This window comes from Callospermophilus lateralis, chromosome 10, assembly GCF_048772815.1.
Source record: "Callospermophilus lateralis isolate mCalLat2 chromosome 10, mCalLat2.hap1, whole genome shotgun sequence".
In the NCBI taxonomy this organism is placed as follows: Eukaryota; Metazoa; Chordata; class Mammalia; order Rodentia; family Sciuridae; genus Callospermophilus; species Callospermophilus lateralis.
In genome coordinates this window covers 113,091,395-113,379,752 of record NC_135314.1, presented here as the reverse complement: position 1 = coordinate 113,379,752, position 288,358 = coordinate 113,091,395, and positions in this window count along the sequence as shown.

Below are 288,358 nucleotides of genomic sequence, written 5' to 3'. Positions count from 1 at the left end.
GATCTTTGATGAGCAGTCAAATTAAGGTGATACTAAGATGCACGGAGTACAGATTTTTGCCTCCCCAAGAAAGATCTCTGTCTGGGAAGCGTTTTCATCTTCTAAATTCTGAAACATAGAGACTCCAGAGCACAGAGAGATAAATTTAGTCCAGGCAGGAGTGGGTGGTAGGGAGGTCGGGAAGGTTTCCCAGGTGACATCTAAGTGGAAAATGACAGGATACAAAGGACTTAGTCAGGCGAGTGTGGAGGGAGGGAGGAGAGCACGTCAGTCAGTCACTAGAGTGAAATCCAGCCAGGTAGGCAGGGGAATTACACATGGGTCAGGGATGCCGTTAGGGTGATGGCTGTGTCAAGTCCCAGGCAGAGTTTACCTCCAGAAAATTCTGCCATGGCATAAATGTTGAAGCTTAGCTTCATTCAGTGTAGTTACAATGCTATATATTCGGATCCAAAACCTTGGGATAATATAGCACATAAGACTGGCTGTGTTTAGTGGAAAGGGGTGTTGATCTCTGAGTTTCTCAGAACATCTGAACTACCTGATCACTGTACAAAGAAAGCTTAAGCTGGCGTGGGCAGCAAATTACACATCCCCTGTTCCTCTGCGTGGTCCAAAGGTATTAGTTTCTGCTTGGTTTAACTTTAATCTCTTTCTTAGACTATGAGCACACAAAATTAATTTACTCCAGAGTTTTATTTGGTCTGTGCATGTCCTGCTTGCTTGTTTTTTTTTTTTTAATATTTATTTTTTAGTTGTAGGTGGACACAATACCTTTATTTTGTTTATTTTTATGTGGTGCTGAGGATTGAACCCAGGGCTTCAAACGTGCTAGCAAGGACTCTACCACTGAGCCACAACCCCAGCCCTCTTTCTTGCTTTTGATTACCCATTTACTAATTTTAATAACATAAGAAGTATGTGGGAAATCACAATCCCTCAAAAAGTCTATGATGAAAATGCTCTACTTCTAAGTTTACACCCTGAATCACCCACCTGTCACCCCAAACCAGGCAGCTGTCATCCTGAATCTTGCCCATTATTGTCTTGCTTTCCTTTTACACAGCAGTATCCCTTCCAAATATATACACATGCATATATTGACATTTATCAATTTAATTTTAGCATATGTATTTTAAGTATATTTTATGCTTTCTCTCTCTATATATATATTTACTATGCATATATTGAGTAATTATTTTCATCTTGATAGAAAAGATACCATGCACCACATCATTCTTCTTTGGGGACTACTTGTCTCCCTTAATAGTATATATTACATTGATGACATTCAGCTGTGATTGTTTTGGTTACTGTGGCTTGTTCATTTTGACCACCATAGGGCATTCTATTGGATGTGAATACGTGCATATTCCATGCTTACCACCCCCCCCTATTGATGTGCCTTTAGATTTTTTTTTTCACAGTGTTTTGCTCTCGTGGAAAGCACTTATGTGGATATTTTAAGTGTCTTGTGTTAAGCATGTACACCATTAGTGGATTTCTCTTGGTTATTTACCTAAGCACCAGAATTACAGGGTCAGGAAGCAGGTAAATTTCCATTTTAGTAATGTTAAACTGCTTTCTAAGTAGTTACATAAATGTTTTAAGTCCTGTTTCATATAATTTAATATGGTTTTATGGTTCAACACAGAAATCTTCACATCTTTTGTTAGATTTATTCCTACATAGTTGTTATTATTGCTTGTGGGTTTTATCTTTCCCAAATCTCTGTCTTTGCTTTTGATGTTCTGAGGTGAGTCCCAAAATCCTTTAATTGGACATGATCAAAGTAATACATTTTTTACTTTTAATGCTTTTTTTTAAAGATGTGCTTTTCAACTCCTGATCACACAGAAATTTTTCTATGCTACGTTTGATTTGCTTTATATTCCATATCAGTATTTACTCAACCTGTAGTATACTTTTCCGTATAGCGTTAAATAGAAATCCAGTTTTATTTTTCTTTACGGAGTATACTACTAAATAGTCCACATTTTCTGCCTTACATGTCTTTGGTGATACTTTAATCATACATCAAATTTCTGAGTGTAGAATAAAACATTCACATTGAGATATTTAATTTTTCTTTTTTCTTATATTTTCATGTCTACTTTCTGATTGATTGACTGCAAACTTAAAGTGACTGACAAGGGTCAATATACACATTTCATTAAAAGTCATTCTAATGAATTATCTATAAAAAGAGTTACATGTGTCCCTGATTATGACTGCTATCCCAGATTCATTCATTCATTAACTAATTAATTAACACCTTAATTTGCTCTTAAGAGTGCTCTAATTTTAAATAAGTGGTGTTGAAAATAAAACCTTTATGACTATAGTCACACTTTACCCACTGAACATGGCTTTGCCATGTCCATTACCACTGAGTGAGAAACTTGAGACCTCTGGAAGCAAACTCTCACACTCTAGCATGAACTGTCATCCATTCAAATCAGTTAAAACTCTCTATGAGAACCACACAAGTTAAACTACCCATACCTAGCCACATTATAGTAAAATCTCAGAATAGCAAGAGAAAAACAGAAGGATATTCTTTGGCAAAGAAAAAACAATTGGCTCACAGATTTTTTTAATTAATATTGGAAATGGGAGATAGGGGTGTAACATTTTAAAAGTTATGAGGGAGAATTAGCTTTGTAGCTAGAACCCAGAAACCATCAGTTTAAAGGTAAATATGAGATAAAGACTTACCAGACTCACACTCAGGCATTTCCCAAGACTGCGAACTCCTAGTAGAAAAGTAGTGAAGGAGGGAGGCAGTGTAGAATGCAAGCTCAACTGAAAAGGAGATAATCCACAACTGAAACCAAGAATAAGAAATAGGCTGTGACAAAAGAAAGCTGCTCAAGAAATCAGTACGTACAATTTTAAAATAATAATGCTGAGTGTTTGTTGAGCATCTACTAATATATCTCAAGAGTTGTCTAAATATTTCAAATGATTTGGTGCATTTAATCTGCATACCATGCTATGAGCCAGGTTTTATCATTGTACTCATTGTTCAGAGCTGGGAGCTGAGGTATGGGGAGCTTATTCAAAGCCACACAGTCAGATGGTGAAGAAGGATGGGATACAGGCGGTTTAGTTGTACAGACTTGGTCCTTAGCCAGCCTGCTCCACAGTGTCTCCATGAGTGTGCATCATAGAATCAGCATGGCATAGTGAGAACAGAGGGATTTCCTATAGCCAGTTCAAGTCAGGAGAAGGTGGGAAAAGGTGTGTTGTGGTTTACATGTGGTCTCCCACAACAGCTCACGTGTGTGAGACAATGCAAGGGATGTGGAGGAGAAATGACTGGATTATAGCCATAACTAAATCAGTGGATTCATCCCTAATAGGATTAACTGAGTGGTAACTAGAGACAAGTGGGATGTGGCTAGAGGAAGTGGTTCATTGGAGGTGTGGCTAAGGGGTTTCTATTTTGTACCTGGAGAGTGAAATCTCTCTTTCTGTCTCTCTCTGTCTGCTTCCTGATCTATCACGTGAGCTGTTTCCCTGTGCCACACTCTTCCACCATGATGTTCAACCTCACCTCTAACCCAAGGAATGGAACCAAACTTCTATGGGCTGAGACCTCTGAAACCATAAGCCCTCAAATAAACTTTGCTTCCTTTCCATTAGCATCTCCATTATTCACATTTATGTTTAGGTCTTTTAGTCACAGTAGTGAAAAAGCTGACTAAAACCATGTATAAGAGGAAGTAAAGAATGTTCTTATATTTGTACAGATATGGCTCAACTGTTATTTTTAAAGATATAATGTTGAGGATATAATTAATATTTTGTGAAAAAACTGAAATTATAAACTCAACTCATGGTTTTCTTCACTCTTTCTTTCTTTCCTTTTCTGTTTCCTCCTCCCTCTGTCCCTCTCTCTCTTTCTCTCTCTTTTTTATTACTACCGTTGCCTACCTGCTACCTCAACTCCCTTCCTACATATGAAGGATTCTGCGGCGTGTGTTGGTAGAAGCAGAGTTCCCTTCCGAGCATAGAAGTTCAAATGGTTGGTTTGCTTCTTTCCTGGGCCCTCTAGAGGCTGGTACATAAGAATAAGACTTGAGCCTGCCTAACATATAACCCCACTTAGGTCTCTGAATCCGTAGACGTCTTCACAAAGAAGCAAAATGTAAAGAACAAGGTCCATTTCCCAGGGCAGAGTAGCAATGGCAGAGACAGAGAAGCAACATTTAGGGGTTCAGAGTTGAGGTTTGTTGGCTATGGAGTTCTACACTACAGCCAAGATGCTCTTCTGGACCATGGTGGTATCCAATGGGATGTATCTGGGACCTGATTTAGCTGAACTCTTAGCTGCCCAGCCTTCTTTGGTCCTGCCTATTTTCCTAGCAGAATTTGTTAGCCTTCTCAACAATTTTAGGGGCTTCTCATAATTGCTTTTCTCATTAAAGCCTTTTCTGTTCAGGTGAAAGTAGATTTCTACTGTTTCCAAATAAGAACTCTAATTAGAGCAATTTACAAAATCATAGGGGGGAAAAAGTATGGATAACATAAAACTTAAAATATCTTAAAGAAAGTAAATCCAAAAGAGAAAAAAGTAAAGTCAGAGAATAAAAATCAGAAAACACAGACTAATTTGGCATATTTTCAAATACACGAGTAAACACAATAAATGTGACTGAGTTATAATAGATATTAAAAGGATCAGACTCAAAAAAAAACTAAGAATTTTTTTAAAGTTTACATTTATGTTACTTTCATTTACAAGATTCTAACCAAATAAAAAATAATATATAAAGTTTGAAGATAAGTAAATGGAAACAATATATTCCAGAATAATTATAGGTTAAGATCAGCATTCCTAGTTGGTTTCTAAAAGCTATTACTATACTGATATTTCTTTCCTTCTCACTTTTGCCCAACATTTTTTTACACCATATTGCATTAGCATCTCCATTATTCACATTCAATAATGAAGCTTCTTGCTTTGTTATCTGGGATGGGACATTTTTATCGCCAAATTTCAAAACACCTCAGTTAGGTTAAAATGTTAATCCGTACTTACAGAAAGTATGTTATGTGAAGAAGGGAACTTCCCTGGGCCAGAGGTGTTCAGTGGTAGAGCATGTGATAAACATACCCAAGGCCCTGGATTTGATTCCTAGCACCCCAAAATGGAAAGAGGAATCTTAAAAGTGTAGGATTTAGCTGTTCTCAGAATTCTCCTGTCTTAAACCCTCCAATTTGAGTGCCAGCAGAAGAAGATTGACAATACAAGGAAAGAGCACAGGAAAAATAATCTAAATTCTGAAACCAGAGAGAACTGGGTTTGAATCCAAGGTCCTGGTGAGCCTTGTGACATTTAATAAAGTCTTTGATTTGGCTGAGCCTGCTTCCTCTCTACAAAATGGAGATGAATGTCTCTGTCTCTACTTTCTGTGTTTTTATATGTAATGAGATAGTTAATCAAAGCAGTTGGTCTCAACCTAATTGGAATCACCTGAGGAGCTTTATAAAGTACTGATGGCTGGTCCTTCCCTGGAGATCTGGATGTAATTGGTCTGGAATACAACCTGGGCACAGTCTTTTTGAACATTACCTATGTGGTTGAAAGGTTACCTAAGGTTGAGAAATAGATTTGAATATGTAGGCTAGCTCACTGTGTGATAAGTAGAGGAGTACAGCAAATTAGTAACCAGCAAAATGATGATGTTGATTAGAAAGGAATTCATTTCAGCTATAAAATTTAGGCAGTGAAATAGTCCCAGTAACTTTTTCTTTCCCACAGAACTCGAGAAAGAAAAGAAGCAATTTACATAGTACGAAGATTATTAAAAAACACATTAGAGTTGTGCATGATACTGTTTTTATAGCTTTTAATTTGCAATCCTCTATACAGTCTATGAGATAAATTCGCATCAATTTTAAAAGTAAAAAATACTCAAAATTTAATTTTTTTTTCAAAAGGTGATGGATGAGGGAGTAACTAAGGGAGTAACTAAGCCACAATACAAATTTCAATCTTTTTATTCCAAGTTGAGTACTGTTTCTTATACCACAACTGCCCATAGTAGGGAAAGGTGCAGAGTTCTGCTTCTGCATGGATAGAATTTAGATGAAATTCTCTAAGCTTGGAAAGTACTCCAGAAATCACATGATAATTAGAGCAAAGGGTAAAATTGCTACAGTCACTAATGATCTCATTAGCTTGTGAGTAGTTTGAAGCTAAAGACTATATTTTATTCATCATTATATCCCTAGCGAGTTGCATAGTGATTGGCACTTAATAGGTGCTCAATAAAAGTTTGTTGAATGAATACTTGAATGCTCTAAAGCAAATAACTTTTAGCAATTTAAGGAAAGTTAAAAATGAAAGCATCAATATCCGCAAATTAACTCTAAATTTTACTCTCAATTAAAATTAATAACCATAAGGATTTAGTGCAAATATATCAATCAAAGGAAGTGCTCAATCAGAAAATAGAAGTTGTGCACACGCTCTCTCTCTCCCCCTGCCTCGCCACATACAGACATGTATGTATTATTTGAACTAAGCCACATCAAAGGGTATTATTTAATACCCAAGGGAATTACTCATATACTGATTTTTAAATTATTTTACAAATTTTGTATTTTATCAGTAGAACATGTCCCTTAAGCTTCCTTTCAGTTTCAATTAAGGTGGATCACAATTGGATATGTACATTTTTTAACTTCAAATGCTGTAAGATACCTATGATTTTGCTTACATATGGGAATGAAAATCAATATGACAGCCTACGGAGATGGGATGTGAAACTATTAGATGGCTAACATTAAAAAAAACTGTTTATGAAAATATAAGAAATAAACTTGGTAAATTCTAAAGAAATATAATTCTATACCTAACATAAAGTGTTAATAATGATGTGTTTTAGCATAACGTTAAAAACCATAATAATATTAATTATATGGTATAAGAGCTCTTTGTTTAAATATTAACATAGACCCCATGTGTCACAATAGGGACACTTTTGATTAGCATAATTGACATGCTGCATTGTATGGTGGACATTTACTGATAAACTTTAAATTAGAAGAATGTGCATGTGGTTTATTAGTGAATAGTGATAAAGGACTTAGACCATTTTGAAATCCTATTTCAGGATATTGTAATACTGCTTTCTGAGGGGCCGGGGCAGGGGTCATGTTTTTTACTGCCTCTAGAGACAGGCATGAAGCAGCATGGATTGTTCACTTGATATCACGCAACTTCAAAAGGCCCCATGACTTCACAACCTCTGGCCCTTGGGGTGGGCAAGGAGAGCTTCATGAAAGAGCAGGATTATGTTTGCCTGCCTGGAAGGCAGCAGACAATTTTAAATGGGAAGAGAAAATGGGAGGAGACAGACGTCCAAGAAATAGAAAAACGTGATCAGAAGTGACTTGGGAATAAATTATAGGGAGAAACAATAAGAAGATCAGATCCACTAGAGCTGGGGATTGTTTAAGAAAAGAAGAGAAGACATCTTGGAAAGTTGGGATAGCAGCAAATGGAGGGTTTGGAATAATGTTCATTGGAATAAAAGGCTCAAGAGGGATTCAGTTGTATCGTGGTTACACCATAAAGGATAGACAAGTTACGACATGGGTTGAGGAGACCAAAGAAAGGGTTCGTCTCTGGTTCTTGTCACATGCTCATCTCAAGGGAGTGAGGGGTTTGCTTCAGGGACCCCGGGGGAACCACCAGAGACATCCCACCACCTGCAGCATCACATGGAAAGGAAATGGGGCCAAGTCTTGCGTGCACAGGGTCTGGGCTTGAATTGTATCACTTCCCAAATTCATGCTGAAACATAATCCCTGATATGGAGAGGTGGGACCTTTAAGGGCTATTAGGCCATGAGGCCACCCCCTTGTAAAGGGACTAAAAATGGCTTGAGGGAATACGTCCATTTAACTTCTCCCTCCTTCCGCCTCTTCCCACAGGAGGACACAAGGTTTACCCCCTCTGCCACCTGAGGGTGCTGCAGGAAGGCCCTCTCCAGACTGACTTGCTGGTGCCTTCATCCTGGACTTCCCAGTCTCCAGAACTGTGGGAAATTTCTTTCTATAAAGGACAGTTTGGCATTTTGTGATAGTGGCACCCAACATTCTAAGGCTCTTAAAGTCTACCACCTAGAAGTGACATCTAATCCCACCTGCAATTCATTGGCCAAAGCAAGCTCTGTGGTCACATCAATTACACACCATTGGAGAAGAGCAATCCTACCATGTGCCCAGAGGGAAGGGAACTGGAAAAATCTTGATGAAGAACACTAGCGATCACTCAGAATGTCTTATGCCTTGGATGAGGGACGTTATGTGATGAGACATTCGTTTAGGAAGAACGAGTCGTTCTACAGTGCAAAGTAGATGGGAAAGATACAGCTGGAGATGAGGAGGATTATTTCAACTCTCTAGGTGCAGCAATAAAATCGGAATGGGGAAAAGAAAGGAGACAACCACGGGAGACATGGTAAAGAAATAAATGTGAAAACCCTGCTCATCGCATGCGTAGGAGGGAAGGATCTTGATGATGATGACTAAGAAATTTCAAGCTTAGATGATGTTCATTTATGATTTGGGACTGGAATGTTCCCCAAAGGCTCATGTATTGGAAACATGGTCCCCCGATTCAGCAAGGTTCAGAAGTAGGAATGCTGGGCAATGATTGGAGCTCTGACCTTATCAGTGAATTAATCCATTTTCTGGATTAATCCATTCACAGCTGAATGGAATACTGGGAGATGGGACCTCATTGGAGGAAGTAGGTCACTGGGGACATTCCCTGGAAGAGTTTATATTCTTTCCGCTCCCACTCCCTCCCCATCTCTCCCTCTCTTTTTTTTCTCTCACCTCCTCCCATCTCTCCATCTCCCCCTTCCCCCCCGCCCATTCTCCCTCTCCCTCTCCTTCTGGATGTGTGAGCTGAACAGTTTTCTTCTGCTGTGCCCACCCACCAGGATATTCTGCTTCATCTGAGGCCCAGAGCAATAGGAACAGCTAAGCATGGATTGAAGCCTCCGAAACCATGAAGCCAAAATAAACTTTTCCTCCTCTGAATGGTTCTTGGTATTTTGGTCGCAACAAAGAAAAACTGACCAATGTGATATTTCTCTTAAAGGAGAAATTGAAGAAGGAGGCAGGAAAAGATGAGTGTGGTTGTATGTATGAGAACCTTCAGGTGGAAGGAAAGAGATAAAGTGTGATGAGCTGCTAGAGGATTGGAGGACCAGTGCCATCTCACTAGAAGCTCCAGCCAGCCCTGCAGGAAGTTCTGAATGCCCGATGACCTTCAGAGCTGCCCTGAATCACCAGGAGAGGGCTGAGGCCTGGCCTGGCTAGGAGCAACGTGGTTTCTCGTGACCAATATGACCCCTAGGAGTTTGGCTGTCAGTGACACCCAGCAGCTAGGACGGCAGGCTGTTCTTCCTGAAAGGACTCCTCAAGAGAACATCACCTGCCCATGGCAATGACAGGTGCCCAGTCAGACTCCACGTGAATGATGGGTGATGTGAGGAAAAGGGTTTAGAATGCCAAAGGAAAATATAAATATTTTGTGGTGTAACCCTCTTTCTTCGGTGTGGCATTCCCATAGGTTAACCTTTCACTTCTCTGAACTGATACCATGTGTTATTCACAATCAGGAAAGTCCTTGGGGAAAAATCATAGTCTAGGACCCCCTTGGAAGCATGTAGGAAGTGACAAGCTAGCAGAACCCCTTGTTATTTTAGTGGCTCACCTCTGAGATTTTAGTCAAGCAATTCATGAGATGAAGACTTACTGACAAGGAGAGAGATTCCCATTGGTTGTGTTATCTCATTCCTTCCTGTGTTTAATGTTAGTTGGGAAGTCCAACAATGAGATGTTGAGCCATGAGAAATCTCTGGCATAATTTTTCAAATGTAACTCATGCCTTTCATTCCCCCAAAGGTGGGGACCAAGACACTGACTAGCAACAGAAGCACTGTACAGCATGGTGACTATAGGTGACTAAAATCAACAATGAGGTGCTGTATACTGGAAATTCACCAGGAGCAGATCTGAAGTATTATCACCACGAAAATAAAGTAGATACCTCTGTGAAATGATGGGCGTGATAATTACCACGATTGTGGCAGTGACTTCACAGTGTAGATCAAACATTGCATCCCTCACCTTAAATAGATGCAATTTTTACTTATCAACTATACCTCAATAAAGAACAGGGGAAAAAAAGTGTGTTAGATATGCCAAACTCAGGGACATAAATCTAAACAAAGAAGAAAAATGCAATTCTAAAAGATAGGAAATCAGCTTGTAATATTTGTTTCCATTCCTGTAAAAATTTGTTTAGATATGTGTACCCAAGTAGAAAAATACAGATGAATATCCCCTGACATAGGAGATTATCCATGATGTATTAAGTGAACCAAAGCTAGTGAAAGGAAACGTATAACACTATGCTACTCTTCTGAAAATAAAAATAACCAACCAACACAAGCTCTATCTTTTTTGCCTTGATATGCTCGAGTTCACTTGTATAAGGGAAATTGTTAATCTCAGGATAATGGGAGAGAAAACAATGTGTAATAACTGACATTTTTGTTACATCTTTTCTGTATATGGTTTCACCAATTATGACAAGAAAATATTCTTTAATAAGTTGAAAAACACCATATAAAATACTCATACAGATGCCAAAAAAAAAGATATGTAACAATAATACATCAATACCATTCTGAAAGTTGAATTTTAGAGCTGCTTTCTAAAAGCAGAACTGGGAGCCACTTAAAAGAAACGAAACACCTCTCAGAAGCATGATATGCAGGGAGAAACAGGCTCAGGTAGCACAGGGGTGACCCAGGGCACCTTTGTCTGGAGAAGCCAGTGTAGTCTTGGTCTGAAGTAGCCATCTGAGCCAATCAGCCATGGGGGGCCATTCAGAGCAGACCAAATTTTTACTGGTACAATGACTTCAGGAAATGAAGACTGATTTCATGAAATTCCAGGGTCACTTTGGAAAGAAGGTAGTTGTTTTAGATTTTTGCCATACCAACTTCTTTGGTTCAGGAAGTGTTGCTCTATACGATACTCTTAAATATTTTTGGAACAGTGTAAGGCTACTAGAAAAATATGAAGAAGGCGCTTTCTTGATGGGGAGCTTTAACAAGGGAGGAAAACTATGATTGGAAGTAGAGAAAGGAAAGATACCGGATTTACTGTTTTCCAATAGTAATCCTCCAGGGTCTTTTCAATTTTTCTATTAAAAACACCTTTAAAGGATTTACAAGTGGTTTCCATTTGTAAGTGGAAAGGTGTCTGCACTACGAATTATAGCAAAAAAATTTAAATGTTTTAGGATAAGTTAAAAGCAATTGTGTTGCATACATACAGACACCATTGAATTTCTGTATGTTCAGTAAAGTTCGATTTTATGAACTTTATGAATTTTATTTAATATCTCAGGCTATTAACTGTAAAAGTTTATAGTTTAATTCAATGTGAAAATTTTCTTTCATAAGTGAGTTGTGCATAATCATGTTCCATAAACCTTTCCCTATCAAAAATACCTACTAAATTCAATGCTATCTTATTTCTCTGGCTCCTACACAGCCAGACCTCCAGTTTGTCTGGGTGGATTTAGTGTACAAGTAAACCTATTTTCTTAAAAATGAGGCCAATACATAAGAAGAAAATTCTATTAGGAGAAAGCACCTATAATCTTAGCTGAATGATCTAAAAAAATTACATCCACTTTTCATGAAATGAAAACCACAGGACTTCATAAATTCTTCCTTTGTGGAGGACAAGTTGGTGTATCTGAAAGCATGCTTCATCTGTACAATATATAAAAACAACTCAGCCCAGGCTGCGCAAGCCAGCCACAGCGAGGAGATCCCACTGTGCAAACCTGAATCCTGTGCCGGCAGTTCGAAGATTATTTATTGCGCCTTGGTGTTACGGGGAATGAAGGCGACTAATTGTGCATAATCATTTTTCAAATGGCTTCCACACCAAACATGTCCATTAAATTCAGCACGACATGATTTCTCTGGCTCCCAATCTCCAGCTTATGTTGATTTATTCTGGGTGTAACCTTCAGAGTCTTGCACTGCGCCAAGCACTTTGCTAGACACACTTGCACATGTGACATCATCCAGTCTGTAGCACAGTCCTCCCAAGCACCTCTCCCATCTTTGTAGAGGCAGAAGCTAAAGCAAGAGACATTAAGCAACTTGTTCAAGGTCACACGACCCTTACTGACCAGACTGGGTTCTGAGCCTCAGTGTGTTTGACTTTAAAGAATAGATTTTTTTTTTCCCACCCTATCATGCTGTCTCTAGGAGGATTCTGCTTAAGGTCCCTCAACTATTCTACACTGAGAATAGTCAAAATAATTAGACTGAATTCTTAGCTTTCTTTCACTTTTGCTCAGGAAAAGGACACAGGAAAGAGCTGGAATGACCAATAAGTGAAATCACTAGGGATTCAATGAATTGCATTGCTGAGACATTTTGCAGAACGACCAAATTCACTACATTTCATTACATTTAGAAAAGTTTATAAGTGTGCATGGGTAGATAATTTCAGATAATTATTTAATGGAATGAATCCTCATCATCAGCCTCTGCTGGATGCCCATCCTCCCCCAGGAGCCTCTTCTGAATCTACTCTAACATTTGGAAGTACCTTGCTGGCTTTTGAGGCACAACTACATTTTTTTTCACATTCTGTTCTTTCTCGTATTCTCCCCAGAGAACAATCTTGAATGCGCTCCAATAACTTATGAAATGCCCAAGTCCACGATCATCCACACCCTCCATTCCTTATTTTCCAGTATGAGGTTCTATGGTCTTCTTATATAAACTGTATTTTATCAGGCCTACTTTTCTCCATTCCACTCCTCTCACTCACTCCCTAATCCCCAGGGCAAACCCTCCAAGCCCATGGGTATCCTCTCTGATTCACTATTTATAGAAATAATGTTAATCTGTCTTCACCACTCTACATAATGCAGTAATATATATATATATACAGGCATGTATATTTTTATTAGCTGATGTTTTCATTATAATGAAAGAGATCACCAGGAACTACAGGGAGGAGGTTTCTATTGATTTTAACAGGTGTTGTCAGATCGTGATTCCAGAAGGTTGTAACTATTCTCATGACCAGCTGTAGCATGTGAAGGCAGAACTCTCTGTGTTCCTGGCAGTGATAATTGTTTTAAGTTTCATCATGTTCCTGGGAATAAAATGATATGTCAGTTGCTTTAATTTTCATGAACTTATTAGGAGGATATTTGGACATCATTTATAATTTTGGGGCCTCATGGATTATATATATTGTATATTATAAGAAGTAACCTGTTAACCCTTTGTTTAAAAGAATAAGTAATTTTTTTAAACAAAAGTCTGTCGTTTATTTACTATCATAAGGGTATATGGAAGAAGTTTACAATTTCATTTAGTCAAATAAGTCTACCTTCCTTTTAAAATCTCTGCGTTTTCTGTTTGGGTTAAGAAGTTTCTAACCACATGGCCATTATTATTTAGCTAGTCCTCTAAGATTGTGGTAAACATGATTTTTTTTTATTTTTAAAATTTTAATATGAAATTTTTAAAGAAATAGTATAGGACTTGGAAATTTTTGTTTTCTTCTAGATTAACAGCAATGTATTGGCATCATTTACTAAATTAACCATTATTTTCAGCTGAAGTTAAATGCTGAGTTTTCGTTTTTAATAGTATATTCATGAGCACACTGGTGATGGGAAGCAGGAAAAGGCTCTCCCACATGTGGCACCTAGGAAATAGCTAAATCAGAAGGTCACTCTCACCTCCTGACACCCTCGTTCCCTGAAGCAGGCCATATGTCCTAGGAAGGCCTCTCTCTGAACTTCCTCCTTCTCCCTGTCTTGCTCGATACCCAAGGAGGAGGAATGTCATTCAGAGACCCCAAGAATACCCTTACAAACAGACCTGAGTTTCCCGTCCATCACCATTAAACCATTCTGCCTTCTGTCCACCCTTCATAAAACCTAAGCATCAAAATACAGACTTTTTCCTTGTTTCTTTAGGTCTTCATTTCTAAAGATTCCCGTGTCTTGTGAAACTAACATTAAATAATTGTGTAGTTTCTCTTGTTATTTTTTTTTTTTTATTTTAGGGGTCTCAGTCACAATCCTGGCGATGGGTAAGGAAAGAACTCTTTCTCTTCTATGCTGAAATCTCTTTCTGGAAACATCACATCTTTTCATTTAGGATTCTGTGTTATTTAAAAAGTACAAGTGGCACCAATTTTCTTGCAAACTTTGTCACTAATCAAGTATAAATCGAGTGTAAGAAGAAACAAGAATATGAAAATATAAGTGTGTCGTAATTCCCAATCTATAAGAACTTAGTTATCAGATGAATACATGGTTTTATGTCAGAAGTGAACAGAGTGTAGAGTCCATTAGAAGGCTAACTTTGACAGAGGGGAAATTTCCTTGAAATGAAAGTAGATTCCTAATACCAGAATTTAGGAGCTGTTATGGTTCAGTTGGGAGGTATCCCCCAGAAGCTCCAGACAACAGAATGCATTGCAATTCTTATTACACATATATACCACAATTTTTTCATATCTCTGTTTGCATATAAAGTATTTTGACACCCAATTTGTGTCTTCATACATGTACTTTGGATAATGATGTCAATCACATTCCACCATCCTTGCTAATCCCCTGCCCTCTCCCTACCCCTCCCACCCCTCTGTCCTATTTAGAGTTCATCTATTCCTCCCATGCTTCCCCTCTCTACCCAACTATGAGTCAGTCTCCTTATATCAGCGAAAACATTCGGCTTTTGTTTTTTGGGGGATTGGCTAACTTCACTTAGCATTATCTTTTCCAACACCATTCATTTACCTGCAAATGCCATGATTTTATTCTCTTTTTTTGCTGAGCAAAATTCCACTCTGTATATATGCCACATTTTAATCCATTCATCTACTGAAGGGCATCTAGGTTGGCTCCACAGTTTGCTATTGTGAACTGTGTTGCTATAAACATTGATGTGGCTGTGTCCCTCTAGTATGCTGTTTTTAAGTCCTTTGGGTATAGTCCCAGCAGAGGGATACCTGGGTCAAATGGTGGTTCCATTCCCAGATTTCCAAGGAATCTCCATACTGCTTTCCACATTGGCTGCACCCAGCCCTTCCTAAAATCATTCTTATCAGGTCTTAGTCACCACAACGAAAAAGCTGACTAAAACAGGAGCTCTGAATATGTTGCCACCCAAACAGATTCACCTAAGTTTTTTGAAATAGGAAAGCATTTGTTTTTCACGTTGCTATCATAGTAACTACCACTGAGAAGACATATTTAAACATTTAAGAGTAAAATTCAACAAGGATTTTTTTAATTCTTCACATCTTGATCCGAAATAGATATTTATTTGTACTTTTTAAAATTAATATACTGCCTTGAAAATGTTAACATCTTGAAACAATCCAGTAGGGTGAGTGTGGGCATCTCCCTGAATGGAGAGAGACAGCTAGTTTCTCCCCGTTTGCTCATGTAAAATTCCTGCCGTGTATGAGAGCAAGAGAAGATGGGACTCAAGCTTCACGTTTGTTGGTTTCTTTTCTCTTGTAATGTGTGGAGACTGATGCCGATTGGTAGGAGAGGTACTCCATCACTGCCCCATTGACAGATCTCACCAGAACAAGGTTTCATTACTGTGGATATTGGATAAGGCCCTCCAGAAGGCTTTCAATACCCCGAGGATAAGATGTGCTGGGTCCCCAAATTAGGTGCAGCCGTCTTTGAGCAACAACTCCAGGTTTTGCTGGGGTGTTTATGCAGGGCCGGAGGAGCCCTGATAGAGACATTTCCCTAGGGTGACAAATCCATAATTGCCCTTATCAGCTGTAGGCTGTCTTGATGAATGCAACCTTCTGTGATTTATCACCTTGGACATTTTGAAACAGGGGCTCTTCTTATTGCCGTAGATGGTGTTTTTCAGGACCCACAGTGCAGGCTAGCTTCGTTTTTTTTTTTTTTTTTTTTTGTGAGATTCACTGAGAACACATAATAAGCAAAAATGCCCAGTCTTCTTTGCCACGTGGAGATAGAGTAGTGGGTTTTGTAGAGACCTGGGATGGGAGGGTCAGTTCATGTCCGACTGGGATGTTTTCCTGCTGTTCTTCGGACATTTTAAAAATGTTTTAGTTAGCTTTCTCACTGCTATGACAAAAGACATAACAAGGAAAATTAGAAGAGGAAACAATTTGGGGGGCTCACATTTTCGGAGACCTCAGTCCATAGATAGCAGGCAACATTTCTCAGGACTTGAGGTGAGTCGGAACATCATGGTGGAAGAGTTTGGTGGAGGAAAACAGGTCAGCACATGGTTACCAAGAAGCAGAGAGAGAGAGCACTGCTCAGTAAGGACAAAATGTAAACCCTGAAGACGCCCCCCAGTGCTCCACCTTCTCCAGCCATAGCCTGCCTACAGTGACCATCCAGTTAATCCTATCAGGGGATTAGCACATGGATTAGGTTAAGGCTCACGGCCCCCTCATTTACCTCCACATCCTTTGTCATTGACTCACATATGAGCATTTGGGGAACAGCTCAACTCTAAACCTTAACAAAAAGTTTCCATTTTTATAAAAAAAAAATGTTATCATCCCCCCCCCCCCCACAACAGACACCCAATTAAGGAAATGTATTCAAAGTACACTGTGTTGGGTCCCAGATCTTTCTCTTCTTGAGGAGTTTTTCCAATCTAGGAATCTTGCCTATGACAAGTCAAATGTAGCACACCAAAGAGACTTAACATGAAAATCAGACTGTCTCTCTCTCTCTCTCTCTCTCTCTCTCTCTCTCTCTCTCTCTCACACACACACACACACACACACACACACACACACATACACACACACACACACACACACACACACACCACTGTGTGAAAAATTACGAGCTATGGAAAAATACATTACATATTATATCTAAGCTAAATATTATGCAAATGGCATACACCCATGTGTACCAATTTCACCATTTCAGACTTGAGTCTAGTCTAATTCCGTTTCACTGTCTTAAGTTTTGCAAAGCTTATTTCTAGGGCAGCAGAACATTTCAATGGATCAGGGAGCAACACCAAAGTGTCATATCCTAGGATGCAAACCCAGCTCCCCAGCTTACCACCTGTATGGCCTTGGATTAACTAATTAACCTCTCTTTGCCCACACCTTCTCATTTGTGAAGTGGAATTGATAACTAATACTTCACAGGGTTATTCTGGGGATTAAATCAAATACATTATGCAGAGACATTTGCTATTTTAATTAAAAAGAAAAAGAACACTATTTAATTTACCAATGGACACTAGATTATCTCAAGAGCACCTTAAGTTTACTTAAAATCAATTAAAGAGTAGCTTACTTTGGTTCTCATCTGTTTATTAAAACAAATGAGATTGGCAATACTTAGTAGTGCTTTAATGAGGACTAATAAAACCTTGATTTTTCAAAGAACTGGACTGGTTAACCTAGGTAGTCTGTCTTTAGGTATACCTGGTTTCTCACTATTAATGAGTTAAAAGCAGGCTGGAATTTAACTGTTTGAGAATCTTTACATCTTAGCCTGTGTTTTCTTCCAAAAAGTAAAATTGATGGGTGAGAAACACACCTGAAAGAACCCTGGGAGTTCTGGAAGCTCTTTAAGAGCCAGGCAAAGGTGAAATTATCTTCAGATTATGTGGGAAGAAAGAAAGAATTTAAAGTCTCAAGTTGTCCACAGATTCCAGGGATGGTGTGCAATCTAGAGAATGTGATTCCCAAACCTGGAGGCATATCAGAATCTTCTGGAGACTTAAATATGTAACTTCCAGAATCATGACCAGCTCACAGAATCAGTACCACCAAAGATGTAGTCCTGAAATACCTGCTTTATGAAGTTTTTTTCCAGTAGTTCCCATACAGAATGATATTGAGAATCAAGAATAAAATTATTTTGTTGGCATATTTTTTTTTAATTTAGGAATAACTTTGGATTCATAGGAAGTTGAAAAGTTAGGACTGAGACTAACTTTGACTCTGAATTGAGACTAACAATGACTCTGAATCCTAAAATGTTACAGTTTTATATAAGAGCCATGACAGGTTTATGAAAATCAAGGAATTAACATGAGTTACTGTAAACAAATCTCCAGGTTTAGTTCAGATCTCTCCAGGTTTTCCACTGAGTGTCCTTTTTTCCTGTTCTGGAGTCTAATACAGGATACTATAATACTTTAAGTCATTATGTCTCCCAAGTCTCACTGTTAGTCAGCTTTCTGTCACTATAACAAAATGCCTGAGATAATCAACCTATAAAGAGAAAAAATTGTTTTGGCGCATACTCTTGGAGGTTATAGTCTATGATCAGTTGGCCCCGCTCTTTTAGGCCTGTGGCAGGCATCATGTTATGGCGAGACCATGAAATAAACCAAAATTGCCGCAGTCCGGCTGCAGCAAAATAACCAGGGGGTGACGAGCAACTTGTGTACATTGATACAGCAGGAGTGGGAGCCGTTTATTGTAGGACAGGAGGGGTATATATACATTCCACACAGCTTATCTTAATTAACACAAACTAGATACAGCAGTCAACCAATAAGGAATCTCCACACTTAATGGCTCACTGGCGTTACTTCACAAACCACTCCCTCTGGCAAAATGCCAGGCGCCATCCTGACTTGTTTACAGACCCTAACACAAAATGGCTCACCTTATGGCCAAAAAGGGAAAAGAGAAAAGGAAGGAGTAGGGGTCCTTGAAGGCCCTAAGCTTCCCAAGGACCTAAGGTCTGCCCACTAGGCCCCATCTCCCAATACTAGCCTGGGGGCCAAACCTTTAGAAAGAAGATCCGAACTAGTCTTCTTCAGTCTGTGGCAGTTTTACCACTGGGAACTGCCAAGAATACTGATCAGATTGTTTTAGTGCACATCTCCAATGTAGGATTTCTCTGATGTTTTTCTTTGGTTTAGACTAGGGTTATGTGGTTTGGAGGGCAGTATCATGGAGGCAAAGTGCCTTCCTCATCACATCATATCAACATATCACTGGTTATTTTAATTAATTAATCTTCATCATTTGGCAAAGGAAGGAGCTGCTAGACCATTCAACTGCGAAGCTACCATTTTGCTATTCCCACACTCTGCTCCTCAGAAGCAGGTCTTCAAGTCTAGCCAAGAGTGGAGTGTGGTGGAGCAGAGGTTAGGCCCCACTCCCAGGAGGGAAGAGATCAGTGGTGGTTCATGATCAGAGTATTACTTCAAGAAATCACATTAATTTAAAACGTCAGAAGGAAAGAGAACAGTTACACATTAAAGGCTAGAAGAGATGAGGACCTGAGCAAACTGTGAGGCATTGGTGTTATGGTGTGGATGTGAGGTGTCCTCAGAAAGCTCACATGAGAGAGACTGCAAGAAGGTTTGGAGGAGAACTGATTGGGTTGTACCCTTAGCCTAATCAGTGAGTTAATCCCTCATGGAATTAATTGAATTAGCAGGGTGTGGCTAGAGAAGGTGGGGATTGGAGCATGGCTTTACTGCACATATTTTGTATCTGGAGAGTGGAGTCTCTCTCTGCTTCTAGAACACCATGATGCGAGCTGCTTCCCACATGCTCCACCCTGATGTTCAGCCTCATCTTGAGCCCCAAGAAATGGAGCCATTAGCCTTCTAAGAACTAAGACCTCCAAAACTGTGAACCCTTGAATAAACTTTTCCTCCTCTATAGTTGTTCCGGTCAGATCCTTTAGTCACAGCCTTAAAAAACCTGACTAAAACAATTGGTGAAGAAGAGATATCTCTACAAAGTACAGTGGAAGTGAAAGGAACCATGGCTCAAGGTTAGAAACAGGGAGAGGAGGAAGGAAAACTGAGATATACCATTGAGGATTTGGTCCTGAGTTACTGGGAGAAGGATGATACAATAAAGAATAGCAACGGAGGATGCCTTTGGCTGGAACTTGCCGAGTCCCAAGTTCAAGGTAGATAGGTAGAGCCAGCAGTTATCAAAGGCATTATAAAATAGCTTACCTCTTAGGAGATAAGGGCATTCTGGGTCCCTCTCCACAGCACCTGGCTGCTTTTTCAAGGTCTCCAATCAAACATCCAAGAAGAGTAGCAGACTCCTAGGGGCAAGGCTCAAGGTGCAAGCTATGGTTGGGGGAGAGGTAAGAAGGCACATCCTAATGTAAATTTGGATGATCCCTATCCTAAAAGCAAGGCTTGAAGTTTGCTCAGTGATCACCACCTCACTGTGAAAGCATGAATCTGCCTTCATTATAAAGACTCGGGGGCCTGTCATTAACACGTAGAGTTACCTCATGCAAAGAGCCTCCAGAGTTTTTCATTACCTGGGTACACCTGTCAGCTTTGCATCTCTGTGATCAAAATATACAACATGTACCACTCCCAGGAGGATACGTTGGCATTAGCTCGCTGTTTCAGAGGTTCCGTCCAGGGTGGGCTGGCCTCTTTGCTCCAGGCCTGAGGTGAGGCAGAACACCATGGCAGAAGGTGAAGTGGGAGGAAGCTGCTCAGCAACCAGAAAAGGCAGCAGGGTCAGAGATACAGGAAGAGGCTCAAGAGAAGACATCCAAAAAGGGACACCCCCAGCAACCTAATTCCTTCACCAAAATCCCACCTCCCCAGGGTACTTTCAGGTAACAGTGAATTAACCTACCTGAGGACAGAGCCCTCAGAATCCAATCACTTCCAGAAAGTCCTGCCTCTAAACATGTGAGATTTGGGGGAACATTCTACATGCAACCCATCACACTAAGTGAAGAAATAACCCCCCAAAATCTGAGATTCTGCTTCTCTCCAGTTGGAAACTGATGATTTAAACAAGGAAACCCTCATTAGTGTTTCCAGTTTGCTTTTCAAATAGGAAGGGTATGTGTTGAAACTGGACCTGCTCAAGCTTTAAAGTATTGCTTAATTATATGTTTGTTAGTACCTGGGATCCTGAAGACTCCCTAGAAAAGCAAGGAGGAGTGTTGGTGAAATATCCTTGCCTGTTGAAGGTGGATGGGAAGGATACCAGGGATTTTGAAATCCCAAGGTGGAAGGAAGTTGAAAAGTGATCTACTCTTTCCCCACCTCCTTCACCTTGGTAAAGAACTAGGGAGGCAACAGGAAAGGGGTGGCAGAAGACCCAAATGGTCCCAGGGAGATGAGGCTTTTCTGTTTTTAAAACAGGATCATTCTAGAAGCGCCTTCCAAGCAGGCTGTTCTGGCATGTCGCACCCACCTTCACAGATCAAGTTCATACTCGATTTCTTTTGGACTCTCAGTAACAATCCATTTGTAAAGACCACTTTCATTTCTAAATGATACAGTACAAGAATACGAGATGGAAGCATGTTATGATTTAGCTATGAGGTGCTTCCCCCAAACTCAAGTGTGAAACAATCCAAGAAAATTTGGAGGTGAAAGGATTGAGTTATGAGAGTTTTAACCTAACCAGTGGATTAGTCCACTTGAATGGATTAACTGGGTGGTAACTGTAGGTAGGTAGGTTGTGGCTGGAGAAGGTATGTCACTGGGGGTGTGCCTTTGGGGTAGGTTTTTTCCCCAGTGAACAGAGATCTCTCTGCTTCTGTGATGTCGTATCTTGAGGTGCTTCTAGGGTCATCTACATCCCAGAGACAAGGAGTCAGCCATCCATAGGCTGAGATCTCTACAACTATGTAAAAAAAAAAAATCTTTTCCTCCTCTAACTATTCTTGTCGGGTCTTTGTGGTCACAAAAGGTAACTAAAACAAAGTATCAGGTAGATAGAATTTAAGAGATTTTTTTTAAAACTGTCTCTTCCCATTTTTTTTTTTTTTTTGTCTTATACAAACCTTTTTTGGTTCTTCCCTTTTCCTCATCTTAGTTTTTGTTTACCATCTTCTTTTTGTTATTAGCAGGATAATAGTATTAAATTCGAGGATTTTAGAAATAGGCCTCGTTGAATGTCGAAATTAAAGATTTTCTGGTTGACTTTCCCTAGAAATATCTCATAGATTACTGTTATAGAATTTTTAATGTAAATTACCTGCTTTAAAAGAAAGGAAGCTGGGCACAGTGGTGCACGCCTGTAATCCCAGGGGCAACTCAGTGAGACCCTGTCTCTAACTAAAATACAAAAAAAAAAAAAAAAAAAAAAAAGGGGCTGGGGATGTCGCCCAGTGATTAGGCACCCCTGGTTTCAATCCCTGTCTTTTCCTAGTCCACTAACTTCTGTTTTCACTTGTTACTGCATTTGACAGCTGCCTGTCTCTCTCTGGGATGATGAGGCAAGCATAACAACTGCAGAGTATAACTTCCCACCCTCTTGTTTCAAAATCCAGCAGTATTAAAAAGGAATAAGAAAACTGAATAGCAGGTTGGCTGAGGGATATACAGGTTTTCAGTTTATACCTGGGGTAGTTAATCCTTTTGGATCACGGACCCCTTTGAGGATCTGCTGAAAACTAGCAACCTTTTTTTTTTTCTTTCAGAAAAATGCATAAGACCACAGCACACACAAATCTGGGCCTGTGGAGTTTATGAAAGAAGATGAGCTGTGGCTTCTCCAGATCAAAGAAATCAAAAAAAGTATCTCTGAGCAGCGTCATCTGGGTGTTTCTAGAACTATTTGTAGGAAGCTACTCCCTAACATCAGGCCGACAAGGCACTTTGTGAAACCCTCCAAGAACGCCCAAGAAACTCATTCATGTGTTCCAGAAAGAAATGGGGAGTCTGTCCACAGACACACATGAGATTCAGCTTCAGAATTCCCTCTTTTAACCCTAGAGTGGAAGTGGTTTTCTTGGTGAGTGAGGCCACTCCTTTATAAAATTGCAGGTATCCCTACCCTCAGTATCTCCATTACGTGGAGGATGGATGGGTGAGTTCTTTGCCTTACAAATTCAAAGAATGAAATCCATGGACACAAGGGTGAGAGCAAGTAGCAGGATTTACTAGAGTAATAGAAAGAAAGCATCTAGCAGAGCTCCTGAAGGGTGGGGGCAAGAGAGGGTTGCTCATGGCAACCATCAAGTTTGTATGAACTCGATCTGTTCCTAGCCATGATTGGGATATAAAAAGGGAGCCAATTGACTCTATTTTGCCTTCTGCAGTAAATCTGGAGAAAAATCATTTCTAAGTCTTAATTAGCACAAGAGTTGGGGTGAGGGTCTATTGGTGCAAGAGGAGATGCCTTTGGGGGGTTGGTCTTGTCTAGGGGCTGTTAAGGAACTGTCCTTGTGGATAGGAATAGCTGAAGTCAGAAGTGTGATTTCTCAGTTCTCTTCCTCCTTTTCTTCTGCAAGACCCTTTTAGAGGCTGCCCATGGTGGTCTACCTTTTTGTCTCATATTCCAATTCTTCTCCCTTGCTTTACACTGATTTCCAAATCTAGATCATGCTTTAATTCCTCCAGTTGTTTTGTTCATTATCTGTCTTTGGGCCCTGGAAGGGGCCAGCATTCTCTCCATAGTGCTGGCACACAGCAGATGCTCAGATACTTGTTGAGGGGGTGAATAGATGACTGCGTCCCTCTTTGCACTGTCTGTGAAAAGGCTCAGGATAAAATTTCAGTTTATCACTACAACGCGTGCAGAGATTTATGGTGTACATTTTCTACATTCATCTGACTTCTGGATTCATCTTAGTTTTTCTAACTTTTAGTGTTCTTTTGTCATTTTCTGTCACTCATTTTGTATTTTGTTATACTGTATATAATTTTGTAAACTCCTTTAAATTGGTTGTTTAAGGAATCCTGGGATGAAGGCCACCATTTTTTCCTTTTTCACTGTATCACTCTAATTTCTCCTATGAGTATATTTAATACATTTGCCCATGATTTTTTGCTCTTTCCTCATTTTTTTACCATATTACTTGACATACATAGAGAGAAGCATATGGCCTAACATGTGAGTAAGTAGTGTTTTGTACGTAAGTATGGGTACAGATCCCTTAATCTGTGTTATTCTGTCCATATGTGGGCTATGGGGGGAGGTAAATTTTTTAATATTTATCTCTCAAGAATGTGTTTTCCAAAAATAAAGAACCATATATAAATGTATAGTCATAGCTGTACTAGAGCTTCTACACAGAGAAAACTTTTTCTAAACTTAGCTGGAAAAAAAAATCCAGTTTACTAGTATTATAATTAAAACAATCACCCCAACGCGCCTCTTCTTTGACTCAATGGTGTGTATTTCTCTTACGTCTTTACCAAAGTGCCCTTAACTGCAGAAGGGGAGAGTGAATACATGCTGTAGAGGAGGAAAAATGTACCCTTTGCACGCTTACGTTCTCTGGCTAGGTCTGATACCAATGGGGGGGTCCAGTTGGAGCCCGTTTCTTGGTAACCTGAACAAAGAATTAATCAATACATATAGAAATAACAAGTAGAACATAAATCTATTGAAAATGAGAGTTGATTGGGCCCCAGGAGAAAGCTCAGCAGAGGCTCCCCTGTCTGGGTGAGTCTGATCTTACTGCTGAGCTCTCCTTGGTCTCCTCCCTGTGTATATGATTGAAGCTCTTGCCTTATTTCTTCTCATTGGTCACTTTATTTTCACCTAGTTAGAACAGAGAACTTGTGGTGGGAGTTGCCATGGAGATAATCTCTCAGTGGTGGAAGCTGTCATACATGGGGGCATCGCAACTCAACCCTTCTGTACTCCAGCCAGGGTTTTGTTTTTTGTACCCAGCTTCTGCCATCTTGCCAACCCTAAACTCCTACCTCAGGTCGAAGAATTATACGGACAATCAGACATCTGAAAAGGAGAAAAACGCACACATTTTATTTATTAAAATTTTAGAGGTACATGGAAGTCCTAACACGAAGACTCAAAAGAGACAGAACCAAGCACTTCTACACTAGGTTGGACAAAGAGTGGTAAATTGTGACAACACAACGTGACAAAGGACGAGCACAATGAATGGCAAAAAGTGATTAGGAGGCTCAAGATTAGTGAGGTCTGTGAGGATCTCTCTTGGACCTGTCTGTGGGGCCCAACTCCCCGTCTCTGGAATTAAGCATGTCTTCCTTCCTCCAACCTCAGGAGATGAACCTTCCACTCAGGAGCTCATCCCTGATTTCAGAAGAAGAGCAAAGGCGAGTGCCCCATGTTTTTCAAAGTTCTTGAACTCAGAATAATCGGTATGCTAGAGTGGCGTATTGTGAGACAACGTGTTCTGAACTCTTTCAATGCCAACAGAACTTTCATTTTAAGACCTGTGTTTTCTCTTAAAAAAAAAAATACACAGGAAGTCAATTTTCTAATCCATTTGATTTAAAATGGTATTTTTAAAATTAATTTTTAATGAATGACATAAAAATTGTACTTGTTTATGGAGTACTGTGTGATCTTTTGATACATGTATATAATGCGTGATGTTCAAATCAGACTAAGTATATCTAACTCCTAAAACATTTATCATTTTTTTTTTGTTGAAAACACTCAAATTTCTTTTTTCTAGTTTTTTTAAATACACAGTGCATTATTGTTATGTATTGCCACCATGCTGAGCAACAAACTTATTTCTCCTATATTACCATAACATAGTGCCTGTTGAAATACTATAAAATAATAGTGAAAATTGCTTATTTTGGAAAAAAATGGATTGTCTATCACTGTGTGCCAGGCAGGCCTTGGATTTGCAATGTTGACTGTGTTCATCCCTAGAAAGGAACCCGAGGGCAGATGGGATCCATGGAGGTCACTCTTGACCTCAGCAGTAGAGTATCACCATCTATGCCAACTTTTGCTTTTTGAAATTTCTAAAGAAGTACTATTACTGAAAATAATTTTTAAACATTTTAGTTTATCTGCTTTTGCCTGACAAAATCCTTCTGGACCCAGCACCAGTATTACTTCCTCCATGGCAATGACCCATTCTCTAATTCCGATGACAGGAAACAGTGGACAGTTCTCCTGAAATCTAAGTCAACTAAGATCTACTGAGGTCATAAAAAGTAAAGGCACTGATCAAAAAATATGAAGTAGGGAACTATTATTTATTGACCTTCTACAGTATGCCATATGTTTATTCATTATCTTAATGTCACACCAACTCCTAGAGAATTCTATTGTTATTCTCAAATGAAGATACATGAGTAGGTATGCCAAAGGACAGGCCCTTATAGACACTGTTAGAAAATAGCAAAGAGCGTTAGAAATGTGAGACTATTTAACTTCAAAATGTATAATTTTCTATTATATTTCGGCCAGTTTTCTGACCTCTATAGCCTTTGCTAATCTAAGCAAAGAACACCAAATCAACCTATTTCCTTCTAAAAACAGAAATGCCAATCAGTAATGATATTGATTTTGTATTTTGATCTGTTTTCTCAATGAAGGACTTACTCTGTAAGCCAGCTTTAACTTTCCTTCAATAACTTTGCTTTACACCATTTCCCACCTTTTAAGAAGTAGCACAGCACAGAAGAATGAAAATAGAGTGTGGAAGAAATTGCTGCTTCGCATCCTTCAGCCCCAGCCCTAGCACCCTGGGCAGCCTCAAAACTTGTCGCCAGAATCTCTATACTGTACATGCATTTTGGAATGTCTGTGAGTTGAGTAATATCCCTTGGAACACATTAATTTTTATAGTATTTTAAAAATGTGTGAAGGGAATACTCCCAGTTAAAAATCAAATTTAAAGAAATGAATTCAGATTAGCTTTTGGATTGAGACATTTAATGGATACTTAAAGTATAACTGATAACCAACATAAACAGGAATTTAATTTTATTTCAGAGAGTGTATTTAGAGCTGATAAATGTTGGGGACATCTAGAAATTTTTAAAAAAAAATTTTGTTCCATGTGGTCTTCAGAAGTAAACAAAATTTACTTTTGTACTATAGTGCATTTTATCTACCTCTGGAAACATTTGAAGTCTGTGGTGGGTTAAATCCCATGAATCTTTGGAAATATGATGAGTGGTTCAATTTTTTATTTTCATAATCAGCTGTTTCAGCTTTCAGATATTATTGCCTTATAGGGACATCTGCTGGCAGATAAATAAAGGTCTGGAACAATCAAGTGGTGTCTGAGTTTGCTGGGGCATCACTGAGACTGTTGCTTCCCAAGCATCTGCTTCAGATAGTGCATATCTGTCACCATTTAAATATTGCATCATTTCATGGGCCAATCTTTCTCAAGTCACACCACATTCCTCCATCCCATGAGTGCCTTGTTGCCACAGCAGAGTCACGTGCGTATTCTATTTATTTATTTATTTATTTTGCAAACTGACTATTGGAGACCTCAGGCTCTCTAGAAACTTACATGCTGTGGGGCAGACGGCATGAGAATCACAGTAATTGGAGTCCAATAAGCCATTCCACCCCTCTGTTATCTGCCTTGGATTTCCAGGTCACACCTGAAATATTGGGAGAAGGAAACAATAACAACAACAACAACACTCTGTTTCAGTTCCCGAATTGCAAACCCAAAGCAAAGTCAATTTGGTAATGTTACAAACTTCTCAAACTTCAGGCCTCTGAGTTTTAGGAGGGAAAATATCTTCATTTTATTATTAAGTTAAAATACTCTTCTTCTACTCCATCACAAGGGGTTTGCCAGTAATAATTACTCGAAGCCAATTAATTATCACCTTTAAAAATGATGAGTTGGTGAGACTTAAGAGCAGTAGTACTGTTTCTACTAACCTTCACCATCACCAGAAGGATGAAAGTTTGTTTCTTTCCTTTGGTATTTTATTGAACTGGGATCGTCTTCATACCCATCTCTGGGAAAGCAGTACTGTGTTAAATCATATATTATAGACTTCAAATTAAATTGTCCATAAAAGTCAATATTACCAACAGTACCGTGAAGCAGCTTATTCACGCCACTTCTTTAAACTCACCACACATTAATGTGCTAAAGCCACGGACGGAAAAGCACCCTCACTCACAAGCCTTCCTAGAGCTTTCTCTCCTGTTATTTATCTATGTATTTTTTTTAAGAAGGCTGTTTCATCTGTGAAGGCATTCCCTGCCAAAAGAAACGATCTAATCATTAACTAATTACAACTAAATAATAGCATTGCACCTTTTGACAGGTTAACACACATTCTATTCAAGAGTTGAAAGCTCAGGAAAGAATAATAAAGCTCAGATTCTCACAGATCCTCAAATGCCAAAATGGAAAATAGACTCTTCAAGAATCTTCACCACTCAGGTGTCTTTCTTTCCCCTCTTTCCCTGCTGTATAAAGAGTGTGCGGATTCGTATTAATATTCTAAACTAGTTCAATTCACTTTCCTTGATGTCCAATCATAAATCATACAATCTGCGGACATTCATGTTTCAACATGCTGGAATCATCAATCTGGGCCATTTTTCTCTTTACCAATGGAGCAGCAAGATACACGGGGAGACTCTCAGATGTGAAAAGAAGAAAGAAAACCAAGTTAAGAGAGGAAATCTAGTATTTGCAAATGTAGTCTAGTTTATTCAAAAACCTAAAAGCAAAACACAAAGGCATGCCTGAAATGGTACGTTATCAATGTTGTCACTGAAGAGCTTCGCAGCTTAACTGAAAAATGATATTAGAAGGCTGAATACAAAATTAAATAGTCTACTTCAAAATATCTTGCACAATGACTCAGATAGTTTTGATTATATCATTACGTCTTATTGTTCCCAATATCCTCATAGGCATTCCACCAAAATTCTTCTAAAAAGAAAAGAAAAAAAAAATGAGAGAATTGCTTTCTAAACCCTGTCCTCTAGTAAGCAAAGACAACTGAAAATTGTTCCACATTTTTTTGTGTGCATTATAGACTTAAAGCTCTTATAATTGACAGCAGAAAGAATCAGTGACAAACATGAATGTGACTATGGGATGCTTAGTTTTTCTTAATTTACTTATTGTTGTTTGAGAGTACTTTCCCTTTAGTTCTACTACCATGAAACTGCATTTGAAAAGGTTTATAAACCTTGCCAGCTAAAGAAGTGAGGAAAGAAAGTAGGCATAGCAAAGATGTTTAAGAGGCTTTGCACTAAATATTGGGAACCAATTGCAATACAATAAAAGCAGCAAATCATTTAAGATATTTCCTTTTTGCAACTAGGGTATGGAATGAAAATTTTAAAAAAATATGACAATTCATTTTTCTTGTCAGAGACAAATGAATCATTCCTTAGCACACACCAAAAGGGAACCAAAAAGAAAAGTTAATATTCAAAGGTGAAATGCAATCCATACATTAATAGATAAGATTAGTATTGTAAACCACAAAATATTGCAAAAAAAAACCCCTTAAATTATTTACCTTTCTAGTTCAGCACAAATGTCCTACAGCTAATTATCATGAGATATTGCCTGGAAATTAACCAGTCATGTTGTGTTTCTATCTCCAGATTTACAATTAGTAATGCTATTAATGTGGTTCCTGTACTTAGCGTTACTAATTATATTGCTATGAACTAATGGTGTTAAAAATAGCAATAGCCATCAACTACCAATTAATGCTTAATGAGAGCATATAAACCTTGGCATTGTAATGAATTTCAAAATTATTGTTGCTTGTGTTCCTTTTGTAATTGTGCAAAAATGGGTGTAACCAGTAACCACTGAAGTAGGGCATTGATTGAAAACATAGTTACCACATCATTGCAGGAAAACCAGAAAATAGAAATGTTTCGTTGAAGAAACATTACAGAGAGAGGACTTTTTATATATTTTACACATATATACTTAAACATATATATGTGTATGTGTGTATATGTGTGTGTGTCATATAGATAAAGAGGGATATAGATATATAGATGTAGACATATAGTCCATTTTAACATTAGATTTCAATATTTGTATTTTCAGGAAGTTTTATTTTCTAGTCAAACAATATAAAAATTGAAAAAAACATAGTTTTTAAATATGCTATTTCAAATTCACAAATAAAAAATAATAAGCTTAAACATTTTTTGAAGATGAATTTTTATGGAAGAATCAGCCAACAAGATCGAATAGCTCAGAAGTTCAAATTTAAGATAGGAATAACCTGTATCAGCTAGGTTAAGCTAGGCTATGCTGCAGTAACAAACATCCACCTAATGGCTTAATACACAAAAATTTATATTTTGCTCACACCAAAGTTAAGGAGAATCAATCAGAGATCACTGCTGTCTGTAATTGCTCAGGAACCCATGTTTCATCTTGTCATATTCTCCCATTATCTTCGGAGAGAACTTGGAAAATTTGTGCATGGTCTATTACTCTCATTCAAAAGTGACTTGCATCACTTATACATTTCATTGAAAAAAAGTCATATGATTGTGTGTAAGTTGAAAATGATGGGGAATGATATCCAGAAAGAGAACTGGGATACTGGGAAATGACCACGTGTTTTAAAGCTTTTATTGTGTTTCAATGACTGCAACAAGAAGACTGTCTACAATGAAGAACTTTACTGGAGTACTCCCTCGTGGTGGGAGAACATTAATAGAACATCAGTACATTCTTTTGAGTTTAAGAATATTTTCTTTGACTCTGTCATTAAAAAAAATCATTTTCTACAATGAATTGTGATATTTCCCTAGTAGCCCACAGTGTTAATGTTATATTAAATTCAAATTTACCTTTTCAATTTGTACTTTTATATTTTACTTTGGCAGCAGCCTTTTTAAACTTTGATTCTGGTCAAAACCACAGTGGATTTCAAGAATAAGAAAGACTAAAGGTCACCATAGAGGGGAATAAGAAAAAGAGGAATCCAACCATTGAAGAGACTAAGGATGACATCACATGCCCTGCCCATGTACCTACAAATAGCCCAGAAAGAGGTTTAAAGACATCCACACTAACAGTGGCAGTCAGATGAGATCAGAATCCATCATCCCTACATATGACTGAGAAGAAGTTAGGGACATGCTGCTGTCCCATGTATTCGTACCTCACTTGGTATATTTTGAGGTTATTTGGTTATTTTGAGGTGAAAGCACTTGAAAAACACAGGAAGAGGCTTTCTTTGAACTCCCCTTATCTGCCTAAAGACAGATCCTTCCAAAAGGAGCTCTGTTGTCATAAATCCTCTCCCTGGGAGTTCCACATACCTGGAAAGACTAACTCAGCACAAGAGTGGCAGCCAGAAACCAGCACCTCACTCTGACAAACTTTGTCACACACTCTCAGATCTCCCATCACTTCTTCCAAGGGCCTATTCATCTTTCTCAACAATTTCTGACTCTCCTCCAAGTGACCTATATCTCCCTCCGCTTCCCCTATTGAGAAGCTATGTAAACTTTAAAATCTCACAGCTTTTGATGATATTAACTTTGTTTTCCCTACAAATGTGCAAATGATGTTAAAAGTTAATACAGTTGTGTACCATTTCTTCTTTTAATCTGATGCCATTTTTTTTTCATAGATCCAACTACTGAACCCAGGAAGATAAATTTCTTCCCCTGTAAAAGACTGAAACAGACACGAAAGAAGACTCATTGGATTTAGCCACAATGCTTACAAATCTACATTTTATTTAAGGAAGAAGATAAAATATACTTTCAGTACTGAATTAAAGACATGTAAAACAGGCAGAGGAGGCTTCGCAGCAAGGGGTCCAGAGGGGTTCAGTTGTCGCCCCTCTTTGGAGCTCTCTCAATGCACTTTCTCTTTTGGATCAGGATCCTTCAACATGAGTGTGGAAGGCCTCAGAGAGGAGACCAAAGCAAGTCTTGGTTGGATCTTATACTTCACAGGTTACATAGGCACATGGCTGCTGTATGACTATCCCCAAAGGCAGAGTCCACCAGCACTGCACCCAAACTATGTGCAAACTGTCAGTCTTGCTGTTAACAATGACCTGTACCATGGAGATGGTGTGGCCTGTGCTCAAACTCATCTTGGAACCGTAGATGATTCCTTGTCTCATGCCCTGGCCCAAAGTCAGTGACATTAAATTGTATCTCTTACTAAAAAAAAAAAGCCCAGAGCCATCCTAATCTAGGTGGAAATTATAGCACAAGATTCAAATATCTTTTTTTTTTTTAAAGAGAGAATGTGAGAGAGAGAGAGAGAGAGAGAGAGAGAGAGAGAGAATTTTTTTTTAATATTTATTTTTTAGTTCTTGGCGGACACAACATCTTTGTTTGTATGTGGTGCTGAGGATCGAACCCGGGCCGCACGCACGCCAGGCGAGCGCGCTACCACTTGAGCCACATCCCCAGCCCCAGATTCAAATATCTTGCACAAAAATCTAAGGATATGAACTTAGAAGAACATCTATAGTATTTGTACCAATGAACCTAGCAGAAAAGATTATCGTTTGCTTGTTATTGTTTTTAAATTATTACTGGGGATTAAAACCAAGGACATTTTACCACTGAACACAACCCAGCCCTTTTTAAATTTTAGTTTGATAAAGGGTGTCTCTAGGTTGCACAAGCTGGCCTCAAACTTGCAATCCCCCTGCCTCAGCCTCCTGGGTTGCTGGGATTAGAGGTGTACACTTCCGGCCCAGCTGAACATCTACATTATTAACAGATCAGTCATAATACTGCAGTCTGGGAATAAATATACCTCTGGGCCAGAGGACATATCTGAATTTCCTGACATAATTTTCAGACTGCATCCCACCCCGATTCCAGCCACCTCTGAAGCAGTCGTGACTCTCACTGTTGCGCTGACACATCAAAATTGTTTTAGGTATAATTTCTTTTCCAGTTACGATTCTGTTGTTTAACACGTTGCTCCACAACTTAGAGACTTCAGACAACCATTTTATTAGATTTTCAGAATTTATGTTCAGGAATTTGAAAAGGGCACGCCATAGTGGATCATCTGCTTTGTCTGGGGCATTGGCTAGAAGGACTTGATGGCTGGAAGCTGACGTCATCTCAAGCACTCCTGGGTTCTCATGTCCCATGGTTGATGCTGGCTGTCAGTCAAGACCTTGGCAGTTCCCAGACAGAAAATGTACACAGAGCACCAATGTCCCACTGTGGTCACTTCTTCACAGCAGGCAGACTCAGATTTCTTAAATAGTAAGTACCCCAAAAGTGAAGGTTCAAAGGAACAGAGTAGAAGTACTTATTTCATATGTTTTGGAAATGGCTTCCACATGACTTCCACTGTGTTCTCTTGGTCAAGCAGTCTCAGGGCCCAATTCCAGGGCACGGATAGGACATAGGACTCATATCTCAATGGAAGGAATGACAAACCATTGGGGACTATGTTTTAAAACTGTGATATTTTCCTGCAATAAGATGTTTTTACTGCTTGGCTTTTAGTTCTATATTTTTACTGTATTTCTCTGGGCACCTAGGGTAAGACCAATGTACTTGCTTTCTTTGGAACTTTGCAATTAGAATCCACCTAAAGAGCCCTTTCATTTCCTGTGAGACTGAATATCTGGTGGGCTATGGCAAGTTCAACCACAGTCCCTCAAACGAGTTATTAAAAACTGCTGGGAGGAGATCAAAAATCTAATTGTGGTATTCCTAGACAACCATGAATACTGAAAACTTTACTGAGTTTATATAAGTTCTATTCTAGATAAAGAGCTGGGAAGTTCAGTGATTAAGAGCTGAATTATTTATCTAATACTACACTAGACCATATACTTGTGCAATAGTAAAGACAAATGAATAACTGACATTCACCTTGTGATCAGGATTATTAAAAAAGGCAAAATGTCAGAGATTCTTATATTGTGATTGTATATGATTCAGTAAGTGGGTTCCATCATTAAAATGCCAAACAATGAAGACAGAAATGCTTATTTTATATAGCTACCATTAGAGGTTAAAGACTTTGATTATATTTCCAAAAATTTGATGGCATGGGAATTTTCTACAATTGGGAAAGAAAGAAGACATTGTAGTTTGAAAGAAAATTATAACATATGTGTTGAATTCATCATTGTAAGTTACAACCATATTTAAATTGGTGTAAAAGTTTACTTCAGTTAAATAACATAAGGTAGTAAATTGGCTTGCCTGTATATTTAAAAACACCTTACTGTAGTTTGAATTCCGTCATTCAAGACATTAATCCACATGACTTAACAAATTCACATTCTAACCAAACACTACTAAGGACAAGCCCAGGAAATGATAATTAAATTTTTATTAGCTCTTATTTGGGGAATTTAAATGGACATTGGAGTTATTTTCACCAACTAACACTTTCATGTTAAAACCTTACTCAGTGTCCCGAATGGGGTGATAGAATGCTGAGGGCAAGATTTACTCCAGTGAAAGGATTAGCTCAGAGTCTAACTGAATTTGCACACATTCTTGTTCTTTTCTTCCACTCTTGGGTTGATGGGCCATTCCCACCCACATAAGAGCAATGTTCTGTATGGAGAGTTGATCTACAGTGTTTCTTTTTTTTTCCCTTAAATTTGAATATAAAATGACATAATTTTTACACAAATATTGACAATTCTACTATTTATATGCTAATGAGATATGTGCCGCCAACTTAAAATAAAATATCAGACCTTGAAAATCAGAGGGAAAATCTGCTATTATAAAATAAAAATATTTGGGGCTGGGGATGTGGTTCAAGCACTAGAGCGCTCGCCTGGCATGCGTGTGGCGCGGGTTCGATCCTCAGCACCACATACAGACAAAGATGTTGTGTCCGCCGAAAATTGAAAAATAAATATTAAAAAATAAATCAATACATAAAATAAAATAAAAATACTAAAAACTTCAGAGAAAAATTCACAAAAACAAAGTATAAGAACTGTAAAAAGAAACATAGGGAGAAGATTAAAATTTTTCTTAAAGAGCCATGTTTTTTAATGGAAAGATTTTATATTTTAAAAGCATAGGTATATGACAGAAATAGAAACACACATATAAAATAGATACAGTTATAGATACCTATAACTATTTATAGTTATATACATAAGTAAATATATGATAATATCAAACAATTATATTGGAGTTGATATAATTATACTAAAGTTCAGATGGAAAAATAAAAGTATAGGCAAATAAAAAATAGTTTTTGAAAAACCTACAGAGGAGGGCTGAAAGTACCTGACTAAATTCCAAAACATACCACGAGTCTATTGTAATAAAATACAGTTATGAACACCTAAATAGAAAAATTAACCACTGGAAGATGATAAAAAGAAATCCTCAAACAGAAAAGAACATTCAGGAATACAGTAAACAACAAAAGTATTTTATTTCAGATGCATTATAATTTAAAACTTAGAGCATCTGCTTGAAACCATTTTAAGACAAAAAAAAAATAGAAAAAGTTGCAAATTTTAGAGAAAAAGTTGAAAAAATATTACGAAGTATTTGCTTGATATTAGAATAAAGCAAATAACAAAATTCAATAAAATAAAACTCAGGAAATATAATAAGAGGAAATTTATATGATTATCTATTTATATGATCAGGAAAGGAGAAGGCCCCTCAGCTAGAAGGTGATTTCCGTGGATGCTGATCTAGATACCCATGGAGGCAGGTGTGTCTGCCTGTGTTTCTTCTTGCATGCTTTTTCTAGGTTGATTCTGACAAACTTTCAGAATAAGATAAGAAGGTCTCTCCCATCCTGGGGGACTCCAGAAGAGACCAGGAGTGACCTGTAGAGCTCTCAGTATATGAAAACCTCTGCTTTCCCTAAATTTCATATTGCAAATAAGAAAGTTCATTCAGCCATAAATATATGGTTCTATAGAACTGAATTTAAAAGTCTGTATACACAAAGAAAGCGTGCCTTATCTGCGTGGAGAAAGGAACTCATCAGGGCAAAGTTCTCTCCTTGTCCTGGGTGCAGGGTGAAGAATGAAGGAGAGCTGGGTAGCTTTCAATTCTGCAAAGTTTTGAAAAGCAGAGAACTGAGCAACAGGCAAATTCTGTGTTCCACTATTTATATCATCAAAATAGGTAACCCAAACAAAGCAGGAAGAATGATTATTCAGGTGCAGGGGTGCACTGGAGCCTGCAGCCTGGGCCTGCTGACGGCAGCTACTGGAGAACCCAGGGAGGTTTCACATAGTGGCATAGAAGGACTGAGGGACATGCAAGCGCAGCTTTGACCCTGTGCCTAGTGGCAGACAGGCATGTTGCTAGAGTCCCTGAGCAGCTGGCTGCAGTCCTCAGGAGGATATGACATCTCTTAATAGTGGAACAGGGAGAGCTCCTAGCACATGACAGCTTTCTCTTGCCACACAGGTGGTTTTGTGAATAGCAAATGGTCTGTGGGGACCTCTGAGGTCTGCAAAGTGGCTCCTCTCTGAGAACACATTGCACTATCCATGGCTGCACTTCATTCTGCACAGGTATCTATGTTAGAAGTCAATTAGAGGCATGCCAGGGAAAAAGAGGGGCAAATTCATGGAAGAAAATTGAGGAAGATAAATAATAAGATAATATAGAGAATCAAAAGGATTGAAAGGAATCAAAACATTATTGGAGACAGGCACTGGGATGCATGCTGGTAATCCCAGTAGCTCAGGAGGCTGAGGCAGGATAATCAAGGTTCAAAGCCAGCCTCCGCAACATAGCAAGGCCCTAAGCAACTTAGCAAGCCTCTGTCTCAAAATTTAAAAAAAATAATAAAATAAAATAAAACATAAAAAGGGCTAAAAGACTGAGGATGTGGCTCAGTGGTTAAGTGCCTTTGAGTTCAATTCCTGGTTATAAAAGATAATAGATATTGGAAAATATCACTATGAAAAAAAAGAAGGGAAGTGTACCAGAAAGACAGGCTGTGACAAACAGCAAGAAAATGGACATCAACCCATCATGATGATCTGGTCACAAGGCAAGTCAGTAAGATGTCTATTAGCATTTTCCCTCAATTTTCTCCCTAAAGTCAAAAGCAAAGGCAAGTGTGAAATGCAAGAGACTGTATGAAATAAGGACAGAGGAGCATATTTTACATTGTGACTATGGAAAGCAAGACAAGAAGCTCAGTTCACTTTTATCATTACTGTTGAAGCTGGTATCCAGTGTTCAGCCCTTTCCTTACCTGACTTTTCAACAGCATTTGACCCAGTTGGTAACTCCCTCCTCCTCGATAGACCTTCTTTGCCGGTTTCCAGGATACCAAGCCTTTTAGATCCTCTCCTGAATAGTCAGTGCTCTTCAGATTCCTTTGCTGCTTCCTTCTCTTTTGACCAGTGTCTTATATCGGAATGCCCAGAGGTGAGTCCTCAGCCCCCCCTTTCTATCCACAATCAGTGCCACCTAGTAGCAGAACTCTGAACACTTTCAGATGCAATGACACCCAGTTGCATGTCTAGCCCAGACTACATGTTCTGGACCCCCGTCCCCACTGCCTCACTCACATACCCACTAGGCTGTCAAGAAGACATCTCAGACTTAACCAGATGCAAATCTGGAATTCTGATAACCCATTTTATCCACAGTTGCTACTTTTCAGCTGATGACATCACTTCCTAAAGGAGCTGTTTAGGCCAGAAAGTGTGGTAACATCCTTGACCTCTATCTTTCTCCAGCATCCCATATCCAGGTGGTTAGCTTCAAAATAGAGCCAGAATCTGCACTCGTCCAATACCCATGCCTCCCAAGGCACCATCTCTGGCCTAGATTATAACAAAACCCTCTTGTCCACATCCTTGCCTGGCCACAAGCTACTGTCAACATAATTTAAATAAAGATGAGAAGTAATGCATTTGTTAATTAAAAAAAAAAAAGAATTTATTTGGCTTGGAAATGTGTCTGTTGATATTCCCTGTCAATCACAGTACTGCCTTATTGTCAGGATCACACATCTATGAAGCAAGCTTCTAAGAAGATGTAAATAGCATGGCTTATTTTCTAAGCTGAACAAGTAGTCATTAATTTAAAGAAAATCATTTGCTTCCTAATTGGCAATATTCTTGTTTTCATGAACATAAGCCAGTAAAATTATATTTACAACTAGGATGATATTCAAAATATTTAACAGCTAGAATGTCTTTGGCAAGGACTCATCAGAACAGATGCCATCTAGAAACAGCTGACACTGGTGAGCAGCAATCAAATACCATTCCTATTTATAACCAGTCCTAGTTACAAAATGAAAAATTAAAAGGTGCATCAAGAAGTCACTGGCACAGAAAAACCTCTCTGACGAGTTTTCAAATGTCCAAAAGACATTTTTAAGATAAATAACTTACTGTGCTACAGGTTTGTCTCCTCCCTTAGAATTTCCCAAACAAATCAAATGTATGCTGATAATACTAGCAAGCAGCTGAGCAGCGTCAATGCACTTAAAATTAAGAACTCCAGCATTACTAAACCGATTTGTTTGCACCTGTATTTATTTATAGCTCAACATGCTTTATCTAAAATTTAGAAGAGCATATAATATGATTAGTGAGAATTTCACTGACTGTTATAAAGAAGTCTTGAAAACATATTTGGTAAAATATGGCATAATTTGAAGCAACTATATTTGTACTATACTAAGAAATATTATCTATTAAGAAACATGAAGACAGGTTTTGATTTTACTTATGAGTGGCCATTTAAAGCTAATTCAAATGACGATCAGCAATCAAAGCCACTAAAATATCTTTACAAATATTTTATAATTATGTTCATTCAGTCAAGTCATACACTTAATTTTCATCTGCATTATTTCACTGTACGATGAGACAAAATATTCAGCCCGAATCCATTGGAGTTTAGTTCCCCCAAAAGATAATGTGATTGATTTTCTTTTTACTTTTATCTGCATTTTCTCCAAAGTTAACGTTGAAAGATCCAGTTTTCTCTCTATATCTATATGATCTCTTCATCACATAAACAATTAAAATAATGGAGTTTTTTATGTAGCAAATTCCAACTTATTTGGGAATCATAGAATGAGAGTATCTACCAGGTGTGAGAGAGATTTCCTCAAATAATTGGGTAGGAGCATTCAGCCAAGCATTTTTACTGCATTTCTTTAGAAAAAATGCAACTTTGGGGCATATTCTAAAATCTGTGATTCCTGTGGCAAATTATTTTATTAAATGCTTCTTCTTGTCCTTGATACATGTCTCAACCTTACCTTAATGAATTTTTGCAGTAATTCTCTCTTATGCTTTTTATTCATGTCTAAAAGTATAATGTAAAATTCATCTACTAATGTTTTATTGCCACATTATTTTGCTCCTTCCTATAATTGACCTTGGAACTTGGAATATTTGTTACCTATCAATGGATCTGTGGCCACATTGTCATTAAAATGCAGCATGGCTCTCCTTAAAATATGTGTGACTTTTCTTAATGAAAACAAAAGTTGAGCTGGGTGCTATGACTCATACTTGTAATCCCAGCAACTTGGGAGACTGAGCATGAGCATGGCAAGTTCAAGGCCTGTCTCAGCAGTTTAGCAAAACCCTCAGCAACTTAGTGAGATCCTGTCTCAAAATAAAAAATAAAATGACTGAGGATGTGGCTCAGTAGCAAAGTGCCCCTGGGTTCAATCTCCAGTCCAAAAAAACATACATATATTTATGTATAAAATTATATAATTGGCCTAATTCCTTGAACATTAAGAAACTTAACAGATACAAGCTGCCATATTGAATAGCTCTGTCATGACAGCTGGGTTGAATTTGACTTTTGGATTTCAAAGACCTATTCCCACTATCGTCCATGTGTATGAATTTTGTCAGCAAATATCTGTGATCATAGAGAATATTATGCATATTACATTCACAGTACACTTTTGCTTTTCAAATAGGTCAGGTGTAAAGGAGGAAGAATAATATAATATCAATTTAAAATCTACACACGATAATATAATATATTCATCTTTGCCAATGGTTCCAACTTCTATCCCACCAAACCATCCCCAAGATTGTTAATAAGCAGAAAAATGGACAGACTCAAAGGTCACAACCTTGCCTTGCCCAAGCTCTAGAGGAAGCGTTAATGAGCCCGGAATTAGCCAAAAGTTGGCAGTGGTGAGATGGAAGAGAAGCAGGGGGTCCTGTGGACAATTCGCCAACTAATCAGCTTCTGAGCAATTGGAATGAGGCCATTTTAAACTTTGTTGCATTCCAGTGTGGGGACAGGACACCTTTGCAATGCACTGTATAATATCGATTTCTAATCCTGCCATTCAAATACGTCCACACATTAAAACTGAAAGATGTAATGATTATAAAGAAAAGCCAATAAAAATTCAAAAGTATCCACTCCTAGAGTACTTCTTATGTGCCAGGATTATTCAGACTTCAAAAAATATTGAAACGAATAAGAAATTCTTCAAGGTACACACATTCTGGGGAAGATCTACAATAAATGGTACCTTGCAAATTACTCTATTGCTGAGAAATACATTTAGAAATGGTGGTTATGGAAGCACATTAAGTAGATTAAGATGAGAGAGGGTGATTCAGAGAGGCAGGGAATACATACAACTCCAGAAGTTCAGAGTTTAGAAGAGTAAACAGAGTTTCTCCTTCCAACCCTGAATCAAGTGAGGTGCTTTTCTATAATGTCTTATAGACAAGTTGCCTTCCTGATAAGAATGACCATTTCCCTTATAGAAATCCTTCTAGGGGCTGGGGTTGTGGCTCAGCGGTAGTGCATTCGCCTTGTACATGCAAGGCCTGGGTTCAATTCTCAGCACCACATAGAAATGAGTAAACAGAATAAAGGTATTGTGTCCAACTACATCTAAAAATAAACATTAAAAAAATGAAAAAGAAATCCTTCTAAATGACCATTTACATATGTATTTGCCCTCCTCTGATGAGCCAGCTATTGGTGTGCTTGGCTTTGAAGCCATTCTGTCTCCAGCCCCATGTTTTGGGAGTATCATCTCCAACTCCCCAGGTTGGTGACACAATAAAAAGAAGATAAGGGGGCTGGGGCCATGGCTCAGTGGCAGAGTGCTCACCTGGTACGCGTGAGGCACTGGGTTCAATCCTCAGTAACACATAAAGATAAAATAAAGGAATTGTGTCCACTGACAGATAAAAGAAAATACATATTTATTTTGAAAATAAAAAGAGATAAGATTTGGAGTCAAATCACCACACTGAAAAGCCACAGAGCAGCCTCTGATTCTTGCTTTTCTCATCTGTAAAATGGAATTAAATGGCCCAACGCCTCCTCAAGGATGTCCGGCAAATACTATGGAGCCCACAGTAAGGTTTGCTTTCTTGTAATTTCTCTTGCATTTATTGGCCTAATGTTATCTTCATCTTTATTTTATCTAACAATATCAATGATATTTATTAATTCTGGCAGCCAAAAAATTGCTGATCCTGTGAGAACATAAGCTACATTTCTCACATATTTTGTTGCCTGTTACAGTGCTAAACACACTGTAAACATTCCAAATATACATATATTAATATATACACATATACACATTGTATATGAATATATACATACATGCATATATATGTATATACGTATATGAGTATATATCCTCATGAATTAATAATATCCACACTTATAAATTAATAATATATGAGTATATATATGTATATACATATATATACTCATGAATCAATAATGTAGAAGATTTTCAACCAATAAAAAAGGAATAACTGAAGAACTAATGATTTAAATATAATAAGAATTATTCCATCATAACATAACTGTATAGCCATGAAATCCAGACATGACAAAGCATAATAAATGAAAGAGATAAAAGACTTTTACCAGTAATTTCAAAAATCTTTAAATCTTAATTCCAATATATTCAAGACAAAGGAAAATGTCCATATAAAAACATAAACGAAATAGATTCCGAACAAGAATTTGCTACTTTGACATGAAGTTGTACAGAATTCATTCTCAAATTATTTTACTTAACCTGAATGTGGCTGACAGTTGTTTGAAAATAACATAGTTTTTGTACAAAGGGTGGTCACCATCGCTACCATCACAGTTCAAAAACCAAGCCGGGCACGATGATGCATGCCTGTAATCCCAGCTACTTGAGAAGCTGAGGCAGGAGGATCACAAGTTCAAGGCCAGCCTCCGCATCTAAGGCAGATCCTGTCTCAAAATAAAAAGTGTAAAAGGGTTGGGGTGTAGTTCAGTGGGAAAGCGTCCCCAGTTTCAATTTCCAATACTGGAAAAAATAAAAGTGCAGTTTTAAAAATGTAGGATTTTCTGGCTTCCAAAAGCTACGGAATATGCATTTTATACCAAACAGAATTTAAATGTATCTATGCCCTTCCACCTGCATTCTGCTGGGATAATACAATTGTGATTCCCATTTTATATGTGGTAACTAAACACAAAACACTGTCTAATGAGGTTTGGGGAGATCTTATTCAAACAGTGATTTAGAGAAGCCTGTGGGAAGCCTTGGCCAGTGATGCCTGCAGAACTTCAAGTGCCAGGCATCTGTTTCATCTCAAGTTAGATATTACTTGACAAATATGCATTTATCTGGCTATGAAGCAAACTCTTAACTCCTTTCTTCTTCTTTTTATACTTTTTTTTTGTAGTTATAGGTGGACAGCATGCCTTTATTTTATTTGCCTATTTTTTTTCTATGTGGTGCAGAGGATCGAACTCAGTGCCTTACATATGCTAGACAAGTGCTAAGCCACCGAGCCCCAGCCCCAGCCCTTACCTCCTTTATTCTTGAATCCATTTCTCCCATTCTCAAAAAAAGAGAGTGGGAGATGTGTTCAATGTGCTAGGATTCATGAGAAATGACCTCATCTTTGCTCTCAAAACATTTTCCACCCAACTCTGCAGGCATTCATACTATTTTGTTTATAGTAATTATGTATAGAGGATTCAGTATAGTTTGGTGATTTTTCAGTTTCTGGATTACTAAGTACTAGGACCTGAGGTCAAAATTTGACTTTTCCATTTACTAGCTGTATTACTTTAAAGAAGTAATTTAACCTCTCCAGGATCTCCTTTCATAAATTGTAAAATGAGTGTAATGATAGCACTTCATAGAGATGCTGGAAGAATTAAGTGTTCGTTATATCTCACTAAGTGTTTAAATTAAAATTCCTTTACCCTAATACTGAAAACCTTAAGAATGCGGATAGTTTTTTAGGGATTGGCTAGCTTCACTTAGCATAATCTGCTCTAGTGCCATCCATTCCCCTGCAAATTCCATGATTTTGTCATTTTTTCAGTGCTGCATAATACTCCATTGTGTATAAATGCCACATTTTTTTTTTATCCATTCATCTATTGAAGGGCATCTGGGTTGGTTCCACAGTCTTGCTATTGTGAATTGTGCTGCTATGAACATCGATGTGGCAGTATCCCTGTAGTACGCTCTTTGATATAATGAGAGCTACTAAGAACAGAGCAGGGAGGAAGAGCAGGAGGAAAAGATTAACATTAAACAGAGACATGAGGTGGGAGGGAAAGGGAGAGAAAAGGGAAATTGCATGGAAATGGAAGGAGACCCTCATTGTTATACAAAATTACATATAAGAGATTGTGAGGGGAATGGGGAAAAAACTAGGAGAGAAATGAATTACAGTAGATGAGGTAGAGAGAGAAGATGGGAGGGGAGGGGAGGGGGATAATAGAGGATAGGAAAGGTAGCAGAATATAACAGTTACTAATATGGCATTATGTAAAAATGTGGATGTGTAACCGATGTGATTCTGCAATCTGTATTTGGGGTAAAAATGGGAGTTCATAACTCACTTGAATCTAATGTATGAAATATGATATGTCAAGAGCTTTGTAATGTTTTGAACAACCAATAAAAAATAATAAAAAATAAATAAATAAATTTATTTATTTATTTAATCACTGAACAAAAAAAAAAAAAAAAGAATGTGGATAGTGTTTGCCTTTATATCCATCCTAGTACCTGGAGGAGTACTCTACATATAATATAGATATTATAAAAATATTTTTGAATAAATTCACTGCAAATAAAATTTGGGGTTTAATACAAAATATTAATGCATATTCATATACTTGCAAGGTGTCAACCACAGCTTTTCAGAATTCCATAATATTCTAAGTCATGGGTTGGGGATGGAGGGAAAGAAGGACTTACTGAGGTAAAGGGTTCCCCTGTGACTTTACTTTGAAAATGTGAATAACATTGTAATCAATTTCAAGTCTACTCATGCAGATTTCAAGTCTTATTGCATATAAGCTTAAAAATTCTCCTATGCTGTTCTAAGGACTCAGAATATCTTTTCAGAATTTATCCAGGATTGAAAAGTAAAACTTTTTTTTAAGTATATGATGAAAAAAAAACATAAGGTGACATAGGAGAGATATAAAACTATCGCAGGGTTATAGATTATAAAACAATTATTATATGGTTGAGTTCCTGAGTTCTCCAGAATTATTTGAGATGAAATATAAAACCTAAAGCTGAAAATCATAATTATCTCCTGCACCAAAAATGTAGAAATAATTGATTGCGTCATGTCCAGATAACTTGATATTTTTCAAAGGCATTTTTGTAGACCAACCCTCCCCATAGAGTACGTAGTGGTCACTTGTGACTATTTAAATTTGCTAAAAATTCAGTCCCTTGATCACACTAGCAACATTTCAGTTGCTCAGTAAGCTGCATTTGACTGGTGACTACCTTATTGGACAGTATAGAACACGCTTCTAACATCGCAGAAAGTTCAAAGACACCAGAATTCTTCTCGACAGTTTGGGAGCCTAAAAGAGGGTTGAGAGTTGGTTCCTGGAATCACTGACCTGAAAATGCTAAAGATGAGATGTAAGCAAAAATCACCTTACCACAGGACAGCAAAAGACTGCAGAGCAAGACTGAGGTGGATTTTGAAGATCAAGGAGACTTCATTTGCATCCATTGCCCGGCTTTAATTTGCTCACTTTATGCAACAAAATCCTCAAAGCAGTGATTCCCAGACAAGTAAAGGTGCGTAATATTATTTGATTAATGTTCTCCTTACTTTATAAATGTTCTTATTCTTTTACTGAGAACAAGATGAATTTATTTGCATTTGAAGGCTATTGTAATCTTTGATGATTCCGAATCACTCTTATTTGCTGAATATCCCCCCCCCCAAAGCAATGCACTTACTAAATAAAACCCAAAATTGCTTTGTTGAGAGTTGATGCTTAACCTGGCTCAAGATAAGAAAGGAGTCTAATGTGTCAAACCCAAAACCAACCTGGGATCAGGAGCTATGCATTTAGCTTTATAGAACTCTTTCTTAAAATAAAACCATTTATATTAAAAGGAACAAAAACTTGTTTTGTCAGATGCATCATCTAGCAATATTGTTTTCTGGGGACATAAACACACATAAGACTCCAGAGTTTAAAGTGGCTGAGGAGCCCTGTCCCTGCTGTTCTCAGTGCGTGGCTAATGAGCGCTTGTGGAATAGGATGGAAAGGGCCTCCCTAGGTGTCCCAGGGAGGTGTAATGACTTGCAAACACAAGGTGGTGCTCTGTTCTTAGGAAACAGCCTGCTTGATTTGGTTCTCGGAAGCAGAGGTCAAACATCCTTACAGCTTGACCAAATTTGTGAAGGTTTTAAAAACTGTTAATGTGCAGTTCTCACTCGAAAAATCTCACCCTATCCGTTTAAAACCCATCCTTCAAAAGCCATCTAATCATAATTCCAGCCACTCGGCGAGGATCCAATTTGTCTCATTGTGCGCAACGACCCTCGTTTTGATGGCAGTAGGCCTTGGATCTCGCCCTGATTGCCTCTTTTCATTTTCTCTGTTTGTGATTCCTTTTGATCACATAGTTCTTACACTTTTCTTTGGGGTTGTCTCGAGCCTATTGTTTCTATGAATTGGACAGACTTTTTTTTCCAGACAAAATCTTCCAGGTTGACCTCCAAATGGTTAGAATGACTTTGACTCTCTTTCAACAAACCCATTGATGAGTTAACCCTTCTTTACCTCGTTCTGATTCTTGTATAAGCATGAACATATATGTGTGTATATATGTACATATAGAAAACATAATACATATATTTATATGTTCGCATATTTACCTAATGAAAATCTCTACTTCTACCCTTCTTCTAGGAAAATTCAGAATAATTTGAAAATGTGACTTATGCTGAATTACCCACACTTAAATAATCCTCTTTGCTGCTGGATAGGGAGCAGGCTAATACCATATTCCATTTAATAATAATTTTCTTTTTATAGGAGAATAATTATATATGTAGCTTCAAATACACATACAGTATAAAATGCAAATTATCTACATATCTGCATTTATGTCTGTCTATTGCTAGGCAGAACTAAAAGTGCAATACTAGACTTATGTAAGTCCACATACACCAAATCTGACCATAAAATAAAATCTAATACCCTTTGCCATCAGGTAGAAAAATATAGTTTCTCAAAGAAATTTTATAACTGCTTTAAATTTCTAGAATTTAATCTCAAAATTATTTAACTCCTATTCTTCTATTCTGAATCTCACAAAAACATTGATCTTGTTTGCAATTGATTCAAAAAGTTCTCAAGAAATCAGATTGGGAGAGATGCATATTACTCAAATGTTTTAAATATCACAAAACAAAACATAGAGAGAGAGAGAGAGAAGGTTCCATTTGTTTCAGCCTGTGTTCTATAATCACATGCCTAATGAAAGTTTGCTGACGCCATGACAATGTCATAGCTTCAGCTCTTCAAAGAACATGTTGTCTGGTTACTATAGCATTTCTATATTTGAATTAATTAGAAACGGAAACATGGCTAGCATTAGCTTTGAAATTAAATGAGCCTCCTAACAGGGAAGCTAATTACTGAATTCATTCTTACGGTCTGTTTTACCAGTGAAAATTTAGGTTATTGAATTGAACAATATGTACTCAAGACTAGCAGTGGAAATCAGGGCATCCACGGACAGAGCACAGAGGAAACCGGTGGCTCTTACCACCCTGGACCTGATATTAGTCTTTTGTTAGGGAGGATTATTATTGTTAATATTGTCACCTTTATGACAAAGGTTCTAATATGAAGAGTACTCGGAATTCTTAAAAAGGTTCCATTAGTCTATTCAGTACACTCCTTCTGCCTTCCACTAATGTATCTTTCCCACTGTGTGATTAGGGGGCTCCACCGGAAGACATAATCTGGATGTGTTGGGGGAGATTGAGGGAGGAAACTTCCATGAGCTTAAAAGACAAAATGGCAATTTATCTTCAGTATACAAATGTTTTTTTTCTCTTTGTGGTTTGCTTTTCTGAGTAGAAGTTTGCAGCGAACAAAGATGCTGTTTCTAATATTGTGGTTTTCAAATACCACATATCCCCACCTCTACCTCCTGCCCCACATACATACACATGCAGATATACTGTTACAGTACAAAGAGAGCAAGCAGCAGTGATGGCTAGGGGAATTAGTAGTCTCTTATACTGTTTAAACAGTGGCAAGTACAATGATACCCAGGGCCTTTGAAAAGTCAAGTAACAATAAATATTTTACCTTGCTAAAACAACAAGATTCTTCAGAAGCAGAAAGAAATTTATCAGCATCACGTTGGATATTCAGCAGTACTTAATGAAGGCTGAACTGATGATACAGAGCTTCTGATGACATTTGGGTTGAAGATTCAAGTTATGTCTCTAAACCCTGTGTTCCTTGGTGGAAACTGCTGGCTTAGAAGCATCTTAATATTTGAAAGCTAACATTTGCTGTTCCTGGCAGAGCTTTATGCTAACAATGCCAAGCTTCCTAGTTACTTCAGGAGCATCATAGTTACCTGCTCTACCCCTACCTCTCATGGCCCATTTTGGGAGGATCTCTAGAATTTTCCCTGAAAGGAGGAGATGACATACCTGCTCTGTGCATTTCCTGTCAATCTTTATTCCATGTTTCTCTTTAGGGTCTCCCTACTATTGAGAGAGCTTCTAGTCACATCCCTTCTGTGTGGCTCAAAGGTCTCTTGAATTCTTTTTAGGATGTTTGTACCATACTGAACTAATAAGGTTCTCAATACAGTGTACTCAAAGTCACATTAGCCTTTGATAATTGAAAAATTAGAAGTTGTCTATGTGCTAATGTATTCTTCATCGTAGATTTGCAGATTATTAATATATAACAATTAAACATTTTAACTCCTTTACTTTACCTGTAAGAAATAGGTCTGGAGAAGTGGAATTTTTTTAAGAGATGAGTGTTTTTCTAAGACTTCAGTGGTTTCAAACTTTGGAAACAGGAAAATAGGAATATTTTTAAGGTATGAATTCTGTTATGCACTGGACCAAGAAGAAGAAGGAGGAGGAAGAGAAGGAGGAGGAGGAGGAGGTGGAGGAGAAGAATAAAAGAAAAAGAGAGAAGGTAATGCAGTCTTGGAAATAAAGCAGGAGCTGTTTCACAGAGTCAGGACAGAGTTGGAATAGAGCGGTCTGATGCTAAGTCTCATCATTAGCCCATGATGCCCATGTTATTTTTGTTTGTAAATAACCCTCAAGATCCCATATGTAGTAATGACATTGCTCATATATATAATATATATTGTATATTGCTATTATAATATATAGTATATATATATAATATATATAATATGCATACATAGTAACATACTATGCAGCAGTTTAAAATAAGTTGGAAGTGTTGTATTATAGTAAAATATACTGAAGGGGTAATGTTTTAAAATTTAGGTTTAATGCAAGAATATGAAATAGGTGACATAACCTCAGTTATATAAAAAAAGAACACAAGAAAATATGTGAAATTTGCGTAGCTTACTCCCTTATTTCCTCCAGACATTTTGATAAACCATTGCTTACCTTCAAGAGACCAATACAAAACCACAACCACATTTTTCTCCTTAACTATTAACATTACCTAGCCAACTGCAACATGACCTGAAGTACTATTTACTTTATGATTTGCTTGTGTCCCCCAAGAAGAGAATATAATGACCTGAGAGGAGGCAAAGAATAAGCTGAAGGGGCAAGGTGGTGATTAAATAATTGACTGAAATTTAAGCTGATGAGGAAGTGAGAATATATGGGGGAGAAAGAGGTATCAGACAGCAAAATGTAGAACAATTATTGAATTATACATGGAAAAGAATTTGGGGATCAGAGAATTAGGGTGAAGGAGTATGAAAAAATAAGAAGTACTAATCAAGACTGTTTTGTTAGAAATTGGGCTCGTGGAAGGTTTGCAACTACAGAAATTAACAGCATTCACTGTGGCTGAGACTCATAGAGATGTGCCTAATCATCTTTGGACTGAATTATTCAGAGAGGAAAGAGATGAGAAGGAATAGAGGAGGGTCTATTGTATATATATATGGTGTTCAGCATGCAAAGACCCTACCTCTTAAGACTCTTTCTATATATATATATAGAGAGAGAGCAAACTTTTGTCTGTGCAAATATGTAGCTATAGAGATGTCACTTTCTTTTGAAACATTAAAACACAAATTAGATCACATGGAATAACATTTCTCAAATGGCTTTTCTTGCCCTCAGTAATGTATCACGAACACTGTTTCCCTATTGTTTATCATTGTTTCTACTGATCACAGTATATTCAATCAATAGCAAATTATTGAACATTCGAAAATTCTTCCTCATGCTTGAACCTCATAGACAAAGTAAGGACTTTGCATTTTCAATTTTCATTTTGCAGGCTTCTTGCTATGTTTCGAAGGTGTCTCTTTGAACCAGGTGTTACCAATGTGAAAGTCTTTTTTTATTTTATTTATTTATTTTGGTTGTTGTTATTGTGTTATTGGTCCTGGGGATTGAACCCAGGGACCCTTAACCAATGAGCCGTATCACCAGGCCCTTTAAAAAAAAATCTTCTATTTAGAGACAAGGTCTCACTGAGTTGTTTAGGGTCTCTCAAAATTGATGAGCCTGGCTTTGAACTTGTGATCCTCCTGCCTCAGCCTCCAGAGCTTCTGGGATTCTTGTGTGCCACCATCCCCAGTGAAAGTCTTAAGAGGTAGGGCCGCTGCATGCTGAACTCATCAGGAGGCCTCTTCTTTTGAGAGTGGAGACTAGGGCTTTTATTAAAGAGGCTTCACACACACTTGGTAGCTCGTCCCTCTGCTTCAAGCCTTGTGAGGATCCAGAGTTCCTCCCTCTTGAGAAAGCAGCTCTCATCAGACAACCAAAGCTCCCAGCACCTTGAATTCCAAGATCAAGGTGCTGGGAGGTTTGGTGGTCTGGGATATATTTCCTTTATTTATAAATTGCCCCATCTGTGGCATTCTGTTACACCAGCATAAAGCAAGCTGAGATGCTTGTCTTCATTCTTTGGGTAAAATTCTAGGAGTGGAATTCTATAGCAAAAGATGATACAGAATCCACAGGCTGACGTTAATTCGTTAACAAAAGCACTTGTTAAGATCTTACGATGTGATTGGCTCAACTATAGGCCTTATAAATGCAGCAAGAATCAAACTAGGAAGAAATGGCTACTCTTATGGATCTTATGTCCTGATACTATGACCTAATGTACTGTTTATTTATGTTTTGCCAGTGTCCCCAATAGAAATATAATTGAGATGGTTCCAACGATTTATATTCCCACCAACGCTGTATCAAAGTATCCATGTCCTTGTATTTTCACTAGTTCTGGATATTTTCAAATTTTTATAATTTTGCCCAATTTTCGTTTTTGCCTGTTTCTATTGTTTGAATACTTTGCATCATTTGATTACTAGAGAAGTTGATATATGATAGAGTTAGTAGGCATTGCACTTCTACTCTGGATTTTTTAATGTATTTTGCTCATTTTTTTTTTCTATTTGGCTATCTGACCTTTTTTCCTTATTTGATTTATAAAAGGTTTCTAAAGGAAAAGAAATATAAACTTTTTAATGAAGAATAATTCTTCAGGCTGCCCATCAGTCAAATTCCCTTTCTACTGTGGGAGAATTCCACCCTGCCTCCCACTGGAAGCCCAGTGATAATTGCCATTTTCTCTTTCCACTCTACAGAGAGCTTATCTCCATAGCAACCAGATTAGTCACATGACCCCAGGACTGCCAATCAGATGCTTTTGCTGGGATGTTGAATCTAGAGGAAGCATGTCCAAAGAGAGTCTTTGGGGATAATTTGAGGTGGTTTTGTTTCAGTAAAAGGCCCAGAAACTTCGCAATGGTTACTGGGTGAGAAGTTGCTACTCTATTACAGGATTTTGCTATATTTGTTCTGCCTCTCCTCTGATTCCAACTTCAAGCCTTCTTGTTGGTCTCTGAGAAACTTCCAAAATTATTTCTAGGCTTACATTAGCCAGTAATTTTTTGTTGCTTTGTAAATAAGAACATTATAAGTTTAAATATTTTGTTTGTGTATTTCTGTATGTGTGTGTGTGTGTGTGTGTATATATATATATCTATATATATAAATAGATAGATAGATAGATAGATAGATATATCTCAATATGTCAAATATCTTCTAATTATTTCACAAAGCATTTACCACACACAATGTTTTAATTTTTATTTAAATCAAATGTATCAATATTATGGCTGTGTATTCTATAATTGATGTTTGTTTTCAGGATTTCATAATACCAAAGTTTTTAACATGGTGATCTATTATCACTTCTCATTTATCTTACATCTTTACTATATTTGTAGTTCACAATGACATCAGGGATGACTTGGAACTCATTTGTTTTCTTTATTTTGGTTCTCAGGTATCCCATTGCCTCTCCTTGGTTGTTGATTCTAAAAGCCTAGGTTCCTCACTTATTCAATTCTTCTATTTCTTTATCAAGACTTTGTTTTTTTCTTTGATCTGTCTATTCTTGGAATATTACTATACTTCCAATCAATGTAATTGAATTCCACTTTCATGTTTAATAATATCCATTCCCTTCATTACACACCTTCTTTAGAATATTGCCACACATTTTTATCCACTTATTTTCTGTTTATATTATACAATTCTTTTTAAAACAAAAACTTTGTAATTTTGAGTACTGTTACACAAAAACAAAACACCTGACTGAATTTTGAAAAAATCATCAAATACTTCTACTAGGGATTGTATATTTCTCCATTATCTTCCTTTTATCTTCCAATGTAAAATTTTTCTCTTCATGTATATTTTGTATTTTTCTTAGCAAGATTTTTGTTTTTGAATAAATCTTCATTTAATTTTCTTTAAACTGATTGTTGTTAGCTTTCAAAGTGTTGTTTATTTTAGCAACTTATTTACTAACTCATATTAATTCTAGTAGTTTGGTTTTCTTGGTGTGAAATCATATAATATGTAAGTAAGTATAATTTAACATCAATTTTTCTATTCTTGTTTTCTTGTGTGGTTCAGTAGCTCTTTATCATTTTAAAATTACAGTAGGGAAAAAACACCTCATGTCATGTTCTACCTAACCTAATAGGGTTTATGTTTAAGGTTTTATTTGTTTATTTGCTTACTTTTGCTTTGTTTAGCATCAAAATTTTAAGCATGCTCTAGACTTTCATTTTTAATAGCATAAATTAAGGAATTTGTGGAAGATCATTTGATGTTGTGGGAATTGAGTGATTTGTTTCTGTTTGCCTTTTCTCCCTTCTTGTTGAAACTTTTAAAACAGGAGCCCACTCAGCCTAAATGAATGTGAAGGGAGGACTCACGTGATTGATGAGTACATTCCAATTTATACTACTCATCTACAGTGGGGCAAGGCCACCATCTTGGCAATACATTTGATGGAGGACAAGTTTTGTAGCATAAGGCTTTCTATAGGTGATTCTTCACTTTTCTTTCATTGGATCACAATTGGAGGAGGTGGCTTCAGTTAGGTTTTTATATTCATGTTCAATCATTTCAAATTTGATGGAATTTTGGAATGTCTCCTTCCAGAAACTTCTACCCAATATGCACATAATTCCATATATCATTCACCAATTTTACTTTACAAGGTTTATTTAAGAAAATAATGAGTAATTCTTTTCTTAAATATCATGGAAAACAAGCTCTGGAGATACAGCATTTTACAAAATATGACATAAGACAGCTAATTGCTAATTTCTAAAGAATATCATGAAGAACATATATTTTATGAAGTGGAGTCTTCGAAATACTTACTGGAATTTGTAATAAATCAGATATGTGTGAGATCCAGGGCATGATACATTCAGAGGCAAATTAATCTCCAACTATGGACCCATGGAATCCAACATGTTATGCATTTCTAAAAACAATGGGTGCACATGCATAAAATACACATTCTAGTTACAAAAAGAAGTAGAAATGAACAGGATATGCAATATTAAAACTTTTTTTTCCCTTCTGTGCTGAGGATCAAACCCAGGGTCTTGTGCATGCTAGAAAACCACTCTCCCACTGAATTAAGTTCATAGGCCCTTCAGTATTAAATCTTAATGCTTTCCCCTCCATACCCACTGGGATGGAGGTGCTGCCATCTGGGCATATGTGTGCTGAATCCAGTGTCTGAATCATGGCTTGTCAGGTTTGGCCTGCCAGGCTCTGGGTAGTCCTGCTCCCTTGGATTTGCTAGGTATAGCATATACTATAGCTCTCTTGAGATGAAAGTGCATGCCAGTATCTCTCTCCAGTGGAAATCATATACCCAAATGTGTAGCTCTACCTGATTTGGTTTGTAGAGGAGCCCCTGGTCTCTGAGTTCTGTTGGGCATTGCCCCAGTGGAGAACTTTCCCATAGCAGTTCTCATCCTGGCACTGTGGTTCAATAGGCAACCTGTGAAATTTAGGTAGCAACAACCACACCCTCACAGATTTTCTCATCACAGAGCACACTGCAATGTAGCCCACTGGAGCTTCACCCAGTACAGTCAAAGATCAAAAGGATGGAGTACAAAGAAAAGAGCCCTCTATATGAGCTGTTGTTGGGTACGGACAGCCCCTCCTTTGGAATTGTTCTGTTTTCCAGTCCCTAGGACTCTAACCCTGTAATGGGAGAAAAAGCCTTAATGGTCTATGAAATGCCTTTAGAGCCATCCTTCCATTTTCTTGGTACAACAGGTCCTGGCTACTGTTTAAATGACTATGAAATCTTCCCATTGCCATTGTGTTGATGAATGGCAGCTGGCTTCCTTTGTGACGGCTGATCCATACTAATCTTTTTATAAAACGTTCATTCGACCACATCCTTGTTCTCTTCTAAACAAGCTTTCTCAGTTTTGTTCCAATGCAGATTGACTGGGAATGTTCCAGAATACTAAGGTCTGCTTCACTTTTGATGAAGAATTCTATTTTTAAATCATCCCTCTAGCCTTGCTTTTTACTCTAGGTGATCAAGACAACTTAAGCCTCACTCACTTTCAATACTTTGATAGCTCCTCAGAAAAACATTTTTTTTTTTAATCTCACAAGTTCTACTTTCCACAAAACATTAGGACACAAACATAATTCATCCATGTTCTTTGCCATTTTCTAACTAGGTGCCTTTCCTCCACTGTCCAATAACTTGTCCTCATTTTCATCTGAGATCTCATCACTATGGTCTTTATCATTCATATTCTTCCAACACTCTGTTCATAGCCGCTTAGATATTCCCTAAAAAAGATTAAGTTTCTCTCTACAACTCTACTTCCCTCCTTCTGAGCCTTCACAGAATCATCCTTTAGGATCTGTTAATGGCATCATAGGATTTTTCTAGCATTCACCTCAAAACACTTCCACCTCTACCTGTTACTCAGTACTGAAGCTGCTCCCATGTTTTTGGAAATTTGTTACAGCACCTTGTCAGTAGCAATTTTCTGTCTTAATCTATTCAGACTGCCACAGTAAAATGCCAAAAAAAACTTTAGGACTTACAAATAATAGAAATTTATTTGTCACAGATCTGGCAAGTAGAAATTCCATGATCAAGGAACTGGGAGATTCAGTGACCATTGAGGATGCATTTTCTGATTCATAAGTGATTTCTTTTCACCTGTAACCTGACATGATGGAAGGGGTGAAGGGTCTCTCTGGCTTCCTTTGTAAGGCCACAATCCTAGTAATAAAGAATATTAACAGGCAGTGGGGCCAGCCCAATTCCTGGTCTTTGTTTACTCTCATTACATTTTCCTAAAGTGTTCAACCATTCTAGTGAAGGGAAGACAGTGGTCAACAGCCCAGTAGTGGTTGCGTGCCATCTACTACCAGGTAGTTGACTTTGGGCTCTGGATATGGTGTGAAAAGAACAGACATATATCTTTGTCTTTACTCCAATTTTCCTCTTCTCTTTTCCTCTTTTTATTTAGACCCACAATAAATTTTAGGAGCTTGGCTTATAGAAATCTATGTAAAGGGAGAATAGGGCAAAAAAGTGGTGTTTATTTATTTTTCACCTCCAAGGGTAGTAGATCCAAAAACAATGCCACTTCTAGGGAAGAGTAAAATATGATCAAATCCTCTCTCTCCTAATCCCAGCACAGGACACATGGGATGCTGTATCTACTATATAGGAAGTAGTTTCCATCTTTCATGAAAATACTTACTAGAATTTGGTGGTATTTTCTCCATTGACTTTTTATAACTACACTGATATTTGGAGGAAGAAGTTGAGTATCAGTTCCTAGAGTCATGTTTAAACTTAGTATGAATATCTGCAAAAAAAAATGCTTTGAAGTTTAATAGGAAATAGTTGCTTCTATTTCTTATTAGTATTCCCTGGTAGTATTTTATTCCACAGATCTTTTTTTTTTTTTTTTTTAAGGGAATGAGGAAAGGTATTTTCGAAGCCACAACTTTGGCTCTATCTTTCTGAAAAGTGTCATTTAATGTTCACTTCTACTTTGCTCACCATTTTTTGTTTTGTAGCAAACTCATTTTATAGTAACTAATCTGTGGTCAGGAAACAATTATCAGGTGAGCTCTCTATTCTCTTGATGAAGAGGAAAAATCTAGGTATTTCATAGTAAATAATTGGAACTAGGAGTAATGAGGTAATTAGAACTCATATTATCATAAGCTACATATATTTCAGAGATAATGGACATTGTACAAGGATGTAATCTGCCTCTTTTATTGAAAATCAATTCTGCCTCTCTACTTCTGAAGATTGTGTGGTTGGAGCTTTGGCAAATTGAGGATTGTTTTCAATGAGGAGACCTGGAGAGGAAATTGTTCTGCTGAGAATGGCAACAAATTAAAACTACAAATTAACATGAATCTACAGGAAATATTGAATATCACTTTAACTTTGTCACTTAGCCAAAGGTACTCCAAGTCATACTGCATTTGCAATAGTGGGAACAGAACTACAATCACCACAATTCTTATTGTGTTTTTAAGACTAGAAATAAATAAAATTGAGAATTTGGCTTTTATAGCATTTCTAAGTTGAGCGACTTGGATCTTAAACTTAGTTACAGAAAAAAGAAGGTTCAATGAATGCTTGTTTATTTAAGCAAAATCTCACTTTAAAGAAATTGTGCCTCATGGAATATCACATTTATACATTGTTATTTGAGATATTAACCTTTATTTTTATGTAGCTTCCCCATACTCTTCATTAACCAAACACACAAACACTGCTATCATTTTCCCTATGTGATGACTACCTATTTTTGCCATTATAGGCATTAAATTTTGTAAGATACATCTTCCATTTTTCTTAATATATGTACAATTATAAAATTATTTTGGCAGAAAACTTCCACGTGACTGAAAGGCAAACATGCAATATTATAACAGACTTTCACTTACACTAAGACATTTTGCTTGTTTTGTATCACAAAAGCAAATGAGCAGCTACATACTTAATATAAGTGCTGCATAGTTTATATGATCGTGAGACTAAAGCACACACACCAACACAAATTCATTCCTCCCTGGTAACCAGCAATGCTGCCAAACATCCAAATGTATAGGTAGATAGTGTATTACAGTCATTACATGTAGAATATATGTTCATGCATTAGCAATATAATCTAGCTAATGATTTGCTTCCATTTTTGTTTACATTTTGATGCACGTGGAAGGAAGTGAAAACTTGATCTCCACCCTCATGGTGACTGGCAAGGCCAGAGAATAAAACTGGCTAGGACAGATTAACAGGAGAAAGAAATGCAGGGTTTTTATCTGCTTATGGGAGCCCCCATAGAAACATGAAGTCCAAAAGCAGAAGCCAAACTTAAATGCATACATAATAGGTTAAAGAAAAATCAGCAACTTTAGAAAACTAAGGATGATGCATGAACAGAAAGGAAGGGAGAAGTTATTTTAACATGATCTGCATGTGCACCTTTCTCTGGTACCTGTTTCCTGTTTCTGGTGACAAGACAGTATAGGCAAGTCCCTCCTGGTACAGGGAAATTGTTTCTCATATGGGAGTTTTCTCTGGTCTTTGGTTAGAAGAATGTGGGGGTTTTTGTTTGTATGTTCTTGTTTATTTGTTTTGAGTTTTGTTTTCCTGGCACAAAAAGGGAAGAGTGTCTCTTTTTCATTTAATATTTTTCAAGTGTCTTTGGCTCCATCAAATCCTAATGACAGAGTGGTGTGGTTTGGAACTGCATATTCTGCCACTTTTCACATATCCCTTGAGATCGTAACATTCTTAATGTCCACAGCACTTGTTTTTACACTCTAGTTGTAAAGTTAATTGTTTGTTTAAATTATAAGTTCTGTTTTAATACCTTGGATGAAGGCTATCAGTAAGCATCTTACAAGCCTGACACTTTACCTGAGGAAGCCACATGAGCACTGTGAATGTAGGTGGAAGACCCTAATTAATAGGTGTCTGTGGTCAAAAAGCAAGACGAATGGTCTGTAAATCAACTTTTTTTTCTATATTGTTGATAAAGATCTGAATCTTTTCTTTATTCATAAACCAGACCTTTAGGTCAGGAGCCTTATTGTATTCTAAAAATCCATAATGTCTGGCACAATGTCTGACACAGTAAGAGTTCCTAAAATTTATTAAATAAAACTTAGAAGATCTCTAAGTAGGAAGATTTGTCTTATTTTCCTTATTAAAATATGAGCTTCCCTAGAACAGTGGCCTTGATTTCTACTTCTTTTTGCCTATTCATGCTACAATGTTCATTTCCTATAAAAAATTTTAACTCTATTTAATATATATAAAACATTATATATGTATGTATATATATACACATTTTTTTTCAGTGCTAGAAGTTGAACTCAGGGCCTCTCAGACATGCTAGGCAAGTGCTCTACCACTGAGTTATATCCCCAGCTCTATATTTAGGTCTACTTTAAGTTACAATTTTTAAAAGCAAAACAAAAGCCAGATAGAAAAAATGTGCATAATCAAAATGTCAAGGAGATAGACAGATATATTAGGTAATTAGATCAACTGATAAATCGATCGCTATCTATCACAAGAACACCTTCAGAGAAATAGAGAAGTGCCTCCCTCCTGGAGGAGAGATACTTGATAGAGAGTAGGGTTTGGAAATTGAACAGGAAGGTAGAAAACAGCCTGGGCCATCATCAAGGTGGGTGAGAGAGCACAGCCCCTCTGCAAGGTACACTCAATTCATTAGTTTGAGTTTGGAGCAGATATAGGAAGGACTCATTACCCTACAGAGGCGAGAGCTGGTTTAGGATTTTAAAGCTAGTGAATGGAAAGCAAGGTCCAGCAGAGTGAAGAGGCCAGGAAGCAAGCTGTCCTAAGAGTCTGTACAACTGATCATGTGTTTTCCAGTGAGGGTGGTGGCAGAGGGCCAGAGGAGGAGCAGCCGAGTGTAGGTCATTCTTATGAGTGGAACAGCATGATCTGTGCCTGACGTCATGTAATCCAGGATGGGGGATCTCATGGGATTCCCAGGGTTGTGGTTAAATCAACTGGCTGGGGTTATTAACTGAGACTGAGAGTGTGGAAAGACAATGGATTTGGAAAAGATGGTACTATATTCATTTTAGTTATGTTGATCTTGATGGAAGTTCCAGTTTAAAAATTCCAACTACCAGTTGGATGTACAGATTTAAAGATAGAAATCTAAGATGGAAATGGAGATCAGGAGCCATGGGTTATATGTGGTCATTGATCTCCTGGAGAATGTTGAGCTTACCTAGGGTGAAAATGAGGGAGAGAGAGAGAAAACAATAAAGGCTAAAGAATTATCCTGCTTAAAATGAGCAAGAACTAAATCAAAGTCACATTGGGAAGGATCAGATTAAAAAAATGATGGAGGCAACGGTGTAACCAAATCTGTGGTAAGGTCAAAAATAAAAAGGAATAATTTCATGGATACACAAGCCTTAAAAATTACTTTCTGGTACAAATATGGCAATAATATTTTTAACCATGTGAAAGAAAATTTACAATTTAAAGGTATGTAATATAGTACATATTATATGATGGAAAATTAGAAGAAACATGTAAAACTGCACCTTTAAGTCGGATGCTCACACACATTACATTTACATCAATTTCATGTCTCAGAGTAAAGGAGTAATAACCTAATCACTTAACTATAAAGGTACATAAGAAATAAAGTTTTAATATACAACCAGAGAATTTAGGAAAGTCCAAACAAGAAATTTGGAGAATTGAAGACAAACTTGGGGATTTCCCTTTTATTTTTTTTCTTCTAACTTTTGCTTTCCAGACAGATTAGTGAAATGTCTCCATGTTCAGGATTCTGTACACTGCTGATAATTTCATACAATTAAAGGTGGACATTTAGTTGGGGATGAAGTTCAGAAGTAGAGGCATTGGTTAGCCCTTGTGAGACCTTGGGTTCCATCCCCCAAACCACAAACATACACACAAAATGTAGATATTTTGATTGTATATTAAAATCCACCTATCTTGGATTTTTTAATGTTGTTGAGTTATAGAAGCTTTGTCTCCAAAATAAATAATAATAATAAGCAACCCTTAAATATGTTCAGCTGCATATGGAAAATATGATTTTACCAAGATTAGAACCCATCTGACCTTTTTGAACTTGCTTTAAATCTTTGGGGAATTAGATTTGTTTATCCTGTTAAAAGTATGACTTCCTGTTTAGGAAGACAGTTTCTAAAAAGCAAAAAGGCTTTGTGGACATCAGGTGGTTTGTTCCACAGGCAATGTTTTTTTAAAGAGCTGTGCATGGATTAATTAAAAACATATGGAGTTTATTTTATCTAATAGGACAAGCGGTTTTCTTTTATTTTTTTTAATAGAAAAATAATAGCAAATTGCATTTCACGTTTTGCTACACATGACATTCCAAGTGAAAGTTTTGGAAATAAAATGCACAGACATACATGTGAACCCACACGTTTTCTCTGTTTGTACATAGAATGTTGCCCTTTGCATTGAGTAACTGCAATATGCACAAGTACAACCACCCACACGGTTGCCCAGCACCCTGACAGCATTAAACTCATAGGAAATTCACTAGACTTGTGGCATTGGAGAAATGAACACAGTTTTTACTTATTTCCACTAACCTGAAAGGTCAATGACATCTGATGATTGTTTACTCTTGTGAAGGTATAAATGTAAGTCAGAAACAAAATCCTTATGTTTACACTTCAATGAAATTTTGTAATTTCTCTACCAATCTGTGGCAGTAACACAAAGTAAAATAACTTGTTCTTTAAAAAAAATGTCCATGAGAAAAGACAAAGATGGCAGAAAAGGAAAAATGGAAGGAAGGGAGGGAGGAAGGAAGGGAAGAAGGCATTACATTGTTGTACGAGAAAATGCACAGGAAATACATAATCATTGACAAAAGATGAAAATGCTGGAAGTTCTACAAAAATTTCCACAATTGCTAATTTGGAAACAGATGTTCTTAAAGGAGAACTGCTCTTGATAGCCCATGCTCACATTCATTATCTGCACTACAAATGACTAAAGAACACTGAAATTCAAAATACTTGAAATGAATTTGCAAAAGACTGCCAAGAAAATATATAATTTACATATGGAATATATTAATTGCCTCTGACTGAGCCCAACTATTAAGTTCTATGTAAAATATGTTCAAAGGAGTTAGAAGGTTGAATATTGTTACTGAGTAGAGTGTAGGTAGTAAGTGAGCTCTGGAAACATGGCCTCTGAGCCAAGCCCTGGGGTGGCCTTATACTGCTGGCTCAGGTTGGACATGTTTTATGCAGGCTATAGCTCAGGCTTCTCATCTGGGAGGCGTGGACATTGATGGCACCTACCTCAGAACCATAGGTTCAGGTGAAGCAGTACACAACACATATGGTTCCACCATGTTGGCTGCTTCAGTTAACTATCTCCAGGTCATAGCTCCCTTCTTTTGTTACCTAATTATTTGGTTCTTTTTTTTTCCTCTGTCTCTTTAGAATTTACTCAATTTAGTTAGAAATAATAACTAATAAATTGATGAACTATTCTGTTAGATTAAGAAAAAGAAGGTTGTGCTTTCAAAAGTTCTCAGTATATTAACTGACTACTTCTCTCCTACAAATCTTTTCCCTGAATATAAAAGTATTTAATTGGGAAATTCATCAAAGTTACATATGAAAGTGAACTTTGTAAACCTTATTAACAATAAGTTTTTGTTAATATAATACAATCTGCAGTCTGAGAATTGGAAACAAAATCTTCAAGTTCCACAAAGAATCTGTGGAGATGATACAATCCAAATCAAGCAATTTGAAATCTTTTTTTAAAAATGGTGTTCAACTAGCAGACAGAAAGACAAGGAAGCCGAATCAACTTAGAAACTTCCTGCTCTTTGCAGCAATGGTGTTGTGATCCTTCCAGTAAAGGGAGATCGGTTTAGTGCCATTTTGAGCTCACTGTGCACTGGAGCATAAAAGGAAGAGGTGGGTGGGAGCAAAGCTGGGCCAGAGTGACAGCAGCGAGACACAGCAGGAGGCAATGGAGCAGTGAGACAGGGGCATGGATGAAAGGACCGGGGCACATGCAAAGGTGTTCAGAGATGACGCAGCGGAGAAGGGGAGAGGGTTAGGATGTGACCCAATTACCACAAATAACCAAAGAAAATAACTCTGAGGACGGCATGCAAAGGGGAGATGAGAGGCTCTTTTGGAACATTTCCTGGAATTCCCTTTGCAGTCTTCAGACCAAGTCTCACAAATATCATCATTTCCATTGATGTGACAAACAGACATTTCCATACTTTGTTGTACACCCAGCCCCCTAAGCCTATGATGAATGCTATGCCAACCTACGAAGCCTCCATGGTTAGGACTCAGCTGCTCTATGTTTGAAGATTTTGCAATAAAAATAGAACACACATAGGTGAAGACCCAGCCTTGAAGACCTAAGTACAATAATCAAATGACTAAATCTCCCTATTTTGTGTACTTATTTTTGTACTTGTCACATGTTTGTGTGTGTTTATGTGTGTGTGTGTGTGTGTGTATGTGTGTATGTGTGTGTGTTTTCCAGGCTAGACAACCAGATGCTTTGTGGAATAAATTCATTTTATTCTTGGCTTTAGGACCTGGCCTGTAGTTGCATTCAAAAACAATGGGTGAAATGCAAAGGAAGAAGGAAAAAGGAAGGGAAGGAGGGAGGGAGGGAGGGAGGGAGGAAGGAGGAAAGGGAGAAAAGTAAATCAGGTACAGGAAGTCCAAATGAAAAGATAAATGATGTTATCCCTACCTGCTGCGACAGTCTATTTTAAGCAACAATTTTATGGGTCAGAGTTCCACTAAATTTAATGTCCCATGCAAGGTCAAAGAAGAAAATTAGTGCCTTGCATATATACAGCACTTTATTATTTACACAATTCTTTCCAGTATGTTTTTTGTTTGATCTACGTAGCCATTCCAGGAGTCCCAAATCATGTCCTGACTTTCATTTCAAAAGAAGAAACTGAGGCTCATGACTTTCCAGGTGTATGTGGATAAATAGCAGAGCTAGAAGCAAACTAAAAATTTTCTAAGTCTACCAACTTCTCAGGAACGTAGTTTAATTCAATTAACTTAATGGTATACAACATTGTGCATTCTTCCAAAAGAAGTCTAAAGTTTTTTTGTACAAAAAAAGGAAAAATAACAAGAATACTAGTGTAACTCACATATATTGACTGCTATATATTTGGAGAAATTTTTCTCAGAGTTTATGTGTGTTATCACAGCAACTCTGTTAAAGAAGTACATTATGTTTATTTTATAAATGGAAAAAAATGAAGGGCTGAAAGTTGAAGTAAATTATCTAAGTTCATACAGTAACGGTAAAGCTGAGATTTAGCCATTATTATTCTCTAATAAAATAGCTGTGTCCTTAATATAGTGTAAATATGCACTTAAAATAAGATAAATTATAGTTTACTCATAATGTCATTCTGGAAACATTAGACCGGTCTCTGAAGCCAGTGAGCTGTGTTTTTTGGCAAAGTATTGAGTCTAGTTGTAGCTGCTTCTTTCCCATGAAATGAGGTTAAATGGGGTAAATACCCAAGCTACCCATGAGATCTAAGCATCAAAAAAGAATATCTAAGAACAGTCTTGATAGCACTGGCATAATAGACCATGAAAGAAGAGATCCGATTGCAAGAAACCAGCCTAGCATTAAGGAAAATGATGATTCAAGAGGAGAATTAAGCATCAAACTTAAAATATCCATGCATTCAGTTAGAGATCTGATGGCTTTAAGGTTCAATTGTTGTTCTGTATAGCTGTCTACAGCCACTCAGGGTAAAACATTTGAGAACATATTTGTGATCCTTTGTTTCAACTCTGAATGATGCAGAACTTAGGAGATGGGCTCAGACCAGAAGAAGGAGTTACCATGTCAAGTTCACCCACATGGAGGAAGGAGGGAAGCATGCATTATGGGGCCCCAGTGACCTCGGACATGCTGAGTAGCAGTCTGCATTGAGCCCCCTTCCCACCTGCGGCACTTTAGGCTCAGCTAGGCTGGCCCTGGCAAACTGCTGTGCTGCCTCCACCGTTGGAAGACAGTACTGGGTTTCCATCTTCCCTTTCCATTCCTGTGCTTCCTGTGTGGATTTTCCTGACGTCTCAGAGTTTTAGTCTCATTTGAGAATGCTCTGTGTTCTTATTCTTGACCCTTTGTCCTCCTTTTGTTGAAATGTCCCTTGGGAAACTTGCACAATCTAAATGACTAACTAGAATTTGTGGGATTATGAGCCAGATCCCTCTGTGATTATTAGTCCATTTCAACTAGATGGTTCCACATCACTGCAAGTTAAATATATATAAAATCTGGAGCTAAAATTTTCCCAAACCAGTGTTCTATCTGGCATGTCCTCAGTGGTTCTATAGATCCATCTTTAGCTTCTCTCTCTTCTCCCCCACAGGCTAGTTTTTTAACCTTTCTGGAATAAACATCAGTGGATAAAATGACAAGCACATTATTTTCATGAGTATTCTACATTGGATCTAAACAGTTATTTCCTTCATCCTTTAAATGAAGGTCTGAATGAAGATTGGGTCTGAATTCCAAACCTTTTTTAAAAAAGTATGTTAATTGATGGAAATGTGGTATTAGCTCTGGATAGGCTACAAGCAACATGTATGACTTAAAAAAATAAAAGCAAGAAAGAAAACTAAATTTATTTATTTTTTTAATTTTGTGGGGTGCCCGGTATTGAACTCAGGGGCACTCAACCACTGAACTGCATCCCCAGCCCTATTTTGTATTTTATTTAGAGACAGGGTCTCATCTCACTGAGTTGCTTAGTACCTCACTGTTGCTGAGGCAGGCTTTGAACTCATGATCCTCCTACCTCAGCCTCCTGAGCTGCTGAGATTATAGGCATATACCACTGCACCCAGCAGAGAACTAAATTTGATAAGTTTCAGTGTCCACATCTACAAACAGGTTTGGGGCAAAACAATTTCATATACTTGCTAATTCTGGTATGTTCTGCTTTTCAAACTTGTTCTCAGACTAGGATCTGGCTCAGAACTGTGAATGAATATGAATAAAATCAGTGAAAGTTTGAAAGCATTTTTTTAAAAAGTCTAAAATATGATTTATAAATATAGAGGAAGCTGGTGCCCTCAGAAGAGAATTTAGAAAGATCAGGTAAAATACATCATTATCTGTACACTCGTGAGATTGGTCTCAGCTACTTTTAGAACTGTTCTTGAGAACTCAGTAGGGGGAAAGTACTTTTGTATATTTTAAAATTTGTCATCAACTTAAGGATATATTCAATTAAGGTGTCATGTCTCATCTCAAGTGGAAAAACAAAGGTAAAAAGCCTACTGGTACAATAGCATTTAACAGTTGATAATAGTGTTTCTGCCTGATTTGGTGTAATTACCCAGATTGAACCTGCTCAGCTTCAGAATTACAGGCAACCATTAATTATCTGCTCCCTATCCCAAAGTGTATATATTTTTCCTGAGCTTTTAGGGTTAGGAGTCAAAAAGAAGTTCAGTGGTTTGTTTTATTTAAACTTTAGTTCATGGTATGTTTTACAAGACTTTGAGAAGAAAAGTAATTTGTAATACAAGACTGCTAACTTTAACTTGTATGAGATAAAAAGGGAATATACCAGGTTAGTCCACCAACTATGTAGACTTCCATAATGTATGCAAATGAGCACCTGTCATACATCACTTCTCATCCTCATTCTACCTGTAAATAAAGCCAATTCCTATAAAATTCTGATGCCTTAAACAAATGGGATGGGAAGAATATTTCCTCTATCCCCACCAACCCATAGCTTTGAGATATTGAAAGAGAAAGATATAAAGGAAAAAAATGAAGAAGTTATACTGCATTTTCTTCAAAGACTGCAATAAAGATTTAAATTGCTGCTCAATTATTGTAAGTGCCAGAGTCATATTTCACTGAATGTACCCATAAGCCAAGGGATGATGTCATTGTGGATCTTTTGTGATAGCATATCCCAAGAGAAAGTGAATCTGCTTTTATTACTTTGAATTCAGGATCTCCAGGTAGAGCTGTGCTCCACACAGCATTTTGCTAAAATATCCTGAGTGGGAGTTGAAGTGAGGCAGAGTTTATCCCTCCATGCTGTGGCATGACACTTGTACTCTGCCCCTCCACACACCCTCCTGGGAACAGCTTTTGATAACTCCTCTATCTAAAGAATGAGCCTTTCCCAAATGGGGACTAAGGAGCTGGGTAGGAAAACAAAGGGTCTTACTTCTGGATTTTCTTTAGTGTAATTCTCTATTTTTTTGAAATTAAGTGATGTGATTTGTTGATCCCTATGTGTCTGTTTTCCCATCACCTCACTATATCTTTATGACTTTATCTTTGTGAGTTAGGGCAGTCTGGACAGAAGACACTGGAAGCCAAAGCCAAGTCTCACAGGGAATGCCATTTACGAAGGCTGCTCTGGAAATGGCCCCCTCTGGAGTTATGCACACTGCCGTACACCTTTTCATGGACCCCTTAATTATTCACTGGTGTATGTTGGCATGCTTTTAAAGAATAATTATAGCAATTAACAGGTGATAAAGAACTTTACATATAAAATGTATCACAATATCTCACTCATTCTTCATAGACAATTGAAGACTTTTATCAATACTTTTTGAGATATTTTAACTGAGCCTCAGAGAGTTAAAATAACTACTTGCCTAAGATCACACATCCAGTATTTTCAGAGCCAAAACTCAAACACAGGTCTGTCTGATGCCAAGGCATGTAAGCTCACAAATTACCTACTTTTATATAAATATTTGAAAGAATGTTGTGATTTCGCAGAACTACAGAGCTCTCCATGTAATTGAGTCCTAAGGAAACAGATTTGTCATGACAATTACTCTATGATACCAGTAGGCATTTACACATCTTGGAGTTAGTAAAATACTGTGTCATTTTAAATTGTTACACATAAAAACGCACGCCAACATATTTCAACTAAGGACTTCTGGTGAAATAACAAAGTTCTAGAATATTCCTTAAAGCTAGTGCTTGATAAAAAGCCCAAAACAAAACAAAAACAAATGACTGCCTGAGGTTGCTTTTAGCTTAGTAGACAGTCATTTAAGTAAGGATATCAAAAGGGGAGAAAAACACAAGAGACTCTGTTATCATTGCCATTAGATTAACTTCTAGACTATTTTTAAAAATACCTCTTTAACATTAGTCTATTTGATTCCATTTCATAACAGATAAAAAGACTCAGAAGACTCGTTACCTGTGAAAGATGGTAGAATGGCAAGAGGAATTTGATATCAAAGCTTGTCTGTTCATCTACTGACTTTAATAATCATATTCACCTTATTAAAAATACTTTGGGTGCTGCTAACTATGATGAAGATTGACCCAATAAAATATGTTGTCCAAGTCAAATTGTTTTTAATAACAAAGATAGCCACCAAGAACGGGGAAATATCACAAATTTAGATTTGGCTGGAAATCTCATATTGACCAAAACAAAGTAACTGCTACTAAGTTATCTTGCTGATTTTTTTCTTAATGTCCAATGAGGCAATGGAAGTAACAAAAGTAATTGCTGCTCTAGATTTAATTACAACTGAATATAAATATTGATGAAAGAGGCAGGAAGCTACTTAGAGAAACATATCTTGATATATTAGCCAAGGAAGGCAACTCTAGGTGTGGTCTCATATGCATTTTAGATTTAAGAACAATTGATTTCCAGACTCACAGGGGATAGGAAGAATTATTGCAATTATCAAATATATTCAGAGGCAAGATATTTCAATTATAGAAAATTGTAATGATTATTTATCATCCTAATAAGGACAAACCATAGGGAGAGAAGGCATCTGAAGCGTGACTGACTGGCCAGGAAAGTCTTGGGCTTTTCTGTGAAGAACATGGGAAGAACTGAAAAAAGGAACATTTTAAAAGCTGAGGTGGGGGAATCCCCCCACAAGTGCATGGAAAGATGTTAAAATCTAAAAAAAAAAAAAAAAAATGTTGTGAATGAGTTTGAGGACAAATAACTGGATAAAGGGTATTTCCAGGTATGTTTAGCTGTGGGAAAGGGAATACAAACATGGCCTCAATGTTGGTGGAAGGTAATGTAGCATTAGGTTTCTAGTAGTAGTGTGCAGTAACATATGTCCATAGAATTCAGGTAAATCTGTGATGGAATATAAGCATTATTTATTTTATTCCTGCCCTCTTCATTAAGAATGCACTTGAAACCAAAACTGGTATGTCAATTGGATTAATGAGGAACAGAATTTCAAATTAAGTAAGGAGAACAAGTCAGGGTAATAATCTGATATAAATACAAACTTTAGATTTGAATACTGATACTCCTTACAAGTTGTGAGATCTTTGATAACTCATTGGATATCTAGGGATAGCAGTTTCCTCTTCTATTAACTGAATGTCACCCCTTGTCATTATGAGGAAAAAATGAGCATCTAGTAGGCAAACAGCTGATATATAGTCCTCAGACACATGCAACTCACAAATGCTTTATTATTATTGTGACTCAAAGTCCTAGAAAGCAAAATGACCTCCTATTTAATTGTTATTGCTCCATCTCCAATTCAGGAGCCAAACACTTAGGGACTTAAATAAGAATCTGATTAACAAACAAAAATAAAACATCAAAATAATAACGAGAGCATCAAACTGTTTATAAGTGAATTCAAGATTTTGGATTCTGACTAATTATGCTCTAGGAGACAAAATCAGCAGAGATGAGTTATAGAATCAATGATTATTACTGTTCAAAGAATTGTGAGAAATATGATAAATTCTAGAAGTGAAGAATAAGGAAATATTGCAGCTTTTAACATGAGAAGACAGAATCCAGAAACTGCTGACAAGTGATCCAGAGATTGATTCACAGCATAATTCCAGAGCAAAGTTTTGAGTACGCGACTGTGAGCTCCTAGAACTGGATAGCGTATTCTCTAAAGCAATCCAAGCACCTGAAACAAGCAGAGGAGACATTGTACAATTGAATTTTAGAAAAAAAAAAAACCTATAATGTCTCAAGAGGTCTTTGTAGGTACATGGAAAACCCAGTAAGACAAGAGAAGTAATAGATCTATGGGTGCCTGAGTGATATTAAACACACAGGGCAAGAGGGGAGTTCTCCAATACTCCCATGATGTTGAGGCTACTTTAGATTTTCTGACTTAAGAAAAAAAAAAAAGGCATATCAACAGGCATACACGGATAGACACCATATACATGAGAGGTGTCCATTTCTTTTACTACCCGCTCAGCTCCATTGTGATGGAATTTTCCATGTCATATGCACAATCCCACTGTCCCTGGCCATGCTATTAGGAAACTCAAAAATCAAGAACTAAGATATGGACAAGATACTCCCAACTTCCTGACTTTTCTGTTATCAAAAGTTCATTTCTTTTCTATCAAAAGACATAACTCAGCAGTGATACAGAAAGGTTGAGAGAGGAAGAGTTTTAAGCTTTGTCAGTCTAATATTGTGGTCATCTTCTGGAAACTCCTAGGGCAGATGTACCTACATGCAGATATGTTTGGTTAGCTCATTAGTGTGATTTTTGTCTTGCTTTTAGTTGAAATGCGTTTCCACAATGGAGAGTGTGTGAACCCGTGGCGAGATCAGAGAATAATTTACTGGACTGGAGTGTTGGCTCAAACTGAGTAGAATTTTCTGATTTCCTTTAGAGGGATAAGTTCTCTTCAGTTTCTCAAACTCTTATCACTAGTCTGGTCTTCTTCATCTCTGAACTCAGTTGACAACCAAAAGAAATAGGTCATGGGGAGATAAAGTACAATTTGTTGCAAAGAAGGGCTAACACTGAGATATTCAGAATGTACAGGGACTTCCAAATCAAAGATAACACTTGGAATCACTTGTTTACTTCTATCCTTCCAAAGTGCCATTGAAATAACTGTTCATATGTAAAAATAAATGTTAATGAAAATGAATGTGAATAATGATTAATAAATATGAACAAAATATTAATGTGAGATAGTAAACCCCTTGCTAAGAAGTTTAAGAAAAATATTAGCAGACACTTATTAGGATGTCTTAGAAATGTTTCCAAAATTTGATAAAAGATTGAATTGGATAACCTACATGTATTCAAAATAAATAAATCACTTTTAAAATTAAAAAATTATCTTCCAATTGATCAATCTATAAATATGTATTGAATATATGTATTTTGTGCATGGCACTAGATATTAGTATTATTCACATACTAGTCTTTATTAAAGTTGGCTACTTCTCACCCTATCCATGTTTCAATTGGTCACTAGAATTAATTTAGCCAGTGAAATTCAATATAAAGGATGTGTGTGACTTTGGATCAAAAGCTATAAGATACAGTACATGGTTTACCATGTCTATTTTCCCCTTTCACCTCAAAGCGATAGTGCTTCAATTAGACAAAGAATGTTACTTTGGCATGAGCACTGGAGCAAAATAATTCATGAATGCCTTATAACATAAGCAATAACAAAATCCTTTGTTATTGTAAACTATTGAGATGGGAGTGTCATTACTCTCACATAACATACCTTTCCTGATTAATACAAATGGAAGAGGTTGCAGGAATTGAGGACAAGAAACTGAAAAACCAATGTGGTCAATATCTTGGGTCAGAGACCAAGGCTGTTTCCTTCTGGTTGCTGTGCCATGTGTAGTCTCTACTCCTGAGTCGCCACTGTCCATCTCCACTATCACATCCACCTTCTATCCTCTGAGGAGGAGGAATGTGAAGAGGGATCCTCCCCTCACACTAAAGATCCTTTAGGAAGTTACAGATATTGTTCTGGCTGATATTCCCTTAGCCAAGTTTGTCTTATGTTACCCAATTATATAAGGAAATCTGGGAAATGTCCTTACTGGAGGTCATTTTGACTCAGCCTAAAACTCAGCATACTATTACCATAGAAGAAGAAAATGAATAATCAAGACCAATAGCAACCTCTGGCAATAGGATGAAAACCACAGACCAACATATAAATACAGTGTGAGAGAATGATAGACTTCCCTTACTAGGGAAACTGCAAGGACTGTAAATTCCTGAGGGAAGATCCAGTGTTCAGATAAGGACAGCAGGCCAGGAAGGAAGAGCCTAACAATGACCACCAATTTCTCAAAGAGCACCTTTGAAATTTTGGGTCTGTGTTATGGTTTAGACTTGAGTTGACCCCCCCAAAGCTCCTGTGTTAATTCAGAGATAATCAGATGTGAAACAATTGGACTTTGAGAGCCATAACCTAATCGCTCCATCCTAGTTTGAATGGACTGGCTTCATGGTAACCACTGGCAAGTGGGGCATGGCTGGAGGAGGTGGGTCACTGGGGTGAGCCCTAGAAGGGTGCATCTTCCCTGAAGCCCCTTTTGCTCCCTGGCTCTCTGATTCCTGGCCACCATGAGCACAGTAACTTTCCTCTGCCATTCCATTTGGCCATGATGGAACCAGCCATCCCTAGAATGAACCCCTGAAACTGTGAGCCCAAAATAAGCTTTTTCTCCTGTAAATTGGACACAGAAATTGGTACAAAGAAGTGAGGTAGTGGCTGTGAGTAATCTGACAATGTGGTTCAGAAGTTTTGGGAACTGGATTGAAAAAAAAAAAATTGGAAAAGTTCAGAGGTGTCCACAGGAGGAGCTTTAGAATGTTGAAAGCAGAGGATAATGGGCAATTCTGGTGGGAACTCAGAAGGCAAGAATGTGGATAAATATGCAGTCATAAAGACTATGCTCTTGAGATTTCAGAGGGGAATGGGAATTTTGTTGGAAATCAGACTAGAAGTCATTTGTATTACATTCTAGCAGGAAACTTGTCTATGTTTTGCCTATGTCCTGAGACTTGGTGTGAGGTCGAACTTAAAAGTAATTCACTAATTAATCTGATGGAGGAAATTTCAGACATCAAAGCATTTAGGCAGTGACATTAATATTGCTACAAGCTTTTTTCTTTTTTCTTACAGTTTACTGTAAGAATCATAAGCAGATAGCAAAGCAGAAGAATGTTTAAAACAGTTTTCCCAAGGAAAGAAAAACTGGGGCCAAAGAAGTTGTGGTTATTGAAGAGATTATAGTCACTAAAGAGATGCTAAGTACTTATCACAGAGACACTAGAAAAGAGGCATGAGGGAATCCCAGGAATTGGCAAGACCACACCCATCATAACTTCAAGGGAGTGAAAGTAAAAATTCCTCTGAAACTATGGGAGCATCCTGCTCACAGAAAGAGGACTCAGAAGTTATTTCACCATGCTCAGCCACCAAGTCACTCAGAGACCATTGCAGCTGTCCTCTCCTCCCAATGAGCCCGACAGCAGAACTTCGCATCATCCATGTGAAGCTGGTTCTTCAGAAATTCAGGATGCTGGAGTTTGGGGACCATGGAAGCTTCCTCCAATATTTGAAAGGAAGGCCTGGGAAGCCAGGAAAAGTGTATCATGGCCAGAATCCCTATGGGTTGCCTCAGAGAGCATGGTGGGTAAAGCTGTGAGGAGGAAGCCAAAGCTGGAATAGTGATCCCAGGAATTAAGAGATGCCAGTAACATGGAACATCTACCCAGAAAGCCATTGACTTTATTTATTTTTTTATTTTTTTCCCATGGTAATTTTATTTTATTTTATTTTTATTTTTTTAGTAATTTTTATTGTTGGTTGTTCAAAACATTACATAGTTCTTGATATATCATATTTCACACTTTGATTCAAGTGGGATATGAACTCCCATTTTTACCCGGTATACAGATTGCAGAATCACATCAGTTACACATCCATTGATTTACATATTGCCATACTAGTGTCTGTTGTATTCTGCTGCCTTTCCTATCCTCTACTATCCCCCCTCCCCCCTCCCCTCCCCTCTTCTCTCTCTACCCCCTCTACTGTAATTCATTTCTCCCCCTTATATTTTTCACCCTTTCCCCTCACTTCCTCTTGTATGTAATTTTGTATACCCCTAAGGGTCTCCTTCCATTTCCATGCAATTTTCCTTCTCTCTCCCTTTCCCTCCCACCTCTCATCCCTGTTTAATGTTAATCTTCTTCTCATGCTCTTCCTCCCTACTCTGTTCTTAGTTACTCTCCTTATATCAAAGAAGACATTTGGTATTTGTTTTTAAGGGATTGGCTAGCTTCACTTAGCATAATCTGCTCTAAGGTCAGCCATTTCCCTGCAAATTCTATGATTTTGTCATTTTTTAATGCAAATTAATACTCCATTGTGTATAAATGCCACATTTTTTTTATCCATTCGTCTATTGAAGGGCATCTAGGTTGGTTCCACAGTCTTGCTATTGTGAATTGTGCTGCTATGAACATGGATGTAGCAGTGTCCCTGTAGTATGCTTTTTTTAGGTCTTTAGGGAATAGACCGAGAAGGGGAATAGCTGGGTCAAATGGTGGTTCCATTCCCAGCTTTCCAAGAAATCTCCATACTGCTTTCCAAATTGGCTGCACCAATTTGCAGTCCCACCAGCAATGTACAAGTGAACCCTTTTCCCCACATCCTCACCAGCACTTGTTGTTGTTTGACTTCATAATGGCTGCCAATCTTACTGGAGTGAGATGGTATCCTAGGGTGGTTTTGATTTGCATTTCTCTGACTGCTAGTGATGGTGAGCATTTTTTCATGTACTTGTTGACTGATTATATGTCCTCCTCTGAGAAATGTCTGTTCAGGTCCTTGGCCCATTTGTTGATTGGGTTATTTGTTATCTTATTGTCTAATTTTTTGAGTTCTTTCTATATTCTGGATATTAGGGCTCTGTCTGAAGTGTGAGGAGTAAAGATTTGTTCCCAGGATGTAGGCTCCCTATTGACCTCTCTTATTGTTTCTTTTGCTGAGAAAAAACTTTTTGTTTGAGTAAGTCCTATTTGTTGATTCTAGTTATTAACTCTTGTGCTATGGGTGTCCTATTGAGGAATTTGGAGCCCAACCCCACAGTATGTAGATCGGAGCCAACTTTTTCTTCTATCAGACACCGTGTCTCTGATTTGTTATCAAGTTCCTTGATCCACTTTGAGTTAACATTTGTGCATGGCGAGAGAAAGGGATTCAGTTTCATTTTGTTGCATATGGATTTCCAGTTTTCCCAGCACCATTTGTTGAAGATGCTATCCTTCCTCCATTGCATGCTTTTAGCCCCTTTATCAAATATAAGATAGTTGTAGTTTTGTGGATTGGTTTCTGTGTCCTCTATTCTGTACCATTGGTCCACCAGCCTGTTTTGGTACCAGTACCATGCTGTTTTTGTTACTATTGCTCTGTAGTATAGTTCAAAGTCTGGTATAGCTATACCACCTGATTCACACTTCCTGCTTAGCATTGTTTTTGCTATTCAGGGTCTTTTATTTTTCCATATGAATTTCATGATTGCTTTCTCTATTTCTACAAGAAATGCCATTGGGATTTTGATTGGCATTGCATTAAACCTATAGAGAACTTTTGGTAATATCGTCATTTTGATGATGTTAGTTCTACCTATCCATGAACAGGGTATATTTTTCCATCTTCTAAGATCTTCTTCTATTTCTCTCTTTAGGGTTCTGTAGTTTTCATTGTATAAGTCTTTCACCTCTTTTGTTAGGTTGATTCCCAAGTATTTTATTTTATTTTTTTGAGGATATTGTGAATGGAGTGGTTGTCCTCATTTCCATTTCAGAGGATTTGTCACTGATATACAGGAATGCCTTTGATTTATGCGTGTTGATTTTATATCCTGCCACTTTGCTGAATTCATTTATTAGCTCTAATAGTTTCTTTGTAGACCTTTTTGGGTCTGCTAGGTATAGAATCATGTCATCTGCAAATAGTAATAATATGAGTTCTTCTTTTCTTATTTTTATGCCTTTAATTTCCTTTATCTGTCTAATTGCTCTGGCCAGTGATTCGAGAACTATGTTGAACAGAAGTGGTGAGAGAGGGCATCCCTGTCTTGTTCCAGATTTTAGAGGGAATGCCTTCAGTTTTTCTCCATTCAGAATGATGTTAGCCTGAGGCTTAGCATACATTGCTTTTACAATATTGAGGTATGTTACTGTTATCCCTAGTTTTTCTAGAGTTTTAAACATAAAGGGATGCTGTACTTTGTCGAATGCTTTTTCCGCATCTATCGAGATGATCATATGGTTCTTATTTTTAAGCCTATTGATATGGTGAATAACATTTATTGATTTCCATATATTGAAACAGCCTGGCATCCCAGGGATAAATCCTACCTGATCATGGTGCACAAGTTTTTTGATATGTTTTTGTATCCGATTCACCAGAATTTTATTGAGGATTTTTGCATCTAGGTTCATTAGAGATATTGGTCTTTAGTTTTCTTTCTTTGAAGTGTCTTTGTCTGGTTTAGGAATCAGGGTGATGTTGGCCTCGTAGAATGAATTTGGAAGTTTTCCCTCTTTTTCTATTTCCTGAAATAGCTTGAAAAGTATTGGTATTAGTTCCTCTTTAAAGGTTTTGTAAAACTCTTCTGTGTACCCATCTGGTCCTGGGCTTTTCTTAGTTGGTAGTCTTTTGATGGTTTCTTCTATTTCCTCAATTGATATTAGTCTGTTTAGGTTGTCAGTATCCTCCTGACTCAATCTGGGCAGATCATATGACTTAAGAAATTTATCGATGCCTTCACTATCTTCTATTTTATTGGAGTATAAGGATTCAAAATAATTTCTGATAATCTTCTGTATTTCTGAAGTGTCTGTTGTGATATTGCCTTTTTCATCCCGTATGCTAGTAATTTGAGTTCTCTCTCTTCTTCTCTTCATTAGCATGGCTAAGGGTCTGTCGATTTTATTTATTTTTTCAAAGAACCAACTTTTAGTTTTGTCAATTTTTTCAATTGTTTCTTTTGTTTTGATTTCATTAATTTCAGCTCTGATTTTAACTATTTCTTGCCTTCTACTTCTTTTGCTGTTGTTTTGCTCTTCTTTTTCTAGGATTTTGAGATGAAGTATTAGATCATTTATTTGTTGGTTTTTTCTTTTTTTAAGGAATGAACTCCAAGCAATGAATTTTCCTCTTAGAACTGCTTTCAATATGTCCCATAGATTCCGATATGTTGTGTCTGTGTTTTCATTTATCTCTATGAATTTTTAATTTCCTCCTTGATGTTTTCTATAACCCATTGATCATTCAGTAACCTATTGTTCATTCTCCAAGTGATGCATGATTTTTCCTTACTTCCTTTATCATTGATTTTCAGTTTCATTCCATTATGATCAGATAAGATGCATGGTATTATCTCTACTCCTTTATATTGTCTAAGAGTTGCCCTGTGACATAATATATGATCTATTTTTGAGAAGGATCCATGTGCTGCTGAGAAAAAAGTGTAACTGCTTGATGTTGGGTGGAATATTCTATATATGTCAATTAAGTCTAGGTTATTAATTATGTTATTGAGTTCTATAGTTTCCTGTCACGTCCCCTCGCCAGCAAGGAAGACACGACACAGGATTCTTCTTTCAGCAGTTTATTCAGGACCCTTGAAGCATGGCGAAAACACTCTCTCTCTCCCAGTCTGCACTAGCTTAAATCCCTTGCCCTGCCAACGCATTTGTGCCACGTGGGAAAAACTGATTGGTACACGAAAGCGGAAACAAGTCAGAGCTCAGCTCTACAGCCTTACAAGGAGTTGTTTACTTCAACAACTCCAACTGCCAAGAAAGCGGAAGAAGGAGACCGACGCCATTTTTAGGGTGTGGTCGCTGGCTCCCTACAGTTTCCTTATTCAACTTTTGTTTGGAAGATCTGTCCAGTGGTGAGAGAGGTGTGTTGAAGTCTCCCATGATTATTGTATGGTGGTCTATTAGACTCTTGAACTTGAGAAGAGTTTGTTTGATGAAAATAGCTGCATCATTGTTTGGGGAATATATATTTATGATTGTTATGTCTTGTTGGTGTATGGTTCCCTTGAGCAGTATGTAGTGTCCCTCTTTATCCCTTTTGATTAACTTTGGCTTGAAATATATTTTATTTGATATGAGTATGGACACTCCTGTTGTTTCCAAAGTCCATATGAGTGATATGATTTTTCCCAACCTTTCACCTTCAGTCTATGTATATCTTTTCCTATCAAATGCGTCTCTGAAGGCAGCATATTGTTGTGTCTTTTTTTGTGATCCATTCTACTAGCCTGTGTCTCTTAATTGGTGAGTTTAAGCCATTAACATTTAGGGTTATTATTGAGATATGGGTTGTTCTTCCAGCCATATTTGTTTATTTATGTTACTAAACATGGTTTGTTTTCCTCTTTGATTATTCCCCCCACCTTTACTGTACTAACTCCTGCTGTTGGTTTTCATTGATATTTTCCATTTCCTCTTCCTGTAATATTTTGCCGAGGATGTTTTGAAGAGATGGTTTTCTAGCTGCAAATTCTTTTAGCTTTTGTTTATCGTGGAAGGTTTTAATTTCATCTTTCATCCTGAAGCTTAATTTCGCTGGATACACAATTCTTGGTTGGAACCCATTTTCTTTCAGTGTTTGATATATGTTATTCCAGGATCTTCTAGCTTTCAGAGTCTGTGTTGAAAGATCAGCTGTTATCCTGATTGGTTTACCCCTAAATGTAATCTGCTTCCTTTCTCTTGTAGCTTTTAAAATTCTCTCCTTATTCTGTATGTTGGGCATCTTCATTATAATGTGTCTAGGTGTGGATCTCTTATGATTTTGCACATTTGGCGTCCTGTAGGCTTCTAGGATTTGGGATTCTGTCTCATTCTTCAAGTCTGGGAAGTTTTCTCGTATTATTTCATTGAACAGATTGCTCATTCCTTTGGTTTGGACCTCTATACCTTCCTATATCCCAATGACTCTTAAGTTTGGTCTCTTTATGTTATCCCATATTTCTTGGATGTTCTGCTCATGGTTTCTTAACAGTTTTGCTGAGCTGTCTATGTTCTTCTCCAGTTGAAATACTTTGTCTTCATTGTCTGAAGTTCTATCTTCTAAGTGTTCTACTCTGCTGGTAGTATTCTCAATTGAGTTTTTAAGTTGGTTTATTGCTTCCTGCATTTCTAGGATTTCTGTTTGTTTGTTTTTTATAACCTCTATCTCCCTGTATAATTGATCTTTTGCTTCTTGGATTTGTTTATGTAATTCATTGTCGAAGTGGTCAAAGTGGCCTTTCATTGTCTGATTTTGCTGTCTAATGTCTTCCTTGAGACTCCAGATCATCTGAAGCATGTATATCCTGAATTCTTTATCTGACATTCCATCTGCTGCAGCTATTACCTCTTCTAAAGTTGAGTTGACCTGCATTGCTTGTGGTCCTTTCTTTCCTTGTCTTTTCATACTGTTCGCGTTTCTTTCTGCTTGGTGAAACTGTTGTGTTATTGATTTTTTCCCCCTATATATTTATATTGCTCTTGTATAGTTGCAAAGTCTCCCTCGCAGGCGCTGGTGGTGGTTCTGCCCCTCCTCCAATTGGGGCAATGTGCCTACCACGCCGGCAGGCCGCTGGGCCTGTTCTTTTGGTGGTCGCAGGTCCGCCTACCTTGCAGGCACAGGGGGTGGCTCTGCCGCTCCGCGGGTTTCTGGGCCTGTTCTGCTGGTGGGTCGCAGGTCTGCCTACCTTGCAGGTGCACGGCTCTGCCCCTCCCCCAACCGGGGCAATGGTGGATCGCTGGGCCTGTTCTGTTAATGGTCACGGTTCCGCCTACCTTGCAGGCGCGTGGGGCAGCTGTGCCCCTCCGCGGGTTGCTAGGCCTGACCTGCCGGTGGGTCACAGGTCCACCTACCTTGCAGGCTCAGGGAGGGGATGGCGCGGGGAGGGGGGGCGGGGGGCAGCTCAACCCCTCCGCAGGCCGCTGGGCCTGTTCTGTCTGTCAGTTGCAGGTCTCCCATTGACTTTAAATAGAGCCAGGCTATGAACTGAAACCAGCTGGGCCAGAGGGGTGGAAGGGAACTAGCTAAGCCCTTTGAAGAGAACACCATGATACCATGTGCTCCAGATGTTGGAGGTGGGGCTACAGGAAATGTTTGCCGAGCTGGGCTGATGACTTGCTTTGGTCCTGTCTTGCTTTGATCCTATGTCCCATTCTTCCTTTTGGAAATGGAATGTTTACTCTGAGCCAATGTGTAGTGGATATATGTAACTTCCTTTTGGTTTTCACAGGGGTTTTCTGGTAAGAGTTTGCTTTGAGTCTCAGGTGAGACTTCAGACTTGGGATTTTCAGCAATGCTGGTACTGTTAACACTGTGGGGATAAACGCATCTTACATTCTGAAATGGGCATGGGCTTTGGTGGGCTATGGATGGATTGTTACATTTTGGATATGAGGTGACCCCCAAAAGCTCTTGTGTTAATGCAAGAATCATTAGAGTTGAAATTATTGGACTCTAAAAGCTACAACCTAATCGTTCATCCTAGTTTGAATAAACTAAGTGGTAACTTTAAGCAGGTGGGGCATGGATGGAGGAAGTGGGTCACTGAGGCATGCCCTGGGAGGGTCCATCTTCCTTGAGGCCCCTTTTGCTCCCACTTCCTCTGCTTTCTGGCTGCCATGAGCTGAGTAGCTTTGGTCCACCTTGCCCTTTGGCACTGATGCTCCATGTCACCTTAGGTCCAGAGCCATGGAACTGGCTAACCACAGACTGAACCTCTGAAAACAGAAACCAAAATCAGCTTTTCCTTCTCCAAGTTTGTCTCATCAGGTATTTTGGTCATAGTGACAAAAAAACCTGACTAATACAGGTAAGGAGAACAATAGGGAGTTGATAAAAGTAAAGAGAAAATGGCTGATGGAGAGGATTCACATCTGTAATGAAAATAGATCTAGAGTTGGGTTAGCTGGCTGCAAGTGTGTGAAGATACAAAGAGCTGACTCTATTCTCAGCACAGCAGAACTAGGCTGCATCTTGGAAAGGCACCGAGAATGTGAGAGCATAAGCATGATTGACAGCATCTCTGCAGAGCTGAGCTGCTGGGAGTGGTGGCATGGGAACAGCAGGGGAAGCTGAGATGGCCCCAGGTTTGAAGGGAGGCATGGAGAAATGCTTCAGGACATTTTGATGAAATTGACCCTGTCCAACAGAATCTATGAAATCCAGTGCTGAAGCCTCAAATGTGTGGACAGTGAAGATATATTAACTTTGCCATCACTGTTACTAAGAACATCCTGCATCGAGATGGACAACCATGTGTGGTGTTCAAGGTGTACTAAGCACCTGTGATGGTGATGTGTACACAGATCTAGGTGGGATCACGAGGATGCCTCCAAAGTGGCTAACAACTTATTGCCTCTTTTAACAATATTTGTAGATAGTTTCAAATATTTAGTTGGAGAAGAAAAAGGGAGTCTCTTGTCAGGAAGAGAAAGAAAAGTCTACTCGTAGTACAGCTCCAACTCCTATCTTGGTCTTTGGTCTTTTGTCACTTTATTCTTCAACAAGTTTACACCATACAATGAGAACACAAAAGCCCTACTGCTGTAGAATAGATCCATGCTTCAAAGAAGGCAATCTGTTGGTCATCTGTTATCAGTTGTGCATATTCATTGAGGTTTCACTGCCTCCCTCAAGAACATAGTAATCCCTCTTAAGGGAATACAATGGTCCTCTTAAGAGGAAATAGGGATTTTCCCTCCTACTGCATTTCCCCCTGACATCTGAGTCCCCCTGAAAGCCTGCCACCATGGCATGTACTGTGTAGGGACTCTAGATTTATCTCTGTCTTTAGGGCTCAGCTTGGGTCCTAGAAATAGAGAAGAATATGTGGCCTCTGTCCTCAGAGAACTCAAAAACGTCTTCTAAAATCGACTTTAGGACTGCCCCCCACCATGGAAATAAAACAATACACAAATTTACTCCTTTTGTCTGTCTCTTGAATAAGCTAATTCGGCCTGCTCTTATCACCCTCTTGTTTTTAAGCTCCAATGACAGGATGTATCTGGATGGTCACTGAAGAACCTCTCTAGACTCCAGAGAGATTTACAACACCAGTAACAACAGCATTCTTAAGAATCTTTCAGAACATGCAGTCTCTCCCTGAAAGGTAGTGCTTGTAGAATTCAGATCCAGGAAAATCTTGATAAATACTCAAAAGCAACGCTCCTGGAATGAACTCATCCATTTCTACAAGTGTGGAACAGAAAAATAATGTCATCTCTAACCCACTTGGTGAGGGAGGAAACTGTCTCCTTTTTAGTTACAATGAGTTGGAAGTAATTCTGTTTCTTTTCTGGTTTGCCATATCCAGCCTAATTGTTAGGATATGTGCGCTCCTTCTAAAGACACTGTTTGCTTTGAATAAGATCTGAGCAGGAGTGAGTCTCAGTTCACAGCCTATGGAATCTATTTGCATCTCCAAGGAAATAGTTGTTTACTACTCTGTTGTCATTTGTTTGGAGCACAGCACAGAAGTAAATCCAATCAATATTCATAGCCCTTGTAGCCTCCAGAGGCTCTGTGTGTGATCCTGCTCCATTTAGCTCTAAATCTGTATTCCCATATAGATTTAAACAAGAAAGCTAGGGAAATTTTGAAGTCTTTTGTTCTCAGTCACAGTAATATTTAAATAGTCCACTGGGTATACAAGTATTGCTGATTCCTTTACTGCTCATTATCTACCACAAAAATACCCATCTTAGGGAAACAGAGCCCTCTTTTGTTTTGGGGGTTTTTTAATTTTAATTTTATTTTATTTTCATTTCAGATTCTGATCTTTACCTCTCTTCTTATTACCATAGCTGTAAATCATTTCTGCTTCTTAAATTCAGACAAGGTCAAGAATATATTACATTTTGCAGCGATGAGTTCATATCCTTTACTTCAAATCTCTTTCAGTGTTTTTGCACTTATTTGACAGGCTAACCTCAACTTACTTTGATTCTTTTTAGCATTTAAGACTACAAACTTATTGGGATATCTGTAATTATTAAGTGAAAAAAATATATATGGTAAGTTGTGTAACTAAAAGATTAGAGAAAAAAATCTAGTGTGTATATCAGATCAATCAGAAATATTTGCCTAAAAATTAACATTCTGTATGTACATGTTACTTTGAAACATATATTCAGCAAATTCCATGGGATGTGAATGTATATTAGATGGGTAAGGATTGTCCCTGATTCTTTAATGGAACAGAGAGTTGTTTAAATTTTCCTGTCTTTAGTTTTATTATGTCATTTTTTTTAATGTATGCATATAGACTCAATGATTTTCATTTAAATAGGTATAGTCATTGAAATTCCCAATTCCTCTATTTATCTACTTGGAAAATGATACAATATTCCAGAGCTAAAATTAAAGAAGATACACTTAAAACTTAGTTAAATAATATAAAGAAGTAATCCATGGCCCTGAAGTAATGAAACTAGACACTAGAAAAGATCTGGAATATTGTTTTATAGGGTTTTTTTTTCCAGAAAAAAAAATTGTGCTATTTATCTAGAAAGGTTTAGAACTCATAAGCTTAAGACAAATGAGACACACAAAAATAAGTAATCGTCTATGTTCATAAAGTTCATCAGGGTGCTTTTCAGGATCCAGTTCCAATTCAGATCAATGTGCACGCCCTCCACTCTGTCTGCCATCAAGCACAGTAAGAACCAAGTGTCTCCCAGCCCAGACTGAAAAGCAGCACTGCGTCCTGAATTGCCTACTTAGTAACATGGCAGAAACAGGTGAGAGGAAAGAACTCTTTTCCTGGTCTGAACATCAGGAAGAGCAGGTCTTGAAGTCAGAGAGAGGAGGGAAATCACTGTACTCATTTTCTTGGTTTTGCTGACCTCTCCATCCCTCTCCATCCCTGTCCTGTGGCAGCGGTGGCAGAGTGGTAACCGCAAGATAGAAGCTGGAAGGTCCCAAATGCTTTGAGGGAGAGGAACCCTGCTCTCTGAACAGAGGTGCCACAACTCTGAGGATGTGGAGTATGGTGTGGTTTGACCTTGGAGGCAGACACAGCTATAGAGAAACTGTGTCCTAACATTCCAGAAAGAGGGGCAGAAATCAGGGCCTTGAGAATTATAAAGTGTCAGATGAAATAGTGCAGGAAAGTAACCCCATAAAATGGTGTCTGAATTATGGGGCTCAGCCCTGAACTACACAAGCAAGAACATGAGGCAAACAGCACACCCAAGGCTCTGAGAACCTAAGGGCTTAGGTTGACCATTACCATTGTCTCAGACAGTCACTTGAATGGCAGACATGTGGGACAGGGTCCAGCAAATGGTTTGAGACTTTCAGCATTAAACTTACCCAGGTCTATGAAAAGTGTGTGAACTGGTGCATGTGCATGCACACATGCATAGACACATACACACACACACAAACACACACACACACACACACACACACACACACACAAGTATCACCGAAACAATCAAACAGGACCCAGAATCTTAAAACATAACACAACAAGTGTCCAAGGAACAGTCTGAAACTAGCTAGCATATGAACACTCAGGGAAAACTCATTAACTTGCAAAATAATACAAAATCAACAGATGCCAACCCTGAGATGATATAGATATTGGAATTTCATAACAAAAACTTCACAGCTATTACAGTCAAGTTTCAAGAAGTAAAGGTGAACATTTTCAAAGGAGTGGAAATACAGAAAGTTCTGCAAGAATAAATAAAAACTTTAAAGCCAAAATGTTTGAACACTTAGATAAAACAAAACAAAATTCCTAGAAGCCTTCAATAATCAAATAGAGGAGAAAGAGAAAAAGTCAGTGAATTGAAGACAATTTAATGGAAATTATGCACTTGGAACAAGAAAGAGGAAAAAATATTGAAAACATTAAACAAAGATTTATGCATCTGTCAGACAATATCAGCTGGTCTAATATTTGTGAAGTCATAGTCCCAAAGCAAAGGAGAAAATAATGTACAGAGGGAAAATTTGAAAAAATGCTGGCTAAAAACTTTCCAAATTTGATTAAGTACTTACAGATACAAAAAGGTAAGCTAATCCAATTAAAATATAAGGAAACTTTATAATCAAATTGTTGAAAGTTAAAGACAAAAAAAATTAAAAGAAGCCTAATAGAAATGACATGTTACCTATGGGGGATGATGGTTAGAATGGTATCATGGTGATCAAAAGGCGTGGGAACAGCATTTGTAAAGTGCTGAGAAGAAAAAGCCATCAACCCGGAGTTACATATTCAGATATTCAGAGAAAATACCATTTAGGAATGGAGTGAAACAGACCTCAAAGAATTTGTTGACAACATATCTACTTTGAAAGAAATGCTAAAGAGAATTCTTCCAACAGGGAAATGGTCACTTGCAGAATGAAGGAAGAACAACAAAATTTGTAAATATCTGTGAAAATATAATTGACTATTGACTATTTTTCTTCTTAAAAATATGTGCTGGTAAAAAAAATTATACCATAGCTAGTAATCAAATAAATGCTCTCAACATGATAAAGGCATTTATGAAAATTCTACAGGAAAACGCATGCACACTCAGTGTTGAAAGACTGCAAGATCCCCCACCCCCAAGCCCAATAGGAAGACAGTGTCTTTTGACACTGCTGTCAAGCATTATACTGAAGTCCTAGTCAGAGTAAGGGGGTAAGAAATAAAAGTCATTTCCATTGTAAAGGAAGTTGTAAAATTGTCTCTATTCACAGAAGAAATGTTCTTATATAGGGAAATCCACACACACACACACACAAAAAAAAAATCAACAAAAATTTCTAGGACTAATAAGTTCTGCAAAGTCATAGAACACAGATCAACAGGAAAGAGAAATGCTTCTATGTGCTCCAATGGGACAATCTGGAAAGCACCTTGAGAAAGGAATTCCATGCATAATAGCATCTAAAGGAGTGAAATACCAATGAACAAATTTTAAAAAGGAGTTGAAAGACTTACATGGTGAAAACTGCAAAACAATACTAAAAAAAATTTCAATAGGAGGATTTCCCATTTGCATGGATAGAAGACTTAATACAATTAAATGTCATAAAAAATCTACAGATTAAATGTAATCCTGTGATAGTAGAAGCAAATGTGACTCTATTTTGTTTTATGACTTCATCCTGTAAAACAACCATGCCAAGTAGAAGGGTCATGACTGGGGCAAGATGTTCTTTTCCTTTTGCTATAGAAGCCTTTAAGAACATGGAACTACCTAATGGGGCATTGTTTCTGTAACTAGGGTAACTGGGGTGACTGGGCTAACTGTGATTGGTTAGGCTTCCCGTTGCTTGGTTGCACTCTCTCCTGCTTCTGTAACCTGGATGGCTTGCATTGGCTAATTGGCTATACCCCCGAACATCCCTCTTTAGGTTTCAGGCTTATAAAGAACACCCTTGCAATTGTTTGGGGTTGATCAGGGGAACAGCTTTATGTTCTGATCAGCCGCCACTAGTGTGCTTCAATAAAGGCTTGACTCGATTATACGTGAATGGTCTAGAAGTCAGTTTATGAAACCCTGGGACGAAGATTTAACTATAACATTTGGGGGCCCTGGGATGAAGCTTTAACTATAACATTTGGGGGCTCGTCCGGGATCTATTTCTTCCCTACCCTCATGACAAATTTGCCTCCAAAGACAGGCCTTTGGACCTCGGCCCGGAGTAGTAGAGGGGAGCTCCTGAGAGATGTTCCTCAGCCTCATTCCGAGGACTCCAATCCATCCTAGGACACTCTGAAAAGCCTCCAGCTGGCCTGTCAGTTCTGGTGAGTCGACTCTTCTGGGGAACAAGACAGATTGGATGAAGTCACTTACACCTTTCCCGGGACAGGACCAGACATTGTCACTGTCTACCTGGAGGTCTTCCTGTGTGACCTCGTCTGTCTGTATCTGGGGCCCCCTGGGAGGCCTCATCTGTCTGGGGGCAGAAGGAGAGGAGACGTGATCTCTGCCCCATTAGAGGTCTCCCTGTGTGACCTCATGACCTCAGCGATTGTTGCTTGTCCTGTGTCTGTTCTGCTGTTTGTCATTTCTCCAGCGTCTTCTTGCTGTTTGTCATTTGTCCAGTGTCTGTTCGCCAGCCGTTTGTCTTGTGTTTATTTGTCCGTGTGTTGTGCGCCGGCCCTTTTCTTGTTCTCGTAACTGCTCTTCTTTCATCAGGACTCCTTCCCTCCACGGACATCATGGGACAAGGAAGCGCTACAGAGATCTCTACCTGGACCCCTTTAACTTGTTGTCTTAACAATTTTCAGGACTTTGTCTGTTGGTTTGTTTTTGTTTGTTCCCTTTGTGTTCTGTGTTAATTTCTATCTCAGTTTGTTTCTAATGGAAAAGAAATGGTTAAAACGGTTTTAACTGTGCTCACTACATCTTGCATTAAATTGTAAAGTGCTGCCAACAGGACTAAAAGAATTGTCAAAAGTAAAAGCTAAAGGTAAAAAAAAAAAAAAGAAAAGAAAAGAAAAAAAGGGCATTCTAGAGATTGCCTTCATTTAGGAACTGGGCCAGGTGGCCAACTGGGTAAATAATGTCAGTTCCTATAGAGGACAGATTAAAACTAAAGTGTTTTATAAAATTATTATTCCTAAATTGTATAACGAAAAGCATAATTTTATCTAGAAAATTTGGCTTTTGTCTCTCAGTATTTGCAAGCATGAATAACTCCCAACTATTAAAAATGGTCTAAATATTTTTCAATATCAGGCTAAAAGTTGGTGGCCGCTATCCAAGAAACCAGAAAAACCAGTTTAGTATGTGTCCCCAACCTGGGGGACTCTCCCAAGGAGACCAATAAAGCTGTGTCTTTGGGAAGTTCCTCCAGGGAGAAATTAGCCCCCTTTGTTTGTCTATGTTCCCTAAACTCTTTTCAGTTTTCAAGAACAGGACCACTTCAGGAAAAAAATTAGAAAACTTTTAAAATTCTATATTTGTTAAACTCATAACTTTGATCCAATATGCCTAGGTTAATATGTTTTTCTGATTACACTCTGCTTTATTCTAAGGCCAATTTACAAAGATTAACTCTCTAATAGGTGTTTAAAAAATAAGCTACAAGGCTTTTGTTTGTCTAGTTGCTTTGTGTGGGTCCACCGGTGTACTATCTGTCTACATGTATTGCCATGTCTACATATATTTGATACAAAAATTGACATATGAGCTCATAAATTATAATTTAAAAATGGATCCAAATACTTTTGGTTAATATGATTAAAAAGGTTCAATTCAATTGGGAAAATAGATAAAAGTACAAATGTCTTTAAAGTTACTAATACACAGTTTTGTTTCTAGATGGTTAAACAGCTTTAAAATGTTAATGTCTATAAAGTGTCTGACATCCATTGTCTCTAGGATTTTTTCTTCAACAGGAAAAAAGATTAGTAATACTATTCAATACATTTGTCTGACACCTTGTTTTTTTAAAAAAGATACGTAAATTATGTCTAAACGTATATAAAATTAATCATGGATGTGTTTGTTAGAGATATCTAATTGGTACAAAGTTAAAATGCTGACTGTTAAATATAATATCAAGTACTCTTAACTCCTTAAATTCCATAAGGTAAAATACTTAAACAATGTTGGTGTTTTCATAAGTTGGTAAACTAAAAAAAATTTTTAATTATTTTATATTATTATAAAAACAAGGTTACTATAAATTACAAAGTCCCAACAGGTATAATTCTATATACAAGGAGTCAAGAAATTTCAACTGTATTTCAATTAAAGTACTGTAAATAACAAATATTTCATCTTATTAAAATAAATTAATTTATCTAAATTCAGAAATTTATAAGGATTATTTCAAGGTACAAATAGAAAAAGAAATATCAATGGATTAAAAATTATTAAAAAGTTCTAAATATAAAAATGTATTTAATAAAAAAAATGTTTCCAGGTTAAAAGTCTTTATGTGGTAAAATATAATTATAATTAAATAATATAAAGGTCTATAAATTAAAAAATATATTAAAAGGCTTATATGTAACTAAGTTGGTTATATATGTAACACAAATAGTTAAAATTATTCAAGGTTGTTCCCTAAGGACAAATAATACTGTACTGATATATGTATATGTTAAAATGACAAAAACTTCTAAAAATATTAATTACATTGTGTCTATTAAGTTTTATCCCCTAGAACAAGTAATCTTAAAAAATTAAGGTTTGTACATCTGTGGCTAAAAGCAACTATTATTTTAAAGTATTGTCCTACATTACAAAATCTAGATTTTTCTTTAAAAGCTAACCTTGGTTAATATAAAAACATCAATAAAAGTGTGGTACATTACTCTTCTTTACAGGATTAAATGTGTTCATATCTTTTAGGTATACAAGTCTTTAAGGTAAAAGGTTTAAAGAAACATTTTATCAAGCTGGTATCTCCAAACTAAAATTGTCTTTAATGGTAATTTAAACTTATAAAGATGATAGATTTTATTGGGGATTTATTTATATTTTTTGATGTTTTGTAACCTAATCTTATGTAACCTTTTACACTAAAATATAAAAAAATTAAAGATATTTTTAAAAGTAATGAGATTCTAATCTATTTAAAGATAAATATTATAAAACAATTTGACATTTTTCCACATTGGAAAAAAAATGTTAAGGGGCTCTCAGCCTTTCCTTAATTAATGTTTCAGATGTATTTCATATTGTGTTACTAACATTCATACAGAGTCAGGAAACAATATATGTAAACTTTATAAAATGATTTCTAAAAACAGAGACAAAGATCAGCTTTAGAACTAAAACACTTTACCTAGGATTTGTAAAGAGCCCTGCCTTACCTGAGATAAGACTCTGCCTCCCGCCTTACAGCATGTCAAAATAACTTCAAGTAGGCCAGATTTCAGTTAATTTAAAGTTCTATTCAAAAATTAATTTTATTGGAAAGATTACTGTGATCTCAAATAGAAAATATAATGTATAACTCAGCCAAAGTTCAAAATTATATACAAGCTAAATATGTTTTTACTATTGTTAATCTCACTTTGTATTTTCATTATATCTAAAAGAAAAGTGACCATGACACTCAGAGCAACCAAGAGACCTTTATTGTGGCTTGTGGCAGTGTCTGATTAACACACACACACACACACACAAAAAAAAAAAAAAAAAAAAAAAGACAGAGAGAGAAAAAGAAAAATGGAAAATAGGGAGAGGGAAAGGAAAGTGTGTGTGTGTGTGTGTGTGTGTGTGTGTGTGTGAGAGAGAGAGAGAGAGAGAGAGAGAGAGAGAATGACAGAACAGAGGGAAAAAGAGAGAGGGAAAGAGAAAAGAGAGGGAGAATGAGAAGCAGGGAAAGTGAGAGAAAAAGGAGAGAGCAAGAGAGGAGGACCAGGCAAGAAAGAGTTTTTATAGCCAAAATATAATTGGGTATCTGGGTCTGCAAGCTGCCTTGTTGGCGTACAGTGATTGGATCACAGTAGATGCTAAGGTGTCATCTTCTGCCTTCAGGCAGATCTCCAGCATTACATAAATTAATAAATAAAATAAGGATATTGTGTTATGTAAAAATTAACTGTAAAGTTATAAAGATTAAAGTTAAATCCCAGCATTCTTACTTTAAAACTCGTAAAACTGACTTGCTAGATGTTTAAGGCCAAATTTAAATATTAAGATTAAAATAAAGGGGCCAGAGAAACCAATATTTGGCTCTTGTCCTCTAAGTCCGCCTGAACCCAGGACAGGGGGGAAAGCTTTGCAACTCTGGGCCACAGAACCTCCCGATAAGGGAGATTAACAAGACCACTGGAGAACAGAAAGCCAATGAGTGTCCATGCTGCAAAAAAGGAGGGTCATTGAAAAGGGGAGACATGCCTGATACTTCCAAGGGAGGCCAAATGGTCAGCAGGACCTTGACCCATCCTAATGCAGATGACACTAACAGAGCTAAAATGCTGCTCACAAGTTCCCCAAGAATGTCCTCCAAGAAAACTCAGCTGACTCTTACCAATAGATAGAAACAAGGTCAGTTTGACCAGCTTGGTCTTAAATACCTAGCAAAAACAGTCAAAAACCAAAGCACAGCCATTCCTGGGCATTTCAAAAGAAACAACAATTATTTTAGTGTAACTTCAAATGTACACTAGTGTCAGCAACCCCCCAAAGAAGTAAGACTGGAGGCAACAAAAGAGAAATTCTTAGGCAAAAATGCCTGATAACTATCAATAAAAAACTGCCAGAAGTTTTTATTCGGTTTAAGACCTACAGATCTTCCTAACTTCCTTCACAGGTAGATGTAATCAATGTTTATTAATATAATTATCTAAACCTAAGTAACAAAGGTATCTTTACTGAACACAGAAGTCATGCCAAAAATGTATTTTTATAAAAATCAGATGACATTAACTGACGTAAATAAATGTTGTGTCTACATTCCTGATAATTCTGACAATGTTAAAGATTTATGTTCTCTTAAAAAAGTGCCTTATTAGGCTTTGTTAGGCCTTGTTATGGGGAAAATTTCTCAGGTCTCCCCCCTCCTGATAAAGGATTATTAATTTTTTTCATTTTCATGATATTCATGGACAGGTTCCAGATGCTACAACCGCTATTTTGTATTAATCTTACTTAAGCACTCATGTCTTTTTGTTTCTCTCGTAGAAGTGCCGACCCCAGGTGAATTTACATCCTGTTCTTCCTGAACCAGATTTTTACCATGGACTCCTTGACCCACTCAGTTTCTAAAAAGGGACTCCAAACTGCTTGCCCACTGCACATCGCCCCCTTTCAGCTCGAAGTAGCAAGAACGGTCATTGCCCTTTTCCCTTACAGCAGTAGGAGGTCCCTAACATTAGAGAAAAAATTACGGGCGATATAGATGTTCGACAATATGTCTGGCTCAGGAAGATGTACCTGGGAAACTACTCCCAAGATCACACTGGGTGATCTCCCAGAAAGAGACACTTGCTTCCACAACCCAACTTATAAGCGGGATAACTCCCCATACACCAAAAATTGTGCATCCCGGATCCCACTTCGAACTCCTTGCTTAAGTCTCCAAACTGTCAATAACTTTGAACTATGTAACCCACTATTTTGATGGAGTAAAAGGAAGAGAACACTGGACTTATTACAAAGCCAGGGCCCACTGATTTAAACCATATACACAAAAATGTAGGTGAGGTTAGATTTATGGTCTTGCGAGCCCAGTGTGGTCCCTTAGACACAGAAGGATGGAAAAAAAACTAAAAACTGAGGCCTAATGATGTGCAAGATTGACATCAAACCTACTAAAACCAGTGGGGAATGTGATAGTAGAAGCAAATGTGACTCCATTTTGTTTTATGACTTCATCCTGTAAAATAACCATGCCAAGTAGAAGGGTCATGAATGGGGCAAGATGTTCTTTTCCTTTTGCTATAGAAAGCTTTAAGAACACAGAACTACCTAAATGGGTTATTGTTTCTGTAACTAGGGTAACGGGGCTCTGTTTCTGTAACTGGGGTGATTGGGCTAACTGTGATTGGTTAGCCTTCCCTCTGCTTGACTGCACTCTCCTGCTTCTGTAACCTGGCTTGCTTGCATTGGCTAGACCCCCGAATATCCCTTTTGCGGTTTTCAGGCTTATAAGGAGCACCCTTGCAATTGTTTGGGGCTGATTAGGGGAACAGCTTTATGTTCTGGTCAGCCACCAGTAGTGTGCTTCAATAAAGGCTTGATTCAATTATATGTGAGTGGTCTAGAAGTCAGTTTATGAAACCCCGGGACGAAGCTTTAACTATAACAATCCCTACAAAAATTCCAACAGTCTCTTTTGTGTAAATAAAAAAAAAACCTCAAATTTATATAGACTGCAGATGGTCTATACTACAGTGTAAGTAGTCCATGTAAACCATCATCAAAGTACTGGTGTACAGACAGACATATAGCCCCATGGATAGAATTATGGGTTCCAAAATAAACCCATATATCTGTTTCTAAATGATTTTTGTCAAGAGTGCCAAGCCCTTTTATTAAGGAGAGTTGTCTCTTGGGCATATGGAACTGAACAACTGAATTTCTACATGCAAAATAGTTGTTAAGTATATACCCCCAAAATATTAAAAATGAAGTAAAAAAAACCATCAATCATCTAAATATAAGAGTTAAACCATAAAACTTTCTAAAGAAAAGAGAAATAAGTCTTTCCAAATTTGTACTTGACAATGAATACTCAGACAAAAGACAAAAAGAAGGATAAACAACAATAAGGAAAAGACTTCAAAAAGACTTCATAAAAATGAAAACATTTTGTGCATCAAGGGAAATTATCAAGAAAGTCAAAAGACAACTTACAGAAGAAGAATTTTTTTGCAAATTGTATATCTGATGATGGTTTTATGTTCAGAATATGTAAAGAACTCCTACAAATCAACAACAAAAACCCAAACAATACAATCTAAAACTTGGCAATGGACTTGAATAGGTGTTTCTCTCAAATAGACAATAACCACAACTAAATCAAAACCACAATAAAATGATACTTCATAGTTACTAAGCTGGTTATTAAAATAACTAGAAAATAACAAGTGTGATACATAATGAAATTTTACTATCTGATAGCAAAATGAAAAATAACTCAATTGAAAAATTAATAAAGGATTTGATTATTCAAACATTTCTCCAAAGATGATGTACAAATGACCAGTGAGTACATGAAATGATGCTCAACATCATAATCATTATGGTAATGCAAATGAAGCCACACAGATACCACTTCACCCTCATAGATGGCTATAAGAAAAACTACAAGAACCAGTTTTGCCAGGATGTAGAGAAATAGGAACCATTACACACTGTTGGTGGGAATGTAAAATGGTGCACCTGCTCTGATGAAGCTTGGCTGATCCTCAAAATTTTAAACACAGAATTACCATGTGACCCAGCAATTGTACTCCCAGGTACACACTCAAGGGAAATTAAAACACACATCCACACAAAATATTATAAACAAACGCTCATAGGGGCATTTCCTAATAGCCCCAAATTGGAAACAACTGAAATATTAATCGACTGAAGGGATGTATACCTAAAATGTCGAAAGTACATACAATGAATATTATTTGGAAATAAAAAAGACAAAGTGCTGATATATGTTATTGCATGATAGACCCTTGGTAGTATTTTTGCTTAATGAAAGAATCAGATAACAAAAGGTTATATATTGCTATTCCATATTTTAAATTTCCAGTATAAGCAAATCCAAAGAAACAGAAAGTAGATTAACAGTTGCTTGCTGGGGGTGGAGGGTTTGAAGAGATAGGGATTGATTGCTTAGATCTGGTTGATGGTGTGGGGGTTTCTTTTAAGAGGGGTGAACACGTCCTAAAATTTGATGTCAGTGAAGGCTGCATAACCATGAGAAGATATTTGAGAATATTAATTTGTACATTTTGAATCGGTAAGTTTTTATATCAACCTTATATCAGTAAAACTGTTTTAAACACATCTGTTATTCTACGGTAAAATACATATAAATAAACTGAATAAATTCTGTCTCCTGAAAACTTTTAAGACCTCTAACTTTTGACCGTTTCTTAGGACTTAACAGCTTGTTTACCTGACAGAATCCTTCCAAATGCTAAATTATACAAGTCACAATGGATGTATTGACAATAAAAGTTGCCCTTGTGAATTTCAAAATGAACATAGAATGTTTAATACTAAAGTCATCGAAAAGCTGAAATGGATATTTAATGAAAAAGAAAATCTAAGTGGTGTTTTCAAATAGCCATTTTTGCATTGTAACCAGGCAACAAATATTTTGCAGTAAAACTGCCCACATGAAAATGTCTTGTGAGGCAGACTTCCAGGAAGAGGAAATACATAAAGTAACTCAAGAGTACAGAACAAAAGTCCAGCATCAAAAGTCAGTCTCGCACATCACCACGAAGCAGACACCAATATAGTCAGATGACTTTGCTTTGGGGAAAACTTCAATCTCATAAATGACATAGCTTTTTTGTTGTTTTTAATTCTATAGGCCCCATTATCATGAATCCTTCTCAAAGAATGTTAGTGAATGAAAGAAATATAGACCGTTGATTGACAATATTTACAAATAAGAAAACTGTGTTTTACCCCATTAAAGATTAAGAAATCTACAAAATCGAAAGAGCTAAATATAGAGTCGAATCAAGGGGTCCTGATTGCTTGTCTAGTTTTTTTTTTTTTTTTTTCCAACTAGTCTCATGCTGCTTAATTTGTTAAGTCCACTGGGTGAAAACGGAATGTAAATAAACCTTAGTATAACTTTAGAATTGACCCTGTCAGCTATTTTTTTCATTGTGTGCAGCTGCTTAAATGTATTGTCTTCAGCGAAAAGCAATGTAAGTAATTGCATAGCATAAAAGTAAATGTTAAATTATAATTAAATTATTCTGCAAGCCTATCACACTAAGTTTATGGCCATTTCATCATATTGCAGCAGCACCCAGAACAACAATTAGAGAGAAAGAAATGTTCTAAATTGAGATCTCAACTTTGCGAGGACTTGACTCCTCGAAGGCATCTCCAACATTGTTTATGTCGTTAGTTTTCATTTTAGTTTCTCAACTGTCAGCTCTTCTTTTATATATACATTTATTGTGATCCATTCTCCTTCGGCGAATAGCCAAGCACGGGAAGATTCCAAATTAAATGCCTCCTGGTTTGACTTTGCACAGAAAGGTCCTGATTTGTTATTCAAGATTTACCTGGTACTTTTCCTTCTCTCACATTTCCTTTCACATTTATTAGCTCTTCCTGAGGACTCTCCTGTGAAGGTCGTTCTTAGCAGGTTTAGTTGACAGATGAGAACACACACCTTAATTGAAAAAAAATTATTTTGACTGAGGTGGCAGAATAAGGTCAGCTCAGAGTCAGAGTAAAAAGCCAAGGTCATTGCTATCACACTTAGTACCCCCCCCCACACACACACATACACCCTTTTGTTTCTCCTCTATCCAATCTTTAATACAGAAGCACAACTTATCCATTTTGTAAACCCCTAGCTCTCCTAGCTGTTCCTCTCAGAACGGGTACTTGGCACAGAGGTCCAGACAAGGGGGGGAATCTTCAAGAACAAAGGGCCACATCTGTAGTAACTTTCAATGGACATGTTTTGTGGGTAAATCCTGTGGGAGCAGAGCAGCTCAGACTCGGTTTCTCCACACAGATCTCTTTTCTTCCTGCTGGGTACAAGCAGGATGCAAAGAATACAGAATACAGATAAATAATGGGCAAACACTCTGCTCACCTAAATATCATTCATGATAACTGAGAAGATTCTCAGTCATCTTCCACTGTCACCACTGACTGCAGGAAACACAGGTGACTTTGTGCTCCATAGCCCTGAAAATCATGAAGAAAATGATAAAAATAAGTGCTAAAAATGTGGTACCCATTTGCTTCACCCAATGTCAAGGATAACTGTGAGCCAGCATTACTAGTTTATTTTGTGCTATCCTTTGTACTAGACACAGACACACTGTTTTATTTATACTAACACAATGAGGTAGGCAGGCATGCTTGACTCCATTTGACAAGGAAGAAAAATAAGGGCTGGAGAAGTTTAATTTTTCAAGGTCAAATAGCTAGTAAAAGGGTCTGTCTTCCAAACTCCAGTCTTTCTCCTTTTATGTAATCTGTTCAAAAATTCAATAGAATCATGATTCCATTCAATAAATGTTTTCCGAGTTCCTATTATGTTCCAGGAGCACTGTATAAGTTCCTGCAGGAAGAACAGTGATTCTTCAGAGAGGTTCCCAACCTGGAGTGGCTAAAAATACAGAGAGATGAACAGAGAAGCATTGAAAAGCAACAACCTAGAGCCTATACGAGCACACAGAAGGAGCACCCGACCCATGGAACAGGAGACACGAGTGTACCTTGACCTGATCAAGTGAGTGAAGTAAGCAGAGAGAACAGGCTGTGTAAAGGTTCAGGGGATTGTGAGAGTAAGGCTCTGCTCACTACAGGATGGAACTGAGGGGTGCACAGAGGGTCAGGCCAGGCAAAGGTCTGAGGCCCATGATAAGATCATGCCTTTATCCCACTTAGGAAGTGGAGTTTACATCTTAAAGAAGACAACGGGGTAATCAGACGTGTTTTAAGAAAGACCCTTCTTAGTAAATAATATTTTTTTAAATGACAGGTATAACTTCTTTGCCTGAATGTAGCTTTAACAAGAGCTATTACACTGGTGTTAATAAATAACAGATGACCAGCCTTAGACTGGATAGTTAGGCCAGAGAACAAGGCTATCTATCCTTCATGCCACCTTCAAAGCCAAGCAGGTTTGGCCTGGCAAGGTGTTGTGGTGACACTTGGAAAAGTGTCACCATCCATTTGGGGAGGTCTTAGAGAAAACATAACATTTAGCACTCAGCTGGAATTCTGTAACAGGTTGCTGGCCATTGCTTTCTACTTGGAAGGAAAGCTTTACAACAGGGAAGGCAGTTCATGGAGCTGAGACGTGGCCATTTACAAAGCATCCAGAAGCTGGTTCCATTTCAAGAAAGGAGACAGGGCCATTTTCACCATTCCTGACTTTAGTGTGTGCTCTTGAACTCCTAACCTAACACTTCACCTTCAGCAGAGGACCTTGACCCCAAGTTCATGGAGAAATGAGGGCAATTCCACCAATCAACCTCCAGAACCTCCTTCCCTGCCACGTGCAATGTTGTATTCCCTTCCCTTCTCCATTTTCCTCTGTTACACTTGAAGTAGAAAATGGCCTTGCCTCATGCCAGATCTAAACCACTATCTTTATTCTCCTGAATCCCATCAACTTCAGATCAGGGATTCACTCAGCCAATTTCCCTTTTTTTTCTTTTATTTGCTGCCTCTCTTTTTGTTTGATTTCTTCCTGAAGCATATCAATATGCTCAGGTCTTTCAGACCTTATCTTGCAAAATTTTTCTTTAAATGAAGATGAAAACGTTTGCTGAGTCTAACTTTCCAGAACTCACTCTTGTACCAAAATTAGGATAAGAAGTGGAAAATAATGGAGAGGAAGGGAGATAATTGATTCCTTTGCCTCATGAATTTATACTGTTGAACATCATGAATTTATACTTTAAACATCTTGACCAGGACCTAAAATTGCTACTTCCATTGTCTCATCTTCTATGATTCCAATCCATCCCACTGAAATCTAAACTCTATCCTTGCCATAGTTTCTTCCCTTTCCAAAGATGTCTGCAGCCAGGTTCAGAGGGCACAGCTTTTGCTGTAATCTATCAATTCCCTGAACCCTGAGTTCAGGTAGTTTTAGAATTTTATACCCAGCTTGTAAGGGGAGGGGCTCAGAAATTCAGTCTGCAGAAGTTCACATAAAAGCAGTTTTTTTTTGTTTTTTGTTTTTTTTTTATTTCACTGTTCTGAGCAAGTTAACCCTTCAAGGACAACCCCTGAGAAGGGGAGAGCTTCTTCTCCTCTTTCTTTCCTCCCCCTGCCAGCTGTTACCATGGAGCCCAATTGGTAACTCCTCTTATCTTAGAAATGTAGACATCTCTGTGAAGCCCCAGCTTAAGGCCAGAGGCCCATTTACACATTTCTACAACTGGATACATGTTTGTGAAAAACAAGTAAGGGGATGTTCAGCACCCAGAGTACAGATTTTTTCCCAGCCAGTGGCCAAGTAAAACAGGGCAACTTGAAAATAGGAAGTTAATCTACATTGAACTCTTTTGTAGAGTCTCTTTTGCTGACAGTCCTAAAATCAGTCATGGTGAAGATTTCTGGAGAAGCCCAGTTAAGACTTTTCTGTGGAGCAAGGTGTTTTTGTAATGAGTCACACCCTCTTTCTTGAATCTCTTTCCTTCAGTGATAACTAAGAACAGAAAAATAAATTGGTCATCATCAAAATTAAACATTTCAAATCATTAAAAGAAATTATCAGCACAGTGAAAACTCAACCCACAGAATGGGAGAACACATTAGCAAATTATATACCTGATATCTGATAAGGGATTACTATCCTATCTATATAAAGAACTCCTATAATTCAACAACAAAAAAAAACCCAATTTTAAAAATGATGAATTGTCAGAAATGCATGTTTCTCCAATGAAAATAAGCCATGAATCAATAACCTCATGAATGTTCAAAATCAGAAATCATTAGGGAGATTCACATCAAAATCATGAGATAATTTCCCCCTTCCTTAGTATGAAAATGATTAAAAAAAATAGAAAATAACAAGTGTTGACAAAGATGTGGAGAAACTGGAACCCTTGCACATTGCCACTGGGAATGTAAAACAGTATAACTACTGTGGAAAATGTATGGTGGCTCCTCAAAATATTAAACATAATATTATCATGTGACCCAGAAATTCCATTTCTGAGCATATTTCTAAAAGAACTAGAAGCCATAACTTGAAGAGATATTGGTACACCCATAGTTATAGCAGAATTATTTTCAATAATGAAAGAGTAAAGAAACTCAGTAGAGAAATGAATCGATATATAAAGTGTGGTATAAACATACAACAGAAAATTATCCAGGCTTAAAAAGAAAACATATCTGGACACATGCCACAATATAGTTGAAGAGTGAAGCCATAATTACCTCCTGTTATGGTTTAAACATGAGGTGTTCTCCAAAAGCTCATGTATGGCAGTGTAAGAGTATTCACAGGTGAAGCAATGAGGTTAGTTTAAAGGAAATTAGCCAGTCAAAAAAGGATATGTTATATGCTTTTACTTCTAGGAGTTATCCAGAGTAGTGAAATTTAAAGGCACTTAAAGTAGAATGGTGTTTTCTAGGGATTGGTACAGAGGAAGGAACAGGAAGTCAATGTTTAATGTGTACAGAGTTTCAGCTTGGGAAGATGAAAAAGTTCTGAGGTGGTTTTATGATAATGTAAATGTACTTAGTACTGAACTAAACACTTAAAAATGTTAATAAGGAATGCTATTGTTATATACATTTTATCATAATAAATATCTACCATTGTTTTGACCTTTCATATATAGTATCATGTTTTTTATTTATTATTATTATTAGTAGTAGTAGTAGTAGTAGTTACTAACCTAAAATTAAATGCTGATTTTATAAATTGCTTATTTGCTATTTTCTGAAAATAGCTTTAGTTCTTGTAGTTTTTCACATTGGATTTTCTGTTTAGAAGCTAAAATCTATTAATAATAATACTTTTACTTCTTCTATTTCTTGTCATTTTAATAATTTTAATTTGTCTTAAAACATTCCCCTAGATCTCTAGTAATATTAAATCAACAGGAGTTGTCTTAATTGAAATATGGACAGGTTTCTCCATCAAATATTGTGTTTATAATAGAGTTTTTCCATACACTGATATTTTCAAATTAGTGAGTTACCTCTTAAACTTGCTTTTCTGATTATTATATAAAAATATTGAATATTACTTAATATTTTAATGATTTTTTGTTTTTGTACATTAATGAGATAAATTAAACTGATTTTTTTCTGATGATACCATCTTTGACTTTTCACAAGAACAATTGAATTATAGAATTGAGAACAGAGTATAAAGGGAAAATGTGAGGGATTCTTATAATGATAGGATGATTGAGAAGCTTGATCATGGCATTGATTGTGCAAAGTATACACATGTGATATATTTCCAGAATTGTGTACACACATAAATGTGTATGTGTATAATCTGTAAAATCTACAAAGGCTAGATAAATTGTACCCAGGCTCATTTTTTTAAATTTTGATATCGTAGCATTGTTGTATAAGACATTAACATTGTGGAAGGGTACATGAGACTTTTCTGTACATTTCTTTTCATCATTTTGTAAACATGTAATCCTTTTAAGATAAAAAGTAATATGAATTAGTAGCAAAGAAAAATTATAGCAAAAAAATTGGTAATCAACAATGTTGAAGAATTTTGTGAGGCACAATTTACTCTGAGTTTTGAATTTGAAGTAACATTAAGCGAACAAGATTATTGTCATGTTTTAGAAGGTGTGGAAGCTTCCAAGAAAACATCTATATCTTTTCAAAAATAAAGACAAACCAACTTATCATATTATGAGCCAGTGAGCTGGTAAAGAAGACTGCTCAAGAGAAATATGTAAAATACATCACTATGTCAAAACTTAGTCTCAGCAATACATCTTAAATTAGTGATGTAGAGATTACAATATAAAAATTTAGCAGTATCTTTGGAGAAACAGACACAGCTTTTATAACCATGATATTGAAATTAACATTAATTATTATAGAAAAACACAATTCACACTTTTTTCCATAATTACCTCCTGTTATGGTTTAAACATGAGGTGTTCTCCAAAAGCTCATGTATGGCAGTGTAAGAGTATTCACAGGTGAAGCAATGAGGTTAGGAGAGGTTTAATCTAATCAGTGGTTTAATCCAGTGATACAGGTTAATTGGACCCTAACTGTAGGCAAGTAGAGTGTGGCTGGAAGAAGTAGGCCCCTGGAGGAGTGTCTTTGGGGCTTATATTTTGTCTTTGGTGATCAGAACGCTCTCTGTTTCCTGGTTGCCATGCCCTGAGCTGTTTTCCTCCATCACACACTTCCACCATGATGTTCTGCCTCACTTCATGCCCAGAGGTATGGAGTCAGCCAACCATGGACTGAACCTCTGAAAGTGTGAGCCAACAATAATTTCTCCTCCTCTAAGTTGTTCTCGTCAGGTGTTTTCATAACAGCAACAAAATAACTGACTAAAACAGAAATTGGTACAGAGAAGTGGGGTCATTGTATTGAGGTAGGAGCTTAGGGATGTCAAAATGGCAGAGGCGGGGTACAAGAAAAGTGCTAGCTGGAGTGCAGGAAGCCATACCTGAAATACATGAGGACCTTCTCTTGGCATGGTAGCCAGGGAGAGACAGGCCTGGGATCAGCAACTTTCTGTGTCTCTCCCACAGCAATAGATCACCCAATGCATGTGACCTTTCCTTCTACTCTGCTAGAAAGTTTCCTCATAGGAGTACTGGAGATGGGCCTATCCCATTAGGAATTGAACAGCCCACCTTTTTCTAAATTTGGTGAAGAACATTCTATGGAAGGCCTTTGATGTTTCCTGATATAAATAAAGCAGGCACAGGTACCATCTTTGTCCAGAAGCTTGATCCACCTGATCAGTTTGTCCTTCTTGCCCCTTGCTTTGGAAATTTTTTTCTGTGTTCTGTGTTTTTTTTTTTTTTTTTTGCCATTTTATTTCTCTTAGCTTTTATTTCTCAGCCAGCCCATTCCGCTGAGGGGAACCCCATTCCCACCACCCAAGTGGGATGTGAGCAGGACTAAAGTACAGATGGGGTGATGAATCGTTGTGCCTGTTTCTAATAAGTCCCATTACCTTGGCAACTCCCACCACTAGGACTTATCTCCATGACAACCCCTGCCACCATTCCTATATTCTGATCAGGCAAAAATTAAGTATCCAATGGGAACAAATAGGAAAGTTCTTCAATCAGGTCTGTGGGTATTTTAGTCAGCTTTTTTGCTCCTGTAACTAAAGGACCCAGCAAGCACAATTATAGAGGAGGAAGAGTTTATTTGAGGGCTCACAGTTTTAGAGGTCTTAGTCCATAGAAGGCTGGCTCCATTCCTCAGGGTTTGAGGTGAGGCTGAACATCATGGTGGGAGAGGGTGGGAGAGGGAAGCAGCTCACATCATGGTGATCAGGAAGCAGAGAGGGAGACTACACTCGCCAGATACAAATATATACCCCATAGCCATGCCCCATTACCCACCTCCTCCAGCCACACCCTACCACTTCACCCTATTTGGAGATTAAATCTCCTATTGGGTTAAAAACTCTTACAACCCAATCATTTCTCCTCTGACCCTTCTTGCATTGTTTCACTTTGGGGGACACCACATCCAAACCATAACAGTGGGGAAGAAAATGAGGCACAGCTCAGCAAATGAGACAAAAATCACACAGGGCCTTGAGCCACTCTCACTTAGCCCATCCTGTTCTACTATATGGAGTGCACTTTCACTTTCAATAAATCTATGCTCCACCTGTTACTTCTGCATGTCTTGCTCAATCCTTTCTTCAAGATGCCAAGAACCTAGAACCCAAGTGAACACCACACCAGTATTATTCACCTGATCATGTCATTCAAAGGCATAGAGAACTGATTTGTGAGAAGAGTTAAGAAAAGTTAGGAAATGCAAGCTGAAAAAGTTTTAGTATTTTGTAAGGGAGCTTAGTGGGGAATTCTGGTGGACATTCAGAAGATGAGAATGGGAATGGGATTGTGAACAGTGAAGACTGAACTAAATATTTTTCAGAGGAGAAGCACTCTATTGGAAATTAAACAAGAGGCCACTTACATTACATTCTGGCAAAGAAGTTGCTTATATTTTCCCCATGCCCTGAGACTTTTTGTGAGGCTGAATGTAAGTGAAGTAGCAATTAATCTGGTAGAGAAAATTTCAAGCAGCCCAGCATTCAGGCAGTGTCACAAATATTTCTGCCAGCTTTTCATCAAAGTTACTGAAATAATCAGGGGCAGACTGCATATCAGAAATATTTGAAAACCTTTCAGCTTGGGCAGAAAAAGTGAGTAAAACTGGGGCCAAGAAAGCTCTAGTTGTTAAAGAGATTACAGCCACTAAAGAGATGCTAAGTATTTTACAAAGAGACAATAGAAAAGATGACTTGAGGCTTTTCAGGAATTGGCAAGATCACACCCATCTCAAGATCAAGGGGGTAAACATACACATTTTTTTTAGAAAAGACCTTGGTGGACCCTGCTTATAATAGAAGGTTAGGAATTTGCTTCACTATACTCAGTCACCCAGACTCTCAGTAGCTTTAGGAGCCATGGTATAAGGAGGCTTGGATACTGCTTAATATGGCTACAAACTTTGGCATCAACCACATGGAGCTGTTTCTACAGGATCGCAGGATGCTGGAATGAGCGGGTCATAAAGGCTTCCACCAAGATTTCAAAGAAAGGCCTGGAAAACCAGGCAAACTGTGGCAGAATTGGAATCCCTTCAAGCAGCCCCTGAGATGGTGATAAATGAAGATGTGAGAAGAAAACCAGAGCTGTAGTGGAGACCCCAGCATTGAGAGATGTCAGCAGTGTGCAATGTCTGCTGAGGAAAGCAGCAGGAGTCCATCATAGACAAGGCAAGAAAGAGCCCACACGGGCTGCAATCAGTAAGGCCATAGAGGTAGAGCCACACAAAACCCTGTGGAGAGAACACCATGTTACCATGTGTCCCAGATATGGACATGGAACTACAGGACTTATTTGCCCAACTAGATTTGGGTCTTACTTTGGTTTCATCCCTTCTCTCTGTGCCCCTATTTGTCCCTGGGGATATGGAAATGTTTACTCTGAGCCATTATATATTATATAATGATATCCATGAGTTTGTGTTGAATCTCAGAATGAGATTTTGGACTTGAACTTTTGGATAATGCTAAAACAGTTGAGATTATGGGGATTTTTGAATCCCCAAAATGCAATGCATTTTGCATTGTAAGATAACCATGAGTTTGGGGAAACAAGGGGTGGAATGTTGTGGTTTAAACATGGAGTGTCCCCCAAAAGCTTGTGTGTGAGACACTGCAAGAATGGTCAAAGGTAAAATGATTGGGTTATGAGAGACTTAAACCAATCAGTAGAATAACCCACTGTTATGAATTTATTGGTTCATAATTGTAGACAGGTAGGTTGAGACTGGAAGAAGTAGGTCACTGGGGTATGACTTTGGGAGTCTGTGTTTTGTCTCTGGTGATCAGAGCCTCTCTGCTTCCTGGTAATCATGTTCTGAGTTTCTTTCCTCCACCTCAATGTTCTGCTTTACCTCAGTCCCAGAACTGTGGAGTCAGCTGACCATGGACTGAACCTCTGAAACTGTGAGCCAAAATAAACTTTTCCTTCTCTAAGTTGTTCTTGTGAGGTCTTTTCATCACAGTGACAATAAAGCTAATTAAAACAACTGGTGATTTTCAAATCAGAGTCTAGCTAAAATGTTGAGAGTGCCTAGCATTATATGTGGTTGAACACTAGTTCTAAGAACATGCATTTTAGGGAAGATGTTATTACTATCTCTAAAGGTCATGAACAGTATTGTAACTATTTTACATATCTATCACTGAGTTCCTGCCAGTATATGAAAGACATGTCCCTTGGGAATAGCTAGAGTAGAAATAAGTTTTGTTTAGCAGTCTGCAGCAGAACATATTCAATAATATTTTAATTTTTCCATATATCTCCTTGAATACTGCTGTTTTACACAAATAAAGAAATATTCCTAGCACCAATACAAATGACAGTTTAATAATAATAACAATTATTTATTATTATTATTATTATTATTATTATTATTATGTATTATTTATTTTAAAAAATACATAGCACAAAATGTTTACTGTCTTATTGTCTAGGAATGCATCCATGAGAACTCAAGATTTGAAGAAATGCCTGGAAGGGTGCCCATCAAAGTCAGTGTTCGAAGGGGAATGCATTTGATTCAGTGTGGGAAAGCAAAACACTCCCACAAAAATAAAATGATTTATCATTTTGTGACCCAGATAGCAGATATGTGATATTTGCTCTGTTATTTTCTATAAATTATCACAAATAGTTGATAATAAAAATGGAATGAAATGCATGCCCCAGTTCCCTTCCTTTACAGCGGTGACCTCCTTCTCGTTCCCTGTGCCACTGCAGCTAAGTTGGAAGTGGATCAAGTATGTTTGTTCCCTTTGTGAGGATCTGCTCCGTCTTCAGGCTCTGTACCACCTTGATGCTCTAGGTGTTCTTCACCAGTGTGTCTACATGACAGTGCTTCCTTGTTCACCCTACCTCGCACCCTAGGAATCTCCTCAATGTGATTTCCTTTTTCTTGCTTTAGTCCTGTGCAGTTATGCATGAAGATTTCCTCAACCATTTCCTCTCCACCCACTATTTCCTGTTTTACACATATAGATAATTATTTCCCATTTTTTTTTCCTCCTAATTCTTTTTATGAAGCATTTCTTGACTTGATTTTGGTACTCCATTTTTAGTTATAAACATTTTTGGTTTTCCATTTTATTATCATTTTTTATACCCCCTTTCCACTGTATTTCTTCACAAGGGATTGCCTTTTCTTCACTTGACCATTTTTTTTATTTTTTATTTTTAGTTGTAGATGGACACAATACCTTTATTTATTTATCTTTATGTGGTGCTGAGGCTTGAACCCAGGGCCTCAAACATGCTAGGCAAATGCTCTACCACTGAGCCCCAGCCCCAACCTCACTTGACCATTTTTATCAGTTATGAAATGATAGCTATTTTTGCTGTTAATTCTTGGCATGTTCATTTCATTAAGTAGGGTTCATCTAGTCTGATCTGCTCATTTTTTATTGACTGCCTTATTTCATGAATGTGCCCCACAAATACCTGGGTCCTCTTGCCAGCCCCTCTACTCATTAGCGTGTCTTGGGTCACCTGAAGATGCTACAGAGCAGTGTGTGCTGATCCTGGCTTTAGTGAGAGTGGGTGGTCCATACTCTTGGGTGCGGCCCACTGTCTGGGCTTGAGCCTCTCTCTCCTTTGCCCTATTTCCTCTCCCCTAATAGATGACACTGCTTTTCAGGGAACCCTCTGCTCTGACACAACTCTCCCACTCTGCCTCCATTGTCCTGGTTATCCAACACCCAGGACGAAGTGGTCACAGGAACTGGGTGAGAGAAGCAGAGGACAGAGCTGGCTCAGGAGCCAGCACCTCAGCCTGCATGGTCTTGGGGCAGTGAACATCTGCCTGTCAGGCAGGCCAGCGTGACCCTGTGAGAATGGAATACAACTCAACTTCACCCAAGTGGGGGAGGGAGCACAGGTCTGCAGGGTCTCTCTGATCTCTTAGGAAGGAACTGGAAGCATGGTCAACTAATGATGGAGGAGAGTGCCAACCCAGCCAGAGGAGCCCCAGATGACCAGCACACACTGCCTTTTACAAGGGTCTATGTCTAAGAAATCCCCTGCTACACCTGTGCTGTCCTCCTGAACCAGAGTCTACCCCAATAATCTGCAGCCTGTGATCTATTTCTATAATAATAATTATGTACTAAAAACAATTGTTTCATTTCATTTTATTTTTCCCCTTGGTTTCCTCTACCAGCCATTCAAGGTCTGAAGCTCTGTTTAGATAGATATAGATATAGATATAGATAGATAGATATTTGTGTGTGTGTGTGTGTGTGTGTGTGTGTGTGTGTGATGCTAGGGATTGAATCCAGGGCCTTGCACGCTACCAACTGACCTATATCCCTAGCTCTGTTTATAATTTCTGCATCTCTAACAGTTTGCACACTGTTAGCACTCAATAAACCCTTGTTTTTGTTATTATCATTTTGTGATTTATGAGTAAACGGAGGGAAGTGTAATGAATTTAGATGATAAGTGTTAACTAGTTGAAATCACAATTCACAAATGAGACATCTATTTGTGTAGCAATCACAGAGGCCTGTCAGACTTGACACGAGACTCTTCCTCTACAGCTAGAAAGGGAAAGTGACCCACATAGCCAAAGCTCCCAAACCACCTAGGACCATGGGAAACATCAAAAGGAGAAAGTTTAGGCCAGTCAGTCATCATAGAGTTCTATACAAAAATATTTCGAAAGGCACAGCCAAGTTCATTCAGGTCAGTTCATAGAACTGATGGACCTTGGTAGGTTGACTGACTATAGGAAAAAAAAAAAACAAAAAAACCCAGCATACCATAGCATCAGAACACAACATGACCTCTCCCAGAAACATCTAAGGTGACCCCTGCCTTCTATTTTATCAGGGGTAGATCTGGGTAACCAATGAGTGGGCAGATTGCTTGCCTACACAAGGTGAAAGCAGGACCGAGAGTCTCAAAAGGCCTGGTTGGGAAGGAGGCCCCTGCTGTACCACCCTCTCCCAATTATTTCTACTACAAGCCTCCAGAGGTGTGAGGTGCGCACAGTGATGTCCAAGAGTGTCTGCAGGAGAGATCAAGACAATCTCTCCCTTAATTACAAGGTAGATAAGAAAATATTTTCCATGTGGTATTAAGTAAGTTTTTCAATCTCTAAAATTCTGTTTCTACATTCAAATTTAATGAGGCTATTAACTAAAGTTGCTTCGTGTTTGAGAGCTGCTTTTAAGGAACACATAAAAAATAAATTAAATGATGGGCATCTACAATCAAGTAAAGGGTCATTACCCTCATTTGAACAACCAGTCCACAGCAATTAATGGGGATTTCTCAGTTGAGAAATATTTTTACAGAGCAAGGCTAAACTGCGAAGGGAAAAATGAAAAGTTAATTAGTTACTTTTGACTTTGGCTGGGCTTGTTGTTATACAATCTTTGAGGTCATCTTTAGAAACAGGATACTCATGTGTCCAAGGTGCTAAGCCCATCCGCTTGTTCTTGGGGTTCTAATTAACTTCCATGCTGGTTTGATTAACACTAGCATTTGTTTTTTCCTACTGGAAAACAGCCCACGTATGAAAGAACTTCAGTGAGTCACCTTTTGTTAGCAGGCTTGACCATCACTCTGTTCTTTCCTATATGTTCTCAAAACTTTTTTTCTTTTTTTTTTTTTTTTTTGGCATGAGCTTTGAAATACATGATTTTTGTTAGTTGTAATGAATTATATAAAATGCAATTTGAAAAAAAAAACTTCTCAAAAGATCAAAGACACTTTCTCTATGTCTCTATGAAGGAAAGCTTAAGACACAGCATACAATGATATTTCATTTGTACTCAGTTCATTATAAATTATAAAATAATCACTATATTTTACACTGCTGTCCACCAAGACAGACAAGGCCGGACAACTCCTTAATGTGTCTTCAGTGTCCTTCCCTCTTTCTCAAAGCCCTCTGTGCTCATAATAGTCATGACCTGGACATTATCATCTAATTGTGCTTTATCACCAAGACCACCAGATCCAGTACTCCATGACCACAGAGATTTTCTCCCCTTCCACCTAGATAGGCACAATCAGTGCTCCTAGTGATATTGTGGATAATCTGGAGAGGACGGAGGGCCATTTAAAAGGTCACTTCAGTGACAGAAAAGAGAACAAATGGAATTCTGGATCAAAGCAGTGGTGAAAGATAAGAATCAGACCTACCAGGTATGCAGAAGACAAGAACTTGGTTGGTCAACAAATGTGGCAGTGGAAGGAAAGAACTGTCTTACTTTTCTACAGCTGCATAACAAATACCATAAACTAAGTGGCTTCAAACAACACTCATTGGTAATCTCACAGTTTATATAGGTCAGAAGCAAAGCTGTGCCCTCCGTTCAAGGCTTTGCAAAGCTTGAATCGCTACAGTTTGGGCTCCATCCTCAGAGGGAGGCTTGACTCCAGTTTTAATCCTCCTTGGGCTGTTGGAAGTATTCATTTCCTTACTGCTGTAGGATTCATGGCTTCCTCAAAGTTCTGTGGGAAAGAGCATCTGCTGGTTCCGGTCCTGTTTCAGAGAAGGCTTAGACCTTTTGTCAAAAGGTTTATGTAACTAAATCAGGCCAACACAAGATACTCTCCCTTTTGATTTCCTCAAAATCAGCCACTGAGGGCCTTAGTGTGTCTGAGCTGTTGCTTTGACTTTGCTGCATTTTAGGGTTAACTGTGCATCAGTTTTCACCTGTGCTCAAAAGGAGGGGTGTATGGTCAGGATATGAGATGTCTCTCCCCAGTGCTTCTGTGTAAATTTTCAGGGGAAAGGATTCCATTAGAAAGACAGTTAAAATATGTCGTTCGTACTCAAAATGAACCTATAACAATTTAAAATAGGTAGTGCTTTTTTAAAAAAAAAATATCATATAGCTACAAATCAAAGGTCTATATTAGTCATATAAGCATTTTAATGTATTATGTGTTATTTTTAAATTCTTTTCTTACTTTATTTTTATTAGAGTAATTGAAATGTGAATTTGTGAATAGATGTTTCAGATCCAGTATAGTTCTTAAAAATGTTTCATTCTCAAGTAAGTCATGTTTATTGTATTTTAACGAAGTATCAGTTAAAAAGTAAGGTGAGAAATCAAGACTGGCATTTGGCCTCACAGATAGTTAGAAAAGCTCTGGAGTGGCAACAGGGACTCACAGAAGAGACTGTAAGACTGAGAGGACAGAGAAAGTGAGAGACAGAGAGTCAGATGAGAGTGAAGAACAGGAACAGGAAAGGTGAACAAGAAACCAACAGATGGAAGAGAAGAAGGGCCAGGTCTCCAGGTGAAGGCCTAGAGCCCATCAGCTTGCATCTGGCTATTTCCAAGGGGTACAAAGAGTCTAGGTTCTTACACTCCAAGAAAGAAATGGGAGAAGGGTCACAGAGAACTTGGGTATTGAAAGTGAACCTGGTTTGTCAGGTGGCCCCTATGGTTAATAGATCTCTAAGAAATAATGGCTGCAAGTCATGAAAATCAAGGTGATGGAAATGAAGGTGAGGTCTTTGGAATACAGGATCATGTCAAGAGTGAGGAAAGTGACCACCAGATATCATCCTCTTCAAGGGACCATCAAGGGTCCACGGTGGAGTCATGTTTAGACAGGCTTGGAGGGACAGGGACCTGCTTCTCCTCCCCTGCACTTTGCCTAGGAGATAATAGAAAATAATTTGCTGCACCCGAGGGTCCTCTGATGGAAATGCATCTCCAGGAGAAAGTAGGGCTGTTGTTTCAACATTGGGGAACTGAATCAGCATTAAGAGAATAATGTGCACATTGAAGGAGTTTAGGCTAGAAGTATGTTTCTATCTCACATGGGGCCGGAGTCAGGTGAGGAACAGATTGGGCAAGTGGACTCAACTGAAATTGCAAAATACTCAAGGAAGGTTACTTCAACCAGATAGATAAACAATCTGGACAAAAACACTGGAGTTCAGGAAAGACAAAAATTCCTAGGAAACGTTGCAAAGGAAGAAGTGAGTACCAAGAATTTTTTTTTTTTTTTAATTAGTGGAATTTTGTGTATCCACTACAGAGGTATGTGGTATTAGTAGTCAGAAGGATAACCACCCCAGCCTACAAATGTGTCCACATACAGATGATGAGAACATGTCCCTTTACTTAGCAAAAATGACTTTGTTGATGTTAAGTTAAGGATGTTGATATTTGGAGATGATCCAGATGGGATCCATATAATCACAAGGGTCCTTGAAAGAGGGACATAGAAGGAGACAAGAGTCAGAGATGTGATGATGTAAAGGGAGCTCAGAGAGACCAATGGCTGGCTCTGAAGGGGGAAGGGTGTGGATTATGGGAGGGCCTCAGGGAGCACAACAGACCTCCAGCAGCCTCCAGCTTCTCCCTGGAAGACTGTGGAAGAAGTGCTAGCCCACCAGCACTTTCACTAGAGCCCAGTGAGGCACCTTGTAGGTCTCCCTCCTCCCAGACCATAAAATGATACATATTACTTTAAGCCACCAGGTTAGTTTTGTTACAGAAACAATAGCAAACGAACATATGACTACTGTGTTTTAATTTAAAGTTTTAATTATAATGATAAAACCATATCCCCCACCCTGGTCCACACACACACACACACACACACACACACACACACACAAATAGACACACACACATAGACACACATGCACAAATACCTACAAAACAACAACATACACACACAAAAAGAAGACCGCAAATCTTCATTATGTGAGCCAGTGCAAAAATAGTTTTTTCAACTTTCTGGTTTTCTCTCAATTTTCAAGTTTTGTGTAAAGCTAGCAGTTTGAAAAACCGGTCTGTACAGAATTAACCTAAATATATTGAAAAATGATAAACAAAAAATGAATGTAAAACAAATATAATCAATAAAAAAAAGCTATTATATTTGTTTTTATTTGATTATATTGATTATATTTGATTATAAAAAATTATAAAAAGTATGATGCTCAAAATTATCATCTAATAGAAAACCTTCCAAGAGAGTTAATTTCAGTATAATAATTCAAAAAAAAATCATAAAAGCATGGCTCTTAAAAATGGCTAGATCATTGCTGAAGACTTAAATCTCAGAAATTTATTGATTTCGAAAGATCAGCAGGAATGCTATTGCTGAGAGAGAGACCCAGCACTGCTTACCGACATCTGTTTTCACCAGCTTTTTCTGTACAGCAGTACAGTTCTTCCTGGCCCCAGGCAAGGCCTTAGGAAATGCCCACCAACAGTCTCAGCAAGCCTTGGGCTTGTGCTGGGTTCTGGTCTCTGCCCTCAGGAGTTAGACAACAACCCAGTGCTTTTTTTTATTTACATGCTTATTGAAGTCACACAGGTAAAATGTTTCAGAGAGTGTTTTCAAAACACGTTTTATTTTAGTGCTTTCAAATGTTCCCAGGATAATTGTCAGAAGGATAAAAAAAAAATATAGGAGCTCAGTCTGAGAATAAAAATCTGTTTTGGCATTTTAATGTCTAAAGACTCTGAGAACTGCCAAATGTTTTGCTAATCAAGAAGCTGTAGAAATTCACAATCAGTCCCCAAAATATAAAACAATTCTATTCACTGTAAAAATATGTTTACTACATTTACTTACAGGCTGTTTAGCACAAATGTGTTTTGTCCCAAAGTGGAAAAGCTGGCAATCCTTTAATTTCCAAAGTGCTCATTGAGTGCAGCTGTAGAAATACAAGGAAATTGTTAATGGCCTATCCAGGTATCTTCCCAGACACAGTTTTTATTCAATGTCAAGAGAAGCCCTTTCCCTCTTCCCTCCGGCACCATTTGCAGTTATTGTGTTCTCAGAAAATGCACAAGGCCTCAGGATGGATTATTTTTGTTTTGAGCCCATTTAGATGCAATGGTGACTTTTTTTTGGGGGGGGGGTGGCTTTTTATTTTTTGCTTTCTGATGTCTTCAAAAATAGCCCATAGAACTGCATTTGGGATTCATTGGCATTCAAATATCTGCTACCTAGAGTAAAATTCCAACGAATAACTACAGCTTTTTAGCAGCTCAAACAGCACACTTTGTACTTGAAGGAATTTCATTATGCCCATATCTTTAGTAAGCCATTGCTTCATCGCCATTATTGGGTCCTCAATTTTCTTTCTAAGGGTGACTCCTAAGGGATCAGGAGACCAGACCTTGTGCTATGATCTCAGTTTCTCAAGGAGTACATATTGATCAGAGAAAGAGATAATCTTCCTTCATGTATAGGAACATGAGTCTCAGATTCAATAAACTGATTGCTTGCCATTAAATGGGGATCCAGATTACAGAAGTCTTGACTGCTCTCTTGGAACAAGAAGTTTTAGTGTGTCAAAGAGACAGAAAAATAAAAGTTTTAGAAAGTAAGTAGATTTGGCTGTCCCAATATTCACTAATTAGGTTTAAAAGAGCTCTACCAGGAAAACCAAACAGAGTGACATTGCGGGTCCCAACACCAGGCTGCAGTCCCTAACAAAGAATATCCAAGAAGCACAGACCCCTATGGATTTAAATGTCTGCTTCACACAGCATTTTCCAGCTGCTGTGTTGGTACAAGACTGAAGACATCATCAGAACAATCTGGAACATCCATCAGCAGCCACATTCTGTGGGTAGGATTCCCCATCGCTTTTTAATTTTCCTTACAGGCCCAGAAGCATTATCATTCTTTTAGGTCTTGGTTACGGGTGTCATGAATCACATCAGGTCAGTACTGACAGGTCAGGGAGGAAGTTTCAAAACTAAAAGGAGTAAATGTCTACATGGTCTGAGGAAGATCTATCACGCAGAAAACATAAAACTTTAGCAACCCCTTCACCTTCTGCCCTCATTTTTTTTTTCCTCCCAGTTTTCCTTAAAGATAATCAACAAAACAAATTTTTGAAAAACCAATGTCATATCAAAGAACTAAACTTGAACAGAACCCAAACTCAGCCTCGGCGGTGGTGTTTGTGTAGATGAAGGGAGAAGAGGCGAGACAGAAGCAAACAGAGAGGCGTGCCCAAGCTCTTTTTGTGGTGAGATCCAGACACCTGATGGGCTCCCCACTTAGTCATCCCACTGATGGATCAGATGAGAAACTGTTTTGCTCTGTTTCAGAACTGATTGACATTTTAATTATTCTACAGCTGGAAGTGTTAATCACACCAGAGAATGAGGGGATAATTCCCAGCTGGTAAAATTTCACACAATAGCTTGGCAGACACCAACATGCAGATAGTTTAAATCATTTGTTAAAGAAAAAAAAATCAATATTTAAAATCCCTTCCCCAATTAAACCAGCAAAGGTAGAGATAGACTTGAAAATCGCTTTACCTATGATTTGCATTTCTTATTTGTGACCCTTCCCAAGAGTCAAAATGCTCTACGAATCTGAAAAAAATCACCAATGTAAATATAGCCAATTTGAATAGTGTGAGATGATGAAAAAAATTAAGATAATTGTACTTAGTTTTGTTTATAAAACATAAATTCTTGCTGTTAAGACCCTGTTGCATAATAAGCCCCCTCTTAGAAAGTCTGTGTTGTCTTACATTAATTACAAACAGTAAAAGACATGCTCATTTTGAGTAATGTTTGTATATATTCATTCTTTATGTTCTTGTCTGATTGAAAGAATCACCTAAAGTTTTATTTCAAAATCTTTTGGGGCTTGTGATTTGATAGGTTTGATCTGAGCCTTAGAAACTTGAATTATCAGAATTTTGGGTGATGCTTAAAATCAGGTGCGTTTGGAAAACAATGGAATCCATATTCATATGTTTAAGCTAAATTTCATTTATGTCTACTGTATAAAGAGAAAACGTGTTTCCCAAGTATTAAAACAGAGACAACTGCCACAACAAATTAAAATGTAAATTCCTGCCTATTAACTCAGGTGATGAAATTAAACTTGGAACCTTTCCCATAAAACATTAAATTCTAATAAATATTCTAGTTTTGACATTTAACAAAACTTTTGACAGTCAAGTACTTTTTAGTTTTTAACTTAATTGTAAACCCTGAGAAAGTGAATGTTCTTTCCTTTTAACAAAAGACAGCTCACAATTCTCAACAGAAAACACTCTAAAAGGAATCCTGCTAACTTTGATATTAACATTTTGTCTTCAAAGATGCTTTTTCTCTACATTTTCATCAATCTGTGTGAAAAAGCCAAGTTTCAAATACTATTATAAGCATGTTTTGAATCATTGTGAAATAACTAGAAGTAGACATATGTTTGTATTTCTAATTAATTAGGCAGAGTTTTCAAGTGTTACTACATAAAGTAAAACTATAAAGAATTACTTTGTGCCAAGTTTTTTCCTAAAAATAAAAAACACCCTCAAGATTAACATTACTTCCAGTAGCTCAGGAGGCTGAGGCAGGAGCATTGTGAGTTCAAAGCCAGCCTCAGCAAAAGTAAGGCACTAAGCAACTCAGTGAGACCCTGTCTCTAAATAAAATACAAAATAGGGCTGGGGATGTGGATCAGTGGTTGAGCACCCCTGAGTTCCATCCCCAATACAAAAATAAAGAAAGAAAGAAAGAAAGAAAGAAAGAAAGATAGCCATTTTTACCGTAATTATTATTTTCCCCATTTTGTAGATGAGGAGACTGAAGCTTATGAAAATAAGCTTTTTACTTAGGTAAAGCTGTGGGTTGATTAAGTCATAGAATAGCAGATCTGAGACTTGAACCCTTGACATCTGGCTCCAGAACAAACACACAAAGAACAAAAGTCGCTATGAAATCTTTGTTTCATTTCATTACAGAAGTCAGTCCAGACTCACTTGTAGGACAACTATCAAGAAAAAAGTCCTGGATAAATATGGTACATTTTGAATTTTTTTTTAATTGAGTCTATTTGTTTTTGATGTGATATTTTGTTAGCTTATTAGTTGAAATTAATTTTAACAGTGATATAAAGTGATTATTTTGAATAGTAATCAGTGTATTCTATCTGCTGTTTTATATGCTCTTCCACAATAGAAATACTTCATTTGGCTGCAGAGGTCAGGGCAGCGAGAGAAGCATTTCCATTTATTCAACATGTCTTAGTTATCAGGATATCTACAAAAAACAGTTTATCAAACACCACTTTGTAAATGTGACATTGAAAGTATACAATTTGTAACTAATGAAAAGAAAATACACTTAAAGCCCCAGACTTGAATGTCCATTGTATCCAGTAGCTTTGACCACAAACAACTCCAGGATCTCAAGATAAGTTCATAATCTGTACTTTCCATCAGCATCATCAGTAAACAGTGATACATTTCAGAGGTCTTAGTCCATAGAAGTTCAGCTCCATTCCTCCAGGGCTTGAGGTGAAGCTGAGCATCATGGTGGAAGAGTGTGGCAGAGGGAAGCAACTCACATGATGATCAGAAGGAGAGAGAGCACATTCTGAATTTTTAAAAAGAAAACATGGAAACTGATTGCTGTAGGTCGTGAAGTTCTTAGACCCTTGGGTTGCTGATTTATAAGCGTGGTGTCAAGATGCTTTTATGTTCCTGTTTATAATGCAGTTATACAGGTCTCTTAAGCCACAAGGACATTGACATTGACGTTGCAATTTGTATGTATGGTTTACACCTCATTAAATTCTCATCCTTCCAGCCCATGGTCATAAATTTCTGGCCTAGTATACAATTTAATCTTATAATGAAAAAAATGTAAAGTCACCATAAAAAAGGAGATAGTTGAAATCTTTACTCCTTATCAACTGACTTATTGGTGTGTATAGATTTATAGGCAAGTTTACCCATGGCTGTATGCAGGTAATTTCCAAATGCAAAACTCTGAACCGCCTGTCAGTGAATATCTTTGTCTCAAAATGAAGCTGTATAAATAGACACACAATAGTAGGAAGGGCTGTTTCTCTACAAAATGATAAAGTTTTAGATTATCTGGCAAAGAGATAAATTTGTGATTGATTCTTTTTTTGCACTTCTGCAGGTTATAATTCAGCAATGCAATTCTGTCCTCTCAATCTGATATAATCATGGGGAAAAGTCTCCTGTGACTCTAGACACTAATGATTAGTTTGGAATTTTCCCTGACCTAATGATTGATCCCCACCCCTGACTCAGTGCCTCAGACACAGAAGGAGGCCAAGAAGGATCTGCTGACTGAAAATAGCCAATTCATTTAACTGAATTAACTGTTACCCAAAATAAAATATCACTGGCCAGAGTCCACAGCAGGAAAGAACAATTAAGAAATTAAGAGATTCATTAATTATCCTTATATACTTCAATTACAAAGCTATTCATTTTTTTTTGTTCAGATAGATAGACAGAAATAGCACATGCACATATGTACTTATTTAAAGAAAGAGAATTTTGTGAAAGATTTGTAAAGCCTAGATTCTTTATATGACGTGAAGAAGTTGAGTTTACGTAATTAAAAACTTAATAATTCTGTGTGTACATGTACAGATATTATAATAATAGATCTAAAAAGAATACTTTATTTCATCAGCTATTTTAAGAAAATGCTTTTCCAATCTGGCTATAAGTTTCACCTGCCAAATACAGCACTCACTTTTGGTAAATTTATATGAGCTATAGTTTAGGTATAAATGTTGATCTACATCAATCCCAAAATCTAACCAATCTAACCGGCCTGCAGAGACGGGTTTACCTCACCTTCGTATGCTTCAAGACATTGACTTGATCTTAAAAATTATTGGAGAAGAGTCCATTTCCCTGTACTCACTCCAACCAAAACTGCTATTCCAATGACACATCTGCTATGCAAGGACTCGGGAAGCCAAATGGGAGACGGCAGGGCCTTGTTTTAGGATAATCAAAAGAAAAGACACATTGAGGAAGGTGAGAAGGAAAGCGTTGCCTTGGATGCCCCTCTCCAAACTCCAAGCAGCAAGGAGAGAGATTGCTCTCACTGGAGGATGAGAGAGAGAGTTAACAGTAAACCTTGGACTTGAGATACAGCTCCAAGCTTGCAATGGTGAAACCCGGTGCTGGACAGAGTGCCCCATGATCTCTACCTCTATAGAGGTATCTCTGCCTCTATCTGTACCTCCAGACAATACCTGTAGCCTGAGCTGCTTGAACAACATCAAGCAGGTGGCAGAGATACCGCCTCTACCATCCCTCCCCCAAACTCACGCAGCTGTGGTCAGGGGCAGTACCTTCTGTTGGGGAGCAAAGGTTAGTATAGGACTTTGTCTTGGAGCTCAGGACTGCGCCTGCTTCAGTCAGACTTAAACCAAAAGTCTTATTCACAGCACAAAGCTAACAGCCTTCAGCCACAATGCATCACTATATAGAGAGACCTGCACCCCAAGGGACAGACTCAAGTTGTGCCTTCATTACTGACAGCTTTGGAGTAGAACTGTGGGACCCCTCCCCAGACTGCACAGGCTATTGTAGCTATGGGATTCAAATGTGACTTAGCTAAGTATGATCCTTGGCAACCAAGGAGCTATCTCCATCACCTGTCTTTCAAACTTACACAGTAAACTTATCCCCAGGCCTGTGCTCACACAGGCAGACACCTATACTCTGGTGGAACACATTTGTGTTTTGAGCTGTATTATTACCATCAGCTTCAGCATGGGTCAGGTGCACCCCTGAGATATGCAGGTCTTGTGGCTGTGAGACTCAGGCATGGCCCAACCTAGCATCAGCCTCATTGTCCCAGGGACTGCCTTCACTAGCACTATCTCAACCGCAGGTGACAGTGTGGATGAGACTCCACCCACTGAGGATAGGACTTTGCCTGGAACTCAGTACTGGGCTGATAAAACCTGCAGCTGGGAAGGTGCAATATCCCATCTCCAGGCCAGGTCACATGTGGAGTGTGTGCAGGAGCCATGGTGCCCTTTGGAGACATGGGCCAAAGTCTATTAGACTTTTGTGCTACCCATCATCACTTGTGGCTGGTTGCAGTGATCTTAGATCAGAAGTCCACCTCAGCTAGGCAGTGTGGACCACTGTAGTGGTTTGTGGGTCTTGCCAGGCTGAAGGCTCATAGTATGTCACATTCGCCGTACCCTAGTGATGTGCAAACCATGGTAAGCTTATACTGTGACACTGAATTGCAGGGTTGGTAGCCACATGTATGACCTTCCATGCTGGTCCTTTTACACCCATAATAACTGACAACAGGCTAGTGTCTATGGATGATGTATCTAGACCTACCTCAGTCCCAGAGAGAGGCTTGGGAGTAGAATTAGCCCTTTTAGGCACTTCCCTAATTCATGTAGAACAACATTACAGCTGCATATTTGAGACAATTTTGGACTTGGAGTGGCCTCTAGTGTTAAAACAGTGACAACACCAATAGCAGACTCCTAGTCAACCTGGACCTGGGTACTGCCCAATACTGAAATGGCAGAAATAACTACAGGTTCAAAGGAAATACACTTAATTAGAATTTCTGGGGGAGGGGGAGGAGAAGCAGACACAAACAAACCCAAATTAGAGAGACTGGGATAAATGCTTAATTTTTCACTTCTCCAACAATGTCACACACCATGATATCAAGAACTATCAAGAACCTGAAATTTCAAAATGAGGCATCAGAAGCCAATGAGATAGCAGCTAGTATAGGCAAACTGATGTTTGGATGCTTAAAATAGATATTTTAAGAAAATTCAACAAACTTCATGAAATCACAGAGAGATTATCCCATACCATAACTGAGAAACTTAACAGAGATGGAAACACGTTTTAAAAACCAAACGGAAATCCTTGAACTGAAAAATACACTAAGCAAAATTAAAAACGTGACAAGAAGTGCTGATAACAGGTGTTACAGTTTGGATGTGGTGTCCCCCAAAAGCTCACATGTGAGACAATACAAGAAGGTTCAGAGGAAAAATGATCCGGTTGTGAGAGTCTTAACCCAATCAGTGAGTTAATCCTGTGACAGGGATTAACTGAGTGGTGACTAAAATGGTAGGGTATGGCTGGCGGCAAAGGAGGGGATTAGGGCGTGGCTTTGGTGTCTATATTTGTATCTGGCAAGTGGAGTCTCTCTCTCTGCTTCCAGATCACCCTGAGATGAGCGGTTTCCCTCTGCCACACGCTCCTGCCAGGATGTTCATCCTCACCTCAAGCCCTGGGAAATGGAGCCAACCTTCTATGGACTAAGACCTCTGAAACCTTGAGTCCTTAAACTATCCCTCCATTACAGTTGTTCTGGCCAAGATTCTTTAGTCCCAGCTGACTAAAACAACAGGATACATCAAACAGAAGGGGAAAATGTGTCTGTTCTAAGATAGGTTATTTGAAAATACATAGAGGAGGCATGAAACAGATTTAAGAGGAAAGAAGAGAACTCACAGAAACATCAAAAGAGGGTGTTAAGAGAGCAAGTATTTCATATTACTGGGATTCAAGAGAAACATGAGAGTGCCAAGTGGGTAGAAAGCCTATGCAAAGAAATGATAACAGAAAACTTTCCAAACTGGAGAAGGAGACAAATATCCAGGTATAGGATGATCAAAGCTCACCAGTCAGACATAATCAGGCCTTCAAAGGTGAAAGATAAAGAGTCTTAAATCAGCAAGAGAAAAGAAACATAATACACACAAGGGTATTTAAATTTTCTTTACAGCAGCAGATTTCTCAGAAGAAATCCTATAGTAAACCCTATAGACCTGAAGAGAGATTTTTCACAACACAGAAGAGGAAAAAAAAATACTGGCAATCAAAATTGCTACCCTTTTCTTATTAATTATTTTTAGTGGTGCTGGGGACTGAACATAGGGCTTGTGCATGCTAGGCAACTGCTCTACCACTGAGATACATCCCCACCCAAGCTGCTGTTTAAAAATGAAGGTGAGATTAAGACATTTCCAGACCAAAAAGAAAAAAAGAGAGAGAGAGAAAGAGAGACAGAGACAGAGAGATGTCTCCATTAGACCTGTCCTAAAAGAAATCCTAATGGTAGTTCTTCACACTGAAAGTGATGAGTTGGAAGAAACCATAGAAAGATATGTAACTCATTGGTAAGAGAAACTATGTAAGTAACTATGCAAAGAAATTCAGAATACTATAATATTGTAAACAGAATATATAAATCTTTCCTATCTTTAGTATAAAGACTAAGAAAAAATGAGTAAAAATAACAATGAACATTAATATCTTAAGAGGTAACCAAATTAAAAAGATGCAAAACAGGAGACAAAATATTCAAAATGTGTGAAAAAAAATGAAGTTCAAGTATACTGTTTTTTTATTAGTACATTTTATCTAATAAAAATGTTCTCATGCTGGGTGCAGTGGTACATGCATGTAATGTCAGTGGCTTGGGAGGCTGAGGAGGATCTCAAATTCAAAGCCAATCTCAGCAATGGTGAGGCACAAAGCAAGTCAGTAAGAAATAAAATACAAAATAGGGCTGTGGCTGTGACTTAGTGGTTGAGTGTTCCTGAGTTCAATCCCTGGTATACCTTCCTCCCCCAAAAAATGTTCTCATGGTTTCTTTTCTTATCTTTATGTTCATGTTAAGTTGCTACTATTTCAAAACAGCTTGTTATAATTGAAAGATGTGTTTTTTAATCTTCAAGGTAATCACAAAGTAAAAATATATAACAGAAAAACCAAAAATGATAATTAAGGAAGCAAAATACACTAGTAGAGTAAATCACTAACTATCATGGAAGAAAGAAAGAAAGAAAGAAAGAAAGAAAGAAAGAAAGAAAGAAAGAAAGAAAGAACTTACAATAAACTATTAAAAATGTTACAATTCTAAGCGCTTACTTATCAATAAATATAAATGGATTAAATTCTCCAATTAAAAGAAATAGAATGACTCAAAGGATAGAAAAATAAGACCTAATGTTTTAGTCAGCTTTTTTGCTGCTGTGACTAAAAGATCTGAGCAGAATCATTTTAGGGGAAGAAAAATTTATTCAAAGGGTGACAGTTCAGAGGTTTCAATCCACAGAAGGCCTGCTTCATTCCTCTAGGCTTGAGATGAAACAGATCATGGCAGAAGCATGTAGCAGAAGGAAGCAGCTCACATGATGATCAGAAAGCAGAGAGGGATTGTACTAGCTCAGATACAAAATATAGCCACACCTACCCTCCTTCAGTTACCACTCAGCTAATCCCCACCAGGGGATTAATTCACAGATTGGGTTAAGATTCTATAACTTGATCATTTCTCCTCTAAACCTTCTTGCATTGTCTCACATGAGCTTTTAGGGGACACCCTCCATCTAAACCCTAACACCTAACAATATGTTCTTTACAAGAAACTCACTTCACCTATTAGATATGTACATACTGAAACTGAAGGAATGAAATGAGGTACAAATGAATTCCCAAAGAAACAGAAATAATGATACTTACATTATAAACAGACTTTAGGGTTAGGGATATAGCTCAGTTGGTAGAGTACTTGCCATTTATAAGGCCCTGGGTTCAAACCCTAGCAACACCACCAAAAAAAAAAAAAACCAACAGACTTTAAATCAAAATCAGTAATTAGAGACAATAATGGTCTTTATATGATGACAAAGTGATTGATTTAATAAAAGGAAATAAAAATTTTAAATATGTATGCACCCAATATTGGATCACCAAAACATATAAAGCAAATGTTAATAGACCTAAAAGAAGAGACTCCAATACATTAATAATGGAGGACATTAACATTCCCCTTTCAGCAATGAATAGCTCAGCTAGACAGAAAGTCAATAAGTAAACAATTGAGTTAATTTGCACTCTAGAACCAATGAACCAAATAGACATCTACATAACATTCCATTCAAAAGCTGCAGACTAGGTATTCTTCTTATTAGTTCATAAAGCATTCTTTAGGACAGATCATATGGTAGGCCACAAAATAAATCTCAACAAATTAAAAGAATAAAAATCTATCAAATGTCTTTTCTAACCATAATAAAAGAAAACTAGAAATTAATAACAAGAAAAACTTTTTGGAAACTATACAAATACATGGAAATTTTAAAAATTATTCTTGAGCAATCAATGGACCAAGGAAATAGAGAAAAAAGAAATAAAACATTTATGTAAAACAAACGAAAATGGATACAATATACTAAAACCTAAGAGATACAGCAAAAACTGTACTTGAAGAAAAACTTTAAATAAACAACCAATCATGCCTCTCAAGAAATTGGAAGAAAAAGAACAAATCAAACCCAAAATTAGTAGAAGGAAAGACATAATCTTCAAGTAAGAGCACAAATAAATAAAATATACATTTAAATATACAAAAGATCAACAAAATATACAAAAGAGTTAAAAAAAAAAAAGAAAACAGGAGTATGTTCTTCAAAAAAGTTAACAAAATTGCCAAACCCTTAACCAGCCTAAGAAAACAGAGGGGTGACTTAAATAACATCAGAGAATAGGGAGGCATCAAAACTGACACTACAGAAATGCAAATGATCATTAGAGAATATTATGAATAATTACATGCCAACTCATTTGACAATCTAGAAGAAGTAGACAATTTCATGGAAACAAACACTTTAACAAAACTGAATCATGAAGATACAAAAAAAACATGATTATACAAAAAAGCATTAAGATTGAATCACTAATAAAAATTTTCCCATAGATCAATAGTTTAGGATGAGAAAACTTTCACTGCTGAGATCTGTGAAACACTTAAAGGTTTAATATCAATTCTTTTCAAATTATTCCAAAATGTTAAGGAGGAAGAAATTATTACAAAATCATTTTACAAGACCAGCATTACCCTGAGAACAAAACCAGGTATAGACATAACAAAATAAAGAAAACCAATGTAGTTGATAAACCTGTGTGCAAAAGTTGTCAACAAGAAGCTAGCCAATTGTGGAGGCAATGTGGCACTTCCTGCCTGCTGCAATCAAAGACTGACACAGGAGGAATGCAATTTTGAGACCAGCTTGGGAAAATTAGTGAGACCTAAAAAATACATTAAAAATAAAAGTGCAGGGGAATGTAGCTCAGTAGAAGTGTGTCCATGGGCTCTATCTCCAATAGGAGAGAGAGAGAGAGAGAGAGAGGAAACAGAGAGAGAGGGAGGGAGGGAGGGAAGGAGGTGGGGAGAGAGGGAGAGAGAGACAAGGAGAAGAAGGAAGAGGAGGAAGGGGAGGAGGGGAAAGGAAAAGAAAATGGTGCATTAAAAATATTATTCACCATTATCAAGTGAGACTTATACTCCAGATATAATGCTGATTCAGCATATGTAAATTGGTGAATGTGTTGAACCAAACCAGCAGAATGAAGAACAAAAACCATGTGATCATGTCAATGATGCAGAAAAGACACCTGATAAAATTCAACATCCTTTCATAATAATGACACTGAACAAATTGGGTACAGAAGAAATTAACCTTAACATAATAAAGGCCATATATAATAAGCCAGCAGTTAATATCATACTGAATAGGAAACAATGGAAGCTTTCTTTCCAAGATCTAGAATAAGAAAAGGATATTCACTTTCATCACTTTCATTAAATGTGTGCTAGGATGAACAATCAGGTAAGAAAAATAAATATAGAACATCCAAATTGGAAAAAAGGAAGTCAAATTGTCACAGTTGGATGATGATATAATCTTATGTATAGAAGACTCCAAAGATTCCCCTCACTCATTCATATATACATGAATATAGATATATGAATATAGATACATGAAAAATATATATACACACACACACACACATGCACTAATTAGTAAATTCATCAAAGTTGAAGCATACAAAATTGGCTTATGCCAATAGTGCATTATCTAAAATGGAAATCAAGAATGTTCCCATTTACAAGAGTTACAAGAAAATTAAAACAGGCATGGTGACATATATCTGCAATCCCAGTGACTCAGGAGGCCAAGGCTGGAATATCACAAATTGAACCAGCCTAATCAACTTAGTGAGAATTTGTCTCAAAAAACAAAACAAAACAAAACAAAAACAAAAGCAGATCGGGGTTGGGATATGGATTACTGGTAGAACAACTCAGGGGTTCAACCCCTAGTACTAAAACATAAAAACAAAAACAAAACAACAAAATGAAGAGAAAGAACAAAATACTGGGAAATGAACATAACTGAAAAGGCAAAAAATTAAAATTAAAACATTTTTAAAATTGATGAAAGAAATTGAAGGGTACTCACAAAAATTGAAAATTCATGTTTGCAGATAGGAAGAATCAATATTGCTAAAATGTCCATAGTGAAATCTCTGTCAAAAATAAAAATGATACCCATCCCAGCACTAGAAAAAGCAATCTTGAAATTTGTTTAGAACCACAAAATACCCCAAGTAGCCAAAGTCTTCCTGAGCATAAAAGAACAACATGGGAGAAATTATACTGCCTACTTCAAAATATACTACAAAGCTACAAAGCTGCACTCACCACCCCAGGAGGAGTGGCATAAATACAGACATACAGGCACAGGGTACAGAGCCTCCTGGGAGACCCACACCTCTATATTCCCCTGCTCTCTGACAAAGGGGCTAAGAACACATATTGGAAAGGGATGGCTTTCAATAAATGGTACTGGGAAAATGGGGTCCTCATGTGCCAAAGAATTAAACTAGATCCATATTTCTCACCAATTCTAAAATCAACTCAAAACAGATGAGACTTAAGGGTAAAACTTGAATCCATGGAACTATTAGAAGAAAAGATGGGGGAAATCTAAATTCAGGACATTGGAAGAGGTAACAATTTTTTGTTCAACATCCCCAAAGCACAGGAAGGAAAAACGAAAATAGAAAAGCAAAAGCATAAGCAAAAATAGGGATTTCATCAAACTGCATTACAAAGGAAACAATCATTGGAGGAAAAGAGGCAACCCTCCAAACAGGGGAAATGTTTACAAACTACACATTCGGCTACGGTCAATATTCAGAATATAGAATGAAGTCAAAATCTCCAGAGCAGAAAATCACAGAACCCAATTAAAAGTGGGTGATAAACTTACATAGACATTTCTCAACAGAAGACATACAAATGAATAAGAGCCATGTGAAACAACAACAAAAAGACTCAATAACACTAATTATCTGGGAATTAAAATTAAAACCACAATGGGGTCTTTACAAAGAGGTATTACCTCTCTCCACTAAGTATGGCCTTTTCAGATAAATACCATGTAAGTGTTGTTTAGTGACCCTGTTGTGCAACAGCACATCAGACTTCATAGCCCTAACTGTCACTTGGTTCCCATTAATCCAACCTCTCCCTATCCTACTTTCACATATCTCCCAAGCCATTGATAATCACCTTCTACTCTCAACTTCTATGAGATCAATTGTTTTATATTCCCCCATATGAGTGACAATATGGCTCATAAGAAGTTCCATACTTTTATTTCTTTTTTTAATTTTTTTGAGAGAGAATTTTTTAACATTTATTTTTTGATTTTTGGTGGACACAACATCTTTATTTTATTTTTTATGTGGTGCTGAAGATTGAACTCAGTGCCCCACGCATGCCAGGCGAGCGCGCTACTGCTTGAGCCACATCCCCAGCCCATACTTTTATTTCTATAGCTGGCTGGAAGAAAGGATTTTGAAATTTTTCACCATAGAGAAATAATATATGTTTGAGAAGACCGATGTATTTAACCCAATATAAATGTTACATGACGTATGGAAATATCCCATGGCATCCATTCATATGTAAATTTTTTGTGTTTTCAGTTAAAATATATTTAATTTAGATTAAGAAAAATTAATAATTTGTTGAGGATAGAATCTTATAAGGATTCAGTGCTAAGTTATCTTCCTTTGGCACACATGGATTACAGTATGTCAACAAATTTGGCAAAAAGTAAGCCAAAACTGTTTGCGACAAAAGAGGAAGGAAAAATGCTAAGGAAATTTTTGCAAAATGGTTTTTCATTAAAAATGATATTCTCTCTTACTTCAAATTTTTTCAACTAGCTTCAGATAGCAATCAAGATTATAGATTGATATCAGTTGTCCATAAATGAAACCACTGTGATTCTTCAGAGCCAATCATTTTGCTGCTGAACGTCTAGTAAAATAGTCATAGGCATAGCAGCCCGTCAATGATTTGCAAAATTTGAAAAGTGATCTGCATCCTGATGAAGAAGAATTGCTGTTGCCAGAAAAAAAAATCATCATTATAGCAAGGTTATCAGAGAGAGGCTTCTGGCACTGAAGTATCATTGACTCATAAACCCTGTGGAATTTTTTTTAAACACAATTTCAACAGCGATGCTTTGTTAGAGGAAAGTTTGACTTACACTTCTGATTCAATTTTGTTTCATTAGTTGAGGGTATTTTATGAAGCCCCAAGAGGGTTTTTAAAAAATATGTTTACAAACCATTCAAAATCTTGCTTTACTTATAAACTGGAATATTTTCCTTATATTAAACAATTTTATTATCTACATTGCATATTTTTTTCCAAGACAGGGTTGAATTCTAAGCTTAACACTTTTTTTTATCTGTTAACTAGTATACAAAGAACAGATATAACACAGAATAGAGAGAGATACCCACAGGCCTGCACCTGACAACATGTAATACACGGATCTCCATGCTGTCATGGTGGAAAGTTAACACCATCCTGCTCTGTGACTCTTGACAAGCCAGGCTACTGCTGTTTGTGTTGGGTCTATCCATCCATATTCCATCTCATGATGCATGAGTCAATGGATTCTTGAGACACTGTGCTACCTGGGAATCATTACAGAGGCAGGAATCTTTGCAAATCAAATCAATTTCTAATGTTCAGGGGAAAGGTAGAGGTCAGACAACTACAATGTCAATATTTATGATTCTACTACTTATAAGTCTTTTATCTTGTGACAGGTGCATATGTAGTATGAGTTTATGAGCAAGACAGATGTGAACACCTTGTGTTCTGGACAGAGGGTAACTCAACTCCTGAACATGGTGGTAGTCAGCAATGATCTGAAGGACTCCACAATCTGCATCTGGAGAGAGGGAGAAAGAGCTACCAGGGGTATGTTGTGTATTCCAGGTAGAGTGTTAATAAGGGGTTGGGGAGCCTGTGTTCACAGATCACAAGAGCAGAACATATTTGTAACTGCCAAAGTGTGAGTAGGAATGTATCAGCTAAAGCAGCAAAGGAAAGAACCCTGGTTTGGAGGGAGCTTCCAAGAGGCTGCCCTGGATCTGGTTTCCAGAATGCTCTTTAGGTGAGGAGATGGGTCTCCTAATCAGGCAAGAAGTGCATTTTCTAGGAATGAAGCAAAAGGTCAGAGTAATGCCAGAGAAAACCAGATTCAAGGCGAGTGTCTGTGACAATTCAGTAACAAATATTTAAACCCCCTATGTTGAGGTTTGGACTGGTCCCAGAATTGAGCAGAACTGAGCCCATTGGTGGGTTGGAGATGAGGAACAGGGGGCTGGCTCTGCAGGGGGAGGTGGGAAGAAGGGGAGACCGAAGAGTGCTATGAACTTCACCTTCGGCTCACTTCTTCCTTTTTGAAATTTGAATCCGTTTCTAAAATTAGCACTTCATTTAGATCATGTCTTAATTCTAAAGCTAATGGCACTTAAAATGCTACGGGGAAACTTGGTATGATGAGGGCACCGAAACCTTGTGAAAGGAAAAATAATCCCTTCAGATCTCCAAGATTTCACCCTCCCCTTACCCAGGGGGTAAATGAGGGGACAGCAGATTAAGGAGACACTAAGGTTAGAAGGCTTCCACTTCTGAATGTACCATTAAGAAAAAGAAAAAAAGTTGTTTCTGTTTTCTTGATATGGGGAGAATTTAAAAATATGTTTCCTTCATTCCATAAACATTTCTGAGGACCTTGCCTTGTGCTAGGCACTGAAATAGCATGGTGAGCTGGCAAGTACTGGTTTGTGACCTTGGGAAGCTCACAATCCAGGGTGGGTAAACAAAGGGGCCATGGCAGCTGTTGGGACTGGGAAAGGCAAAATCCTATGGAAGCCCACATCTGGGTATCTTGTCCTCAAGAGTCCCAGGTAAAGGCTGCACAGGGCGGGGAGAGGGTTAGTGATGAGTTTTCCAGGCAGAGGGGACATTATATATGGAGGGCCAGAAGCAAGAAAGAAAATTGTATACTTGAAGGAAATAATTCAGCTGAACTAGAACTCAGCACCCCAAAATCGGGGGGAATCCAGAGAGAGGGGGATCAAGTCCTCTGTTAATTTAGAATCCTGAAAGTAAGGACTTGGCACCTGCGTTTATAAAGTAGGTTTTAGCAATTACAGAATTACTAGCAAACCTCTTCTGTGTTGTGGAATTCTTCCTCTAAAGTTTTAAACCCATTGCTCTCTGGTATTTTATGTCTTTATGTCACCATAGTCTTGGTGAGCAGGACCAAATCGCTGGTGGGAATGGGACTCCAGCAGGTGTGACAGCCACTGTGATCCCTCAAGTCCCATATGCCCCAGTCCCAACCTCATCATTTGAACAAGGCTCCCCAGCTGGTGGGGGAGGCTGTCAACAGAGGACCACTTTGTGAGACACTCACATACACATTTAAAATATGTCACAGGTATTCTATGCTTTTGACAGGATTTTTCCCTGCAAGTTCACGGATGGAACCCTGGGTCTCACACATGCTAGGCAAGTGCTCACCACTGAGCCACACCCCATCCCAGAATGTTTCGTTTTTAGAAACCTTTTTTTTCCATATGTTTTATCTGAAATTTTAAAATGCTGATTGGCAAATATAGGATTTTGAGGTCTCGTGATTTTTCTTTCTCTATCTTCAAAGCATTTTCTCCAAAAGAAAATTGATTCTTTTTTTAGTCTTTCAATTTAAGGGATTGCTTTAGGAATATCGTTAAAATATTTAACAAACATTTTCAGTAATAAATTTTTGAAATATTTATTTTTTCTCTCTTCCAAATGTTCTTTTTCATGATAGTGAAAATACTTAATCTACTCAGGGGATGAATTTCATGCAAAGTTTTATGTCTAAAAATGAAATTCTGTCTTTTGCTGGCAATGAGCATAACATCTGCAGGCCATTAAAGGAAATTCCTTTGGAAAGCACTGTATTGTGTCTCTACTGAATGATTTCTCACTTGGAAGAGAGTCAATCATGTATTTCATGATATTTCAAAAGCAGTTATGACCTAAATTAATACAAACGAATTTTATTTTACTCATTACATTATAAATCAGCTTTCATAAATTGCTTTTTAATGTTGGTGTGTTCTTTAAAATACTTGTGGTTGTTAACTTTTATATTACAATAATTCTCTTATCATTGATACAAAATGATTTGCTAAAGACACTCTAGAATCACAAAGGAATTTTTTGAGGAGTCATTGCTTATGTCAATGGCTGTAAAATAATTCTATATTATGTCATCCAAGTAGGGCAAAGGCAAGGGGAAAAGTTCTCCCACATCCTCTTCAGAATTTGATCCCAAGGAAATACAGCCAAACATGATGCTCCACCCACAGAAAGGTACAATGATTTATTCATAAATAATTACAGTATTTTTAACCTAATATTGGAGTATTGGTAGCTGTGGATGTAGGAAGAAGGACAATTGCTTCTCAGCCCATCATTAATAAGAAGAGAGGGAAAAAAATCACACACATATTTTATATGTGTAAAATTATATATATTGTACATGTAATTAACCAAAAGTAACCAACATATAATGTGTACAACTGTATATCATAATATATGATTGAATTTATAACTTACATGTACTTATTATGATTTATAATTATATAAATACACACACACAAATGCACCATCCATTATAAAAGAGAAGTAACCCTTATAATCCATCCCCCATGAACTGTCAGTGAGGCTTCTTAAAAAAGAATTCTAATTCAAACCTATAGTTTCTACAAAGAAGATTTATTGTGTTCCCTCTCTCCTGTTAGTTGCTCACGGGAAAGAGAAAACTAAACATATTTTTGAGAGAAGTGTTTTTTATTTAACTAGGGATGCCAGTTTTCCATAATAACACTACCATCTGCTGGAACTTTAGGATATTATTGCTAGAAAGAAGTTTTAGAGGCCTTGGGTTGCATTTTGACAACTATGGACCACCCAAACTGATTTGTTTTTTTATTTTATTTATTTATGGTATTGGGGATTGAACTCAGGGGCATTTACCCACTGAGCCATATTCTCAGCCCTTTTTTGTATCTTATTTAGATACAGGGTCTGACTGAGTTGCTTAGGGCCTCACTAAGTTGCTGAGGCTAGCTTTGAACTCACGATCCTCTTGCCTCAGCCTCCCAAGCCACTGGGATTAGAGCTGTGCATCCCCACGCCCAGCTCAAAGTGGTTTTTATTGTATATTTTTAAATAGCATTAAATAACTACTTCCAAAGGGGAATTTACTTGTAAACACAATCTCACCCTCTTTCCAAGTAGCAGAAACTGAGAAAGACAAAAGAAGGAAAGAAAGAAAGAGCTTTAATTTCTCTCAGTTAATCTTCTGTTCCATCAACTTCATTTATAAATATATGAATGACCCCATTGACTGTTGACTGCATGCTGACATATCTGCTGCATATTTAGAATATACAGTTAAATAATATACTGGTCTTCAGGTCCCAGTCTACCAGGAGACTCAGACCCAGATAAGCAGGTGCTGTACAGCATAGTAAGTGACATCATCCCGCTGTGGCCAGGGCCAGAGCAGGAGCCTCATCCCTCTGCTGGGCTGGCTGCATCTGGACGTAAATATTGGAAGGAGGAGTTTTTCTGGAAAAGATGCATCTTGAATTTTGAGCTGCAGTTATTCAGACAGACAAGAGAAGGCAAATGAATTTTGGAGAACTTAGTAAGAAATGGTTAATAAACTGTCTACTATATAGTCACTTGTCAGGGGACACTCCATGAAAGAAAGTCAGCCAAAAGATTTTGAAAAATAAGTCTGCCTTCACTAGCTAGATAAGATGGAATGGTAGGGTCAAAATTATAAGCTTGAGCTCTCAGTCAAATAAGGACTGAATCCAGTTTCCATGTTAGTTGTGTATTTATGGGAAAGTTCATGACTTTTTCAGTGCCTCCTTTTCTATGTTGACAAAGAGAAATATTAACAGTTTCTGCCTTTTAGAGTAATTGTGAGGTTAAGTGGTAAGTACTTGCTATGACACCCGCTCCATTGGTTCTTGGAAAACACTGTCTCTTTCTCTTTCTTTCCTTCTCATTTTCTCCTAAATAACTTTTCAGAGAATAAAGACATTGATCAGAGAATGCACAAGCAAGAGTAGACGAACACGAACTTACTGGCACGTAAGCTGTCACTCTGTCAATCAGCCAGTCAACAAATATTGCCCACCTATTTTGCTTCAAGCAAACCTCAAGTGTGCTAGTGTGTTCAAGGGGCTGTGGTTGACAAAGGTGCAGGACACAGAATCAAATCAATGAGTGGGCTGTTTTGCCTTGTTAGGAGTTTGCCAAGGATTTCTTTAAAGAAAATCTGACATGTGAGCCCTGTATTGCAGGAGTTGAGGGCTCAGCCATTGTCCATTCTGAGGAACAGAAGGGCATCAGGCACCACTGTTCAAAGGTGCAAAATATAGCCCACATGCATGCATCTTAAAGAAATTTTGGACTAATATAGAGATGCCATACCTTGGTTTGACACAGGCAAAGCAATATAAGAAATCAACGTCAGATGAATGAATTCTGTAAGTCCTCTAAGAGGGTCGTGAAATGATACATACTGCCTATATAGGTAGCCTCCTCTGTGGCTAGAGGTGAAGACTGGCATTAGAGGAATTTTGGCACACTGAGGATCAAATCAGATATTTAGAAATAAAGCAGCTGCACATAAAAATTTTAATAAAAAGTGTAAGGTATGATACGGCTTGTGTCCTGAGTTGTCTTCAATAACCCCTGGGTCCTGTCGCAGGTGGACTACACGGTATGCAGACCTGTTGAATCAAATCCTGGATTTTATTTCTGAATATGTTCTCTAAGGAATCCTCTTAATAAATATATTTAATTTCATCTAAGAAAATTATGCAGGGAGGTCTACATGTGTGTCACTTGTATTTCTGTGCATGCTATCTCTTTATGAGACACTTGTGTTCTTGCACTTTGTCTCTTTCCTGGAAAATAGTAGGGGAGGTTCAATGTGGATTCGGATTTGTATCATGTGTCTAAAAGAGCAAATGCTTCATAATGAACTGATATAGTCCAGGGATGAAGAAGCTAAGAAACATTACCCCTTAAGAAAGATTACTCAAGCCTCGCTTTAGAAGATAGGTATAGAACAATCGAGACAAAAACCGAAAGGGCATTTGCAACCAGAAAACAGCGTGTTTCATCCCACAGTTTTCCATTAAGCCTGTGTCTGTGGGTTGGGCTTCACAGGAGCTTCTGTAACTCCTTCCATCTCTCCAGCCCTCCTTGGCCCCTTTTTCTTGTCTGACCCTCTGTGAGTTGGAATTTCTGTGGGTTTGAACTAAAGCACAGCTGCCATTCTCAGGGTGAGGAGCAATGAATTACAGTAGATGGGGTAGGGGGAGAAGATGGGAGGGGAGGGGAGGGGGGATAGTAGAGGATAGGAAAGGTAGCAGAATACAACAGTTACTAATAGGGCATTATGTAAAAATGTGGATGTGTAACCGATGTGATTCTGCAATCTGTATTTGGGGTAAAAATGGGAGTTCATAACCCACTTGCATCTAATGTATGAAATATGATATGTCAAGAGCTTTGTAATGTTTTGAACAACCAATAAAAAAAAAAAGAAGGTGGTGCCTCATTGTGGTGGCTGCAGACTTGGAGCACTGGGGAAGAGGAAGACTTGAATCATCCCCCAGCTTTGAAGTTGCTTCACTCAACTTTTATCATTTCAAGAACCGCAGTGAAAGCAAGTTTGTCATTATCCACCCCCTCCTCCCTTTTTTCCCCCCCACTGGAGTGCAGCAAATACCAGAGGCATCAGAGACAAAATTCAGCATAGCAATAAATTAACGGGGCTCTCACTACAGAGGAAAATAAGACAATAAGTAGGAAGTAAATGGCTGAAAGGGTTTTCTCAAGCAGCATAAATCAAAAAGGGCAGAATGCACAAAAGAAGAATATACACAAGAAAGATACAAAGAAAACATGTGGGCCCCATGGAGGGGCCTCTGAAACCGTCTTAGGAATATACAAAGACCAAAGAATTGGTGATCTGAAGGAGTCTTGGTGGGGGGAGTAATAAAAATTCAAAGAAGAAAGGGGACATTAAAAGATACTGGGCTCCCACATGAGGCCACAACACCAAAAAGCCCTGTCTTTTTGCCAAGACTTTGAAAACATAAAAAGCTCAAAATGTGTTGTCATTAGGAATCGAATTAAAGTTCCAGAAGCCTTTAAGATACACATGCTTTTAAATATCATGATAAATTATGCATCTATGACAGAGATTGGGATGCTTTGGCCTTCAAGTAATCAATAATTTAAAAACCATGAACATGAATCTAATCCAAATGGGAGTTTCAAAGTTGGATTCTGAAAGGATTCTTACCATTGACAAGATAGATGTGCCCAGAGAACTATGTCCCTTCTATCACAAAGCAAAAGGGGTAGTTTTCACATGCATTCATACACAGAGCACTGAGATATTTCAGCTGAACATAAATAGATGAATTATTCATAGGTTGGCAAAACTTGTCCTTTTTTAATTCCATCAAGACTCTAGAACAGCCTCAGCTCCATGATGATATCTCATAGATGATTTCCATTTCTTGGAACAATGCCAGTGTGAAAGTGAGGCCAGCTTGCTGAAGAGAGGAACAAGGAACCCTAGCAACATCCAGGATATGACCAGATTATTTTTTCCTAACACTTTGATGTGTCAATATACAGAAAATATATATAGCAACATCTAGTAGTTATTTCGCCACTTCTATGGCTACCTAAAGTATTTTCCTCCGCATTTAACCCTAGTTGAACTATCGCAAAGTGGTGTGCAAGTCCATGGCTACATTCACCTGAGATGTTGTAGAAAATTTAAATCTGATGTTTGAAATTGCTTTTCATTGAGAATCTGCAAGTTGCATTTCAAATTATGAGGTTTTTTCAATGTACAAACTCCTTTCTTGGAAAACTAGCAAAGGGAAGATACTTTTACCCAATAAATTAACTTCTGCATTCAAACTTAATTTTAGGATTAGTATTTTTTTAACAAGACAGAGTGGGAGTTCTGTCTTTAAGGAGTTTCTTCATCTGCTATCTACAATCAAGACATAGTGGATATCCTTATTTCAACACATACACATAGACTAGTAGGGAGACTCTAAATCGGCTTTAACATATATTTGTTAGATATGTGTATTAAGCCAGTCTCTCTTCCTTTATTTTCCTAAACATAAATCTCTCAGCTTAACCGCTTGAATGCAGGTATGGTGATTTTCTCTGTTTCAATTTCCAGCAGTTAAGATTCCATTTAAATAGGGCATTTAGGCTGCTCTATATTATGCTGTTGCAATTGCATTACAGAAATTATGTACTGAGGATGCAGTGATTAAAATTGATATTTGACTTAATTACAGGGTACAGTACATGGATATTTGAATGTAACTTAATGGAAAACAAGATGCTTTATTTGTAGTGATTTTCAAAGCTTTCATCCTTGCAGAAAGCTTACTCGTCAGTAGCTATCCAACCAAGTCTCCAGTTGCTGACTCTCTTCAGGAGGAACACAGGAGAAGATGCAAGGAAAAGAAGATAATAATGTCATTATCCAGCTAAATACTTTGAATCTTTAATGTATTCCCTTCTAACTAGCGTTTTCCTCAATGAATCGTCTTAATTCCATCACACCTCACTGAAGTATCATGCATATTTAAATAGCACACAAATGTTCAGGACATCATATATGAAATAACAACCGCACCATGTGAAATATGACAGCATTTTGACTTATAAAAGAGTGGAAGTTCAGGACTACAAGAAAGAAAAAAATACCTTCTCATAACTTTGGTGGAAATGTGATTAATTACTATGCCTAGAGTAATTCTGTCTTCAAGGAGAAAGAACTGATTATAGAAATGCCATTATTTATTTACTCATCTACTTGGTTATTTTCACAAAGCCACATTTCAAAGTACTATTTAATTTTAAAAGATATCACATTTTAAAACTTAGCTAAAAAAAGGATCCAACATGGCAGTGGGTGCAGAGATCAAGTCTCTGACCTCTTCAGCTGCACGGGCATAGGGAGTCTTAACCCTGGAAATGCTGTTTGCTTAGGAGCACTAGGCAATGCTGAGCTGACCTGGATCTGGGGCGAACAATCTGCACCTCTCAGAACACACACCGAGCCTGGAGCGGCTGAATTCAGGCTCCCGTTGGCCTGCGTCTTGCAGACAAACCACTGTGACTCAGCACTAAACGATCCCGATCCCGCTGAAACAACTTGTTGGCTTTTCCTGATCCTGCGGAGGTTAATACCAACCGAGCCTCCATAGGCAGTGGCCACAGGATTGAGCCGGGACTTGGGAGAGCCGGTCAGGACCCACCTGTTGCATCCGTCACCCGGCAAAGGGAAGGAACTGTCGCCATTCGCATGGGATATCACCATGGCAGAGAACTGACGTCACCAGAATGTGGCAGAGGAGATAACTTCATAGAAACCGGCGGCGGCAGGTGTGTAACCCCCTAACCCTCCCTGTCCACACAGCGGGGAAACCTCAAGGGCCCCTTCCAGCTCTCCCATGAGCACAATAGTCAGACCGAGGGAACAGCGGCGCGGGACCCCAGCGCGGGACCCCTGACTACGGCTCCCACCAGTGCTGACAACTGAGGTCTCTTGCACCAGCTACCGGGGGTGTGGCTACTGGAGGGCAAGCAAAATACTGCTGAGGGTTCTCAGCCCCAAGCTCTACAAACTTAGGGTCTGAGGGACTGGCAAACAGGGAGAGTGTGCACAGTCGTTCAAGAAAATAGGGCTCCCGGGAGCAGCAGACCTGGCGTGTAGCCAGTATTGTGGTGAGCGTCACTGATGAGCGGGGCCTGCCTGGAAGAAAAGTGGGGAAGTGACTAGACACAAGAAAGGTCCCTAGGCACTCAGGATTGGAGACCCCGCCCAGTCTGGGAGGAGGAGCTGCTTCACAGTGATTGGTTCCGGCGTATTGAGAGAAGCTTGGCCCCGTGGGCACAGCTCCACCTACTGGAAGAGAAGTTAATTGAACTCTAAGACTGCACTTTTTAATTTTTTTTTATTTGACTTTTTTAAAAATTTATTTTTATTTTTTTTTATTTTTTATTTTTTTTATTATTTTTTTAAATATTTTTTATTGTCTATTTTTTTTCTTTTGTCTTTTCATTTCTTTTCAATTTCCTTATTCCCCTTTCCTTGAATTCTACCTGTTTACTCTCATTCTCTTTAGTGACTTTTTCCCTTCCTTTCTAACACCTTTCCTCCCAAGCATCATGATGCTGTTTATGTATAATTTACTAAATATGTATAGGTAAATGTTCCGAGGAATTATATAGTGCTACCAAGTCCCTAGCTACCCCCAAATACTCCAGACCATTCTCCTGTTAATATCCCAAATCAGTAGAGCAACCTTCTAAGGTTGCCAAGAGATACCAACCTCAATACCATCACATCATTCGACCTAAATATAAGTCCCAAAACCAAATCGCAGACCGCTATATGCCATCAGAATCCATACACAGTTTAGGAAACGAATGAATCTGCATTAAAGTGCAACAAAACTCATCATCTCTAGTTATAGTCTCCCATCACAAAAGAGAGACTCCAGAGACACACAAAACCAAATAAATTTATAGGAGTAAACAGTAACTCAGCAGTCAAACAGAACAAGAAGTAACATGAGCAGCATGAAAAAGCAAGGAAGAATAGGAGTACAAACAATGCAGGACAGCCTAAATATACAGGAGGACCTAGAGGCATCAGAAAAATGGTCAAATAAAGAACTCAAGGAATACCTTAGACAGATGGAATGGAATCTTAAAGAGGATATGAGAGAGCAAATATAAACAATGAAAGAACACATTGAAAATGAATTACATAAACAGATAAAAGAAGCAAATAAGTATCTTTATTAGGAGATAGAGATTATTAAAAAAAATCAATCAATAATTCTAGAAATGAAGGAAACTATAAACCAAATTAAAAACTCAAATGACAGTATCACTAACAGAGTAGAGCAAATAGAAGCCAGAACATCAGATAATGAAGACAAAATATATCATCTTGAAAAGAGTCTAGCCAACTCAGAATGGCTGGTAAAAAAAATCACGAGAAAAACATCCAAGAGATATGGGATAACATAAAAAAACCAAACTTAAGAGTCATCGGGATAGAGGAAGGTATAGAGGTTCAAGCCAAGGGAATGAGCAACCTGATGAATGAAATAATTATAGAAAACTTTCCAGATATAAAAAAGGAAATGGATGTACAAATTATAGATGCATACAGGACACCAAGCATACAAAATCACAGTAGACCAACACCAAGACACATTATTATGAAGATATCCAATATACAGAACAAGGAGAAAATATTAAAAGCTACAAGAGAAAGGAGGCAGATTACATTCAGGGGTAAACTAATAAGGTTAACAACGGATTTTTCATCACAGACATTGAAAGCGAGAAGATCCTGGAACAACGTATTTCAAACACTGAAAGACAATGGAAGCCAACCAAGAATTTTGTATCCAGCAAAATTAAGCTTCAGGTACGACAACGAAATAAAAATCTTTCATGATGAACAAAAGTTGAAAGAATTTGCAGTCAGAAAACCAGCATTGCAAAGAATCTTGAGCAAAACAGTACACGAGAAAGAAATGAAAAACAATAACCAAAAGCAACAGTGGGAAGTACCTCAGTAAAGCGAGAGGGCAGGGGGAAAACTAATCATGGAGAAACAAACCAAATTAAAATTAAAAAAAAGATAAATAATCAAACATGGCTGGAAGTACAAACCATATATCAATATTAACTCTAAACATTAATGGCTTAAACTCACCAATAAAGTGACAAAGGCTGGTAACATGGATTAAAAAAACAAATCCAACAATATGCTGCCTCCAGGAGACACATCTGATTGGAAAAGACATACACAGGCTGAAGGTGAAAGGTTTGGAAAAAAACATACCACACACATGGTTCTCGGATGCAAGCAGGGGTGGCCATCCTCATATCGAATAAAATCGACTTCAAGACTAAGTTAATCAAAAGGGATAAGGAAGGACATTATATACTGTTAAAAGGAACCATTCACCAACAAGACATAACAATTATCAATATTTATGCAACAAATAATGGTGCTGCGATTCATAAAGCTAACTCTCCTCACGTTCAAGAATCAAATAGACCACAACACAAAAATTATGGATGACTTCAACACACCTCTCTCACCATTGGACAGATCCTCCAAACAAAAGTTGAATAAAGAAACTATAGAACTCAATATCACAATTAATAACCTAGACTTAACTGACATATATAGAATATATCAACCATCATCAAGTGGATATACTTTTTTCTCACTAGCACATGGATCCTTCTCAAAAATAGACCATATATTATCTCATAGGGCAACCCTCAGTAAATATAAAGGGGTGGAGATAATACCATGCATTTTATCTAATCATAATGGAATGAAACTGGAAATCAATGATAAAAGAAGGAAGGAAAAATCCTACATCACATGGAAAATAAACAATATGTTACAGAATGATCAATGGGTTACAGAAGACATAAAGGAGGAAATAAAAAAATTCTTAGAGATAAATGAAAATACAGACACAACATATCAGAATCTATGGGACACGATGAAAGCAGTTTTAAGAGGGAAATTCATTGCCTGGCAGTCATTCCTCAAAAAAAGAAAAATCCAACAAATAAATGAGCTCACACTTCATCTCAAAGCCCTAGAAGAGGAATAGCAAAACAACAGCAAATGTAGCAGAAGGCATGAAATAATTAAAATCAGAGCAGAAATCAACGAAATGGAAACAAAAGAAACTATTGAAAAAATTGACAAAACTAAAAGTTGGCTCTTCAAAAAAATAAATAAAATCGACAGACCCTTAGCCATGCTAACGAAGAGAAGAAGAGAGAGAACTCAAATTACTAACATACAGGAAGAAAAAGGCAATATCACAACAGATGCTACAGAAATACAGAAGACAATTAGAAATTATTTTGAAACCCTATATTCCAATAAAATAGAAGATAGTGAAGACATCGATAAATTTCTTAAGTCATATGATTTGCCCAACTGAGTCAGGAGGATACACACAATTTGAACAGACCAATATCAATGGATGAAATAGAAGAAGCAATTAAAAGACTACCAACCAAGAAAAGCCCAGGACCGGATGGGTATACAGTGGAGTTTTACAAAACCTTTAAAGAAGAATTAATACCAATACTTTTCAAGTTATTTCACGAAATAGAAAAAGAGTGAGCTCTTCCAAATTCATTCTATGAGGCCAACATCACCCTGATTCCAAAACCAGAAAAAGACACTTCAAAGAAAGAAAACTACAGACCAATATCTCTGATGAACCTAGATGCAAAAATCCTCAATAAAATTCTGCCGAATCAGACACAAAAACACATCAAAAAAATTGTGCACCATGATCAGGTAGGATTTATCCCTGAGATGCAAGGATGGCTCAATATACAGAAATCAATAAATGTTATTCACCACATCAATAGACTTAAAGATAAGAACCATATGATCATCTCGATAGACGCAGAAAAAGCATTCAACAAAGTATAGCATCCTTTTATGTTCAAAACACTAGAAAAACTAGGGATAACAGGAACATACCTCAATATTGTAAAAGCAATCTATGCTAAGCCTCAGGCTAGCATCATTCTGAATGGAGAAAAATTGAAGGCATTCCCTCTAAAATCTGGAACAAGACAGGGATGCCTTCTATCACCACTTCTATTCAATATAGTTCTCAAAATACCGGCCAGAGCAATTAGACAGATGAAAGAAATTAAAGGCATAAAAATAGGAAAAGAAGAACTTAAATTATCACTATTTGCAGATGACATGATTCTATACCTAGAAGACCCAAAAGGGTCTACAAAGAAACTACTAGAACTAATAAATGAATTTAGCAAAGTAGCAGGATATAAAATCAACATGCATAAATCAAAGACATTCCTGTATATCAGGGACAAAACTTCTGAAATGGAAATGAGGAAAAACACTCCATTCACAATATCCTCAAAAAAATAAAATACTTGGGAATCAACCTAACAAAAGAGGTGAAAGATTTATACAATGAAAACTACAGAACCCTAAAGAGAGAAATAGAAGAAGATCTTAGAAGATGGAAAAATATACCCTGTTCATGGATAGGCAGAACTAACATCATCAAAATGGCGATATTACCAAAAGTACTCTATAGGTTTAATGCAATGCCAATCAAAATCCCAATGGCATTTCTTGTAGAAATAGATAAAGCAATCATGAAATTCACTTGTAAAAATAAAAGACCCAGAATAGCAAAAGAAACTCTAAGCAGAAATTGTAAATCAGGCGGTATAACGATACCAGATTTCAAACTATACTACAGAGCAATAGTAACAAAAACAGCATGGTACTGGTACCAAAACAGGCGGGTGGACCAATGGTACAGAATAGAGGACACAGAGACTAATCCACAAAGTTACAACTTTCTTATATTTGATAAAGGGGCTAAAAGCATGCAATGAAGGAAGGATAGCATCTTCAACAAATGGTGTTGGGAAAACTGGAAATCCATATGCAACAAAGTGAAACTGAATCCCCTCCTCTCGCCATGCACAAAAGTTAACTCAAAATGGATCAAGGAGCTTGATATCAAATCAGAGACTCTGCATCTGATAGAAGAAAAAGTTGGCTCCGATCTACATATTGTGGGGTCAGGCTCCAAATTCCTTAATAGGACACCCATAGCATAAGAGTTAATAACAAGAATCAACAAATGGGACTTAAACTAAAAAGTTTTTTCTCAGCAAGAGAAACAATAAGAAAGGTAAATAGGGAGCCTACATCCTGGGAACAAATTTTTACTCCTCACACTTCATAGAGCCCTAATATCCAGAGTATACAAAGAACTCAAAAAATTAAACAATAAAATAACAAATAACCCAGTCAACAAATGGGCCAAGGACCTGAGCAGACACTTCTCAGAGGAGGACATAAAATCAATCAACAAGTACATGAAAAAAATGCTCACCATCTCTAGCAGTCAGAGAAATGCAAATCAAAACCACCCTAAGATACCATCTCACTCCAGTAAGATTGGCAGCCATTATGAAGTCAAACAACAACAAGTGCTGGCAAGGATGTGGGGAAAAGGGTACACTTGTACATTGCTGGTGGGACTGCAAATTGGTGCAGCCAATTTGGAAAGCAGTATGGAGATTCCTTGGAAAGCTGGGAATGGAACCACCATTTTACCCAGCTATTCCCCTTCTTGGACTATTCCCTAAAGACCTTAAAAGAGCATATTATAGGGATACTGCTACAACGATGTTCATAGCAGCACAATTCACAATAGCTAGACTGTGGAACCAACCCTGATGCCCTTCAATAGATGAATGGATAAAAAAAAATGTGGCATTTATACACAATGGAATATTACTCTGCACGAAAAAATGACAAAATCATGGAATTTGCAGGGAAATGGATGGCACTAGAGCAGATTATGCTAAGTGAAGCTAGCCAATCCCTAAAAAACAAATGCCAAATGTCATCTTTGATATAAGGAGAGCAACTAAGAACAGAATAGGGAGGAAGAACATGAGAAGAAGATCACCATTAAACAGGGATGAGAGGGGGTAGGGAAAGAGAGAGAGAAGGGAAATTGAATGGTAAAGGAAGGAGACCCTCATTGTTATACAAAATTACATATAAGAGGAAGTGAGGGGAAAGGGGAAAAAAACAAGAGAGAGAAATGAGTTACAGTAGATGGGGTAGAGAGAAAAGATGGGAGTGGAAGGGAAGGGAGGGGGTGGATAGTAGAGGATAGGAAAGGCAGCAGAATACAACATACACTAGTATGGCAGTATGTAAAAAAGTGGAAGTGTAACCGATGTGAATCTGCAATATGTATACGGGGTAAAAATGGGAGTTCATAATCCGTTTGAATCAAATGTATGAAATATGATATGTCAAGAGCTTTGTAATGTTTTGAACAACTAATAAAAAAAACTTAGCTAAAAGTCTATGTTTAAAATAATTGTTTCAAATATATGCCTGAAAAGATTCATTATTTTAAACAAGTGGTTTATATTAACAGTAAATTGGTTTTCAGTTTCAAATTATGCTTTTTCACTGAGTACATGTATTATATATGATATATATTAAATATATATGTTATATATAAAACATAAATAATATATAAATATATATAAAATAGTAAATATATATAATATAATATACATGAATGTGTACATACACACACACATTCTAGTTTTGCTTTGGAGCAAAGAGCAATAATAAAAAAATTTTTAGATCATATTGAATACAGGCTTATCTGTATGTAGCCAAAGAGTCTGATACTATAAGTTTTACAAAATTAAAAGAATGAAACTATCTTTAACATGGAATAAAAAATATGAAACAGGAAGAGGTAAATTCATCCAACAAGGGTTTTGATTGGTATAAACATATGGATTCTCACATTTTAGCAAGTCATTTATCCAGCAACCTCAACTGTAAGAGTATGCCTGAGAAACCGTTCGAAGAATCGAATCAGGTGTTGCAAAGTCAAATGACACACACTGGTCTCTTACTTACTCTTCTTGAATACTAAATTCTAATAATCTTTATCACCTAGTCCCTTAAGGCTCAGTGTACCAGAAAAGGTAGATTTAAAAGAGTAAAAATCGAGAAAATGAAAGCAATGATCATGGGTTCACCTTCAAAGAATGGGAGCAACTAGCCTGACACTGAAGAAGGAAACCAACTGATAAGAATATTTTTAAAATGCTGGCGACTCCCAAACACTGGGAATTTGGCCAATCTACTTAATTTCTTTGGACTTCTGTATCTTAGGTTGCCTCATAGCTACTTCATATTGCCTCTTGAAATTGCTTGATATCAAGTGAACTAATACGTGGAAGGCACTTGGAATTGTTCCAGGCATGTGGAGTACTCCACAGGTGTTATTCACAAAACATCTCTCAGGCTCAGACTGATGAATTAGAAGCAAGGGACCTTGTGTATCTTCACAATTCAAAGGACATCGACTATCCTCAGGAATGAAATGCTGTCCTTTCCATTGCTCTAGGAGACCACACCCTGCCACTGGACTTTCGGAAACTCTTGCAAAGGAGAAGGTGAGAAGAAACTGTCTGATCTGACTACCGAAGGTGTGGGCACTCACTGATAAAGCAGATGTCAAACCCCAAGTAGACTGTGACATGAAGACACAAATAGAGTTTATTCATTAGGGAGGTGAGTGAAGGAAATGACAGTGTAGGGTTACAGGGGTCTGAGATAAATTGTGAAGGTGGCCAGTGAACAGTGAAGGAAGCATTGTCAAGCCAGTTTACCACCATAGGTAATGACCTTGACCACATTGGAGATTGACTGCAGAGCCATTCCTCAAATTCAATCAACTTAGAGGGAGAAGGGGATAAAATATCCATGCACCTGCTTCCATCTCCCCTGGTTGAGGGATCCCTCAGGGGTCTTCAATTCTCCAGCACTTCAGGTCGCCATGCAGAGCAAGTTCTGATATATATCAAGCCCACATGCAGCCAGAAGTCACAACGCTATTTTACACTGCAGTGTCAGGGATATGGGAGGGGCAAAACATTGCCTGGTAAAGTTGGTTCTGTTCAGATCTACCTTTGGTGCCCTGTGGCAGGTTACTCCATTCTGCTGAGCAGATTTAAAAAATTAAAAAAAAAAAAAAAAAAACTTAGAATGCAGGACATTAATGGGACAAGCCACAGACCCAGCTGCTCCAATTAGTCTTGAGACCACAATCAATATTTATCTTCTCTCTCCTCTGTTACCCATTCTAGTTTCCCTATGTTCTTAATCAACATATCTGCCAGTCTAAATTGCTGGTCCAGTGGGATAATTCAGATGGACGGGGGTTTTACGGTGGTACCTGTATCAGATCATGGTGGCTGTAATTGCCCATCCACAGTTAAGAAGTCGAAACACTGTGAGGTGACCTGGGATCTAGCACATCCTATGACTCTGGACATGCCCCTTCCAGCCCACATTAGGTAGGACATAGCAGCTATATCCCTTTATGGTGTTGACAGTATTTATAATCATATGATAATTTCGTTATCATATGATTGCCAAATTTGCTGTATTTCTGACTATATAATAATGCCATTATTACATAATTATAATAAACTTTTCTTTGCTGTTTTGAGTCTACTGGCATGAAAATCCTAAAATGTCTAAGTAGTGGTTCTATTTTTAGTTTTACAGAAAGCTTAGAAGCATCTTCTCCTTGGAAAATAGGACCTCTAGTCCAGCACGAATTAACCAAGAAATCATGGGAAAAGATGACAGGGAAGACACTTCAGTTTTCGACTTCTTGGTTCCTGATCTCACAGGTTTTTATGTGTTTTTATGCGTCAAGGGAAGAACATCATATAAATACCACTGGTTCTAAATGATGTTCCATTAGAGTGGCAGCGTTTAGTAATGTACTCAATGGTAGAACCAAAGGACATCTTGAGCTTGTCCCATTGTTGCATCTCATTGGCTATAAAATGGATCATGTGAGCTGAGATAGTATGTATGTTGCTGTGATAATAAATCAGAAACACCACATGACTTCAGTGCTGGTCAAATCACTGTAGAATGCAAGGCAAGCAGAATGTCAATCCCAGTGAGAAAAACTGTTGACCATTGAAGGCAGAAAGCGTCTAATACTATCAACTTGAACAGAAAGAGTCTAATACTGTCACCTGAAGCCAAGTGGTTTGTTGGTCTCCTTAGAGAAGACTAAATTGGGACCATATTACAAATTCTTTGTGCCACGGGATTAGATGCACCACATCATGAGAGTAGCTAAATAAAACCTCACCAGAGGCAACCCATGGTTTTCAGCCTGTGCATATTATCCCTCTCTGCCACTCCATCTATGGAGTCCATTGTGCTAGCATTTGAAGAACTGAGGACTAAAGCCAGCTGATATATACTGGCTGCAGTTATTTTTTCCCTGTTGTTATTTTGTGGTTGATACCCTTGTAGGCAGTGATTGGAGACACACTCCTGAAGGTTCATATGTGGTGAGTAGTTAACAAATCATTGCTTTGAACTATGTGAAACCTGGACAGTGAGACCTGCTTTCGGGAACCCTGCGATATGAGGGTGCCAAGGGAACACCCATTTTCAGCATGACTTCTGTTGATTGAAAAGTTCCATGCTCTTCATGGAATTCACTAGTTCAAAAGCCTTGATCTCAGGGCTGGGGATGTGGCTCAAGCGGTAGCGCGCTCGCCTGGCATGCGTGCGGCCCGGGTTCGATTCTCAGCACCACATACAAACAAAGATGTTGTGTCCGCTGAAAACTAAAAAATAAATATTAAAATTCTCTCTCTCTCTCTCTCTCTCTCTCTCTCTCCCTCTCCATCTCTCACTCTCTCTTTAAAAAAAAAAGCCTTGATCTCAAATCCCAGATGCCTGGAGGTAGAAGAGATGGGTGTAATCTGCTAACCATTTGTATTTCTTCTTCTGTGAAGTGTCTGTTCAGTTCCTTTGTTCATTTATTGGTTGGGTTTTTGGGGGTTTTTTTAGTGTTTTTTAGTTCTTTATGTATCCTGAAGATTAATGCTCTGAGATACAGGTGTTAAAGATTTCCTCCCATTCTGAAGGCTCTCTCTTCACTACTTTATTGTTTCTCTTGCTATGAGAAGATTTTGAGCTTGATACCACCCCATTTGTTGATACTTCATTTTACTTCTTGGGTTATATGAGTCTTATTGAGGGAAGTAGGTTCCCAAGTCTACATGACGGAGACCATATTTTCTTCTAGTAGGTGCAGGGTCTCTGGTCTAATGCCCTGATTCTTGATCCATTTTGATTGGAGTTTTGTGCAGGGTGAGAGATAGGGGTCTAATTTCATTTTGTTACATATGGATTTCAGTTTTCTCAGCACCATTTGTCAAAGAGGCTATCTTTTCTACAATGTATATTTATAGTGCCTTTGTCTAGTATGAGATAACTATATTTAGGTGGATTTCTCTCTGTGTTTTCTGTTCTGCACCATTGGTCTTCATGTCTATTTTGGTGCCAACACCATGCCATTTTTGTTACTATAGCTCTGTAGTATAGTTTAAGATCTGGTTTTGTGATCCACCCTTCTTCATTTTTCTTGATGAGGAATGCTTTGGCTATTCTGGGCCTCTTATTTTTCCAAATGAATTCATGACTGCTTTTTCTATTTCTATGAATAACATCATTGGAATTCTAATAAATTGCATTAAATCTGTTTAGTGCTTTTGGTAGTATGAAAATTTTAACGTTAACTCTGTCTATCCAATAACAATTTATATATTTCCATTTTCTAAAGCCTTCTTCAATTTCTTTCTTTAGTGTTCTGTAGTTTTCATTGTAGAGGTCTTTCACCTCTTTCATTAGATTGATTTTTAAGTATTTTATTTTTTTGAGGCTATTGTGAATGGGATAGTTTTCCAGATTTCTCTTTCAGTTGGTTCATCATTGATGTATAGGAAAGCAATTGTTTTAAGGGCGATAATTTTATACCCTGCTACTTTGCTGAATTGATTTATGAGTTCTAGAAGTTTTCTGGTGGAGTTTTTTTTTTTTTGGTGGGGGGAATCTTCTAAATATCGAATCATGTTGCTAGCAAATAGGGATAGATTTTTTTTTTCCTATTGGTAGCTCTTTAATTTTTTTCTTCTGCCTAATTTCTCTGGATAGAGTTTCCAAGTCTGTGTTAAATAGAAATGGTAAATGAGGGTTTCCCTGTCTTGTTCCAGTTTTTAGAGGGAATGCTTTTGTGTTTTCTCCATTTAGAAAGATGTTGGCCTTTGGTTTAGCACACACATATACTTCTACAATGTTGAAGTATGTTTCTACTATCCCTACTTTTTCTAGTGTTTTGAACATGCATGGATGCTGTATTTTGTCAAATGCCTTTTCTACATCTATTGAGATAAGTATGTGATTCTTCTCTTTAAGTCTCTTGATGTGACAAATTATATCAATTGATTTACGTATGTGGAACCAACCTTCCAAACCTGAGGTGAGCCCCACTTGATCATAGTGCACTATTTTTAATATGTTTTGGTATGCATATTGCAAATATTTTATTAAGAATTTTTGCATCTGTGTTCATCAGAAATATTGGCCTGAAGTTTTCATTCCTTAATGTGTCTTTGGTTCTGGTATGAGGGTGATACTAGCTACATAGAATGAGTTTGGAAGGGTTCTTTCCTTTTCTATTTTATGGAATAATTTGAGGAGAATTAGTGTTAGTTCTTCTCTGAAAGTCTGATAGAACTGAACTCAGAATTTGCCTGGTCCTGGGGTTTTCTTTGTTGATAGGCTTTTGATAATGTCTTCAATATTATTACTTGAAATTGATCTGTTTATATTTTCTATGTTCTCCTAATTCAATTTGAGTAGTTCATATGTTTCTAGACATTTGTTGATGTATTCAAGATTTTGTATTTTATTAGAGTATAAATTTTTAAAACAATCAACCATATTAGAGGAAAGACTAACTGATATTATTTAAATAGAAAATTATGTTGCAAAATTATTGTTATTACAGAGAGGGAATAGAAAGTCAGTAGGAATGTATGTTTTTAACAACATGATTAAATAATTAGGGAATAGTCATTTTTTTCAAATAATCATTTAACTGAAAAATAATTTTCTAGACCATAAAACAAGTCTCAACAAATTTCTTTTTTTTAAGATGGGGGAGAGAGAGAGAGAGAGAGAGAGAATTTTTTAATATTTATTTTTTAGTTCTCGGCAGACACAACATCTTTGTTTGTATGTGGTGCTGAGGATCAAACTCGGGCCGCACGCATGCCAGCGAGCGTGCTACCACTTGAGCCACATCCCCAGCCCCTCAACAAATTTCTTAAGACTGAAATCATACAAAGTATTTTTTTTTTGGCTACAGAGAATTAAGTTAAATATCAACAAGGAAAAGATAATTTAAATATTTTTAAAATGTTTGTCAACTAAGCAACACACATGTAATCTTGAATTAAAGAAGGTATTGAGTGGGAATTAGAAAATTCTTTGAAATTAAAAATAAAAATACAGCAATCAAAATGTGTGGAATGAAACCAAAGCCATTCTTACAGGGAAATATATAGCCTTAAATGTATATATGCACTTTGAGAAAGATCATCAAGCTATAAAGTTTAAACTCTGCATTTATACATAAACTTCAATTTTTAAAATTGAGGGAACAGGAAATCATTTGATTTAATAATTCATACAAGTGGTTGATAACATGTTTAAAGATGATTGACAACATGGAACACAAATGGTTGATAACAATCCATACATTTATACATACACACACACACACACACACACACATTCATCATCGAGAAACAGCTATTATTACATAATTTTCTTTTAATTTTTCTTCCTGTTAATATTTTTAAGGGAATGGTTAATGGGATGATGATTGCATTATTTAAATTTTTGTTCTTTTTTATCACTTAGACTTTAGTAAATTAATTTGCAGTTTTTATAAACTTCATGTGGCCTTATATTGCTTCACAAATGGGCTATGTAATAATTTACTTAAGCATTTCACAATTTTAAAATTCTCCATTTGTTTCTGCTGCCCTCTTTAGGCCTTCAATTTTTAAAATATATATTCCTGTTGTTTTCTTGGTATAAAATTTCAAAGTGCAATAAATAAATAAACCTAAGGGTATAAATATACCAAAGCCTCTTATTTTCTATTACTCAATTGATTTTGATACAGTTTTTACCAGTTTATATAATTGCCAGCAAGAAATGAAAATATTTACTTCTGATCACCCCACCCCAATTATTCTTAATATTTGCTAATTGGATGGTTAGATGTCAGTGCTATTTCTCACTTGGCTTGAGAATCTACTTCATATTAAAGTAAAGAAAAAGCCTAATCACTTGATAACAGACTTCTGCAGAATGCCAGTTCAGTGGCCTTTCTAGAATTTATTGAGAAGTTCATTGACCCCTCAAATGTTCCAAATAGTCTGGACCCTTAAACTTCCTTTGCATTTCAGCTGTGCAAATAGTCTCGTTAAAAATTTAAAGTGTTTTCAAAAACCACTCATGGTCTGTTTCCATCTGCAAATACCAATAGTCATTACACAGGGAGCAAATATTCTACTCTAGCAGTGTCAAAATTGAAAAATCATTATTTAGATGCTTATTTATAACATTTTTTATTTATTTGGATTATAGCTACCTAATATTTAAATACACACACACACACACACACACACACACACACACACACACACATTTTTCAATGCTTAATTCAGAACAATGTAAAGTCTCAATTGTCCCTAACTGGTATCCTGTAGGGAAGATAACTATCTTATTCTGTGGCAAAACAGCATATTATGCAGTTAGCACAATAACTTATGTCTCAAAAGTACCCTACAATATCCCACATGGAATTCGTTTGTCTCCATTCAGTGCACATACACCTGCCTTCATTTGTTAGCTTGCCAAAATAAAACACTCCTCGAATGATAGCATACTTTCAAATGAAACAGAAATGGTTAAACTCTTCCTTTTATAATTGAAACTTGCCATCTCTAAGTGCCTAAATGTAATTATGGAAGAAAAGAAATTTTCTGTGCTTATATACAGAATAATATTTTATTGTAATCATTTGTCATCCTGAATTGAAACGAGTTTACATGTGAGGAGTAGATGGCCAGCCTGCATTTTAATCCTATTTCCTGCATAAACAGCCATTCAGAGTCTGGGACAAAGAGATGGATATTTCTGTGGTGTCACCCAAGCACAGAGCATGTTGTTCCCATCATGTCTGTCTTCTGTCACTTGCCCTTCTTGCAGAGATGGCAGCTCTTCCTTGCCTCATTAAAACTCAGGGGACATGCCCAGGCCCAGTCCCTCACTGCAGTTTACCATCTTTTATTTGGAGGTTTAGAAATTTTAAGACTGACTTTCTCATTTCTGTGCTTATTTTTCTTAATTTTTTGTGCATTTTCCTACCTGATCGATTTTTAAAAATCAGTTTGACTTTACACTTAGAATAAATTTTAATTTTCATTACTGTACCTTTGCTTAGAAGAAAAGAAGAAGGTGAGTAAAATGGGAGAAAAGATGTGAACACATACGTTGCTTACTTCTTGAACTTTTTTTATTGGCTTTCTGAAAGTGTGACTATCTCAAGAACATAGTCCACTACTTTTTTTTTTTTTTTGCTTAATTTTTTGTTATTGTATTATGATTTAATATATACTACTAACTTCTTGCATTTGTGGTTGTTGACAAATACTGCAGACATAAAAGCAAATACTTGTAAAATATGTGTAGGACTTAAAGCACAAATCTATCACGAATACCACATCCCACCCAGCTTAACACTTGCATGCTCTTATTAGTTGGAAGACTGTGCTTGATTGGTGCAGTTTTCTGCTTCCTCTTAAAGAACCACTTCCCTGAATTTTGTTCATCATTCCCTTTTCTTCCCATATGATTTCACTAAGTGTGCTACAAATATGTCCTTCAATAAGATATTCTTTATTTTTAACAATGTGTAATTCTAGCTTTGTCTTTAATTTTTCTTCCTTTTTTTGGACTATTATATTTCTGTGATTTATGCCTATTGTGTCTAGTGATGGTTCATTCATTTCCATTATAAAGCTGTATCTTCTGTGGCTATACATTTTTTCTTACCACTTATTATTAATAAACACATGGGTTTGTTTGCTACTATTATAAACAAAGGTGTTACAAACATTTTTCCCCTGCCTCCTAGCACACATGAAAATTTTCTCTCATGCAGTGGTTCACACATTTTAACCCTATTAGAATCACCTGGGGAATGGGGGAATCTTGTTAAATCAAAATTGTTGGGCTTCAACTTTAAGGTTTCTAATGCAGTGAGTCTGAGACAAAGCCTAAGATTTTCATATCTAGCAAGTTGTCAAAAGATGTCGATGCTGCAGTTCTTCCAGAAACCATCTTTGAAAACAACTGCTCTACAGTGTATGTAACTAGGGGTAGAATTTCTGGGTCATTTTGGAACAGCAATTCTGTTTATCACATTGTGCTATTAATGCTATATTGTTTTCCAACATGTTTGTACCAATATAGATTTCTACTAGAAATGTGTGTAAATGTTTTGAGTTTTCCATGTCCTTCCCAATATCTACTAACATTAAAAACTTTTGGGTTCTTCCACACAGAAAAATATGATGTAATATCTCCTTATAGTTTTGATTTTCATTTCCCTGATTAAGAAATGTACTTGGATTTCCTTATTTGTGGTTATTAGCTGCACAGTCTTTCTTTTCATTAATTTTCTTCATTTTTCCATTGGGTTATTTTTTTTTTTACCTATTTATTTCTTTTCTGGTCTCCATGAACATGCTTTGATTTCCTTTTTCTTTTTTGCTATGCTGGGGATGGAACCCAGGACCTCATGCATGCTAGTTGACCAGTACTCTACCACTCAGCCACATCCCCAGCCCCTTTACGAACACTCTTATATCACTATTTTTAATACCTCATAATTTTTTAATTGCAGAGTTTAGTAAAACAATGTTTCAACTTTCAATCTATTTGGCTTTATGGCTTAACATAGGACCCTTTTTTGTTGCATAGCACAGATCTGATAATAATAATAATAGAACTATTCATTAAAAATGTGTCCACATACCACTCTGCTGAGGACTCACTCCATCTCTACTCCCAAGTCAAGGTCTCTTGCTCTCCTACATTTGCCTCTTCCTTGTTCCCACCCTACTTTCTCCATTGCTCTTCTTCCATTCTTCTCTCCCTATGGCTATTCCCTGTCACCAGCCAGAATACTTGCAAATCACAAATCCAGACTGCTCCTTTCTATGTAAATCTTTCCCAAGGTTTTCCATTATTAGACTCAGTATAAATCCTCAACACTACCAAAGGGTCTAGGACGTCCTGCTGCATTCTCACCTCTCTCTCTCCTTAGAGTGCCACAGTGTGGACATTCCTACCTGATGTCATATTCTCTGTCAACTGCACATCATAGCCTAGAAACGAGACATTGTAATCAGAATAAGCAGATGAATTAGGACAGTGCCTGTCCATAATATAGCTTGCAAAAGCTGTGACCACCAAAAAAGAACCCTAGAGATAAACTGAACTCCTTGGTTCCTTATATCTGAAGAAGGGTCTTTACCTAATCTTCTTCTATACTTGGAAATGCCTTCAGGGCAGAATAGTTCCTCATTTTTCCAAAGTAGCCCTGTGGGGTTTTTTTTGTAATAGTGAAAGAATTATGCATTATAATGTTTAAAATATATTGAGGTACTCTTTATTTTGAATGGTGATACGAATGAAATCTACACATTTCCAAGAAGAAAGGAAAAGTAGCCTTTAAAATAAAATAATCTTTATGTCATCACAATCTTCTTTCTTATGTAAAAGACAAAGTGCCAGGAAGCAATACAGGAGTGTCTTAAGATTACGTGTGGTGTGTTCTACCTAAGAGATAAGTGAGAATAAATAAGAAAAATAAGAACCATAATAAAAAACATTCCAGGATGACCAAGAAATTGCATGGAAAATTATTATGAATAATAAAAATTAATGAAACTTGAAACTAGGTATAAAATTGCTCTTGGATCAATTATAAAAATTTCCCAAAAATGTTATAAAAGAAAAATGATTCTTTAATAACAAATCTATATCTGAATACGCTCTGACAAAAAAAAAAAAAACCTTAGCAGTGATGGGGACAAGAGATAAAGAAAATTGTCAAGTTTGTCCATGTACCTAAAAGAAAGTTATGTTACTCTTGGAACAAAAAAGAATTTTCTTTCAGTCCATTATTTGCGTCACCCTGGTCTACTCTGTATTGCAGGGAGGGATTCATCTGGACGGCACTGGGCTGGGGGTAGCATATTAAAGACATGAAAAAGATAAACAAGGGTAGGTTCAAAGGAAAACCTGCAAGGTGTCTCACACACCTGTCTTCAGTGGCTTCTCCCTGCCACTTCAGGGCTCCCAGGGTCCACCAGACAGGTCATGGTGCTCACTTTAGCCAGGTAACTAGGCACAGGAAGAGAAATACCACAGGATCCCACACTCCTGTGGAATTTCACAAAGTTGATCTCAAATAATGGTTCCCAGAGGTGGGGGAGAAGGGAAGGAAAGGTGGAACAAGAAAGGCTGATCCACTGGGAGCAAGTTGTCATTAGCAGAGATAAGTCCTGGTGCTCTGTTGCACCCTAAGGTGACTACAGAGAATGGGAATTCACTGTGATAGACACGTGAGGATAGAGATGTGTTTACCCTGATTTGAACATTACACAATGTTCAATTACATGGATTGAAATACGATTGAAACATCACATGGTTCCCCGTAAGTATGCACAATATTTATGAGTCAATTAAAAATAAATGAAATGTAAAAAAAGATGATAAATTTTGTCTTCTTCCAAAACATAATTATCCAGGTGAAAATGTTTTAATTGCAATTAGACATCATATCTGAATGTTATTCCTGTAATACACAAAATTAATATCGTTAGATTTATTGTTCACATTCATAAAAGCTCTTAATTCATTCTAAAGAGTCTTTTTCTAGGTGTTTATTCCTAACAAAAAGTTTTATCATGTTTCAAATTATGTTAAACAAATATTAATAGAGATATGCTTAATTCAGTTTATTCATTCTGGTTCCAGTTTTTGCTACTATAAAAATAATACATAATAATACAATAACCATCCATATGCACCCATGTGTATGTGTATATGTGTGTGTGTGTGTGTGTGTGTGTGTGTGTGTGTGTACAGATAAGCACTCAGGTGATTTTATCTCGTGAAATGTATTTCCAAGGGTGGAATCATTGTGTCTAAAGATATGTATGTTTTGAAGTTTGAATATAAAGGTATTGTCAGATTATCTTTCCAAAAGAGCGGAGAAAAGGAAATTCAAGAGAATCCGATTGGAACCCATATCAGGTCCAATTACAGGAGAGGCTAGGACAAAAACTATCCAAGTTTATCATTTAAATATTGTCATTCCTTATCTCATCTAAAATGGGTTGTGTTTTATGCTGTGCCTCTGTATTTTGTCTGTTTAAGACATTTCCCTCTACACTTGAATTTTATAGTTTTTGAAGATTTTCACTCAGACATTTGTGAATCATATATTATAAAACTTTCATATTGTCCTTGCATGCAAACATTTTAGAAGATATCAAAATCGAGACCAAAAACATAAGCTACTTCTGACCAATTATAGTCAATTGTGCTGACTGATACAAAACTGACATGAAAAAAAAAAAAACTTTGAAATGCCTTGGATGAAGCAGTTTTTAATGCTATTTTTCAAGGAAAAGAATATGGTTATCATCTAGAATTCTTTGCCCCAAGAATTAAGAAGTTTTGGTTCCAAGTCAGTCCCTGACTTGGCAAATTTCAGAATGTTGGCAGCTTTGAGGAGGTTTGTGGGTTTAAATAACATCAGAGGTCTTTTTCTTCTCTAAAATTCTACTATTTTGTTCAGTTACCTGTGAATCATTCAGAACAAAACAAAAATAAGACTTTTTTTGATGATTCTTTGGATAAATCCAATGAAGACATTTCCCATTGTTAGGAACTCGATGTTCTTTTTTTTCCTCTTTCTTTATAACAACAACAACAAATCTTGTTGAAAAACCTTGCTACTAAAGTTCATTGTTGAAATGACTACTAAAGTTCATTGTTGAAATGTCCAAGATGATGATTTCACCCGTGGGAATTCACAATTTACAAAAATTATTACCTCAGGGATATGTCTGTAAGAAAGAATTCAGAAGAAAGTAATTGTGGAAAAACAGGCAGTTTGTAGAAGCATTTTGTCAATTCTTTCCACATCATGAAACTTAATTTTATGAGTCAAGACCAGTGATCAAAATAAAATGAGATATCAAAGGCCCATGCATGTACTGCAAGTTGTCTAGGTTATTAAGGGTTAGTGAACTTGAGCAGATGAATTAGAAAGGAAAGTAAGGAAATAAAAAGGAAGAGAAGAAAAGAAAAAGAGACCATAAATAAATAAGGGCAGAGGTGGGGAAGGGAGGAAGGAAGGAAGAAAAATAGAAAAAAACAAACCTATTATGAATTGTGCTGCAATAAACTGATGTGGCTGTGTCCCTGTAGTATGCTGTTTTAAGTCCTTTGGGTATAGACTGAGGAGTTGGATAGCCGGGGTCAAATGGTGATTCCATTCCTATTTTTCCAAGGAATCTCCATACTGCTTTCCATATGGCTGCACCATTTTGCAGCCCCACCAGCAATGTATGAGTGTGCTTTTTTCTTCACATTCTCGCCAATACTTACTGTTGTTTGTATTCTAAATAGCTGTCATTCTGACTAGAAAGAGATGACATCTTAGAGTAATTTTGACTTGCATTTCTCTAATTGCTAGAGATGTTGAACATTCTTTCATATATTTGTTGATTGATTGTATATCAACTTCTGAGAAGTGTCTGTTCAATTTCTTGGATGCCCTTCAGTAGATGAACAAATAAAGAAAATATGTTTTATATATATATATATATATATATATATATATATATATATACACACACACACACACACACACACACACACACAATGGAATATTACTCAGCAATAAAAGAGAATAAAATCATGGCATTTGCAAGCAAGTGGATGGAGTTGGAGAATATAATGCTAAGTGAAGTTAGTCAATCCCAGAAAACCAAATGACAAATGTTTTCTCTGATATAAGGAGGCTGATTCATAGTGGAATTGGGAGGGGAAGCATGGGAAGATTAGATGAACTCTAGATAGAGCAATGGGGAGGGAGAGGTAGGGATGAGGGCAGCATAACAAAAATCCACTATACTCCCTTTGGCATTCAAACAAAATATTCCTGCTACAATCACAAATGAGAGTCGCTTCTTTTCCCCTTCAAAATATGTTTGTCTTTCTCTTGAGGATCTTTGTCAGATCTCTCTCCAGATGAAATCCATTTAAATAAGGTGGCATGATGATCCTCAAGAAAAATTTAAAGTTTTTCCTCTTCAACCTCTGACTCTAGTCCTGCTACTTCTCCTCCAGGGCCCTTTTTGTATCTCCCAAGCCCCTCTGAATTCTCAAACTCAATATCCATACTTCTCATTTAGAAATTCATCATAGATTCTCTTATTTTCACATTTTACTTTCAAATTTAAGATTTTTATTTAGCTTTCTAAGCATTTATATTTTTCTTTCTCTAGAGTGTATCTGAGACCAGAAATGTCGTGGGAAGAAGGAGACCCAATTCCAGCAAGTGCAAACATCAGCACAACACAAAGTGCAGGAGGGACCTTGCCCAACAGGCTCTAGAAGCAGGAATGTGGCAAATCTGGAGCTTCCCCCTTCATCTGCTGCTGGCTTTAATTCTTTCCTGTTTCTGAGATGGAAGGGCACCAAAACCATGGAAATGAAGTACAGGTATTGTTATCTGCAGGCTTTCATTTATTTATTTATTTTTTGCCCTTCACCCAGGGAAAAGAGATCTTACCCTCCAGGTCCAGCCCAAAATATCTTTGGCAGAAGATGAATGGTCCATCTTGGATCCATTCTCATCTGTGGATGGAGCCCTGTGGACCAGGTCTTTTGATGGCTCTGCTACAGTGTTCAGCCTATGCAGAAGGGAAAACACTGGCCTGTATCAGTCTGTCAAGGAATACTTTCTAGGAGAATGTCAATGCTCTGTACAAACAAAAGAATGCATTCAGCAGTATTTTTATAATAGATTCTACGCTTTTCACAAATGAAATGATTGAAAATTCCTTCTTGTGGTTCCACTGAAACAACTGGTAGATTTTTAACAGGTTCATTGGGATATGAGCCCAATAAAGGACATACCATAAAATTTGCTTATTTAAGTAGAGTTTCCTTATATTCACAGAATTGTGAAGCCATCACCATAATCAAATTTCATAATAGTATCTAACATCTTGGTTTGAGCCCACTGTTTTTTTCTAGCCTACAAACATTTACAGGGAGTTGTTTTAAACTGCTAAATTTGTACTGGTTTGTAATAATAGAAAAACAACATAGATTTAATTTCTCTGGGATTCTGTCTCCTCATCTTTAAATTGAGCCTAAGAAGGTCTATCTCACAGGATTTTGTGATATGTGTGGAAACTTCTAAACTAAAACCTCAGTACTATGAAGTCATGATTTAGGTTTTTAATTTTTAAGGTATCATAGTCAAAATTCTTTACAGTTCACGTATTTGAGGGCATCCTATGAAAAAACTATAGAAAAATATAACATTTATAAGAATTGTACACAAATGAATTTTCTACCACCCTCAAGTAATTAATCATGCAATCTTTTAGATAACTTGTTTTTATTTTTTTTAATAACTTGGAATTAAGCAACAAATTTTTTTTAAAAAAAAAGAAAAATATATAAATATTTTATAAGGAATCATTTCAAATTGCATCACTTTTCAGTTTTCTTACAGTAACCCAAATCGAAATTCTTGAGTGTCTTTTGGTTATCTTATGCATTATTACACTCAGGAACAATCCTGTGACCCCTTATGCAATCTTCATCCCTCCACTAAAGATTTCTGTGCTTTTTAAAAATTGCACTTCTTATTTTCAGGAGATCTTCTGACCACCACCTTGCTGTGAGAATATATTTGGTTCAATGTTGATGGTGGTTTGTGTCTCTAAGGATAGTAGCTGAGGGTTATTGAGTGTCCTGCCAAGCACTAGCTAAGCACTGCACAAACAGCACTTCACAATGTTCACAACCAACCCATGATATGAGCACCGTGGTGTCACCATTTTACATATAAATAAACTAGGTGCTTTTAAACTCTGGGGCTCACTACTCCTGCAGCAGCCCCTGACTTCCCTTCAAATTGGCTTTTTATGGTCTTTGGTGGGTTTGACAATCAAATAAGGAAATGAGAGAGAATTATGTGTCAAATATGCACAGATGTGCCCTTTGTGAAGGATGAAGTCTGAGGGGGTGCCGAATGACATGGGCAAAAAGCCTTTCCTAGGCTCTAGGCTCTAGTCGTGTAAGACCTGCCAGAGATTTAAGTTCAGAATGGCTGCAGTACTAGACAAAGATGAGATCACCTATCTTCTGGAAACTGATGCAGTCAGAGGACATTGGAAAACCATCTATTAATATCAGAAATAGTGCTCTCTGGAGACTTTATTCAATCAGAAAGGACAAGTCTATTATATCTGCAAGAAGGATTTTAGGTGTGTGAAATAGTTTTTCTAAATGAGACAAAAAAGAAAAATCTGAAATCAGAACAAACAGTCTTCATGGTTTTGCCAAAATGCTGTCATACAGCATCACATATTAACATTATTTCAAATTTACGTAGTGATGAGAATAATAATTGATTGTTAGATAAATTGCCCACTGTGTTTTCAGTACTGACTGAATTTTGTTCACCCATTTTTTATGGTAACAAAGCCAAATTTCCTTAAACTGTTTGAAAATATAGTGAATAACCACTCTAATTTCAGAAGAGACAGATTTGTGGACCCTGTAATTGACCATTGCTTCCAGTTACAGAATGGCTATAAAAAAACCTTCAAACACCTGAGACAGGAGGGGACTTTGGTTTTTGCTTTGAAAAATCTGAGGTGACTTTTAACATATGTAATTTTACCTAAATTGGATCACATCAATTATTGAGGTATTTTAAACTTTTTAAATTAAAAAAAATTAAATATATTGTTAAAAATTAAATATCAATATAGCCTCACACATATATTGATATACATAAATATTTGTCCTTGTTTTTGTGCAAAATATTCTGCTTCCTGTTTTGATCTGGAGTTGGTTTCATTTCTCACATGTTCCTATATGAACGATGCTGAAGTACCCATTTCTGAAGTGCCCATTCTTAGGTTTTGCCACTTCTATTTCTATAGGATAGATTCCCTGAATGAAGACTTCTTGGCCAAAGGGTGGTGTAGCCAGTTTTATTGTAATATATAGCCAAACTGCTTCCCTCCTAAATAGGAAATTTTCACATTTTGATATTTTTTTTCAACATTATTGTGAGCAATGGGTGTTAGTCTTAAAATTTTTTCCAGTCGGATGAGCATTCAAGAATAGCTCTTTATTAATTTAATTAATATTTCCCTGCCAAGTAGTGAAGATAACCAGGTTCATGTTTCTTAGCCACTTATATCACTCCTCTATGAACTGCCCCTTCATATTCTTTGACAATTTTTTTATTGGTGCTTATGTTTTGAGAATTCTTAAAATCATGTTGTATAAATATAATACTTTGCCACCCATTTTGAACATTTTTTTCCCCAATCTATTTTTTTCTTGATTTTCATCTTTCATCTTTCAAAGTGATTTTTTAAAATGTTGTCAATCATTTCCTTATCTTTTGAATAACTTCTGAATTTCTACTCTTAAGAAAATCTTCCTAAATTTCAGATGTATTTTTAGCCTCCTTGTTTTTTTCCTAAGATGATCTTGGAAGATATTTTGGGCAATGATATGAAACAGGGGCACAGTTTTCCATATTTTCTTCATCCAGCAGTACTGCAGCTATATCACGGGAGCTTTGCCACCCCACCCAGCACTATGTCTACCTCTGTCGTGTTACAATTCTCATTAATGCTTCTACCTCCCTCTGGATTTATCATTTCATTCACTATATACTTGTTTGTCCCCTTGGACTACCATAGACTTGATTATAAAGGCTCAATCTTATGGATCTGCAAAAAATGGCTCCACTTTTCTTCATCTTTTTCAGAAGCTTCTGGCTATTGATGACTTTATTATTCAATATAAAATTTAAGGTCATTTTATTCATTCTTTTTTTTAAAAAGAGCTCTATTGATATTCCTATGGAATTTATATAAAAGGAGCATTTTATTACATAAATTCTTCAGAAAGGTAATTTTGACCTTAGGTTTATTTTTCTTTTTTTTAATGCTCACTGGAAAAATTCATACAAACTGGCCTACAGGGAGATGTCTTTATTTGAAGTATGAAGTATAATATAAATCTTTGGAATAATTCTGGCAATGTGACATTTATTCCTCTGTGTACACAGAAAACAGAAGGTTAAGTTTCCATAGAAAACAAAACGGAAACCATTTCATTTTATTGCTCCCTTTGTATCTCAAGAGAATAATTCTTCACAATATTCTGGGGTCAATAGTGGTGATATGAAGGAAGAAAATGTCATATTTTCCTTATTTTCATAATCGACAAGTATATTATCTAACATCCGCTCTTGCTTTTGGTCTACATAGTTTGTTGTAAGTCATAATTAATACAGAATTAGGATATAATTTAGCTTGACACCTGGCCAAATACCAGACAGGAGACATTATCATTTCATACATCTGTTCTGAGATAAATTAGAATATCTTTATTTTCTAATTTTCATTAGAACTACATTTAAAAAAAAATCTTAAAAGCCTTTACATTTTGTCATACTTTGGGTTTTTGAAAAAATTAAATTTAATTACAAAATGAAGAATGCCATTTGGTGACTTAATGGGAAAACCACAGGTTAGGCACTTCATAGACTGATTCAAATCCTGAGCCAACTGTGGGATGCTGGGTATGGTGTATAACCGTTCTGGGCCTCATGCTGTTCACATGTAAGATGATGCTGACTCTAGAAACCTTTTGGATAAAAGGTTTTGCAAAAATCAGATGGGAATAAAAATCTAGTCCTGTGTCACCACAAGAGTCTAAATACTATTTCTTTGTTATTAGCAGGAAATCATCGATAAGGCCTTATTCATAAAAATTCTACCCTGTATTATCTATTTTTATCATAAATAAAGCCTCATCTATTTTTTTCATAATAGAGATATATAACTTGATTTTTAAAATCCATTACCTGTTTGAGTCTAGATAAATTCATAATTTTTAGCAATAAGTATGAGCCAGCCACCACTCTCTGCACTGAGGATTTACAGTTAAATTCAACAGGTGAGCTTCTCTGGTAGAGCTTACATTTAAAGAAGGAAACACACATAAAACAAAGATACAATCAAAATACTTTAAGATTTTTGAAAGTGCTATAAAGGAAATAGCCTGATGTGTCAGAGTAACTCCATGTTGTTTGGACCTGCATGTTGGAAAGTTCCACCTGACAACTTTCACAGAGCTCCTTATGCATGGGCTCTTTGAAATGTGAAATAAATATTTTTAGAATTGTGAAATGAGGATATCCTTTAAAGGAATTGAATAAATCATTCATAATTAGTACTTTCATTAATTCATGAGCATTTCATTAAAAAAAAATTTTGAGCCCCTACTTTGTTCCAATTACATTGTAAAGGTACCTTATAGTAGGTTCAGGAGGCATAAATGTTTATAGAACTCAGTCCTTGTTATCATTATAATAAGAATGTGATTAAGACTATATTAACTATATTGGCTGGGCACCGTGGCACACAGCTGTAATCCCAGCAACTTGGGAGGCAGAGGCATAAGGATTGCAAGTTAAAAGCCAACCACAGAAATTTGGTGAGGCCCTAAGCTAACTAGTGAGGCCCTGTCTCAAAATAAAATATATATAAAAGGGGCTGGGGATGTGATTCAGTGTTTAAGCACCTCAGGATTCAAACCCTGGTCAAAATACAAAATAAAACAAAAAAAGACTACATTAGAGATTTTCATAAAATAATAGAGGGCCCCAGGGAAGAGTACTTGGAAATGCACTTCGCATAAGCATCTGCAACAGTCTTGCCCTTGAGGACTCTTAGTGAAAACTCTCTCTGTCGTCAAACAACAGTAGCACCTGTCGCTCCTTTAAGGATCAACCATGGATCCTTGGAATAGGTCTCACTGAAGTGTAATGACATGTCTTCTTTTTTTTTTATATATCTTTGTGTGCCTTTTCAAATGTCGTTTTTTTCCTTCTCTTGAGCAAATGAAGTGAAAATATTGGCTTGAAAAGAAGCTTTTAGAAATGGCTGGGACTTCAGAGTATTTTGTCTTTCACTCAGGGACATAAAAATAGAAAATCTCCCTCAACATATTAAAATTTTTTTAAAAAATTCTTATTCAAATTTGCCCCTGCTCCACATACATATTCTCTCTTTTAATCAGGAAATTGCCACTCCCTGGTGTCCCTTAACTAAGTATCATAGTTGTTTTTTCCTTCTGTAATACCACTGCCCACATCCTGCTCTTCACCGGGGTCCCCAGGTCCCACTGCCCCCACATTTTCACAGCACCTATTGTAGATTCCACCTCATCACACTTATGTAGGATAATGCCAATAGCTTCTGATTACACCCCTACATTATCAACTCCTATTTTACAGTGTACTGGAACTAATTTTTAATGGCAAATGCAATGCTATACCCCACCCATTACCTTTATGAAAATGAGCGACCCAGACTCCTGAGCTCCTTCCCCTCCACAATCCAGGTGTGAACTGCAGACCTTGAGATGGAATTCAGACATCACCTCCTCTGGGAGATCCCTCATGCTCCCAAGCAGAGCAGTGATCACTTCCTGTGTTCACATGGCAGCACAGTGACGTATCAGTACTTTTTCTGGTTGGACTTCCAGACCATGAACTCCCCTTGAATGAGTATGTTAGCTTCTGGGAAGGTTGCATAGTGCTTCCTAAAGAAGTTGTCCTTACTCCTCAGCCAACTGGAAAATCCATTTCAATGCAGAAATAAACACACAGGAAACTCATGCTTTGACTGTCGGAGCCAGTTACTAAGAAAAAAAAAAAATGCTCTTGGTAGGGTCTTGTTCCTGACCATGAAGAATAACTTTCATCACCATGGGAAACGTTGGAATTAATGCAGCAGACTTCTCTGGATTTGAGAATATGCCTGGAAATATCAAGAAGCAACCTTACTAGATAGTAAGGCACAGTAAGATGGTAATAGACTTTTCTAACAAACTACAAATTCCCCAAATGGTCTTTCAATTAAAAGTCACATGTAAAGGGACACACCTCTCTAACAATATAGCAAAACACTCGTGGATATCCAGTAACAATAACCTCATACTGACTTAATATAAGGGTACAGTCCACATCTTATTCCCATCAAAGGGCCAAAGGTCCAAAGATGAAAGGTCTCAGATTAAAAATTCTTCTTATTCTTAAAGAACTGTGAGTTATTAGCAGGGAATTGCCTCACTAGTTCATGTTCACAGAGAGTGAATCTATTCTTCATGCTCTTTATATCATATTAGCTTCAGGGGGAAATGGAAAAACACAGAAGTTTATAAAAAGTCTACCTCTCAGATCCAACAGAAATGCTAAAATTCTAAAAGGATTTGCTCAGGGAAAAAAATTATCAAACATTCCATAAGGCAAATACTACTAGTAAACAGCCTCTCACAGAACTGTTATTTCCCAGAACTTGAATGTTCTTATTCTGAACCAGCCCAGTAACGAGAGCAATATACTTTCAAATGTTTAGTGCTGAGCCATTTCTCTGTTCTTTCATCTTTAATGAATCTTTTTCTTTTCTCATATATTTCATCTTCAATACTAATTTCTCTCTGCACCTGAGTTTCCATGTACCACCTTTTCCTGTATTAATACCTTTCTCTCCCTTTCTCACGTCTATCCAGTACCTGACAGTACTTTATTTAGAATATCTTCTTGAGCTTTTCTACTTTTTTTTCTAAAACATTTCCTTTTCCACAAAAAGGGGAGGAAAAAAAAAACCTGACTCATGCAGCAACTCTTGATATTTCCACTTATGGTCCACTGACCACTTCAGTTCAGAAAACCTATACATCAGTGGGAAGGGAATGAGTACAATTACTAAATCAAACTAACCACTCCGGCCATGAACTCCTATTTTTAAAACACCAAGACACAGCTACCCCAACAATGCCCACTTACCAAATTCCCAATCCAGTTGTCACAGATCCTGTTATCTCACCTATACTCAGTTTGTATACTTGCTTTCCTTCCCCCACCATGCTCCAGCCTAGATGGTGACAGTAGACACATCTGTCCGAAGTTAACGGTCTCGGGGCATTTCCTTCCAGACATTTATTGCTTTGAAAAAAATCTTTCCAACTCAGTGTTCATTATCAACAGCTTGTCTACAAGGATAAAGATGACTAGGGTGTGGGCCCATGGCTAGGTCAACCAGGACATCTTAATGAGGGCTCACATAGAACCAAAGTACTACAGAAGACAGTTTTGTGGTTAGCAGAGTCCTGGGTTTGTTTCATCATAGCAATCAACACAATTATTCACATTAATTACTACAGAAGAATTTTTAAAGAGGGACAAAAATCAGGGACAAATATTTCACATTGAGATACTTATTTAAAATGCATTTATTTTTGCTGCAGTCCAGCTGCAGCAAAATAACCGGGGGGTGACGAACAACTTGTGTAGATTGATACAGCAGGAGTGGGAGTCCTTTACTGTAGGACAGGAGCTGTATATATACATTCCACACAGCTTATCTTAATTAACATAAACTCGATACAGCAGTCAACCAATAAGGAATCTCCACACTTAATGGCTCGCTGGCGTTACTTCACAAACCACTCCCTCTGGCAAAATGCCAGGCGCCATCCCGACTTGTTTATGGACCCTAACATTTCTCTGGCAAAATGCCAGGCGCTATCCTGACTTGTTTACAGACTCTAACATATTTTAATCACATTTGACATTGTTTTAGTGAGCTTTTTTGATGCTGTGACTGAAGGACCCAAAAATAATATTTTTAGAGGAGAAAAATTTATTTGAGGCCTCACAGTTTCAGAGGTCTTAGTCCATAGACAGTAGGCTCCATTCCTCAGGAGCTCCAGATGAGGTTGAATATCATGGCAGAAGAATATGGCAGAGGGAAGCAGCTCACATGATGATCAGAAAGCAGAGAGAGGGGCTGGGGATGTGGCTCAAGCGGTAGCGCGCTTGCCTGGCATGCGTGCGGCCCGGGTTCGAACCTCAGCACCACATACAAACAGAGATGTGTCCACCGAAAACTAAAAAATAAATATTAAAAAATTCTCTCTCTCTCTCTCTCTCTCTCTCTCTCTCTCTCTCTCTCTTTAAAAAAAAAAAAAGAAAGCAGAGAGAGACTCCATGCCCTAGATACAAAATATATACCCCATAGCCACGCCCCCCCCCCATGAACCATTTCCATCCATACCCCACCTGCCTCCAGTTACCACTCAGTTAATTCCTATCAGGGGATTACATCACTGATTGGGTTAAGACTTTTATAACCCATTCATTTCTCCTCTGAACCTTCTTGCATTGTCTCACATGTGAGCTTTTGGGGGACACCTCACATCCAAACCATAACAGATATATTCTGTTACTGCATATGCATTTTGCCCCATTTTAGGTATTAATAACTTCATAAAACTTTCTTTTTCAAATACTTTTGCAAATAGTAATTGTTGAAATGAAAATCATTGCAGAAAGAAATCACATTTGATTTTCTGAAATATTGGCTTTTTCTTAATATCAAGCATCATGAGTAGGGATTACCTTTAAATGTTCTCAAAATGCTGATTTTGAGAATTTTCAGTTTTAACTTCAACACTGTTTCCCTCAAATGTAATTTCATAATATTGGTCCCTCTTTAGTTATAATTGGAATAATTATTTTCTAAGGCTTATCTCAATGAATAATCAAATTCAACAAACATCAATGGTTTTCTTTCCTGTCCAAGACAATTTCTGATTTTTTTTTAATGATTTGAAATGTAATATTCTGTTAAAGGACAGGAGTTAATAAGTGAACCACTCCAGCTCGGAATGAGTTATGTCTACTTCACTCTTTGAGTCAGAGCTATTAGTGAAAATTACTCTGCAGGTCTGAAGTTTAAAAATGAGTTAATAAAGTAAATATAATACTGTGGTTTGAGATACTTGACCCGAATCACATTGGATGCAATGTTCTATGTATTATTATGTTAGAGCTATAGCCTGAATGATTTACAACTTCAATACTGAGATAGAAAGGAAACAAAAATCTTCACCTCGTATAACTTTCTTGCCATTAGTTGAGTGTTTGTGTTTGTGTATTTATTTATTCATGTACTTCTTCAGCAAAATTAGCAGCAATGATTTACCAGAAACCGTGGAGGGGGGAGGGGACGAGGAAAAAGCAATTGGAAAAACAGACAAAAATTTTTTGAAATGCGTAGTCATTGCAAACTTCACAATCATAGGACTTTTGTGGATAAAGTGAGCTGTGGCCTTTCCAACCAAGACAAGTTCAGAATAGTGAAGTTACCTGCCTCCATTAATTCCTTTGACTAAAGGGCAAACCAAAAGCTCAAGTTTATAGGTATTTGCCAACTCCTTTCACATATGAAAACCACTTATTTGAAGAACAAGTTGTGGCATTCCAAAAGGTGGAAAAATGAAAATGGAAGGAAGGAAGACAGGAAGGTTTTAGCTTCTGATTAGGACAACCCTCTAGACCAAATAATCTGAAAGTCCTCGAGAAATGAGACATCTAGAAATTCTGGAAAAGGGTAAAATGATTATTTTTAAAGGAATGCTTGGTGTATAAGAACATAAGGGAAATCTCCAGGGACTGATATCAAGGAAGAACAGGAACTCAAGAGTGAAAAGATCAAACCGATTCTGGGAATATCCTGGCAAGCAGAGCTGATTTGAGCAATGAGAGGGCTTGTAAGGGGGACCAACGCCCTGATCCCTGCAATGCAGGCAACTGGAGCAAAACCCCCACAGGAAGGTACGACTGCAGAGCTGCAGCTGTGGGAGGCAATAACCAGGGAAGGAACGGGTGGGAAGCTCCTGTGCACAGAGGGATGAGGCAGGAGACGGCTTCCCTCAGTCCAGGCCCCGGGTCTAAAAAGACCCTGAGAACCCCTAAGCACAGGCGAGTCAGTTCAGATTTAGATAAAAGAATCAAGGAAAATTGTGATAGATCTGGGGAGAAAGCAGGCACACGACAACATCAAGCTCTAATTGGGAGATTCAAAACAAAGGAGAGAGAAAACCTTGGAAAATAGAAACAGGTGTGACAAAAGAGACACCGGCTTTTCTTCCAAAGGAAAGTAATGATGCTGACTTGAAATTTTAAGATTTTTAGTTAAGTTTTAAGTGAAACTATTAAAATGCATTGAGAAATAAAGGGAAAAAATCAACAAAAGACAGGAAAATAACAGAGAAAAGTAAGCACTTAATTTCTGTTCTATGAAGATGAGAAAGGAATATGGAAACTATAAAGAAAGCTAAGGTCTGAGTGGGGAGAACTGGTTGGTATGGGAGGAAGAAGAGAGGAGAGTTTCCGATTTCATCTCATAGATGATGAAGAACATATCTGAAGCTTGAGAATAATGTGTCTGTATTTTAGAGTGACTTCTTTGGTGACAAGGTAGAGTCAAGCCTTCAGCTGCTTCTCCCTGTACCCCCTGCAGCCTCCTCAATGGCTGGGTACATGAAGTCACTCGGAAATGCTTGTCTGTATTTGCAGTTTATAAGGAGGAAACAGGCAATGGGGAGGAATGGACAGTTTTTAGAAATGGTAAAAGAGTTAACAGGATCTAGTCAATTACATGTGTTCTGGCTGGAGTGAATGCAGGACCATAACTGAGAGAGGAAATAAAATAGGGTAATGCATTATGGACCAGCTGAGCTTGAAAGATATCAGGGATACAAATCCCAGAAGGTTGGAGGCTTGCCTTTGGCGTGAAGGAAAGAAATCTAGGCTAACAAAATATATTTGTAGCAGAATACAACAGTCACTAATATGGCATTATGTAAAAACGTGGATGTGTAACCGATGTGATTCTGCAATCTGTATTTGGGGTAAAAATGGGAGTTCATAACCCACTTGAATCAAATGCATGAAATATGGTATGTCAAGAGCTTTGTAATGTTTTGAACAACCAATTAAAAAAAATATATTTGTAAATGTTCAGTAATTGCTTCAGAGTCCAAAATCAGTGATTCTAGATGTTAGAAAAGATGAAATTCTCTGATGTAAAGTAAAATTGTCTGCCTTTCTCATCCAGGGAAAATGTTCCTCATTGCTCATAGGCAAATGTCACTGCACTGGGCTCTTATTTCTTAGGATATTTTGTTTTGCTTTTGCTATTGTTTCTCTCTCTCTCTCTCTCTCTCTCTCTCTCTCTCTCTCTCTCTCACACACACACACACACACACACACACACACACACACACATATATATATATTTGACTGGAAACCAGAAACCAGGCACCCTCGACCTGTCCTGTCTGTGCTGTGAAAATGAAGACAACCTCTATTGACCAACTCATCTCACCTGCTGTCAGGAACCTTCATCACCCTCCCCCAGAGAGCAGAGACCTTATAAAATCATTTGTAACTGAAGCACCTGTGTCAAATCTTTCACAGGCTAACCATTGTTTTGAATTAGAAAATTAAGACCGTGTGCCCCCTTCAAGCGCAGAAAGGGTAAGCTGTAGCTGATATGCAGTTGTTTCTCAAGGAACCAGGCTATATGAGCAAGGGAGCAGCAGCACTTTTTGTAGATAAAAAGAGCTGAGTGAACTTGACCGCAGTGAATGAGAGGTCCCCTGTTAGCCTGCTCCTTCTTCTATTTTTATCCTTCATCCCTCTTTGCAAGCTTCATGGATTTGACTGGGTTTGCATGATTCTCTGTGGAATCATGGTAGTCTGAAACCAGCCCACGTCTGCACAGCTACTGGAGACTCTGCTGTTGGGGTCCATAAAGGATGAAGTCAATAGAACTTTCTAGGCCTCCCTCCTGATTTCTGCTTAGACATTTAGCCTACCAAAGTAGGCTTTAGTAAACCTACTTCCCCACAATTAATCGCCTGTGAATGGTCAATCTTAGTCCATAAAATCTTAGTCCATAACATCTTCCTGATGTTCATATTTAAAAAGATTTTATTTTTGTTAGTTTTTCCAGAAGCTTTATAAACAGTAACTGTTCAGCTCTTTTCCTTCTCCTGATCTCTTTTCAGCAGTTGATGTTTTAAAAAGTAGCAATGCAGTATTGTAGCATAACTGTACACACACATGGGTGGGAAAATAAACATTTCTCATGCTTGAACCAGAATTTGCAGTCCGGATAAACAGTGACGTGCAAAGGTCATCGAGAGTTGTTTGTCACTGGGCATTGGAAAGGTCAGCACTGCACCACAGTAACCACCCTCTGATATTTGTTGATGCTGAACAACGTGCCGTGAGGACATAAAAATCTACTTGTGAATATTTATATTAGGACTTGTCAAGAAATTATCCAGCATGTAAGCTAGTTTCAAGACGTTCACAAAGTAAAATATGAAAACGAAGAATGAAAATGTGCTGATGAGGAAAGCTTATGAAAATATCCTGCAAGGAAAAGTGAGATAGTAACCCATTGTTACATTCAGGAACAGAAAGAGGGCGAAAAAAGAGGGTTGAAGTACCAGGGAGAACAAAGAAGAAAAAAAAGGGAAATCAGAGGGGTGGAGGAAGGAGCTCATGGGGAAGGAAGGAAAGAGGGGAAATGGAGGCCCTTCAGGGAATAAATTGATCAAATCATGCTCTCTGTGTATATGAAAATGGCACAATGGATTCCACTATTATGGATAACTACTATGCACGGGCAAAATAGATACCTTAACACATGAATTAATGAACTTTGTGATAATTGCTCTAACAGAAGCTCCTCTAATGTGCTATGGCGTAATCATAACCACTCCTGCCTAGGCACTTCACTTTCTAAAGGTGACAGGCATTTTTAGAATGGAGAGGAGGGATACACATTGACTCTGTAAAGAAGAGGAAGAGAATGGAAAGGCATTCCCAGCCCAGAGCGCAGCCTGAGCCAAGCATGAAATAAAGCACAGCTAGTGGGTGAAGTGGACTGCTCCGTGTGCAGAAATGGTTGAGCAGGCATGAGAGAAGCTCACCAAGAGGCTTGGTGGGTCCCGCTATGGAGGACACTTAGCTTTCTGCGGCAGCACTGGAGTATCCACACAAAGCATCAGATATCATTCTTCAAGGGTCAAGGTTGAGGGAGAAGAAAGACCCAAAGGAAAATCTAAAAGTCCTTGTAATTTTTGAAATTCCCTGGGTAAAATCCTGTTGCAAACATGGGTCAGGAAGCCTGAGGCCACCATGGGAAGTTCCTTTGCTTTTGCACAAAGTTAGCTTTAAGGCAACTTGGAAAACAGCCCCCAGAGTGTGATGTGTCCCCTCCTGGGGATCCTCAAGGGTAGAAACGGAAGTCCAGAGAGAGAGTTATAAGCCAATTACAATGATATAGGTCAAAGCAAACTATTTGACCCAGTGGGCTTGGAAGCCTTGAAAACAACTCTGTCATTTTGTTTTTATAAATGCTCCCCAAAAAGTGACTGACCTTTTCCTCCAGCATCAGATTTTCTTTTTTTCCCCTCCAATATTCACTGTTAACCAGTTTGGAAACTAAAATCTTTACTAGTTCATTAAGAAAAGAACTCCTTAGTTACATGGCTAGAAATCATGTTGGGCAACCAGATATTTTATTGTGACTTAAAGCCCCCCCTTTTAAGCCAAAAACTCAAAATTATTGAATTATTTTTTAGCATCATTCACAAGGACATACAGGTATCCTCCCAGAACTCTCCAGAAGGAGAATTAGCAAGTGGCCAATCTCTCTCTATTGGTTTTATATCATCACCAGCAGGGAATTTCTCTTTTTTCTTCATTGCCTCTAAAAAAAAAAAAAAAAAAAAAAAAAAAAAAAAAAAAATTAAAGGATCCTTATGATATCCTGAAGTTGTATGTCAAATCTTGTCATAAAATTCTTTTATTTGCTTCAAATCATTTAATCCTCACAGATATTACCTGAGGTAACTATTATCATCAGTATTTTTGCCAGATGGGAAAACTTTAATTGAGAGGTCTTCTTACTTGAAAATCATATTCTAATAGCCAAAGTTATTTATTTTACTTTAAAGTAAAAACAAAACAAAAAAAAACACTACATTTTTTCATCATACTATGTGATTGAGACTTCTTATTAACTCAGATTGATTTACAGAGGTTTAAATGACTTTCTTGGTAACAAAACCAGTAAAGAGTAGCATCAGGGCACAAATTCCTTGGTTGAGTCTAAGCTTATTGTTTTTCTCCTCTCTCATGTCCCAGGGACAGCCCCCAAACTCAACCAAACTCACTTGTAGTGCAAATCAACCCTATTGTCAATATATGATGATACTTAACATTAATACTATTCATATTACATAGTGTATATGTGTGTATGACTATTCTAAACATTTCTAAAAATCGCATTAATTCAGGAAGCTTCAGTTACATCATTTAATATTTAAAGCCAAACTTTACCCTTTTTAACATCTCAAAAGAGAGTTCTTCTCAATCTATTATGATATAGAAAGAAAATTAAAATAAAATTCATGTCTAGTTGTCCAAATAGAGTTCCACCTGCTCATAAGTTCAAGTTATGTTGCTTTCCTACTTGTAGTCAGGACACTTCTTTCAGAGTCCCTACGGCACAGAGTAGAATTATTATAAACTATTCTGTATTCTTAAATAATTGATTCTTCACTTTTCAATCAGAATTTAGCTCCTGGAGATAAGCACAATGTGATTGTTTTCACTGGAATTCTCCACACCCCCTAGACCAGTAAGTGGGCTCAAGGTTGTCATTTACTACATGTTTGTTGAATTCTCAGCAAATGTGAGCTCTCAGCAGATGCAGGAGGGTCAGCTGATCAATGATGCAAGTTATAAATTATCCATTTAGTAAAAAAAAAATAGTTGTACTTGGAAATAGCTTTCTAACTGCAGAAGTTATTTTATTTCATTGTAAAGTAATAAAACCACATTTCCTTATCATAATGTGTGATTCAGCCTTATTACTAATTCAGCTTGGCCTTGAATCTAATTAGTAGATTTTATCGTGTTTTTATTTTTTCCTAACATGCATACAGCTGAATGCAAAGAGGGACTTTTTTAACATTCATTTAAACTATTCTCTGCACATCACTGAACTCAGCATCTCGTAATTCTTATAACTATTATGGAGCATGCAATTGGCTTCTTTATGAAGAACTGAAAATAAAGAGTTATCCTGTTGAAATAAAGACTTGAAACTCTGGAGAGAGGTCTGTCATAGCTTCCCATTTTACTTGATATCTTTACATTTTGGTGATTAGGTTGTTTGAAAACTTCTAAATCAGCATAAAGAAACCAGAATGTTCTGTGTTCTGTCACAGACACTTATGATGTTTCTCTGATTTAAATTGTACACCCTGAGGGTAGAAATAGAGGTTTTCCTATCCTGGATCAAATACAAGTCAGGCACCAAATAATATATAATGAAAGTAATGACAGCACTTCCTCATCTCCTGAAAGTGTTTGAAACATCAAGGAGACAGCATCTTGGGACTTAAAAAAAAAAAAAAAATGCTCATTTGTCCTGAAACATACTGTGTTCTTTCCTTTAGAACACTTTGTGTATATTTTTGTTCTATTTGAGAAAATACTGTTATAGTATTTCTAAAGTTAGAAACTGCTTGGGAAATATGACCTTTAGGTAAAATTGGTTTATTCATCTTCTTTTTTGTTCCCACTTTACAAAAAGTACTACATAAACCTCAAGAGGAAAAAAAATGAGCATCTATATGTATCCCTGCCCTGACAGTATTTCCCCAGCCTCACACAACCGAAGACATGCCTTACGAGAATGTCTGTTATTCTTTGCTGAAAACCAGTCTCAAAGTTAATGATATAAACTAATAACCGTTTTCGACACTCTTGGGTCCCCCGGGAATGAAGGAGGCACAGTGGGGACGGCCTATCTTCACTCTGTGTCAGGCTATGAGGAATACAACGTTGGGACTCCGGATGACTGAGAACTAAAATCATCTCTAAAGTCACTCCCTCAATGTGGCTGTGCCTGAGTCACAGTGACATCAGTCTGTCAGAGGAACTGCAGGAGACCTCTCCAGGAGGCCAGACTTCTCTCCACATGGCCACCTTAGTTAGAGTTGCTGGCTTTTATCTGGTGGCTCACAGCTCCAAGAGACAGGGCTGCAGTGAACCAAGTACTTGCTGCTCAACAGTCTACAACTCAGCCTCGGAAGCCCCCCACCCTCTTCTACTGTATTCTACTGGTCAAAGACATGCAAGGCCCACCCTGATTCCAGGAGAGAGGGAAAGACTCTGCATCTTAATACAGGAACAGCAAGCCCATTTTGTGGAACAGCATTTGCAACAGAAGGCATGGTTGTGACCATCTTTGGGAAATAAAATCTGCCCTGAGGAAAATCAGCCTTCTATGTCTGTCTCCACGCTGCTGCACAGGACTTGCTTGATGAAGGGGTCTTGCTTGTCTGGACTGTCCTTTTATCTCCCCTACCAATTAGCACTTGCTACATCTAGTGTTCAACAAATGTTTATTGAACCTGAATTTAAATTAATCCCATTAATCTTTTCAGTGATGTACCAGGAAATCTATTCAGTATCACAAGACCAGATAACTTTTTGTGACATTATAAAAATAATACTGAATATTAATGTTCCAGTCATCTCAGTTCTGGCTTTAATCAAACTGAATTCATGAACCAGAAAGGCAGAATTGCCTCGAGTGGAGCAATGTGAAATATACTTACTATTCAGTGCCTGGTACACTATCTACAAAGGCATGTTCCTGAGTTATTCACATTCACTGAGTTTAAGTTTGGAAAACACTGCAGAGTCAAAGGAACATGAACAAACTCCTCAGCAGAGCCAGTATGGCCAAACCAAGCTGCCACAGTCCGGCTGCAGCAAAATAACCAGGGGGTGACAAGCAATTTGTGTAGATTGATACAGCAGGAGTGGGAGCCGTTTATTGTAGGACAGGAGGGGTATATATACATTCCACACAGCTTATCTTAATTAACATAAACTAGATACAGCAGTCAACCAATAAGGAATCTTCACACTTAATGGCTCTCTGGCATTACTTTACAAACCACTCCCCCTGGCAAAATACCAGGCGCCAACTTGACTTGTTTACAGACCCTAACACCAAGCCAAAGATCAGAGAAGAGGGTGTGATAAACACCAATCAGAGATAAGAATGCCATCTTTTTATAATTAGTCCCCTTAGAAGAAATGTTTTTTTCTAATTTGCACAAAAGCATCACATGAGCTTGCATAAGTTCTCATTGAGATGTTAAAAAATATACAAGCACTATTGTAAATGTGGCAATTAAGTACACCAGTACCTACCAATTTTGCCTTGATTTTGCCAATCCAGACAGCCATGTAGGCCTGCACACAGTAAAATTCAAATATACACAGCATCGAATTTGGACTGTAATTACATTGAGGCTCCTGAGCTATATTATCAAGAGCCATACTTCTATTATATTAAAGAAGACTTCTATTGGACTTAAGTACATTGATTTTTAGAAATGCATCCAAGTGTTTTTTGGGGTGTGAAAATGTGACTTCCATGTTTGCAAAAAAACAAAACAAAACTTGAGGTGTAGGTAAAGTCTGATGACTGTCAACAAATGGTTTTGAGTATCTGATTCTTCAAAGTACATTTTCCTTTTTAAGTCAGGGCAACATTTTGCATAGATGTTTGATTCTGTAGATGAGAACTTGAGACATACCCTGTAGTTGATAGAACACATGGCCCCCCATGGCATCCCAGTGGATGTTCAAAGGCAGCTGGCTTTGAGGATTCTACCGACACCGATATTACAAACCAAACTCAATCGGAACTCAAAATGGGTCCTTTTGGTGCCCATTAGGGACCACCAATGCAGTTTGAAATCATCACCTAATGGGACAAAAAGCATTCTGAATCCTAGGCTTATAACTGAACTGTCTCTGGTGTATCTTAAAAGAACTGAGAGTTTGCTATAAAGAAATTGCAAGTGGCCATTTTCCAAAGAACGGTTTGCACATAGACACATACAAGCAAACTAGAATCTGCTTTTTGCTCCAAATGAGGAACTTGGTGCAATTTTGATACACAGTATTTCTTCTCTGTGCAATAATGAGCATCTCTATTTATCTTGCTAAAATTTCTAATGTGCAAATTAACATTAAATTATAAAGTGGTTAAGTCAGTAGAAATACAATCTCTATTTGTCCTATGCTTGAAATAATAATATTTCTCAAAACAAACTGCCTTCTTGCCATATGAGTTGCAATTCGGAAGAGAAACTTCCAGCTACCTAGGCTTTAGCTGTCTACCAAACTTTTATAGCTGGAGGTGTGTTTTTACATTTTAGTATCTGACCTTTGCCCCTGGCCTTCTGGAAGCTTCATCTATTGATAAAGACAGGATGTTTTTGTTTATAGCTAAATGCATTTATTCTCCCTTTTCTCTCTCCTCTCTCCCAAAATTAGAAAATTTCTCTTAATGAGTGTATTGTGACCATCTGTTTAATAATTAGCAGTTGCTGATCCAGCTCACGGTCGTCTCCCATAGGACATCAGAAAAATAGAGGCAGGGAGAATTTTCTATTGCCCCAATCCAGATCCAGGCTTATAGTTGGGTCTCTGTTCCTTTCTTTGTTGATCTAGAAAGCAGGAATGTCCTTCTTCTTTCCTGCATGTCTTTGTGAAAGAGTGATTCAGATTCACGGCCAAGTACTCTTTTTCTGTCCCAAATTCCATCTAGTCTTCCTTATCAAGATCACATCACACTGAATGGCAGAGGAGATTGAAACTACTCTTAACTACAAAATTAACTTAGCATCATAAACCTGCAGAGCTGAGGGAGGGGACGGCCAGGCCTCTACTTCAGCCAGTAAACTCTTTGGGGTCCCAGAAGGTAGAGGCCTCACATGTCCTTCCTCATTTTGTAGCTTCTGCATTTCCTCCTCTGATGGTTCACCTCTGAAGTCCTTCCCATTCCTTCCTTCCTTGGGATGCACCACCTTTTCCCACAGGAGAGTTAACAATCCATCCCTCAGTGCTGACATGGGTATCACAAATGTGTTTTCTATCTCAGATATTTGCCAGATGTTCCTGACTCTCTCCTCCTCTCCTAAGATGATCTCTGGATTGGGTGAGAGAAAGGAAGAGAAATATGGTGTGTTCTCTCTTCAGACCATGGCTGATATTTTTGTAATATATCTGTAATCAAATACAGCTTGACACCATGGAGGTTAATTTTTTTCCAAAGAGCATCTTTAGTCTTAAATTTCTGTTTTTCTATTGCTAATGACTTTGGATTTATTCCTTTTTGAAATAAAACCTTGACTTCACTATATTCCTCTCCTGAGTTTTATTACAAAATTCTTCCATATTTAATGAAAATGTTTCTTAATGAATGTATTAGTCAGGGTTCTCTAGAGGAACAGAATCAATGGGAAGTATGATTATGAAAAGCAGACTTATGAGGTTGGCTTATGCGACCACAAACTGGATAGTCCACAATGGCTGTCTGCAGGTTGGAGAACTGGAGGAAGCAGTAGTTGCACAGTCCAAGAGGCTCAAACTCCAGAACTAGAGGGATCGAAGGTGCTACCTTAGTCTGAGACTGAAGGCTTCTGGAGAATCACTGGCAGAGGCTGCTTGGAAGAGTGAGGAAGTGAGAGTCCAATATCCTCAGATAATTGCAGCAGCAAGCAAGAACCTGTTCAAGAAGAATCGAGCTTGCATCTGCTGCTGCTTCCTTGTTCTTCCGTCTTTTATTCCATCCAAGCCACCATCTTGTTGGACAGTGCTGCCCATGTGCAGGGGTGGTCTCCACTTCAGTAGGCTCTCTCACATGCCAATCATTCCTAGACACATGCTCATCACACCCAGAAGCCTCTTAATCATCAGCATCTCTTAATCCAATCAAGTTGAAATTCAAATTAACTGTTACAATGAGCCATCCAGATAAATGGCCCATACCCAGAACACTTTCTGGTTGGCCAGATTTCTTGTTTCTACTAGAAAAGTGGGAGAAGAAAACTGTGGGAAAAGATATCCAGCACCTGACAAAGTACCTCCAAATCTTCCTATCTATGTCAGTACATTAGAATATGTCAAGTTTTAAGGCCCGATGAAGCTCTTCAATTTTCAATGTTTTTTATATTTCTCATATTGGGCTCTTCCTTCTACTAAGGTGGTGAATATCCCATTAACTAGAAAACCCAGCACCATCCCCTAAACTTATGTAATAACTATGGAAGTATTTGTAATGGGAAAGGCCCAATGAATTGAAGAAAACTGAGTTTATTTTTCTAAAGAATCTTCCAATGAAATCTTGGATAAGGAGTTTCTAGGAGATAAAGATAGAGCTATAGCTATAGATATTAGATATTTATTTAGTCAAATATCTAATAACAAAACCTTATGGTCAGCCTTAATTCTAAATGTAAGCCCCCTTCTGCTTGGACACGTTTAAAGGTACAAGAAGTGCAATGAAATAAAACTGCTTCATATACATATTTAAATTCTAAAAATTCACTTTTGTTCTGTATGCAAAAGAGGGGGAAGGAATGAGAAAGACAGAATGATGGATGGGTATGGTGAAAAGATTGAACCTACAGTCCCACTCAAAGTATGGGCGTTTGATGTGAATTTGAGAAGCGCTGGGAAGACAGGAGCTGTTCTTTATCAAGTCCTGCAGATTTTGGTGACACCCTTCTTCTTTCAGGAATTTTAAGTTGTTCTTAAGACTAACTTTGGCTATGTGCCATCTTTCCCTAAACTGGAAGACCTAAACTGTAGGACATAATAGGTTTCTTAATGTGACTTCATGTACCTGGCTTATCCCATCCAGGATGCTGGGTGGCTCTCTTGCCTAAAATGGCTTTGATGTGCCTCTGTCAGTCACTCACCCAAGGAATGAAGCCCAACACCTTAGATCATCCCTATGTTTCATGTACCTGCTTACTCCAAAAATCTGCGCCTTTGTGGGTTTTCCACAGTCCACAGTCTTTTCAATGTGAGATAAGTTTATGAATATTTGAAAATTAACTAGATTTTCTGCATAAAAATAGAAATAATGAAAATATGTTAATGATTCTTTTTGCATGTAAGATTTTGACTGATCTTTTTTTTTTCTCTTTTTTTAACTTTTGTAAGTTTCTTAAGCATACATAAGTATTCCCTTGAAATATAAAAATAGAGTTAAGCTTTAGAATTATTTCCCAGATAAACTAAAATATTTGTAGTTTTTTAAAATATTTATTTTTTAGTTTTAGGTGGATAGAATGTCTTTATTCTACATTTATGTAGTGCTGAGGATTGAACCCAGTGCCTAATGCATGGTGGGTGAGTACTCTACCACTGAACCACAACCCCAGCCCCTGTAGTTATTTTATATATGTCATGTCTCTGACTTAGGTAAAAGTGATCAATAAGGGTTTCTCGGGGAAGTAATAAGTTTTTATTATTAAATTTTCTGAAAACATTTAAGGCAAATCTTTCATGTTTGCACTAAGTAAAAACAAATAGTAAAATTCTTTCTTAGTCTCAAAATTTTATGCGAAATTCTCTCTGAACTAATAGGAAAATCAGAATAATTGATTCTTCACTATAAGATTATATTTACTTTAAGTAACTGACGCCAGATTAAAACAGCCTGATGCACTATCTTAGCAAAGTCATTCTTATTTTCAGATCACCACTTTTGAAAACAAGGAAATAAGTATGGAAAAGCAACATTTGCTAAATACCTGTGATGAGCCACGTTATATGTGAAGTGTTTCCACAAACTATTTTCTTTGATTTCACCAACAACCCCATTAAGAGAGTATTGTTCATCCTTTACCGCTAGATAAAGTGGAGCTTAGAAATATTAACTTTATCGGGTCACACAACTAGTAAATAGAAGTGACAAGATTGAAAACAGATTGTTCTGATTTCCAAGTTTTTCCAGGAAACCAAAATGAAAGCAAATACCATATAAATAGTCATGTATTTTGAGATTAGAATGAAGATGAGATGGAGGTCACTTAATACACTTTTTGCTCTGGTAATGTTTTAGATTAAGTGCTTTTAGAAGAATGCTGCTTTACTATGGGCATATCCTTGGTTTTTCAGATTTAACTGGACAGTAATGAGAAGAACCGCTGGCATCTTTGTTTTGCCACTTTCCTGACACTGTTTTAGGCACTTTAAATAAATTAACTCATTTTATACTCACAGGGACTCCAAGAGATAAGTACTATTATTATTTATATTTAAGGAGAAATTGTGAGTTTACTGAAGACACAAGATGGCTTTCAGATTAATGGGTCAGAAAACTGGAGCAGCTGGAAAACTGTATTTACAAAACAATTTGAACTTTATGGGAAAGATACTGCAAGGATTAGCATCAGCTCCAAGGTTAACTGGCCCCCTTCATCCCAGTTTCAAGGATGAAAAAATACAGGCAACCCACTCAAAAGAAAATAATAATCTATGTTCCATGAGGCACTTAATCACTAAAATATCATCATACGCATTTAATGAAAAGAGCTTCAACAACATCTTCATTGTTGTTTCCTATTGACCATTAAATTTCTTTCTAAGTGTCAGCAGCATTTAATGTTTTGTGTCTATAAACTCTTCAAAAGCAAATTAGACTTCAAAGATGACCAGGCCGATTGCTCTGTTAAAACTTGTGAATGTCTGGAGGTAGAATACTATCGCTTTGTTCTTGCTCGTGGGGGATTATTCAATAAAGGCTTTTATTGCTTTAATGGTGTTATTCGGGCCTATGAAGTAGATTAATCTTTATAATAAACTTGTTTTCAAGATTTTAATTTGGAAGGAAATAAAGTTGCATTTCATATACATCTTAAACATTATATTTAGAGTTTCAGAATTGTTATATTTTGGGATTTAGGAAGATGAGATTATTCATTTCATATATTTTTTCTTCTCTTTTTTTTGGTGTTCTGGTGACCTCTAAATTATTTTTGAGTGACTTATTAAATATAGATTCAATAGCTTTTTTCTTCTGATCACACAAAAGTAGCTTGATAATGGATTGTTTGATGACTGTACGAGGAATTTAAAATCTCTGATACATGGATTAATAATATTTATAGGTATATCTTTTTCAAAGTTAGCTGATATTGAATCCATAAATCTAATATTAGGGCAAGGAAAACTAGAAGCAAATGAGTGAAGGTAGAAATAATCTTTGTGCAACACAAGAATGGTCTCTATCTCCATTAGTAGACTTCTGAAAATTTCAATAAATTTCATAAAAATATAGATGCACATATGTTTCTCTTGTTCCTGAATTTAGTATTAGAGCTAGAAAAGAATTAAATATTTATATCTAATGTATTACCAAGATAAATCACTTAAAAATGTGTTGAGGGAAACAGAACATAAATTTTAAAATGTAAATGGATCATTTTCACAGCAATATGGAAAGGTAATTGTTATTTTTCTACATAAAAGAGAAAAATATGAGGAAAGTGATTATCAGACACTATTTTGTTGTCTATTTTCAGAAACAGTTAAAACATTAAATTAATTTTTATGTTTGGTAGCTACTAGTTGTTCAAATCTGGTATTCTTTGTGAGAAATTATATGTTCATGGTCTGACATGCTTACCATCTTGTGTTCTTTGTCCAACACAAAAGCGTTGGCCTCCTAGAGAGACCAAGACAATTCCCAGCCAACATCACAAAGTGGCAAGTGATGAATTAAGAACAGGGCTTCAGTGCTTGTTGTAGCCTAGTCAGCCAAGAGCTCAGAGGCTGAGATTATTTGGACAATGCAGATACCTTGTCATAATGCACAATTTTCAACTCTTCCGATGGTAAATGGGATTCCTTTTTCTGGTTCCTTATTTGGAGAAGGAAGAATTCATGGGTTGTCAATGATTAACAAACAAGACACTTACAGTGGTGTTTGACATTCATGCTTTCTCAATTCAACATGAGGTCATTTCACCAGACAATTAATATTGAAGTGAAGTACAATAAAAACACAATTTACCTCATACTAGTAATTTATGTGACTGCCATGGCCCACACTCAGGTGATAGAATCCTTTAGGAATCTTCTCAAAGTCATGTTAGGATTTGTAGGCAAGGACTTTCCAACTGGAAAACCTCAACAAGATCTATGTCAAATATGGCGTCTGGGGCAGCCAAATGGAGCAGGAGTTAGGTCATCTCAGACTTGCTTTTAACCACTGCAGCATACATCAGCAAGAGTAGGGAAGCCCTGCCTTGGAGCCAAGTCTGACATTCAATATGTCCAACATTGAACTGTGTTACTTGGTTGATAAGGCCTATCCCCTTCTCAAGGTGCCCAAGGAGGAAAAAGGGGTCTCACACATTTTTAATTAAAAATGTTATTTTGAGGTAATTGTATATTCAAATGTAGTTGTAAGAAATAATATGAAGATCCCAAGGACCCTACACCCAGTTACCCCAGTGGGAACACCTAACAAAACTTTAGTACAAGAAAATACCCAGAGTATTAACTGACATAGATACAGAATAATCCTCTCAGTACCAGCCATCCTCACGATGCCCTTCAAAGTAACACAAACTAATCTGTCCTTTTTCTAAAATTTTGTCACTTCAAAAATGCTGTGTAAACAGAATTAAATAGTATGTGCTCTTTAGGAACTGGAGTTTTTCTCTCAGCATGGTTCTCCAGAGATTGATCCAGATGGTGGTGCACCTTTAGTCCATTCTTTTCCACTGTTGAGTGGCAGTCCAGAGTTTGGACAGGTCACAGTTTGTTTTTTGTTTTCATCCATTGTTTTAAGTTTGGGGATATAACAAACAAAATGTTATGAACATTTTCATACAGGTTCTTATGTGCACATAAATTTCTCATTTCCTGAAATAAAAGTCCAGGAGTGAAAATAATCCTGTAAATACAGTAGTTGGATGTTCATTTGTATAAAGATTTTCCAAATCATTTTCCTAAATGGCAGTGCTATTTTCCACTCCCACCAGCAAGGTCTGATTTTCCTTTTTTAAGATGCAAGGAATTGAATCCAGGGCCCCACACGTGCTAGGCAAGTTTTCTAGCACTGGCTTTATCCCCAGTACCCACCAGCAATACAGGAATGATCCAGTTTGTCCATATCCTCCCACAGCATTTGCTGTTGTCACACCGTATTCTAATCATACTGATGGCTAAGTAGCATTCTCTCACCGTGATTTAAATTTGCATTTCTATATTGGCTAAGGATGTTGAACTTCTTTTCAGGTGCAAATTTGCTATTTGTGTGTCATCTTGGCTGAAAATATCATGTCTTTTGTCCGTTTTATCATTGAAATTGATTTGATGGCAAAAGGTCAAAAATGAGAAAAAATGTATATATTTATGACATACAACATGACATTTTAATATATGCATACACTATGGAATGTCTAAATCAAGCATATTAATATATTCATTACCTCACATACATATTTTAGGGGTTGAAGATATTTAAAATCTGATCTATTAGTAATTCCATGGTGTACAACACACTGTTATTAACTATAGTCACCATGCTGTATTCTAGGCCTACAGAACTTCTTTCTCTTGTCCACCTGAAACTTGGTACCTTTGAATAACATCCCTCCTCCCCCTCCCCTTCCCTTGTGACCCTTATTCCACTCTGTTTCGATGAGTAAGACTAGCTGTGCCCAAGCTGTTGGTCTACTCCTACCCATCCCTTACCCCTATACTTTCTATTGCTAGCCAAGAGTGTTGGGGACTCCAGTTGCTCGAGTCAATTATAATTAACAATAAGCTTGCCTTTGCTGTCTGATTGGTCTCTGGAGAAAAATGCTTTCTCCTCCTATTGGTTTTCTGATCATGTCACCCAGCATGACAGCCCTCACAGTGGTGAGGAGTCTTTTGGAAAAAAATCTCAGCAAGAAAATGGACCAGTCACCTTCCCATAGACTTTGCATCTTAGTCTCTTCACTCTACATAATTCATTGTCCGCATGTCCATTGAGGCTTTTCTAACAGAGCAGGTCACCTTCCTCTCATCATTGGCATTTTCTAATTATTATTATTGCTGTTGTTACTGCTACTGCTGCTGATGTCATTTTAATTGTACATTTTTATGGGTACAGTGAGGTGAATTTGATTCACGGATACAATAGAAAATAATCAAATCAAGGTAACCAGCATTTCCATCTCCAATATTTATCATTTCTCTGTGCTGGGAAGCTTCAAGATCCTGTCTTCTACTTCCATATAATATACATAGTAAATTGTTTTAAATTACAGTTGCCCTATCCTGCTGCAGATCACTAGTACATGTTCCTCCTATCTAACTGTATTCTGGTGCCCATCTTCCAACCACCCTTTATCGCATTTCCTTCCAACTCTTCTTGGCTTCTAGTGCCCATATTATTTTCACTTTGATGAAATTAATTTTTTTAGCTTTCACATGTATGTGAGGATATGCGATGTTTTTCCTTCTATGCCTTATATGTTGCCTGTAACATAAAGTCCTCCAGTTCTACCTTTGATATCACAGGTAATAGGGTTTCATTCTTTTTTGATGACTAAATAACATATCATGGTGTGTATGCACCGTATTTTCTTTTTCCATTCATTCATCCATGGACATATCGGTTGCTTCCATTTCCTGGCTATTGTAAATAGTGCTGCAATAAACATGCTAGTGTAACTGTCCCACCCCCATGAGTCCCCTAAACAGCCTTGATGGAGAAACCAAAGCCAAACCATGATTGCACTTTAATAAACAAACCTGGAAAAAGGGAACCAGTTTAAATAAGGACATTGGAGAGTTGGGTTCCCACATTTTCAATCAATTCTTTTGACTGTTGCAAGTGACACTAAAGTCCCATGATATGCATTGTTTTGTTGTGTTTTGCAGAGACATGTGTTCAAATACTCACACAAGGAGGCCAGTGTGTAGTGAAACTGAGTCCAAGATTTCTCAGGGGTGTTAGGGGTGACCAGGCAGACAAAAGGCAACCCTAATTTTGCCAAATAATCACCTTCAAAAAAGAAGATAATTTCCATCAACCACCTCCATATTTCTCAAACTGAAGGACATAAACCATCCAAATTTGGAAGAACATTGTTGTAAAAAAGGACACTTCATTTTTTTCCCCATTTATGATTGGCAGAAATCTGTATTTTGGCCTTGAGCTAATTCCCAGAGCTATGGTGACCCCGAAGGCCTGCCTGGGTATAACTGAGCACCCAGAACCAGGTCCCCAACCTCTGACACAGTTGCACTGTCCCTCACAGTGGCCATGGCACGAAAGACATAAAAGTACCCAGAGCAAAAATGAGAAGAACATCATTAGTGTTTTGATTTGTCTAGATTTGACAATGTACATACCTCTATTCTGCATGCATGGTATAGGAAAGGTGACTGTATTCTCTTTATATAGATTCCTATGTAACTAGAAGCACTGGACATGCAATGTTGTGTTTGTTTTCTAAATAATCATTCATTTATCAACTGTGGTCTCCTGAAACCTAGAAATGAATTTATGATCTTCATACCAGTACCCAAGAATGGAAACTCATTAATGTCAAGCATATCATATTTAAAAGACTCTTTTTTTTAATTTTGTAGTTACAAGTTCCAGAAAGGGGCCAAAGTTCAAACATTGAGTAAGAAATTAAATTTCTATTTATACAAAATATTGTCAAAATATGTGATCCAAGAAAAGATAATTTCCCTCCACACATTAATCTTATTTATTAACTAAGCCCAAAAGAACATCCTCAATGCTGAAATGGGTTTTAAAGAGTGAGTTATGTTAGTCATACAATTTCATAATTTTTTGAATGGGAAAAAGATACTTAGAAATCTACTTTACATGAATAGAATAAATGACATTTCAATAACAAGGTCTTCCATCTTAGATAGTTATTTGTCACTCTGTTACCCCCAAATGCATCTAGAACACAGTACTTCAAGAGTTACAATAAAAAGAGATTATAAATCTACATGTTTAGAAAGAATATCAGTATGAAGGACAAAGTTTTAGCATTTATTATGAAATTATAGAATGTTTTTAAACATAGTTATAGCTAGATAAAGTATAGAAAGCCAAATGAATCTCCTGTTTTTATGGCAGGAATCAGCCCCCAGTTGTTTTGCTGAAGTGGCTTCCATCTCCAGTTGGGGGCCTGGGTGCTTCTCACTTCCTTTACTGTCCACACAGGTACTAAAAGGACAACGGGTTCCATTGGACAGGTGAGAAAAATGTGCATCAAGTGTTTAAGTTATGTTTTATGTCCACAGATTTTTCTGGTGTCTCCTTTGCTCTCTCTACTTATTTATTTGATTGCTTTCTCTTACTTATTTATTTGAGTTTTAATCAAGAAATCTGTAGTTAGAAGTAAATCAATATGGTCCATCTGGAGTCAGATTCTTATTCAAATCCAGGTCCTTGTCCTGCACCATTGTATCTCCAAGGCTTGTGCCACATTTATGAGTGAACCAGGAAGAACACCTAAGATTAACCACCAACATCTCAAGCCAACAAATGTTAACTCCACCCAATGTATATTAAAATGAAAAAATGGGTTGATAGTAGAAAATGCCAGAGTACTTGAAGTGAAATAAATTGGCATTTCAACTCCTTGCTCAATATATTTTATGTAGAAACTTATTTCCCCAAATTTGCCTTTCTCTTTTTTAAAGGGGAGTTGATTGTAATTATAATATCTAATGTTTCTACCTCGAAGTATTGTTTGGTAGAACAAAGAGTCAATGAATTTTCTGTGATTTTATAAAAAATTATATGTATCAGATTTTATTATTTGCATAATTTATTCAGAAGATACCCCCCTTCTCTCTCACTTAGAGAAAGCATTCAAAATTTTAGTAGCATTAGTACCAAAAACCTCAGTTCAGATAAACTATAATAATCTTAAATGCTTAGCATAGGATTCATCTCATATTAAAGTGATTAATTTAAATCTACTTGGTATATGTTTGCCATAGAGTAAAATTAAAGAGCAGTTTCATACAACATAAATGCAGACTTTTTGAAGAGTCAACTACCATTTTCTATCTATTAAGTGCCACACAGCAGTTTGATAATGGTGCTAGATTACACAGGCACCATTCTGATTTTGTAAAAGTAAACAAAATTTTGCTTCTAACATTGAGAAGATAGCAGTATAGGGGGTAAGATGGACAGAGAAATGGTTAACTCAATACAACATGTATAGTACTGGAACCAATAGACGACAGGGAAAGTTCAATAATCGTCCCAATTCTGAATCTTATAATCCTGTCCTTATAATTCTGTCTTACCCTTCAGAAGCCACTATCTCTGTAGGTACTACTCATTGATTTCTAAATAAATCCAATATATACACAGCAGAATTCATTGAAAAGAACTCCAAAGATTCCTATTATTTGTTATGATTGACAATTGACAAGTAAAACAAATTTCCTTGCACCAAGTGCCTTCGAATGGCTTGGAGTCGTCAGACTTCTGCTGTATTTCCTTTTGCCCTTTCAACACTGTAAATCCTGTAGGCCACACCCATAAGGCCTCAAAGTCAACAACACTCTAAGCATTTATGCATCTGTGAAATGGCCTGAAAACTAGTTGGGGTATTTTCAATGCTGGTCTTTACTGCAGCTAAATATATGTGTGTATGTGTACACGCTCAAACGTGTGTTTGTATGTGTGTATACATACACACATGCATGCACACACACACCCACACACATGTACATACATTCATATAGTATCCATCACCTTAAGGGCACTGAACAAAATCCAGGGCGTTCTAGGATGTAAACACCTATTCAAACCTGGGAGATTTTCCAGATCAGATTTTCAATGGCCTTCCATTGTATACAAAGGTCAGAAAAATACAGACTTAAAATCAGAATGTTTTTATTCAATTAAGGTACCATTTGACCACAAATGCTCTGTCTGCATGAGAAAATTAAAGAAATAAATCAGGATTCTTTCTCTTAATGGCTGTTTGCATTGGCAAGCATTTGGCGACAGGAGTCCAGGTCCAGAGTGAATTTCTCTGTGGGGCAACTGCATTTATTATGATTCCAAAGGCAGGTACTGCTGCCATCTGGTTTGACACACAAAAAGTTGCTGGTCCAGTGTGACCTTGTTTTATTTTAGTGGATGAGGAAGAAAACTGAGAATGGTATACTCTTCCAGAGAAGGTGCCTCTATCAAGTTTTAGAATGGAGTAGTAGAATATTTGGCCTGATATTGCTAGCAGTGAAAATGAGTTGTTCCAAAAACATACTAATTTATTCTCTATTTCTGAGGTATTGTGCCGACCACTGCCCATGAAATCCATGTGTGTGGTGAAAATGAAAAACAGAATCAGTTAAAACACTGGAGTGGAAAATGCACTGCTTTTATTCTGCACTGAAAGTTGGCATTTTGAAGGTCCTTGTTCATCAGAATATACTGAAGCCTACAGGCATTATGTCAGGGGCTAGAAATATTAAAATGAATAAAAAAAACAGCCCTCATGGTTAAAACCATGAGGCCAACAGTTTGTGTGTGATGTGAACGGTGACAGAGGTGGCAGCAGCAGTGGAATGGGAAAAGTATTGAACAGAACCTTTTTCTCTGGGGCCTTGCTCTCCATGTGTCTCGCTCTGTCTCTGGGGTCTCGGGTTGGTGCTATCTCATGAGCAATGAGAGATTGATGAGGATTGAGTTCCTGCATTTGGGATCCAGAATCTCCACTTAGTGTGTGATTCGGGGCAAAGCAGCGATTTGGTGGACTCAGTTTACATCTTAGAACTAGATGGGAATGGTGTGTGTTCTAACTGTGAGGGTAAAATACATGAGACCACGTACATGAAAACCTGCAGGGTAGGAGACACGGCTGGACCGTAAGCTGATGTACAAAGGCTGTTTGCTGCTGCCTGTTGTTATTAATGAATCCTTTGGGCAATAAACTCTTTTCAAAAAAGGAAAGAAAAGGAAGAAAGAAAAAGTAAGCTATCTTAAAGGAAGAAAAGCCATAAATCTTGGAAAACAGAACTTCCTGCCTGTCTTCCCATGAGAAAACTCCATGAGAGCTGTTTCAATTTTTCCCTGACTATGAGAAGCCAAGGAGGCCTGACCCAGCCTCTGAACCCTGCCTTCTCTTCATGACTTGGGCTAAGACTTTTAATCTCCTTGAATCTCAGTCTCTATATCTGGGAAATGGGAATAAAAATGGAGCAGCAGAGTTGCAAGGAGACCAGATGACAAGGGGTGTGTCCCAGCAAGAGGCCCGCCAGGTTCATAGTAGGTCCTCCCACGTGTTAATCAGTTCCATCACGAAACAATGAGTCCCAAAATTAGCATTAACTCTAATTTAATTAACCAATTACCCTTTACTATTGATGAGTTTTGCACAAGTCAACTCAATCAGCATTTGCATTTTGACACTTTTATTTCTAATTATGTGTAATTTGCTCCCTGTTAAAAGAATTTCAGGCATCAGCAAGCAAATCAGGAAATCATTTGTGTACCCAGAAGCCCTACTTGAGAGCTCTTCTGAAGTCCGATTTCTTTACTCCTTTTAATGTGGTTTCCAGGGTGAGAGGGAGGGAAAAGTAGGTGGGCCCTTGCTTTTGTTGGAGGTACGATTTTCAAGTGTAATGGTAGCCCAGGAGTGGTCACCTGTTTGCTCCAGGAATTGGAATCCTGTGCCATTGGCTAACCAGATTTCCCCTCCCAAAGCAAATTCATCCCTTAGTTTTAACCCAACTCTTACTTTACTTTCTGGCCTCAAGACCCTTAGGTGTCCAGCTTTGTATTTTAGTATCTTTTCCAATATTTTCTTGGTTTTCTGCTTTGTAAACCTGTGTTAGTTAGGGTTCAACTGAAGATCAAAGAAGCCACTCTAACAGGGTTAAGCAGAAGGGATATCTACCTGGTGGTGCTGGTGGGACTGTGGCAGTGGCCTTCTGGGTTAGCCCAGCTCTCAAAATCATACTGCATCTTCCAGTGACTTCTACTTACAGGAATTGGAATCCCGTGTGTCTTCTGGCCTTGCATAACAGAGAGAACTCTAGACAGGACCAGGAGTACCCATTAGTCTAATCCAAATGTCAGCCACAAACAGAGTACTTAACCATGGCTTATATAATTTTCTACTGTATTTATTGAAGGAGAGAAAAGAACAGTTTGCCGCTAGAACATTTTCTTTGTTAACAAAGTATCAGTATTAACAGCCTTGAACTCAAAGTCAAAGTCCTGGAGTCCAGGGCTTGCTCTGCCACTAATTAGTTTTTGGACTTGGGTAAATCCTTTCTCTTTTCAGAAGTTTCCTGAATGTACAAGATGAAGTAATTAGACTCAGCAGTTGCTGAGAAAGCACCCTTTTTGTAATGTACTACCATCCATATTATTGTTGCTGGCATAAATAACCTTTTATATTTGATAAAAAATGGTACACAGGCTCTTGATATTTTTCTGAAAACAATGCCATTCTAATTAATTCTAATTGAGTCATCGACAAGCTGTATTTTTGCCCATGCTCAAGAGGTTTATAGACTCAGTCATTTAACTAAAGGACCCCTTGAAAAATCTATTATATATTTTTTTTCCTTGCCAATCTTTCTAAGGCCCTTTAGAAAATAATCAGCCAGTCTTCCCTCTTTAATTCCCTCCCAAACTCCCTCAGCAGAGACTGAGATGCTGAAGGAACTCATTTCACCAGGTGTCATGAGGTTTGAGAAGCCCAGGCATCAAACAGGCCCTGCAAGCTGAGCTTGCAGAGCAGGGTGGCCACAGGCTTCCACCAGAAGAATGCCGACAGGCTGCTGCAAGACAGGTTTCCATGGTTACTCCAACTTGTCACTCTTCCATATAGCCACCTTTATGAATTTTTAAAGCATTATAATAATATACATTTTGCTCTTTCTATTAATGCTGTACAAAATCTTCTATCAATTCAAAAGAGGTTGCATCATTGTAAACAGATTTATTCCTTAAGAGGTTCAAAACCCAGCACACAAAAATTCGTGCTGTTGACCCCACTTAAGGCACAAAACTCTGTCATTGGATAGATCAAAATACCATTTCTCAGTCTTTCATTTAGATCATCTATTCCTTTGCATTCTCTCCTACCACAATAGCGAATAAAAAAACTCCCAAATAAGTCTTTGAAGACAATAAAAACACAGTTGAAAGTAAATAACTTACCTTGGCAACAGGTCTGTAGGGTTTATGCTATATGCAGCTCAAAGAGCCTGCTGTTGTAACTTTAGCATAGCAAGAATATACTGGCTAAATTGTCTTCTATCAAACCATATTTAGAAGATAATACTAACTTTCCCAGTAAACTCTATTCCTCTCATTATGAAAGTGTTTACTTGAACTCTGAAAATAGCATTAGTCATGATGACTTCAGATGTTTAGAAGTCAAAACTGATTTTTTAATTAACTGTCTGCCATTCTAGATACCTACTCTCCAAACCCAAAGAAATGATCTTCAGTTGGCAAAGAGAATATCACACACATATACACACACAAATACATATGTAGTATATACCATATAGATTTAACATGTATATGAACTTGATATTGAGATAATTTACTTTTAACCTTGAGGGATTCTTGTCACATCGAATGCAGTGGAAATAATATAGTGCTTCCATGTATCCTTTGTCCAGTTTCTCCCAGTAGTAACATTTTTAACCCTATGAGGCAATGTCACAAAAATATTGACATTTATGCAGTCAAGGTACAAAACATTTCCTTTTTCCCAAGGATTCTTCCTGTTTCCCATTTATAGACAGCAGCAACACCTCCCCTCTTGCACTCTGCCCTCTGTCCTTAAAGCAATCAACAATCAGTTTCTATTTCTACAATTTTTACAATTAAAAGATGTCACATCAATGGTGTCGTAGAGTATGTAACCTTTTGGTATTGGCATGCTCTCTCTCCCCTTTCTCTCAACACAATACTGAGGTGGAAATCCATCCAAGTTATGTATGTATCTATAGTTTACTCCCTTTCCTCCCTAACATTCCATGATCTAGATTCCGGTGTGTTCAGCCACTCACCATCAGATCTGATTCTAGTTTTGTGCTACTATGTGTAAAATTACTGATAACTGTGTGCATAGGTCTTTGTGTGAACATGCCTCATTTCTTTGGGGAAAATCTCCAGGAGTACAATGGCTCTTAGTTCTGTGTTTACTTTTTATAAAAACTATCCAGCTGTCTCCTAGGGCAGCCGTACCATGGTATACTCAGCAATGTGTAAGTGACCCAGTTTCTTTAGCTCTCACCAGCGCTTGTGTTCAGGGTTTTTTTTTTTTTTTTTTTTTTTTTTTTTTTTTAATTTTAGCCATGCTAACATTTGAACAATAATAGTCCATGTGGCTTACGTTTGTGATTTCCTAATACTTAAATGATATCAGACAACTTTTAATGTGTTTATTTGCCATTTGATGGTATCTTATTCTCTTTAATGAAATATCTCTTCATGATTTTTGCCCATTTTCTAATTGAAATTTTTAAATTTTTAATTGACAAACTTTGAGAGTTCTTTGTATATTCTAGATGAAGTCCTTTATCAGACATATGATTTACTAACATTTTCTCCTAGCCTACAGCTTGCCTTTTTGTCTGTATGACAGAATCTTCCACAGATGAAAATCTTTTAGTTCTGATTAGGTCAAGTTTATTAACTCTTTGACGGAAAGTGTATTGCATATATGGATTGTGTTTTTTTAAATCAAGTGGAAGAAATATTGGCGTCATCTAAGTCTCTAAGATTGTCTTTTAATTTTTACTTTAAAATATTATGATTTTACAGTGTACATATAAGTTCTTGATCCATTTAAGTTGTTCCCCTTTCTTCCTACATCCATGATCTGAAGGCCCTACCGTATGTTCAGCCACTCACCCACTGGGGGGCATTTGGACTGCTTCTGGAATTTGGCTACTGTGAATGAAATTGCTGTCAACATTATGGGCAGGTGTTTCTGTGAACACATCAAAGTGTGAGTTTTAAGGCTGGGGCTTAATTTTTTTTCACTGATGACCATCTTCTCCACAACATTTCCTGAAAAGGCCAACCTTGCTTCCTTGAACCACTTTTGCACCTCCGTCAAAAATCACTTGGTTGGATTTGTGTGCATCTATTTCTAGATTCTCTGCTCCCTTCCTTCAGTATCACAAAAATCTTGATTACTGAGCCTGGGCAGGAAGAATCTAGCTACCTTCCACTAAGTCAAACATAAAGGAGACTTGAAAAATCGCAAACCATTTCCATTCAGTCACTAATATACTTTGTTTGGGAAACCATGGTGATTGTTCATGAAAAGATGCTATTTGCTGAGTGGAGGGTACTGGGGATTTAATCCAGAGGTGCTCAACCATTAAGCACATCCACACCCCTTTTTATTTATTTTTTTTTTTATTTTGAGACAGGGTCTCATTAATTTGCTTAGGGCCTTGCTAAATTATTCAGGCTGACTTTGAACTGGTGATCCTCCTACCTCAGCCTCCCATGCTGCCAGGACTATAGGCATGCCCTATGGGTATTTTTAATGGAATAATGAAAAATGCTTTAAATCCTATGAGAAATCCAATTTCTGATATGGTAAATGTTATATAGATAAAACCCACATAAAGCATAAAAACTTTTGGGATCCTGAATACATTTTAAGAGGGTCCTAAGATCAAAACATTTGGGAATCACAGTTATAACTCATCAGAAACTCTTAAATTTTACTAAAATTGACAACTGATTTCTGATATTTGTCCCATGTAAGGGTATGTTCATGGAGACCCATTTCTGTCTTCTGTAAACTGACAGTTTCTGCCAATATGTGTTTTGGCCATTGTCATAGGAGCTTGCTGCAGGCTTCCTGTTAATTTTTCCTTGAAAGTTTATGATGTTGGTCATGCAACCTCTCTTTCAGCTAATCAAGAGGCAACACAACCAAATATGAAAATTTGCTTTTGAAAACTGCACATAGCTAGACACACATTCCACCAAGATTGATTGCCTGATATGTGCTTTGATTTTACAGGGGTAAAGAAATCAGACAGGAATCCTTATGCTTTTATTGTCCCTGTCTTCTAGCTGAAGGAAAAGAAAATTAAACTATAGTCAGCCTCTCACGTGGCGAGACAACAGGCTTAGACATCCATAGCCCATCAAGGCCTCTCTTGATCTGTGGATAGGCAGTTGCCACTTTTGGAAGCATGGCTAGGGATTGAGCCCAGCTTGCAGTCAGGGAACAAATATTAGTATGAAAAAGTCACTGGTCCCTGGTGAAAATACTTTGCTCCTCTGTTTTCCATCAACCCTCTTTCTTTACCTAGCCTCATGTGGAGCTCTTTCCTAAGCTTAGATGTCATGGTCAAGGTTTTCCTTGCAAGACCTAAAATCTGTATTTACTGCATTAAAGTCTGTGGCTGATCTCTACTCTAAGGGGAGTTAAAAAAAAAAAAAAAAGACATTCATTTACTTCAGGAAGTTATCCATCAACTTTTCCTTATCCTCTGACTATTTTAATGATGATACAACAAACAGCCCCACATTTTTTTATATATAAATAAAATTAGCAATCTTATGAAGAATGCGTTTCCTGCTTACTGTGAGAACCAGAGTCCTAGGTGGCATGCGGGCCTCAGCTTGTTTGCATTTGGCCTTGAGATAAAGAAAGATGCTGGAGATCACTCCTGCCACAGTCAACCCGGGCCAATGTTGAATGCCACGTGGACCCTCACAGGAGTAGACAGTGCAGCCATCCAGAGTGTGCAGAGGACCTCCTGGCTCAGCAAGCAACTGCCCTCAAATATCCCACCAGGCTTCGTTGCTGCTCGTTTTAGTGCTTGTGCTTCTGTTAATACTCGATATTTCTTTTCCGTTTCTGGTATAACCCCAGGGAAAACACATACTGTTTCTTTCAAAGGCAACCTAATCCAGTGGGTGATTCTCATGTTTCCAACACCTCCAAACATAATCATTAAATGCTCAGATGCTCTTAATTGTGGGAGTGAGAAGATTTGAAGTGATAGTAATTTGTCATAATTCATATAATAACACGGATGTTGTTAAAAGTGCTCTGAGCTGATCATTTTCCTTACCTTATACACTTTAAAGAAGTTTTCATCATACCTAGCAGATAGTTTTTTTTTTTCCCCCCAGAAACACAGCATTGAAAGTGACCTCTTGCCTAACTAAGCTCTTCATATATTCATTTTGTAATTATGTGAAGCTCAGGTATTTGTCTGAATACATGAAGATGTGAAATACATTAAGTGGTCCTGGACCCATGGAAATAGAACTCACAGTTGTTTCCCATTGAGGAAGTTTGATTTCAGTGACTACTATTTCAACACTGAAGTTATGTTTTGCTCCTGGTAGAAGGTCATTTATGTACCATATTTGTCCAGCTGTGCTCTGTGCCAGTTATGAAGCAAGACCCTGGATGGATGTGCCTAGTGCTGATAACCCATAGCAATTGCGCCTCGTTATCATTTGAGTATTTTGGAATTAGTTCTCTACAATCATCATTTTCAAATTATTCTCCAAGGATCTCTGTGATTTGACCTACGGTGGCCCCTGTGGCATCAAGTCAGAAATTTAAAGAGTTTAAATCCAAGTCCTTTCTTTGCTGCTGTTCTTACTTTTAAATATTAGGCTTTCACATAAGATGCCACTTAAAGAACTTGTAAAGCTAACAAAAAACTTCCTCTTCTGCAATCAACAAGCCATCAAGATTAAGAGATACTTTCCTAAAAATCGACCTCTTTTTATATGAGGCAACGTGCCAGATGATAAATTGTTGGAAACTTTGGGAATTCATGTCAGTAGAATGAACTTAAATTAGAGCTTATCAAACTTATTCATCTTAGGACCCTTTTACATTCCTAAGAATTGTTAAGGACCCCAAAAAGCTTTTTTGTGTGTTGGTTATTATTGATGGATATTTAACATGCTAAATACTGTTTTAAGTTCTGAGGACGCTTTAAAATATTTAATTATTTATTTTAAAAAGAGTAAATCCTGTATTAACATAAATAATCATTTCCTTATAAAATAATCATATTCTCCAAAATAAAAAGTTATTAAGTGGAATTATTTTTTTTATTTTTGTGAATCTCTTCAGTATGTAAAATAATAGAAGATAATTCTAATTCCTAAGTTCAGAAATGCCTAAATCTGTCGCTATATCATGTGTTACATAGCTTCTGTAAAACTTCACTATATTCTTATTAGAAAATAAGAATAAAAGAGTAAAAAGGACCAAGAGTAATATAGTTTTAATATAGTAATAGAGTCCACTTGGGCATATAAAACCAAGTCCTTTCTTTGCTGCTAAGTTGCTGAGGCTGGTCTCAAACTTATTATTCTCCTATCTCAACCTCCTAAATTGCTGGGATTACAGGCTTACACCACTGCACCACACTAATAATATAGTTTTGAACCAAATTTTGATCCTACAGATCCACTGAAATCATCTCAAGGACTCTATCATACTTTGAGAACCCCTGACCTTGTAATTCACAGTACAAAGTTATAGAAAACAACATATATGTAAATATAACTTCAAAAAGAACAAATATTCCCAGTGTCTCGAGAGGCTAAGGCAGGAGGATCACGGGTTTAAAGTCAGCCTCAGCAAAAGCAAAGTGCTAAGCAACTCAGTGAGACCCTACCTCTAAATAGATGCCAAAAGTAAGGCTGGGGTTGTGGCTCAGTGGCTGAGTGCCCCTGAGTTCTATCCCTAGTAACACTCCCCAACACACACACACACAAACAAGACAAAAAAATTTTCCATAAATGTAAACAGCACTTACTATCTGAGCTCCAAAACTAAGTCTATTGCATTCACAGATCACATGATTTTCTATGTAGAAAACACAAAGATTCTGCCAAAAAAGAAATCCTAGAACTATAAAATTTATTCAACAAGGTTGCAGGAGATAAGACTGACACAAAATATTAATCTTATTTCTCTATACAAACAATAAATATTTATAGTCATTTCAAAGAAAATGAAATACATAGGTATTAGACAAACAAAAATGTAGGGAATCTGTAGGATAAATGCAAAACTCTGACTAAAACGGATGCAGGAAGAGAGACAGACATACTGTGCTCATGGACTGGGAGACACCACAAAGGAAGTTCTTCATTCTCTTCAAATTGATGCTAAGGTTTAATGCAATTTCTGTTGAATCATGGCGGAGATCTTTGTAGAAGTAGAAAATCTTTTTCATATATATATATATATATATATATATATATATATATATATATATATATAAATAAAGGCAAAGGATCTATAGAGCTAAAACACTTTCTGAAAAGAAGCATAAATAGAAATGATCTCTCTACCCAACGTTAAACTGACAATAGAGTTATAGTACTTAAGACTATGATATTTACAGTGAAATAGTTCAATGGAATAGAATTAAAAAAAAAACAGGAATCATATCACACATACTGTCCAAGTGATTTTTTACAAAACTACTGCAAGCCAAATCAAGGGAGAAGATAGTCTTATAGCAATGGTACTAGAGAAATTAGATATTCATAGACAAAAAAATAAATAAACTTGATCTACACCTCATTTCTTATAAAAAAATTAAACACAAAATGGATCATGAATATAAATGTAAAATATAGAACTATAAAACTTTTAGAAGACAATAAAGTATAATATCTTAAGAAATTAAGTGTAGGTAAGCTACTGAGACTTGGCATTAAATGTGTGCTCATAAAAAGAAAACATTGATGAACCAGAGTTCATCCAATGAAAAACAGTCTCTGCAAAAACCCTTTTGAGAGCACAAATAGAGAAGCCACAAACTGATTGCAAATCCGTTTGTATCTAGAATATATGAAGAACTTTTAAAACCCAACATTTAAAAATATCAACAATTCAATTAGAGAACAGGAAAAAGGCAAGAAGAATCATTTCACCTAAGAGTATATAGACATGTCAGACAAGCACATGAAAAGATGTCCAACATCATTAATTAGCCATCACAGAAGTGGTCATGAGATACCACCACACAGCTGTTAGTAGGCTAAACTAAAAAATAGTGGTAACACCAAAGGCAGGTAGAGAAGCTACAACACTCAGCCTTTGCTAATGGACAGGAAGAGTAGCACAGCCACTCTGAAAAAGAGTGTGGATGTTTCCAAAAACTAATTGTGCACTTCCCATATACCACCAATTATGTTTTTGAGCTTTTATACCAAATAAATTTATGTCCACACAAAAACCTGTACACAAACGTTCATAGCGGCTTTATTTGTATTTAATCAAAAACTGGAAACAAACCAGATATACTTTAATGGTTAAACAAACTGCTGTCATTCATACCATGGGCTGCTACTTCACAATAGAAAATGCACACCAACACTTCCATTATTCTCAAGGGAATTATGGGTAAAAAGGCCAACATCCAAGTTCAAGACTGTATGATTCCATTTGTATCATTCTCAAAATAACATTAAAATGAAAACATGGAGTGGGATAGCCGTTGTCTGGCATTAGGGGAAGGGAGGAAGGGGATGGGTAGTCCTATACAGTAGCATGAGACAACCTTCTCGGGGTGGAACAGCTCTGAACCCTGACTGTCATGCTGGCCACAGAATGAATGCCTGTCAAACTGATGAAATCTGAATAACCCATGTGAGTTGAACCGATGCTATTGGACTAGTTTTGATATTGCAGCATAGTTGTACAAGATGTTATCATTGGAGAAAATTGGGTGAAAGGTACATAGGACTTCCCTGTACATTTTTTGGCACTTCTGGAGAATCTCTTGATTATTTATAAGTAGAAAGTTAAAACGAAAACTAAAGTAAATACATACCCTCAAAATTGAGACCATAAAAACACATCTCAAGGAATAAAACACTGGACTTTGTGAGTAGATGAATGATCACTGCACAGTGACCCCACAGCAGGGCCCAGTGGACTCAGGCAAGGATAAAACACCCTTGCAGATGGAACCACAGCATGGAGAGACTGGCAAACTCACAGGCAGAACGTGACATGTTACTGTGATTGAGTTCCTTCGCCAGCTCCACCCCAGCCAACTGGAGGCTATCTGGGCCAATTTTACACTGACCTGATCACACAATGTTATATTCATAATTTCTGAGACAAATTCTGAGGTCACTACTCAACATAATCAGAATAACAAATGCTTTTTAAATCCAAAGGTTAGCTATCATTTAAAGTTCTTCATTCAAATGGGTCATTATTATGATAGCTGAAGTCATTAAAAACCTATTACATAAGAATGTTAAAATGTTGAAGATCAACTTAATTCCAATAAAGCAAATATTATTTTAGAAACTGTTGGTTGGCCAACAGCTCAAATTAATACCAGCGTGCCTTCTTGGAGGAGTACTGATAGCAGAATTTGAGAGATTAGAGTAGGCTCTTGCTTCTCTGAAATAAATGGCTGGAATATGAATGTAGAAAAAAAATGTATAAAGATCTGTTTTGTCTAAGAGCTGACATCTAGGGATTAAGCGATTACTTCTTTCCCTTGCTACCAGAAAAGTGTAGAAATGCTAAAATGTCAGAAATGGATAAAAAATAAAATGATGTGTTAACTTCAAAAGGACAAGATTAAATTCATGAATCATGTCTTCTAATTTGTTTGACTGATAGTGTGAAAATTACCAGTCCCCTCTGCAATTGTAACAAAGCTTTCTTTTGGGAAAGAACTGCTAACTATAACCCACAGAGCTTCAAAATAGTCTTTGAAGTGTTTTAATTCAATGCCATTGAAAGTTTCTGAGTTGGTGGTTATCCGTCAGTTTCATTTCTACATTAATAAGCTAGTTTTAAGGCTGAGAGACAACATACCTTTGCTAGTATGAATTGATAATTCAGGAAAAAAAATCACCTTTATGAAACACCAGTCTCAGACCACCAACAGTCTCAGAAGCCACTGCATGGGACAGTGCATTGGAATTCGAGCAAGTTTTCTATCAGCCTTAGCAAAAGTGTGCCCTTCCTCACCTTTTTGTCTCCAACCTTGAGCACAACACATTGACTAATTTATCCCAACATCCCAATCTCTCTCAAAATCAAGTTTGTTCAACCAAAAGCTGGTGTGAACATATCCACCAATGCTGATAATATTTATCTATTTATTTACTTACTTATTTTTGGTCATTTCTGAGGCAAAACAGCTTTCATCACATATGAAATGTAACTAGACAAAGTCTCCTTACAGTACCTGGAGGTCAGGATAAAAGCACAAGGAGCAAAATAAAGGTAGCAGAACATGGGTTTCAAATTCCTCATGGTTGCTGGGCAGTAAAATACATGGATGCTGCAATAGTGACACTGCATGAGCCTCAAGAGCAATAAGATTCCTAGACACTGGAAAAAGAGACGGATGAAAGTGCCAAGGAACCCAGGCCCATCCTAGCAGCCTCAGTGAGGCCTCCCCTCCCCTCGTCTCACCCACCAGGCAGGAAGCAAGCCCAGCTCACCATCCCACAGCAGGCGCCAGGGCCCAGAGCATGACCCTGCTTCACCAGCAACAGCACAGCAATGCCTTAAAAAAAAAATTAGAGCAGAATTCAGTGTGAAAGTTTTGGGGTACTATGATATACAGTAGTCTGCAGATATTTGCTTGTAATATTATCATATTTTTTTTATCCATAAAGTATTATGGGAAACAAATTCATCGGGAACTCATATAGTATTCTATTGAAATGTATTATTTTCCTTCTTTCTAACTAAGGTTTGTTCATATGAAGAAAAAAGAAGGAAGGGAAGAAAGAAACATGACTGTGTATAGGTGATGAACACTTGCATGACTGTATTCTAAACTTTTCTCAGAAAAAGCCTCCTTGGACCCAACTCCCAGTTTTGACATTGAATTTGGAAGTCATCAGACCAATGTGTGACTTCATGTGACCCTTTAATTAAACAGACTATTTAATCCCACCTTGATATTTTCAGGGTTTCCAAGTACCTACAGAGAAAGGAAATTAACCAATAAATCCATCCAAATAAAAGCCATTTTTATTGATTGTCCCTGATCACTTAAAAAAAAACATTTCTTTCTAAATTTTCTAGAAAATATGTAAATTGCAAAGGGAAAGAAAAAAAAGCCTCACAAAAAATAGGATATTTGTTTTCATAAAAATGCAATGTGACTATGTTTACAGTAGTTTATAAGTGATTGATTTCCTATATAAAGATAAAAAGGTCAATAGTATGCCTGTTTTCCTTGAAGAGATAGCCAATCGTGCATCTTCTGTGAAAAGATCATCTTCCCATTTATTCCAAGCTTCTTATTTACAGGAAACTCTAGCCTCATAATCAAGGTAGATCAAGAAAAATATTGCCTTAGAAATAACTGAGGATGCTTTACTCATAGGTTTTTGGCAAATTAACGAATTCACTGATAAAGCTTACATTTATTTTTCATTAAATTATGGTATAATTAATGAATCAACAAGCAGATATTATGCTGCATTAAGAATTCAAAAACATGATGGAGTTTTTCTTAAGATGTACACATCTTTCAAAAGAGATTAGATTGAACCTGAAACAAGAAAAACATCATAGGACATTTCAACCAGTAATAAATATAAGAAATAAAAAGGCATTGTAAATGTAAAAAAATAATATTTGGCCAAGAGTTTAGACCAACATTACAACTGTAGTCCACAGTGTTCATGCCCTTCCCAGAGCTCCTGACCCGCCAGTGTCCCCTCCCCCAGTGCTGTGAGTTTCAGCTCCCTGATCCAGATCATCTTCCTGGGCCAAGGGATGACATACCTCCCGCAGACTAGTTTGTGTTTGAGATCATGGATGCTTCCCCCAACTTGGATGGTGGGAGGGTGGGGAATGACAGTGGTCCTCAGCTCATAATTGACTGGTACAGAGTTGTGGAACCACTTTGTCTCTGGGAGAACTCTGAAGTGCTCTCCACCCTCTAGGGCTCCACAGAGGATCGCGCTGAGTCTGGACATGTGCTAAAATCACATACTTTCATAGTTTTTTCACCTGCTATATTTGGCTTTTTTCACACCTTTCTACTTGTCTTCTGAGAACACTTCTTAAAATAATAATAATAATTTGCTCAGGAACCTCCAGTTTGGGTTCTTATTTGGGAAAACTGACCTAAAAGCTATAAACTAACTTGATATTCTAGCATAAGTATCACTAATTATTAAATGTTTAGGATAAATCTTGAATTTTTTTGTAATTTTACTTTTGCTCCAGTGAGATCCTCTCTTCTTATGTACCTTTGAGAATCACTGATATCAGAGTAGTCAGATATTCATTGATGTTGTTCTTTGTTTTCCATAAAAAAGAAAAATCTTTGTATTTGGAATAAAAAATTGGTCCTCTCCCAATTTCCTTAGAGCCACTAGTTACTACATTGTTTTGAATTTAACATTTTGATCTTAACATTTCAATTTTAACTAGCTGCTTATCCTTCTTTTAGTTTATAATGTACATAGGAGAGGATATACATGGGTTGTAGGTTAAACAATTCAACATTTGAACAGTTACCAAATGTGTTTCAATATCAACTTAGTGTGCTGAACAACCTCCCTTTGATATGGAATTTTGAAAACACTGGGACAATTCCTTTTGTAACTAGTTAGAATTTTTTCAACTATTTCTACATTTCAATAACTAAATAGCTTCTTAAGGAAATGACACATATTAGTGTCAATGGCTCAAAATTAATTCTCTTTAATATTCACAGTGGAGGGAGTGTGTGGATAGATATATGAGCCCTGAAAATGCTGGAGGGCTGGTTGGTTGGTTGTGATCTTGCTTCTTTTTCCATAATGAACACATAATCCAATGAGATTGTGGACACAATAGAATCAAAATCAATTAAGAACCAACTACTGATTTGTTTTGCCATATTTAACTACATTAAAAGCTTATCACTGTTACAATTTAATGCTTACCAACTCACTTTATTGCATATTAAATGCAAAAATCTATGTTAATGCAATGTTAAGATTGCATACTGGAATTAAAGAGGGAAAAAGAAAATGAAAGGTTAGATTCTCTCATCAAAGGTCGATTTTCCTATATTGGTTGAAGGATTCATATGAAATAATTTAAATGATAAATTAAGTGGCAAATATTTTCAAAGCCAAAATATGTGTTCAGTTTAACATTTTATTCATCCATGAATATGCGTGTATGCAGAGAATGATAGAAAGACTGATGATAGAATATATTTTTGTATGATATTTTTCCTAGTTTCAACTGTAAAGGATCTACTTGAATAATTTGAAAGCAATTTGTAAATTTCTGTTGAATTAAAAGACTAAAATATAAAATGATACTATTTCATTTTTAATCAAAAATAGTTTATTCCGAATAGTACAATAATGAGGCAGTAGGGATTAGCAGTTCCAAAGAGAAACTTTCAGAAATTGGTACAATTTAATACTATTAGTAAAAATCAAGAAATCTAAAAGTTTGATGGATTTGTTGAAAATTCACCAGAGCATGGATAAAGGATGATTAAGTTATAATGTGATGTAAAATATCAAGAAGCAGATTTCTTGACCCCTATTTCCCTCTATTCTAGTTAGAAAGTCAATATATGTATGTGTGAAATAATGGATTTTTAAAAATCTGCTCATTTAGTGAGAATATTATTCACATATCACCATAATAATGCTGGACAACAGGCAACAAAAGAGCCCTCGGTAACATACAGCAAGCATTTATTCTGTACACATCTGAAGTGGTGACTAAGTAGCTTCACTGATCTTTAAAAGCTCACTCTGCCATCCTGGCTGGTCCTGATCGGCTCACTCACACATCTGCAGTTGGGCTGGCTTGGGTATTTACCAATGGGTGGGATCTGTTCTACGCATTTCTGACCCTCCATAAGGTCAACCCAGCATTTTCTTAAGGCAGTGTTGAAAGAATGGAAATGAGGAAATCGCATTCAAATATTGACTATCTATTTTTTTAGAGGAATGCTCCATTTAATAGAGAATTGTGGAACCTTCTCTCAGAAATAAACAGATCTACTAGGAAAAACTCAGTAAGACATAGTTGGACACACCTACACTCTCAATTGATTGTACACAATTGACAACAGTAGACTGGATCCAACAATAGCTGAAATGTGCTCGTCTCAGGAACACACGCACAATAAAATGCACCTTAACAAATTAAAAGAATAGAAATCATAAAATATCTGTTTTCAGATCAAAATAGAAATAATCTAGAAATCAAAAACAGAAGGGTATTTTTAATCCACAAATACATAGATTAAACAACATGGCTCAAAGAAGAAATCTCGAGAAAAAAATTTGAAATATTTTGAACTGAAACTGAAAACATTTTGGAAATCATTTTGACAGTTTCTTACAAATTAGGCATGTTTATATCATACAATCCAGCATCAGTAAAAATTGAGTACATCTCAATATTTACGGCAATGAGTTGAAAACATATGCCTACATCCAAGGTGTCCATCCAAAGCTGGATAGATAAACTGAAGTATACCAGAAAATGGAATATTATTTAGAATTAAAAACAATAAACTATCAACTCATGAATAAGATGTGGAGAAAAATTAAATGCATATTTCTAAATGAAAGAAGCCAATCTGAAAAGGCTACCTATTGCATGATTCCAGTTACATGGCATCCTCAGTTGGTGGAGTGCTTGCCTTGCATGTGCAAGACCCTGGATTTAACCCCTAGCATGGGGGGGGGAGCTGAAACCATGGAGAAAGTAAAAAGAGCACTGGTTGCCAGAGTATACGTGGGAAGGAAGGGATCGACAGGCAGAGCACAGAGGACATTTTTAGGACAGTTAAACTGCTCTGTATGATACCTAGTAGTGAATACCTGTCGTTATATGTTTGTCTGAGTCCAGAGATCATACAACACCTAGTGTAAGTTCTAATGAAAAATAAGGACTTTGGTGATAATGGTATGTCAGAGCAGTTTCATCGGTTGTAACAAATGTACCACTGCAGTGTTACTGGTTCAGTTGTAGTACCATATTGGCCAAAGAAATTCACATTGCTGAGCCCAGAGTGCAAGAAAGAGGACATTAAAAAAAAAGAAAAAAAATTATAAAGAAAGAAAAAGTAAAACTCTAAGACAAAGGGCATGCATACACTCAGGACTAAACTGAGGCTAGTAATTCAGCATACATCACTGGTATTTACTGAATGATTATGTTATTGTCAAAATTTGTTGGGGTTAATATATGTTAATAATTATAACTAAAATGCTGATCAAAAGCAATGGGTAGATTGTGTTACCATGGCATGGCAGAATAGCTATACAGTTATAGATTCATGTTATTAGTTTTCATACATTTAATTTTCATTTTTTCCTGTGACATTTGTAAAGTCAGATTAGTTACCATTGAAAATATGAGGGCTATTTACAAGTCTATTTTTATTCTGAAAATATATTTTTCTAAGTGAAAGAGATGTAAAAAACACATTTTGGAGTAATCAAGATATTTTTAAGAAAACAAAATAGCCAATTTCATAGAACCTACTTAAAAATTAGTAATGAAAATATTCTTACCACCATCTTTGTTTATTTGTTTGTTTGTTTGTTTGGTACTGAGGATTGAACTCAGTACAGGTGGATGCTTAACCACTGAGCCACATCTCCAGCATTTAAATAGACCACAAATTATGCCAGGCATGGTGGCACACACCTGTAATTCCAGTTGCTTGAGAGCCTGAGGCAGGAGGAGCAAAAGTTCAAAGCCAGCCTTAGCAATTTATCAAGGCCCTAAGCAACTTAGCAAGACCTTGTCTCTAAATAAAACATAAAAGAGGTCTGAGGATGTAGTTAAGTGGCCCCTGGGTTCAATTCCAGGTATATAAAAAAAAGCCACAAATTATAATGCTATCTTTGTTACTATAGAGATTACTCTATGCAATTAAAAATAATAAAAATACATTTTTGAGTTTTAGCCAGAACTCATTTATCTCACTTATTAACATTTTAAATAGTTCTTTAGAACAGAACTACTGACTTTTTAAATATATGAAATAAGAAAAATATTTTTAATCAAAATTGGTTGTCAATGTGAAATTGCATTTCAAACCAAGGTGAAGCTTACACATTGTAATAATTCAATTGCTCTAGTTCTAAGGTATTTGAAGGATCAAGAATCACTGGAGCCAACCAGGAGGGATGCGCATACATCTGAAAAGCACAGCCCGTCTTTCTCACCCTGTGCAACTGATCATAGCCCCTGAAGGCAGGGAAACCACATGGGATGAAAGGTCTTGATGAATGCCTCAAACTTTCAAAGTTTTGGTTTTAAAATCTGGGCTAGAAGAAATAGATAATGAAGGTCAGCCAAGAAAGTGACAGAATAGCAGTACCCTTCACATAGCTCTGTGAGTCAGAAGGGTCAGGGCAGCTAAGGGTATGCTATACCCACAGAAAGAAAGAGAGGAAGAACCCTTGAAACCAACTATGAAGTCACAGGAAGCCCCAACAGCACAGAGAAACAAAAAAGTCGAATTAGATAAAAGTATAAAGCAATTTGCAACTTCAACAGTGGCTCCTTATCCTAATGTTGCAGCATAAGTGAAGGGGATCAAGTCTGACACCCAGAGTGCATTGGGTGGAGCCTTTGCTCCTGAGCTACAACCCCAGCCCAGTTGGGAGAAATTGCACCATACTCCAGCTATCACCTGTTCCTACTCAAACCTGGACAGATAACTTCAACTCAAAGAAGAGAGGAGACAAAAACCTAGCCAATGACCCAACTCCAAGTAGGCATGACTTGGGAGCCTGTAGCCTACTTCTGGATATATAATATAGGGAGAAATGACATAACTGATGTGGACACGGCACCGATGAGGCACTTCCGTGAAGTTCACTGTCAAACACTTTCAAACCACTTTTTACTGACAAGACTAGAGGGAAAACGAAGCAAATGTACTCCCACATAACCTGCTGTCTACAGAGGGGTCTTAATCAACAGAGATCCCACTCTTTAGAGACCTATAAAAAAAGTGGGTCTATATCCAACACAGTACACACAATGTCAAAACCCACTAATCACACCCTAAAAGCATCAGGAAAACTACACGGTGAAGTTCATTTGAAGTTCATCTCAACACTACACAACAAATTGATATCACAGGTCACAATGTCAAGAAAAGCTTACTCACTAAGAAGATCCTCATCCAAAAGTGGAAAAGGTATCCATCCCAAGAGATGGGAAAATCTCAACATAGAAACAGAGGAAATATAAAATAATGAGGCAACTCCTCCAAAAGTTCATAAGTCTCTATTGAATTATTTGAAAGACATAAAAGTAGATGAAGTGTGACAGATAGAATTCAGAAGAATGATTTAAGAAATGTGCCGCAGTCTGGCTGGGCATAAAATCACAAGCCACTCAAGCAGGAACAAACTTTATTTTTGAAACTGCCACCAATGCCCCGTACGCTCCCGGGAAAAAAATATCGACCGACACACATGGTGTTCTCCCGGACCCCAACACGAAGTCCCTCCTCAGGAATTCCCTCCTACCACACTTCCCCAACCAATGGGAACTCTCCAGGAGTCCCAGAGCAGGCCGAGGTGGACAGCAGGGGTCTAATATCCATATGAATGCAGATCTTAACATAAACATATCATCTCAATGGCTTGCTGGCATCACCTTTCAACCAAAAATGCCATGCATCATACTACTTGGCTATGGCTCTTAGCATCTCCCCCCTTCTGTTTAATTAAACAACAAGCAATGTGGATTAGGGACTGTGCCTGTTAGGTTGTCCAATTCAACATATGGTTCTTACCCATCATCAGATGAACTGACTCTAGGCATCAGCCTCCTGTCTTAGGTTGATACCACTGCAATTGGATCATACCCATCACTGACTACCGGTCCAGCATATAGCCATACTTGTGGATAGGCCTATGCAACAGTGTGGGGGTGAGGTTCTTTGCCTCACCTCTGTTGGCCCCCAAATTTAGACCATCACTAGTAGAAGGGAGGAGGATACAGAATTGGCATGGCACCAAGCCAATTGATGGCTCCTTAGGAAAAATTGCATCACTGGTGACACATCAGCAAAGATACGCCAGCACTACCATAATTCGCTGCATCAACAGATAGATCACAATGCATACAAGTGATACATAGTCCAGGCAAGTTCTGCAAGCAGTTCAAAGTGGAGGAATCTATCAATATGTCCATTTCCTCCCAAAATAAATTGACTCCTTGATTGAGCATTACTTGTTGAGTTATTATTCATTGATGCATCAGTTTATACAGTTTGTTGTAATAACTATCGAAAAAGCTGTAGTTTGGTTTCATCTTTGTCTTCACTGGCACTGGGATGAAAATAGGAATTCTGACAATGATGCTAAAAAAAATTATGTAACATTCCAACAGATACTAAGAAAACAATTTTCTGAACAATTTACATTATCCTGAACAGAATTATTAAATATAATGAAAAGGAAAGGTGAAAGTAAACAAACAGATCTGTTAGCCTGCTTATTTGTATACATATTAAAACAATCCTCAACAGCTGTTTACCCAATTTAAATTAAACCATTAAAATCACATGAATAAAAAAAATTTGGATCCATTTATTTATGAGCGCTCCTCATATATGATATATGGATATACGCACATACAGACACACAACACAAAACGGAAGTGTGCACACATAACATACAACACATAAGACAAGAGTAAAGGCCTTGTAGCTTTACATAGGTGAAATCTCCATTGCAAAGTTTAAAAACTCCACAGTCAAAAAATAAAACTGATCAGAAAAACATTAACCTAGGTCTGTATGAGCTCAAAAATAAAATAGAACTTTATGATGTGGGAAAAGGCAATAATAAAATAGATATTGAAAAAAGCATCCTGGTTAATCGCTGTCGCAGATGTAAGAATAGACAAGCTGGAGCTCTGGATATCAGCTGTTATGGATTTGAGTCAAATCATCTTCTTTTTGGTCTGTAGAAATTGCTTTGGTTAGTCTCTCTGGAATCCAAATCGGCTGCTGTTCTCCCTGTGGAAACACACAAACAGAACCCCCGACTCCAGACAATCACTGGGTCAGGACCTTTCCATTGTCCTGTTAGAATATCCTTCCAAAGTACCTTAGGCTTATGTACATTTTTTGGATACATATGTCTTTCCACAGTACTAAGTCCTGATGAATCCAAATTTAAAAAGTTTAGAGTAAAAAGGGTTCTTTTAAGTTTATCTTTGGGGGATATATACCCCTTTTCAATTCCCTCTTTTTGTTTTAATAAGTACATTTTAATAGTTTGATGAGCTCTTTCAACTATGCTTTGTCCCTGTGGATTGTAAGGAATTCCTGTTATGTGAGTAATGCCAAATGATGAGCAAAATTGTTTAAAAGAGTTAGAAGTATAGCCAGGACCATTATCTGTTTTTAACTGTTTTGGAATGCCCACAGTGGCAAAATTTTGTAAGCAATGAGCTATAATATCTTTAGTTTTTTTCTCCAGCATGAAGGGAGCCCATCAAAAATCCGGAAGAAGTATCAACTGTAACATGCAAATATTTTAATTTTCCAAATTCTGGCAAGTGTGTGATGTCCATCTGCCAAATATGGTTAGGTATCAATCCTCTAGGATTGACTCCAAGATTAACTTGTGGTAAAAATGTCACACAATTTTGACATTGTTTTATTATATCTGGCTTGTTTCTTAGTTATTTTAAAATGCTTTTGTAAAGTATTAGCATTGACATGGAACCTTTTATGAAAATTTATAGCTTCTTCTATTGTGGAGAAAATATGTATGTCATGTGTAGATTTATCTGCTAATTCATTGCCCAAACTAAGGGCTCCAGGCAATCCTGTATGTGCCCTGATATGTTCTATAAAGAATGGATCTTTTTTGTCCCAGATTAGACTTTGTATAGTGGAAAACAAAGAGAAAACAGTAGAGGAAGGGGAAATCCTACCAGCATCTTCAAGGGATACTATAGCATTAAATACATACTGACTATCAGAAAATAAATTAAATACAGAATCTTTAAACATCACAAAAGCTTGTAATACTGCATTAAGCTCTACCTTTTGAGCTGATTGTTTGGGTACTAAAAATGTAAAAGTTTGATCAGGGGTAACTACTGCTGCTGTACCATTATGTGAATCTAAATTTAAAGACAGCATAGCCCAATCCACACCTGTGGAGTCTAATCCCCTGGAACCTCTTTCTACAGTATGACTGGAAAATTTATCATGCAGGCTGGGTATTATTAATAACTGTGCTATTCTATCTCCTGGTGAAATTACTGATATACCTCTTGGAGAACTAGCTATAATTTTTATTTCACCTTCATAATCAGGATCAATTACCCCGGACTTATCATAAGTCCTTTTAGAGTAGAAGAACTGCGTCCCAATAATAAGCCTACTGTTCCTTGGGGAAGAGGTCCTTTTACTCCTGTGGCAATGATTTGAACTCACATCTCTGGAGTTAGTACTGCTCTAGACGAGGCGCAGATGTCCAGCCCTGCGCTCCCTCTAGTTTGTCTGATCAAGGATTTAATGGATAATGTGTCCTGGGCACTACCCTGATGGTGTTGCTGGGTTCCTCCATTGCCCCGTATATTTGTGGTTGTGGGCCCCGGAGCATTGGGTTTCCCAGTCCGTTTTTTGGCAATGGAGCCTGATGCCTTTCTCCACGACATCGTGGGTAAACACTTGGTCCTTGTCCGTTTTTTGATAACGGAATACTTCTATGGTGGTTTGAGAACAGCATTCATTAGCCCAATGTCTCCCTCTACGGCATCGTGGGCAAATATCCAATATTCTATTCCTTTGATACCTAGCTTTGTTAAACCCTCCTCCTATGGGGCAACTCCTTTTAAAATGTCCTGTTTGTTCACAATTGTAGCATGTTTTTGGCCTGGCACCTAAAGCCTATTGTACTGCAGCTGCCAAGACTTGCCCTTGTTCATTAATGTCTCTACATAATTTAATATATGTGTTTAAATCTTCATGTCTCCATGGTCTAATGACCTCTCTGCAATAACAATTTGCTTGGTCATAAGCCAGTTGTTTTATTAATGGCATTGCTTGTTCTGTATCTCCAAAAATTCTGGCAGATGTTTGAATAAGCCTAACTACAAATTCAGCATAAGGTTCATTAGTTCCTTGTATTACCTTAGATAATTGTCCTTGTAAATCTCCATGCCCCTGTAAAGTTTTCCATGCCCTAACCGCATCTAAAGCAAGTTGTGCGTATACGCCAGGATCATATTCAATTTGTTGCCGTTGACCCTCATAAGGTCCTTTTCCTAACAACATATCTAGATTTCTTTGAGGGTAACCGGCTGATGCATTTCGCCTAGCTGTCTCCATGCAAAATTCCTCATTGGCAACCTTCCGTAACAAATATGGTCCTCCATTTAGCACAGATTGACACATGTTAGCCCAATCTGCTGGCATCATGTCCAAGTTGGTAATGGATTCAACCATGCTTATGATGAAGGGTGCTTGTGGACCTTTAATTGCTTTACTGTTTTGAAATCTAAAGCACGGTGAATTTGTTGCCCTCCTGCCTGCTCAAGTACAGGACTTGGTAATCTTTGAGATCCTGCCTCAGGATTCCATCTATCAACTACGGGGGTTGAGGGCCACACAGCTGTAGATGGAGCTGTTGGTTGAATTACGCCCTCTAGTGATAGAACAGAGTTAGTAGCAGCCTCCTGTTGTAGCTTCCCCCCGATGGTTGTTTTTCCTCTAAGCTTTCTTCCTTTAAATTTTACTCTGTCTGACTAGCTCAAGAGACCTTCTCTTTTGCTTGACTTAACATGTTTTCTACCATAGTTTGGACCTCTAACAATTTACTTAACAGTCTTTCAGTTTGTTTTTTACTAATTTCTAATCTACTATAAAGGTAACACAACCCAATAAGATAACATAAAATAAAACCTAAACAGAATGAAACAAAAACGGAACAAAAATCGTTGTATCAATTTTCTCTTTCTCAGGGCCGAACAACTTCAATCCTTGAGCCAACCATTTTTCCCAGTTTGCCTGAGAAAGTTCTAGGGATAGGAATCTTGAAACAAAAACAAAATAAATCAAAACAAGAACACATTGTTTTTTGAAATGGTCACCCATTCTCTCACCTTCCCTCAGGGGCAAGCAATTTTACTCACCTCCAAGCTTCAGGCATTCCCCGTACGGGCCACCAATTGCCGCAGTCTGGCTGGGCACAAAATCACGAGCCACTCAAGCAGGAACAAACTTTATTTTTGAAACTGCCGCCAATGCCCTGTACGCTCCCGGGAAAATGCCGACCAACACACGTGGTGTTCTCCCGGACCCCAACACGAAGTCCCTCCTCAGGAATTCCCTTCTACCGCACTTCCCCAACCAATGGGAACTCTCCAGGAGTCCCGTAGCAGGCTGAGGTGGACAGCAGGAGACTAATATCCATATGAATGCAGATCTTAACATAAACATATCTCAATGGCTTGCTGGCGTCACCTTTCAACCAAAAATGCCATGCATCTTACTACTTGGCTTTGGCTCTTAGCAGAAATGATCAATGAATTCAAATAGGATACAAGTAAGTAGCTGATTGGATCAGGAAGCCACTGCAAGATATGAAGGAGCAAGTAAAATGAAACAGGAGTTCTAATAAAGAAACAAACTGAAATCTTAGAAATGAAAAGGTCAGTAAGTCAAATAAAAGGTTCAGCTTAAAATTTCATCAGCAGAGGAACTCAAGCAGAAGAAAGAATATTATGGATTGAACAAAAGGGTAAAGAATCATCACATTCAGACACTAATAAAAAATAAGAAAAAAAAAAGCAGCGGAAATAAAAGATCTACAGCACACCATTAAAAGACCAAGTGTGAGTATAAACAGAACTGTTTAGTGAAATCATAGAAGAATATTTTCCAAATCTTGGAGAAGAAATGGACATCTAGGTAAAGGGGCCATTTAGAGCCTCAAATAAATTGACATGACCAGAGAAGAACCTCTCCACCAGAAAAACCACCAGAAGCACACACCAAAGAAAGAATATTAAAAGTTTCAAGGAAGAAGCACCAAATCACATATAAAGGCAAATCCAACAAAATCTTCTTATCAGAAACTCCAAGAGAACATGGAATGATAGGTACTTCAAAACCTGAAACCTGATGCACTGTAGAGCAAATAAAATTATTAGAGACAAAAAAAACCCCCTGAAACCTGAAAGAAAACAATTGCCAACCTAGATTACAACATACAGCAAAATTATCCTTCAGAATTCAAAAAGACGTAAAGACCTTCTGAGATATGCACAAACTAAAGGAACTCATGACCACAAAACCAGCATTGGACAAGATACTGAAAGAAATGCTACATGTAGAAGAGAAAGCAAGATAAACACAATAATGAGAGCACTGGAAAGAATAAATTTCACTAGAAGATAATATAAACAAATGAAGATTAGAAAAAAATAAAACATTATTAATTCAGTAGATGAATCAGGAAGACATATGATAATAGACTATTCAAAACAATCAGAAGAAAAACAAGGAAATGAAAGGAATAAGTAAATACCTCAACAAAAATCCTGCATGTAAATAGTCTTAATTCTACAATTTATAAATTTAGGCTGACTTATTGAATTAAACACCAAGACCTACCTATAAGAAACTCAACTCCCTGGCAAAGACATACACAGACTCAAAGTGAAAAAAAAAATTATATTTAAAGCAAATGGAATCTGAAAGCAAGTAACGGTAGCTATACTCATATCTGAAAACACAGACTTAAAGCCAAAATTGTCCAAAAAGGCAAAAGAGATAAATATATATTGATATAGGGAATGATCCATCAAGAATAAATAATGATTATAAATATAAAAGCACTGAATGTTGAAGCACACAGTTTTATAAACAAACAAACAACAACAAAAAATACATAAGGACATAAAGAAAGAGGTAGGCCACAAATAATACTAGCGCAGATTTTAATACCCCCTCCTATTAACAGATAGATCACCAGGACCCCCTCCTCAAATCAACAAATATTAGTTAAATTACAAATCAAATGGATTTAACATACATCTACAGAATATTTCATTTAATAACTTTTAGTTAATACATAAAACTTCTTCGAAAATAGATCATATTTTGGCTATAAAGCAAGTCTTAATAAATGTAAAATTTTTTGAAATAATTTGTTGCATATTATCAGACCATGATAGAATAAAACTAGAAATCAACAAGAGAAAGTGTGCAAACATGTGTATATTGAACAATACACATATGAATTAACATTTGGCCACACAAGACATTATGGGAGAATATTTTTAAATTCTTAGAAGCAAATGAAAATGGAAGCGAAATTCTAGAACTTGAAAGCAGCACTAATAGGAAAGTTCATAGCTATGAGTTCCTACATAAAAAAAAAAAATCATAGAAATTTCAAGTGAATGACCTAATGATGCATCTCAAAGTCTTACAAAAAAAATGAAAAATTAGTAGAATTGGGAAAAATAAAGATCAGAGCAGAAATAAATGAAATAGAGACTAAAGAGCAATACAAAAGATTAATGAAACAATTAGTTGTTATTTTGAAACGGTAAGCAAATTGACAAACACTTAGCTAAACTAATCTTCAGGGGAAGATCCAAACATACCAAATTTGAGGCAAAACAAGAGATATTACAAAGATACTACTGAAATTCAGGAGATTATTGGGGAATACTTTGAAAAATTATGCCATTAAATTAGAAAGTATATAAGACCTGGACACACTTCTAGATAGAGATGATGTGCCAAAATTGAACCAACGGGTTATTAAAAGAAAAAAAGAAAAGAAAAGAAAAGAAATATAAACAGTTCAACAGCAAGCAATGACATTGAAGCAAAATAAAAAGTTTCCCTATAAAGAAAGTCCAAGACTAGAAGAATTCATTTCTGAATTTTAACAGAATTTTAAAACTTAACTAATAACAATTCTTCTCAAAATATTCCATGAACTACAAAGGGAAGAAACCCTTCCAAACTCATTCTACAAACCATTCATACCCCGCTACCCAAGCTTGACCAGAGCACAAAAAAGAAAAGAAAGAAAACTATAGATTAATATCCTTGACAAACATAGATACAAAAATCCTCAAAAAATACTTGCAAATTAAATTCAACAATACATTGAAAAATTATAAACAATGATTAAATTGTTTTTTTCATTCCACAGATGCAAGGATATTTCAACATATGCAAATAAATAAATTTGATACAGCAGATAAATAGAATCAAGAAATAAAATCACACAATCCTTTCAAAAGAAGCAAAAAATAATCTGAAAAAATTCAACATCCCTTCATGATAAAAGCTCTGAAGGAACTAGATAGAGAACAAACTTCAACATGCTAAATTCAAATAAAGATTATACATGACCCAAGACAAGCAACATATTGAATAGGGAAAAAAAAAACTGAAAGCATTTTCTCTAAAATCAGAAGAAAGATAAAGTGCTTATTCCCACCACTTTTATTCAACATACTACTTGAAATTCTAATCAAAGCAATTAGGTAAGAAAAGGAAATAAAAATGATATAAATAAGGGGGAAATGAAATAATCCCCATTTGCAGATTATATGATTCTATATTTAGAAAACCCTGAATATGCTACCAAAGAACAGATAAACAGATTCAGAAAAAAAATAGCAGGAAAGAAAATCAACATGCAGGATTCAGGACAGCAGATTAGAGGAAGGCTGTGTTTCCAGTTGCTTTGTGGTTTAGAATTTAAGCAGCAGGAGTACTGCTTCTCAGTAAGGTGATTGAAAGAGGGAATTCATTGAAATTCAGAAATTTGGGTGCATTGAACAAAGAACAAGAAAGAGTGCATTGGAACCAAGCTGGTTGTAGCAGAAGCACTACTTCTGGTTATCTGCAGAGGGGAGATTAACAGACAGTGGACAAACCCAGTGGACAAATCTGGCATGGAAAAATCTGTAGATTGGAAAAGCAGCCTGAACATAGCTAATCTAGAAGCTGCAAAGTGAAATGGTGTTTAAAAAGTGCTGTTTCTTAACTGGCAGGCAGAGAGCTGAGGCTTCACCATCTTAAGGAGGGTACATGGCAGTTTGCTGCAGCAAGAGCCTGGGAGATCATGGCAAACACTGCCATACTGTAGTGGAAACTGCCTACCATGTGGCCTAGAATATACCTAGCAGAACATGAGTCCAGTGAACATGGAAAGGATCACACCCAGGATGATCCAAGACAGAAACAAGGAGGGGAATCCCTTTGCGTTTTGTAGCTCACATGACCACCAAAGAGAGTCAGGAAACTGAACAGTGAGCTTGAATGCACTCAGCAGCTAAGCCTGGGAAAGCAATGTTACTGGGCAGTCGAGTATAAAACTTGTGGAGGGTTTGTTACCCTGACCTACAAGTAAGATTCATGGGAGGTCCTAAGAGCTAGACTTCCAACAGAGATCAGCATCTGCCTGGCCCTAGGGATGTGATGATCTAATCCCTCCAGAGCAGAAAAGACCAAACAAATTCCAAAGGCCTGATTGGACCTAAGACCCAGCTATTACAACTTCCCTCATAGAAGTATATAGCAGTCCCATCCTGGAAGTGTGTTGATATGGTCTGTCCAGACAAAACTACAATCACAGCATTTCCTATTGTGTCCTACCTTGTGCTGATGAGAAGAGAAGCTGAGAGTTTTTTCAACCAGCTTCAGTTTTAGGTCACTCCAGCTGAAAGCTCAATGGAAAACACAAAAAGAGGAAGCTCTCACTTCTCATCTTCTCTCACCCTCTCCCAACCCCCACAGCCCACAAAGAAACAGAAAGGACTGTCGTGGAGAGACAGTGACCAAGCATCCTTGTTGATGGTTTTGACCATTTCAATGGAAGACGTGTTCATTTTTCAATAAGAATCCTTTATTTTTTATTTATTTATATTTATGTAGTTATTCTGGTGTTTTGGCTGTGAATATTGGTTGACAGGTTACATGGATATAGGTACATATATATCTTTTCTTTTTAAATTTATTTTGTTTTTGTTTTATTTTGTTTTTGTTTGCTTGTTTGTGATTCCCTTCTTCTCCCACTAAGAGCCAAATTCTCTTCTTTCTCTGCTCTATTGCTTTGTTTTCTCCATTTTTTCTTCCATCTTCCAACCATTACCTGCTACATCTCTTCTTCTTTCTCTCTGTTCACATTTTTAACATTCTATGCTTTCTTTTACTTTCTTATCACATTTTATTTTATCTTAACAAAGTGTATTTTAACCATATTTTAGAACTATTTTGCTTGTGTAACTCCTTCCCCCACCATTAATGTTATAGCAGTTATCAGTTCTGTGGACAGCATATTTGACCCCTACTGCTTACTTTAATGCCAGATTTAGTTCACGGGTATTTATTGTTCTTGCCGTTGGCAATTACTGGCCCCACCAGTCCTGTTTTAGTGTTGCAGATGTCATAATGGGCACTGGGTATTCATTTAATAATACATATTGTTTGCTTTATTTTTTTGCTATTATTTACTTCCTCCTTTTCTATGAGGTGCTGGGAATCTACAGGAACACTGCAAAAATACACAGGGGAGAAACTCTCCTTCAGAGCTAAAACCAGTTGAGAGACAGCTAGCCTAGATCTACAAACAAATTAACTACACTCAAAGTTCAAGATACTTTAATACAAAGAATAGAAGAGATGAAAACACCAGATGCCAATTAGAAATGGTGAGGGGGGCCCTCAGGCCTCACTCATGATCATTCACTTCTACAGCAAAAACAGAAAGAATTAACACAAAGGCCATGGATGTCAACCTCTTTAGGATCTCAGTCTGGATCATTCTAGGATACTTTGGCAAGAGATGGCTGTGCCCCAAAAAGGAGCCAGACATAAGAGTGGAAAAAAGTCCATCTAAACAGATGCATAAAGCCTAATAGGAACATAAGAAATATATAAAAAAAAAAAAGGTAGCATGGTGCATCCTAAAGTTCATAATTCACCAGCAACTGACTAAAAAGGTACTAAAGTGGATGAAATATCAGGAAAAAAAAATAATTCAGAAGAATGACTATAATATATCAATGAATTTCAAAACTATACAGAAAGACAACTGAATGAAATAAGAAAATGTGTACAGAATATTAGTGAGAAATTCAAGAAGGAGTTAAAGATGTTGAAAAAGAACTAAACAGAAATCTTGGGAATGAAAGACACAATCAATCAAATAGAATATTTAGGTGAAAGTCTAATAGAGAAGATGATGCTGAAGACAGAATCTCAGAGTTGGAAGACAGAGTGGTCAGCCTAAACATTCAGACAATTAAAGACAAGGAAAGAAGTAACAGACCAGAATATATAAGAACACTGGGACAACATTAAGAGATCAAATTTAAGAATTATTGAAATTGAAGAGCATAGGGAGATGCAGACTAATGGAATGGATACCTCCTCAGGAAAACAATAAGAGAAAATTTTACAAACCTTGAGAATGAGATGAGCATCCAGATACAGGATGCATTTTAGAACCCAAGATAGAGAAGATAAAAAGTGGAGGCAGGCTCTTCACAACAATATAATTATAATGATGAACATACAAAACAAGGATAGAATTTCAAAGCCTCTAGAGACAACCATCAGGTCTCATTTAGAGGCAAACCAATTGGAATTACTCTCAAATTCTCAGCACAAACACTAAAGGCCAGGAGGACCTGTGTTGCAAATACTGAAAGATAACAACTGTCAATAAAGATTGCTATATCCAGAAAATCTATCCCTCAGAATTGAAGAAGAAACAAAAACTTTCCAAGAGAAGAAAAAAATAAAAGAATTTATAACTACTATAACTAGCACTAAAGAAAAATAAAAATAAATAATTCAGCAGAAGAAATAAAAAACAAATCCCACTGATTACAAATGAACAAGTGTTGTTTGAAAAGTAGCTAAGCAAATTAGAAATGTTACAAATACATAAAAATACCAAGAATAAAAAACATCTCTTTATAATAACATTGAATTTAAATGGGCTCTACTCTCCAACTAAATGACACAGACTGACAGAATGAATTAGAAAACAGGACCCAACTGCATATTGTTTGCAAGAGACTCACCTCACAAGCTGAACATGAAAAGGTGGAAATTGTTGTATCATGCAGATGGAGCCACAAAGCAAGCAGGAATAGTTAACCTCATATCCAAAAAAGGAGACTTTGAGCCAAATTTAGTCAGAAGAGACAAGGAAGGTTATTTCATACTGGGAAATGAAACAATCCAAAAAGATATATATAATGCTTCAAGCATTAATGTTAAAATTATATAAAACTGCTCAAATAAAAACCAAGCACAATAATTCTGGGTGATTTCAACACACCTCTCTAACCAATATAAGGGTGATCCAGTCATAAACTCAGTAAAGACACTTGGGACTGAGAAAATATTATAACTCAAATGGACTTAACATATATCTCTAAAATATTTCATCCAACAACATCCAAATACACTTTCTTCTCAGCTACTTATGGAACCTTCCCTCAAATAGACCATGTTTTATCTCATCAAGCAATTATTATCAGATACAAAAAAAAAACCTCATAAAATTCTTGCATCTTCTTTGATCCTAATGGAATAAAATTAGAAAATAAATACAAAAGAAAACCCTACAGAAACTACTTAAACATGTGGAGAATGAGCAATGTACTTTTGAATGATGAAGGGTGATAGAAAAAATCAAGGGAGAAATTTGAAATTTCTTAGTTAGTGATACAACATACAAGAACCTCTGGGACACTATGAAGGTGGTTCTAGGAGGGAAACTAATATCTGAATGCCTACATAAGAAAAGCAGAAATATCTCAAATAAACAACCTAGTAATGCATCTCAAGACCCTTGCAAAACAAAAACAAACTAATTAAAAAACCAGTAGAAAGGAGAAAATAATTAAGATCAGAATTTAAAAAATCAATGAAATCGAAAATTTTAAAAATATGAAGGATCAATGAAATAATGAGTTAGCTCTTTGAAAAGTTAAAAAAATATGATAAGAACTTAGCCAAACAAACCAAAACAAAAAGAGAGAATACCCAAATTAACAAAATTTGAGATGAAGAAGGAGAAAACACCATGGATATCACAGAAATCCAGTGCATCTTTGGGAAGTATTTTGAAAACTTATGCTCCAATAAATAGGAAAACATAGAAGAAATGGATACATTTTGAGACACATGTGACCTGCCAAAATTGAGTCCAGAGGACATTAAAACCTAAACATATCAATAAGGATTGAGATAGAAGAAATAATAAAAAAGTTTTCCAACCCCCCACCAAAAAAAAAAAAAAAAATTCCAGGGACAGATGGATTATCAGCTGAATGCTATCAAACACTTATAGAAGAACTAAGGCCAATGTTCCTCAAATTATTCCATGAAACAGACAGGGAAGGAATACTTCTATATTCATTCTTTGAAACTAGTATTATCCTTATATGAAAACTACATAAGGACACATCAAGGAAAGAAAACTACAGACCAATACCCGTTATGAATATAGATACAAAATGTCTGAATAAGATATTAAGAAGTTAATATTAATTATTAACTTAATTAGCAAATATTCAGATTATACATCATGAACAAGTTGGTTTTATGTCAGGGACACAAGGATGTTTTAACATATGCAAATCAATGAATATAACTCACCACGTAATTAAAATTAAGAGTAAAACTCAAATAGTAATTTCAATAGATGAAGAGAAGGCCTTTGACAAAATTCAGCAACTATTCATGATAAAAACACAGGAAACTAGTGATAAAAAGTACCTACCTCAACATCATAAAGGCTATATATGAAACCCAAAGCCAACATCACTGTAAATCTTAAAATACTGGAAAATATGGAACAAGATAAGGATGTCACTCTCAACACTCTTATCCAATATAGTACTAGAAATTCTAGCCAGAGCAATTAGGCAAGATAATTAAATAAAAAATGTGAAAATAGGAAAAAAGGAAATCAAATTATTACTTTTGCATATGACATGATCCTACATCTAAAAGATCCAACAAGCTTCATTAGAAGACTGCTAGAGTTTATAAACAAATTCAGCAAAGTAGCAGATTATAAAATCAATATACAATAACCAATAGCTTTCCTATATACAAATAATGAATCTGCTGAGAAAGAAATCATGAAAACTGTGCCATTCACAAGAGCCTCAAAAATAAGTAAATAAAATAAAGTACCTTGGAATTAATCTAAACAAGGAGGTGAAAAACCTCTGCAGTGAAAACTAAGGTCATTTTTAGAAAAAAATTGAATAATATATAAGATTATGGAAGGACCTCTCGTGTTTATGGATAGGCAGAATTAGCCTTATTTAAATGGCCATACTCTCACATAAAGATTTGATGCAATCCCCTTCAAAATACCAATGACTTTCCTTTCAGAGCTAGAAAAAAGTCCTAAAATTCATTTGAAAGAATAAAATACCCAAAACAGTGAAAGCAATTCTAAGCCAAAAGAAAAAAAATGTAATACCGGGGACCTTACAATACCTGACTTCAAATTATACTAAAAAGCTGTAGTAAGAAAAACGCAATGATACTGGCATTAAAAAGTCATGTAGACCAAAGGTACAGAATAAAAGACATAGAAACAAACCTGCTCAGATATAGTTATCTGATCCTTGACAAAGTAGGCAAAAACACATTGAAGAAAAGAGAGTCTCTTTTACAAAAGTTCTGGGAAGACTGTCGAAGAATGAGACTGATTCTCAAAAGTCAAATCAAAATGGATTAAAGCCCTAGGAACCACAAACTATGCAGCTCCTAGAAGACGTAGGGTCAACACTCCAGCCCATAGACACGGATAATAACTTTCTCATTAAGACCTCCAAAATTTAGGAAATGATACCAAGACTTAAAAAATGGTCTGGCATCAAGTTGAAAACCTCTGCATAGTAAAGAAAAGAATTAAGAATATGTAGAGAGAACCCACAAAAAGGGATAAAATACTTGCTAAACACTCTTCTGATAGAGGATTAACATCCAGAATACATAAAGAACTCAGCAACAACAACAACAAAAACCTCTCGATTTATAAATGGTCAAATGAACTAAATAGTCATTACTCAAAAGAAGAAATTCAAATGGCCAACAAATATATGGGGGAGAAATTCAAGATTATTAGCAATTTGGGAAATGCAAATCAAAACTGCACTGAGAATTTTCCTTTATTCTAAAATTACATATTTTATACGTTTCAGCACTAAAATTATATTTATTTTATAAAATAAAAAATATCAACATGCAAAATCTATAACCTTTCTATATTACATAATGAATTGCTGACTAAGGAATCAGGAAAACAATCCCATTCACAAGAAACTAAGGGGAAAAAAACTTAGGAATAAAGCCAACCAAGGAGGTAAAAGGCCCCTACAGTGAGAATTCTAAAACAATGAAGAAAGAAATTGGAGAAAATGCCAGAAGGTGGGAAGATCTCCCACATTGATGGATCGGGAGAATTAATATTATTAATCTGACCATACTGCCAAAAGTGATCTACAAATTCAATCCAATCGCCATCAAAATATCAATGACCTTCTTCTCAGAACTAGAAAAACCAATACTGGGAGTCATATGGAAGCAAAAAAGCCCCTGAATAGCCAAAGCAATCCTGAGCAACAAGAACAGTGCTATTAGCATCATATTACCCAATTTAAAAATATACTACAGAGTCATTGTAACACAACAGCATATTATTGGCATGAATATAGATACATACAACAATAGAATAGAATAGAGGAACAAGGAATAAACCCATGAATTTTTATTTATTTATTTATTTATTTAATTTTTTTTTAAAGAGAGAGTGAGAGGAGAGAGAGAGAGAGAAAACTTTAATATTTGTTTTTTTTAGTTTTCAGCAGACATAACATCTTTGTTTGTATGTGGTGCTGAGGATCGAACCAGGGCCGCACGCATGCCAGGCGAGCGCGCTACCGCTTGAGCCACATCCCCAGCCCCAACCCATGAATTTTTAGCCATCTGATTTTTTTACCAAAACGCTAAAAAAAATTCGCATTAGAAAAAGCCTCTTCAACAAATGGTGCTGAGACAACCAGATATCCACATGTAGAAAGTTGAAACTAGATTCTTATGCCTTATATAAGAAACTAGATTCTTATTCTTATTTTGACCCTGTATAAAAATCAAGTCAAAATGAGTCAAGCTGCTCAATTTATTACCCAAATCTTTGAAACTATTTGAGGCAAACATAAGGGAAACACATTAGTATGTTGACATAAGCAAAAAATTTGACATTAATGTATTGATATAAGCAACAACATGTTCCCTCTAGTAGCTCAGAAAACAGAAGCAAGAATAGGCAAATGGGATTACATTAAATTCAAAACTTCGGCACAACAAAGGAAATTATCAACAGAGTGAAGATCCAACCTACAGAATGGGAGAAAATCTTTGTCAGCTTTAAGAACTCAAAAATATCAACAACAAAGGAACAAATAATCCAATCAATGAATGGGTAAATTAAATAAATAAATGATTCCTAGAAAAAAAAATACGAATATATGAAAACAATTTCAAATTCTCTAGCCATCAGGAAAGGCAGATCAAAACTACATTGGATACTATTATGGTTTGGATCTGGACTATTTCCCCACAGTCTTGTGTGATGAAGGCTTAATGACTACAATGAAACAAGGTCAGAGGTGAAGCTTTGGGTAGATCATGGAGGTCTGACCGCATTAATTGATTAAGTCATTGATAGCTGAATAGATTATTGGGAGGTGGTAAAAACTATAGAGCTGGGGTGTGATTGGGAAAGTAGGTCCATGGTGGTATACCTTTGGGGACTATATCTTATCCTGGGCCTGCCTATCTCTGTCTCTCCCTGCTCCCAGAAGCTGCCATGATATAAACTCTCTCTTTGCTTCCCAGCTGCCAAAAGATAAGCAGATTTTCTCTCCCAGGCCCTTCTTCCATGATATTATACCTCACCTCAGGCTGGCCATGGGCTGAAAACCTCTAAAATCATGAGCCACAATAAATCTATCCTACTTTAAATTGTTCATGTGAGGTATATTGGTCACATTGAAGAAAAGCTGGTGAGCCCAGGTATCATCTCATCCTAGTTAGTATGGCTATTATTAAAAAGATACAAAATGTAACAAATGATGACAAGGATATGGGGGAAAGGAACCTTAGGTACTGTTGGAACAGAAATTGGTGCTGCCCACTGATCAGAGCATGGCAATCCTGTGGGAGAAGAGAAATGTGGAGTCATCACAATACTAGACCTCAAATTATACAACAGAGCTACAGTAGCAAAACTGCATGTTACGGGCAACAAAACAGGCACGAAGATCAATGAACTAGAATAGAAGATACAGACAAACCAACTCAGTCATCTGATACTCAAAAATGTGCCAAAAACACAGGCTAGAGGAAACATAGCCCTTTTAACAAAGAGTGCTGGGAAAATAAATATCCATATGTAGAGGAATGAAATTAGATACCCATCTCTCACTCTAAATAAGTCAACTTAAGATGAATTAAAGACCTAAGAATTAGACCATAAACTATGCAGCTCCTAGAAGAAAATAGAGGATCAACACTCCAACACTCGAGGCACAGGCAATTACTTTCTTATTAAGATCCCTAAAGCTCAGGAAAGAACACCAAGAATTACTAAATGGGACATCAAATTAAAAAGCTTCTGCACAGTTAAGAAAACAATTCAGAATGTGAAGAGAGAACCTACAGAATGGTATAAAAGTTGGTGGCTACTCCTCTGAAGAGGATAAATATCCAGAATATCTAAAAAATTCGAAACCAAATAATCTCTTTAACAAATTGGCAGAAGAACTAAAGAGAAACTTCTCAAAAGAAGAAATCCACATTGACCAACAGATATGAAAAAATGTTCAATGTCTGTGACATTCAGGGAAATGCAAATTAAACCTACATTAATGTTTTATCTTACTCCAGTCAAAATGGCAATTATCAAGAATATAAATAATAATAAATGTTGGCAAGGATGTGGGGAAATAGGTACACTCATGCATTGTTGGTAGGACTGAAAATTAGTACAACCACTCTGGAAATAAGTGTGGCAATTCCTCCATAAAGCAGGAATAGAACCACCATATGACCCAGCTATCCCATTCCTTGGTATTTATCCAGAAGAACTAAAATCAGCATACTATAGGAACACAGCCTCTTCAATGTTAACTGAAACACAGTTCTCAATTATCAAATTAGAGAGTCAACAAAAAGCCTGTCAATAGATGAATGAATCAAGAAAATGTGGTATATATCCAGAATGGAGTTTTACTGAACCATTCAGAGTAATGAAATAATGTCATTTGCTGGTAAATTGATGGGAATTGAGAAAATCATGCTAATTGAAATAAGCCAGACTCAGAAAATCAAAGTTTGAATGTCTTCTCTCATATGTGGAAGCTAAAGCAAAATAAGGAAAAGAAGGTGATTGGGAAGGGACCAGATATCATAAAGGTATAGGGAACATTAGTGGAACAGATAGAACAAGAGGCAGGGGCAATGGGAAATGGCAGGACAGGTAGAATGAATTGAACAAAATCATATTGTCTTCATATGATGTACCAATGTCTTGATGTCTTCAAGTGTACCAAATGGAATTTCACCTTTATATGTAGAAAGAACCAATCAAAGAGGATTAGTAGAGTAATGAGGAAGAGGGTGAGCAAGGAGAAGAGGGAACATGGGGGGCCATTGAAATCAAATTCCTTGAATGTATGATTTTATCAAAATGGACACAAATACTATATATAATTATAATGTTCTAATAAGAATAATAATAAAAAGAGGTGAAAAAGTAGACCGGCAGAATCTGGAGATATATATGTATATATCTGTTCTGCCTCTAAATATCATAAATATGCCAGTTCTTTATTTCTTACCCTAAAGACCCCTAAAAAGAAAATGCTATCTGTAAATTGGCCAACAGTTATAATTCAGAATAAGAACTTCATTTCTACATTTATTTGGGACAATAACAATAATAAAAAATATAAAAAATAATAAAATAAAAAGTAAGTTAAAGAAACAGAATTGAGATGGAAAGAATAAACTTAAATTTCAAATGAGTTTATGTGTATATGTGTGAATTTAATGGTAACATTGTATATCAAAGAGGAAAAGATGGATTTAGCAAAATCGGTGTTGGAACAGCAGTAGTCACCAAGAATAATTTTTTATTTGATTCATAATGGCTTTTTATGTAAAAATAAAGTTTGCATAGTTTATGATTTTAAATGTGACAAGAGTAACCATGAAAAGTATAAAGCCTGAGGTCATTCATAAACCTGGACTTTCTAAGTATGAAATAAACACAGAAGCCATAAAAGAGATTGATAACTTTAAATTAGTTAAAAGTTAGAAATATCTACGTTGCAAAAACACATGAGCAATAGTGAAAACATATGAAAAACAGGGAAAATATTTGCATTTCCCAAATCACATATCATAGAAATGAAATAATTTACTCAATTAGAAGCTCCTACAAATAAATCAACATCCCAACCTCAAAAGGAACAATGAACAAACTATTTACAGATTAGAAAACCACATAGTTCTTAAACATAGGAAAACATGCTAAACTTCATTGTAAAAACAAAAGTATACAAATTAAAAAGAGATTACTCAGTTTTTACTTAGCTGATTGCCAAAGTCCAAGAAGCAGTTCACAGTGCTCCAGACACATGAAGAAATAGCACTCATGCATGTAGGGAATGGGAAACAGATGCCAAGTTAATGCATGAGAACTTGGTGTGTCCATCATAATGTGAAATTCACATGCCATTTAAAAATAATTACAGTTTAAGAAATTTTTCTTCTCCAAACACAGTTCAGAACTGACCTTTAGTACCTGAGTACTTATTGCAAAAGAGTCAGCATAAACTAAATTTACCAGTTATGGACCAGTTAAATCAATTATGATACATCTACAAAGAGAATACTATGCAGATTTAATGTGTATGTGCACGTTTATTAAAACAATTATCTCAATATATTTTAAGACAAACTTCAGTGTGCAAAAAGGGCACATGTATATGTTCATTCTTAAATAAATACTTTAATATAGATTTTTATATGTGTATATTTTTAATCTCTGGAAAATTTCATACAAAACAAGCAAAGGTGAATAAATCCAGGAAGGATACTTTTGTGCCTCTGAGAGGCATAGCCTTTTTTACATTTTTAAGTAAATATGTATAGACACATATGTTTCTATATTGCATATATATAAATGCATATCCTATTCAAAAATTAATGAATTAATGTGCTAATTCATCACAAAATAGATAAAAGAAGAGCTTAGGATATTTACTGTTGATAGTCTGCAACACATCATTCAAGTCCTATGGAATATTTGGAAATGTGTCTCTCACATTAACTTGTTATAAGACTAAATGGACTGTCGGAGGAGAAGCACTGAACTGGATGAGCTTCTGAACTAACTGCTGTGGCTCTCACAGAATTCTCACTTTGGCTTAACAGAGGTGGATAGGAGGGCAGGACCTCAGGCTTATGCTATCTCCTTGTAAAACGACTAAATAAAGGTTTATGGATGTGTGAGTGTGTGTGTGTGTGTGTGTGTGTGTGTGTGTGTGAGAGAGAGAGAGAGAGAGAGAGAGAGTGTTTATCTGCCCATGAGCACACAAGAGAGAGGCCCAATGGCAAAGGCAATGATAGAGAAAGGAGAGGACCAACCTAAGCAGGGTCACAAGAGGCCCATTTTCTACACATTTTCTGACTTGACTTTGAGTCCGCAAAGCATTATTGAGCTTTTCGCTCTTTCCCAGAAACGCCTGCCTTTTAGCATATAATGGAGTGAGTGTTCCTGCAGGATTTATTTAAGTGCTGAGCAAAGGGTACATTAGGAACCTTCCGTATTGAAAAGCATGGTGTTATTTTAAGACGTGTTTATCACTGCTTGACATCACCAATGCAAAACAGACTTGAGGATGAGGAAGGCCCTGGCAGCAGGAGAGTGTTTTCAGGATCTGACACCTCCCTCTGCCGCTGTGTTCCAGAATGGACTCAGTAGTGCAAGGAAACTGAAGGAAGGGCCTGTTGGACTAGTGGTTTGAGAAGCAACTCGGAATGTCCTTCCTATCCTCTCAGTCTACAAAACCCTCTACAGTTGCCCCAACCTAAATTCTAGTCAGACCATGAACTGTTTCCTCACAAGATCATGATTCATTAGCCAAATTAGAGCCACACGTATACTCACACATATCATGTTTTGTTATGTGTTTGAATGTTTTTAATCAAATGTATCTTCCTTAATTTTGCATAGTCCCCTTGTGTTGGCCCTTCCTGGACCATTCCAGAGTCCTGAACGTCTTAGTTTCTGATTTGAGCCATACTGCCTGTATGATAATTTCAGTGTTGCCTTGTATTTTTTGAGAAATGGAAATTTTTGTTAAGGTTGTTTTGAATTTTATTTTGTCTAGTTCTTTTTTTTTTTTTTGGTTCTGTTTTTAATTTAAAATCAAATCAAACCAAATGCAATACAGAACTATAGTAAGGAATAGCAATATTGCAAGGGTCTAATCAGACCTCTCTCTGTCTCTCACCAAGTGGCAGGGTCCAGATTTGCCTTTCCATCATAAAATCTAGATAAAATATGTGACAAGTGGCAACAGACTGTGTTTCTTCTGAGAAAAAAAAAACTAATGAGGTGAGCCCTCCAAATAGCTCTGGTTTTCCAGAGTCACTTTTATGACTGTGCATAAGAGAATGTCCCCAAGCAAAAGCACAGCAGTTTTGAAAGATGAGAAGGTAGAAATGAAGAAGACAGAGGAAGAAGCTATGGAGAGAAAGAGATCCACACATACATCGAGGGTCTTGTATGTGTGCAGGCAGAAGGTGAATCTCCACAAGGTCAGACTCAGGAGTCCTGAGAGTCAAAAGTGAAAATCTTCCAGAGATTGCAGGGAGCCCAAAGACATTTCAGTTTTGACAGAATGGGGAGATAGAGACCCCAAAGGGTCCTGCCACAGTAATGGAACTAAACTATTCCTAGAAAAAAAGTGTACTCTACACATACACTAAGGAAACGTAGAAGTTTTCTTAAAACTTAAAAGAAAAAAGCTGATTCACAAGCACTCTTTAAAGGAAGACCAAAAAAATCCAATCGATAATGTAGAATATCCACACATACAAATTATTTCTTTTGTGTTTCTCCTGATCAAAATATGTTTTTATATATTTTATTTGTGAATATACATAAAATACCCAGAAGAGAATTTTATAAAGGAAGCAAGCAGTAAAATTTAGTGAATGAATAAATATTATCTAATCCTAATTCTATATTAAATATTTAGACTACACAAATTCACATCATACAATATTGAATGAATATTAAACATTCTTAGTTGTGCAAACCTGGGCCTCATTGCTTTGTAGCTGAAAAAAGGAAAATGTCAATGAAAAGAAAAACCTTAATTTTCAAAATGTGACAAGATAAGTAAAAAAAAAAAAAAAAGTGAACAATCTCAACTGTTGGTTTAGTTAGGAACAAATAATTATAATAAAGCAGGGAAAGGGAGCCTTTCCAAAGGGAGACATTGGTAGCCCTTTAATAGCCTAATTAAGAAATAGCTGCATTTTGCAAAAGTATCTATGCTGCTACCTTTCCCACAATAATCTCCATAAAACAGAAAGCTCAGTTTGGAAGTCGTCTTGGAAGGCCCTCAGTATGGGTATTTAGTTAACAAACAAGCCATGGTGAGAAAGGTACATGGGACATCAGAACACCAAGGAAAACACTCCGCAGGGGTGTTGTTATCATACAGGAAGTCCAACAGATAAAATATTTTACTTAAAAATTCTGATATGTTTTCTTTTCAATAAAATAAAATGATTTATCTAATTCATTATTTTAGGAATTTTTGTTACATGCATATGAAGAGCATTTTTCATATATTTCAGCAATTCATTTACCTGAAAAATGATATATTGCTTCCCACATTCTCCCCAGCAGGATCCTGTGCACATTCTGATGGTGCACTATCATGATAAAAGATTTCTGTGGGCTAACAATTTTTATAAACAAAACCACCTTCAAGGTGGATGCCTTCTGGGGTATTCTACTTCACCCCTCTTGCCTCTCACAGAGATGAGGCTGAACAGAGGTTAGCAAGATCCCCAAACTCTATTGTTGCCCCAGCTGACCTAACTTCAGAATCCCACACCAGAATTCTTAGCTGCCTTAGTTGCCAGGACCTCTCCAAGTTCATAATTCCAAGGAAACATGCAAACTCTCTGCACACCCCATTCTGCCTATCAGCTAATTCTCTTTGTGCTACCAAACTTTTGTGAATTGCAGCAAAATCTTTCTGTTCACCCATGCCACAGCCCTGAGAATTGTTTGACCACCCACACTCATTTTTATTCCTTATTACCTCTATAATCCAAACCCTTCTTCCAAGTCCTGTTTCTATCCATCACTAGTTAAGAGAATCTCAGTCCATTCCCAAGCACCCTCTCTGTCTCTCTCTTCTCCTCCTCCCTCTGTTCCTTAGGGCTACCAGTGAGATATCTCTAAGCAGATCTAACCACGCCAGGACCTTAGTAAAATCCTTCAGTGGTGTTTACTCTTCTTAGATGGCCCACAGATCATCTGTTTATATTGCTGGTTCAAGATTAAGATGACTGCTTTTTAAAATCAGAGACTTTATACAAACATCCAGATTTCCAGCTTCTCTTGAACATTCATGCAGTGTAGCAGCACTGAGTTCTGCATTCCCCACATTGCAGCAACCAGCTGGGCAAAGCAGAAGGAGCTGCAGGGAAAATACCCTCTGCATTCCCAGAGCTTCCGGTGATGCTCATGCGAATACTTACCAAGCCACCTCCCTGCACCTGTTTGGTGCTTGACAGCACAGGATGTCACTTGACTTTACAACCCCCTGACCTGCCCAGATTCTGCCTGCAGCCGGGCCTAATAAAAATCTTTTAACATTGTTACTCTGGGTAAATTATCTTCACATTTCCTTGTGTGTAGGAGGAGGAGAAAAGACCAGATGGTCTCCAACTTTGCTAACTACAGTGAACTGGGAAAATAAATACCCAGATCTCACATTTCTTCCTCCCTCCACCTTCTCACTAGGGATGTTCCTGGGCTGAACTGAATCTCAAGCCTGAGCATAGATGGCTCAGACATTACCCAAAATGGCCAGGGAACAATTATGGCCTCTAATTTATCAAAACCATAATTGTGTCCCCTGGTAGAAGCAACGGTATCTAGAAACTTATAATCCATGAGCCCAAGGTCATGGAGAAAGGAAGCAAATTTCTCCTCCTGGGTTATTAGGTATCCTAGTGAGAGAAGCTTGTCTCATCTCCCTCCCACGGGTGCGCCCCAGACACTGTCTTCTGACTCGGAGGGGAGAACCAAGTATTAACTGCTGGAAGGAGGGGCAATAGCAGCTTATGGCGGAACAGCAGCATGCCTCACAAAAATTGTGTTCTTGGCTGGTACTGAAACTGATCTAGCACAGGCCATTACACTGCTCTCTCAAGGTAACTGATCTTAACACAAATTAATACCAAAGTGAAATTCAAGGATATGAGTTTGGTGTCTCACTCCCTACATTGTAAAATGAGTCCCCTGGTCCGAGGTGCTGTTTTGTGGAGTTCTGTGGACACAGCAGCCTGTGATCCATGGATCAACATACTGGAACAAACTCCGAAGGCAGGGGAGGTCCATCTATTCCTGAACATGCCTGTCCCTGCGGGGGCAAGCGTGACTCCTCCATGGTGAGCAAGTTGCCAGCTGTGCTCAGAGTAAACCATGGGGGACACTCAGCTGAGTGTCTAGAAGCCAGATCAGCTTTGTGGAGGGCAAGCAAAGCCCATGCATTCTCTACAATTGTGATTTCGTGGCCTCTTTGAAGTGGACCCACGGAATAGGCACCAGGGGCTCTGGAATAAGAAGTTGACTGTTATCCATGGTGGATAAAATTTTCTACCTACTTAATTTTTAACAGAATTATTCACAAATTAAGCCTTTAGGAGGGTCACAGAGATCTTGTTCTCTGTGCCTGTTATCACAGATCTATCTATATTCCTGTTCCCAAGGCCTGTGATATGGACGACATTTCTTTATGGCATGAATGTGTCCATCTCAAATCCATGACCAATCAGCCAATCCACTAGCCACGGTTCATGAATCAAGTACATCCACACATTAGGCCTTCTTTCCTTCCAGAAAGAACATTCACCCACACACTCCACCTGAAGGTCTACCTATGGGAGGATTTCCTTTCACTACAATTTTTCAGAACCAGATCTGGTAGGTCTGTGTTTCCATGGTGGCCACCCTTCTAGCTGATGCCAGTTCTAACAGTGTGAGACAGAGGAGGCAGAGTTCTGTTCTCTTGGCTCTCAGACCCATAACCTATCCAGATTACATGATAACTTCTAAAATGTCCCTGGGATTTATGAGAAGTGAAGGTTACACACACCACCACCTGCACCCATCAGCCCACCCCTGCCTTGGTCCCCATCTAGAACCCCTTGTTTCAAAAAATATATCCTATCAAGGCAGCCAGGCTCATAGCACTTAGAGTCCACTGGAAGTTCACCTTGCCACAGCATCAAGAAGGGGCACCAAAAACATTCTTTTTAGAAGTATAGGTTTAAAAACAAATGTTTTAGAGCTATGTTGGCCTCCCTCCCCCATAGCTCTTCTCAGTGAACTTACCTTTGCTGGAAGGGATAAAACTGATGGCAGAGAAAGCAAACAGCACCCACTCATGTAAACAATCTCATCTGTAATTCATTAACCCTGCCAAGCTCACGTCCAAGAAAAAACAATGTCCCATTTATTAGCTTCCAATCCCAAGTTCATGTTTGTCTTTCAGTTCTAGAGCATTATTGGGCAGTAAAAGGGAGAGGAGTCCCATTACCGATGACATCTCTTCAGTGGAGCTGCCAGTTTACACCAGTGGTGCTAGTTGTTTACGTGTCTACTGGATTGGCCGCCCCAGTCTCCCCATTATTCCTACTTCCTATCTACTAAGGAAAGTAGAAAAGTACACATCACTAAGGCACCCCATACTTTCTTATTCCCCCATCTTTACTAAGAAACAGCAATCCCTGATGGGCTATAATCCCAGCAGAGGCTGAGGCAGGAGAACTGCAAGTTTAAAGCCAGCCTCAGCAACTTAGTGAAGACCTAAGCAACTCAGCAAGATCCTATCTCAAAATAAAATATAAAAAGAGATGTGGCTTAGTGGTTGAGTGCCCCTAGTTCAATCCCCCAAAACAAAACAACAACAACAACAACAAAGAAAACAGCAATGTCTCCCAAAGCCTGGTTTGGGAGTTATCTCAAATACTATTGGTATTTGAGATAATGGTCCACAAGATGACATCAAGTGATATTCTGACCAGGCAAATAATGATACTGTAAAACTACCATAATGAGAAAATCGTTTCTTTTTATATTTTCCTTCAATCCTCTAATTCCATCTGGAATAAAATATCTTACTGGGGGCCAGACTTCAACACCTCAAGTTTTACAATGAAGAGAGCAGGCCGTGTGCTCAGAACATTTGGTGGGCCACATCCAGCTAGAACCAAATGACACTAGTGTGCATCATGGTGTGTTTATGGAAGATGATTCTGATTTATAGTAGTGATAATGATGCTTTTGAGAAACTCAAAATTTAAAAGGAAGGTGTTTTCAGAAAAAAAAATGTTGAGCAAGTAATAGCGCAGGTATTTCATGAAGACAATCAAAGTCTGCAAATGGCAAACTAAAGAAGAAAGATCTGAAACACTGCAGGAGGAAGTGAAGATACCTTACATGTTTAAAGCAGGACTCAGTCTTAAAGCTAGAATTTGCTGGATATCAGTGGGGCTTTGTGCACAGGCTCTGTGTGTGTGTGTGTGTGTGTGTGTGTGTGTGTGTGTGTTTAAGAAGAGAGTTGGGAGTTCGGAGTTTACTTGTGCAGCCCATGAAAAGATTATATTATTGTCAAATTTCCATTATGTGTAAAAACATACATATAAGTACATATTTTATACATATATACACATATGAACCCATATACTGTTTATGTTTACACATATGTTTCAGAAAACCTTGGTACCTGGACTCTCTATAGTGCTATGATACTATTTTTTTAAACTAGATTGGTGTACACACGTACACACTATTTTTTTTTACTTTTGACAATCACATTTAATCCTGAAATTTCTTCTGTAACAGAAGTTCCTTTCCTTCAACTAAATACATGGTGCTCTGCTTCATGAACGGTATGTCCTCGACTATTTCTGTTATTTCAGTCTCTGGACTGTCTTCTACTTAGAACTTAGGCTTAATCAACTCATTTTATTGAAGTAAATGTGTCTGAAGGTTTTGTTCTTCAAAATAAATAGAAGTAATTGAGCTTTTGTGTGTAGGAATAGAAATGCCTTCGTTAAACTTCATTAGTTTTATTCAGCTGAGATTAATGGTAAAAAATTATATTTTGCTGTACTTGTTTTTATTTCTTATGAAGTCATATTCGAATTGTCATCGTTAATTTCATGTAAAGCAATCAACTATGTACATAGATCAAGATAGGGCTTAAACCTATTTAGAATAATTTACTTTTCTTTCACCATTGGCAGACATTGCTTTTACAAAATTAAATACTATAGTGGAGGGTATAGGTTTAAGGATTACACTTTACCAATTTTTCATTTTCTGACATTCTTCTGCATCTCCCTATAATTACTTGTGCCTTCTGCACTGGAAATGTTTCCAGTGGGTCACCAGAACTTTAAAGTATCCTGGATATTTCCTAAGCTACAGTGTATTCTTTTTCTTCCTTTGATTCATTCCCTTTGTGGAACTGGAGCTAAAACTGTTGTGGTTTTTGAACACAAGTTAAGTGTTCACTCATTCTCATTAAAAAAAGACAATTTTTCCATGTGCATAAATGCAGAAGAGAAAACTCTGAGAAAGAGATTAGTAATTACTGTATAATAAACAGATGTACACTTTGGCAAGTATTGAATCTTTCAGAGAAACAAAAATGTTGGTCAAGTTTATTCCCATGTTCAAACTTTTCATTCTTTGGTACAAAACACATTTTCAAAAGCACATTCTTAAACATAATAAATGTATTTTGATATCTAGTCTGTGTTTTGGTCTTGCAGCTGTAACAGAAAACACTGGAAGCTTGTCATATGGATATTTTTAACCAAACACTCAGCAAGGACAATAAAAATTATGTTGATCATGTAGGGAGTTTTTTCCATATTCTCCACACTTATATTTGTTCACCTAAAGTACAATCGACATATGGCAAAAGCACATAGATCAGAAACTTTTTCATTTGTAAAACATAACTTTTTTTCAATTTACTATTTAAAATGATGCTAAAATATAGCTCTTGGTGACATTCTCTATTCAAGAACAAAGTTTTTAAGTGGCTCTTATTTAAAGCATACAGTGTGAATTTTGCATTTATTCTTAAATTAAGGGTTTACATCTCCATCTATCACACCCTACTTTTAGTTTTCAGATAGTTTTTAAACTTCAGTTTCAAAATATTCTAAGAGATGAAGAAGTGACATTTGTGGTAGCTGATGAAACTATGGAGTAAGAAAGCAGTCTTTACATAAAAGAGAAACTTCATAATAAGGTCAGAATCACACAGACATTAAAAATAGCTGAGTACTGGGGAGGGAAGGTGCATGGGGGCAGGAAAGATGGTGGAATGAGATGTCCATCATTACCCCAGGTACACGTGTAACTGTGCATAAGGTGGGATGCTACATTGTGTACAACCACTGAAATAAAAAGTTATGCTGCAATTGTGTACAGTGATTCAATATGTATTCTGCTGTCATAGATACCTAATTAAAATAAATTAATTAATTTAAAAAATAGCTGAGTCCTATCACACTCTATCACTTTCTGCCCATCAAAATAAAGATGGAGGGAAATTAAATGAAATGGAGACAGCTGGACCTCAAGACTGTATTAGCCAGGAGTTTAAGGCATTTACAACTGGAAAAATAGGCTTTATAGAAAGAGATAACAAAAATCAATATAGTGTTCATGTTTCTTCCAAGAAATTTTTGCTCTTAACTGTTGCAATTAAATTAAAATCAAATTGCAAGTTGAATTATTGGTTAAAATGAAAGAAAACCCCAAAGGATTGGAAATGGCTCATCCTATCTTATTGTTGGGTTTTGTAATGCCTTTTTTTTTTCACAGATTTGAGAAAATCATGTCTCAGAGCAGTGGTGGAGTGCTTGCCTAGCATGTGTGAGGCTGTAGATTTGATCCCCTGCACCCAAAAATGAGTAAATAAATAAAGGTCAGAGCTTGTGGAAGTTAGAATAGTTATTACAAAAGATTTCAAAATCAAGAACAATTATAAAGAAGAGTTAGTACTGATATTAACTATTATTTCTGGCATTTTAAATTGTATTTAGAGAAGGAAATCTTTGCTTATTTTATCCTATAAGAGTTTTTTGTTTGTTTGTTTTTTATGAAGGATTTAACCCTGGGGTTCTTTACCTCTAAGCTACATCCCTATCCCTATATCAGAGCCTCACTAATTTGCTGAGGCTGGCCTTGTAATTGTAAGCCTCCTGCATCAGCCTTCTGACAGGGAGGGGATTACAGGTGTGTGCCACCAAACCCTGTTGAGAACATTTTGATATGGAAATAAAACTAGGCAAAAAAAAAAAAAAGTATAAGCAAGTCTTGGAAATCATGCTAATGTGAAATGTCTTTGGAGGTCAAGTTCAAGGCTGGTTGTGTTCTGGTTGGCTGAGCTTTGACACCGCTGCCTATCTTCCTGTACTTGTCCAAAGCAGGTGTATCCATTCTCCTTTCCCTAACCCTCTGCATTTGCTGCTTCATCATATGCTAACTGACGCTTCAAAGCTCCATAGTCAGGCTGCTTGTGGGCATTTGAAAATCATTGACTGACTTCCATCCCAAAATTTGATTAAAATGAAAAATAACATCAGCAACTAGAATGACAATAGCTAGTTTCTATTGCACATGTATGGCTGGATACTCCTCTACCTGGATGACATTTAGTCCTCATTGACTCCCAGATGCAAGGAAACAGGCATAAAATGGGAAGAAATATATGTCAAGTCACAAAACCAGTGAAGGTTTGAACCCAAAGCCCCTGGAGTGAGCCCTCTGCTACACTGCTGATATACACAGGAGGGAATCATTAAAAGTGATGGAGGTGAGAAATGGTCCATTCAGTTGGTCAAGACTTCTAAAGCGTTTCTGGGAAATAGACACCAGATGGTTGGAGGTCACATAATGACCAGAGCAGGATTGGCTATGGAATGATCATCTTCAGAATATTTAATTTCAGAAATGCCTGCAGTGCACCTAGACTAAATGGCCATGTTCCCTACGCTAAGACACAGTGTGACTTGCTCCTCATCTTAAGTGAACTACATGTCAATCATGATTCCAAGGAATGGAAGTAGAGGGAACCGAATGCAGGGAATCCAACCCATAGAGGATGCTGTGCCCGAGAAGCCACAGGGAATAGAGAGCAAAAGCAAGATGCAGGGCAGAGGCAGTGTCCCTAAGGACAAAGGGCATGGCTCAGCAGAAGCTTTGGCTAAGGAAAGTTGAAGATGTTTCTGGCAAGACTACCGGACACATGAAAAGGGAGGAGGAAATGTCCTTTCATAACCCTCCCCATGTCCCAGTCTGCTGTCTCTTATGTCCCATTGGCCAAATCCAGTGAGAATCTTCCTCAGTGAGACGTGGGACAGAGGCTCCCGGAGCCAGTCTTCCTAAGACACAGAGCAGAACAAGGCCAAGGAATGACTGCGAGTGCACAGGGGCTCAGGGCCAGCACAGGGATTTCTATATAAAGCTAAAGGCCTTCTTGGCAAGCAATCTCAGCATAGGTGTCAGGGCCAGAGATAAACAGAACCAGGCCTGACATAACCCCGGATTCTTAACTCCATCAGTCACGGGGCCTGGGCTCACCTGTCCTTATTTATCTCCTCCACACTCAAAAGAGAAGCCCTTATTTCACCTCCTCCAACCCAGGGAGGACCTTGGGTGTAAACCAGCCTATACGACTGCAGAGGAACCACAATAGTCATTGTCCAGAATCATCAAACATATTTTTCCTCCATGAACATGGAAGGACAACTGAAATTCAGAAAGAATCTGAGGAAACACAGTATGAAAGAGAAAAACTTCAGGGAAACCTGACCTTGGAGAAAAACCTATATTGCAGAAGAGAAATGGGAAGCAATTCTAACTTAATTTCGGAGGACAAAGGTTTACCATCTGCCTCCATAAAACTAGAATAGACCCTGTAAAAACAAAGTAGCCAAAAGAAAAAGAAAATGTTCTTAAAAGCATCTCATAAGGTTATTACGAGATAAAAATTTCGAACAGGATGATTCATGGAATCAACATTGCCTAAGATGAAATTGTTGATATAAAAGATAAGGTGGGCTGAATCTCCTAGAATAAAAACAAAACAAACAAACAAACAAAAAAAAACAGAAATAGAAAATGTAAGATGAATTGAAAGTTCTACGTAATCAAAATAGAGTCCAAACAGGTAAAAAAGTAAGGATGAAAGTAATAATGGTACAAGAATCTTTCCAAGTTCAAGAAACCTATGAGTTTTTATACTGATAGAGCTCACAAAGACATAGGGGAAAATTTGGCAGAGTTATCCCTGAAGACAGACTGAAGGACACAGGGCAGTTATAAGAGGAGAGCCAGGTGAAGGGACAATCATCACCAGGATATTTAATTGGAGTGTTTACTTGTTGCCACACCTAGCACAGTAGCTAAATTCGTTCTTCACTTCATGCTCTAAGTCTTGCTGAATGGCATGCAGAAGGGGCTCACTAGGGCCATGAAGGCACAGTGGCTGCTATGTACCTGGCCTTCGCCATGCTACATGAAGGTTCAGAACCAGTCAGTGTTTCCCTCTGAAGGAACTCTTGCCCTTCAAGCATTCTCCCCCCACCCACCGCATTGCTTGATTAATATTTTGATTAAGCAGTTGGCTGCATTAGCTGAAAGTAAGCAGAGAGGTGGCTTGTGTCTAACGAGGCTCGGCCTGAACGTTGCTGAACAGCATTCTGCATAGCGCCACGGTGATCTTAGGCCAGTCAGGATCTCTCCTTGGGAGTATAAATATCAGGGGAAAAGAGGGAAGCCTGCTTCCTCAAGCTCAGGCTGCTGTCTTTAAGCTTCCTGTTATGATCTAGATGTGAGGTGTCCCCAAAAGTTCACATGTGAGACAATGCAAGAAGTTTCAGAAGAGAAAGGATTGGGTTGTGAGAGTCTTGACCCAATCAGTGAATTAATCCCCTGATAGGGATTAACTGAGTGGTAATTGAAATGGTGGGCTGTGGCTGGAGAAGGTGGGAATTGGGGTGTGACTTAGGGGTAAATATATCAAGCCAAGGGAGTCTCTCTCTGCTTCCTTATTATGATGGGAGCTGCTTCCCTCCCTCACACTCTTCTGCCATGATGTTCAGCTTCACCTTGGGCCCCAAGGAATGGAGCTGACCTTCTATGAACTAAGACCTTGAAACCTTGAGCCCTTACATAAACCTTTCCTCCTTTATAGTTGTTCTGGTCTGGTCCTTTATTTGCAGCAGCAGCAGAAAAAAAAATCTGATTAAAGCACTGCCTGACCTCTTGAAGCCTAGTGGACATCTTAGTTGTGGAGGGACTGGGCCAGGGAGAGGCTGGGGAGCTCCTGTCTCCTTCCTGACCTCAAGTATAGTTGCAGTTACTTTCTCTCAACCCAAGTTACTCCTCTTGTAGTCAAAGAACCTAACTGATGCACATTAAAAACATTTTATAATCTATGAAGAACATATCTAGTATATAAAATAGAGAAAGCAAATATAAAAGATCACCCCAAATTCAATTACCTGGAAGAAATCACTTATTAGGTACCTTTCATAGGGTTTTTGTATTTCTTTTCTCTTAATGATGTCATTGATATCTTTCAATGTCAATAAACATGCCTTTATATCATGAGGATAATCCCCTATTATATGGATATATAAAAATGGATGTAATGAAAACCAAATTATGGAAAGGGAATAATATTTACAAATCATATGCAATGAAAGGTACCATATCCAAATTGTTTAAGGATAGCAAAAGGATCTGATAGACATGTTTTAAAAGATATACAAATGGCCAACAGGTATGTGAAAGAACATTCAATATTACTGCCTGCTGGGGTGGGGACAAATAAATCCATGGGATATCACCTCATACATCTTACAATGGCAATTATCAAAAAGTCAATAGATTACGATTGTTGTCAGGGATGCAGAGAAAATTTTTATACATTGTTGGTGGGAATGTAATTTGTACAACTGCTAATAGAAAATAGTAAGGTGGATCCTCAAAAAGTTAAAATAGAACACCCATATGATCCAGCAGGCTCACTTCTGGGCATGTACCCAAAGGAAATTAAGCTATTGTTTTAAAGAGAGATATATATTCCCATGGTTCACTGCAACATTGTTTAGGGTAGCCAAAATAAGGAAATAACCTGTGTTCATTAATGGATGAATGGACAAAGCAATTGTACAAATATATGCACATATATATAAACATATGTTGCATTAGTCAATTTTTATTACTGTAACAATTACATTAATAAGAGGAAGGGTTTTTTTCAATGTGTCCATACTTAATATCACCTGGACCCTGTACCAACAGTGCTAGAAATATGTTAGTAACCCCATTTCTCAGTGTGCAACCTAACTGAACAAGTTATCATAGTTCACTTTGAGTAAAGAATGAGAAAATTGCTAACATACATTCATGCCTGGTGCTGAAGGATCATGCGGCTCGGGTAAACTGTCAACTGTATTCAGTGGTTCTGGGTCTCAACTCGGATCAATTTTGGAAACTATACAAGGGCTTGGAATATTTTTATTCAGATGACCTCCCTCAGAGTTGCTGTGACCAAACCTTGATTTCTCCTTAAGGTTTATTTGGTATCATAATTTTAGAGATTTCAGTTCATGGTCAATTTGTTTCACCTTTTTTAGGCCTATGATGAGGCAGTACATCATGGCAGGAAGTATGTGATAGCACAAAATTGTTCATCTTATAGCCAGGACGAGAAAGAGAGCAAGAGGAAGAGACTGGGATCCCACAATTCCCCTTGAGGGTGCAGCGCTAATAATCTAAGGAACACCCACTGGGTCTCATCTCTTAAAGTTCCACTTTCCGATAGTCACAGTCTTAGGATAAAGCCATTAGCACATAGACTTTTGAGTAACTTTCCAGATCCAAAGTATAACATATGTATATAATAGAATATTAGTGAGCCTTTAAAAAGAGCAAAACATTCCCATTTGTGGCAATGTGGATGCTAGAGGATGTCATGCTAAATAAAATAAGACAGACCCAGAAAGAAAGAAAATGCATTAATTTTATTTGAATGTGGAATTTGAAAAGCCAAACTCATAGAAACAGAGTATAAGGTGGTTATGAAGGATCAGGATGGTGAGAGAAGTAGAGAGATATTGATCAAAATCATAAACTTTTATTTATAAGAAGAGTAAGTTCTGCAGACAAAATGCATAGTTAATAGTAATGTATTACATTCTTGAAACCTGATAGGAGAGTATATCTTAAGTATAACACACATACACACCTGCACAAAAATGATAGCTATGTAAGATGATTGATATGTTAATCAGCTAACTGTGGCAAACATTTCACAATGTATATGTACATCAACTTACATTATATGTAAGTTTTTGTCAGTTATACCTCAATAATGCTGAGGAAATTTTTAAGAGACAATTTCTTACAGATTGGATATTTTGGATATTTCCAAAAGAAGGAAAGTATTTTGTGAAAGCAATATGTTGATAATTGACTGTGAAAGCTGGGCATAGTGGCATATGCCTGTAATCCCAACAGCTCAGGAAACTAAGGCAGGAGGATTTCAAGTTCAAAGCCAGCCTCAGCAAAAGTGAAGCACTAAGCAACTCAGTGAGACCCTGTCTCTAAATAAAACCCAAAACAGGGCTGGGGATGTGACTCAGTGGTTGAGTACCCCTGAGTTCAATACCCAGTACCAATAATAATAATAATAATAATTAATAATAATAATAAATTATTACAATTTTAAATATATTTTTGATTATTTAATAAAACCATTTCCAAAAAAAATCTCCATTCTAAAGTAACAGTGACATATTTTTAAATTATATGATTTTTGTCATATCCTGATGGTCAAAATAAAATCTGCTCAAAGTAGAAAATTTGGAAAATGTACAAAAATATATTGAAGAAAATGAAAAGAGCATTTTAGTCTTAACATAAAAACTGAACCCTGTTATGTGTTCAATTCTATCTGAAGAATTAAATGTTATACTAAATTCAGAATTAGGACATGTTACTAATATACACTCCTTGTTTTTCATATTGCTCTATTTCTTTCTTTCCTTTTGTTTTACAAATTTATATCCTCAAGTAATGGCTTTAGGAAGGGAGTGTCTTAGGAAAATATTCTAAGTTGCTGTCTTTATTTTGCCCTCACAGTTAATACTTGGGGTGTAAAGCCTAGACGTACAATAACTTTTTTTCAAACAGATGAGACTTAAGCTAGATTTTAAGAAATGAAAGGAAGTTCCCTAAGAAAAGCAAGAATAAAAATGTTCCCAAAGTAAAAGTCTTCAGTTGTCAATGGCAAAGAGCATTTGGGGACCCAGGATTCCTTCTGCCAGGAGAATAGCCGCAGAAAAGGTCAGATGGCAAGTAGGATGTGAAAGCACTAAGACAGACGAGGATCTGTCCCAAGTATGGGGGAAGTTGTTGTGAGGATGTAATTGTCATAAGAATCTCAAGTCAGGACTTTAGATTCTAGGAGCGCCACGTCCAGCACGTACTGGAAGCTTAATATTTGTTGAATGAATGAAGAAAATTTGTCACTCATCAGATCATGAGCCTAGGGGGTTCTGCACCAGAGTGAGAAAGTGGTAAGGAAAAGGGTGAGATGTTCATCAATCCCGATGAGTTTCAGGCATGTTGTCCTAGAAGCCAAGAGGCACTGCTTGCCCAAACACCTAGATTTCCCTGTAGCAGTCATGGATTTCAAAGTTTGTCCGGCCGGGGTACAGCGCAGTGATTGAGCACTTACTTGCATAGTATACATGAGGCCCTGGTTTCAATCCCCAGAATCCGCGGAGGGGGGTAGTTTGCCCATTCTATCACCGGGCTTCCATTCAAGAACTGCATGACCTGTTTTTAGCTGGGATGTCCTATGGCTTATGAACATCATATCCTAATTAGAAATGTCTTTCCTGGAGCAAAAATGTTTATCAAGGTGCTGAAAGGCCTTGACTGAAGTCCTTTGTTTGTGTCAAAAGTCAAGATTCTTGGTCCTTTTTAACTTCTGCTTCAGTGTCCCTGCCGTAGCCTTGAGAAAGTCAATTCACCAATTAATCGGGTCATGTCCTAAAGTGAATCTTTTAAGGTAGAGTCCCACCCATTGCAGGGTCTCAGTAAATATTTTTATGAAAAATAAATTTATAAAAAGCCAATTGTAGAGAAGTAGTTCAACTCAACAACTTAAACCTTAACATTTTGTAACACGGTTTACTTCTCCAGGGGCCCTCACATATATTTTCTAATGGGATATCATGGCATTGTGTTGACGTGCATTAGCTGTCTTTAACAGAAAACCCAACTGGTTAAAAAGAGCAAATTGCAACGTTTCAAAAAACAATATGAAGGTTTTTTCCCCTACTGATGGATCTGGCAGCTTAGTGATTTCATTAGGGAACCTGACCCTCCGCCTTGCTTTCCTCCGTATTAAATTCATCCCAGCTGCTTTTCTTGGACAGTGATTGTAAAACCAGTTGAATTCTCTCTACTCTAAAAATTATTTGAGATGAGGAGGGAAAAGGTGTCCCAGAAATCCTTCATTGTCCCCAATTGCATCCTATGCCTATTCCTGAGTCAAGAACTCACCAAGGACTGAGATTGCCCTGATCTGAATTAACTAAGCAAATCTCACCCCTGGGGCTGGTCTGTGTCTAATGGGAGGAGGAGGGGAAGGTATCAGAACAAAATCAGAATATTTTAGGCTAGAGGAAGGGAGGATGAGTGCCAAGCAGACACGGAACAACCTCTATGCTGGACCTTTTCTTGCTGGCTACAACGAGAACTGCAGAGCTGGACAGTCAGAGCAACTATAGCATTGTAGACTCATATGGGATTTCATACTAGAAGGACTAGAGAAATGCCTTAGTTTAATGTTCTACTTGACATATGAGGAAACTAAGATAACTAAAGGTCAAATGCTTTACCCTCTATCACACAGGCAGAGTTGGTCAGAATACTCAAAATATTTAGTTGAAAACTCAAATCATTAGTCGATTTTATGTTTCTCTTCAAAACCATCTCTGATGTTCCTCTTCAAAACCAAAAATGGTAACATTCCAGCATTGGTCATACATTAAGCTACATAATTATTAAAGAATAACTTCTGTCATCCTTTGATAATTATGGTGACATTCAACATTGGGTCATACAATAAACTATGTGGATTTTAAAGGCTAACTTCTGTTATCATTTAATAATCATATTGTATCATTAAACTATTTTAGAAAAAAAAAATCCTAGAGCCACCTCTTTATGATGAAAACTATCCGTTTTCTCTAAGAAATGCTGTAACTGGGATCCCTATACCATTAAGACTCAGAAGAATGGGCCAAATTTGTGAATCCCAGAACTAGAATTCATATAAAGTAGGAAAACTATTAAGTAATTTGTTTTAGAATACCCCAAAACTTTCCATTTGGAATCACTTATATTGTTTTCCTATTTTCAAAACCATTCTAAAGCTTTCTGTATCATAAAAAACATTAAAACTAATATAAACTAAACATAAGTCATGAAATCATGTCAGCAGCTCTGATTTTTAAAACGTATATTTCCCACAGATACAAAACAGCAGAAGTACAGAAATTAGTTCCATGTAGAAAATAAAAAGTTTATCATACAGGAAAAACTCATTCCTTGTCTAGAATCTTTTTCAGTCTCTGACATAAAGGGACCATATGCCGCTTTCCGAACCATGATGTTTCTGTCACCAGTGATACTTGCAAATGTGCTTCAGCCTTTCATGAAGCAGTAACAGGATTGCAAGAAATGATCACTGAAATATTCCAGAAATGATATGTGAGATAAATGAAAGTAGACACTTCCAAAGAAGAAAGGACTACAAGCCCCTAACTATTGCTATGAAGCCATTAAAACTTGTGGCAAATTACAATCGTTATGATTCCCAGCTGGTGAATTTTTTAATGTACCACCTTGAACTGAGAAATATTTTCAGGAAATATTTTATGTGGCATAAAACCAGGCATAAAAATTAAGTCACCAATAGAGGAGGGCATTGGTTGCCATTGCTTTGGACTTTGCTATCAAATAATAATTTACATTCTAAGCCAGAAGACATTAACATCCATTTTCTCATCATTCATCTCCTGTTTTTTTTTCATGCTGATGAGATACAAAAACAAAGATAAAATGTGAAAAATGAAAATTTAAAAATCAGTCACTGAATAATACAAGTTAATATTTTTGTAGGAAGAAAGAATAAACATCAACTATAAGTTTAACATGCTTCGAGACAAAGTGACTGCTTTGATAATTGCATAATAATCTAATCAAATGACCTAATTATAAATATATAATGGTTTATTAGGATTATGTAATTATAATTTCAAAAGGTGTTTCCACATTCCAAGCTGACCTTAGATGTGTTTATGTTATTTTAAATTGTTTCCAAAAAATCCATTGCTTTTAAATTTAGTAGTTATTATATGTTGATATTTCAAGTTATAACACGCTTATGATCATTTTTTAGTGACTGCATGCTGATGATTCTAGCCTAGAGCAGAATAAAAGCAACAAAAAGCCTGTTGACAACTATAATTCTTAATGTGTATGTAAAATCATCGACACATTTCCAGCTGTTATGCACCTTGCTTTTGTGAACCATGTTTATTATAATCAGTTCTAACATGTGTTCAGCTTTGCCAAGAAAGGTGTTGTGTTTGGAAATCCAAATATAATAAGAAAGTATTTCTTTGAACTTCACTTCTGAAAACTTAGCAATCACTTAACTAATCTCGATTATATACCTAATAGGTCAATTAGGTCCCTTTCTACAAATTGGAAATTCAAAACAAAAATAAAATAGGCTTCACTCACCAAAATTCAAACCTGAAAGATGGAAGGATCAATAATAGCATTGATATAGCACAATATGGGCCTCCAGGAAGGTCATAGGGTAAATGTTTTTGAAATATTCTCTTGTGCAATTTTTTCCTTCTTGATTAGATGGTTCCTTTTCTCATAGCCATCTGTCATTACTGGCTCAGGGAAAATAATTACCATAGCAATAGGAAGAAGACCCTTATGATGCAAAAGAAAGAATGTTTACCACACCATCCCATTTTCCTCCTGTGAGTACAAAAAAAAATGATCTCTCCAGTTCCTAGGCATTTGCATCTACATGGGACAGTGCATTGGTGACATGGCCAGGAAGGTCCTCACCACTAAGGACCCTATGAGATCTCTCATCCCATCTCTAGTCTCCATATTGCCCAAGCAGGAGAGGCACATGGTGGAAGCACCTTACCTCATTGAGTTAACCCTTAGAGGAGACACACAAGGATTCCCTTTCCATTCCCACAAATCTGCACTGGTCTCGGCATGGGTACAATATGCCATTTTTTTTTTATTAAATCCTTGAGATTTGTTGTCCTAATACATAATATATAAAAGAAGGTTCCCCTTGACAGAAGACTACAAACTCTGGAAAAAAATAGAAGATTCAGAAAGAAGAATGGGGTTGACTCTGTTTGACTAGGTCATCTATCAAGACTTTAGAAATAAATCCTAGAAAGAGGAAGACTTTAGAAATAAATCCTAGAAAGAGGAACACCCCATTGTATAGCTCTTAAAATGGAAGAGAGGAGCCACTTTCTCTTTGACTCAGAGTGCAGTGCAGGAAAACGAGTTTCTAAGTGAATTCTTGCTTTTAGTGTAATATTGAAATAATACCATGCAGACAATAATCTTAAGGATGAGTAAGAAAGTTTTCAGAGAACAGATTGGGCTGAGTTTGCAGTCTGCACATGGCATAGAGGATGCAGAAATTCTCAGGGAGAATGAGGAAGGTGAAGGAAAGTTCTAGAAGTTCTCAGACTAGCAGAAGCCTGTATTAAAAATAAGAAGGTGAGTTTTTGCAAGTCCACAGGGGTTGAGCAAGAACTAGGACTGAACTTCCCGTGAAAAAACTCCATATGCAGTTGGGTACCAGTACCCCGCATTCCACTGCAGGAATACTGGAGATCAGCAGGCAGCTAGAGAAAAGGGGATTCAGGTTTCTATATCTGCCCCACCAGAAGGCATAAACTGATCCCGGCATCCATTTGCTGGTTTAGAAAGGGTGAACAGGGAGTGAACTCCCTAGGAACTAATAAAGCAGCCTGGAAAGCATTCATCTTGGAGATTGAGTTGCTTATTTATACCTACAATGGAGGCCTAGTGACATAGAGTTGTTGTTGTTGTTTTTTTAATTAGTGCATTATAGCTATACAAAATATTGGCGTTCATTTTGACAATCATACAAGCATGGAATTTAATTTGCTCCAATTTGTTCCCCAGTACTGCCCCTTTCCCTGTCCTCTTTCTTCACTGTTCCCTTTTCTCTATTCTACCAATCTATTTTCTATTTATTTATAGTTTTTTAAAACTTAATGCATTATAAATAGAAAGGTGAAATTCAGTGTGATATATTCATATATGTATACAGGATAGCTTGGACAGTTTCATTTCACTATTCTTCTCTTTTCCCATCCCTCTACCCTACCCCTTAATCTCCTTCCTTTACTCCACTGATCTCTCTTGTATTTTCATGGGATGCTCCCCCACCCTCCGTAGCCTGCTTTTTTCCCTGTTTTGGTCTAGCTTCCACATATGACAGAAAACATTCAAACTTTAATTTTCCCAGTCTGGATGGTTTCACTGAACATGACGCTCTTCGTTTCCATCCATTTACCAGCAAAGGACATAATCTCATTCTTCTTTGCAGCTTGATAAAGCTCCACTGCATAAACAGAACCCATACTCTGTATCCATTCATCTGTTGATGGATACCTGGGCTGATTTCATCATTTTGTTATTGTTAATTGTGCTGCCATAAACATTGATTTTGCTGTATTTCTATAGTATTCTTATTTTAGATCTTTTGTATATAAACCAAGGAGTGGAATATCTGGGTCATATGGTGGTTCAATTCTTAGTGTTCTGAAGAATCTCTATACCACTTTCCAGAGCAGTTGCACTATTTGCAGTCCCACCAACAATGCACAAGTGTTTCTTTCTCCCCACAACCTCATCAGCATTAATTCTTGTTTGTATTTTTGATCATTGCCATTCTGGCTGGAGTGACATGAAATCTCTGTAGATTTGATTTCCATTTCCCTAATCGGTAGAGACACATAATATTTTTTCATATGTTTGTTGACCATTTCAATTTCTTCTTCTTCTTTTTTTAGAGATAGAGAAGAGAGAGAGAGAGAGAGAGAGAGAGAGAGAGAGAATTTTTTAATATTTATTTTTCAGTGTTTGGTGGACACAACATCTTTATTTTAAAAGGATCGAACCCAGCGCCCGACTCATGCCAGGAGAGTGCATTACCACTTGAGCCATATCCCCAGCCCTCTATTTCTTCTTTTGAGAAGTGTTTGCTTAGTTTATTTGCCCATTTATTAATTAGGTTCTTTATTTTCTTCTCATTAAGTGTTTTGAGTTCTTTATGTATTCTGAATATTAATCTCCTGTCTGAGGACCATTCTATAGATCTCTCATTCTATAGCTCTCTCTTTATACTCTTGTTTCCTTTGATACACAGAAGCTTTTTGATCTGGTTTCATCCCACTATTGATCCTTGATTTTGTTTCTTATGCTTTAGATGCAGTCATCTGATTCTCAACAAAGGTGCTAAAAACATGTTGGAGAAAAAAAAAAGATATATATATAACAAAAGGTGTTGGAAAAACTGAATCTTAACATATAGAAGAATGAAATTTGACCCATAACCCTAACCTTGCACAAAAGTCAACTTAAATTAGATTAAAGAGCTAGGAATTAGACAAAAACCCTGCAATTGCTAGAGGAAATGTAGGCCCAGCACTCCAACATCTAGGCACAGGCCTTCACACCCACTCACTGTTTTACATTTGAAGAGTCCAAAGTAGTCAGTTACAATCTTTTTCTGTGCTCATCCAGACTGAAAGTGTAGGAGAAAGGTGGGATCATAGATAATAATGGAGGGGATCAGTAAGGGTTTAGAGAATTAATAAGCAGGTTTAAGGAACCGGGCTTAGGCTGGAACCTAGGGATGCTGGGAAAGGGCAGGTACTGGCCCCCAGAAGCAGTCTGCGGACAGCACCCATCACTTTTGGAAATTGATGAACACCCACCAGTTCCAGCTTTGGGTCCTGGGAAGGAGCACCTGTTGATTGAGTTTGGTCAAGAGCTTCCCTAAGGAGAGAGAAGGAAGGTGATTATATTCACTGTTACTCCAGATTATGGGACAGAAGTGATTTCTAACCGGAAACTGTAGGATCCTGCTTTTTAAAACAAAATAAATTCTCAGGGGGGAAAAAAATCAGAATCTGACAAATATCTGCCTTATAAAGCAAAACATACCACAGACTTTAGAGAATTTATTTTATTTGCCTTAGCTCCACCTTCCAAGTGCTCATTTTGTATCACCTGACCCTCAAGGGATCATCTTCTGAATCACAGTCTTACTTGAGGTCTTGTCCTTTACCTCCCTCTCCCCATCAAGATAATAATGCGCTCTAGTTCAACCACACCCTGTTTCCTAGCATCTGGGTCACTGTATCTTAAGTGCTAAACCAAGGTCCTGGAAAAGCCTATATTCGGCAGTTGGGAACCAGAACAGTTTCACCTTTGGGAAGAGGGAAGAGAAAAGAGGTACAACTGAGCAGGGACCTGAGCACTTCTAGGGTGCAGACATTGCTATATTTCTTCAGGTGAATAGTGGGCATGTGGATGGGTGCTGTTTGTGATTTTGAGATTAAACCACATGCTAATCCTATATGTACTACTCATGTATATGCTATCCTTTGGTAAAAGAATTTCTTTTAAAAGTACTTGCAATTTCAAATGATTTTTTTTTCCCCTAGCGTCTTTTCAGTAAGTGTTCTAAAACCATCACAGGGTCTATACACTCTCAAGGTCCTCAAGATTAAAAACAGCATTTACATATTAAATGTTAACTTAGAATGATAGGAACAGGTCAAAAGTGTAAAAGAAATAAAATCTAAAGTGTGTTAAGATATTGGCAAACAGACATAATGCACCTCAGTCTTGTTATCCCTAAAACACCTTAGTGAATCAACTTTCAGGGAAGAATGAATGTGATATTCTACACATGGGCAGGCAAGAATATGTACTAACCTCTTAGATAGACTTGGATCATTTCAATGCATTTCTTTTTTTACTTTAGAAAGCTACCAGGATGGAAAATATGTGTAAGAAATAAAACAATGAAGAACAGTTGCACATTTAGGTAAACTATGTGAAAATGAGGTGATTTTGCAATTCTGCTATTATATAAAATGCATCCACTAAAGAAAAAGGAACAGTTAAAAAAAAAAAGTGACAGAGTATGAGAGCAGGTGACAGAAAAGCCATTCAAACTGAGGGGTTTGAGGAACTGCTTTACTTTTATTCCTAGTGTACAAATGACACAAGATAAAATTTAATTATCCCCCCCACAATAAACAAACAACTTCAGACATCATTTTCCTTTTCTGCCGATACATTCAGCACATTTGGCCTCAGTCTGGAATTTAGTATTTCTTATACCCTCTAAGTAGGGTGTATTCGCCAAAGACTATTTTCAAGATTTTTGTGTGAGGTCAAGCGAGGTATAAATCCCTGAAGCAGGCCACGTAAATGGTAAAAGAATTAAAACAGAATTTGGATTCCTTTACACTGATGTACCCCCCCAGAAACATGTAGGGTAGAAGAAAGAAATACTTTACATGGTGACTCATTTTGTTTTATTTTTGGTATTTGAGGGACTTTTGTTTTGACTTGCTTTTATTTATTTTTTGTACATATAAAGATTAGAAATAGAAGTTCAGCCTGATGAGAACTAGTATTCTACTCCCATTTTTTTTTTCTGGTTGATTTATCCTAGCTGTGTATGTTTTACTAAAATCAAGTAGTTTCTTCCGTTACCATATTTGGAAGATTTGAAGTAGACTGAGCTTGGGCTGATCCTGGCACTTTGAAACTGTTAAATCTATCATCAAGATGCTTTGAGTGTATTTTTGCAACTGGATTCTTTTATATGAAGTCTATGGTTTAAAGATCTTATTAATAAGTTTGGGTTGAATGTGGCATGAAAATGTTTGTATGCTCCTTAACATTGTGAAATATTTTTTGCTTTATTTTAAATCACTCCTTAGACCCAATTCACCCTTCAACTCATGGCCAATGTTCCCATTGATCTGTTCCCAGGAAGCCTGGTGAATGCAATGCTCAATTTTCACTGCTTCTGTGATGCTTCTCTTTCCTTGCTTTATGTCATCTGATGCTCCTTTTGCCAGAGTATCTTGAGCAGAAAGTGGACCCTCAGGATTAAAACGGTGCTGGTGCTGAGAGGATATAGACAGGGAGACCAAAAGAGAGAAACACGTCACCAAGAGGAAAATGTTCGGTAGCAATTAAAATGTAAAGGACATCATGGGAGAGCTCAGTTCAGAATCACTCCATCCCTGACACTAACCTCCTGGCACCTAATAGGTGTTCAATAAGTAGGTAGATAGACAGGTAGAGATATCTCCCTTGGCCCCTTTCTTGAACATCTGCTTTTCATCAATGAAAGAATGAAAATAACATCAACAAAAGCTTTCATTGCCTGAGAATAGATAATTTATGCTAAATAGCCAGGAAGACTGGAGAGCCAGTAGGCAAACATTTAGTGGCTAGCCACTATTGCTTTCTCAAACATTGTTATGTACATATATATGCAGCTATATTTAGATGTGTGAAAACCAGCAAAACCAAAATAAACCTTTGAAGATGAACAAGTCATTGAAAGTTGTGGTCATTTCAATACAACTCATTCATTGTCTATGACTGGACAACTTCCACCATCATTTCGTATTTTAGGAGTGGTCTCCAATGGATAAGAGGAAGAGTAATGACACTAGGGTGGCCATTTTCACATTTGGACATTATGAAATGCCAAATGGACCTTATAGCAAAAATCATTCTCTCTATAGCTCAGGGAGATTTCCCACTTTGTTGTGATATATTTAAAATAAGGAAAATTATATAAGCAATAATAGTGTCACTTCCGCTGTTTAAGATCTTGATGTATTATATATCTTAAAAGATTGAAATCTAACCTAGCACCTTTCATAAACTTAAAACAAATGTACAATAGTTCCCTTTTAGAACTTGTCACTTACTTTTTATCTAAGTCACTACAACTGCACCCATCAGCATTGGCAGGATTTGGTCTAGCTCTGGTCATTACTGAGGCTCTCAACTTCAAGATTATTCTCAGATTCTGGAAAAAAACATGTGCTTCCAGGAGAAGAGGAAATGTGCCTGATCCTTGGCGTTCACCAATTTCAATACAATGTACAATGTCTAAACTTTAGTGGCATTGTTACTGCCAGTCCCTCTCTGTGTATCTAAACAGGTCACAAAGATGTCCTTTGCAGGCATCCACAACCACCTGTTCTCCAGCATCCATCTTTCAAATAAATGTGCACAACTGCACCCTATGCTTAGAGACTATCTCTCTGACATCTCACAGAAATTCACCAGTCTTCTAACCCCCATCCTTCCAGTTCTTCTTATCTCCCTAAATGGCTTGCATAGAGCTTGCTCACTGTCTCTGAAACACAATGCAGCTTTAATTTCTCTTGGGATAAGGGGTCCCGGAACAAATTGTCAACACTGTATTCCAAAGATGGTATGTTGAATAAAAGGAAGGACAGAAGGGTGAAAATTACTTATTCATTGAATCTCCCATAGAAGCAAGACAAAGTTGCAGTTACAGCTTCTATAGACAATCACTCTATAAAAATAAATATATAAAAAATCAGTGTTGGGTAATGAAAAAGAGGAAAAGGGCTCAATTTTAAAGACGTGAATTCAAGATCTGAGTCCATAAGATAGAGCAATTCCAGAGCTAGACAGTTACCCAAAGCAAATGAAAACCATGTCCACACAAATTGTGCACAAATATTTATAATAGTATTACCCATATTTGCAAAATGGAAACAATTTTTCATTCAACAATGAATGATCAAATGAAATTCTAGCATGTCCATACAATGGAATATTATTCAGCACCAAGGAGGAATAAAGTGCTTTCACGTGCTTCAACACTGAGAAACTTTGAAAGCACTGTGCTAAGTGAAATAAGTCAGCCCAAAAGACCGTATCTTACATGATTCCATTTATATAAAATGTCCAAAATGTCAAATTGACAGAAGGTAGATCAATGCTTATTTTGAGCCAGTGAAAGGTGCACGGAGGAGAGAGGGGCAGTGTAGCTGGAGAAGAAATGAAAGATGATTGCTCAGGGGTGTGGGGTTCCTTTGGAGATGATGAAAATGTTCTAAAATTAGATTGTAGTGATGGTAGTACAAGCTGTGAATACACTAAAAACCATTGAGTTGTACAATATAGATGAGTGAATGTTATGTTATGCTTTTTATATCTCAGACTCTTTTTAAAACACTGAATGATTTAGACAAGTTAAGCTGTAAGACCCTCTTTTCTCCTGTAAAAAAATAGGAAGTCTGCTTCATATTTCATAGTCTAGAAGGATAATGGCATAGAATAACTGCTCAACAATTTCTTTTATTTTCTTCTATAATATTTCTACCTTCCTACTTTTATTCAAATGGCTAAGAAACAGAATTTTGCTTGAACATGAGGGAGAGAGTCTCAGTTTCTCAAGCAGTAACAGGATTTGCATTTATTAAATCATAAAGGAATTTTTTCTTCCTAACTAGGAAGACAAAATAAAATAATGGATAGTAAAATTATAAATTCAATAATATGCAAATAGTATTAGTATTAGCTAATATAATAATATAACATAATATAAAAAAGCATAAAAATGTGAATTAAATGCAAAAGTAGAAGCATGAGTCCTACAATTTAAAAAATCTCGAGATAAATTTAAAGTAATCAAGATGGTGTGATAGCACCATATGGAAAGACATATAGACTAATGGAACATTTGAAATTACAGAAGTGAGTATACATATATACTCACTTTAACAAATGTTCCAAGGAATTTCAATAGAAAATTATATTCTATTCAACACAACTGGCTAGAAGAAGAAGGTAACAATAAGAATGAACTTTGATGCTCACCTTAAAACATAAAAATCAATTCAAATTCAATTATGCATCTACATATGAAAACCTAAAATGATAAAACTTTTAGAAGAAAACGTAAGAGAAAATGTCCATAATTTTGAAGTATATAAAAAAAAAAAGTCTTAGGACTAAGATACAACCATAAAAGAAAGAAACTAATGAACTGGACTTGCTCAAAATTAAAAACTTTTGCCATTCTAAAGACACTATCAAAAAAATTAAAATTAAGCCCAAACTGGTAGAAAATATTCATGGTACATATATCTATCTGATAAATGGCTAACATCTACATCATATATAAAGAATTCTTAAAACAGTGAGAAAAAAACAATTCAAGTAAAAAGTGGGCAGGTAAGCATATGAAAACATCTCTAACATCAGCCAACAGAAAAAAGCAAATAAAAATCACGATTTAATGCTATTGTACACTGAAATGGCTAAATTATTAAAAAAAAAAAAAAAAGGCGGGGGGGCCATTATGCTAAACAAGACTGTGAAGCAGCCAAAACTTCATATGTTGTATTCAGAGCATATGGTGCTACAGCCTCTTTGGGAACTGGTGTGGCAGTTTCTGACAAACTTGAACTACACTTTTACTGTATGATCCAACAAGCCCACTCTTAGATATTTCCTCAGCAGGAATGAAAGCACATATTTATACAAGGAATTGTACCAAATTGACCATGGAGTTTTATTTGTAATAGCCAACACTATAAACAATTCAAGTTTTCATTGCCAGGTAAATAGATAAACAAATTGTGATATATGCATACATTAGTATATGTCATGGCTAATTTTATGTGTCAGCATGGCTAGATGTTTGGATAAACATTGATCTAGATATTTCTCTAAGGTATTTTTTAGATGATCTTAACATGTATATCAGTAGACATAAAATAGATTATCTTCCAGGCCTCACCCGATCAGTTTAAAGACGAACAGGAAAAGACCGATCCCCTGAAGAGGTAGGAATTCTGCCAGCAGATGATGGCCTTCAGCATCCACTGTCCCCTGGGTCTTCAGCTTGCCAGGCCATCCTGCAAACTTTGGACTGGTCAGCCCTCACGGTCACATGAGCCAAGGCCTTAGAATAAATTTCTCCTCTAAATGCACAGAATAGAGAGAGAGATAATGAAAGATGACAGATAGATAGATAGACAGACAGACAGTCAAACAGATGGGGTTTATTTCTCCAGAGAACCCTAACACAAAGTACAACTCAGCAATTTAACAAGACGAACCAGTAATACATACAATGCCTTTTGTCTTAAAAGCATTATGCTAAGTGAAAGACGCTATAAAAAAGAGAACATGTTATATAATTCCTTTTGTGTGAAGGTCTACAATCCAAATCTTTACTGATGGAGAGCAGATCAATGGTCACTTGGAAAAGAAGGTCAGGGACAGCTGGGGATGTGGCTCAAGCGGTAGCGCGCTAGCCTGGCATGCGTGCGGCCCGGGTTTGATCCTCAGCACCACATACAAACAAAGATGTTGTGTCCGCCGAAAACTAAAAAATAAATATTAAAAATTCTCTCTCTCTCTCTCTCTCCCCCTCTCTCTTTAAAAAAAAAAAAATAATAAAGGTCAGGGACAAAAGTCACTAGGAAAGGGCTAAAGAGAACCTCGCTGAGGACTGGAAATGTTCTACATCTTGCCTGTGGTGGTGATGAGATGTGTGAATACATTTGTCAAAGCTAACCAAACTGTGCATTTTAAATGCATGGACCTTATTGCATATAAATTATACCTAAGGACAGAGAAAGAAAAGAACAAATGCATTAGGATTAGGTTTGGCTACAAGTAACAAAGATTTTTAAAAGAGTGACTTGGTTAATGTAGAAATTTCTCTCAACTATAAAAAGTGCAGTGTTGGAGGGTGTGGCAATCTGTAGTGGTCTGGAACCTGGTTTCCACTCCCCCATTTCTAGGTGGCCCTCACCTTCGTGATCCAAGAAGGGGCTGCAGCCAGCACAGCCAGCTCCCAAGCAGCAAGACAGATAAAAACAAAGGCACAAAGGCAGTGTCCTGAGTCTCATAAGAAAGGTAAACTGAGGGCTCACTTATACCCATCGTGTCTTAACCACATGGTCCCATCCAGCTAAAGGGTGAAGATGGAGAGAGTAAACTATTTTATTTTTCAGAGTGGCCATATGGCATGGCTAAATACGAGAATTTTAATACCAAGAAGAAAAGAAACTAAGTTCAGTATTAAGGAGAACTACAACAATCACTGATTTGAACCAGAAATTCCTTAGAACAGGATTTCCTCGCACAGAACCTGGCAGATAGCAAATGCTCAATAAGAAGTACACATTAACAAGCTGAAGGAAGGTCAGGGACAAAAGTCACTAGACAGGATGCTGTATTCTCTCTCCCTGCCATTCAGCAAAGACTGGGAACTCAGTCCACACAGGCTGTTCACCTTATGAGCTGTGATTTCCTAGTAGTCAAAGATGGTGTTCCCTTATTTTGTGGTACCATCACCTCAGATTAGCTTCACTATCCTTACAAGGTCTCTTTTTCCCCATGTCATTTTAATGCAATTGCTTACGTCCCTGATACTTTCATTGGAAGGTTCCATCCAGAGAACACCACTTTATCATGGCTTTTCTCTGACATCTTATCCTTGCCACATCATATTGCACTTTATGTTAAGTTTAAAAAAAAAAAAAAAGAAGTTGATATTCCTGATAGGCACAGGGCAAAGTAGATGAAATAAAAGTCTAGTTTGGTAGAATAGTTATTGAAGAGATTAAAAACTATCTGACAAATATGAAGAGTACATCACATTTGGTTGATGCCTTAGGAGACAATTCCTCAGTGTTCCCAACATAGCCTTTATTTTTATTTAATTTTATTACTCAAATTATAACACCAAAGAGAACAGTGACTAATAGCAAGCTCCAGCAGTATTGATTGGCATGAGTAATGACAAATCATACTTAATTTTCAATTTGGTTACCTCAAAGTTCCCTTACTGCCGGCAAAATTAGTTTATTTTGGCAGTACACCATACCACTGGGCTTGTGAGTATAATGAATAATAATGAATTCTCCAAACACTCCAATGAGGATAACTATCTGCAGAGTCATCAATTAGTGTGAAATCCTAGCACGAGATGAGTCTTGGAGACCCGTCCCCAAAGATCTCATCCACTTTCTTGTTTCAGAAATGTAAAATTGAAAGCTGAGAGAGGTGATACGCCTGGTCAGTGGCCAGTCTGTACTTAGTGTCTTCATGCTCCAAGGAGTGGATCCTCACTTGAACAAGCTCAAAAAGCAGAATTGTTAAAGGAACATGGGCATGAAGTAAGAAGCCATTAGGTAGCTGGACCTCAGAAAGTCAGCCCTGGGGAGGGCCTGAGAGAGGGCCAGCGGCCAGCAGCTGGGAGTTCCTGGAACTTTCCTCCAGTCTTCCAGCAGTAATGCTGATACATTATTTTCTGGTGGCTGCTTCTCCTGGCCTGATTCCAACTGGCCCAGTCTGACCTGCCCTGCCCCCACCCAGGTATGTCTCATGTCATTTGTGCTTGACATATAAATTAGGCTTGTTGGTAACCTGGTCACCTCTGTTTACTCTAAGCCTCCATCACGGATCCCTTTGTTCTATATTTGTTAGTTTAATAATTTTAATTTCTCAAGAAAAGAAATCTGTTTGTCCAGCTTATCTCTTTATGCCACAGTAGATCTTGGGTCCTTGGGCTTCATCTGTCCCTTGGGTCAGTTGCCCAGCGCTGCTCCAATCATCGCTGATCAGGAAGAGGGTGGTTCTCATTCAGTACTGACCGTGGCCACCCATAGCTATCTTTAATAGAGATGTGAGGGGTGGCAGAGTCCCCTTACAGAAGATTATGGCACACTTCAAAAGTCATTATTGTCATGATTAGGAGGTTAAAAACTATTATATGACAAATATAAAGAATACGTGGCTTTTGGCTGATGTCTTAGGAGAAAATTCATCAGTGTTCCAAACATAAACTTTATTGATTTTAGTTTTATAACACCAATGAGAACAGTGACAAATATCAAACTGTAACAGTATTATCATTGCCAGGATTAGAACAAGGGAGAAAATTCAGTCTTCCTTCCACTGTACCACAGAGGATCCTCTAATGCTTCAACAGACATAAGCATTCTGATAATAAACCCTTGCTGGATACCATTTATGACTGCATTAAAGATGAGAAGACTAATTGAGGGCAGCAGGCAGCCCTTATAAGCACAAAGCCGGGGGCAGCAGCCAGTCAAGGACCCAAAGTTGGCAACCTCCAGAGGGTGGGCCTTCCATGGCAGGTTGCTAAAATATTTAGTAGTTCTCCACCGGTCAATAAATTGCATGGATTATTAAAACTATCATTTTTAATGTCGGTGCTGTTACCCAGTGGCAGTCACAGAGACATTAGTTAAACCCAGAAGTTGGACCAGTAGACGGAGGTGTCAGCAGGGAGGCAGCAGGAGGGATAGTAGAATGCTCCTCTGCAACTCTGTAGTTGCTCAGCACCGACTGGGAGATGAGCAGAACTCACGGCAGGTGGCACCAATGGCATTGCCAGCAAGCAGAAGAGAGAAGGCACCAGTCACCTGGGAATCACTGGCACCCCCATAAAATTGCCTGTCTAAAGAACTTCACTTGAATGGGGAAGTCACTAAAAGAGTTTAATGTCTTCTTCTGTTTCAAATCATGGCCTGGTTTAGGGCATTAGTTAGAAGGGGACAGACACATGCCAAAAAAGAAAAGAAAGAAATAGCGTCAATAATATGTAAATAATAGTGGCGACCAGTCCTAGGATTAGCTTAGTCCTAGGATTAGACACAGGTCACCATGTCTGCTTCTGAACCAATCATTCTGCCCACTGGAATGGTACAAGCTGATTGGTCAGGCCTGGGTCATTTGAGTATTCCAGAGCCAACAGATAAGCCAACCAGAGTCACATGGACTGAGATCGTTGTGAAGTCTTTACCAAAAGAATATCAGAAGAGATAATGGTTGCTAAGCAAGTAAGAATAACAGATGCCCGACTTAACTTTGCAATAATATTAACAGCATTTTCTTTATGTATGTGGTAAGGGATGGACATTTATCAGATAATAGGTGGACAAATGATTGATTGGGTTGTGACTACAGACATCTTTAAGCAAGCTGGGATCCATATAAACCTATGCCGCTTTCCTGTGTTTATCACTTACTAAATAAATGCATAAAATTCACAAATAGAAGGACCTCGAATTTATTGGTTCCAAATCCCATATCTTGCAAATAAGAGTGCAAATGCACAGAGAAAGCGATCATCAAAGTCACATACATCCTGGCAGCTTCCCCCATGCCTCCAAGTGAGCTGAACAGCATTTAGTATGAACTCAAATGACTGTAATACAATGATGAAAACAGCGAGTGTCATTAGAAAGGTGCAAATAGAGTGCTCTGAGAATTCAAATGCAGCAATCACACTCAGAGAGAGACAGGCCACGCATCTCATCTGGGCAGTTCAGACTTTTCCTACTGGACGTGAGAGCCTATTTTTTATATCACTTTGTGTAATTTTTGAAAACTGTATTAAACTCTCTCCTGCCTTTCTAAAATAGCAACTGCTGAACATAATTTGGGCTTTGTGATAACCGTGCCGTCATTATGAATCGCTGTCACTGAGTTATTCTGTACAACGCACACAGTGCTGAATGGGTTTACTTGGTTTTCTGCTTCTATCTTTATCTCGCAACCATCACCTCGCTGCTGCCAGTTTGCTCACTTCTGACGTTCCCTGCTCCTTTCTGATTTGTTGCTTTAAATCTGCTTTGAGCCAGGAAACCAGAAAAGCCACAATTATGACCTGGGTTAAGTAAGAATAAACAGTCTCTAAGTGAAAGCACATCAGCCTGTAAGAAAGAAAGTCCGTGGCTTCAGTCCGGGGACATGGGAGCTATTTTGGGTACACCAAGGCCCTTTTTGCTTATTTCTGAGTTTGCATTCCAGGGAACAGAGGGTGCTGGGAGTCTGACCTCTGGTCAAGTAGAACGTTACGGTGGATAAACATGGTTGAGATGCACTAACCAGGGACTTCACAGAAGGTTCTAGATAGCTGAGATGCCAGGTGGATTTCGAGACCATGGTGACCAGCTTGTGTAGAAACACCCCACAAGACACACTTGAGGGAAGTTCATAGAACAGCATGGTTTAAGATTAACTGTGAGATTATAGTTGCTTTATTATAGTTTCTAAACATCCCCCTAAAGGGCTAGACCACTCTTACAGTTTCTGGTGTTCAAACCAGGAGTCTCTTCACCACCATCGAGATCTTCCCAAAAGCCTACAAGCCCATACTATTGTCCTAAGTCCACAAAGATTTAAAGGCAGGCCAAATTTCCATCTCATCTTATCCCACAATAGAAATTTCCATTCAAACGGTATTTCTAGACTTCATGAAAGAATGGGATCACAGCCAAAAAAAAAAAAAAAAAAAAAAGGTCATTCCCACTTCACTGACTCCAGGCCCTGACAAAAGCTTCAAAACCCTCAGCGCCCTATAAAATGTCCAAGCATTTGTGGGAACCTCTAAGGAGCGTCTCACAAAGAGGAGTAACATGCTGTGATTCTGTTCTTTCATTTTTTTTCTCAAGGACTGAATTTGCCCACTGAGGTCCCTGATGTTCAAGTAGGCATCCTCCCCTAGCACTAGAGTGCTCACAGGATCCTTAGGAGAGTGAAAGCTTGTCCCCCACTCCCATTCAGATCTATTAGGGCATCTCCACAACTGTCCTTTTTTGGGACATTAATTTGAGAAGGTTTTGGATCCTACTCAAAGCTACACGAGATTCACCTACGATTCACGAGAAAGAATGATTGAAACAGAATTCAAACCTGAGGCCAATCCCTGGGTTCCTCTCAGAAAGACTTCCACAGTCTTATTCCGTATCTTGGTCCAGGTACCTTTCTCTTTGGGGGAAGTGCTTTCCAAGGTCAATTCTCAGCCCCTATGCAAAGAAACCACTGGAGAACTTGCCTCATTATTTTAACATATCTCCCCAAGAAGGTCTCAGAATTTTGCTGGGGAGGTTGGAAGGGGAGTATGTATGCGAAATAAAATTCTTCTTCCCTCCCCTACTCTTACTGTAATTGATCTGCATCCACCTCAGGTGCCTAAATTTTAACTTTAAATTTCGTGTTTCCTTCATCTTTGCCAAATAAATCAATGATCATCTCATGCAAGCAGCTTGACTCTAAAAAGATTTCCTTGATGAACTGATTTACAAAGGGAATAGCTACTAAAGGACTCTTCACCCCTTATTTGTTTCAGGCTCAACTATTTTTATGAGGCCTTTTCTGGAATGACAGCCTCATGTATACAATCTCTACTGCTGCTGTGAATGCCAAACAGGCAAAAAAGAGGTACATAAATGAATAAAAGAGAGACTTTTACCCTGGGGAAATGTGTAAAAGTAGTGTGCTGTAAATGTTTCATATTTTCAAAAAGAGCACATTTCTGTCGAAAGATAAGTCCATTCAGTTACAATCCCTATTAATTTTCATGCTTTGGCAGCAGATACAATCATTTCTCCTGCTCTGGCTAAGAAAAACAGCATCCTTCCAGGAAAAAGCAGGGAACTAGGTAAATAAAGCAGCTGTATCAAACTATTGTCTACCAAGATTTCTTGGGACTGAAATTCCTTTATAACAGAGTTAGAAATATGTTACAGGCATCTTCAGATTTTTGATGGCTGAACAGCTACTGATCAGAGAGCTTGGGGGAGTTGGAAAAGATATTCTTCAACCTGTATGTGTGGCCCAGCCCACAAGTCTGATGGACCTGTCCATTCTCTTTACAGAGAACATAGAGTCCAATCTATAGTGCCATCGAGGCCCCAGCCATCCTGAGGCCATTCAACATTTGAAAGAAAAAGTTGAGGACTAAAATATCTGAGCAGAGACTCCATGCACAGCTTCATGGGAGTTCAGGCAAAGCCTCAGGTCTGCATGAGTGTGCACATACAGAGTATTTTATTGTAGCAACAGTTACATCTCCTCCCAAATACATGGGTTCTGTCTCTATGGATTCATAGAGGATTTTTCAATTCAATTCTAGCTTGAAAAATACTTGAAAAAATCGTGAATAGGTACAGACTTATTTTATTTGGCATTATTCCATTTACGATCCACTGTAACAAATGTTTATATAGTGTTTACATGGTATTAGGTATTATAAGTAATCTAAAGATGATTTAATGTAAACAGGATGATCCCGTAGGTTATATGCAGACACTATGCTATTTTACAAAGGGACCTGAACATCCACAAATTTTTGATACCCTGGGTGTCCCAGAACCAATCCCCAAAGATAGCCAGGGCCAACCCCGTTACCTCTCATGTTACCTGCACCCTCTCATGCCTGGGATGCTAGCCCTCATGTCTCACCTGGAAAGATAGACATCAGCTCTCTGCAGACCTCTTTGCTTGCTCTGCCTTCTTTTCCACATTGTCTCTCCCCCTTCTCTCCCTTGCTTTTCCTGTTCTGCTCCCTGCTTTCCCTGTGGGCATGCTTCTCCTTCCCTGCCTTCCGATTTTATCTTCTCCCTCTTTAACTTCCAAAGAGGGCTGTGGAGGCAGCACTTTAACTAAGTGGGTACACGCTGTGAACTTCTTACCCTCTTTCTATGGCTAATTCCTCTTCCTCAAAACCAAGGATGCTGTTGGAGCACACCCTCTCATGAATAACAGTATTATTGCCTTGAAACAAAAGCAGAGCAAAGAGAAGAACTCAGGTCTCTTGGTCAGCTGGGGACCCCAGATTGGCTTGCCTGCCTCCCTGGACTCTGCCTGTCTAGGGTTCACAGGCCACAGCCAGGGCCCTCCCTGTGGGTGGAAGAGCCCCAGCCACACTCCTCAAGTCTCCCAGTCCAAGGCTGTGCCTGGGCCTAGAGCCTCACTACAATTTCACAAATGCCCATTATTGTTTTATCCCTGTGTCCACACAACGGATTTTTCATCAGCCTCTTGCTGTTTTAATCGGCATTTCAAGGAAGAGAGAGATGTATAGAGGGCTCTGTTTGCAGGAAAGGTAATTTAGTTCAGTGCCGCTGGGGGTCAGGTGAGCCTAAAATGTTCATTTATTACTCCCATAAACTACTGAAATTATACTACTGAAATATCTGTCTGAATGTTTGAAAAATCTGTTAAAAAATGAGTCTTTGAACATCTGAACCCTGAACCTCTTCTCCCATACATAAAAGCAACACCGGATTTTTTAAAAGAATGCCCCCTTTTGCTTCTGTTTTTAAGCCATTGAACTGCCTATTCTTTTATAGATCACTCTTATTTCTCTTCTGAGAATAGGAAAATGGGAGACACTTTAAGGGAGTTTTTTTTTTTTTCAATTAAAATGAGTTGCAGAAAACTAAGAAATGTAACACTTCATTAGCAGGCATTTAATTCCCTAGCTTTTTATTTTTAAGGAAATTAAAAAACCGTATGCTCTCTGGTACCATTTGTGTTTTTCAACTGCAGTATACATTATAACCTAGAACAGGGAATTTTTTTGATAAATATGAGGTATTAACAAAAGACTTCAACCAGAATTACTGATTTCTGTCATTTAATGTCGATGAGTGTAAGTTGTTTTTGCTTGAGGAAGCAAGAAGAATGATTAAAAGGCATATATTAGAAACTGCATTCACTGTGGATGTGATGTTTTAATGTGTTGGTTTGAAATGGTGGATGTTAAACTCCAGATATTTTTATAGTACTTTTAATACTTAAAAATTAAAAATAGCATTTATAATAATGCCCTTTATTTGATAAAAGCTTTTTTATTCATGAAACATTTTGCTTTATTTAAGTAGCATTTTTAAAGAGCATAACATCATTCAGTAAATTCTAATGCATTCAGAATGGTGGTCAACAATTTTTTTGATTCGTTGATTTTATATGTTGTACGTATATATTTGAAATTTTTATAGAATTCAACTCCAGTCAAACTGTTGTGCACTCTGGAACTAATTTTTTTTATGATAATGTTTCAAAACTCCTTTGAAAGTCTGGCAGTAGTTGGGCTATGGTTTTAAATCCTGTATCCTGAGTATTTTGCAGAGTATGAACTGTTTTGAATTCTGCTTAAAGGAAAACTTAACATAAATTCAAATTCTGCAACACAGATGAATAAACAATCTTCTTCTAGCTTTTGAACATCAAATTGTTGTCCCAATTTAGTCATGCAAGATAGAGCCCCACAAGATTGGGTAGAAAGAGATGATGGGAGGGAAGGGGAGGGGAAGGGAGGTGGGATAAGAAGGGCAGCACAATACAATAGACACTAGTATGGCCCTATGTATAAACGTGGCTGTATAACCAATGTGATCCTGAAATCTGTACACGTGGAAAAATAAGATTATGTACCCCATTTGAATCAAATGTATGATATGTCAAGATCATTGTAATGTTTTGAGCAACTAATAAAAAAAATTTAAAAAGAGGGAACAAAGCTTAATGCTAAAGACTACATTATATTATCCTAGAACTAAATTTTGCCATGTTCTCTCCTAAAGAGAATCATATACATCTTATGCTTTCTTATAACTTCCTTTTTTTCTTCCAGTCTTTAGAACAGACTACATTCTAGAATATTCTATCTGCTTTTGAATCTTTCATTGTGACACATAGCTGTTACATGTCCCATTATATTCATTTATATGCACAAATGTGACCCAGCAAACTTCCCTATCAAAGTAGGTCACTTACACACTTATTTTAAAATTAATTTTATTGGTTCTTTTTCCTTATATGTAACATAAGGATTTATTTTGACATAATTATAAAGGCATAGGTATAATTTGCTTCAGTTCAGTCCCCAGAACCTCCCCTTCCCCTTCCTTCCTCCCTCCCCCTGTTCCCTTCCCTAGACTCTACCCATCTTAGGAAGAACAGTAGAATGACTATCACCTAACTTTCCTATGTACATTTAAGAATATATCAAGTGACTCACCGTTATACATGATTTTAAACTGTTTCATTGAGGCCTCTTTCAAATGAGGCTTTCAGAAAAACTTTTAATTAAAAAAACAAACAAGAAAAAAAAAAGTTCCTTTCCAGGTCCCATTAATTCCTGTTCAATTTTTCCCTTCCTTTCATTCTACTCCCTCTCTTCCTTATATCCTTCCTTCCTTCTTTTCTTCCTCAGTTGCCAGGACAATTTCTAGCTTCTATTGAACCATTTTGAACTCTTTCAAAAATCAAAAATTTTAAAATACATATTCTAGAAATAGTCACAGATTTTTTTATTCAGTGTTTCCTGCCTTTAGTAAAATAGTCTCCATTTCACAAGTCTAAGCAAATATAATGAGTAATTTGTAAGAAAAGGGCAACAATTTAGAGACAAAGTATATGCATTTTACACAGCATCACAGAAAAAGATGGAAATTTCCTAAGAGCTCTTTATCTGCCACTTATCACTCTTAGAATAATGGCTGATAATGATAGAAATCACCCAGGCTAACGGCACTATTAACATCTTCCGTGTTAGCTTGCACTCCGTGTACAAGTTCTTCTTATAAATTTTTAAAATTCTACCTGAGATTTCTATATTTTTTTTAAAAAAAGGGAACATGACAATTTGAATTTAATTCATGAGCTACAAACATCAACCCACTTGCAAATCACCTTCCATTTTTAGTCTTGCTAAATAAAACCAGAAGACCTTGATGGCATATTCAGGTCACAATTTTCTTTCACACATTTCTTAGATACTGATCTATGAAATCTCTTATGAATCTAGTGATTCTATAAATGGTGCAATAATCCTTAGATGTGTGCATATTTCTGAGCTGATGTGAAAGCAGGAACCAGGACCATGGTGAGACATGTTCTTTTAGGGGCACCGATTTCATAGACTTTCTGGGTATTGTTAGTCTAGCATTGAGGTGACTATAAGTGCACTTTATTAAAGATTCAAATCTCTCTAGAACACAATGTCTTAAGTAAAAGTTGTGGGGTTCTGGTTTCAGCCTATTTGGAGGAGGTGGTTTTTGGAAGGGCAGAGTTAACTTACAGAAAGATCACTGACTGCAAAATCAAATCTACCATTTCTGATGTAGCTCTTTTCTCAGAGGAATCTATGTACCATTTATTTTGGCCAGTTTCTGGTTTCTTAGGATGAATCATAAGGCCTCTGCAGGAAAAAAAAATGCCTAGGTCTCTTGAGCCAAGATGATTACAGCCAAAAAGAATGGACCCTTTTCTTGAAGATGAAGATGTTTAAACAGTCATCATAGCTTGACCAAAAGGGGACCTGCTGCCTAAGAGATAATGGCAATTTTTTGTCTTCGAACTGCAGTTCATCTATGGACACAAGGGTTTTGTAGTCACGGTTCTAGATTTATTGTTTACAAAACCATCTTTCATTTAAGTCAACAAAATAAGTTCCAACTATGCACTTGGTAACTTAGTTATCAGATGAGATGGTATGGATGCTGTTTAGGCAGTTAGGCAAGACCTTAGAGTTGATTTCATACTATCCATCAGCTCCACAAGCACTGACCAAGCACCAATCAGGCAGGAGCTGAGAAACAGGGAATTTAAAGCACAGCAGGTAAGGTTCCCCTCCCCACAAGTTCAGGAGTGAACTGGGAACACCAACCACAATCTACGCAAGCTGGATCAGTGAATGAATAATAAAGTTCTAGGCAGACAATTCAAACTAGAAAGAAAAGAAAGATTCTTAAACAATTCAATCAAGCATGTTGGTCTTCTATGATTACAGAAATTGGTCTAAGTGTGCTTGCAGCACACTCGGACAGGGGTGAAACAAGAGGAGCTGCAGGCAGATTTTGGTACTTCTGATTTTCCAGATTGTGTGTTGTCTGTTGTCTTAGATATTGGAGCTCAGATCTCAAGGAAGCTCAAGTGCTCCCAGCCTGGGTATGGGTATGATGGGAGCACACGGGCTAGAGTTAAAACTACCATCCTGACAATCCCAGGATGACAGAGTGATTGGGTTTTATACAATGGAAGCATTTGTTCCTTATGGTTCTCCCATAATTAAAACCTGGTATCATTCAGGTTAATTTTCTCAATTTTATAAATGAAAACTATGGGACTTACATTTTGTCCTGCCTGCACTTACAGTCTTTACAGTGTATTTTTGCTCTACACTCTGTTCTATTTTGCATGGCAGTAATCTGGCCTTCTTCTTTGGGTTTTATGACATCTAACTTTGGTTTCAAAGTTACTGACTTCCAAGTGAAATTTGTCAGCACTAGTCTAGCCCTGCTATTTGGTGAATGATCGTGATATTGTTAGCTTATATTTTTAAAGATTTTGATGTATAATAGCCACTAAGTTTAAAAGAACTAGTTTACAAACTAGTGACCCAAATGCTTTCCCCAAGAAGTGACCATCTGTGCAAGCCTGTGACATAGTGAGTGGGTATTTCTGTTTACCAGCAATAGGAATAGCACAGTTTGCAATTTGCTGCAGGACCTGCCAGTATTGAAATTATACAAGTCTTGATGTTGGTTTGATTTTAATTTGCAGTATGGATAAAAGCCTATTTTTTAAATTCCTTTACATTTTTTTTTTAATTTTTAAGTGACACACAGCACATGTTCATATTTTTGGAGTACAGTGTGATACTTCAATATATGTAATATATGCATATGTTGCTGATAATCAAGTCAGGTACATAGCCTATAACCTCATACATTTATTTTTTTATGGTGAGAACCTTCAAAATTATCCCTTCAAAGTATTCTAAAATATCAAACGTGATAGTAACCATAATCACTTCACTGTTTAATAGAATACTGGAGCATACACCAAGCATGGTGGCACAAACCTGTAATCCCTGGAAACTGAGGCAAGAGGATCACAAGTTGGAGGCCAGCCTCAGCAATACAGCGAGGCCCTAAGCAAGTTAGCAAGACCCTGTCTCAAAAACAAAATAAAATATAAAAAAGACCTGGGAATGTGACTCAGTGATAAGCACCCCTGGATTCATTCTCTTGTACCAATAAATAAACAAACAAACAAATAAACAAATCCACATTTTCAAAATATTTTCTTATTTGGGAAAATTTTAAGTTCTCAAGTAACTAGTTCATATGTATGTACACACACACACACACACACATATATATATATATATATATTCCTCTCTTCTCACTGTAACTTTATACCCATTCACCAATCTTTCTCCATTCTTCCCTCCCACTGCTCTCCCCACCCTCCATTAACTAATTTTCTACTCTCTAATTCTATGAAATCAGATTCTTTATATTACAAATATGAGAAAAACTATAAAGTAATGAAAGTTCAAAAATATGATCTACAAAAACACGTGAGTTCTTGGGTTAGTAGGGAAAGGTGTCAGAAAAATTACATAGAGATGTCACTTGATTTCTCATTTGTAATGATAGAAAAAATTTATTAATATGTTAAGTCAAATATTTCAAATTATCATGATTAAAATTCCAGGAGTCCTCTCAAACTATTCTTAGCACCTATTCTAAGCACCCTATTCTTAGCCCCATGGAATTGCCAAAGAAACTTAGACCATACATGGATTTCCCATGGAGGAAGGAGCTCATCAGAGGAAAGAAAGTTTGGGCCCTGAGACCTAACTTGGCTCATCCTGGGCTCTCACCCAGAGCTCTGTCTGTCCAGCAAGCTGCAAGTCAACATAATCAGAAACCCAAGGCTGATGAGGAAGTTAATGAGAAAATTAGGCAACCAGATGATAAACATATGTTCAGCAGCACCAAGTACAGCCTTGAAGGATAAAGTTTTTTAAATTTATTTGTTTATTCTAATTAGGTATATATGACAGCAGAATTCATTTTGATCCATTGTACACAATTGCCACATAACTTTTCATTTTTCTGGTTGTACACAATATAGCGTCATACCATATGTGCAGTCATACATGTACCTAGGGTAATAATGTCCATCTCATTCCACCATCTTTCCTGCCCCCATCCCACCTCCTCACCACTCCCTCCCAATCAAAGTTCCTCCATTTTTCCCATGCCCACCCACCATTTTGCATCAGCATCCACTTATCAGAGAGAACAATTTGCCTTTGATTTTCTGGGATTGGCTTACTTAGTTTAGCATGATATTCTCCAACTCCATCCATTTACCTGGAAATGCCATAATTTTATTCTCTTTTAATGCTGTGTAATATTCCATTGTGTATACATACCACAGTTTCTTTATGCATTTATCTATTGAAAGGCATCTAGGTTGCTTCCTTGGTTTTGCTATTGTAAATCGAGCTGCTAAGAACAGATACTTCTCAGAAGAAGATATATAATCAATCAACAAATATATGGAAAAATGTTCAAATCTCTAGCAATTAGAGAAATTCAAATCAAAACTACTCTAAGCCTTCATCTCACTCAGAATGACAGTTATTAAGAATACAAGCAACAATAAGTGTTGACAAGGATGTGGAGGGAAATGCACACACAGATTGCTGATGGGACTGCAAATTGGTGCAACCAATCTGGAAAGAAGTATGGAGATTCCTTAGAAAACTTTGAATGGAACCACCATGTGACCCAGCTATCCCACTCCTTGGTCTATACTCAAAGGACTTCAAATCAACATACTATAGTAACACAACCACATCAATGTTTGAAGGTTAAAGTTTTAAGAGTTTCTTTATTCAGGGTCAGTTTAATTCTATTTGCAGTGCAGTGTCAAATTAATAGACTAAAGACATAGAAGAAAGAGTATTTGTGACAAATGTATGATTGTCAAGATCATTGTACTGTCATGTGTAACTAATTAAAATGAAAAAAAACAAAAGCATAATTTCTGAAGATAAAAAAATAAATAAATAAATACATTTTTAATTTAAAAAAAGAGTATCTGTGAGATAATAAAAGTTCAAAAATGTGATCTGTAAAAGCAGGTATCCCCCAGAAAAATACAAAATTGTGACCTGAATTTTTATTTGAGCCTAGATTGTGGCTGGTAGTCTTTTTGGGGGTGTATCTTACTTTTTTATTTTTAATAATCTTACATTTTTGTCATTTTGGTTGCGCTCAGTTTTTCCATGCTTTATCACCTCTCAGTCTTTGAAATAAAATAAGAAGCACATGTGTTTTTGTTTGTTTGTTTTAATATGTGAGTTTTTACAAATAGTCCCAGAGATATTTTTAATAAATTCATGCCAACCAAGAATACTATACCCAGAATAGCTATCCTTCCGAATTGAAGAAGAAATAAAATCTTTTTGAGATAAGCAGAAATTGGAGGAATTCATCACTAGACAGGCACTCTAAGAAATGCTGTAGCCACCTACTCTAGAAGTGAAGGAATGACAATAGCCATCATGAAAACACGTGAAAATATAAGACTCACTAATAAATCAGATTCACAAAAGACAATGTAAAGAAAATCAAAAACTTTCAGGGTGAAAACCACCAAACCACAAAGATGAACACCAAGAGAGGAAAAAAGCACAGATAAAACCAGAAAAAAAAAATTTTAATGACAGGAGCATATCTTTACATATCATTGCTTTACAAGCAATAACCTTGAACAAAGAGATAAAGTTTCCCAATTAAAAGACAGAAACTGGATGAATGGATTAAAAAAGAGAAAAAGAAACAAACAAACTCCCAATGATATGCTGCCTATAAGAAATTCATTTCACCAGTAAAGATACATAAAGCCTGAGAGTTAAGCTATGGGAAATATGTATAGAATGCAAAGGAAACAAAATCTAGAAGGAGTTATGTTTATATCAGATAAAATAGAATTTAAATTAAAAACTTTTAAAAGGAGAAAGAAGCTTACTATGTAATGATAAAGGAATCAATTCAACAAGGGAAAGTAAAAAATTTAAGTAAATATGAATATTGGAGAACCAATCATATAAAGCAAATATTATAAAGCATAAAAAGAGAGATAGACTCTAATATAATAATAGTTTCAGACTTCCTTATCCAATTTTCATCAATGGACAGATCATAAGGACAAAAAAATAAATCAACACAGAAACACTTGAGTTAAACTCTTCTATAATCTAAATGAATCTAACAGACATGTCCAGAATATTCCATCCAACAGCAGAATAAATATTCTTTTCATCAGCACGTGGAACAGTCTTTATTAGGACACAAAAAATTTCAAAAATAAATATTAAATATTGAAATAATAGCATGTAAGATGTCTTCTCTGGCAACAATGGAATAAAACTAGAAATCAACAAGAGGAACTTTAGAAATTTTGCAAACACATGGAAATTAAATACTATTCTCCACAACCAATAGGCCAACGAAGAAATCAAAAGAATCTTTTATCTTGAAACAAATAAAAATAAAAACACAACATATTAAAATCTATGGAATATAGGAAAAGCAATCCTGAAAGGAAATTCAAAGCAATAAGTTCCTACATCAAAAGGAAAAAAGGAACGAAAAAGGGAAGGAATGAAGGGGATTTCAAACAAACAATTAAATTATACAACTTTATGAATTCAAAAAGCAAGAAGAAAACAAACCCCAAATTAGTAGAAGAAACAACAAAATAACAGAAACAAATGAAATAGAGAAAAATACAAAAATTTATTTTTTTGTGTTTTTTGTATTTCTTCACTGAAATGAAGAGTTAGCTTTAGAAAACCTAAAGAAAACTGGCAAATATTGAGCAAGACCAACCCAGATAAAAAGAGACAAGACCCAAATAAATAAAAACAGAGATGAAAACCATGACATGACATTTGAAACCACAGAAATGCAAAGTATGAATAGGGTTTATTATGAATAACCGTATGCTAAAGAAATAGATAAATCTGTGGACACATTGGAAGTCTTAGAGCACTAAGACAAGACAAAGAACAAAGGGCATCAAATATGAAAGAAAGAGGTCAACTTACTTGTGTTTACAACTGACATTATTTTTTATATATAAAAATCCAAACAACTCCAAAAACAACAAAAAAAAATTATTGAAACTAATCAACAAATTTAGTAAGTTTGCAGAATACAAAATCAACATAAAAACATTTAAAGTAATGACCTTTCTCTCTAAAATTAAAGAAGAAGGAGGAGGAGGAGGAGGAGGAGGAGGAAGAGGAGGAGGAGGAAAGGAGAAAGAAAAAAAATCATAATTCCTGTACTTACCCTACTTACACCTGATGTTTTCATTAGGATGTCTTGGAATTGTCCAGAAAGGTCATTGCTATGAAAATCTATGCAGAAACTTTTATATGGTTTTCTTCCAGAACTTAGAGATTCTTTTCCTCTTAAGTGCTTGCAGCATATGGCTGCTAACAGCACATTTCTTTTGAATTTAGTTTTCAGAAATTATTACCTTACACTTCTATATATTGAATTACATATGCCACATACGAATACATATGTCTTCATATGTATTACATATGCACCTTCTAGTCAGTTTCCTCCGTCTTTCTGCATTCTTTCTGCTTAACATCCCCACCACCATATTCATGTTTCATCATGTAGATTCATATTGCATTTTGCAAGTGATCTCTCTACTTATATATTTTAATTCTTTAACGTTTCTTACGAGATTCTTCAAGATGCTCATATTAAATTAAAATTCTAACAAACTGAAATTTTCAGTTTTATAAAATTCTCTTTGTTTTTTTTTTTCATTCTGGTAAAAAAAAATGCAACAAATTCTTCTGATAGTCCCTTATCTTAGGGATCTGTGACTCTGTTAGCATCTTTTAATGATGAAGAACATTTCTGGTAACTAATCCTCTTCTAACTTTTGATCACAACACTTCTGCTCTAGACACAATTCAACCTTGGGAAAAGGGAATAGCAGCTGTATTTCAAACGCATTTATCTACTTATGTTTGGAACACCAAGAAACAAGTTAAATACTCACTTGTAACATTTTGAGTAGAATTTTCTTGTAAAATTATTAGTATTCCTTTTCCCCCCTGTATTTTAAAATAGTTCTAGATGATGTTAGGGTTTTTTCCCAGTTACATTAATTCCATATCATTGATTTCTGAGACTTATCAACGTGACATTCTAAGTCAGATTGCTAAAGCAAAATTATAGTCTTTTTTAAATTTATTTTTTAGATGTAGATAGACACAACACAATGCCTTTTTATTCTTTTATGTGGTGCTGAGGATCAAACCTGGGTCTCACCCGTGCAAGGCGAGCACTCTACCACTGAGCCACAATCCCAGCCCAAAATTACAGTCTTTCTGGTCATGAACTCCCACTGTTCTTATGTCTGCATTTTGTTCTGTGATTACATTTCTGTGTTCTACAGTTATAAAGAAATATGGGAGCTCTGTGTTAGATTCCGTACTTCTGAAGGAAGAACCCCTGTCTTATTTGGTTGGGTTCTTATTTGTATCTTTTTGTTTGTTTGTTTTGTTTTGTATAATTCTGGGACCCTTTTGGAAAAATAGTCCTGCTTGTAATATAAATAGGTTTGTCAATTTAACTTTTAAATTCGTTAATTTTACTGGAGAAGTTTTGGTGTGTTCTAAATTTCCTTTTAAATTCACTGCTACCTTCAAGTTCTCATCTGTTCTCCTGCCACGTGCTCTACTGCATTCTTCATGGTAGAATCAAACATACTTTGCTATTTTCATTAAATTTTATAATTTAAAACACATTTAAAATCAAACAATTAAAAATTACAAAATCAAAACATCCCTGAATTCCTCATCCAGAAGTCATCATAATGAATCTTTTAGTTCATATAATGCAAGTCTTTTTGCTTCTGCATACAAATGCAAACAAATGTATGTGACCTGTATTCTCAAAAACTGGATCATATTACAAATGCGATTTTGAAACACCAACAAAAATACAACCACAGCATCATTTTTAATAATGGCATTGTGCTCCACTATACATTACCACACACTGTCGCGTGTCACTTAATTACAGGGTACGTTCTAGAAAGGGCATTGCTGAGCAATTCCTCAATGCATGAACATCAGAATGTATTTACACAAAGCTATATCTATATCTAGGTTTGTGGGGTAAAATGCATGCACATACATACAAACACACAAACAAATACATACACCTGTGTGTGTGTGAGAGAGAATACCCTATTGTTCCTAGGGCCACGATGAACAAGACAGCATGAGGTTAAATCAAGCATGAGAGGAAAAGATACAATGGAAATGGGGTAAGTAAGAGGTATACTGAATTGATCCAGAGCAATATGGCACACCATTACAGTAAATTTCTTTATAGTTAGAAAGAGTACACTTTAAAGTAATGATAAGTGTATTATAGGAAGTAAATAAATCAGTATCAGCCATTTCTTATTATCAAGCATCATGTACTGTACATAATTGCATGTGCTAGGCATTTATATGACTGGCAACTCAGTAGTTTGGTCATACCACCAAAAACACACTAGTAATGTGTTGTGCTATGATGGGATGATGGCTGTGACATCAACAGGCTAGGGATTTCTTCAGCTCCATTTTAATCTCATGAGATCACTGTCACACATGCCATCTGTCATTGACCTGAACCACATGATGCATGTGATTTATGATTACAATTTATTTTGCCTAATGTTTTACACTAGCAGCCCATGTCTCAGGGCCCAAAAGTACAGGTGGATTTTGCTGCATGCAATTGTAAAAATTAGAACATATCTTACCAAAAATATTAAGATTTCCAGTTTCTTTTTTTAAAAATTTTGTTTTAATTAGTTATATATGACAGTAGAATGCATTTATCCACTTTGATATATCATATATAGATGGGATATCATTTCTCTTTTTCTGAGTGTACGTGTTGCAGAATCATATTGGTCATGTAGTCACATGTATACATACAGGAATAATGTCTTCTTCATTCTACTATCTTTCCTATCCCCTTCCCCCGCCATCACTTCCCTCTACCAATCTAAGGTAAAGCTATTATTCCCTAATGTCCCCCCCACACCTTATTGTGGATTAACATCTGCATATTAGAGAAAACATTCGGCCTTTGGTTTTGTGAGATTGGCTGATTTCACTTAGCATGATATTCTCCAACTCCAACCATTTACTGGCAAATGCCACAATTTCACTCTTCTTTAAAGCTGAGTAATATTCCATCCAGTTTCTTTTGATTAATCCAAAACTAGCCACCCTGGCCCAATACAGCCTACAGCTGCCATCTGCCAGAGCTACCCACACATGCTTTGTCCACCATAGTTACTGTCCTACACAGACTGGGCCTTACTAGTTTCATTTACTTTTCATTTGACTTTTTATCTCTGATAAAATACTTCTCAGTTTGGGGGCATTTTTCACTATTACAAAAGTCTTATGATGGATAGCTATTTTTTATCTACTTATCTTTGTACATTCTTCTGAATTTCCTCTTCTTAGAATAAGTTACTAGCAGCAAATTTGCTGGGTGAAAGGGTATTTTTCAGGTTCTTGATTCATATCACTAAAGTACCATGGAAAGAGCCTTTAGTGCAGGCTTCTACTGCCAGAGCCTGGGAGCATCTGTTGTACCCACCGGCCTCCATCTCCTCTCTCCTGGTCATTCTATTTATGTTTCATTGATCTGGAAAAGAGAAGTGATACGTTAATGCTGTTTATTGGTGAGGGAGAGGCAGAGGTGGGCTATTTTATCCTCAGATAAGTCAGTATTTCTCTGACAAGTTACCTTCATTATAATACTTACATTATAGTTCCTAAAGCATCATTAGGGTATTTTCAGTCAATTCATTTTTTATTATTAATAATACAAAAATATATTTTGCCACATATTTCCTGGGTTCACTTCTATTCTTTCTATGAACCTTCCCATGTAACTGAAGAAAATTAATGAAGAAGGTTAACCCCCTTAATTTAAATCATACCGTGAATGGTAATGTCACCACAGACCTCTTGGATTATTTACTTTACGTGAGAAATTTGGTTTACATTTTATTGTCCTTTGTGGGAAGGGTTCCTGAGCATGTGGGTCATGTTAGTTTCTACGCATGCCAGATTATTCTAGTAGCTCTGACAGAGGGAAAGGACTGCAGCCATTCCAAGCTGATATTTTTCATATAAATTACAGGAAGCCCCATAATCACATCTAATCCTAAATGGTCAATGCTAAGGGACTAGGGCCCTGGAGATTTACACCTCATGGCCCCCTTCTAGACTGATATATAATATTTATATATATCTATATATCTTAAATGCAAAAAAATTATAATTAAACAAGTTTTCTTAAAGGTGAAAACTTTTTCTGGTATTTTATCCAAATTTCCCTCCAATGGCATGTAAGTCTAAATTTGCTTATGTGTCTGATCAATTTTTCAAAATATCATTACACAAAATAAATAAATAAGGCTTTAGATCTAAACAAAGAGTATGGTTTAGGTAATGTTATACAATTCTAAAAAGACATCATAAAATGTGTTCAGATTATTTCATCAGGGGTGTGTGTGTTTGTATATGTGAGTGCACATCACTTAGGACGTAGCCAAAACTGCAGTGCATTCATAACATTTGAGGACAGAACTATTTGTAAGAAATTATGAGAGGAAACAACTAAGTACCTCAAAATACACATCTATGAAAATTCCTAAATGGATAAAACTTCCCACTGGCCAAAAATATCTTGAGGACATATTATATATATTTTCTCCAGAAAATTATTGGAGCTTCCAAACCTAAAGCAAGTGGAAAGCAAAGCCTCTTTTCTAACACCAGAAGATATTGATGACAGATGCTGACATCAACATACACTGCACCTTCATCACCAATGAAATGCTTTTCTATAACAGAAATAGAGATGAGCGAGGGTTATTTCATAAATCATATTTTGAATTGTGAATTTTTTCAGGTGACTAAACTGAAGGGTAGAAGACAGTGAGTCATTTGCCATTTAATCCATTTCATTTAAGGGATCACTAGCTATAGTTAATGACATCCCAAAATAAACTCTTCCAATGCTGAAACACTAGGCTGGGAAAGCAGGCCGTGAAGGCCCAAAGGTGATTCTAGTTTTATTCCATTTTCTTGAAGGGCAAAGGCAACTTCTTATTCATAAGAAACTGACCCCAGAGTGACAGAAGGTAAAAAACTATTCCAGTCTATGGAACCCAAGTTGACAACTGATATCCATCTAGTATCACAGCAGATTGCTTCCCACTATAGAAATTCAAGACAGAGACCCTGCTTCTTGCAAAGTTAGAAATTGCAGTGGTTATTAATTCATGCAATGATATGATGTTTTATATAGCAAAGTATAAGCGAAACAAATAAGTACTTGATTTGGGCAAACAATTCTTAGTGATTTCATAATACACATTTTTTCCAAGGACCTAAGACACAATAGAGACCTGTGAATATTTCGGTGATTATTTTCAACACCCAGTATAACTGAGCCTCAGTAGCTCAGTTGCATTGCGTTTTTAAACTGCATAAGAACATTGCATTCTGAAAACTTCTCCTTGTATTTTTATCTTGAATTTGCAAATTGCACTTTTTTTTTCCCCTTTGGGGTTTCTGGTACGGAAACATCACATAGATGATGTCTGTCTAAAAGCTTTTTAGTAATTAGACAGTTTTATGGTTTAGCTAGAGTAAATATGCAATAATTTTAAACAAGTCTTTAAAAGGATATGGCTGTCTGGGTTCGATACTGTGAATATGTCCTATTATATTCTCTCCTTCCTAGGGCCCCTGGACTTTAACAAATGAAATCTCTGCTTAATCCTATAAAACCTGTTCAGCTCTAATACAAATATTATAATCTGTAGTTGTTATCAGTGGGACATAGGATACAGACATGGTCTGCCAAAGAATGGAATCACCTAGAGTACTCTGTCATGCACATTGGTGTAGACTTGGTCTTGACTTCTTTGGGGCATGGGGATGGGAGAGAAAATCCTACAGGTTAAAAATGACTGTCTCCATGAATCATTGTTGTTGACTACGTATACATGGCCACCTTTAAGAATGTGGGGAAAAAATTTGATAACTACCCTATAGATCCCACCTACCCAGAGGTATACTTATGGCTCTGTTCCTCTTTGAGCACCACACTGATACATAAGTGCCCAGGACATATTGTCAAATAAATGAATCAATGTATGAATAAATGCAAGTTTTTCAGACAATCTGAAATTTTAAACATCTACCCAATAGCTAAATCTTCCCTCTCCAAAGAGGTCACATCTGTATACCTTCTGAGTCCATTCTTTTTTCAATGGATGTGCACTTGTGCTAGAAAAATTGGGGGCTTCGGGAAGGGTGGAGAGGATAACTATCCTTCCATGCATGCTCCCTCTGCCGGCCAACCTGCCCACACACTTCTTCAGCTCTAGTTTTAGCCTCTAACTGAGCTGATGAATGAGAAGCCAAAATGATTGAAGGATCAATCATTGGGGATAGAGAAAACTCGCTGACCTGCACACTTCTTTCTCTTGCTCTTGATAAGTAGTAGCAATCCAATGTGCATTTTTTGGTCTCTGTTCATGTCTAAGAGGGACCAACTGACCAGCTCTTGCCCAAGGATTATCAACAGAAGGGAGATGTGTCATTTCTGGGCTAAGACATTTTAAGAAGTAGGTGTGCCTTCTCCTCCTGCCCTTTTAGTCAACTGAGACCAGAGGGACGGTTTGAGGAGATGGCAGAACCACAGGATGAAGAGCAGTTGGATCCTGGAATCACCACATGGGTAGAGAAGAAAAGCAATCACCATCAAGAACACACACTGTTCTCCCACATGAACAGGAAATAACTTGTATCCTATCAAGCCACTGAATTTCAGAGTCCCTGTAGGACAGCAGCAAGATGGGAGTGGGCTAACACATGCCTTGCTACCCCTCAGCACTCTGTGCTCCAGTAGAACAACCAAGGCACCACTGCCAAATCAACCATGCAGTTCCAGGCCCCCTAGGTATTTACACAGGCCAGTCCTCTGCTTGTAATACCTAATTTCCTCTGCCTATTCTTTTTACACTCTGTCCCTGTCACCTTCACCAAGTCCTATGACTCCTCCAGAACCCGGGTCTTAAGCTAGCGTGAAGCACTGCTCCTCCAATAGGCTTCATTCCCACCACACACTGCCCTACTGTGCATATAATTCCACTTTTGCACATCACAGTATTTTGGTATCCTCTGCTTATAAACAGGCAGCCTCGCAACATACACTTTAGTCATATTTCCACCTTCTAAAGCTCCTGGCAGAGCACTGGTACATGAGAGATGGTTTATGAATGAAGGCCAGTTTCCTATCTTGTTAGGATTTTGTGAAATGATTGTGATCCATGCAGGATGAGAGAGTGAGAAGCTGTTAAGGATGGCAAGAAGGAGACAAGAAGAAGAGGTGGGGATCCAAGTGTGTGCTGTTTACTCCTGAATTTGAGCAAGGTGAGTTTGCAAATAATATAAGAAAAGCACACGCACTTCTGTGCATTTATAGTTTTGGCAGAAGTTCAAAGGAAACTCCAATCTTGATATAGGGATAAGGTCTTATTCCCTAGGTTTAGACCAATGATTCAGCATAAGACCTTTATGGCATGTAGTGTCTATATATAACTACATAGACTTTTCTTATTTGTTTTTGTGCTACTGGGAATTGAACCCTGGGCCTTGCATGTTATCAAGTGCTGTACCACTGAGCTCCAGCCCCAGCCTGAGGGTTTATATTTAAATATAAACAGATTTTGTTTTAAAGGATATGGTTTGTTTTTTCTTCCGGGAGAATTGTGAATATCCAATGAAATAATATATATATAAAAAGCACCAAAAGAGGGTGTTGGGTAAATGCACCCAAGAATAATGCCAATGACCTCATCATTATAGCTGTTTTTTAAATGGTACCCATGTGTTTAATGTCATTAGTGTTGACACAGGTTTTTTCATCCTTTTCATCCTTTCTTGAGGGAGGGATGGAACATGGCAGATGGGAGTAGAACATGAAATTCTGTGGGTCATTCATAAGGCGTTAGGAGGTGAGGGAGCTCATTTACAAATTCTCCAGGCCTTTAATTTGTTGCAGATTTGAAACTGGTTGTTTTTCAATTTGGAAAAAAAGAATCTCTCATTGAATTTTTCTTTTTAAATTATATTTTTTTCTACTGACTAGTTTTACACTGGCCCCCATAAAACGTACATTATAAAAGAATACAAAACCTCATTTGATAAGCCTATTACCTCATGTTCATGGCTGCCAGCTTTATTCTATTGAATTCAGATTTGCCTGTGGCGGTGTTTTGTATCTAATTTGTGACTTTTACAAGGTGAACCTTGCATCATTTTCCTTTGCCTCTGCTTCCATTTATCTAAATGAAAACAGTTTCTCTTAATGCATAGGTTTCCTTGATAAGCCATTAATACCACAGATGGGCCCTGAAATGCTCAATAAAAAAAGCATCACAATAAATATTTATTGTAGTTTCACCCAGACACACAAACCCTGGATATCGTTAATATGGCTGACTACTTGGTTTCTCTTTTAATAGAGCTTATTTACTTGATTTCATTTTCTCAAATAATTGCTCTTCCTCTGAGGGTTTTATTTGAGGGGAAGGGGCGGTTGAAGGAGTGGAATGAATATTGAAATATGTGAGAATGAGGCTGATGGAACATTTAAATTGATTAGAAGAAGACTCAAATGAAATGAGGGTCAAGTGTTTTGTGCATAAATGGATGAACTTGTACAGAATGTCTCTAACTCAGAAAAATATCTGTGTTAAACACAACATTTCATGAACACGGCTTAAGGAAAAACAGAGCTATTAGTTTGCTAAATTTCAAAAGAGAATGATTCTCAAAGGGGAAAACAAATCCTGGAGACGTTCAAGGTGTTTTCTTCAGCTTCCATATGCTTTGAGCTGGGGGTCCAGTATCTTTTAAAATATATACATTCCAAATATCTTTACCACGTGATGAGCAATGTTTGTTCAACCTCAAAAAACAAGAATACTTAAGAGTACTTAAGCCAATGAATTTCATTAAACACCACGAAATGGATTCAGAAATTTCTTTCTAGTTGGCAGAGCCCTGGACAGAGGACCCTTGCAAGTCCAGAGACCAAAATCTGATATAAAGAGGCACAAGTCATCACACCAAGGACTCAAAGAGGGAAGTGTGAGTGTGAGTATCAGAAAGACCTTGCTTGTGTGACAGGGTAATTGGACTGGATTTCAGGAATGTGCCATACACAGGAACCAGTGGCAAGAAGAAAAGTAGGATAAAGTTAGCCAAGTTTCGCTGGAGTGATGGACCATGGTATGCAAGGAAGACTGAAGATCTTCCTATATTGCTCAAACTTCTTTTTTTTTTTTTAATTTCTTTTTCTAACAGCACTTAGGGACATTGTCTTTAGAAATCACATCTTCACTATCAATTCTTCAACACATTTATTGGTTAAACATGATTTGTTTTTAAGTACATATAATTTAAGGATGGGAACGTGGTATACTCTTTCTAATGCCCCTGTGACAAAAGAAAGCTTACTGTTATCTATAGAGAGGTATTTTGTATTTCCTGCATAAATACTTTTAGGCATCTAATCGATTGTGAAAGTCAAAAAAGAAAAAGGAGCAACAAATCAGGTTTCCCTTTTACAAAATGATCATTAAAATTATTAAGAAAACTTTTTTTAAAAATTTGGAAGCATTTTACTTAGCTTTTGTAATTAAGGGAGAACTTGGGGTGAGCCAAGACTCTTTATTTAAAAGAATGATGTCTTTAAAGAAAGTTATTTGAAGAGACTGTAAATAAAAGTAAATTTAATCTATTTAAGCTTAGATTTAAGAAATCCCTGGTGCATCATTTGAACCAAATGAAAATTACCTCCTATAGATTTCTCTAGATATTTTCCTGAAATTAGCATCTCCTGGGAACCCAAAAAGATATGACTAATATTGGGGAAGCATAACCTTAATCTACAGAGAAAATTTAGTTTGTATTTCTATGGGGTATTCTTTGCTGATTGTATAATATTTACTTGTTAACAGAAGAGGTTTGTTTCTTCTTTTCTCAATTTAACCCACTCAATTTCAGGAGTTGTATGCATTTTGCATTTATCCCAATTCCTAGAAAGTGATTATATGTGGCTTTTCTAATTAGAAATCCCTAAATTGAAGGAGTAAATAATTTACATTTTATCAGAGGAGCTAAATCTGGAGAGGATTTCAGTTTTATAGGTGGAACCCCATGTGAGGAATAGCATTAATCTTGTTCACACAGACTTCAAAAATCCCATTTCTCTGAACATGAAATTGTTAGGTGAGATAAAAATACTGAAAAAAAAATCTTTCATGATGAACTGCAATAGGACATACACCGAACAGACTTCACCAACCTTGCCAGTGTATAGATATCGATTTTGTTAATGAATTGTGAACTCCTTGAGGGCAAGAAGTACCATGCTGGATACCACTTCAGAGATGATCGCTCCTCTGGGAAAATCCATATTATCAATTTTTGAATTTGTCAATTCATGCAGGTTGCTGAATGTTTTTGACTTGAGAAATAGATTTTGGGGAATTAGCACAAATTAGATGACTAATGAACTAAACACATCAAGTCAAAGAGAGGCCAAACTCCCACTACAAAGGATCTATGAGCCACAACCCCAGCCCCCAAGGATCCTGCAGCAGCATGCAAACGGGGCGGTACCCATTCTCCATGTTCTCCCCAAAGGGACTAGAGCCATTTGCCTAGGTAGCTACACACTGGGGAAAGGAACACAGGAACCAACTTCACGTCCACTCAGGCACCTTAAGCACCATGGAGCCCCCTCTGTGAAAGCAGGAGTGTAGGGAGCCTCAAGGTGTCAGGTAATACATAGAATCCTGGCCCACATCTGTTTCACAGAGTCCGAGGATTCCTCTTGTGGTCATTTCATTACCTTGCAAATAAATAATGTTAATGGATATACTAAGGGTTGGGTAGATGGCTCCCACTGATTCTTTGACCTACAGAATCAGAATTACTACAGTAAGAGACATCAAGGGGAAGCTCCTGAGACCACCTTCACCAACACAGCTAATCCTAAACAATATTGCAACTTGGAAGAATAACAAGGTTAACACTACCTTCAAGGTTTTAAAAGAAATGGGGATTGCTATTGCCACAATATCATCATTTAATTCATTTCTCCGGCAGGTGAAGAAACTAGAGGTATCTTGGAGGATGAGAGTGAACAACCACTCACTTAACAAAGTTGTAGCTCCACGTGAGATTGTGCTGTGCTGAAATGTGGTCTCTGTTTCTAGAAGAGACCAGCAGAGTCTCAGGTATATGGCACAAGGCTTCAGATATGACAAATGCAGTTTTCATACCTTTTAGAAAACAGGATCAGAGAAGTACGCATTCGTTTAGAATGCACAACTGTGCAAATTCATGGTTTTGGCCCATATTTGTATTAACATATAAATACTCCTGTTGCCTGTCATAATATAGTTAAAGGGGATGTGCTTGACCTGACAATCCTGATGAATATCACCTTGGTTCACTATTCTAATGAAACATGCCCATCAGACCTGATAGACGAGAAACGGCAAATACTCTAGATGCCTTGGTAGAACACAAAAACTTTAGACAATGGGAGAAAAGTTCTATAATGATCACAGAACTTTAATATGAGTAAGTTTTTTAGGGATCCAGTAGTCTGAGGAATGTGGAATAACCCCCAAATGTAAAAAAAAAAAAAAAAAAAAGCTGCCCATCTGATCCAGCAAAGCAAGATGGCAGCTTAGATATGATCCCTGTGAAGGTGAAGGACTGTCTTTCCAAGTGGGACAAGCATACTAAACCAAAGCTATTACATTGTGCTGTGTCCTCCACTGGTAAAATACATGGCTCTTGAAACTACAAGCAAAAAGTCAGAGGAGAACTGCTTGCCATCATTCCCAATTACCCAGCAGGGGAATTTGTGCTTCCCGTCCCTACAACTTTAGCCACTAGCAGATTAGAGGTCCTTGTGTCCAGTGCATGGAGGCTTCCACCAGAGGGATGATCCCTATGAAACCTAAAGCTTGTCTGGCAGAAATGCTGACCAAAGGGGAGGGAATATAGACTGAGTGGTGGAAGAGGAAGATGAATATGATCAGTTAAAACTTTGGGACCCACTACAGCAACAGGGGCTGCCATCTAACTAACGCTCTTCTTATACATTTTCAGAACTTGAAACCAAAGAGAATCCTGGAGAAGCTGTGCCTGGGTAGAGTCAAACTGCTCTAAAACACAAGGGTTTCTGTAGAGACACTGTTGGTAGCCAACCTAGATTCTCTCTGGCAGGTCCACCTCTCTCCCAGCCGTGTGGTGAGGTTGATTGCCAGTAGCTCACCCTGCCTGCCTCTGGTAGCCTCCTTGCCACGAGAGCTAGCACTACCCACATCCAGGAGCGGGGGATACTCAGCTAGTGGCTGACCGACAGTCCCTTGCTTCAAAGTCAACTAGTCTGAAGTGAAACTCATGCTTCCCTGTGTGATCAGACTGACACCAGTCTCTGAGGTAACATCCCTGCTTATTTCCCTCCCCTCATCTGTCCTTTTTGCCTAGCGCCTCTTCTTCTGTAAAAATTTCCTCAGTAAATCACTCACAGACTCCCTGTCTCCATCTGAGCTTCCAGGAATCCAGCTAGGATACCATTTATACAAAATTTGCATGTACATCAGCAACAATGCATGCTTTCAAGAACGCACATAAAGGAGACACACCAAACACCTTAGAATCATGCTTCGATGGTGAATGAGTATAAAGAGAAAAAGCAAATGAGAAACCAGACACTGTGGGGATTGAGGTAGAGACTATGACATGGATTGAGGACAGTGAGTAATTTTGTACCCCTAAGACCCAAGATAAATGACCAAACAGAAAGATGGTTAAATGATCCTTTCTACAAACTCTTGTCTCAAACTATGGAGATGCATTCAGAGAAGGGTTCAGATCACTCTTTCTTAATATTAATTATTTGGATGTCCTTTGATCTCCAGAGAAGTCAGCTCGGAAAGATTTAGAAAAGGTAAAAATCTGAGTTGGTTTTCCTAGGCTGGGACAATGCTATGTCTAATATTATAAATTTAAAAATTATAAGGTGTGAAGTTGTCACTTCACCAGAGTCTACTTTACCAGTGCAGTGGGCTCTGTTGGGCCCACCATCCACCATCACCACCCCCCACACACACACCCCACCATGAATAATTTGAAAACTTTATAGTCAGTATCCAATCTATCAGAGGCTTTTCAGCCTAAGTTCTGAGCCCTAAGACTATGTTGCAACATCACAAACACACAAAGAAGAGAGAAATAGAATATTCACATGGGAAGGGAATAATGAATTTCTTTGAGAATTAACTGGTGTGTTTTCGATATCTCCATAATACTAGGCTTTATTTAATGGAATTTGCCACTATACTTTTCTCTAATTCAATTAGTTCAACTAATAAATATTGACTAATGACCACTGTGCTTGATTTCTGCAAAAACATCATTGACACTATCCATTTCTATAAGAAGATTGTAGTGGATATTCGAAGAGATTTTGCAAATATGTAGTGCCTTTCTTCAGATTTTCAAAGCAAAATGTTTACACCCCAAATTTCCAAAAGTATTCTCATTTCCACATGAATAAAAATTATCTCCTTTCTTTGCTTGGGGAGGAGATAAAATTATTTTCTAATACAATCTAGTTTTCCAAATCAGCTTTCAGAAGTCAATGTTATCTATAACGCCTTCCATACCGTGGACAGCAATGTTTTATGGACTCCTCTCAGTTGGTTTTTTAGGCTTCCCATGAAAGGTCTTGACAGATTATAAAATGCCCATAACAACACTCCTCTCTGCCTGCATAGCAGAAGTATGTTGAAACTATCAGGACAACCAACAATTTCATCTGTAGAAGCAATTAGTCTTAAGAAACTCTATGGGTCTGGGGAGATAAATGTGGCTAACTCATCACTTGAGAATCTTGGGATGGTTTCCCATGCTCTGCTTCTATTCCCAAGAGCCAGAATCCTGCCAACCCTGTAGGTGTATAAATGACTACACTGCTTAACACCAGGATTCTTTATAAAGCACAGGCATGCAGTTTGCTGGGGATGTTCAGACCCTGGACTAGACTCCCACTTGGGCTGCCAACCATTGTCCTTGGCTCTTATCTCCAACATAGTCATGCTCTTCCCAATATACCCATGGCGTTTCACCCAAGTGGAACTACACAACCCTTCTGTTGATGGAATGGCCTTGTCCACTGTCTCTATCATATGAACTAGGACAATAACTGAATGCCCAGGTCCTACATCTCCTATGATCTCAGAGATACAAGTCTATTTGTGGGTAAGACACTGAAGTTTCAGAAGTCTTTATTCCCAGTCATTCTGTCTTTAATTAATAGGGCTGGTGGTATAGCCCCTCCACAAATCATCCTCAGCTCCGACTCTCAGGAAGAAGCTCGTAGGCAAACACTCTGACTCACCTCTCCCACTCAGAGGTATCCGCCTCTCCCACTCAGAGGTACCCACCTCTTCTCTGCAGATTTCACACGGGCTCCACACTCTTGCCCTTTCTCCACATCATCTCAGACCTGCACATGCTCACTTCCTCCACCATAAGATATAAGTGCTCAAGGAAGGGGATTACCACCTTCCCAATGCCCAAGTGGTTTTCCATTCATGTTGGTCCAACATTAAATTAAAAACCTAATGTTTTTCCAATTTTTTATAATTTTTTTAGTTATATATGACAGTAGAATATATTTTGACATATTACATATACATGGAGTATAACTTCCCATTCTTGTGGTTGTACATGATGTGGAGTTACACTGGTCGTGCATTCATGTATGAACATAGGAAAGTTATGTCTGACTCATTCTACTGTCTTTCCCATTTCAACCCTCCTTCCTTCCCCCCATTTTCCCCTCTCCCAATCTGGCTAACCTCCACTCCTTCCTCCCGTCTGCCTATTGTGAGTTAGCATCTGCATGTCAGAGAGAATATCTAGCCTTTGTTTTTTGGGGATTGGCTTATTTCACTTAGCCTAATAGCCTCTAGTTCCATCCATTTACTGGCAAATGCCATTATTTCATTATGGCTGAGTAATATTCCATTGTGTACATATGCCACATTTCCTTAATACATTCATCTGTTGAAGGGCACCTTGGTTGGTTTCGTAGCTTATCTATTGTGAATTGAGCTACTATAAACATCGATGTGGCTGCATCACTGCAGTATGCTCATCTTAAGTCTTTTGGGTATATGCCAAAGAGTGTGATAACTGGGTCAAATGGTGGTTTCATTCCCCAAGTTTTCTGAGCTATCTCCATAACTGCTTTCCAGAGTGGTTGCACCGATTTGCAGTTACACCAGCAATGAATAAGTGTACCCTTTCCCCCCACATTCTTGCCAACATATTGTTACTTGTATATTCTTGATGATTGACATTCTTTTTTTTCCTGAATTTTTTAGTTGTAGATGGACATGATACCTTTATTTTATTTATTTTTATGTGGTGCTGAGGGTCAAATTCAGTGCCTCACATGTGCTGGGCAAGTGTCTACCTCTGAATTGCATCCCCAGCCCAATAATTGCCATTCTGACTGGAGTAAGATGATATCTCCATGCAATTTTAATTTACATTTCTCTAATTGCTAGAGACGTTGAGCATTTTCTCTTATATTTTTGACTATTCGTATTTCTTCTTCTATGAAGTGTCCATTCAGTACCTTTACCCATTTATTAATTGGGTTGTTTTCTTAGTGTTAAGTTTTTTTTAGTTCTTTATATATCCTGGAGATTAATGCTCTGTCTGAGGTGCAAGTGGCAAAGATTTTTCTCCCATTCTGTAGTCTCTCTATTCATGTTCTTGATTGTTTCCCTTGCCTCAAAGAAGCTTTTTAGTTAATGCCATTCCATTTATTGATCCTTGATTTATTTCTTATGCTTTAGGAGTCTTGTTGAGGAATTTGGTTCCTAAGCAGACATGATAAAGAGTTGGGCTTACAATTTCTTTTAGTAGGTGTAGGGTCTCTGGCCAATGTCAAAGTCCTTGATCCCCTTTGACTTTGCAGGGTGAGAGTCAGAGGTCTAATTTCATTTTGTTACATGTGGATTTGAAGTTATCCCAATACCATTTGTTGAAAAGGCTATATTTTTCTCCAGTGTATGTTTATGGTGCCTTTTTCTAGTATCAGATAAGTGTATTTGTGTGAGTTTTGTCTCTGGGTCTTCTATTCTGTACCATTGGTCTACATGTCTGCTTTGGTGCCAATACCATGCTGTTGTTGTTACTATAGCTCTATAGTATACTCTAAGGTCTGGTATTATGACGCCTCCTGCTTCACTTTTCTTGCTAAGGATTACTTTGGCTATTCTGGGCCTCTTATTTTTCCAAATGAATTTCATGATTGCTTTTTCTACTTCTATGAAGAATGTCATTGGGATTTTAATAGGAATTGCATTAAATCTGTATAGCAGTTTTGGTAGTATGGCCATTTTGACAGTATTAATTCTGCCTATCCAAGAACATGGGAGATCTTTCCATCTTCTAAGATCTTCTTCAACTTTTTTCTGTAATAATCTGTGGTTTTCAGTGTAGAGGTCTCTCACCTCTTTTATTGGATTGATTCCCAAATATTTTATTTTCTTTGATGCTATTATGAAAGGGATAATTTTCCTAATTTCTCTTTCAGTTGATTCATCACTGATGTATAGGAACACAATTGATTTGTGGATGTTAATTTTACACTCTGATACTTTGATGAACTCAAAACTAAGGATACTAGGAACAAACCTCAACATTGTAAAAGCTGCATATGCTAAACCCAAGGCCAACATCATTATAAATAGGGAAAAATTGAAAGCATTCCCTCTGAAAACTGGAACAAGATAAGAATGCCCTCTTATACCACTTCTATTCAACATAGTCCTGGAAACTCTAGCCAGAGCACTTAGACAAATAGGAAAGAAAAACTCAAACTATCACTATTTGCTGATGATGTGACTCTATATTTAGAAGACCCAAAAAAAAAACTCTACCATAAAAGCTAATTTGACATTATAAGAAATAACATGTGGTTGCAATTCATTCTTACAAATCAAGAAACACGGCATTAGCTACTTTGCTTTCTGTGTATCCTGCTTAATCTCCCACAACACCCTCCAGTAAAAAGTCCACATTCCTAGTACAAATCTTGAAATACTTTAATTACTGTATATAAGAAGCAGCAATCACTTGGGATCAACTTGATGTCCTCTACCAAAAGTTTGCAGGAAAAGTAGTTAATTTCAGAAGCATCTGGGGCCTCCTGAGATGCTGCTATTTCTCTCCTCTCACCAGACACCAAGAGACTGCTGAGAATACCAGCATGGGAATCTCTGGTGAGCAACAGCCCTCATGCCCCACATCCTTCCTGAGCCAACTCCCTTGCTGCTCTGGGCTTATACTCCTGGATGTACGTGCCCACAGACTCACCTACCTCTCAGATCTTTCTTCCAAGCCCTCTAAAACCTCCATGGAATCCTAAACGGATTTTCCTGTGTCTTCAACTGCTTGACTGTGCATTTCCCAAGCTCTCCTATGGAAACCAGCTTTTCTCCTGAGATAACACATTCCCTGTCTTCCCCTTGGAGATCATGCCAGGCCATGTCCCAGTGCCACCTCCAGACCTCTTTGCAACCTGTGTGGCAGGTGTTTCTCTTTCAAGGCTTCCATTCCCTCATGTCACCATCTGTC